Source organism: Bos taurus, chromosome 6 (assembly GCF_002263795.3).
Source record: "Bos taurus isolate L1 Dominette 01449 registration number 42190680 breed Hereford chromosome 6, ARS-UCD2.0, whole genome shotgun sequence".
In the NCBI taxonomy this organism is placed as follows: domain Eukaryota; kingdom Metazoa; phylum Chordata; class Mammalia; order Artiodactyla; family Bovidae; genus Bos; species Bos taurus.
This window is the reverse complement of record NC_037333.1, coordinates 83,748,386-84,036,743: the sequence shown is the minus strand read 5'-3', so window position 1 is coordinate 84,036,743 and position 288,358 is coordinate 83,748,386. Positions and strand designations below refer to the sequence as shown.

At 38.2% G+C, this 288,358-nt stretch overlaps 4 protein-coding genes and 2 pseudogenes across 5 annotated transcripts; 4 read left to right on the top strand and 2 right to left on the bottom strand.

Annotated features, from left to right (window-relative positions):
* Positions 1-23,957: 23,957 nt before the first annotated feature.
* Positions 23,958-81,356, top strand: TMPRSS11E (transmembrane protease, serine 11E). The gene is made up of 10 exons (XM_002688318.6): positions 23,958-24,110; positions 43,945-44,069; positions 47,952-48,073; positions 50,841-50,908; positions 64,415-64,578; positions 68,653-68,691; positions 71,405-71,582; positions 73,076-73,335; positions 74,564-74,706; positions 80,475-81,356. The coding sequence occupies exons 1-10, from the start codon at positions 24,103-24,105 to the stop codon at positions 80,634-80,636; spliced, it is 1,269 nt and encodes a 422-aa protein (XP_002688364.1). The 5' UTR covers positions 23,958-24,102; the 3' UTR covers positions 80,637-81,356.
* On the bottom strand, positions 56,875-61,591 carry LOC101903916 (acidic fibroblast growth factor intracellular-binding protein-like; annotated as a pseudogene).
* An 18,465-nt stretch (positions 81,357-99,821) lies between the features above and the next one.
* On the top strand, positions 99,822-114,941 carry LOC100140029 (transmembrane protease serine 11B). Its single transcript, XM_010806181.4, is given in 14 exon segments — positions 99,822-99,885; positions 100,917-100,962; positions 102,346-102,467; positions 104,891-105,006; positions 105,086-105,153; positions 107,636-107,796; positions 109,351-109,389; positions 110,187-110,250; positions 110,252-110,311; positions 113,286-113,446; positions 113,449-113,541; positions 113,931-113,979; positions 113,981-114,071; positions 114,671-114,941. Coding segments are annotated over 14 exon segments (1,296 nt in total). The 3' UTR covers positions 114,833-114,941.
* A 3,490-nt stretch (positions 114,942-118,431) lies between these two features.
* Positions 118,432-119,865, bottom strand: LOC613882 (nucleosome assembly protein 1-like 1 pseudogene; annotated as a pseudogene).
* Positions 119,866-124,819: 4,954 nt separating this feature from the next.
* Positions 124,820-146,720, top strand: TMPRSS11BNL (TMPRSS11B N terminal-like). Of its 2 annotated transcripts, NM_001206871.1 has the most exons (10): positions 124,930-125,022; positions 127,670-127,785; positions 137,729-137,847; positions 137,946-138,013; positions 141,082-141,242; positions 141,923-141,961; positions 142,765-142,939; positions 143,905-144,164; positions 144,908-145,050; positions 145,843-146,720. In NM_001206871.1, exons 1-10 carry the CDS (start codon positions 125,015-125,017, stop codon positions 146,002-146,004), a joined length of 1,251 nt encoding a protein of 416 aa, NP_001193800.1. In that variant the 5' UTR covers positions 124,930-125,014; the 3' UTR covers positions 146,005-146,720. The 2 variants fall into 2 exon arrangements, with proteins under 2 accessions (XP_010804467.1, NP_001193800.1); XM_010806165.4 differs by lacking the exon at positions 127,670-127,785 and having other exon boundaries at positions 124,820-125,022.
* Positions 146,721-162,829: 16,109 nt separating this feature from the next.
* TMPRSS11F (transmembrane serine protease 11F) lies at positions 162,830-286,087 on the top strand. Its single transcript, XM_059887894.1, has 11 exons — positions 162,830-162,991; positions 165,814-165,905; positions 246,954-247,105; positions 250,335-250,453; positions 263,347-263,411; positions 265,621-265,784; positions 268,139-268,177; positions 273,297-273,498; positions 278,063-278,322; positions 279,422-279,564; positions 285,924-286,087. Exons 1-11 carry the CDS (start codon positions 162,830-162,832, stop codon positions 286,080-286,082), a joined length of 1,557 nt encoding a protein of 518 aa, XP_059743877.1. The 3' UTR covers positions 286,083-286,087.
* Positions 286,088-288,358: the final 2,271 nt, after the last annotated feature.

Sequence of the window (288,358 nt, the reverse complement as noted above, 5' to 3'; positions counted from 1 at the left end):
GAGAGAAAAAATGAACAAACAAAAACAAACAAGGTCGCGAAAATTATAAAGAAAGTACAGGTACAAAATTGATAACTAGTACCAAAAAGCAAAAATTAAAAATCTAGAGTAGAGTTTGGAATTTCAAAAATACAATGTTAAAAAAAAAAGAAGAAAAATAAAGAGAGAAAACAAACAAACAAAAACAAACAGTGTCACAAAAATTATAAAGAAAATACAGGTACAAAATTGATATCAAATACCAAAAAGCATAAATTAAAAATCTAGAGTAGAGTTTGGAATTTCAGATATACAATGTTATATAAAAGAAGAAGAAAAAGAAACAGAGAAGAAGAAAAAAAAAAGTCACAGAAATTATAAAAAAAAACTATAGGTACAAAATTGATAACATATACCAAAAAGCGAAAATTAAAAATCTAGAGTAGAGTTTGGAATTTCAAAAATACAATGTTAAAGAAAAGAAGAAAAAAAAAAAAAACAAGGTCAAAAAATTATAAAATATATATATATATATATGAAGTTTGCTGAAGAAAAAAATAGGGTGTTTTTTTTTTCTTTTGCAAAGTAATAGGTTATAAAAGTGAAAATTAAAGGAACAATAGAGGACTTTTTTTTAAAAAATTTTAAGTTTAAATTTAAATTTAAAAAAGAAAGAATGATCGTAAAAATAATAAAAATATATCTAGGACTTTCTTGGTTTTGTTGTGGGTATTGTGGGTTCAGTTCATTTTTGGCTAGTTCCTTGGTCTGACTTATATTTCTCAAGATCTATAGGCCCCTTCCTATGTAATCCGTAGTAACCACAGGGTTTTGATCTATTGCCTGTAGCTTCCAAGGCGTTTCCCTCTGTTATAACTTCTTCTGTTTGCTGGTCTCTTCAGTGTCTGGCTTCCGCCCTGACACAAAGGGGACGGTGGAGGACACTTTTTTTTTTTAGGCTCACTTGTTCAGTCGCGCTGTGGGGAGGGAGGGAGGGATGCTGCAAACAAATAACACTGGTGTGCGCTCGCAGTGCCTCAGCCACACTGGGTCTGCCCCCACTCACGGCGCGTGTAGCCTCCCTGCCCACACTGCTTGGGCTCTAGGTTGTTCCGCCGGGAACAATCCGAGGCCGGCCCTGGGTTGCATGCACCTCCCAGGTCCAAGCCGCTCAGGTTCAGGCACTCGGGTAGTCCTCAGAGGTGCAGACTCAGTTGGGCCTGCGTTTTGTGCTCTTCCCAGGTCCGAGCAGCTCAGGTGATGAGGTGTTTGGTGAGCGCCAATGCTGCGACTTATCGCCTCCCCGCCACTCGGTTATCTGGGTGTAAAACCAGCGCACCTTCTCAGGCAGATGTTGACCGTCCAGACCCCCAAGAAGTTTTAGTTAGCAAAGAAGCCTGCTTACAGTTTTATAGATAATGTCTCTCTGGGGCTGTGATTGCCCCCTTCTGGCTCTGGCTGCCTGTCACTGGAGGGGGAAGGTCTGCAGCCGGCTATCTCTGTTCAGTCCTTTGTTCCGTGCACGGGCCTGGCGGTGTCTTAGGTTAGGGCTGGCTTTTTGTGTGGTAGATATCCCACAGTCTGGTTTGCTAGCCCAAATTATTTCACTCAGATAGCCCTCAGGGTATTCAGGCCAGATTCTTACTCTCAGCGATGCAGCCCACGCCGCGCCTCCCTGCCCAGCCCCCGCTTGCTAATGGCGTGTGCAGGCATCTGCGCTGCTTCTCCGCTGGGGGAGTTACCTTAGGGCTCGCAATCTGCGAGTTTTAATTGTTTATTTATTTTTCCTCCCTGTTATGTTGCTCTCTGTGCTTCCAAAGCTCGGCACATATTCGGCAGTGAGAAGGTTTCCTGGTGTTTGGAAACTTCTCTCTTTTTAAGACTCCCTTCCCGGGACGGAACTCCGTCCTTCCCTCTTTTGTCTCTTTTTTTTGTCTTTAATATTTTTTCCTACCTCCTTTCGAAGAGTTGGGTTTCTTTTCTGGGTGCCTTATGTCCTCTGCCGGCATTCAGAAGTTGTTTTGTGGAATTTACTCGACGTTTAAATGCTGTTTTGATGAATTTGTGGGGGAGAAAGTGTTCTCCCCATCCTACTCCTTCGCCACCTTGGCTCCTCCCTCTCCCGCTTCTTCTTTCAACCTGGCTTTCTTTCTTCCCACTGAAATCTTTGAAGACTTGAGATATTTTCCTTTACTCTGTTAGTACTTGGATCTGAAGTTCTGTGTCTCTATAGGAGGTTTTCTGAGAGACTGTAATTCTTGAATTTAAGGGAGTGTCTGATGAGGACTGCCAGGTTTATATGTGTGTGTTTTAACTCTGTGTTGTGATTTTTGATGGCCATTTTGCTTTGTCTGGCCACCATTTGGTTTAGACCTGCTGCCGTTTTGTTAGAACTTGATTTTCTTTCCCTGTGCCTTGAGACCAGCGCTCTCAGGAACACTTATCTAGACCATCTCTAACTCCTGAGACTGAGGGGAAAGGGGAAAAAGACTTTAAAATTTTTATTTATTTCAACTGTTTTTTTATAGACCAGTAAATTTTATCTTGTAATATCTAACTTATGACTAAACTTAGCCTCTGGTGGCTCAGAGGTTAAAGCTTCTGCCTGAAACGCGGGAGACCTGGGTTCGATCCCTGGGTCAGGAAGATCCCCTGGAGAAGGAAATGGCAACCCACTCCAGTATTCTTGCCCAGAGAATCCCATGGACGGAGGAGCCTGGTGGGCTACAGTCCATGGGTCTCAAAGAGTCAGACACGACTGAGTGACTTCACTTCACTTCAAACTTAGAAAATTAAGCTAGATCTTACACTGTGTCTGTCTAAATATGTCTTGGTATGTCTTTGTCTCTGGGTAATATTTTTGAGGTTAATTTGTAAATGAGCTCTATTTAATTGGCTTAAAAAAAGGTAAGCACTTACAAATCAAATAGTTCTAAATTAAACAATAAATTCCGGGTTCATGTGAACTGGGAAAACTTCAGTATTAAACACCTGATATTAATGTTTGTTTGTTGACCTATCTAATATAGACATCAACATCCGCTGGATCATGGAAAAAGCAAGAGAGTTCCAAAAAACATCTATTTCTGCTTTATTGACTATGCCAAAGCTTTTGACTGTGTGGATTACAATAAACTGTGGAAAATTCTGAAAGAGATGGGAATACCAGACCACCTGACCTGCCTCTTGAGAAATTTGTATTCAGGTCAGGAAGCAACAGTTAGAACTGGACATGGAACAACAGACTGGTTCCAAATAGGAAAAGGAGTACGTCAAGGCTGTATATTGTCACCGTGTTTATTTAACTTATATGCAGAGTACATCATGAGAAACGCTGGGCTGGAAGAAGCACAAGCTGGAATCAAGAATGCCAAGAGAAATATCAATAACCTCAGATATGCAGATGACACCACCTTATGGCAGAAAGTGAAGAGGAACTAAAAAGCCTCTTGATGAAAGTGAAAGTGGAGAGTGAAAAAGTTGGCTTAAAGCTCAACATGCAGAAAACTAAGATCATGGCATCTGGTCCCACCACTTCATGGGAAATAGATGGGAAAACAGTGGAAACAGTGTCAGACTTTATTTTTGGGGGGCTCCAAAATCACTGCAGATGGTGTCTGCAGCCATGAAATTAAAGGACACTTACTCCTTGGAAGGAAAGTTATGACCAACCTAGACAGCATATTCAAAAGCAGAGACATTACTTTGCCAACAAAGGTCTGTCTAGTCAAGGCTATGGTTTTTCCAATGGTCATGTATGGATGTGAGAGTTGGACTGTGAAGAAGGCTGAGCACCAGAGAATTGATGCTTTTGAACTGTGGTGTTGGAGAAGACTCTTGAGAGTCCCTTGGACTGCAAGGAGATCCAACCAGTCCATTCTGAAGGAGATGAGCCCTGGGATTTCTTTGGAAGGAATGATGCAGAGGCTGAAACTCCAGTACTTTGGCCACCTCATGCGAAGAGTTGACTCATTGGAAAAGACTCTGATGCTGGGAGGGATTGGGGGCAGGAGGAGAAGGGGACGCCAGAGGATGAGATGGCTGGATGGCATCACTGACCCTATGGATGTGACTCTGAGTGAATTCCGGGAGTTGGTGATGGACCGGGAGGCCTGGCGTTCTGCGATTCATACCGTCGCAAAGAGTCGGACACGACTGAGTGACTGAACTGAACTGAATATAGACATGTCTTAGCGTAATTAACGTTAAGTAGAATATTTTCATTGTACCTAGGTTTAATATAAGTTAAATATTATATGTTACAAGTTTGTCAATAAGGAAATTACCTCCAGTGAAGAAACTTCTAAAAAATTGTAAATGAGATATGAGCTTTTATACAAACTCTATTAAGAATAATTACTTTAGAAATATATTTCTAAAATAGTCTCTCCAGATTGGCATAACTTAAATTTCTAAAGGTTTTGCCAAGTGTGCTAAGTGTTGGAAGTCTATTAAATAGTTAGGTCATTTCCAAATAAAATAAGATTTTGAAACATTTACTACTAAACACTAATTTCCTTTTACAGAGAAACTAAAGAGATTTGTGACTATAAATGAATAATATTTGGTGCCATCCTAAAATGTTCTAAGAAAGCAAGGGTTTTAGAAATTATCACTGGTATTTACGCTCACCAATCTATAAACTGCTAATATAAAAGTTAGTTCTTGGTTGCTAAAAGAAAGTAGGAAGTGTGTTTTCAGTAAAAAAAAAAAAAAAGAAGGTATGAACAAATACTAAAAAGAGTTATGCATGATCAAGATTTTCTAAAATTGAATTACAATTAGTTAGATAAATAGATTTTGTTAGAAATGACACAGCCATAAAAAAAAACGATTAGAGTCAACTAGGTCCAAGATGGCAGAGCTGACTTTCACTAAATCTTGAGCCTTGGTATTTAAGCCTATGGTGACATAGCAACAAGCTAAATGATACACCCATCACTATTGACTAAATCTGACCAAATGTTCTAAACCCTTTTAATTGATCTTTTCTATAAAACTTTCTAAATAGAATTCTTTTGAAGTTTCTTTGACCTCTAGCTAACTTTGGGGTGCTTCAGAGGGCCCCTGAAACATCCCAAAGAGAGAGATTAAACTGTATTTATTTGGTTGGTTAAATTACATGAAAAAGATTATCAAATGAGTAATAAATCTGCTCATGTTATAATGTATGGTAAAATTACTAATACAGATATCCTAGAAATTATATGGAGTTCTTAACATTTTGATATGTCCTGGTATTCTAATGAAAAACCCGATGACTTCACAAAAGTTAACAAAGGACTGAATGAACCAGCGAATATGCTTATAACTTTTATGGTTTCTATCTGAAAAATTACAGGTTTCAATCTTGTGTTTTCTGAGAGTAGGGAAAACCTTCTTCCTCTCAAACTAATTATGAAAATAATTTGGTAAAATTATACATTATAAACAAAACAATTATATTTTCTCTCTGTCTGACTCCTCCAGAAATTTGAAACTCTTAGGTTTCCAGTAAGTTTATCAAATGAGCTAGGAAGGTTATCTCACTAACAGGTACAAAAATCTCAAGAAATTTTTGAGACCTTAAAAAGGGAAGAATTCACCTAGATTTTTTAGCAAAATCTGTGATAAGCCTTTGGTGTGAGTTTCCCAGCTCTGTTTTATTTTAAAAGTTCTGTCTGAGACTCTATAAAGGTTTCAGCAAAATAAAAAGTCTATAATCAATTATGGTTATATAAATCATCAGACCAAAATTAGTGAGAACAGACCTATTTAGCAAACAAGCTAGCCTTAATTTGGTTATATTTGATAACAAATGAGGGTAATTTTAGGGAGAAAAAGATGTTTTTATAAATGTTAAATCCCAGTTTGTTAATGGAGATCTACCAATGGAGGTTGTAAGACTCATTTCTTGGATAATTCTTTGCTGTTATGTAATATTAATGTAAAATTTAATTGAATTCTTAAAGAACATCCTAAGTTTGTTTCTGAAGCTTATCTCAGTAATCTATCTTTGGATGAAGATCAGATGCCCCATGACCTGCAACCAGGACTAGAAAAAGACATAATTGAAGGGACTGTCTCCAACCTGGATGGAAGGACTTTTTTTATCAGGTACTCTTAACTAGCTCATGCACAGTGAAATTGAAGGGAAATTAACTCTTAGATTATTCCCACTCCCAAAGGCCCCTACACTGGATTAATCTATAGAAAAGACAGCTAACCTGATCTCACCTTAAAATTATGCTCAAACAGAGGAGAAACTACATTACACCAGGATGAAAAGACGACGACATCAGAGGTAGACAGCTTGCCCAAGATGCTGGACCTGATTCGTGTGATCATTTATGTTTTCTTGACTTCTTAGACCTTTGCATATAAATCAAATGCTTTTCTATCATAGACCTGATTCTATGCTAGTTTTAGAAATCAATTCAGTTTTTGGGTTTGTGGCCAATTACCTGTGTCTAGTTCTGGGTTACCTTGGTAAATTTCTATATTACAAGACTCTAACTGGTTGGCCCTGAGAAAATTTACTTTAAAAAAATATATATAGTCATATTCAGGTCACTGTGATATTACTAGATGGGATCCCCTCACTGGGCCAATTAATAATGCCTGCTCTGACTCTGGCCATAAATTTGAGCTTTTTTCTATTACTCAAGTGCAATCAGAGCAACAAGAAAAGTTTCAGCAAAGGAGGAAAAAATCTCCCACAATTATGGGATGGATTTATATAGATAACACCAGGCTATGGTAATTTAGGTTTAGAGTCTCCTCTGTATTGGAAACAATTAAATCATGCTAAGGATAATCATTCTAACACTAGAAAACTGGGCTATGTGCCTTATAGACAGTGGTGCCAATATATAATTTCCCTGAAATATGAAGATTCTACAGAGTAGACTAAGTCAGATGACCTGAGATATACTGCGCTATGTCTAATGGAAGCTTTTAATTTGTCTTACTTGTGACTTTACTATTGCTGCTAATGTTTACTAGTGTTATTTGTATTTCACCTGTTTTACAAAATTGCTGTTTCTTACACTCTCAAATGTGTGTCTGAGGCTTCTAATAGAATAATGTATAGTCCCATATGAGATCGATGATCATAACAGTGTAACTCTAGATATGGGAAGAAGCAACAAGAGTGAATATTTTCCTGGACCAAGAGGCTAGTAAGACAGGTGGTCCAGAGAATTTTGGATATTGTTTTATGGCCTAGTCCAGTAACAGCACATTGAGTGGCCTGTCAACAAAATCTTTGCCAAACCTGAGAATGGACATTCTCAGCACCATGGAATAAAATGGTCATTAAATGCCCCCTCAAAAGCATGGTCAAGTTTATGAGCAAATAGGGGCTCTGCCATCTGAAGACTGACGCTTGCCATCTGCATCTACAAAGATTAAATCATGGCCGCTGCAACTGCCGACTTTCAACGCTCCTGAAAGGAGTTCAGGGTGAAAATCAGGAATGAGGCACTCTGTGCTCTGGGAAAAACTGGCAGAACAGGCCTTCAGATAGTTAGATCTTTTCAGGAGAAGATTTTATGAGTCCCAATTCTTGCATCTTCTCATACCTAGAGAAACACTGACATCATTAACGGTGAAATCTGCTTTGGCTATTAAGGAAAAGTTTATAATCAAGAGTCAAAATAGAGTAGCTATGGTTCAGATATCCTGGGAAATAACTAGGTGATGCTCTGGGTGTACTTTCAGATTAGACCTTGTATTGCTAAACACTTGAGTTTTCTGAGTCGTGTCAGGCGTGAATGCCACCATTCTCAAAACAATGTCTGCTGGAAGCTAGTAACAGCAACCTGACTTTTTATAAAACTAGGCAACTGGCTACCTGGCTACAAGTCTCCCTGAAGTGCTAGGTCCAGACTGGGTTTCAGACCTATTCTTCTAAAAAGAAATGAGATTTATTTTGTCTACTAAATTCCAGTTATTACTCCTCCAACTACTTCTAACTGGGTCTGTTTCACCAAAATGGCAGACGAAGGGATTGAGATTTTAATCATACAAGGCTCAGATCTAGGACTTGGAACTCAGGAATACTTCCAATTCAGTGTCTGTACTCCAAGCTGAGGCAGTCCTATGCTCCATTTTGACAGGAAGTTATCACAGTCATAGTTGCCTAATTCCCTAAATTAAAATTGAGTAGAACTCTGTGGGGCTTTGGAGTAGAGATCTGTTCTGTGTTCTCCATTATTTGTCTCTAGGATATAGGCTTCATTCAGCCTCCTTGACCTTCCCTTATTTCCAAAGGGTAGATTCAAACAATTGCTAATGGGGAGGGAGGGGATACAGAAACAAGAGAAACAATCAAATGTTGGTACAGCCTCCAGACAGAGTCCGGGTTCCTACTGAAAGAAATATGCATAACAATGTCTTTGAGGTCTTCTTTAGAACTGGAGCCCCCACCCAGGTGGAGGATGGTAACTTCAGACTGAACACAAGATTCCTGGAACACAGCTCTGTTGCCTCACCACCAACCAATCAAAGGGGTCACAAACCCTGCAATCCTCACCCCAAAAGTTGCCTTCTGTTTCTGGGGACCAGAGATGACCATCCTGTTAGGTCTCCTGTTTGGTCCCTATTTCATCTCTGAAAGGGGCCAACAGTTTCAAACTAAATTGCTGTTATTACAAGGGTGAATGCTGGTTTCAGGCAAAAAATACCTTGACTTAGATCTGATAGAGAGAGATTTCTGCTCTGTTAGGCAGGCCTATGCCCATGCACAGCAGGAAAAAGTTACAGAAGAAAGAGACCTCCGCCCCAATTCCCAAGAAGTATCTTGAGTATGAAGTCTCTCAGGGGGGAGTTGTTAGGGGAAGCACACTGATTGAAACCACCCACCCTGGCCAGGCACCATAGTAACCATTTGCATGAGTTGTTTTATGACAGGAGATCCTGATAAGGAATAAGGAACTAATAAGCCACCACCAACTGGAAGAGTTTGGGAAAGGTCAAAAGGAGACACCACGTGTCCTTCCACTTCCAAGAATCCCTCTCGCTAGCATCCATCTTGGCTGAGTGATAGGTGTGCCACCAGGAAAGACTCTGAATTAAAATAATTGGTCAAAGACCACCCGGAAACTAATCCCATCACCATAAAACCTTAGACTGCAGCTAGGCCAAAAAAAAAAAAAAAAAACCCGATGCTATAGAGTTGAATTTATTGACATGGGAAGATGCTCATGATATATCCTTGCTGCTGCTGATGCTAAGTCACTTCAGTCATGTCCGACTCTGTGCCACCCTATAGATGGCAGCCCACCAGGCTTCCCTGTCCCTGGGATTCTCCAGGCAAGAACACTGGAGTGGGTCACCATTTCCTTCTCCAATGTGTGAAAGTGAAAAGTGAAAGTGAAGTCGCTCAGTCATGTCCAACTCTTCGCGACCCCATGGACTGCAGCCTACCAGGCTCCTCCATCCATGGGATTTTCTAGGCAAGAGTACTGGAGTGGCTTGCCATATATATATATATCCTTAAGTAGACACAAAGACTAAATTGAATGTGTGAGTTAGGATAGTTTTGGCAGCAAGTAATAGAACATCCAACTCAAAATGAATTAATTTGTTTATTTTTAAAATATTGTATTTTTATTTATCTGTTTGGCTGCACCAGTTCTTCCCTGTGGCCAGCAGGATCTTTGATCTTTGTTGTAGCATGTGGGATCTTTAGTTGTGTCATGGGAACTCTTAGCTGTGGTATGTGGGACTAGTGCCCTGACGAGGAATTTAATCTGGGCCCCTTGAATTGGAAGCTTGGAGTCTTAGCCATTGGACCACCAGGAGAGTTACCAAAATGAATTTAAAATGATATATTTATTTATTGCAATTATTAGATGTGTTTATCCAATTGGTCTGGAGAAGGCAATGGCATCCCACTCCAGTACTCTTGCCTGGAAAATCCCATGGACGGAGGAGCCTGGTAGGCTGCAGTCCATGGGGTTGCTAAGAGTTGGACACGACTGAGCGACTTCCCTTTCACTTTTCACTTTCATACATTGGAGAAGGAAATGGCAACCCACTCCAGTGTTCTTGCCTGGAGAATCCCAGGGACAGGGAAGCCTGGTGGGCTGCCGTCTATGGGGTCGCACAGAGTCGGACACGACTGAAACGACTTAGCATCAGCAGCAGCATCCAATTGGTCTAGACCAGAGATAGAGAAAGCTTTCAGGTTGTTGATTCAGTGACCTAACAATGTTAATAAGGAACTAGTTTACTTCTCTTTGCTCTCTCACTCAAAATATCTGCTTTATCCTCCATCTGGCTCCCAAAATAATTGAAAGAAGTTGATTCCTCACTCACATTCAGAGGGAGAATGACAGACTATCACTTGCTATAAAGACCAAAGAGGAATCTCTCTAAAAGTCTCTAGCAACCACCTCCTAATGTATCATTGGCTAGAATTGCATCATATTCAGATTTCTAAGCTCATAGGGAAAGGGAATGTGACTTTCTTCATAGTCAGACTCACTCACTAAGCTAAGGTCAGTTTCCTAATAAGAGTATCATTCAATGGAGTATAGGATCATTTGCATTTGGAAAGTCTGATACAATTAAAAAATATATCTATCTATGTAATGTCTTTGAATAGAATAGAAAATTAACCCCACATTATGAAAGTATTGGGCCTTGGAATTACATTTGTTTTACATTTGTTCCTTTTGCTTGCCTGTATGTTGTAGTCTTCTATAATTAAGTATGTGCTGTTGTTGTCTCATTAACCTTTTAGTATGGAAAACTTTCAAATGAACCCCAAAACACAGGAAATAGTATAATGAACCCTCAAGTATCCATCACCTAGCTTCAACAATTATCAACTTGTGATGAATCTTGTTTTATATATTATTTTTATAATAAGAAAAAAGTTGGTTTTAGTTAAAAAGAAGATCTAATCACCTACTTATCATTTTCTCTAATCCATAGAATTCACCTTTATGCAAATCAGTAAGATTAGGTAAGGATAGCCCAGTATTGCTCGTGTCAGGTGCTCAAGATCCTTCTCAAATTGTGCCCAATGTATTTCTTTGAGAGTTTGGTATTGCTCAGTTTCTTACCCTATCTATGCTTCTCAGAAATTCATGCTGCAGCGTCCCCAGTATGAAGAGGAAAAGCACATGACTCTAGGAACTTGGCATACAGATTAAAATGGCTCACTTGAAAGCATAGAGTTATTTTGAAATCTCATTTTTACTTATAAAATCTGTGAAGATGTGCATTTTGCTGCTGCTGCTGCTGCTGCTAAGTTGCTTCAGTTGTGTCCAACTCTGTGCGACCCCATAGATGGCAGCCCACCAGGCTTCCCCGTCCCTGGGATTCTCCAGGCAAGAACACTGGAGTGGGTTGCCATTTCCTTCTCCAATGCATGACAGTGAAAAGTGAAAGTGAAGTGGCTCAGTCATGTCCAACCCTCAGCGACCCCATGGACTGCAGCCTTCCAGGCTCCTCCGTCCATGGGATTTTCCAGGCAAGAGTACTGGAGTGGGGTGCCATTGCCTTCTCCGAAGTGCATTTTAGGCTATGTTTAATAGAAATGGAATTTCTAAATTACTCACCATTGAATAAATTTGATACTGTAGAGAGATGGTACATGTTGGTATTATGGCTTCCAGGCTTCCAAGGCAGCTTGACAAATATGCCTGTGAACACAAGATCCCCAGTTTGAGAGGCACAGCCTAGGCTTCTCTCTGCATTTAAAATCCTGATTCTCCCCTCTTTGTTTCCTTGATTTTGAAAGTGCATTCTCTTTAAGTGCATTCTCTTTGATATCAGTGTTCTTGCTTTTCTCCACAGGAACCTCAGCTGGTGTGACCTACCCTAGGACCTAATCCTTAGTTGTCAGCCCTACTGACTCAGCTTGGCCAGGTCTGGCCCAGTACCCTGCAAGAAGATTTTAGATGTACGAAAACACAAGGGAGAAGATACGTGTTCATCTAATAGATATTTACTGAGTGCCAACTATGTGTCTGCATCTGAATGCAGAGTTCCAAAGAATAACAACGAGAGATAAGAAAGCCTTCCTAAGTGACAAATGCAAAGAAATAGGAAAAAAAAAAAAAACACAATAGAATGGGAAAGACTAGAGATCTCTTCAAGGAAATTAGAGATACTTAGGGAACATTTCATGCAAAGATGGACACAACTGAGGGCAAAAACTGTATGGACCTAACAGAAACAGAAGCTATTAAGAACAGGTGGCAAGAATACACATAGGAACCATACACAAAAGATCTTAATGACCCAGATAACCAGAATGATGTGATCACTCACCTAGAGTCAGACATCCTGGAATGTGAAGTCAAGTGGGCCTTAGGAAGCATCACTATGAACAAAGCTAATGAAGGTGATAGAATTTCAGCTGAGGTATTTCAAATCCTAAAAGATGATGCTATGAAAGTGCTGCACTCAATACGCCAGCAAATTTGGAAGACTCAGCAGTGGCCACAGGAATGGAAAAGGTCAGTTTTCATTCCAATCCCAAAGAAAGGCAATAGCAAAGAATATTCAAACTACCGCCAACTGCACCCGTCTCACACAAAAACATAACAAGATAATGCTCAAAATTCTCCAAGCCAGGCTTCAATAGTACATGAACCAAGAACTTCCAGATGTTCAAGCTGGATTTAGAAATGCAGAGGAACCAGAGATCAAGTTGCCAACACCCTCTGGATCATAGAAAAAACAAGAGAATTCCAGAAAAACATTTACTTCTGCTTTACTGACTATGCCAAAGCCTTTGACTGGGTGGATCATGACAAACTGCAGGAAATTTTTAAAGAGATAGCAGACCACCTGACCTGCCTCCTGAGAAATCTGTATGCAGGTCAAGAAGCAACAGTCAGAACTGGACATGGAACAATGAACCAGTTCCAAATTGAGAAAGGAATATGTCAAGGCTATATATTGTCACCCTGCTTATTTAATTTACATGCAGAGTACATCGTGCAAAATGCTGGGCTAGATGAAGAACAAGCTGGAATCATGATTGCCAGGAGAAATATCAATAACTTCAGATACGAAGGTGACACTACCCTTATGGCAGAAAGCAAAGAGGAACTCAAGAGTCTCTTGATGAAAATGAAAGAGGAGAGAGATAGTTTAAAACTCAATATTCAAAAAACAAAGATCATGGCATCTGATCCCATCACTTCATGGCAAATAGATGTGAAAACAATAGCCACCATGACAGACTTTATTTTGGGGGTCTCCAAAATCACTGCAGATGGTGACTGCAGCCATGAAATTAAAAGACGCTTGCTCTTTGAAAGAAAAGCTATGACCATCCTGCTGCTGCTGCTGCTGCTAAGTCGCCTCAGTGTGTCCAATTCTGTGTGACCCCAGAGACGGCAGCCCACCAGGCTCCCCCGTCCCTGGGATTCTCCAGGCAAGAACACTGGAGTGGGTTGCCATTTCCTTCTCCAATGCATGAAAGTGAAAAGTGAAAAGTGAAAGTGAAGTCGTTCAGTCGTGTCTGACCCTAAGTGACCCCATGGACTGCAGCCTACCAGGCTCCTCCATCCATGGGATTTTCCAGGCAAGAGTACTGGAGTGGGGTGCCATTCCTAGACAGCATATTAAAAAGCAGAGACCTTACCTTGCCGACAAAGGTCCATCTAGTCAAGGCTATGGTTTATGCAGTAATGTGTGGATGTGAGAGTTGGACAATAAAGGAAGCTGAGTGCTGAAGAATTGATGCTTTTGAACTGTGGTGTTGGAGAAGACTCTTGAGAGTGCTTTGGATTGCAAGGAGATCCAACCAGTCAATTCTAAAGCAGATTGGTCCTGAATATTCATTGGAAGGACCAATGCTGAAGCTGAAACTCCAGTACTTTGGACACTTAATGTGAAGATCTGACTTATTGGAAAAGACCTTGATGCTGGGTAAGAGTGAAGGCAGGAAGAGAAGTGGACGACAGAGGATGAGATGATAGGATGGCATTACCGACTTGATAGACATTATTTGAACAAGCTCTGGGAGTTGGTGATGGACAGGGAAGCCTGGCATGCTGCTGTCCTTCAGGTTGCAAAGAGTTGGACATGACTGAGTGACTGAACTAAACTGAACTGAGCTGAACTATGTGTCTGGTACTTAGCTAGGCTTTGGGAATAGTGTAGTTAAAAGAAAGGACACAATCCACTGTTATCAGAGACACCAGTAATGTATAGACAATTATAAAATGAGCTAAGAAGTGCGTGTTTTATGAAGTATTGTGTCCTATGATGCTCAGAGCAGGGCTCCTTAAGTGGCTCAGGAATATGTTCCAAAAACATGATGCAGTATGATTTGGGAGACAAGGAAGGAGTGTCTTGGTAGTAGTTTTCTATATTTTAATGAAAACTTGCTCTTGTTTAACCACAGAGAGTGGCTTCTTAGAAGTAAGGGGATAGTCAAAAGCAGGAAATTGTTTCTAGGGTTTGCTTCTTACACTTACTACACTGATTTAGCAAGAAGGAATGAGCACAAAGACTTTGATTGTTTTGGGGTTGAAATTAGAAAACTAATTGTATTCTTTTCAGCCTGAACTTTTTTGGTGAGCGTCTTTCACGTGTGTTGGGAATTTTATTCAAGTCTTGGTACTTTTTACTCATGTTGCTTCTTCTTCCAGTAATGAAATTTCTTTGTTATCTTGATCACATCTTAATCATTGGTGAGTCCTTGGCCTTCTGTGGTGGCTCAGCTGGTAAAGAATCTCCTTACAATGGAGGAGACCCAGGTTCAATCCCTGGATCAGGAACTCACCTGGAGAAGGGAATGGCTACACACTCCAGTATTCTTGCCTGGAGAATTCATGGACTGAGGAGCCTGGTGGGCTACAGCCCACGGGGTCGCATAGAGTTGGATACAACTAAATAACTAACACTTTCACTTTTTCACTGGTCTTCTGTGAAATCTTTGCCAGGTAGAATCAGTTGCTCTATTCTTTCTTTTCCCTTAACCCCATCTCTTAACAGGTGGAGCTTCGAACCATTGGTATTGGCCTCTCCTCCTGTGCCTTCCTGGTTGAGAAAGCAATTAATCATTCTAGTTACTAACCTCAGAACTCTGTATGGTGGTGGTGGTTTAGTGGTTAAGTCATGTCTGACTCTTGTGACCCGGTGGAGAGTAGCCTGCCAGGCTCCTCTGTCCATGGGATTCTCCAGGCAAGAATACTGGAGTGGTTTACCATTTTCTTCTCTGAAGAACTCTATACAGTATTTAACTATAATACATTTTTTTAAAGAAGTATATGGGCTAACTGGATTAAAATTTAATTTAATATTTATAGTGAACTGATTATTTTGATTACTTTATCATTAAAAGACTATATCAGTCAAAAATTTTAACTTTATTTTTCCTTTATTGTTTCTCGGCAAAAGAATGGTGTAGTGGTGGTAATATTGGCATTTGTTCTAAAACCATCTTGATTGAGTGAATATGATGTGACACTTATTTCCCATTGAGAAATTCGGAAACAAACACACCCAAGCAATGATGAACTCCTCTAAGGTGGAGATAGAAGGATAGGCTGTGTTGACGCACAGTTAATCAGGGCTGAGTAATAGAGCTAAGTGAGAAAACAAATGAAGAAAGCCCTGTGCCTACCCTTTGTATGCTCTTCTACAGACGTATAGTCCTGACCTCAGGTTACTTAAGCAAAAGACTGTCTTGTATCTGGACTTTTATTTTTCCACTGTTAGCCTCCTTTTCTCCTCCATTTCAGGTATTCAACAGACACAAAAATCTGTCACTACAAAGTGACAGATTGGGCTTCCCTGGTGGCTTAGTGATAAAAAAAAAAAAAAAAAAATCCACTACCAATGCAGGAGACATGATTTCAATCCCTCATTTGGGAGGATCCCACATGCTGTGGAGGAACTAAGCCCATGCATCACAACTACTGAATCTGTGCTCTAGGGCCTGAGAGCCACAACTACTGAAGTCCCCAAGTCCTAGGGCCTGTGTCCCGTAACAATGGCAGCCACCCAGTACATCCAAAAAGAACGAAAGAAAGAAAGAAAGTGGCTTTTGATAAAGACTTGCTATTGTTCAGTCACTAAGACATGTCTGACTCTTTGTGACCCTATGGACTGAAGCATACCCGGCTTTCCTTTCCTTCACTGTCTCCCAGAGATTTTTCAAATTCATGTCCATTGAGTCAGTGATGCTATCTAACCATCTCATCCTCTGTAGCTCCCTTCTCCCGACTTTAATCCTTCCCAGCATCATGGTCCTTTCCAATGAATCAGCTCTTCACATCAGGTGGCCAAAGTACTGGAGCTTCAGCTTTAGAGTGAACTTCCTATTGAAATCTCCAAAGTGATGCCAAAAACTGGGGACAGTCGTGGCCCTCTGGTAGGGGTAGACACCCTATGAAGTCAAAAGATTTGCTCTCCTAACAACTACCAGCACCCAGCTCCACATATGTATAAAGAGACAACAAGGGAGAAGAGTCCCCTGCATGGATCACTGCCTTGTTGTAGCGAAAGGGTTTGTGTAACTCAATGAAGCTATGAGCCATATCATGCTGGGCCATCCAAGATGGATGATCATAGTGAAGAGTTCTGACAAAATGTGGTCCACTAGAGGGGTAAATGTCAACCCACTCCAGTATTCTTGCCTCAAGAACCCCATTAATAGTATGAAAAGGCAAAAATATATGACACCAAAATATAAGCTCCTCAGATCTGAAGGTGTCCAACATGCTACTGGGGAGGAGTGGAGAGCAATTACTTATAGTTCCAGAGAAAAATGAAGCAGCTGGGCCAAAGTGGAAATGATGCTCAGCTGTGGCTATGTCTGAGGGTGAAAGTAAAGTCTGACACTGTAAAGAAAAATATTGCATAGGAACCTGGAATGTTAGGTACATGAATCAAGGTAAATTGGATGTGGTCAAGCAGGAGACAGGGCTTCCCTTGTGGGTCAGATAGTAAAGAATCTGCCTACAATGTAGGAGACCTGGGTTCGATCCCTGGGTTGGGAAGAACCCCTGGAAAAGGAAATGGCAACCCACTCCAGGATTTTTGTCTGGAGACTCCCATAGACAGAAGAGTCTGGTGGGCTACAGTCTATAAGGTCACAAAGAGTTGGACATGATTGAACGATTAACACTTTCACTTTTCAAGCAGGAGACGGCAAGAGTGAACACTAGCATCTTAGGAATCAGTGAACTATTAATAAAATGGATGGGTGAATTTAATTCAGATGACCATTATATTTACTACTGTGCCCAAGAATCTCTTAAAAGAAATGGAGTAGCCCTCATAGTCAACAAAGAGTTCAAAACCTAGTACTTGGGTGCAATCTCAAAAATTACAGAATGATCTCAGTTTGTTTCCAAGGCAAATCCTTCAACATCACAGTAATCCAAATCCGTGCCCCAACCACTAAGGCCAAAGAAGCTGAAGTTGAATGGTTCTATGAAGACCTCCAAAAACTTCTAGAACTGACACCAAAAAAAAAGATGTCCTTTTCATCATAGGGGATTGAATGCAAAAGTAGGAAGTCAAGAGATACCTGAAGTAACAGGCAATTTGGCCTTGGAGTACTACATGAAGCAGAGCAAAGGCTAACAGAGATTCGTCAAGATAACATGTTGGTCATAGCAAACACCCTCTTCCAACAACACAAGAGACAACTCTACACATGGACATCTCCAGATGGTTAACACAGAAATCAGATTGATTATATTCTTTGCACCTGGATATGGAGAAGCGCCATACAGTCAGCAAAACAAGACCTGGAGTTGACTGTGGCTCAGATCATGAGCTCCTTATTCAAAATCCAGGCTTAAATGGAAGAAACTAGGGAAAACCACTGGAGAAGGAAATGGCACCCCACTCTAGTACTCTTGCCTGGAAAATCCCATGGACCGAGGAGCCTGGTAGGCTGCAGCCCATGGGGTCGCTAAGAGTCGGACACGACTGAGCAACTTCACTTTCACTTTTCACTTTCATGCATTGGAGAAGGAAATGGCAACCCACTCCAGTATTCTTGGCTGGAGAATCCCAGGGACGGAGGAGCCTAGTGGGCTGCCGTCTCTGGGGTCGCACAGAGTCAGACACGACTGAAGCGACTCAGCAGCAGCAGCAGCAGGGAAAACCACTAGGCCATTCAAGTATGACCAAAATCAAATCTGTTATGATTATACAGTGGAGGTGATGAATAGATTGAAAGGATTAGATCTGGTCTGAAGAACTGTAGATGGAAGTTTGTAACATTGTACAGGAGGCAGTGACCAAAACCAAAATCATCCGAAAGAAAAGAAATACAAGAAGGCAATGTGATTGTGTGAGGAGGCTTTATGCATAACTGAGCAAAGAAGAGAAGCAAAAAGTGAGGGAGAAAGGAAAAGATATAAGCAACTGAAAAGAGAGTTCCAGAGAACGGAGAGATAAGAAGCCTTCTTAGCAAAAGAAAACCTATTCTGAACAAAGTTAGGCTGGTCCCATTCCATTTGTAATGTGCAAAATGCCTGCTCTGGCTGGACTGATGTGAAGTCCATGTCCACATAATCTACTCACTATCTCTCCACTGCCCAGAAATATTTAATGTTCTGTTTGTACTAGATTAGTTTCTTATTCCATGAATCTCTGAAAGATGGAAGAAAATTGGACCTAGTATTTAATATATTTCACTTGATTCTAAAGATAATTAAAATTTAAAAAGCATTTCTGAATAATGCCTTAAGTTTTGAACCCTAGGAAAATGGGCATACCAAGTATACAGACACATTTTAATGAGCATTTAAAATAATTTACTTTTGTTTAATTTCATAACTTTTCAGTTCTATATGTCTGTTTTGCAGAAATAAAATTATTCTTTTTAAATATTTTTTATTTTTGTGCTCAGATATATTTTCTGTTGATCTATGAAATGTTCTGTACAAAGCTGTATGGTGGTACAGTTGGGCTAGATACTTTTGTTTTTTAAAATCTTGACTTAGCCAAATATATTTGACCATGTTAAAAACAGTATCTTTTTATTAAAAATTTGATTGCATTAAAAAAGGCCTTCTTAAATGAACAGTGCAAAGTAAAGGAAAACAATAGAATGGGAAAGACTAAAGATTTCTTCAAGAAAATTGGAGATATCAAGGGAACACTTCATTCAAGGATGGGCACAATAAAGGACAGTAAAGGTAAGGACCTGATAGAAGCAGAAGGTATTAAGAACAGGTGGCAAGAATACACAGAAGAACTAGACATAAAAGGTCTTAATGACACAGATAGCCACAGTGGTGTGATCACTCACCTAGAGCCTGACATCCTGGAGTCTGAAGTCAAGTGGGCCTTAGGAAGCATTACTACAAACAAAGTTATTGAAGGTGATGGAATTCCAGCTGAACTATTTAAAATCCTAAAAGATGATGCTGTTAAAGTGCTATACTCAGTATGTCAGCAAATTTGGAAACCCCAGCAGTGGACATAGAACTGGAGAAGTAAGTTTTCATTCCAATCCCAAAGAAGGGCATTGCCAAAGAATGTACAAACTACTGTGCAGTTGTGCTCATTTCACATGCTAGTAAGGTTATGCTCAAAATCCTTCAAGCTAGGTTTCAGTGGTACATGAACTGAGAATTTACAGATGTACAAGATAGATTTAGAAAAGGCAGAGGAACTAGTTTTTGTTGGCTTAAAACTTAATATTGAGAAAACTAAGATCATGGCATCAGGTCCCATCACTTCATGGCAAATAGAAGAGGAAAAAGTGAAAGTATTGACCAATTTTATTTCCTTGGGCTCCAAAATCACTGCAGATGGTGAAATTAAATAACACTTGATCCTTGGAGGAAAAGATATGACAAACCTAGACAGCATGTTAAAAAAGCAGAGACATCACTTTGCCAATAAAGGTCCATCTAGTCTAAGCTATGGCTTTTCCAGTAGTCATGTACAAATGTGAGAGTTTGACTATAAAGAAGGCTGAACACCAAAGAACTGATGCTTTTGAACTGTGGTGTTGGAGAAAACTCTTGAGAGTCCCTTAGACTGCAAGAGATCACACCAGTGAATCCTAAAGGAAACCAGTCTTGAATAGTCACTGGAAGGACTGATGCTGAAGCTGAAGCTCCAATACTTTGGTCACCTGATGTGAAGAGCTGACTCATTAGAAAAGACTTTGATGCTGGGAAAGATTGAAGACAAAGAAGAGTGCAGCAGAGGATGAGATTGTTAGATAGCATCCCTGACTCATTGCACATGAGTCTGAGCAAACTCTGGAAGGTAGGGAAGGACAGAGAAGCCTGGCATGCTGCAGTTGATAGGGTCGAAAAGAGTTGGATACAACTTATCAACAGAACAACAATGTGACACATCTACTGTGGGTTTCCAAGACACCTAAATCCACAAATATATTCCTCCTGACTCAGCTTCTATGTTGCACAGAAGGACACAGGAAACAGTCCATCCTAACTCAGACACATGGAGGTAACTCTGAATACATTTTCTTCACATGATAGGCAAAGGAGTCAGTTCAGTTCAGTCACTCAGTCATGTCCGGCTCTTTGTGACCCCGTGGAAGTAGCATACCAGGCTTCCCTGTCCATCACCAACTCCAAGAGCTTGCTCAAACTTATGTCCATTGAGTCTGCGATGCAATCCAACCATCTCATCCACTGTCATCCCCTTCTCCTCCTGCCTTCCAATCTTTCCTAGCATCAGGGTCTTTTCCAATGAGTCAGTTCTTCACATCAGGTGACCAAAGTATTGGAGTTTCAGCTTCAGCATCAGTCCTTCCAATGAATATTCAGAACTGATTTCCTTTGGGATGGACTGGTTTGATCCCCTTACAGTCTAAGGATCTCTCAAGAGTCTTCTCCAACACCACAGTTCAAAAGCATCAATTCTTCGGCCCTCAGCTTTCTTTATAGTCCAACTCTCACATCCATACATGACTACTGGGAAAAACACAGCTTTGACTCAGTTCAGTTCAGTTCAGTTCAGTCGCTCAGTCGTGTTCGACTCTTTGTGACCCCATGAATCGCAGCACGCCAGGACTCCCTGTCCATCACCATCTCCCGGAGTTCACTCAGACTCACATCCATCACTCGAGCCATCAATGATGGCTCAAGAGTCTTCTCCAACATCACAGTTCAAAAGCATCAATTCTTCGGCGCTCAGCTTTCTTCACAGTCCAACTCTCACATCCATACATGACCACTGGAAAAAACCATAGTCTTGACTAGACGGACCTTTGTTGGCAAAGTAATGTCTCTGCTTTTCAATACGCTATCTAGGTTGGTCATAACTTTTCTTCCAAGGAGTAAGCGTCTTTTAATTTCATGGCTGCAGTCATCATCTGCAGTGACTAGATGGACCTTTATTGGCAAAGTAATGTTCCTGCTTTTTAATATGCTGTCTAAGTTGGTCATAACTTTTCTTCCAAGGAGAAAACGTTCTTTTAATTTCATGGCTGCAGTCACCATCTGCCATTTTTAGAAATACATAAACCTAAATATGGGCTTCGCAAATGGCTCAGTGGATAAGAATCCATCTGCTAATGCAAGAGATGCAAGAGACTCAGGTTTGATCCTTGGGTTGGGAAGATCCCTGGAGTAGGAAATGGCAACCCACTCTAGTAGTCTTGCCTGAAAAATTCCATGGACAGAAGAGCCTGGCAGGCTACCGTCAATGTCACAAAGAGCTGGATATGACTGAGTACAGCACAGGACAGCACAGCACAGCTATAAGAATATAGGACCATATAAAGAATTTCTTTGAGTTTGGAATGTAGATTTTCATAGAGAAAAAAGTCATGAGGTCCTGTTAAAATGAGTCTAACAGGTTCGATGCAGGATGTAGGAAGCTTGGTGATGGTGCACTGGGATGACCCAGAGGGATGGTATGGGGAAGGAGATGGGAGGGGAATTCAGGATGGGGAACATGTGTACACCCGTGGCGGATGCATGTTGATGTATGGCAAAACCAATACAATATTGTAAAGTAAAAAAAAAAAAAAAAAAAATGAGTCTAACAAGTCTTAGCCCTAAGTCACTCTGGCGAGAATGTGTTCCTTTGAATGAAAGAGTAAAATCAAAATTTTAATAAAATTTTAATGTGAAGTAGAACATAGTATGTGAAGCTAGTATTAATATTTAATTAATGAAGATTTCATTTCTTAAGGTCTATAAAACAAGAAAAGATTAATCTCATAACCTAGAAGTTTTTACTTCATCATTGTTTCTTCTTTGTTTCTGGCTGAGTTGTAATTTCAAGTGAATAGACAGAGACATGAGGAGAAGGCAGTGGCACTCCACTCCAGTACTCTTGCCTGGAAAATCCCATAGATGGAGGAGCCTGGTAGGCTGCAGTCCATGGGGTAGCTAAGAGTTGGACATGACTGAGCAACTTCCCTTTCACTTTTCACTTTCATGCATTGGAGAAGGAAATGGCAACCCACTCCAGTGTTCTTGCCTGGAGAATCCCATGGACGGAGAAGCCTGGTGGGATGCCGTCTATGGGGTCGCACAGATATGGACATGACTGAAGTGACTTAGCAGCAGCAGCAGCAGCAGACAGAGACATGATACTATATATTGAATAACTTCGAGTAGATATCCATGCTTTTCTTCAGTGTTATCTCTTAGTTAGAATAAAAAAAGCTGAGATGTTGCTCTCTCCAATCCCAAGTACAGAATGCCCCAATGAAGAGGTTTCTTGAGTTACCTTTAGAGAATTATTCCAGTTCTTGGCAGCCTAATCCCACATTTCACTGTGGATCCCAACTTTTCCAGCTGTTCAGATGAGCCATTCATTAAATGGCTGAGTAGAAGTATTCAACCATACTTCTTGCCTTCTCTCACAGTGACTTTTAGGATTGGTTCCACATACCTCCTTTCTCCATCCTTCCCTCTCTCCTTTCCATGCATATTTTTGAGAGCCCATTGTCTTAGGAATAAAGTTACTGTCTGTTAAGATTTACAGTTTAGTGGGGTTGAGATAAAATAAACAAAAATTTCTAATACATTATGGTAAGTGTTATGATACTATGAGAACATAAAGGAGAAACAGCTAGTTTACAGGAATCAGAGGAGGCAGTTTAAACATTTTACCTAACACGAATACACAGACATTTGCATATTCATGTGTCAGTACACATTTTAAAAAATTAGATTGCTATCTTCTCAGAAATAAGATAATAATGACTGTGTTGGCAGATATGCCTGTCTCCACCATAGGAAACACCACTGACCTAACTGAGGGTTAATATATGCAAACTATATGAATTTTCTAGAAGAATGATGGCACATAATTTTGAGATATTAATGCTTTTCTAATCGTTATTGTATTTTCAATAAATATCAAAGTGAAACTTTTATTATATGGATTGTAGAGTGGAAAGCATATCAGATTAGTTAAAAAAAATAGGTGTTATATAATAGTTTCCCACTAGTTATCTATTTTACCCATGATAGTGTATATATGTATGTGTGTGTGTGTGTGTATGTGTGTGTGTGTGTGTCAATGCTACTTTGTCAGTTCGTCCCACCCTCTCCATCCCTGGCTGTGTCCACAAGTTTGTTCTCTATGTCTGCATCTATGTTCCTTTCCATTTGTACAGCAGAATCCAACACAACATTGTAAAGCAATTATCCTCCAATTAAAAAAAAATAAATCCCTTATAAGCAACAAAAATCATGTCTTCCTTTATATATATTTCCCCAAAGCACCTTTATTAATAAACAAAAATATTTTTTAAAGAAATAGGTGTTAGTACTATATAGAGGTATTAACTGTGATTTCAACCAATTTAACTTAATTAAACCAAAGTTTCTTATTGGAAATGTGAGGTTGAGAAAGATTTAGTTTTTTTTCTAGATTTAAATATCTGACTTTTATTGAAAAAATCTACCTTGTATGGTTATAGTAAGACTCTTAAATTATTATAATCTGAAGACAATAGCTTTTAAGTTCCCACTCCTAGAAAGTACCAATATTATTTATGTTTTCTTGCTCCCTATAAAATTTGACCTTGTCTTACTAGTAACACTGTCTCCATCAACTAGCCAAGACCCGTCAGACTGGTTCTAATTAGATCATCAGTGACTTCCCTCTTCTTAATCCAGCCTTCAAAGTTGCTGATAGAGTCAGATACACACACTGATTGCAGACCTTGGTCTCCACAGGAATCTTCTCTGCTGTTCAGCAATGTATCGGTGAGTTCTCTTTTCCCGTGTCTAAAGTTAACTTGTTTAAAATGGCATGACCCACATCAAGGAATGTGTAGATCTCTAGTTCATTATTTGCTTAATATGGAAAAATACTTTTGATATTTAAACTGAAATTTTGTCAAGAAATAGATTTCTCTTTTTTATGTACTAGTGTTCCCTGTCCTCTTCTGTCTCATTCCAAAATGTTTTTCTATATACTTTAAAAACAGTTCAACAAAAGATTAAGATACATGGTGTTTGACAACTGTCTTTTAGTTTGTTTTGCGGAAAATAGAATGTGTTTTTACCTTGAGTTCTATTTGTCCCAAGGCATGTTGTATATTACGGAGAAGGAAACGACAACCCACTCCAGTGTTCTTGCCTGGGAGATCCCATGGACAGAGGATCCTGGTGGGCTACAGTCCATGGGGTTGAACACGACAGAACGACTAAACAGCAACAACAATGTTCTATATTATAGTGCATTATACTATATTACATACTTAATTAAAATTATACATGAGAAAAAAACTGAAGCCAACTGTAAAGATTAAACTTATGCTTCTTTCTGTATATAAATAGTATAAATTTTAAAAACTATATGTGTTTTAAAAGAACAAGAAAAATTTAAGAAGACAATGGGATGAAATTATTATAGTTGGATTTTCAAAAGTAAATCCAATGATGTACCTAGACACAACTTCTCTAATACAGAAATCATAATTATTTTGAGGCTATTTTCTTTAAAAGTTAGAAACTAAATAGTAACAAGTTTACAGTGTACTAGTTTGGACTCTGAAAATTTTATCCTCATATTAAACATTTATTTTCTCTGATTAAAATATTGGCATGTTATTTTTTTTTTAATTTCTGCTTTGAGAAGAAAATAGTTTGAAAAGTATAAAACTCCTAAAGGGATCTTAAAAATGAAGAACATACAGGCTCTGTAATTGATAGAGAGTCCTACAAAGTTATGAGAATTTCAATACCCTCTATATTTGTTCATGAGTCAACGCAGGGTTAGAGATATCACAAATTTAATCAGACTTTTCAAGGCTTCCTGCCTTTTTCAAGTACTTCTTTATAATCCATGATGGTTTTGTATCTACCCTTTTGTCTGCCTTACTTTTTACTATAGAAAATGGCTTTTATTTAAATATATAATCCTATCAAACTAAGATTCTAAATTTGATTTCAGGCTACATTGATCTGAGTCTGGACTTTGTGTAGGGGAGTTATAATGCGGGGGTATTGGAATGAATTTTTCTGAGTATAATCTAATTTGAAGAAAAAAATATTTTCAGTTCTGCTTCATCATAGATGAAAGATATGTATCAACAGAAAACAAACAAAAACTTCCTGATATGAAAATTGTATAGAAAGTGAAGCATAATTATGTTTGAGTTAGCCTAGGCAATGTTCAGAGAATGGGTAGAGTCAAAAGGGATTAAACTTGTTATGCACGTTTGCTGGAATAAATGTACCAACTAGAATGCTTTGAAGAAAGAGGCATATTGAAATATATAGGAAATTTCATTTTTTAACAGTGATTGTTATAGGTTTTTATTTTTTACTGAAATATAATGTATATAAAGTAAAGTATGCATTAAATATTTTTACAACTCAGTGAATTCTCATAAGCTGAACACATTTGTGTCAAAAGCACTCAGATCAAGAAATTAGCCCTCCTGAAGCTTTTTCTTTCTTCATTTCCATTGACTATTTCCAAGGATTTCCATTCTCTATAGGCAATTTCTTTTTCAGGCCACTGGTTCATAACTAGGAAGGCAAATCAGAAACAGGTGGAAAAATTTATCAAATGACGTGCTTCTTTCTTTTTTTCCTCTTTTTTTAACACCAAAAACATTTTGTATCAGGGTGTAACCGATTAGCAGTGTTGTGATAGTTTGAGGTGACCAGTGAAGGGACTTAGCCATAAATATACACGTATCCAGTTTCCCCAAAACCTTACTCCCATCCAGGGTGGCATATAACATTGAACTCTGCTACTTTTTCTTTAAGCATATTTCTGATATGCTTCTTCACTACTTCAGCTACATAGCTCCTTCGTTACTTTACCTGTTCTAAATGAAAACCACTATTTGTCAACAAAGGTCCGTCTAGTCAAGGCTATGGTTTTTCCAGTAGTCATGTATAGATGTGAGAGTTGGACTATAAAGAAAGCTGAGTGCCGAAAAATTGATGCTTTTGAACTGTGGTGTTGGAGGAGCCCCTTGAGAGTCCCTTGGACTGCAAAGAGATTCAACCAGTCCATCCTAGAGGAGATTAGTCCTGGGTGTTCATTGTTGAAGCTGAAACTCCAATACTTTGGCCACCTGATGCAAAGAGCTGACTCATTTGAAAACACCCCGATGTTGGGGAAGATTGAAGGCAGGAGGAGAAGGGGATGACAGAGATGAGATGGTTGGATGGCATCACTAACTCAATGGACATGAGTTTGGGTAAACTCTAGGAGTTGGTGATGGAGAGGGAGGCATGGCATGCTGTGGTTCATGGGGTCGCAAAGAGTCAGACATGACTGAGCAATTGAACTGAACTGAACTGAATTTTAGAATTTAAAAGTTAGAAGAAATTCAGATCAAATACTATTGTTTTCTCCAAATTCTGATTTTATGCTGTCCTTTGAACATGAAGAAATCAACACATTACTTTTATTAAAAAAAATACAACAGAAGGTTAAAGAAAACTTTTTCAGGTATAAGTTTACAGGGAAGAGATTTTGGAAAAGAAGAATATATTTATTAAATAATAATATAATATATAAATATATAATAATATTGATGGACATGTCTGCCTACCGTATCCACCAGCAGGCACTGACAACCAGCAACCACTGACAGCAGACAGAATTTATAGACATTAATATTTCACATGTTTAGACAGATGAAGGTAAACTGAGTACTATTCCAATGAAACAAAATGAACAACTTTAATTTTTACTCAGTAGGATAAGCATTATCTCTCAACTTATAACACATGGATCCCCTCCATTAAATTCACTGGGTACTTATTAAAAGTAGAAAACTTCAGTTCTCATTAAAGAATTCCCATGAATCTCTGGTTGAGGTATGGGAATTGTATTTTTAAAAGTTACACAGTGTAATTCTTATTTATTGATACAGTGTAAAGCCATAAAAAGAAAGGAACTTTTAAGACAGAAAGAACTTAAAGTAGAAATGAAATAGGTCAGCTATTAAAGAGGTGGCCCTCTGTTTTCTTTAAATTGGTATAATTATATATTAATGGGAGGTGTTCTCTTCCCAGTCACCTTTTCCTCCAAGGGAGAAGAGTAGTCATTTACACAATATAGTGATGATTAAGGAAGAGAAGATAATTTCAGAATGTATGGGAAACTGAAGGGTGGATACAGACATAATTTGGGTAGTTTGTGTCTGACAGAGAGGGTGGTCTTACTTGGGTTAAAAATCTATTTGCTTATAGGGAAAAATCTCAATGTAAAATTAATCTAGCAACATCTTCCTTTCTGCCCTGAAATTAGTCAACAGATAGTGATAATGAAGGGTGAGGTGTAGGTCCAGAGATGCCTTATGATGGTGCTCCAAGTGTTTAATGGTCTCTGTCACTTCTCTTTCAGCTGAGATCAGTCCAGGTCTATGTAACAGCTTTTAATGAGTTCTCATTCTGTACTAAGTTCTTTGTGGAAGAAACTGATTTGTTGGGCACCTATATTATGTATTACACCTTTTGTAAAATGCTATCTGATTTAATGTTGACAATCCTTTGAGAAGCTGTTATTATGATCTCTCCTTTAAAAGATAAAATAATTGCAGCTCGGGGTTAGTGAGTGTTGGATCGAGAAGCTGACCCTGACCTTTCTGGCTCTGTAGTCTATTATTTTGACTATAACACTGTCTATTGTGTGTAGGAAGCTAAAAGAAGAGTCTTTGGAAAATTTGCTTTCTAACAAAGAAATGGAAAACACACATATATGCATATACACACATGGAGAAAATGTGTATGCATGTATAGGAATATCTGTTTATATAATGTATAGGCAAAGAAACAAGTCAATACCAGTTAATATTAAAGAATGGACATATATACCAAAGGAGGAAGGAGGGTAGTATAATTTTATTTTCATTGATTGATCTTTAGAAATGTTTTGAAGAATTCATAGACTGTTCTTACTTAATTTTCTTAAAATTGTCTCTGTAATTAAACAAGATAATGTGAACTAACTTTTATGTACTATCTCAAAAGTGATCAGCATTCAATTATATAATTTCTTTCTAAAAAAGATTGCAACATGTGCTATAGTGTAAAAATCAAGTTCATCTTAGTGCACCATTTCATGGAAGAAATTCATTAGTCTGTAATAGCTGTAACTGTCTAGTGAACCTTTGTTATTATTCATTTTTGTCTGCTTTCCTCCAAAATAGCCTTGTTTCAATAAAATATGGGAATAAAGAGAAACATTCAAAAAATAAAACAACATCACAGCTTTCTTTTCAGCACTGAGATTTACGAGCATGCCTGATGCTTTTGTCCTTGAGGATGGGGACACCAGGCAGTTGTGGAGGAGGTCTTCTAAGACTGTCAGTGCTGAAATGGGTGTTCTGTCTGCATTTCACGGCTTTCTCAGGATTAGAGTTCAGAGGAATTCGGCTAAGTACGTTTCAAAGCGTACTCCTTTGGACATACTCTCATCGAAGATGGTGGATGAGAATTTTGAAGAATGGTCTCACTGTTTCAAGCATAATTTGAAAGTTTTGAAATGAGTGGGTTAGAGAATAGGAAAATTTTAAGAGGTTGAGAAAGAAAAGTGGGCTGCAGAGGTACCACGTCGTGCCAGAACCTGCAAGCCCAGCCTTCTCCTATGTACATACATGGCCTGCATGATTGAGCAATTTCTGAGATTTTTAGAATAATAACTCCAAGATAATAGAAATAAGCTTATGTTATTTGCCAACAACAAAATAGAGATATATGCTTCCTGTCTACCAGCCTCAGAGGTCTACTTAGAAGACTATCCATTGAATGATAACATTGTTCCTTGAAAATATAACTTTTATATCTTTTGACACATGAGACAGTTAAATCAGCATAGCAGTAGCACTACTGAGGTAGATAGAGGAGGCATTGTGGGGATGGTATAGCATTGTGGGGATGGTATAGCATTGTGATTAAGAAGCTATGTTTGCCATCAGACAGACTGGAGTTTGCAATCAGATATTTTGGATTCCAAAATATATTTGTGGATTCCAAAGTATTATATAGTCACCATTAAATTGTATCTTGCAATCTTTCATCTGAAGATGTCAGATGATATCTTTTTTGAAGCTGCAGAAGCAGATACAGAAGGATTTAGCACTCTTTAAAGTTGAGCTATACGTCAGTGCACAACAAAGTAATAATTGCCATCATTTGTTTCACATGTGCAGTGTGCTACCTACTGTTCTAAAATATCATGTGCATTTAATCTTTATTAAAAAAAGCAATGGTTATATTATTATACCTATTTTCTAGATGAGGAAACTGAGGCTTAGTCAAGTAACAATATTTGCCCAGAGGTGATAAATGGAAGAACTGGTAATTAACCCAGGTCTGTGTGTATGTGTGTGTCTGTTAGTCACTCAGTCATGTCCAACTCTGTGCAACCCCATGGACTGTAGCCTGCCATACTCATCTGTCCATGAGAATCTCCAGGTTAGAATACCAGAGTGGGTTGCCATTCCCTTGTCCAGGGGAACTTCCCAACCCAGGGATCGAACCTGAGTATCCCGTATTGCAGGCTGATTCTTTACCATCTGAGCCACAGGGAAGCCCTAACCTCGGTCTATCTGATTGCAAACATAGGTTCTTAATCACAATGCTATACCATCCCCACAATGCCTCCTCTATCTACCTCAGTACTGCTATGCTGCTATGCTGATTTAACTGTCTCATGTGTCAAAAGATATAAAGGTTATATTTTCAAGGAACAATGTTATCATTCAATGGATAGTCTTCTAAGTAGACCTCTGAGGCTAGTAGACAGGAAGCATTTCTCTCTCTGTTCTATAAATTAAGGGATACCATAGGCCACCTCATGCGAAGAATTGACTCATTGGAAAAGACTCTGATGCTGGGAGGGATTGGGGGCAGGAGGAGAAGGGGACGACAGAGGATGAAATGGCTGGATGGCATCACTGACTCAATGGACATGAGTCTGAGTGAACTCCGGGGGTTGGTGATGGACAGGGAGGCCTGGCGTGCTGCAATTCATGGGGTTGCAAAGAGTCGGACACGACTGAGCGACTGAACTGAACTGAACTGAACAGTCAAAGATTAGGTAATTCACATGTGATCACATGAATGAGTGAGTCAGTCAATACTAAAGATGGAATCTGTCCTCCCAGTTCACCTGTGTACTGAGTCCAGTGTTACCAAGTAGCAGAGTTAGACTAACACAGGTGTCTACCTGACCCAGGAGATATTATTGTTGCTGTTGTTATTACTGCCATTTGAATTTGTATAGAAATGTATGGACTTTAAAAAATTGATTATTGCACATTAAAAGCTTATCAGATCATAGTAAAATTCAGAAGATATATATATATGTATATATAGTAGGATATATATGTATATACATATATATGGATATATTATATATGCACATATGTTCTTTACACAAAACTTCAACATATAATCTTATTTGACACCTATCAACAACTGTGAGGCAGACAATTTTAATATGATCATGATTTTACAGATAGGAAAACCAAAGATTAGGAAGACTGAGACTTCCAAATCTCTAAGTGATTGGTAGAACTGGAGTTTGAACATACACCTCTAACTCTGGGCCTGAACTCTCTAATACTCCCTGCTGCCACCACCACATCATGATCCCTAGAATCTCAAGTGCTTTCTTGGTTGTACTATGTGCTCAGTCACTCATGGACTGTAGCCCGCCAGGCTCCTCTGTCCATGAGATTTTCCAGGCAAGAATACTGGATTGGGTTGCCATGCCCTCCTCCAAGGGATCTTCCCAACCCAGGGATCAAACTCAACCCAGGGATCGAACCTGCACTGCGGGTGGATTCTCTACCATCTGAGCTACCAGGGAATCCCACTCTCTTGGTTAAGCAGAGATAACTTTCCTTGCTCTTTAAATAATTAGCTTAACCTTAGTGTCTTCACTTCCCTAGTCCAGAAAATAGCAAAGATAATAAATAATACATATAAAATATTTCAAAGCAATCTTTCAAACCTTAAAATACATTCAAGTCATTATTAAGCACTTGGATATATATTACTGGATCCAACAGCAAAGCTAGATTTGGGCTTCTTAAGCAGAGTTCTAAAGCTTTGCACTAAACTGTATACTTCATGGCTGATCATTGGCTTGATTTACAGATTTTTAGAGTTAGACAGCTCCAAAGATGAGTACTTTTACACATTTTCTTTACCAGTTGAATCCTTTTTACACACAGGTCAGTTCAGTTCAGTTGCTCAGTCATGTCCACGCCAGGCTTCCTTGTCTATCACCAACTCCCAGAGCTTGCTCAAATAATGTCTATTGAGTTTGTAATGCCGTCCAATCATCTCATCTTCTGTCATCCCCTTCTCCTCCTGCCTTCAGTCTTTTCCAGCATCAGGGTCTTTTCCAATTTGCCAGCTTTTCAAAGGTGGCCAAAGTTTTGGAGTTTCAGCTTCAGCATCAGCCCTTCCAATGAATATTCAGAACTGATCTCCTTTAGAATGGACTGGTTGGATCTCCTTGCAGTCCAAGGGACTCTCAAGGGTCTTCTCCAACACCACAGTTCAAAAGCATCAATTCTTCAGCGCTTAGCTTTCTCGATGGTCCGACTCTCACATCCATACCTGACTGCTGGAAAAACCATAGCTTTGACTAGATGGACCTTTGTCAGCAAAGTAATGTCTCTGCTTTTTAATATGCTGTCTAGGTTTGTCATAGCTTTTCCTCCAAGGAGCAAGCACCTTTTAATTTCATGGCTGCAGTCGCTATCTGCGGTGATTTTGGAGCCCAGGAAAGTAAAGTCTCTCACTGTTTCCATTGTTTCCCCATCTGTTTACACACAAGATTCATGCAAACCCCTGCTGTATGGAGCAGTGTTGCTATGGGTGGAGTGGGACTGAGACTTGGAGGCCTTACCTGCTCTATCATCTCCTTATCCCCTCAGGCACATGAGGGAATTGAGGGATTTTTCAACCTGCTTTGAAAGCAACTTAATTCTTCATTATGAAGGAGGAATAATGACAAAGCCAACATTTGTTGACCATGTACTGTTTACTTGTCATGATGCCAATTGCTCTATATGTGTTATTTCATTTACGCTTGAAAGAACCAGACAGTTAGGTTCTATCATTATGTCTATAGGAGGGGAAATGCAGACCTAGAGGGGGTAACTTGCTTGCAGCAAGTGAGAAGCAGAACTGGGCCTAAACCCAAGCTGTTTGACCCCAAAGCCCAGACCTATATCCACTAAACAAGAAAATAGAAGTTATTTGCATAAAGTCATAGAACTTGTTACAATGAATCCTAAGTGGGATCTTGGTTTCCTTTTTTATTAGCATCAGACTTATTACTCGTATCTCAAAATTGTGTGGCCAGAGAATACTAAGTAAAATACTTTATGCATCTCTCATATATAAAACTTGCAAGGTAATTAAGTAAAACTATTTCTTGAATGTCCTCTTGTCACAAAGATCATTACATTAAAAAATCACAATTTACCTTGGTTGCAACTAATCTGTTTTGCATAATGGATTAGTTCCAGTTCAGCTATGACTGAGAGGAAACTTAAAGTGTCTTATATAAAATGTCATTTTATTTCAGTTTAATGTAAGGCAAGTCTGGAGTTAGGAAAGTAATGGCTGATAGGGAGATTCACCAAGTATTTAGGAATCCAGGCTTCCATTGCTGTGCTGTCCCATGAGCATGAACATACAGCCTCCCAATCATGGTTCAGTGTGATTGTCTGAACTCCAACTAGCACATTAGGATTCTACCCACTGGGATAGAGACTCCACTGGTCAGAACTTAAATCCATATGGAGATTCATGAATAAGGGACACTTCTATTTTCCAGGGGGCCATATGTCCAACCAGAAGTCAAAGATTCTACAACTAAGGAAAATATTTGGAATAGGCACCCATGAGTCTCTAGCACAGACATGCTAAATTTGAATGATGAGAGGTATGTCCTGTTGTGAACAGTAGGCAGATAGACACATGGGTATGAAGTTTAGACAAGTGATCTGCATATATAGATTTGGTAGCCATTAGCATTTAGATGTGAATTAAAGCCACAGACTTTGGTGACTGAAAATATTTAGTTCTTTTGGATAGGATAATACTTTTCTTATACTTTTATGGTGTTAATTTGGACTATTAATTCTACCCTATGTTAATATGAATCTGAGCATATTTCACTGCTACTATACAATGAAAATACATTAAATTATAACTAAGTTAAGGTGAGTATATAATCGAATGATTACTTTTACAAATTCATGTTCCATCCAAAAGTTAAAACTCAATACATCCGTTATATTATAGGTCAGCAATTGGTACAGGAAATTCACTAACCAAAAATCCCACTTTTGTAAGAATAATATAAACATTAACAGAATCCATACACTTTCCAATTCTTCCTCATTGTTAAATTAATTCATATGTGTTTTATTATGTACATAAACTAGATTTTCTAAGGGATTCTTTGTATATGGCATACAATGCTTGCCAGGGAAACAACAATGAGGAGGACACCACAGAGTCTTAACACATGTTCCAGCTGGCACATTCTAATTTTAAGGCCCATCAGTGATTTGTACAAAATGCAATTTTACAAGTTTGGGACTTTTAAAACTGGCTTAGGTGTAAGTAGTCAAGAAACTTTATGACTTTCTCATATAAAACTCAGATTATTTCAATTGACCATGTCATTTGACCATGCCAAATAATCTGGCATCATCCATTAGAAAAATAATACGTGTGAAAAATTATGCTAAAGTTGATTGCTTAGAAAATTGTAAATTTTAATTGTAATAATGTTGAACATTTCTTAGGTTATTTGAGGCATGGAACACTAGCTTTGGTGGAAACTAAAGCGTATGTAGATCAATTAAAATTCCAAATGTTTCCTACAAATGAAAAAATGGGAGCATATCCAACACCATTTAAATTGGGAATTACGAGTTGCTGGAACTTCTGGGATGTTGAATGTGCTCTCAGATTTCTCATCTGAAAAAAACTTACATGAAGGGACTTAGTTCTTAAATAAAAGCTCTAATACAGAGACACAGGTCATTGGTCTTTCAGTTCAGAGTTATTTCTGCTACATCATGTGAACTGTTATAAGAGGCATCTAGACAAAGTCACGGGAAAGATTTGGTAGGAGGACATCTAATGCTACAAAAAATTCTGAAGGTCAGTGCTATATATTAGCAGCTTCAAGAATGGCTCTGGGTCAGTTTTCTCATTTTTTTCTTCTGATACTCCTGCCAAAATTACTCATGTACTCCCTGTTGATGCTTGTTTTTCTTCCACATTTTCAAGTGCATACAATTCCCTATGGCTGGCTGCAATGATGTCTCAACATTTCTATGTGAAACTGCTGCCTTTAAAATTGCCTACTCAGGTCATTTTGACTTACTATGTTGACCTGGAAAGTTTGAAGAAAATAAAGCAAATATGTTACTGTAATTAAGGACTAAAATAACTCACTTTATAAGTATATAGACCCATATCTAGTTACTTAATACAATCTTTAAATTTTTGTATCCCATCTATCTGTGACTATAAATTTCTAGAGGTCAGGCAGAGTGCCAACCTAAATCTCAGTTTGTAGTTTCCTGTGCTATACAATATCTGGCTGGGAACTTAACAAAGAGCAGGTTGAAAACACAGTTGAGATCAGAGACATTCCTTACTGTTGAATTGTCATTAATGCTTATATAATAACAAGTGTCCAAAAAAGTCTGATGATACCATATGTGTAATCACAAATTCCTTTTAATGGAGGCAGGATGAAAAATATTATCACTTGAGTTTTATGGTCAGTTAAATACAAGAATCATTAAGCTATGGGTTTTGTCTAAGTTAACAGTTAGTGGTAGGGTTTTCTGTCTTTTCCAATATTTACTAAAAACTTACTATTGCATTAAGTAATACAATGCTTATTAAAAATTTACTACTGCACTCAGTAATACTGTATTCTTATGTCTATGACTTTAATAACTTTTAGCTTCTTTATAATGTGAAAATGCCACACAGAGCCATTTCAATAATTAGTGAAGTGTTGTTAGATAAAAAATTATCTTAGAGCTTGATATAAATAATTTCACACTGCCCCCCCCCACATAAAATTGTTTTCACTAAATAATAATTGGTGCTATTTTCCAGTATTGAGGAACATATTAAGATTATTATAAAACTAATTTTTGTTTCTATGCTAAGAATATTACGGAGAATATTATTCATGACATTACCGAGTATTCTATTAGAATCTAAAAGAATTTCACTGCAGCCAAATAATTGTTCAGGTTTTATATTATGGGTACTGTGAAGAATGTACATGAACAGGGTTTATTGTTTTCCTTGTTTTGTTTTTGAGTTGGCTGCTAGAAAGCTTCAAATTTTGTGGTCTGACTTGAGGAAGTATCCAGAAGGGGAATTATGATAAGTAGTTTTAGTACTAGTCTCATTTTGTGTTTTCACTTATGTTTTATTTTCTTCCTGCATCTCTAAATAAAACAATATATAAATGTAATTTAATACTATATATATTTTAATGATTATATAAATGTAAGTATATATCTACTGGAGTGGGTAGCCATTCCCTTCTCCAGAGGATCTTCCCAACCTAGGGATTGAGCCCAGGTCTCCTGCATTGCAGGCAGATACTTTACCATATGAGCCACCAGAGAAACCCATATATCTTTATGGGGGTACCTTAAATCAATCTAGAACAAGATAGAATATAAATTAAAACATTTATAATAAAAACAATGAGCTTCCCACCATTTATCTTGGTGCTATAAAAAGAAAATGGAAACGACTGTCTAGAAATTAGATTACTACTTTGCTATGACTGTAACTTCTCTTTGAGAACTATTCATAGTTATTATTGTAGGGAATACACACATAATTCAGTCCAAGGGGCTGGCTGATGCTATCAGATAATTTATATGTATATTCGTATAACAGTGGACACAACACAAACATGTTATTTGTAACTTTATAAGGAGTAATGCATTCATATTTCTTAAAAGAAAACAAAACATGGCAATGAAAACATATGATCCATGAACATATATTCAAAATTTTGGTTCCACCTTGGATATTTTAATAGTGTCGTTCTAGTTTATAGTAAGACTCTAATCTCATAAGATTGAAGATCTCACCAGTACCTGTGGATACAAGCCTTCCACAAAGCACAAAGTATCTGAAGTATTTGTGTGGATGAAACAAGCAGGCACACTCTATGATATAGAGAAATGAGCTAAATATAAAATCAAACCTGAATCAATATTTATCAATTGATATTTTAAAACTGAAGCACTGACTGAGGGAACTGGTAATGTCATAAGTTGTGTGTTCAGTTGTGTTCGACTCTTCGTGACCCCCATGGACTGTAGCCTGCCAGGCTCCTTTGTCCGTGGGATTTTCTAGGCAAGAGTACTGGAGTAGGTTGTTGTTTCCTCTTCCAGGGGATCTTCCTGACCAAGGGATCGAATCCACATCTCCTGCATTAGCAGGGGGATTCTTTACTTTGCCACTGAGCCAGAGAGGCAGCTATGGGGTCACAAAGAGTCGGACACCACTTGGTGACTGAACATGAGCATGAAAACATCATAAGGGACTATGCTGTTACTTCATCATGATATCTTTCCTTATGCTTTTGTTTGAATATCGTAATTATGTACAGACATTTGATGATCCCAAATAATATACGTCTCCTGAAATTAATGTCCCCTTATTTTATCACTTTTCCGTGCTGCAATAATACTTAACAGTAGTTAGATAAAATCACAGTTGGAAAATTATATATTTTAAACAGGTAAAATAAACATATTAACCAAAAGTTTAATTATTACATTAAAGTGTTTTAGGAAAATCATGTTTTACTTAAATAGTAAATAGTCTTCATAATGACTGACTTGTCTTTTCCTGTGTGCAGTATTCCAGTTTTGTGTGTAAGACTGAGGCAGACCAGAGTGCTGTGAAAGACAGGAGGTTGAAACCCATACTGTGGTACTGACAAATGATCAGTTCAATTTGGAGTAATCAACTTCTATTCAGTTCCCTCTGTGAATGTATCTTGAGCAGCAGAGTGGTCAGAGAATAGAGATAAGTAAGGCTCAGACATTATCCTCAAGGGAACTCAAAATGTATATTCTGATGTGACACTTAGGGGTGAATAAAACTTACTGAAGTGGAGGGGACTTTTCTGAACTGAATCTTATGTATACAGAGGCATCTATGATGAAAGCAAAATACAAACTCTAAGTTACTCTATATAGGAGGCAGCAGGAGCAAAGACAAACAGCCAGAAAGCTCATGGGGAAGAAGGGGAATGCCAGGCCAACTGAGGCCAACTTGGATTTCAAGTGGTTTCAGTCATTGGCTCTATCATTTCCAGAAGAACAGTTTACTGTAATAGACAATGATTTAGAGATTAGGGAAATAAGCTGTAGGATGAGTTTTAGTGAGATTTGTCAGAACAAGGTCAGTGGTAATGGGATTAGAGACATATTACGTTAGATTTGCCATGTAGTTGAGACTAAAAATTGCAATTATTATAAGTTCTCAACACAATTAACATTGACTTGTAGGACAGTGCTTACAACAGCCATCAGTAATCTGTGGCCCAAGAGCCAAACCTGTACCACCATCTATTTTTGTACAGTGCTTGAGCTAAGAATTATAGCTTTTAAATGGTTGAAATGAATAAAAAAAAATTTATAAGTGAAAATTATACAAAATTCAAATTTCGGTGTGCAGAAATAAAGTTTTATTGAACACAGCCATATTCATTTTTGTTTATATTAGCTGTAGCTGCCTTTAAACTACAATGGCATAGCTGACTAGTTGCAATAGAAATCCAGAAATCTGCTACTGCTATGGGACCTTCACAGAAATCTGTTAAAATTACTATGAAAGTGAAAGTGAAAGTTGCTTAGTCCTGTCAACTCTTTGTGACCCCATGGACTATACAGTCCATGGAATTCTGCAGGTCAGAATACTGGAGTGGGTAGCCTTTCCCTTCTCCAGGGGATCTTCCCAACCCAGGAATCGAACCCAGATCTCCCTCATTGCAGGAGGATTCTTTACCAGCTGAACCACAAGGGAAGCCTGCAGTTACTACTCGGCCTTCACCAAAAACTTTGCTGATCTGTAGCTTAAGTAGTTAATAATGTATTGAGATCACCAGCCTTATAGATGTTGTGCACATGTTCATTCAAAACAGCTCAACTGGACTGAGCAAATGAAACATTCCAGCTAAGAATATTAACACTGCTCACCCTTACAGAAGGGTCTTCCCTCATAGCTCAGTCGGTAAAGAATCTGCCTGCAATGCAGGAGATCCAGGTTCGATTCCTGGGTCAGGAAGATCCTCTGGAGAAGGAAATGGCAACCCACTTGCCTGGAAAATCCCATGGACAGAGGAGCCTGGCAGTCCATGGGGTCGCAAGAGTCGGATACAACTTAGTAACTAAACCACCACCACCCTTATGGAGACTGGAGAGCGAGTTCAATATCCATTATTAATCAGTCCATGGTGGTAGTTTTACATTGGCATTTGTTTTGGTAAACTTTCTGCTGAAGCACTGTGAGCCTTGTCATATGGTTCTCCAATGCTTGCCATGAGGTTTATCTGTGATAGTATAAATACCTTTTTCGCCGTCACATTTTTATTAATGCTCCTGCTTTTCCTTGTACACTATTCTAGAAAATAACACATTAAGAAGTGATCATGATAATGCAACTCTGGACTTGCCTTCTGGCAATTTGGGGCTTATAAAAATATGCCATGCTGTGCTAAGTCTCTTCAGTCGTGTCCAACTCTGTGTGACCCTATGGACTGTAGGCCACCAGGTTCCTCTGTCCTTGGGATTCTCCAAGAACACTGGAGTGGGTTGCCATTTCCTCTTCCAGTGTCTCTTCCTGACCAAGGGATCAAGCCAGAATCTCTTAAGTTCCTGCATTGGCAGGCTGGTTTTTTACCACTATGTATAACCATATTTTTTGCCACATATATAACCATATTTTAACTGCTATATTCACCTGTTACATTCACTGTCTATTTAAACATGTCGTAATTGAAAAGAAAAATCTTAGAAAGAAAGAAATTTGATACCATTGAAGCTGTTAGAATTTATCTAGTCTATCTGAAGGTAGTTTTACATGAGGAGGTTCAGAAAATTTTCAACAGACCCCAATCATAATTGGACAAGGGTTTATGTGCAGGAAGGGGTTAGTTACACAGGTGTCTGTTGATACATAAAATAGATTTGTTCCTCTATTTTTTTTTTTTTTTTTTTAGCACATTTCCACTACATCTAATTTGGAGCAATTCAATACTGAACCACTTGCAGAGCTCCTGCTGCTGCTAAGTCACTTCAGTCGTGTCCGACTCTGTGTGACCCCATAGACGGCAGCCCAACAGGCTCCCCCGTCCCTGGGATTCTCCAGGCAAGAATACTGGAGTGGGTCGCCATTTCCTTCTCCAATGCATGAAAGTGAAAAGTGAAAGTGAAGTCTCTTAGTCGTGTCCGACTCTGTGCGACCCCATGGACTGCAGCCTTCCAGGCTCCTCCATCCATGGGATTTTCCAGGCAAGAGTACTGGAGTGGGGTGCCATTGCCTTTTCCGAATCACTTGCAGAGAGAGCAAACCAAAAAGTAATTAAGAAACAGGGTTAATCAGTTTGAAAAACAATGCCATACAGGGAAGGGAAGAGATGTTTCCAATGACAAAATCTCAGTAATATGGACATTGCCATTATTATTAATAATTAAAATAATGATAATAGTAATTCTTACTATTTGTACAATGATTTTCTACTTGGCAGCTCAAAGTAATAAAATATTTTATCATTTTTCTCTCTAAGAGCTTATCAAATTAGGAAGGGACTATAGTTCTTATCCTTGTCTTTCATATGTAGAAAATAAGGGAGAGAATAGAATCTTCTGGTATCACACTGTACAATAAATAAGCTGGTGGTCAGAATCAAAAATTTACTCTCTTAATTATTCAGAGTGTTTTTAATGGATTCTCTTGGTTTATTCTATGCTATCCCTATTATTTCCCTCAAAGCCACCAAAGACAGAGCATCTCTAAAATAGTTTTGAGAGGTGGGAGAGAGGAACAGAAGACACAGTAGTATCTCAAACAAGTTAGAGATAGGAACTCCATGAAAAGACATGTATATTAATGCATATATATGGAATCTAGAAAAAAGGTACAGCTGAATTTATTTGCATGGCATAAATAGAGATGCAGGTGTAGAGAATGGACATGTAGACATGGGTGGGGGAAGGAAAGGGTAGGACAAATGGAGAGAGTAGCACTGATATATATACACTATCACATGTAAAATAGTTAGCTAATGGGAAGCTGCTGTATAGCACAGGAAGCTCAGTGCAGTGCTCTGTGATGACCCAGAGAGGACTGGGTGGGGAGGATGGGAGGGAAGTTCAAGAGGGAGGGGATACATGTATACATATAGCTGACTCACTTTGCTATACAGCAGAAACTAACACAACATTATAAAGCAACTACACTCTAATTAAAAATTTTTTAAAAAGACATGTATAACTGTCCTCCTTAGTTTCTCTCTCATTTAATTTGAAAGCCATGATATTTCCTTTTAAAAAGAATCCATCATAAAAAATACATAAATTAAAAGTTGCTCACTTACTTTTGTTATTTCACTTCTTACTATTAAAAAATTTTCTGTTTTTCTAATATACTTCTCTATGCACACACACATGTATTTTTATTATTAACATTTACAAAAGCCAAACATACGATGCATATTATTCTGTAACATTTCTTCATTAAAATAGTTCATTGGTCTTTTGTATGCTGATACAGGTAAATACTACCTCATAAATTTAGTGGCTGCTTTTTAAAATTTTCTATCTCAATGAAGAGTTATTGTACAATATAAGACAATATAACTTGTCTTATATTTCACAATTTTACACATTTGTTTAATGATTATATCAATTGTTTCCTACAATTACAAATTATATTCATCTGGCATGTGTTGAAATTAGTTATGAAGCCTTTCCCTCTGAACATTCCCTCTAACATTTTTCTTATGTCTGCTGTACACATCTCCTTTCCTCTGCAACAAGTGAATAGCAAGCATTCAGGGATGGAGGGACAGGTATCAGTTTATAAGCTTCTTAGGCACATCTTCACATAAGAAATTTGCACAAGTGGAGAAGTCTTTTTATACTTCAGTAATCGTCATTCTAGGAACAGGTGTTTGGAATCCCACTTAAAGGAAAACTGGAGATGGAAGAAATTGGGGAGAGGAAGATAAAGTTTCCTTGGCTACAGCCCCATGGGGAAATCACAGAACCAAGGGACGAGATCAAGTAGATCCCTGGAGCCTTCACTACATCCCAGTGACTTCAGCAGGGGCAGAGGTCTGTAGTGATGACACTATTGGCTTCTGTGACAGTGTTCCCACTGAACAAGACATTGAGACAGAGTCAAGATGGGATGAAGGTGTGCCAGTGACCAAATTATAATCGGCCAGTGACCGATTATACCACTTCTGAAGGCAATGGCACCCCACTCCAGTACTCTTGCCTGGAAAATCCCATGGACAGAGGAGCCTGGTAGGCTACAGTCCATGGGGTCGCTAAGAGTCGGACACGACTGAACGACTTGACTTTCACTTTTCACTTTCATGCATTGGAGAAGGAAATGGCAACCCACTCCAGTGTTCTTGCCTGGAGAATCCCAGGGACAGGGGAGCCTGGTGGGCTGCCGTCTATGGGGTCGCACAGAGTCGGACATGACTGAATCGACTTAGCAGCAGCAGCAGCAGTTCTGTATCAAGCTTCCCTGGTGGCCCAGTGGTAAAGAATCCACCTGCTAATGTGGGTCCAGAAGACCCCCTGGAGGAGGGCATGGCAACCCGTTCCAGTATTCTTGCCTGGGAAATCCCATGGACAGAGGAGCCTGCCGGGCTACAGTCCATGGTGTCATGAACGAGTTGGATATGACTTAGTGACTAAACAAGTCCTGAATCACCAGGAAATGGAGTCCCCTTGGTTTCTGTAAGCAACAATTATTTACTGTAAAATTCTTCACAGTTTTCAAGAAGTTTTCACATTCGTGATCTCAATCAGGGTCCTACAGTCAACCATGTGCTTTAGACAGTGGGTGGCCTGTCTCTTATTGCCAGATAGAGGAACTTAGTTCAGGGTCTAAATAACTTGTCCAAGTTGGTAAGGAAAGGGTTGGGCTTGGAATTCTCTTTATTCTGAATCCACCTTCCAGGATAACCCTCTCCTTTCCCCCAGTTCTCATGTACCAGCCTTCTGTGGAGACAAGAACACATGCCTTGTTTCTACCAGCATGATAAATACCCCAAGAAATCGAAAATAACAGCATCATGATTCAACAACTTGGCCCACTCTGACTTTTCATTTTCTCTAACTTTTGAGTTTGTTTACAAGCTATTGTAACACAAGGGAATGGTAACTTTACTAATCAAACAAAAAGCAGGTTGATCAGCATTTTTCAGTAACATATTTTTAAAGCAGAACAAATGGGAGAGGTTGAGGAAGTTGCATGCAGAGGGGATTTCCTGAAGCATTGCTGAAGTTTAGAGGTAAACATCAGTTCAAACACTCTGGCTCTGTAGAAAAGAACTCTGGTTCTTTTCTAGAGTTATGTGTATCCTCGAAGTTTGTTTCAGAAAAATACTACGAGAATAGAATTAGGAGCTTTGCCTGGAACCTGATATGGTTCAATCTATAACATATATCATGTGCATGCTAAGTGGCATCAGTCGTGTTTGACTCTATGGGATCTTCCTGACCCAGAGACTGAGTTACTTCTATATTGGCAAGGAGGTTCTTTACCACTAGTGCCACCTGTGAAGCCCCAAAGTTTAGGATTTAGGGAGTTCCCTGGTGGTCTGTGTGTTTAGTCACTCAGTTGAATTCAACTCTTTGCAGCCCTTTGGCCTGTAGCCCACCAGGCTCCTCTGTCCATGGGAGGAATTCTTTTCCAGGCAAGAATACTGGAGTGGGTTGCCATTTCCTTCTGCAGGAGCTCTTCCAGACCTAGGACTTGAACCTGCATCTCCTGTGTCTTTTGCATTGCGGGCAGATTTTTTACTCACTGAGCCATCAGGGAAGCCCTAACATGTATCATAGGCCGTTTAAAATTATATGATGGAAATAGGCTTTAAATATTTTCATAGCTTGTACAGTGCCTGAAAGTATCTTGCATGTGACCAGCTCAGTAAATCATAGCGAACTCTTATATTGCACTTGCTACATGCTAGGCGCTGTTGTAGGCACTTTACCTACAGTAATTCATTTAATCCTTAATGATAATCCTCTGAGACTGGTGCTATCGTTATCATCTTCATTTTTTGAGCAAGGAAACTGAGGCACAGAGAAATCAAATTACCTGCCTAAGGTCAGGTAACCAGAGCCAGGAATGGCTTCAGCAGCCTGGGATTGGGGTATGTTTTAAACCAAAACAGTATTCTTCCTTCTGAGTGTCCTGAATTAATTCCCCAGGAATATCTGTTTCACCTAAGGAGTGGATATGGTGTACATTATAATATAATCCATCCGTTTGCTTTCTTTCTCAGGTCATCTGTGGTGAGGGCCAGGAAGAGGGCTTGTCTGGAGCCCTGGGTTGTCGGCCTCATCACCTTTATTTCCTTAATTGTCCTGGCAGTGTGCATTGGACTCATCATTCATTATGCAAGATATAGTAAGTATGGGTTGCCCTGGCATCATGTGATTTACCTCAAATATTTCCTGATCTACATTTCTGTTTTGATTTGTCTCAGGCTTATTCATTCATTACCATAATTTGTTTGCATGGATAGTTCAAAAGGATCTTTACCTGCCTTGTTACTCATTTAATATGCACAAGCCAAGGAAGATTCTTCTATCTTTGATGTAGCAATGCTTCCTGCTGGGAATATCATGCTAGTTTTCATATTCACTGACAAGCAATAATCAAGTCTTAATTTTGGGAAAACCATAGGAAAGGTAGAGTCCAATGTTTGGAGAGGTTTGAGGTCATAGGGTTTTAAATCATCTTGATTTAAAATAACTCCAACTCATTGAAATCCTTACAGTTCAATAAATTATACAATCAGAGATTATAAACTGGTAGGCTCTATTTTGTACTAGTAAGCTGGAAAAATGCTTATAGTAGTATATGTTGAATACATGTCTATTGTCATTATTTTAAAATCATCTTGGGATATATTGCAAGTGATTAAAGAAGACAGGATATGCTGAAAAGGTTAATTATAAAGAGGTTCACTCTGTGGTAATCAGGTACCTCCCTGCTAGATGAACCATGAACACTTCTCTGTTATTAGAAAACTCCCCAGGGTACTTCAGAACTGTTTTTCCAGGGCATAACAACCCTTCTGAAGTTCCCTTCTTACTCTGTCTCAGGTTTTAATTAGTTGACTCCATTTTGATCTATTGGTTTAATATCTCCCTTAGTGACTAGATAATGCATTGATATTTAAGGCCCTGTAACCAAAAAAGCTAATCACATGATTGTAATTTAATTGGGAATTTGCAGAAGTTGCTTTCCTGTGAAGAAAGATGGTGATTTGTAAATTGGTTATCTTGTGCTAACAGACACAAATCCAATCTTCATTTCCTAAACAAGGTGGATTATTTCTGGAAAATTTAAAGAAAAAGTATTTAAAGATTTTTTTGAAAGGGGGATAGAATTTGCCTACATGCAGGTCTTTGAATTTGTAGTATCTGCATTTTGATAATTTCTCTGAAACATGTTTTTAATATAAAAAGAATAGCTTAAATAATTTTATAATTCTATAGCTCTGTTCTGAATATACTAAGTCTCATTATGCTGCAAACATCATTATTCATTTCCATGGATGTCTAAGACTATGTTTTATGCACTTTTGTATTTCTAGAACTTAGCAAGTTCCTAGCACATGTTAGATAATTAATGTTTATTGAACGCTGAATGATGAAAATGAATGAATCATACCTATGATATTTTCTGGGAGCATATTTAGGCTTGTCTGACTTAACAAGGAATTCCTAGTAATGTTAGGGATCTCATTACTTCAGTGAGAGAAAATTTTCCTTAGTACTTCCCCTTTGCCTCTTTCCAAGTCATGTATTATAAAGCTTACAAATTTTACTCATACACATACAATAAAAACCTGGTAATATTTCTCCAGTGCCCTGTTCCTATATATCCTATTGTTGGGATGATCACCTGAGTAATGTGGAACACACAACTTCCACTGCTCACACAATACACCTGAATAAATAGGGATTGTTATGATATGTGTTGCTGTCATATTTGTCCCCTATCTTCTGTTTACAGATGTAACATAAGAACAGAGTAGGTAAAGCACATGAGCATTTAGGAGCTGTCATGCCTAGAGAACCAAAGTGAGCCAAACAAATCTATTGTAGAAACAGGCAGATAAAGATGGAGATGATCAGGCTTGGAAAAACATCATTTTGGCATAAAACCCAGGCAACATAGAACTGTATGTGCAGTTTGTCTGGTGGCCTTTGGGACTATGTTTCTATCTCTTCAGTAACTTGAACAATAGCAATATGTCTCCTATGAACATCACTGTGGGTTATAGAATCACCTACAATGAATAATTTCTGTTAGAATATTATTAGCCAACTCATGTTCATTTTTCTTACTTTTCTGTTAACACTGTCTGGTATTTTTCATCAACTACACATGCCATATAATTCTGTCAACTGCAAATGTGTTTTGACACCTAGCAACCTATTTGACTCTATCAGGCAAATTAAAATATTGATTATAGCAATTTGTTAATTTAGTTGTAGCATATGAAATTGCTGATATTTGACCATTTTTAACCTATATAAATGGCACTTTCAAATAATTCAATCTAATAATTAAAAAAAAACAAGTCTAAGGATATAGAAGAGTATGTTTACCTCTTTTTTAGAACCTTACTATTCATTGTGTGATTTGGTACCAGCAACATCAGCAGAACCTAGGGGCTTGTTAGAAATGCCGAGTCTTGGACCTAGCTTTAGACTGAAGGTAAACTGTTGGTCACTATTTCAATATATTAAAAATCATACTTGAAATTGTGTATATTGTGATCTGTTTGCATTTCAGGTCACACAGGCCATTCAGGGCCAGGAAAGGAGGAAGGAAAATCCTCCCTAGACCCTCACTTAGGTGGCAAATGCTTAGGACAGCTTGATCGTTCAGCACCATCCATCTCCTTTACAAATCACTACTCTTTCCCCAGGTCTTGTCCAAGTCCGACCAGTGGCTTCCCTTTCTATCCCAATAAATCCTCAGAATGACCAGAATGATCTGGTAGAGTTGTGTTTGTTTTTTTTTTTTTTTTTCTGATAGCTCTCATGCATAACTAGAGATTTCTCCTATAGCTTCAGTGAGTGAGTTTGGTTTTCTCCATTCCAAGAAGCAGTGTATCATGAAAATGTGTGCTTTGGGAGTTAGATGTTAGGTTGAAACCCAATTTAATCTTTTCTGGCAATCTTATGTTGAGGTTGGACAAATGCATTTACATTTCTGAGACTACAGTCCTTACTGTTAGATGCAGATAACATTGCTTTCTTATGAGGGTTATTTTAAACTGAGTGAGACATGTGAATATGCTAGGGATACAGGTGTCTAATGTTAATTTCCTTTCCCTCTGGTGTTTAAGTGAGAGAAAGAATGAGAAGCAAGAGAGAAACTCAGGTTGAATGAGGCAAACTCCATTTTCCTATTATAACCATACACAACAGTCTTGGTCACCATTGTATTCCTAATGCTTGGCACAATCTCTCACACAAAACATAGTCAGCATTAATATCTCATTGAAAGAATCTTCTTAGCTCTGTGCTTGCTTCATGTAAAAGAGAGTAGAAGAAAAGCTATGCTGCATTAATTCTTCAGCAGACCAAAAACTTGGGCTGCTTGAACTGGATGCAGAAAGTGGAGACATTGGCTAAAGAAACAAAAAAGCCAATGCCTCTGGCTGGAGGGAGAAAATAAACGGAGAGCCAAGGGAACCAGGTGAGACTATGTAGTGTCCCTGGAGGGTTACCAAGGTGGCAACTCTAGCTCCTTAAAATTCTATACACTGAACTCCTGGCATTTTAATCCCTACCTTCACCTCCTTCTTTAGCCAGAATAAATTTTCTTATTCTAGAGTCCTTGCAGCCAGAATTGATGGGTAGTTTACGGAATTGGAAGAAATCTACTTTTAAAATATAAAGATGTGTTTGCTGTTGGGAAGCTTCTGAATCTATTCAGAAGTTCAGATGGCCTGACTAGCTGCTTCTTGTGGTTTATTCAGAAATATCCATGTGACTAATTAGCGTACGGGAACACCGAGCATTTCGTATGGATTTTACACTCTAAATCTTATAATGATTTTACACTCTAAATCTTATAATGATGAATGTTGTTGTCTTTTATTTTTGAGATAACCATGAAGCTCAGAGCAGGATGATGGAGATAATCTGGGTGGGAAATTTTTTCCTGTCTCATTCTGTCTAGCAACTACCAAACAAGGAAATGCCTGATGCTTTACACACATCTGAGAAAAAGTATGATACATTTTTGCCTCTTTCCTTATAGATCAAAAGAAGACCTACAATTACTACAGCACATTGTCATTTACAAGTAACAAAGTATATGATGAGTTTGGAAAAGAGGCTTCTGAAAATTTCACAAAAATGAGCCAGAAAATTGAATCAATGGTAAGCATTTCCCCCCATTTCTAGGACATTTGCTATCACTTTCTACCAAAAATTTTTGGTATCCTAGCTTCTCAAATGTCCATTCAACTGAGCTTTTATATCTTTGCAAAATGGGGAGAGACCCTACCTGAGAGATATAAAACAAAATTGACAATACATGACTTGGAGGAATATTCCTTATAGGACTAAACCTAGTGACCTTTAGTCTTTTCTATTTGTCCTTCTTACTTACCCTTCTTTAGCTAGTGATACACTATTGATCAGCAGAGTCCAGAAATTCTGGGAATGTGAGGGTGACCCAAAATATGGTTGTTGTGTCATTGATTTCCTCAAGAAGAGACCTTTAGCAGAAGACACAAGATTGAAACTATTCAGACACGTACTTGAGTAGTATTTTAGTACTAAAAAGTATCCAACCTTGGACAAGTTTTTAGTACATAAATCTATAGGAAATCCTTGGATATTCATCTTTATCCTTAGGTCATCAACATGTATCCTGAGGAATAAATGAAATATTATAAATAGTGGAAAACTAGGCATGCATGCTAAGTCGATTCAGTCATGTCTGACTCTTAGTGATCCTTGCGGACCATAGCCTACCAGGCCCCTTTGTCTGTGGGATTCTCCAGGCAAGAATACTGGAGTGGGTTGCTGTGACCTCCTCCAGGGCATCTTCTCAACCCAGAGATCGAACCCACATCTCTTACGTCTCCTGCATTGCCAGACGGGTTCTTTACCACTAGCACCACCTGGGAAAACTTAGCAGTATAGGCCAAAAGAGCAAGAGCCTGGGTGAAGACTTATCATTGTCAGACTACTTAGAGAATACTTTGGAAGTTTCCTGATAGTCTGTGAGGTTATTTGTGAAATGATGTGATGAAAAGCACCCTAAACTAGGAGCTGGGACACCTACTTCTAGGACCATCTACTAGCCAATGATGTGTCATTTGGCACATCTCTTTGCCATTCTGGAAAAATTCCCTTATGTGAAAATTAAGCCACTAGACTAGAAAATTCCCAAACTGTTTTCCAATATCCTGAGAGAGAACAGAATGGCAGTGGTCCACCTGGAAACTGTCTGGTAAATTAGAAGCCTAGGGATTTGGATACTTTGCTGAGGAGATCAAATCTTGGTTGAATTTGTATTTGTAAACACCAAATCAGGGAAATATCAAATAAGCTCTTTTTAAGGAAATATATCTGCTTAAAGATATGTATGTGTGTGTGTATATATACACACACATACATACATATTTTAAGTATATATATATAAAATATGTAATATATTGTAAACAAAAGGAAATGTAATATATAGTAAAGGAAATGAAATGTAATATATAGTAAAGTATAATGTAATATATAGTATTATATATAAAAATAATGTAATATAAATGTAATATATAGTAAAGGAAAGGAAATGGAAGTAAATATATTAAGTAAAAATGCAACTGTTTTTCTTGTTTTCTGCCAGTCCAGGTTCGATGCATGATGCTGGATGCTTGGGGCTGGTACACTGGGATGGCCCAGAGGGATGGTATGGGGAGGGAGGAGGGAGGAGGGTTCAGGATGGGGAACACATGTATACCTGTGGCGGATTCATTTTGATATTTGGCAAAACTAATACAATTATGTAAAGTTTAAAAATAAAATAAAATTAGAGAAAAAAAAAAAACTATAAATATAAAAAAACAAAAACAAAACATAAAGGAATATAAATAGGACTCTAGTACTCTTCAAAACAATTAATTTTGAAGTTATGTGATTAAAAAAAAACCTTTAAATTTATTTCCAAATGAATGCTGTCATTAGAGGGCTCAATTGAATTGTGCTGATTTATTCATAATTGAAGTAACTGTCCTTGGGAACAAAGTCAGAAGTCAAACAAAATGTAAGAAAGAATAAAAAGGCTCATTGTCAATTAGTCACCAGCCCGTAGTATCTGTGTTTGGTTCCCAGGTGGCTCAGTGGTAAAGAATCTGCCTGCCAAAACAGTATACCCAGGTTTGATCTCTGGGTTGGGAAAATCCCCTGGAGAAGGAAATGGCAACCCACTCCAGTATTCTTGTCTGGAAAATCCCATTGCCAGAGGAGCCTGGCAGGCTATAGTCCATGGCATTGCAAAGAGTCGGACACAACTGAGCAACTAACACACACACACCATCGGCTATGTATCCCAGTTCATCTGAGCCTTCCTAAGAGCATCTTGAGTGCTGAATTGGGTGTAGATTATGAAGGGATATTTGGTAATATTTTTCACTAGGTTTGAGAACCATGTGACACCGTTATGCATTCATTCTCACATTCATTATCTCTTCCAAGTACTAACCTAGCCTAACTCTGCTTCTGAGATCAGATGAGACCCAGTGTGTTCAGGATGGTGAGGCCATGGATTGAATTTATGACCTACCACCTGCCACAGTTTTTTCCATTTCCTTTGTCTACCTACAGTAAAAGTCTCTATCTCATAGAGTGAATACTTCTCTTGCTTTTCAAAACCCAGTCTATTTACTCTCTTTTATCTCTTTCCAAGTGTAGCACAGCAGACATCACTCCTAGCCCCCTCCTATGGTTCTCCAGCTCATATAATTCTTAAGTCAGAGTTCAGTTGAAATCACTGAACAGAGTACAAAAAGAGACTCCTCAAGTTCAGCAATTGTGAAATGTCGGTCAGTGTGTTTTGTTTTTAAAAATGTTTTAAGCTTTGAATCAGTTTGCAGAATTTTAGAAAATTATCCTTGCTGACATATTTTGAATATTTTTGGAACAGGTAAAAAATGCATTTCATAAATCTTCATTGAGGGGAAAATTTGTCAAGTCTCACATTATCAAGTTCAGGTATGTAGATCTAAAGTACTGACTTCTGATTATAATTTGAAGCTAAAGCTGTTAATCTGGTCAGTAAAAAATAGTTTGAATTGTTCATATGTGATATAATTTAACAGATTAATTTTGTATCTGTTCTGTGTTAAGTCGTGGGTTACAATGTGCCTTACTCATTCTTTAAATCCAAAAGAAAGAATTTGCAAGATGATTTTGAGGGAAAAATGAAAGTGAAAGGCTCTCAGTCATGTCTGACTCTTTGCAATGCCATGGATTGTATAATTTATGGAATTCTCCGGGTGAGAATACTGGAGTGGGTAACCTTTCCTGTCTCCAGGGGATCTTCCCAAACCAGGGATCAAACCCAGGTCTCCTACACTGCAGGCAGATTCTAAGTGTTATCGGTGGCTGTATTATAGAATTGGGTTTTTTGACTTGTTTGATTTTAGGAAACTAGTTAGAACAAATACGGACCTAAGCCACATCTCTTGGTTTAATAACAAATAAGTGTCCTATGTAAAATAGCGTAGTAAAGGAGATTTTTTATTTTCTCTTCTTGGTACTCCTTCCTACTATATTTCTTTCTTTTCATTTTACTCATTTTTTTTTTTTTTTGCTATAAATATTTAAGATCTCAGATCTGTTCATCAGTTCAGTTCAGTTCAGTCACTCAGTCGTGTCCGACTCCTTGTGACCCCAGGAACTGCAGCATGCCGGGCCTCCCTGTCCATCACCAACTCCCGAGTCCACCCAAACCCATGTCCATGGAGTCAGTGATACCATCCAACCATCTCATCCTCTGTCTTCCCTTTCTCCTCCTGCCCTCAATCTTTCCCAGCATCAGGGTCTTTTCAAATGAGTCATCTCTTCCCATCAGGTGGCCAAAGTATTGGAGTTTCAGCTTCAACATTAGTCCTTCCAATGAATATTCAGGACTGAATTCCTTTAGGATGGACTTGTTGGATCTCCTTGTAGTCCAAGGGACTCTCAAGAGTCTTCTCCAACACCATTTCAAAAGCATCAATTCTTTAGCATTCAGATCCCTTTATTGTCCAACTCTCACATCCATACATGCCAACTGGAAAAACCATAGCCTTGACTAGACGGACCTTTGTTGACAAAGTAATGTCTCTGCTTTTGAATATGCTGTCTAGGTTGGTCATAACTTTCCTCCCAAGGAGTAAATGTCTTTTAATTTCATGGCTGCAGTCACCATCTGCAGTGACTTTGGAGCCCAGAAAAATAAAGTCTGACACTGTTTCCACTGTTTCCCCATCCATTTGCCATGAAGTGATGGGACTGGATGCCATGATCTTAGTTTTCTCAATGTCCAGCTTTAAGCCAACTTTTTCACTCTCCACTTTCACTTTCATCAAGAGGTTCTTTAGTTCTTCTTCACTTTCTGCCCTAAAGGGTGGTGTCATCTGCATATCTGAGCTTATTGATATTTCTTCTGGCAATCTTGATTCCAGCTTGTGCTTCTTCCAGCCCAGCGTTTCTCATGATGTACTCTGCATATAAGTCAAATAAGCAGGGTGACAATATACAGCCTTGATGTACTCCTTTTCCTGTTTGGAAACAGTCTGTTGTTCCATGTCCAGTTCTAACTATTGCTTCCTGACCTGCATATAGATATCTCAAGAGGCAGGTCAGGTGGTCTGGGATTCCTATCTCTTTCAGAATTTTCCACAGTTTATTGTGATCCACACAGTCAAAGGCTTTAGCATAGTCAATAAAGCAGAAATAGATGTTTTTCTGGAACTCTCTTGTTTTTCAATGATCCAGCAGATGTTGGCAGTTTGATCTCTGGTTCCTCTGCCTTTTCTAAAACCAGCTGGAACATCTGGAAGTTCACGGTTCACGTATTGCTGAAGCCTGGCTTGGAGAATTTTAAGTATCACTTTACTAGCCATGTGAGATGAGTGCAATTGTGTGGTACTTTCAACATTCTTTGGCATTGCCTTTCTTTGGGATTGGAATGAAAACTGACCTTTTCCAGTCCTGTGGCCACTGCTGAGTTTTCCAAATTTGCTGGCATATTGAGTGCAGCACTTTCACAGCATCATCTTTCAGAATTTGAAATAGCTCCACTGGAATTCCATCACCTCCACTAGCTTTGTTCGTAGTTATGGTTCCTAAGGGCCACTTGACTCCACATTCCAGGATGTCTGGCTCTAGGTGAGTGATGACACCATCATGATTATCTGGGTCATGAAGATCTTTTTTGAACAGTTCTTCTGTGTATTCTTGCCACCTCTTCTTAATATCTTCTGCTTCTGTTAGGTCCCTACCATTTCTGTCCTTTACTGAGCCCATCTTTGCATGAAATGTTCCCTTGGTATCTCTAATTTTCTTGAAGAGATCTCTAGTTTTTCCCATTCTGTTTTTTTCCTCTATTTCTTTGCATTGATCGCTGAGGAAGTCTTCCTTATCTCTCCTTGCTATTCTTTGGAACTCTGCATTCAAATGGGCATATCTTTCCTTTTCTCCTTTCCTTTTCACTTCCCTTCTTTTCGCAGCTATTTGTAAGGCCTCCTCAGACAGCCATTGTGCTTTTTGCATTTCTTTTTCTTGGGGGTGGTCTTGATTCCTATCTCCTGTACAATATCAGGAACTTCTGTCCACAGTTCATCAAGCACTCTATCAAATCTAGTCCCTTAAATCTGTTGCTCATTTCCTCTGTATAGTCACAAGGGATTTGATTTAGGTCATACCTGAATGGTCTAGTGGTTTTCTTCACTTTCTTCAATTTCATCAACCATCAATAAATAGAATCCAAGGCATAACATTTAAAACAAAATAATATAGGAGGATCTTAAAATAAAGTATTATCTTCATACGAATTATTTGTAATTTCCAGAATAAAATAGCTGCTATTTCCAACAGTGTTTCAATGACAAAAGCTCCAAGTTGCTCATCAACCTGTTACTTAGTTGCCCACTTTCTCTTGAAAATTCCATACTCTTTGATGTTCAAAATATTCCTTTTTCTTGGATCTTTATCTGCTTCTCCAGTTATCAAATTTTCATTCTCTCAAGGGGATTTCATTCACTCACACCATGGTTTCCTAGGCTATGGAAATCCAAGTTTCTATCTCCAGTCTAAATTTTTGTCCTGGTTCTAGAAATATATGTTTGCCCATGCACACTTCCATGTGGGTGTTTCACAGAAAATTCTCAAACTCAAGAAAAACCTAATTATGCTAATAAGAAACCTGGAAGTCACCCATGCTCCTCCCTTTCCTGGGCCCCTTGAACTTCATGAATAACTAAGTTCTACCAATTCTACAGGACTGGGGAAACAGAGACTCTTGGAGAACACAAATAAAACCTTGTGTGCACCAGGACCCTGGAGAAAGGAGCAGTGACATCATAAGAGAATGAGTCAGACTTGCCTGTGTGTGCTTGGGAGTCTCCAGGGAAGGTGTGGGTCAACAGTGGCCTGTCGTGGGGTCAGGGGAACTGACTACAACAGTTCTGGGAGGCCTGGCATGCTGGCATAAATCATTTTGAAGGAGGTGACCATTATTGCCATTCAGTACAGTTCAGTTCAGTCACTCAGTTGTGTTCAACTCTTTGTGACCACATAGACTGCAGCACACCAGGCTTCCCTGTCCTTCACCCACTCCTGGAGCTTGCTCAAATTCATGTTCATCGAGTCAGTGATGCCATCCAACCATCTCATCCTCTGTTGTCCACTTCTCATCCTTCCTTCAATCTTTCCCAGCATCAGGGTCTTTTCCAATGAATCAGCTCTTTGCGTCAGGTGACCAAAGGATTGGAGCTTCAGCTTCAGAATCAGTCCTTCCAGTGAATATTCAGGACTGATTTCCTTTAGGATTGACTGGTTTGATCTTGCAGTCCAAGGGACTCTCAAAAGTCTTTTCCAACACCACAGTTCAAAAGCATCAGTTCTTTGATGCTCAGCGTTCTTTATTGTCCAATTCTCATATCCATACATGACTACTGGGAAAACCATAGATTTGACCTTACAGACTTTTGTCAGCAAGGTAATATCTTTGCTTTTTAATATGCTGTCTAAGTTTGTCATAGCTTTTCTTCCAAGGTGTAGGCTTCTTTCATTTCTGCCATTACACAGCCTCAACCATCAGCAGAAAATTGGATTAAAGACTTAGTGAGCATAGCCTTGCCCACCAGAACAAGACCCAGTTTTCTCCACAGCCAGTCTCTCCCATCAAGAAACTTGCACAAGCATCTTATCCATCAGAGGGAAGACAGAATGAAGACCTGAATCATGGATCACAACTTTGCTTAACTCAATGAAACCATGAGTCATGACATGTAGGGCCACCCAAGATGGATGGGTCATGGGGGAGAGTTCTGATAAAATGTGGCCTACTGGAGAAGGGAATGGCAAACCACTTCAGCTTCTTGCCTCAAGAACCCCATGAATGGTATGAAAAGGCAAAAAGACATGACAGTGAAAGATGAAGCTCTCAGGTCAGTAGGTGTCCAATATGCTACTGGAGAAGAACTATTGCTCCTTGCAACTAAAGCAAAGACAAACCTAGACAGTGTATTAAAAAGCAAAGTCATTACTATGCCTACAAAGGTCCATATAGTCAATATTATGGTTTTTCCAGTAGTCATGTATGGATGTGAGAACTGGACAATAAAAAAGGTTGACTGCTGAAGAATTGATGCCTTTGAACTGTTGTGGTAGAGAAGAATCTTGAGATTCCCTTTGGGCAGCAAGGAGATCAACCAGTCAATCCTAAAGGAAATAAACCCTCATTATTCATTGGAAAGACTGATGCTGAAGCTGAAGCTTCAATACTTTGGCCACCTGATGCAGAGCTGACTCACTGGAAAAGACTCTGATGCTGGGAAAGATCAAAGGCAGGAGGAGAAGGGGATGACAGAGAACAAGATGGTTAAATATCATCACCAACTCAGTGGACATAAGTTTGAGCAAACTCTGGGAGATGGTGAAGGACAGGGAAGCCAGGTGTGATGCAGTCCATGGGGTTGCAAAGAGTCAAACATGACGGAGCAACTGTAAAACAACAATCAATTCTATCTTCTGAATCACTTTCTAATTTGTTTACCCCTTCATGCCAGAAATCTTTCTATTCATTATTCTTTCTTCTGAAGATGTGCAAATTTGTTGGAGAGATAAAGTCAGTCTTTAGAGATATTGATTTGAGATACTAAGTGATCCTATGAGCCCAAAATATGAGTCTGACATAAGGGAGGAAATGGAAACTGAGTTGAAGACATAAATTTGCTCAACATCAACTCAGAGTATTAGAAAGTGTGGGTGTCAACAGAATTTCTCAGAAAAGGGGTAATGCAAGAAAAAAAAGGATCGTGAAGAAAGCTTGAGGAATGACATATTTAAGGAAATAGAAGAAAAATAGCAAACTAGGAAATAGACAGGGAAGGAGCAGGCAAAACAAAGAGTCGAAAGAGGCACCACTGAAGCTAATAACAGAAAGTTTTAGTGAGGGAGTGGTCAGTATTGACAAGATTCCTGAGCTACCAAGTAATATGACTAGAAAGAATTCATGGGAAATGTCAATGAGGAAGTCATTAGTGTTCAAGTAGAGAAATGATTCAGTTGAACAGAAGGGGAGGAAGTAGACTGCAATGAAGTAAATGTGAGGTAGAAAGTAATTTACCCACTCAGGAAGGTTTTCTGTGATACGAAGGTGTGAGGTAAATCATATAGCTAGGGTAGAGGGAGGTGCTGTTTTTGTCTCTCTCAGTGAGCCAGTAGAGGAGTAGTTTACTGGAAAGAAGAAAAGAGTAAGTAATGGATGTATAGGGGTGCTATGGCAGTGAAAAGGGGGATGAGATATATAACAATGATCCCTTTAAAGCTCTATTTTTCCAGATTACAAAAGCAATACAAAATTGTGTAAAATTCAAATAACACAAGATTACAAAAAAACAGAAAGCAAAAGTCCCCTCTTTAATAGTTTCATGCCCAGAAATAACACATCTTTTTTTTTTCCAAAGTCATGGCAACTTTATTGTCAGTGTGTGGTGGTGGCCCCAGTCATGATAGAGACACAGGAGGCAGCCAAGGAGGGTGGGAGGGCGTCCATGTAGCCCTCCCAGAGGGCCTGGTGCCGAGAGTCATCCAGGGAGTGGACCAATGCACAACACTGATTAGTCATTCAACGGCCAGTGGTCTGGGCCACAGGGTTCCATGAACTTCTCCACAAGGTCCGCAAACAGGTCTCTGACATCCTTATTGTGGGTCATCTTGGAGGCCACATTCACCAGCCCCCAGGACCTGGCTTCCATCTTCGAAAAGACACAGAGCTTTCCCCAGAGGGCAGTTTGATCTCCTTCAAGTCCTGGAGACTCTCCTCCTCTAAGTCCACATCCATGTCATCCACACAGGAGTCCACAACTCCGAGGGTCCAGTTCGAGAACATGAACTCAGCACAGAAGGCAAAATCCCAAAAGCTCAGAGACTGCAGTTTTTTCCTTCCCTGTCTCAAAGCGATTGTTGGCAAAGAAGACAATGGCTGCATAGTCCCTGGCCAGTCGCTCGAACAGGAGGAAGTGCTGCTGGGTGTTGTCGACCAGTTCAGTTCCGTTCAGATCAGTCGCTCAGTTGTGTCCGACTCTTTGAGACCCCATGAATCGCAGCACGCCAGGCCTCCCTGTCCATCACCAACTCCCGGAGTTCACTCAGACTCATGTCCATCGAGTCAGTGATGCCATCCAGCCATCTCATCCTCTGTCGTCCCCTTCTCCTCCTGTCCCCAATCCCTCCCAGCATCAGAGTCTTTTCCAATGAGTCAATTTTTATCATGGGGTGGCCAAAGTACTGGAGTTTCAGCTTTAGCATGATTCCTTCCAAAGAAATCGCAGGGCTGATCTCCTTCAGAATGGACTGGTTGGATCTCCTTGCAGTCCAAGGGACTCTCAAGAGTCTTCTCCAACACCACAGTTCAAAAGCATCAATTCTTCGGCGCTCAACCTTCTTCACAGTCCGACTCTCACATCCATACATGCTCACTGGAAAAACCATAGCCTTGACTAGACGGACCTTTGTTGGCAAAGTAATGTCTCTGCTTTTGAATATGCTGTCTAGGTTGGTCATAACTTTCCTTCCAAGGAGTAAGTGTCTTTTAATTTCATGGCTTCAGTCACCATCTGCAGTGACTTTAGAGCCCAGAAAAATAAAGTCTGACACTGTTTCCACTGTTTCCCCATCTATTTCCCATAGAGTGGTGGGACCGGATGCCATGATGTTCGTTTTCTGAATGTTGAGCTTCAAGCCAACTTTTTCACTCTCCACTTTCACTTTCATCAAGAGGTTCTTTAGTTCTTCTTCACTTTCTGCCATAAGGGTGGTGTCATCTGCATATCTGAGCTTATTGATATTTCTCCCGGCAATCTTGATTCCAGCTTGTGTTTCTTTCAGTCCAGCATTTCTCATGATGTACTCTGCATATAAGTTAAATAAGCAGGGTGACAATATACAGCCTTGATGTACTCCTTTTCCTATTTGGAAACAGTCTGTTGTTCCATGTCCAGTTCCAACTTTTGCTTCCTGACCTGCATACAGATTTCTCAAGAGGCAGGTCAGGTGGTCTGGGATTCCCATCTCTTGAAGAATTTCCCACAGTTTATTGTGATCCACACAGTCAAAGGCTTTGGCATAGTCAATAAAGCAGAAATAGATGTTTTTCTGGAACTCTCTTGCTTTTTCCATGATCCAGCGGATGTTGGCAATTTGATCTCTGGTTCCTCTGCCTTTTCTAAAACCAGCTTGAACATCAGGAAGTTCACGGTTCACGTATTGCTGAAGCCTGGCTTGGAGAATTTTGAGCATTATTTTACTAGTGTGTGAGATGAGTGCAATTCGTTTGAGCATTCTTTGGCATTGCCATTCTTTGGGATTGGAATGAAAACTGACCTTTTCCAGTCCTGTGGCCACTGCTGAGTTTTCCAAATTTGCTGGCATATTGAGTGCAGCACTTTCACAGCATCATCTTTCAGAATTTGAAATAGCTCCACTGGAATTCCATCACCTCCACTAGCTTTGTTCGTAGTGATGCTTTCTAAGGCCCACTTGACTTCACATTCCAGGATGTCTGGCTCTAGGTGAGTGATCACACCATCGTGATTATCTGGGTCGTGTAGATCTTTTTTGAACAGTTCTTCTGTGTATTCTTGATATCTTCTCCTTCTGTTAGGTCCATACCATTTCTGTCCTTTATCGAGCCCATCTTTGCATGAAATGTTCCCTTGGTATCTCTAATTTTCTTGAAGAGATCTCTAGTCTTTCCCATTCTGTTTTTTTCCTCTATTTCTTTGCATTGATCGCTGAGGAAGGCTTTCTTATCTCTTCTTGCCATTCTTTGGAACTCTGCATTCAGATGCTTGTATCTTTCCTTTTCTCCTTTGCTTTTCACTTCTCTTCTTTTCACAGCTATTTGTAAGGCCTCCCCAGACAGCCATTTTGCTTTTTTGCATTTCTTTTCCATGGGGATAGTCTTGATCACTGTCTCCTGTACAATGTCACAACCTCCATCCATAGTTCATCAGGCACTCTATCTATCAGATCTAGGCCCTTAAATCTATTTCTCACTTCCACTGTATAATCATAAGGGATTTGATTTCGGTCATACCTGAATGGTCTACTGGTTTTCTTCATTTTCTTCAATTTAAGTTCTGAATTTGGTAATCAGGAGTTCATGATCTGAGCCACAGTCAGCTCCTGGTCTTGTTTTTGTTGACTGTATAGAGCTTCTCCATCTTTGGCTGCAAAGAATATAATCAATCTGATTTTGGTGTTGACCATCTGGTGATGTCCATGTGTAGAGTCTTCTCTTGTGTTGTTGGAAGAGGGTGTTTGTTATGACCAGTGCATTTTCTTGGCAAAACTCTATTAGTCTTTGCCCTGCTTAATTCCATATTCCAAGGCCAAATTTGCCTGTTACTCCAGGTGTTTCTTAACTTTCTACTTTTGCATTCCAGTCCCCTATAATGAAAAGGACATCTTTTTGGGGTGTTAGTTCTAAAAGGTCTTGTAGTCTTCAGAGAACCGTTCAACTTCAGCTTCTTCAGTGTTACTGGTTGGGGCATAGACTTGGATTACTGTGATATTGAATGGTTTGCCTTGGAAACGAACAGAGATTATTCTGTCATTTTTGAGATTGCATCCAAGTACTGCATTTCAGACTCTTTTGTTGACCATGATGGCTACTCCATTTCTTCTGAGGGATTCCTGCCCGCAGTAGTAGATATAATGGTCATCTGAGTTAAATTCACCCATTCCAGTCCATTTCAGTTTGCTGATTCCTAGAATGTTGACATTCACTCTTGCCATCTCCTGTTTGACCACTTCCAATTTGCCTTGATTCATGGACCTGACATTCCAGGTTCCTATGCAATATTGCTCCTTACAGCATGGGACCTTGCTTCTATTACCAGTCGCATCCACAGCTGGAGATTGTTTTTGCTTTGGCTCCATCCCTTCATTCTTTCTGGAGTTATTTCTCCACTGATCTCCAGTAGAATATTGGGCACCTACTGACCTGGGGAGTTCCTCTTTCAGCATCCTATCATTTTGCCTTTTCATACTGTTCATGGGGTTCTCAAGGCAAGAATACTGAAGTGGTTTGCCATTCCCTTCTCCAGTGGACCACATTCTGTCAGATCTCTCCACCATGACCCGCCCGTCTTGGGTTGCCCCATGGGCATGATTTAGTTTCATTGAGTTAGACAAGGCTGTGGTCCTAGTGTGATTAGATTGACTAGTTTTCTGTGGGTACGATTTCAGTGTGTCTGCCCTCTGATGCCCTCTTGCAACACCTACTGTCTTACTTGGGTTTCTCTTACCTTGGGCGTTGGGTATCTCTTCACCGCTGCTCCAGCAAAGCACAGCCGTTGCTCCTTACCTTGGACAAGGGGTATCTCCTAAACGCCGCCTTTCCTGACCTTCAACGTGGGATAGCTCCTCTAGGCCCTCCTGCCCCCGTGCAGCCACAGCTCCTTGGACGTGGGGTTGCTCCTCCCAGCCGCCACCCCTGGCCTTGGGCATGGGGGTGTGGGGTAGCTCCTCCTGATTGTCGATCGGGGAGCCCTTCATTTCCTCTACCACCTTGAAGACTCGCTTAAAGTTGTCAGACTGTCTCCAGTAGCTCTTGAGGATGATGCCGGTTTTCATGCCTAAGTCATCCAGGTCTTTCTTGGTGCCCTTGGACAGATTCTTGCCCAGCGCCTCCCGCACGAAGGCCTGGTTAGAGGCAGAGTCCCTCTAGATGAACAGCGCCTGTCAAAAGGGCAGGATCTGGAAGATGATCTGGTGCCGCAGATTTGGTGGTGCATGGAGCAGGTGCTCAAGCACATGGAAATTACCGTAGTGGTCCATGGTGTCTCTCTGGAGCATCGCTGCTGTGGCACCGGGCTGCTTCAGGATTCCCCAGCAAGCACACCCTCAGGGCCACCGCGCCACTCACCAAATCACTATCCAGCCAGAGGTGATACACATCCTCGTTGATGAGGGTCATGTTCCCCATGAAGATGTCCAACTCGCTGGTCACAGTGACACCAAGAGCCCCAGTAGGAGGAAGGACTCTTTGGCCTGCATATGGCCACCCAACACATCTTGTTAGTAATTTACTTTTAATATTTTCCCAACGACTGCATATTGATTTAGCTGGCTATATAGTTTTTCACTACAAGTGTATGTCAAAATTGATTTAGCCATTGCCCTTTTGATGGGCACTTGGGTTGTTACAATATTTTTTTGATTTAAAGATAAAGTTAAGATGCTGTATGTATACATATCTCCTTGCATCAAAAGAGTGTATTTTGAAGATTAAACTTCTAAGAGTAGACATGCTGCATCAGAGAGGATAGATAATCAACTTTATAATAGATAAACCACCTTGCAAAAATGAATTCTAGTTGGTATTCCTACCTACAGTTTGGGAGCACAGAAGTTGATACAGCATATGTGTGAGGAGTAAGATTCTTTGGGGTTCTGGTTCAAGATGGTGAAGCAGGAAGAAAAAAACTCATCTCCACCAACAGTGCAAGAGAGTTCCCTTCTCTCCACACCCTCTCCAGCATTTATTGCTTGTAGACTTATGGGTCGCAGCCATTCTGACTGGTTTGAAATGGTACCTCATAGTGGTTTTGATTTGCATTTCTCTGATAATGAGTCATGTTGAGCATCTTTTCATGTGTTTGTTAGCCATCTGTATGTCTTCTTTGGAGAAATGTCTATTTAGTTCTTTGGCCCATTTTTTGATTGGGTCATTTATTTTTCTGGAGTTGAGCTGTAGGAGTTGCTTGTATATTTTTGAGATTAGTTGTTTGTCCGTTGCTTCATTTGCTATTATTTTCTCCCATTCTGAAGGCTGCCTTTTCACCTTGCTAATAGTTTCCTTTGTTGTACAGAAGCTTTTAAGGTTAATTAGGTCCCATTTGTTTATTTTTGCTTTTATTTCCAATATTCTGGGAGGTGGGTCATAGAGGATCCTGCTGTGATTGGAGAACAGTGTGGAGATTCCTTAAAAAACTGGAAATAGAACTGCCTTATGATCCAGCAATCCCACTGCTGGGCATACACACTGAGGAAACCAGAAGGGAAAGAGACACGTGTACCCCAGTGTTCATCGCAGCACTGTTTATAATAGCCAGTACATGGAAGCAACCTAGATGCCCGTCAGCAGATGAATGAATAAGAAAGCTGTGGTACATATACACAATGGAGTATTACTCAGCCATTAAAAAGAATACATTTGAATCAGTTCTAATGAGATGGATGAAACTGGAACCTATTATACAGAGTGAAGTAAGCCAGAAAGAAAAACACCAATACAGTATACTAACGCATATATATGGAATTTAGAAAGATGGAAACAATAACCCTGTGTACGAGACAGCAAAAGAGACACCGATGTATAGATCAGTCTTATGGACTCTGTGGGAGAGGGAGAGGGTGGGGAGATTTGGGAGAATAGCATTGAAACATGTATAATATTATGTATGAAATGAGTCGCCAGTCCAGTTTCGATGCATGGTACTGGATGCTTGGGGCTGGTGCACTGGGACGACCCAGAGGGAGGGGAGGGGAGGGAGGAGGGTGGAGGGTTCAGGATGGGGAACACAGGTATACCTGTGGCGGATTCATTTCGATATTTGGCAAAACTAATACAACATTGTAAAGTTTAAAAATAAAATAAAATTAAAAAAATAAATATTACAAATTAAAAAAAAGAAAAAAGAAAGTCCTAGCAAACAGCAAAAAAACAAAAACAAAAAAAACTCATCTCCTTCCATGGACTCACTGAATCTACAGACACAGAAGAAACAATTTTCTCTTAAAAAAAAAAAAAAAAAAAACAAAGGTTTACTGAGTAACTACTGCACACTGAGCAAATGAGAAGAAAGTCACACTGAAGCAGGTTGGAGAGGCTGGGACACAATCTTGCCATAAATCCTATTCTGCCACACCAGGAAAAAAATCTCAAACCCAGAGATTCTCCCTGATGAGTGAAAAGTTTCAACCCCAAATCAGGCACCTCAGCTTTTAGGACCTGTACCTGGAGACAAGCCTCCAAAACATCTAACTCTGAAAATGAACAGGAGTCAAATGTTGAGATCTACAAAATTGTATCTATCCGGGAGATGGCGTTTAAAGTGCCCATGCACTTGGACTCACCCTCCTCAGATGCCCAGCACAGTGGCAGCCTATTGCACCCAAGCTGAAAGGGAACTGGTTGTGATTGTGAAAGAAGGGGTAGAGTATAGACTGAGAATGAGAAAGAGTAGTCAAGGGTGGTTCCAAAGTAGTAATTCATTCAAATAATGCCAAGGCTCAATAACACTCTATTGTGGAAATAAAATCACATGAAGTCAAGACTTGGTCAAGCTTTCTAATGTCTTTAGGATTAAGAGTTGTTTAGAAGAGCCTGAAGATTACTTGGGAGAAATCACTGGATTTAATTAATCCTGAAAGCCAAAGCCAGAGTTAGTTTCTTATTTACCATACATTTTATTTGATAATTTTGGATGGTTGACAAGAAAATTGTCTTTTGATGATAATAACTCAAGTATTTAACTAGATCCTGTGGTGGTAAGGAAGATCATAGGCTACTAGCTGAAAGCCTGAGATGGGAGTTTTGAATGTGGCAAACAATAGGAATATTGTTGTTGTTGTTGTTCAGTCCCTAAGTCATATCTGACTCTTTGTGACTCCATGGACTGTAGCATGCCAGGCTTCCTGTCCTTCACTATCTCCTAGAGTTTGCTCAGACTCATGTCTGCTGAGTCGTGATGCCATCCAACCATCTCATCCTCTGTCACCCTTTTCTCTTCCTGCCCTCCATCTTTCCCAGCATCAGAAATATAGAAGAAAACACATTAGATCTTTTAAAATTGAATTTACAGATTTGTTCTGTGTGTTTGTGTTTCAAATGAGTTATAAAGAAAAAATAGACTATGATATTGCCATAAATCTTATTTGGAACTTAACCTTTTAAAACTGTATTTCTCTCTTTTTTTCTTTTTTTTTGGTCCACAGTCAAGAGGAACATGGAGTGTTGGCTCATATGCTGCTGATTTTTAGATTTCCTTCTACTGAGGACCCTGAAACCATCAATAAAATAATACAACATGTTCTACATGAAAAGCTGCAAGATGCTGTAGGACCCCCTAAATTAGATCCTGAATCAGTTGAAATTAAAAGTAAGTTTATCTCTTCTAATTCAATTCTCTTACATAGAATAACTTTGGTTTTGGGCACTAATCTTTAAAAGTTTTTGGATGTTTTTCATTATGGGGTCTTGCCACCAACAGAATACTTCTTTGGGACTAAATTGATCCAAATGAAGTTGTTAAAATTTTAATACTACCTTAAACTTACATCTCCTCTGCAAGTCTGTCATTAACTGGTGAGCCTGGATTTTTTTTCTATATTGGGCCTTACACTTTAGCTATAGAATCCAGTGAATGGAAAAAGTGGCTCTGTGTGTTTATTCCTCTTCCTGTTGCTTACTTTTTATGTTCTGAGTGTGATGGCTTATATGCTACTGATTTTTAGATTTTGTGAAAGATTCGTGCCATCAAATGTGATTTGAATGACATTTTCATTCAAATGTCATTAATAAACCTTATTAGCTTCTTCTCTCAGAGAAGTCAATGGCAACCCACTCCAGTACTCTTGCCTGGAAAATTCAATGAACAGAGGAGCCTGGTGGGCTCCAGTCCACGGGGACCCTAATAGTCAGACACGACTGAGCGACTTCACTTTCACTTTTCACTTTCATGCATTGGAGAAGGAAATGGCAACCCACTCCAGTGTTCTTGCCTGGAAAATCCCAGGGATGGAGGAGCCCAGTGGGCTGCTGTCTATGGGACTGCACAGAGTCAGACAATACTGAAGTGACTTAGCAGCAGCAGCTTCTTCTCTTAGGCCCTTTGCCAATGAAAAGTATATCGTTTATCTTTTGGCAAAAATTATTTTTGGTATATTTTATAACTAACTTGAAAAATCTAAATTTTTTGATTTTGTCAGGGCAAGGGAACAAGATAAACAGTGATAGATCCTCAAAACTAGAAAGTGAAATACATACAAGACCCTCAGGGGAAATATAAGATTGGTTAAAATCTCAGTCATATGCTATAGTACAGTGTTAGTCTCTAGAAATGGTGTACCAGCCACATGTATATTCTTAAAGTTTCTGGTAGCCACATTAAAAAAGTAAAAGTAAACATGTGAAATGTATTTAATTAATTTATGCATTTAACCCAATATAGCCAAAGTAGTACTATTTCAACAAGTAGTTCATATAACTGTCTACTCTTGAAATAATAATGTAACATATAATACATTGCATTCACAATGTAATTCATATTGACAAATAGTCCATGTAAACATTTTTCATGAGATTTGAAATTGATTGTATATTTTATATTTATAATGCACTTCAGTTTAGTCACATTTCAAGAGCTTACTAGGCACATGTGGCTGGTGAATAAAGTATTGGATATGGCAGGACTAAAACTACAGAATAAGGCACAAGTAGAAAGAAGGAATAAAAGTGCTAATATAAAAGCTGACAGATGTAACTAGAGACCAAACCTGGTGGTTAGTCCCTCTACTTGCTTAGAAAAGGAAGCCCACTAGTCAGGGCCAGCTATTAGTATGTAATTTGTGGGGCCCAGTGAAAAGTGAAAGTCTGAGACTCTTCTGAAAAGCAATTAGACAGTGCTGTAAAAGGTACTAAGATATATGATTTTTCTTAATTTGTCATGGTATTTTTATCTATTAATTAGTGATATTTTAAATGAAAAAGTGGAGAAGGAAATGGCAACCCACTTCAGTACTCTTGCTTGGGAAATCCCATGGACGGAGGAGTCTGGTGGGCTGCAGTCCTTGGGGTCGCTAAGAGTCGGACACGACTGAGCGACTTCCCTTTCACTTTTCACTTTCATGCATTAGAGAAGGAAATGGCAACCCACTCCAGTGTTCTTGCCTGGAGAATCCCAGGGACAGGGGAGCCTGGTGGGCTGCTGTCTATGGGGTCGCACAGAGTTGGACACGACTGAAGCGACTTAGCAGCAGCAGCAGCAGTAAGTGATAGAGTCAAAATTTTAAATTAATAGCATGAGTTTTGCTGATGATCTTTATATTGTGAAATGTCAATTTCAAATGCAACTATGAAAGCATTTAATTTTTATTTGGAATCATGAAAATTATACAACTGTATTTCATAGCTTATCCATGCATGCATCTTGGTTACCAGAACCAAAGAAATGCTAGAGAAGTCTAGCTCAACATTGTTTATTTCCTTTCTAGATACAGGTACATTTTACCATTGCTCTCTACCATCAGCTTATGTGAGGAAGGACCAAAACATCCTTCTATATCATTATTTTCAGCTAAAGCTTTTGGCTAATACAAAGAAGTAACGGGCACAAGAAAGGGTATGGTAGGTCCCTTAGTCATTTGTGTTTATTTGAATGCCATTACTTCTTTAGCGTTCTAAGCAAGTTCTGGTTCAAACAGAAAACTTGGCCTCCTGGGGCTGTCAGTAACCTCTGTTTATATAGTGGTAGACATCACACAGTATCTTGTACTCATTTTGAGTTTGCTGAACATTGTGGGTCCATTGGAATTCTTAGTTCATAGGATATCATGAATAACACATGCAAAAGGGGTAGCATGAATCCATGGACACATGGTATATATCTCCTCTGCCCGTGCCATACTCAATTATCCTGTCAAACTTCACTTCCAAACACAAATTATAGGAAACAATTACTACCAATTTCAACACAGTGAGCATTAAACCAAGTGCAAGGTCATGCTGAGTATAGGACTTGGTGCAGATACACAAGCCATGCATTCATGAAGTCAACTCTGTCAGTAGTATGTTAAAAAAAAAAAAGAAAGAAATTCAAAGAAGTAAATTTAAAGGTCTAATTGGCTTTATTTAATGATTTATGGATTGGGCAGCACTCTGCCTTCGCAGACAGACAGGAACTCCGAGGAGCTATACAAAATGGAAGACTTTTATGGCCAGAAGAAGGCAAGAAGTTTTCTGGCAAAGTAGATTGTGTCAGGAAAGGGAAACTTTATTTGGGGGATGATGGGGGTCAGCAGACAGATTACTTCACTAGTGCTGACTAGATAATTCCAGATTCACTGATTAAAAGTCGTATTCCTGAAATAGGTTGAAACTGCAATTAGGCTAGATGGTAAGTTTGGCTTACCGATGTGGGACTTAGCACAATGAGTCCATTTTGAGTCTCTTATTTATTTTTGTAATAGTATCAACATGCAAAGCCCAGATTTTCTCTAGGAAAAGCTTGAAATAAAGAATATTGAAATAGGGAGACTTGTGGTGGTGTTTTTAAATATTTACTGAGAATAAATGGCCACTTCTTTGTTATTTTTTCATTTTCTCCAAATGTAGCCAGAATAAAGTCAGAAAAGTCTTTCTAGAAAATAGATTTTTTGTGAATCAATACTATTGAATACTAAAGAAATTAACATTATTTTTTTTTTACATGTAGAAATCCTATCTTGCCATGTTCAAAGAAAATAGGTTCATTCATTAGAAATACTGAATCAGGAAATTTGAGTATTGAGAGTTTTATGTAACTATCGGTTGGTTTAGCATTTGGATAGGATTAGGATCTGATTGTTGAGCTAAGGAGCCCCTGGCTAGAGTTGAATGACAATTTGAGGATAAATTGTCTTGCTAAAACTTTGGCGAAAAGAAGACCAAGAAATGGACAGCATTGTTTTTCAATGGGAGTGAGAACTAATTTATGGACATGCACTAGGGTATGTTGTACAGACGGAACTACGCTTATGAGTTTGGTAAAACAAATAATACAAAACTGAAATAATGGTCAATTATTTAGGGAATAATACTGCGATTTAGAATAAGATTTCCCCCCTAAAAGCTATGAACTACCTACATCCTATTTCCTGCTATAAAACTCAGATTCCTGGGTTTCAGGACAAACTCAGAATTACTGGGAAAAGGAAAAGGAATTTACAGTATAAAGATGCTCTTCGGGTGACTTTTAGCCACACTAAAGTTTAAGAAACTGTTCAAATCTCCCTTCTCCCCAAGAAAATGAATATACTATGTCTATGATAAACTGTGTTGCTTTTTGAAAGTTTTACATCATAGAGATACTATCTTTTAATGGAATCGAGCAAACTTTAGTATTTTAAGTACTCAGAGGCATTAGGAAATTCTGATGTGCAGATCCCGTTCTATTGACCATTTCTGTGTGTTTCAGAAATCAACAAGACAGAAACAGACAACTTCCTGAACAATTGTAAGTTTAACACATTTATTAAAATTGTATTACCTGAATGAATAAAGTTAATTCTAGATTATTTAAGTTTACTTTGTCAGTATTATGGGGTCAGAATAAAGTTTGATTTATGCACATCTCATGGTGTTTATCTTACCTCTGAAGTACCTTTTATTGCAAAAGGATAAAAACTAGAAGGATTTTGAAATGGATATATGGGGCCTGTGGCAGATGTGTAGTAGAAGTGAATGGTACAGTTGTTAAAGAAAAGGCAAAAATATTTCTTAATGTTCTGATTGCAGATATCTACAATATATCCTCATGAAAACCTTCTAAAGATTGTATAGAAGTAATTTGTACATCGATATTTTTCAGCTAAAGGCAGAAACTTAGTGCTACTCCACACTAAATAAAATCTTGATGTTATTCATCTCATATTATAAAAATTGCTGACAATTATGGGACTGGGGTTCTCCAAGCCAGGCTTCAACAATACGTGAATTGTGAACTTCCAGATGTTCAAGCTGGTTTTAGAAAAGGCAGAGGAACCAGAGATCAAATTGCCAACATCCGCTGGATCATCGAAAAAGCAAGAGAGTTCCAGATAAACATCTATTTCTGCTTTATTGACTATACCAAAGCCTTTGACAGTGTGGATCACCACAAACTGTGGAAAATTCTGAAAGAGATGGAAATACCAGACCACTTGACCTGCCTCTTGAGAAACTTGTATGCTGGTCAGGAAGCAACAGTTAGAACCGGACATGGAACAACAGACTGGTTCCAAATAGGAAAAGGAGTAGGTCGAGACTGTATATTGTCACTCTACTTATTTAACTTATATGCAGAGTACATCATGAGAAACGCTGGGCTGGATGAAGCAGAAGCTGGAATCAAGATTGCCGGGAGAAATATCAATGACCTCAGATATGCAGATGATACCACCCTTATGGCAGAAAGTGAAGAAGAACTAAAGAGCCTCCTGATGAAAGTGAAAGTGGAGAGTGAAAAAGTTGGCTTAAAGCTCAACATTCAGAAAACTAAGATCATGGCATCTGGTCCCATCACTTCATGGGAAATAGATGGGAAATAGTGGAAACAGTGGCTGACTTTATTTTTCCGGGCTCCAAAATCACTGCAGATGGTGACTGCAGACATGAAATTAAAAGACACTCACTCCTTGGAAGGAAAGTTATAACCAAGCTAGACAGCATATTAAAAAGCAGAGATATTACTTTGCTTTGTAACAAAGGTCCATCTAGTTAAAGTTATGGCTTTTCCAGTAGTCATGTATGAATGTGAGAGTTGGACTATAAAGAAAGCTGAGGGCCGAAGAATTGATGCTTTTAAGCTGGTGTTGGCGAAGACTCTTGAGAGTGCCTTGGACTGCATGGAGATCCAACCAGTCCATCCTAAAGGAAATCAGTCCTGAATGTTCACTGGAAGGACTGATGTTGAAGCTGAAACTCCAATATTTTGGCCACCTGATGGGAAGAGATGACTCATTTGAAAAGACCTTGATGCTGGGAAAGATTGAAGGCGGGAGGGGAAGGGGATGACAGAGGATGAGATGGTTGGATGGCATCACTGACTTTTTGGACATGAGTTTGGGTAAACTCTGGGAGTTGGTGGTGGACAGGGAGGCATGTCATGCTGCAGTATATGGAGTTGCAAAGAGTCAGACACAACTAGTGACTGAATTGAAGTGACAGGACTGGGGTATAGGTGGATGAAATTACTGAAAGCACAAATAATATCTTCACCCATATTTTAAAGGTACTGACTCAAGGCACAGTGTTTCTTCCCCCTATGGCAGAATACCCTACCATGATTTGAGAATATATTTAACAGAATTACACGATACCTTTATATTAAAAGATGAAATGAAATGCACTACTCACCAGCTCAGAATATTGGTTAATTCATAGGCTTAACTAAATGTAAAACCAAACAATAATCCTATTACATGGCATATCTTTTCACTACTAGTATTTATTGGGAACTTGTTAGATACCAGTGCTGTGTTAGTCAATAGGGACATAAAATGGATGATTTAATCCTTGCTTAAAGCAGCTTATACTTCAGTGAGACTAGATATATGAGACTCATACATGAACACAGAATTACAAGACAGTAGTTCTCAAACAGGGGCAATTTTGACCCCCCCAAGTGACTAAGTCCTCTTGTGGCATTTGGGTTATCATGATGGTTGGGGAACAGGGATACTACTGGTATCTAATATGTATAGGCCAGGGATCCTTTTAGACATCCTGTGATGCACAAGATGGACCCCCACAACAAAGAATTATCCATCTGAAAATGTCAGAAATGCCAAGATTGAGAAACTCTATTATAAACAATATTCTATTACTAATATTAGATACATATACATACAATTAATATATGTACTAATATATATTAATCTGTTCTATGTAGAGATAAATATATACATATGTATATACATACACAGGCTTCACAGTTGGCTCAGGGGTAAAGAACCCACCTGCTAATGCAGGAGATTCAGGAGACTTGGATTTCATTCCTGTGTCAGGAAGATCCCCTGGAGAAGGAAATGGCAACCCACACCAGTATTCTTGCCTGGGAAATCCCATGGACGGAGGAGCCTGGTGGGCTACAGCCCATGGGGTTGCAAAGAGTAGGACATGGCTAAGCATGCACAACACAGTTTGATGTGTAAAAACAATTGCTAACAAATGCATCCTCTCTTCTGCAGGTTGTGGGACACGAAGGAACAAAACCCCAGGACAGAGTCTCAGGATTGTTGGTGGAACAGAGGTACAAGAGGGTGAATGGCCGTGGCAAACTAGTCTGCAATGGGATGGGATCCATCGCTGTGGAGCAACTTTAATTAATGACACATGGCTTGTGAGTGCTGCCCACTGCTTTAGAACGTAAGTATGGAACCTTGAAAACAACTGGATGGGGTGGTGGTTTAGTCACTAAGTCCTATCTGACTCTTGCGACCCCGTGGACTCTAGCCCTCCCAGGGTCCTCCATCCATGAGATTTCCCAGGCAAGAATACAGCAGTGGGTTTCTATTTCCTTCTCTATGAGAATGACTAAGGGTAAGCAAAGTGCATTGGGCTTAGTAGGATGGAAATACCTCATGAGAGAGGAGTTTAATACAAATTAAAGATTATATACATACATACGTATGTATATGCATGTTTTATCACAAAGGGCTTCCCTGGTGGCTTAGTTGGTAAAAAATCAGCTTGCAATGAGGGAGACCTGGGTTCAATCCCTGGGTTGGGAAGATCCCTTGGAGAAGGAAACGGTTACCCACTCCAGTATTCTGGCCTGGAGTATTCCATGGACTGTATGGTCCACAGGGTCCCAAAGAGTTGGATACAAGACAGTAGGAAACACATAAATGTTAGTAAGAGGTCTTATAGTATATAAATAGAAAAAGGTATCAAAGAACATGTAGATAAATTATCCACTGACAATTACACAGTAATTTATCAAAGGAAGCAGGACTTTGAGAATTATCTCTGGACATTGAGCTTGGTGTGAAAAACAAGAGCCATTTCTCAGGTAGATTCTACATATCTGCCTGAGATAGATGCTAAGTGAACTGTTGTTTTGATCCTGATGGAGAAATTCTAAGAAAAAATTAAATATGAAGAAATTTGGTAGTAACAAATTATATTGATACAACTGAATAGATTGACTAGTTATATTTCAAGGAATTTTCATTCAATCTTCCAACCCAATGCAAAATGCCTGAGGTATACAAGATAAGTAATGCTTTGTTAAATTATTGTGTAGCAGTTTTGGTTTTCAGAGAAATGTGTGGATAGGCAACATGGTGCACACAGAATGCATACAGTTCTCTCATTCTGTACAAGATATGCTTTCCATATGTCCATTGGAGTCACTGATGCCCAGAAATATCAAAAGGCCCTAGGATCTGGAGTGGGTGGCTCAGTATGCAGAATGAAGTGCACATGCTAAGAAAACATGCATGTGTGCTCAGTTGCTCAATCGTGCCCAAGTCTTTGCAACCCTGTGGACTTTAGCCCTCCAGGATCCTCTGTCCTTAGGATTCTCCAGGCAAGAATACTGGAATGGGTTGCTATTTCCCTCTCCAGGGAATCTTCCTGACCCAGGAACTGAACCTGCATCTCCTGTGTCTTCCTGCATTGGCAAGTGGATTCTTTACCACTGAGTCACCCGGGAAGCCCTAAGAAACATGACACAGTGGTATTTCCACCTTATCTGACCCCTGAACCTTAGATTGGAAAGCATTTGTATCTATGCATAGAAACTATAATTTTAAAAGGGAAACTTACTCTGACATGTGTGTGCTAAATTATTTAATATAAGTAATTATATTAGTAACATGGTAAAGTGGGATTTGTTCCTCATACTTTATCCTCAGGTATAAGGACCCAGCCAGGTGGACTGCTTCTTTTGGAGTCACAATATATCCTCCAAAAATGAGACGAGCCCTCCGGAGGATAATTGTGCATGAAAAATACAAATATCCATCGCATGACTATGATATTTCAGTCTTAGAGCTTTCCAGGCCTGTTCCCTACACAAATGCAGTACACAAAATTTGTCTCCCCGATGCATCCCATGAGTTCCGCCCTGGTGATGAGATGTTTGTGACAGGATTTGGAGCACTGCAAAATGATGGTGAGCATCTGAGGAGAAAGTCAAATCATAGTAACCTAATTTGGTATGCTAAGGCATTTAAAGAATGGAATGCCATTATGCCAAAATATGTTGGTGGGTTGGTCATATGGACCTGGGCCAATCAGGTCCTACTTGGGAACTAAGTAATTTAGAAGATATGTAAATTCCTTCATGCTTTAGGTTACTTTCAAGTACATCACTACAATTATAGTAATGGTGCTTGGTAAGATGGCTGAAAGAGTGAATATGTCTGAAATTTTTACTAGGGTAATAACCACATAAGATTGTGAAGTGGGAGTGTTAGTTGCTTACTTGTGTCTGATATTCTTTGTGACTCCAAGGACTGTAACCTGCCAGGCTCCTCTGTCCATGGAATTCTCTAGGCAAGAATACTGGAGTGGTTTGCCATTCCCTTCTCCAGGGGATCTTCCTGACCCAGGGATCAAACTTGGATCTCCCACATTGCAGGCAGATTCTTTACCAACTGAGCCACCAGGGTATTAACCACATAAGAGATTAGGGATCATTAATACTTACACCCAATTGTGAAGATTAGAGAATCATAAAACCACCATCTTTCCTTACTGAAATTAACTTCTAAGCTTAATAATGAAATAGAAATTACTTAAGCAACTTGAGATTCTTTTCTAGGCACCTAACTTCATCGGGTTGGGAAGATCCCCTGGAGAGGGAAATGGCAACCCACTCCAGTACTCTTGCCTGGAAAATTCCATGGACTGAGAGGCTCCTCAGAGCCTGGTAAGCTACAGTCCATGGGATTACAAAGAGTCAGACATGACTGAGAGACTTCACTTTAACTTCATTTAAAATAGTTATACTTCATTTCCCAAATACCACTGTATCTAAAAAAATACATTCCTAAGATTCTATGTGCCATCTCATCCAATCAGTCAGTTCAGTTCAGTAGCTCAGTCGTGTCTGACTCTTTGCGACCTCATGGAGTGCAGCACACCAGGCTTCCCTGTCCATCACCAACTCCTGGAGCCTACTCAAACTCATGTTCATCGAGTCAGTGATGCCATACAACCATCTCATTTAAAATAGCTATACTTCATTTCCCAAATACTATATATATACTATATCTGAAAAAATACATTCCTAAGATTCTATGTGCCAGCTCATCCAATAACTAATTATAAAAGACTTTCTTCAGGTTTATAGAATATATGTATATATATAAATATGAAGTCTAATTTTTCCCCTTTAGGTAGCAGTCAAAATCATCTTCGGCAAGTACAGGTAGATCTCATAGATGCTAAAATCTGCAATGCACCTCAAGCTTATAATAATGCCATAACTCCTACAATGTTATGTGCTGGCTCCTTGAAAGGAAATAAAGATGCGTGCCAGGTAAGTGATTGAGTGCATAATTTTTTGTTCACCTTTTATTTTGAAATAATTACAGTTCTACAAGAAGTTGCAAAGACAGTACAGAGGGGTCCCCTATAACCTTCACCAAGTATTCTCCAGTGGTTACATCTCATATAACTAGAGTAGAATATAAAAGCTAGGAACTGATCTTGGTACAGGTGTACTTCTTGCTTTTTATCACATGTGCAGATTTGTGTCGTCATCACTGCAGTTAAGAACTCTTCCATCACGACGGAGATCTTTCTTCCTTTATAAAAACATCCATTTCCTTCCCCCATCACTTTATCATCACTAACATCTGGCAATCACCAATCTGTTTGCCATCTCTATAATTTTGTAATTTCAAGAATGTTGTATGAGTAGAATCATACAGTAGCCTTTTTTCAGAATTCCATTTTGATTTTTTTTATAGACCAGCCATTTTTTTTTTTTTTAAGTGTAGATCTGCTAGTGTCAAATTCCCTTAGATTTTCTTGGTTTGCAAAATTTTTATTTCCTATTTATTTGTAAAGCATAATTTTGCCAGGCATATAATTTATGCTTGACAGTTTGTTTGTTTGTGTGTTTGTTTTTAGTGTTTAAATCATGGCCTCTGTAATTTAGGATAAGAACTTGCTGTTATTAGAATTGCTTTTCTCTTGCAGATGAAGTGTCATTTTTTTCTTGCTGTGTTCAAGGTTTTTTCTTTGTCTTTAGTTTTCAAAAGTTTGAGTTTGTATCTTGGCATGGATTTCTCTTGGTTATACTGCTTAGGGCTTGCTCAGCTTTTTAATCTGCAGGTTTATGCCATTTGACAAACTTGGGAAAGTTTCAGCCTTTATTTCTTTGAAAAATTTTCAGCTTCATTTTGGAATCCAGTAATAGGTATGTTAGCGCTTTCATTATGCTCTCAGAGATCTCTGAGCTTCTGTTCATTTTCTTTCCACTCTTTCTGTGTGTTCAGATTGAGCAATTTCTATCATTCTATCTTCAATTTCATTGATTTTGTTTTTACTTCCATCATCTCCTTCATTTTTCTGTTAAGCATGTCTAGTGAGCTTTTTATTGGATTTTTTGTTTGTTTCATGATGGAAACTGCCCATTAAGACATTTTTGTGACGACTGCTTTAAAATCTTTGTCAGATAATTCCAATATCTGTCATCTCAGTGTCAGTGTCTGATTGACTGCCTTTTCTTATTCGAGTCAAAATTTCCCTGGTTCTTGGTATTGGGTGATTTTCAGAAATATCCTGGACATTTTGAATATTATGTTATGAGTTTCGGCATCTCCTTTAAATCTTCTGTTTTTACAGGACTCCTCTGACATGACAGTGGAGTGTGTAGGGGAATGAGGTAGCACTTCTCCCACTCATTGTCCCCTGACACCAAGGTGGGGAAAGAGACCTTTGTTAATGCTGGATGGAGGTGGAATTGCAGGCTTCTCACTAGGGTTTCCTTTGTGGCTCAGCTGGTAAAGAATCCACCTTCAATGCTGGAGACCTGGGTTTGATCCCTGGGTTGGGAAGATCCCCTGGAGAAGAAAAAGCTACCCACTCCAGTGTTCTGGCCCGGAGAATTCCATGGACTGTATAGTCCATGGAGTCACAAATAAGACACGACTGAGCCACTTTCACTTTCACTAAGTGTGTTTTTTTTTTTTCTTTTAAGATGGGAGAAAATTATTAAATTTATTTTATTTTTTTGGCCGTGCAGTGCCTGGCATACAGGATCTTAGTTCCCTGACAAGTGATCCAACCCGCCCTCCCTGCACTGGACTGCCAGAAAAGTCCTGAAACTTATTAAATCTAATTTTTTAAAAAATATGTACCATTTTCCCTCCTCACCCTTCTTGGTGGAGGAAAAGAAAATCCCCTCACACCCTCCATTTAGGGGATTTCACATATAAAGTCTGGGATGGTGAGGATGAAGTAAAAAAATACGACTCTGGATGGGGGCAACTTGTTACTGCTCCCCTTGTGGTCTCCACTGACATCATGGGATAGTGGCCTTATCACTGCTTGGCTCTCCACTAGGTCTGTTCTGACATCACCCTAGAAGGAGAGAGAGCTCTGCCTCATCGGTACTGGGGGGTAGTTCATGCTCGCAGCTGGTTACCACAGGGGAGGAAGAGGAAGGCTTCATCATCACCTGGCAGGGATGACAGAGAGGCTGCCCACTCAGCCTCCTCTGACACCAGTCAGGTGGGAACTGGACTTCTTCAGATTCTGTAAGGGTGGAAGTCCAGTCTCCCCACTTGGGCCTTGCTGATGCAGTTGGGACGGGACCACACTTTTTTCTGTGATTGACTCACAGTGTGTACACATCACCCAGCTTATACATTATCAGCTCATGACCAACCTTATTTCATTCCTACATATTTTAACCCCCAACCTTCTTCTTCCCATCCTCAACTCCAGATCTATTTTGAAGTAAATCACAGTTGTTTATAATTTCATTTGAAAATATGTTACCTCTTCTGTTAATACAATGCCTTTTTGATGATAGTATTACATACAAATGTCTCATAAATTTGGGGAACTAAAGAGGAGAAACCAAGTTTGGCCTTGTGATTATAACACACTGCTTTTCTGTTTTAGGAAGAATCTGATACTTCCCCCTCTCAAAAATCATCAATAACTTTATATGCAGAAATCTTACTGCATATATATATATATATATATATATATATATATATGTATCTTACTGGCTCTCTTACTCCCTCCCATCTCAATGGCATGTGGCTACCTCCTCTTAAAATATGATCTTGTTTGGGGTTCTATAATCCTGAAATATGCTGATTTCCCCCTCCCTCCTTTTCCAACAACTCATTTCTGGTTCCTTATTTTGGTGTCTCTTTATTTCCCTCTCTGCCTGTCTCTAAGCTTGGCTGTTCCTTAAGACTCATCTTTTTTTTCTCTACATATACCTTCAAAGAAATTACCTTTTCTTTAAGTTAGCTGTCACTTTAATGTCTTCCAAATATACATCTCCAAAATTAATCTCTTGCTCAAATTCAGTCTCTCATTTCCACATACTCCCAAACCATTTCCATTTATATGTTTTAAGTTGTTAGTATACGACTAACAGAGAAGGCAATGGCACCCCACTCCAGTACTCTTGCCTGGAAAATCCCATGGATGGAGGAGCCTGGTGGGCTGCAGTCCATGGGGTCGCTGAAGGTCGGACATGACTGAGCGACTTCCCTTTCACTTTTCACTTTCATGCTTTGGAGAAGGAAATGGCAACCCACTCCAGTGTTCTTGCCTGGAGAATCCCAGGGACGGGGGAGCCTGGTGGGCTGCCGTCTATGGGGTCGCACAGAGTTGGACACGACTGAAGTGACTTAGCAGTAGCACACGACTAACTTTTATATATGTTCCATCTTAAACGCAACAGGCATTCAGTCAGTTCAGTCGCTCAGTCATGTCTGACTCTTTGCGACCCCATGGACTGCAGCATGCCAGGCTTCCCTGTCCATGAAATGTTTTTTTTTCAAGTTTCTCATTTATGTGGTTGGCTTTCATTATTCTTGAAAACTTTTAGTTTTAAATCTCTTTCATAGTAATCAATTAAATCATAGAATATTTTCCCCCTTACTATTTCTTCCATATTTATCTCTTTGTCTCCTTTCTGTTAAGAACTTAATCTATTGCTTCATTGCTTCATGTCTTAATCACTAAAACTTGTTTCTGGTTTAGCTTCTGGCTTTAAGTTTCTGTTGTGATATGTACATTCTTTTGTAAAAAAATTTAGTGGAGTAGTTGATTTACAATGTTGTGCTAGTTTCTGCTATACATCAAAGTGAATCAGCTATACATACCCATATTCTTGAAGAAACTTCCTGTTCTGTTTGTCATTAAACCACTCACTAAAAATAACTGCATTTAAGGGAAAAACAGCAGTAGATACAGACCAACGGATCCCTCAAAAGTTATGCAACTTTGTAACCAGAGAATTAACAACATCATCAACAGCAAAAATAATTGTATCTTGAAAAATAACTTAGTGTAGGTAGGCAGATTGCCCAGGGTGGCTGGCGGCTGACTGAGGGAAAGTTAAAAATGCACAAAAACAATAGAGGGTGAGACAATGCACATGGGAGTGTAGCTCTGGGCAGAGGAGGAAGTACAACCTGGCAGGACCTGAGAATTAAGCAAGGATGGGGTGTGCCTCTCTGGGTAGGGAGAAGGGTTCCTGGACATAGACACTCTTAACATTTTCACAAACTAGAACCTCCAAGGCTTCTGCCTGTGCAATAGCTGAGCTGAGACCTTTTTTTTCTGGAGATTGCAGTTCTACTCCCATTATTCTGGCTCCCTTGCCTAAGTCCAAACACCTATAAGCCATCACAACTTCCACTTTGTACTGATGTAACTCCCCTATTCACCAATCACACATGAGCTCACTAGTGTTAACAGAACCAACTGTTTCTTTCTCCATTTGATACTTGCTGGACATCACCTTAGTTTTCAGCTTGTATTGCTGTTAGACTCACTGCTGTCTTTTTTTCCTTAATTACTTTATTAACAGACTCATTCACTCCTGTCTCTTAAACAGATTTAAGCTTTGTAGTTTCTGGCATGTTCCATTTCTTTTTCCTAATCTGCTATGTCTTCACATAGGCCTGGGTGTCAATTACCAAAATGATTTGTTATCCGATAGCTCATACAGTACACTTTGTTTCTATCTGTAGATTGTACACTCCTTGAGGGGAGGGCTCATGTGTTTAGACTCTATTTACATCTCCTACCACATATGAGAGTATAAGAAAATATACTTATTGGTGAATTGATTTAAAAATTACAAACACATTATATCTAATTATTATTAGTGTTAGTTAATACTTTTATGTAGATGAAAGAAAATTCACAAAGAAATTAGTGTATGTAAGGGAAAAAAGCATGGACTTCTTAGTGAAATCACTCTGGATATTGAATAGCATGTGATATCAGGAAAATTGCTAAACTCTGTTAGTTCCAGCTTCTTCATTGCTAAAATAGAGAAAATGAAACCTAACTCCATGCTTTGTTGCCAGAATTACAAGAGTTAAGAAATAATATATTAATTATTTAAACACTTCATATAGTGTTGAACATGTAATGAGTGGTCAGTAACTAGAGACCCCAGGATTTTGGGGGAAGATCAGTCAGCACCTTGTTTTTATGACCCATATAAAAGAAATAGCGTACTGGCTTTCACAAGGCATAAACAATTGGACTTTGTGGTTATATATACATATTCACTAAGTTCTGTTTTGTGCCAAGCTCTATGCTAAGCATGTTAGGTACACTGTCTTAGGTAATCTTCAAAATTATTGCAGGTAGGTATTATTAGGAGCATTAGCAATAAGTAAGTTAAAGGTCTTAGCCAGCTTGGAGGGGCCAGAACTGAGCTTTAAACCCAGGTGTCTGACTCTGACGTCCATGCTTTTTATCAGTACTAAACTTCACCCTTCTTTTAGGAGATGTGTCATACTGATAGAGTATGGGCAGTTATTTGTCAGATGTATCAGATTGGGGCTGTTCTGCCAAGAGATGGAGTTGGAGTCTTTCATCTCAGAGTACTGAACCCTGAGTCTAACCAGCTCTCCAGGCAGGGGAGCTCTTCTTTTATGTGAATTACTGGCATAAATAAAGGATATCACTTGTCATTTGAGTACACTGAAGATTTTTTAAAACTGCCCCTTTCATTAAATTCACATTAGAAAATAGCACATTTCTCTGTAATAAGGTGCATTATTAATTACTAATCTCTCCCTTCTCCTTTAGGGCGACTCTGGAGGACCTCTGGTTAGTCCAGATGCTAGAGATATCTGGTACCTCGCTGGAATTGTGAGCTGGGGAGATGAATGTGGGCAACCCAATAAGCCTGGTGTTTATACTAAAGTGACTACCTTCCGGGACTGGATCACTTCCAAAACTGGTGTTTAAGAGAGAATAGCCTAGCAGAATGGAACACACTTTTGTGTACAGGTCATTCTTACAGGTACAGAATTGCAGAAGTCATCATGCAGGTCTCCTAGATCTGACTAATAGAACTAAACCATCTGCTATTTCCTTCCTAGCTCTTCTCTGCACACCATCTTGCTTCTACCAGATGGATTCTGTCTCAACTTGCAGTCATTTGTTTTTCTGGGAGTTTTCTGTCATCAAATTTTGACTTGTTGACATAAATCTCTCTCATGTGTGTATGCTGTTTGAAGTGATCCCTCCCTTCATTTCCCTGGCTTTTCTCAACTCAATAAATTTCTACTTTCAAGGTGCAGGACAAAGAGTAAAATGAAATATGAAAAAAAACCTACATTTTTTACATACAGAAAAATATTAGGTGTTTTTTCTTAATGTGATGAAGAAAATGATCATAATCATTATGAAAGGTCAGGTAAAGAGACAGCAAAAAACCAAATACTTCATGATGGTGAAAGAATGAGAACTAAGTTAAGGAAATAAAGAGCAACCAAGATATAATTTATTTGCATTTCCAGCAAACTGACAGAGATAAATGTGGGGAAGATTCTATTTTCCTGTGGCCTGTAATAATTATACAAACTCTATGTAATATATTTGTTTTAAGTTAAAGCAAATAGTATTTATTTAACATGGCACTACTGAGAATGTCAACATATCATAATAAAAAATAAATATCATCAATTTGCTTGACATCATGATAATCCACAAAGAAGGGGAAGATGGGGAAAATGTTACTCATCAATTTACTATGAATTCCTTTCAAATCTGAGGCTAAAGTGAAAATTTACCTAAGAACAAGCAGCATACATTATGTGGTAAGATTTTTGTATGGTTGGGTAGGAGGAAATAAAAATAGAATCTGTATGAACTGTTGAATGAAATGGTATTATCACCAAGTGCTTGTGTGTTTGTATTTAAAGTTTTTCCACATTGCATAGCTGTGAAGGGAAATAAGATCCAGGTGTGGGTGTGTATAGTTATAGAAATGCAGCTAAAGGTCAGACCTCTATTTTGAGATGACTGCTGATTCCGGCCTTACCACTCCACCTCCTTGCCCTCATTTCCAGTCTGTTCTTACACCATGTGTCTTTTAGACTTCTCTGGGCTCAGATGGGAGGATATTATGGAGAATTTATCCTGGAAGATGCCTCCCTGCTACATCTAGCATGACACTGAATTGCTCACTGCCTGGATAGAAAATTGATAGAAAAAGCCTAATATCAACCACCTTCCTGATTTCAGCTTTGATAAATTACTATTGAGTTGTTAGACATACAACATTCAAGTAATGTAGGCACTAAGAAGTTAGGATTGGTTTCACGTTAGTGGTGAGATTTCACTGAATCTTTGCATTATCCTTTCCTCATTGTGTATAACTACTCGTATGAGTTCTGTGTTGTACCATAACTACTTTGAAAGAAACATTAGTAGAAAAAAAAAAATCCACCTAAGTAATATTGGCATGTGAACTGATACAATTTAGGCACTTGGCTAAAATATGATATGAAATCTGACATGAATTTACAGTGTTAAATATTTTGTAGACATATATTTAATGAATTTTTTTGAAAAAATTGGGAAAACGATTAATTTTAAAGAAAGACAAGTACATTTCCTACCATTTCTCTCAGAGTTCCTCTTGTTTGAGTATACTTCACAATTAGGCCTCTAGGTGGCACCCGTAGGCTATAGGTAAATAAAGGGAAGCAAGCTCTTAGGGTTTTCAAGTAATGATGAAAGCTGTAGTTAGGCATTCTGTATCAGGGTCTTGTAAAATCAAAAGAATACAATTCATCTTTAAGAAGTTGTTTAAAAATTAATCCATATAAATTGACAGCATGTTAGTATTTTCCACATTTCTGGAGGTAGTTTCCAAATTAAAGTAAAATTTACAATGTGATAGGAATTTCTTTGGCAAACTTGAAGAGATTTAAATTAAGAAGAAATTTTAGAAGTCTGATTTCACAGTGGCATCATATTTCTCAGAGAAATATTTCTCAAAAGATCTTAGAAATAGAGGTTTGGCCATAGTGAATATATAAGCAATAGTTCAAACTTAATGTGCACAGAGAAATAGATAAAATAGTATCATATTTTTAAAAGACAATTTTCTTTGAAAGTTAACTTTTACAGGATTTCAGATCTTCCCTGGTAGCTCAACTGGTAAAGGAACCACCTGCAACGCAGGAGACCAGAGTTCAATCCCTGGGTTGGGAAGATCTGCTGGAGAAGGAAACGGCAACCCACTCTAGTATTCCTGCCTGGAGAATCCCTTGGACAGAGGAGCCTGGAGTACAGTCCATGGGGTGGCAAAGAGTCAGATATGACCAAGTGACTAACACAATAAAGGCTTTCAGCATTCTTGAACTTGTCTCTTTTAGCCATTTCATTGGAGAAAGTTAAGAAGTCATGACTGAAATAATAGTTATTAAGTGCGCAAGAAGGCAGGCATTTTTCAGCTATATTTTCTATCTCTCTTCGCACAGTACTTAGTAAAGTGCTCTGCATATAATAGTCTTTCAACAAATGTTGTTGAACTGACCTTTTATTTTTGTATTATGCAGAACGTGTAGCTTTGTTACTATTTACACATCAATTTTAAGAAGTAATCCAGATTTTACACTGGGTGATATAAGCCAGTTATTTAAACACACTAAGCTTCAATATACTCATTGATAAAACAGGGATAATAATATTCAGAATGGGCTGATTTCTTGTTTAATTTTAATTCTACAAAAGAACTTTTATTGAGATCATTCCAAAACATATTACCAAGTTGTTTTTTTTAAATTTTATTTTATTTTTAAACTTTACAATATTGTATTAGTTTTGCCAAACATCGAAATTCTCGTTTTTCATTTCAACTTTTAAAAATGATAAACCTTTTTAACTATAGAGCTACTGGACCGTATGAAGATCTACAGTCTAGTTCAAACGATGCCTCCTCCATGAGGCCTTCCTCGACTCTCTCAAGTGGAGATATTCTTTTTCCTGAAATTTCTGACCACTTAAAATAATTTTTTATAATTAGATAATCATAGACTCACACAGAGCTGTAAAATATAATACATGCATGCTAAGTTGCTTCAGTCGTGTCTGACTCTGTGCAATGCCATCGATGGTATCCTGCCAGGCTCTTTTGTCCATGGGATTCTCCAGGCAAGAATACTGGAGTGGGTTGCCATGCCCTTCTCCAGGGGATCTTCCTGACCCAGGGATGGAACCCACGTCTTTTATATCTCCTACACAGTTGTTGGGTCCTTTATATCTTTTATATCTCCTGGCAGTTGTTGAGTCCTTTATCACTAGCACCACCTGGGAAGACCGGAAATATGATGCAGAGAGATCCTATGTATTCTTTATCCAGTTCATGGAAATGGTAACATCTTGATTAGCTGTAGTACAATATCATAACCAGGAAGTTGACCGTGAGACAATCTATCAACCTTATGAGAGTTTATGTTTTTAAAAATGCAATTATTTGTATGTGTGTATTTAGTTCCATGTAATTTTATCTCACGTGTGGATTTGTGTACCTGCCTCTTGAGAAACCTATATGCAGGTCAAGAAGCAACAGTTAGAACTGGACATGGAACAACAGACTGGTTCCATATAGGAAAAGGAGTACATCAAGGCTGTATATTGGCACCCTGCTTATTTAACTTAAATGCAGAGTACATCATGAGAAACGCTGGGCTGGAAGAAGCACAAGCTGGAATCAAGATTGCCGGGAGAAATATCAATAACCTCAGATATGCAGATGACACCACCCTTATGGCAGAAAGTAAAGAGGAAGTAAAAAGCCTCTTGATGAGAGTGAAAGAGGAGAGTGAAAAAGTTGTCTTAAAGCTCAACATTCAGAAAACGAAGATCATGGCATCCGGTCCCATCACTTCATGGGAAATAGATGGGGAAACAGTGGAAACAGTGTCAAACTTTATCTTTTTGGGCTCCAAAATCATTGCAGATGGTGACTGCAGCCATGAAATTAAAAGACGATTATTCCTTGGAAGGAAAGTTATGACCAAGCTAAATATAGCATATTGAAAAGCAGAGACATTACTTTGCCAACAAAGGTCCGTCTAGTCAAGGCTATGGTTTTTCCTGTGGTCATGTATGGATGTGAGAGTTGGACTGTGAAGAAAGCTGAGCACCGAAGAATTAATGCTTTTGAACTGTGGTGTTGGAGAAGACTCTTGAGAGTCCCTTGGACTGCATGGAGATCCAACCAGTCCATTCTAAAGGAGATCAGCCCTGGGTGTTCTTTGGAAGGAATGATGCCAAAGCTGAAACTCCAATACTTTGGCCACCCCATATGAAGAGTTGACTCATTGGAAAAGACTCTGATGCTGGGAGGGTTTGGGGGCAGTAGGAGAAGGGGACGACAGAGGATGAGATGGCTGGATGGCATCACCAAGTCGACGGATGTGAGTTTGAGTGAACTCTGGGAGATGGTGATGGACAAGGAAGCCTGGCGTGCTGCGATTCATGGGGTTGCAAAGAGTCGGACACGACTGAAAGACTGAACTGAACTGAACTGAACTGAACCAAGTCACAATGCAGAATAGTTTGGTCAAAGGATCCCTCATGCTATGCACAGCCATCTGGTATCATCCCCATCCCCATTCCCAGTCTGTAATCCCTGACAAACATCAATCTGTTCTCCATCTATATAATTTTGTCTAATAATGGTATATATTAATAACTGGGATCATACAATATGTCTACTTTGGAGGTTGGCCTCTTGACTTAGCATAATTCCTTTACAGTTCAATTCACAGTTCAGTCGCTCAGTCATGTCCGACTCTTTGCGACTCTTTGCAACCCCATGAATTGCAGCACACCAGGCCTCCCTGTCCATCACTATCTCCCGGAGTTCTCTCAAACCCATGTCCATCGAGTTGGTGATGCCATCCAGCCATCTCATCCTCTGTCGTCCCCTTTTCCTCCTGCCCCAATCCCTCCCAGCATCAGAGTCTTTTCCAATGAGTCAACTCTTCGCATGAGGTGGCCAAAGTACTGGAGTTTCAGCTTTAGCATCATTCCTTCCAATGAACACCCAGGACTGGTCTCCTTAAGGATGGACTGCTTGGATCTCCTTGCAGTCCAAGGGACTCTCAAGAGTCTTCTCCAACACCACAGTTCAAAACCATCAATTCTTCAGCGCTCAGCTTTCTTCACAGTCCAACTCTCACATCCATACATGACCACTGGAAAAACCATAGCCTTGACTAGGCGGACCTTTGTTGGCAATGTCTCTGCTTTTCAATATGCTATCTAGGTTAAGATCAATTCAAATTGCATGTGTCGTGCCCACACATGACAGTTCATTCTTACTTTATTGTTGTGTGTGTTTCACACTATGAGTGCACTGCAATTTGTTTAACCATTCATACATTGAAGGGCATTTGAATTGTTTATAGTTTTTGGCTACTATGAATAAAGATACTTCAATATTTGTATGTGGATGTGTAGGTCTTTGCGTGAACGTAATTGTTCATTGTTTGTACCATTCCATTTTTTTCTCAATCTTAAAGTATTATGCAGACATGCATCAATTGTCAACCCTAACTTCCTTTGTGTACAAACTTTACATTTACCACTGTTCCCGCTGTACCATCCTACGCACTTACTGGCCACTTAGAAACTTTGCCTGGCCAATTGTATGTTCAAATACAATAAGGTTATATCTTAATAGGGTTATTATATTAATATCCTTTTATATAAACATAGGGAATTTAATAATTTTGTGACATTCAATAAATTCACAAAACATTTTCAAAGAAATAGATTTTAGCAGAAAGCAAGTGCAGCAATGATGTTTACTAAGTCTAGAATATTTCTCTTATTAGTTCTAGCACTTCTGGTAGTGTAAATTGACAAATATTGGTGATGTTCAGATTTCTTTCTGCAAAAAGAAGCAGTCATACCATGGATTGGGTGACTTAAAAATAACAGAAATTTGTTTCTTGTGGTTCTTGAGGCTGAAAAATTCAAGATCAAGATTGTCAGTTATAAAATAAATAAGTACTAGGTTTAATGTCGGAGAAGGCAACGGCACCCCACTCCAGTACTCTTGCCTGGAAAATCCCATGGACGGAGGAGCCTGGTAGGCTGCAGTTCATGGGGTCGCAAAGAGTCGGACACGACTGAACGATTTCACTTTCACTTTTCACTTTCATGCATTGGAGAGGGAAATGGCAACCCACTCCAGTGTTCTTGCCTGGAGAATCCCAGGGACGGGGAGCCTGGTGGGATGCCATCTACGGGGTTGCATAGAGTCGGACATGACTGAAGCGACTTAGCAGCAGCAGCAGCAGGTTTAATGTACAACATTATTAATACAATTAACACTAAAAAGTAATTCTACATTTGAAAATAAATGTGAAGATGTTATTAAATAAATTGCATACAATGTGCCATTACTAATGGACTTTTTGAACTGAAATAGACATTTCTTCAAAGAAGACATACAGAGAGCCAAGAGGCAAGTGAAAAGATGCTCAACATAGCTAATTATTAGAGAAATGCAAATTAAAACTACAATGAGGCACCTTACACCAGTCAGAATGGCTATCATCAAAATGTCAACAAACAATAAATGCTGGAGAGTGTGTGGAGAAAAGGGAAACTCCTAAGTTATTGGAAGTACTGTTGGTGGAATGCAAATTGGTACAGCCACTATGGAGAATATTATGAAGCTTTCTTAAAAAACTAAAAATAGAACCACAATACGATCCAGCAATCCCACTCCTGGGCATATAGTCAGAGAAAAACTATGGTTTGAAAGGATGTATGCATCACACTGTTCATTGCAGCACTGTTTACAGTAGCCAAGCCATGGAAGCAACCTAAATGTCCACTGACAAATGAATGGGAAAGAAGATGTACATATATACAATGGAATACTACCCAGCCATTAAAAAGAATGAAATAATGACATTTGCAGCAACATGAATGGACCTGGAAGTTATTATACTAAGTGAAGTAAGTCAGACAGAAAAAGATAAATATCATATGATATTGCTTACATGGAGAATCTAAAAAAAAAAAAAAAAAAAGATACTAATGAACTTATTTACAAAACAGAAGCAGACTCACAGACTAAGAAAATAAATTTATGATTACCAAAGGGGAAAGGTGGGGAGGAGGAATAAACTGGGATTTCGGAATTGACATATATACTCTGCTGCTGCTGCTGCTGCTGTTGCTAAGTCGCTTCAGTCGTGTCCGATTCTGTGCGACCCCATAGACAGCAGCCCACCAGGCTGCCCGGTCCCTGGGATTCTCCAGGCAAAAACACTGGAGTGGGTTGCCATTTCCTTCTCCAATGCATGAAGTGAAAAGTGAAAGTGAAGTCGCTCAGTCGTGTCCGACTCTTAGCGACCCCATGGACTACAGCCTACCAGACTCCTCCATCCATGGGATTTTCCAGGCAAGAGTACTGGAGTGGGTTGCCATTGCCTTCTCCAGACATATATACTCCACTATACTGAAAATAGATAACCAACAAGGACCTACTATATAGCCCAGGAAACTCTGTATTCTGTAATAATCTAAATGGGAAAGGAATAGATATATGTGTATGGATAACTGAATCACTTTTCTGTACACCTGAAACTAACACAACATTGTAAATCAACTATAGTACAATATAAAATAGAAATATTTTTTTAAATGGACTTTTCTTCCCACAGAAATATATGTAGGTAGAACTCCAGATGGTGTTACTAATCTGCAAATCAGAATTTCAGTCAAGAGAGAAAATCTGCTGGTCCACGTGAAGGAAGTCCATGAGGACAATTGGGATATTTGTATTTTAAAAACATGATAAAAGAAGAGAATTCCATTCTATTTGTTATTGTGCTCCCCCCAAAAAAACCTCATGTGAAGTGGTAAAAATATTAGTATCTTCAGGAAGCTGAAAATATTTTGCAAACCATAATAAAATATGAAATATCTATGAGTTTAGTAGTTCTTGCCCCAGAATTTAGGAAGTATTTGCTAATGCTAAATTTGAAATGCTTAATTGCATAAACAAAATCTCATGTATCAAATAAATATATTTGCATTTATGACTATAAAGATTTAAGAGTAGAAGTTTGACAACCAACTATGTATTTAAAATTTTACATGTTTATGCATGCATATCAGTTGTGTCCAGCTTTTTGCAACCCCATGGACTATAGCCCACCAGGCTCACTCATCTGTCTATGGGATTTTCCAAACAAGAATACTGGAGCAAGTTGCCATTTGCTACCCCAGGGGATTACACGTTTAGCTATATGAATAATGAGTACTCACTTTCTTTTTATGAAAATGGAGTGCACTGAAATGTGTATCTCTTGGACCCATCAGCTTTCTTGGAAAAAGTCATGTAGTTACTATAACAATATTCTGGTATTGGTTCACATATAGTTTAATTTATCTTATCATGTGTAATCCCTATAGATCACAGATGCATTCTTTTCTGTATCTTTTGTATCTACTTTCATAGCACCTTGCAGTAACTTTTCAGTACATGTTGTTGGCAGGCTCTTTATTTTGCTTTCATACAGAAATAATTCCCTCTCTAATAGCTTATATATTAGTTTTTCAGAAGTTTTGTGGGAAAGTATAATATAGAAAAGAACACAGAAGACAAATGTACAGATCAATAAATTGTCACGAGGTAAGCAGACATGTGATTACCATCTAGACAAAAAATAGTACACTGCTAGCATCCCAGAGAACAGTATCCTGGACTTATAACTCAACACCCTACATCTAACAGTGTTTGAATATTACAGAAGTGAAATTGTATAGTATATATTGTGACTCTCATTTGTGAAAATCATTTATGTTGATGCATGTATCTGAAGTTCTTTTACTTAAAGTGCTGTAGAATGTTTTATTACATGAGAATATCACAAAGTATGGTTTCTGTGGTAATACCTTTTTATTGTGTGAAGATGTTGCTATCTTCACAATCATAAAGATTATTTCCTAAATTATTTTCTAAAAGATTTATTATTTTGCATTGAGATCTATGATCCTCCAATAGTAGAATGCCATGTAGGGATCCAGTATCATTGGTTTCTTTCAAAGAGATATCCAATCCAGATATTGGGCATATAGTCACACTTAGCAAATTGCCTTTCAGGAGCCCACCTCAAAGTGTAGTGGGTTTAACAATCACCCTTACTCAGTGCGGACCCTGGATTCCAATTTTTGACACTGTTGCCCTGATACTATTAGATGCCCTTCTCAACTTGAGCATCCTTTTTCAGAAATAGCAGCTCCAAATGGCAAGCTAATTTACTTCTTTGAGTTTATCTTCAGCAAGATCTCAGCCTTGGAATTTTTATTTTGTTAGCTTTATGATGTCGTCAACAGAGTTCTTAACTATTTTACCCATTTTTCCTTCTATAATTTTCAGGAATGTTGGTCTCATTTCCTTAGTCCATCATCTTAGGAAATACCAGTCCCATGCATTTAAAAAAAAAATTAATCTTTTTTTTATTACTCACTATCTGGGTATATTTTGATAAGTTACAAACTCTTTGAGGTTCAATTTCCTCATTTGTAAAGTGGGAGTGACAATATTTACCTCATGTTTAATCACTAAATTGTGTCCGACTCTTGCAACACAATGGACTGCCCTCCAGGTTCCTCTGTCCTTGGGATTTCCCAAGCCAAGAATACTGGAATGAGTTGCCATTTCCTCCAGGGGATCTTCTCAACCCAGGGATCAAACCTATGTCTCCTTCATTGGCAGGTGGATTCTTTACCACTGAGTCACCAAGGTACCCCATTTATTGTTGAAAAAATTAATATGAAATAGGTATATAGAGACATTGGAAAATAAAAAAGTAAGGCTACTAGTGTACCTTCAATGAATGATAGCTATTATTTTTGCTATATTAATAATGATAATAATTCTTAAGGTGATGATGAAGACAGTAAGAATTCTAAGTAACTCTATCTACCACATTGCCCTAATCTCCTACTCAGAGGCCGAGAGGAGCTACCCCATGTCCAAGGTCAGGGGCAGTTCCAGAAAAACATCTATTTCTGCTTTATTGACTATGCCAAAGCCTTTGACTGTGTGGATCACAATAAACTCAGGAAAATTCTTCAAGAGATGGGAATACCAGACCACCTGATCTGCCTCTTGAGAAACCTATATGCAGGTCAGGAGGCAATAGTCAGAACTGGACATGGAACAACAGACTGGTTCCAAATAGGAAAAGGAGTACGTCAAGGCTATATATTGTCACCCTGCTTATTTAACTTCTATGCAGAGTACATCATGAGAAACGCTGGGCTGGAAGAAGCACAAGTTGGAATCAAGACTGACGGGAGAAATATCAATAACCTCAGATATGCAGATGACACCACCCTTATGGCAGAAAGGGAAGAGGGACTAAAAGCCTCCTGATGAAAGTGAAAGTGGAGAGTGAAAAAGTTGGCTTAAATCTCAGCATTCAGAAAACTAAGATCATGGCATCTGGTCCCATCAGTTCATGGGAAATAGATGGGGAAACAGTGGAAACAGTGTCAAACTTTATTTTTTGGGGCTCCAAAATGACTGCAGATGGTGATTGCAGCCATGAAATTAAAAGATGCTTATTCCTTGGAAGGAAAGTTATGACCAACATAGATAGTATATTCAAAAGCAGAGACATTACTTTGCCAACAAAGGTCCATCTAGTCAAGGCTATGGTTTTTCCTGTGGTCATGTACGGATGTAGGAGTTGGACTGTGAAGAAAGCTGAGCGCTGAAGAATTGATGCTTTTGAACTGTGGTGTTGGAGAAGACTCTTGAGAGTCCCTTGGACTGCAAGGAGATCCAACCAGTCCATCTTAAAGGAGATCAGTTCTGGGTGTTCTTGGAAGGAATGATGCTAAAGCTGAAACTCCAGTACTTTGGCCACCTCATGCGAAGAGTTGACTCATTGGAAAAGACTCTGACGCTGGGAGGGATTGGGGGTAGGAGGAAAAGGGGACGACAGAGGATGAGATGGCTGGATGGCATCACTGACTCGATGGACATGAGTTTGAGTGAACTCCGGGAGATGGTGATGGACAGGGAGGCCTGGCGTGCTGCAATTCATAGGGTCACAAAGAGTTGGACACGACTGAGCGACTGAACTGAACTGAACTGAATCTCCTACTCTAAAGTGGTATAAAGTTAATGACAATGTTTATTTTAAGTGAATCAACATAGGCTTCAAATAATGACTGCTTCCAATTTTATGTTTGCCCAAGCAATACGTTTAGTAATTTATCCACTTTTTTTAACCCAAAATTTTTTCTGATTTAGTGGCAAAGGATTTTCACTAATAACTTTTCTCAGTTAAAAAATAAACTATATTATCTCCACTCTTGGACTCCTCTCATTTTATGAGTCATCAAAATCTCATAAACATTAGCTATAACACTACACATAGTTTCATTTGTAAGTACTGTTAATACTTAGGAATGTAATTCATCTTACAAAAGACCAAAACTCATCAAACAGCAATTTGGTCTCTTATAATCTATCTTTTTATTGAGTATTAGACTTCGGTTCACTATGTTACAAGGGTTGGCAAAGAATGTCAATCTTCCTTCAGCCTTTCTTTAGTAGGAATAAATTACATAATGAAGTTATACTTTTAGTAACAAAAATTACCAATGCACAAAAAATGGTGTTTTAATCTAGAGAATTTATAGGAAGTGGGTAGGCAGTCTAGTATCAAAATATTTGGATTTGATACACACACATCATTTGAGTAACAGACCTATAAACTAGGTTATCCAGATTCCTTGAGAATATGAAAGTAATATCCTAGTTATGGACGCATGCATTCTAGAGATAGAGAATCTTGCAGCTCCCATTATAAGTTCACTACATGACATCTTGGTCAAAAACAATGTCATGAGTTTGATAAATATCAAATAATTCCCTAGAGCTTGATCATGATGAACTATTGGTAAAACTGAGCTTCTAGTTTTGCTATTTTGAAAACTAAGTCCTGTGAGAAGTATGCTTATTAAGAAACAGTGCCCTTTAAAAGGCTGCTAGTAGCTCTCCAGACAAGCTAAACCAAAATATTGCAAATGCAAAATAAAAATGCACGATACTGGATGCTTGGGGCTGGTGCACTGGGACGACCCAGAGGGAGGGTATGGGGAGGGAGGAGGGAGGAGGGTTCAGGATGGGGAGCACGGGTATACCTGTGGTGGATTCATTTTGATGTTTGGCAAAACTAATACAATATTGTAAAGTTTAAAAATAAAATAAAATTAAAAAAAGAGAAAAAATAGTACAAATAAGAGCCAAATACCATGTAGGAATTCCCTGGTGGCTCAGCTGGTAAAGAATCTGCCTGCAATGCAGGAGACCCGGTTTAATTTCTAGGTTGGGAAGATCCCCTGGAGGAAGGCAAAGGAACCCTCTCCAGTATTCTTGCTTGGAGAATCCCCATGAACAGAGGAGCCTGGTGGGCTGCAGTCCATTGGTTCGAAAATAGAGATGACTGAGCAACTCAGCACGACACAGCACTATGTAAGAATAAACAAGCAATAAAAAGAAAGGAGAAGAGGTGCTTGCTTCCTGTTCCTGACAATGAGACTGTAAGTGCCTATTGAGAAACTGGAGTGTATGAAAAATTAGTATAAGATGTAAACTCTTCACTTTAGAATCTTATCATCTTCTTGGGGAAATAAATATGGCACAAATAGAACAATAAATAATAATTAATTGTTATGAAGTATGTGCAATATTATGACAGAAAATAATAAAATTAATGTGGGCCAGAGTAACTTCAGAAGATTCAGTAGAATAGAAAATCTTAAGGTGGGTTTGAAAGATTTTGAAAAATTTGAAATGAAATGTATTTGGATGCAAATATCATGATACAACTTGGGGAAAATATAAACCCAGGAAGAGAAAGTACTCTCATAAGATGGATAATTCCAGCTGCTATGGAGCACTTGATTAATTTTTATCTGAGTTTGTTAAAACACTGAGACCTTATAATTGAATTGAAACTGGAACACGCAGTCTATGGGAATGTTTTGGAACACATGTATATTCTATAAGGTACTCATTTAGAGAATGGTGATTCAACAAAGCCATTAATATAATATAATATAATATAATACAAAAAACCTCGAATAGCCAAAGCGATCTTGAGAAAGAAAAATGGAACTGGAGGAATCAACCTACCTGACTTCAGGCTCTACTACAAAGCCACAGTTATCAAGACAGTATGGTACTGGCACAAAGACAGAAATATAGATCAATGGAACAAAATAGAAAGCCCAGAGATAAATCCACGCACATATGGACACCTTATCTTTGACAAAGGAGGCAAGAATATACAATGGATTAAAGACAATCTCTTTAACAAGTGGTGCTGGGAAATCTGGTCAACCACTTGTAAAAGAATGAAACTAGAACACTTTCTAACACCATATACAAAAATAAACTCAAAATGGATTAAAGGTCTCAACGTAAGACCAGAAACTATAAAACTCCTAGAGGAGACCATAGGCAAAACACTCTCCGACATACATCACAGCAGGATCCTCTATGACCCACCTCCCAGAATATTGGAAATAAAAGCAAAAATAAACAAATGGGACCTAATTAAACGTAAAAGCTTCTGCACATCAAAGGAAACTATTAGCAAGGTGAAAAGACAGCCTTCAGAATGGGAGAAAATAATAGCAAATGAAGCAACCGACAAACAACTAATCTCAAAAATATACAAACAGCTCCTACAGCTCAACTCCAGAAAAATAAATGACCCAATCAAAAAATGGGCCAAAGATCTAAATAGACATTTCTCCAAAGAAGACATACAGATGGCTAACAAACACATGAAAAGATGCTCAACATCACTCATTATCAGAGAAATGCAAATCAAAACCACTATGAGGTACCATTTCACACCAGTCAGAATGGCTGCGATCCAAAAGTCTACAAATAATAAATGCTGGAGAGGGTGTGGAGAAAAGGGAACCCTCTTACACTGTTGGTGGGAATGCAAACTAGTACAGCCACTATGGAGAACAGTGTGGAGATTCCTTAAAAAACTGGAAATAGAACTGCCTTATGATCCAGCAATCCCACTGCTGGGCATACACACTGAGGAAACCAGAAGGGAAAGAGACACGTGTACCCCAATGTTCATCGCAGCACTGTTTATAATAGCCAGGACATGGAAGCAACCTAGATGTCCATCAGCAGATGAATGGATAAGAAAGCAGTGGTACATATACACAATGGAGTATTACTCAGCCATTAAAAAGAATACATTTGAATCAGTTCTAATGAGGTGGATGAAACTGGAGCCTATTATACAGAGTGAAGTAAACCAGAAGGAAAAACACCAATACAGTATACTAATGCATATATATGGAATTTAGAAAGATGGTAACAATAACCCTGTATACGAGACAGCAAAAGAGACACTGATGTATAGAACAGTCATATGGACTCTGTGGGAGAGGGAGAGGGTGGGAAGATTTGGTAGAATGGCATTGAAACATGTGAAATGTCATGTATGAAACGAGATGCCAGTCCAGGTTCAATGCACGACGCTGGATGCTTGGGGCTGGTGCACTGGGACGACCCAGAGGGATGGTATGGGGAGGGAGGAGGGAGGAGGGTTAAAAAAAAAATATATATATATAATATGACATATTTTTCCTTTACATTGGAGAGGTCTTTTGTAGTTATGGGACCAAAGGGAGAAAAATAGCATAAGTACTGAAATTTTAGTCTTTGTTTAGGATGGAAGAAAGGTTCATACTGTTTCATAAGCAACATTGTTTATCCAAGGAAAGCTGAAGGAACACATCTTCTGAAGTTGCTATTTTTGATATTAGAAGAAAATCAAAAGAAAAAAGAGATGCATATGAGATGATTGGGGCTTCCCAGGTGGCTCAGTGGGTAAAGAATACTCCTGTAATGCAGGAGACCCAGGAGACATGGGTTTGATCCCTGGCTTGAGAAGATTCGCTGGAGGAGAAAATGGCAAACCACTCAAGCATTCTTGCCTGGAGAATCCCATGAACAGAGGAGCCTGTCGGGTTATGGTCCATAGAGTTGCAGAAAGTCGAATATGACTGAAGTGACTGACATGCATGCCTGCACATGAGATGATTGATATCTAACATAAATACGTAATATACATTAGCTTCAAATCTTTGTCTTATTTTAAGAAGGTAACTGACAGTAAATGTCATATAACATACATATGAGTTGTGGATTATATTTCTAATAGCTGCTTCAACAAATAATTTTCTGAATCTCAGTGATTATGTAAAGAGAAAGTTTAAGTTTGTGCAAAGTCCAAAAAGTTGTTTTCCTGAAGGATAGGTAGCAATTCTTACAGTGGTGATTATATCAGTTTTGGAGACTTGAATATTTTTTCTAGGAATTTTTCCACCTGGTATAAATTTAGAATTTTATTTTCAATAAAATAATTGCTTTCCAACTTGTTTCATAAGAACAACATTACCTTGATTACAAAGCTTAACAATGACATTAAAAGACAATAAAATTATGTCATTCTCTTTCAGGAGCATGAATACAACACTCCTAAAGAAAATAAGATATCAAACCTAGTAAAATATAAAATGTATCACATTTTATTTGCAATACAGTTGGGGGTTATTGTAATAGAAATATAAGTTTGATTTGACATTTAAATATCAATTTAATTCATAATATTGATCAGACAAAAATAGAAAATGATTATCTCAATAAATGGAAAAAAGCATTTGGTCAAATTCAAAATTAATTTATTATAAAAATTAGCAAACTAAAATCAAAAAGAAACTTCTTTAATCTGATAAAATGATAGTAACTATCTTATTCAATGGTGAAATACCAAAAAACATTCCCTAAACGTAGGAACAAGAGAAGGATGCCAGCTATCATCCATTCTATTCAACAGTAACTAGAATTCTATGATGTATGGCAAAAGTAATCAAACAACCAATCAGCTAAAAGAAAATAAAAATATAAGCAATGAAAAGGAAGTAATAATATTGTACTTATTTGCTGATGTAGGTATATGCTAAAAATCCAAAATACTATACAAACAGAAAAATAAAATTAATAAATGAAGTTTCTCAATATGAAGTCAATATACTAGTCAATTGTACTTATATATGCCAACAATAAATATAACATAAAATTTAAAGAATAGTACCATTTACAAACAATATCACTTTCCTGAGGTCATGTACAGATATGAGAGTTGGACCATAAAGAGGGCTGAGTGCCAAAGAATTGATGCTTTTGAACTATTGTGCTGAAGAAGACTTTCAATTCATTTTGATATTTGGCAAAACTAATACAATTATGTAAAGTTTAAAAATAAAATAAAATTAAAAAATAATAAAATAAAATAAAATTGAAAAAAAAAAAAAAGAGTCCCTTGAACAGCAAGGAAATCAAGCCAGTCAATCCTGAAGGAAATCAGTCCGAATACTCATTGGAAGGATTGATGCTGGACTGAAGCTCCAATCCTTTGGCCACCTGATGTGAAGAACTGACTCATTGGAAAAGAACCTGATGCTGGGAAAGATTGAGGGCAGAAGGAGAAGGGGATGACAGAGGATGAGATGGTTGGATGGCATCACCAACTCAATGGATATGAGTTTGAGCAAACTCTGGGAGATAGTGAAAGACAGGGAAGTCCAGTGTGCAGCAGTCCACGGAGTCTCAAAGAGTAGGACACGACTTAGTGACTGAACAATACCACCATCAACAACGATTTACACTGGAATAGAAAAAAACAAATACATGAGACTGAACCTAGGAAAACATGTATAAACCTTCTATTAAGATACTTATAAAACACTATTGAGAGAAATTTTTTAAAAATAGAAATAAATAGAAGAAATCACCAAGTTCATGGATTGGAAGCTTCAGTTAATTCTTCCCCATTTGATCTATAGATTCAATACTATACCAACAAAAGTCTAGAGATTTCTTTTTGGAACTTGATCAATCAATGTAAAATTTATAAGGAAATATAATGGACTAAAAATATCCAAGACCATTTTGAGAAAAGAAAAATAATATGGGCTTACATACCATATATCAAGTGTGAACAGAGAAAAAGTTCTGTTCTAGAAGTATTAAATTGCAATCCATCACAGATGATAAAGAATGAGGCCCATTGTGCTTTGGACAAACAGGCTTCTTAGACACTTGGGTAAACATCTCCAGCGGAATTTGAATAACCCTGGACTCTTGAATCTTCCCATACATTGAAAAGCATTAATATCATTGACTTGAGATATTTGTTTTTTGTGACTAGCAGTAGTGTTTTACTAAGATGTATACTTGACTGTATGTATTTCCTAGCCAAAAATCATACAAACTGGTTTTCTCCACTATTTCTTTGGAGCAGTTTCCTCAGAGCTAACTCAGTGGCTGTCTCCAAGCTATAGTCCTCAGTAAGACCTTGAACACAACTTAAACTGACGACTCTTATGTTGTGTGTTTTTAAGTCGACACATGACATGATGTAACTTCAATAATTAAGGCAGTGTGATAGAGTACACTAAAAAATTAACTATAAAAAATTCAGAAAGAGACCCCCATTTGATTTATATCAATACTTGATTTATAACAGAGGTGACAATGCAGGATAGTGGATAGAGAATTGCATGCACATGATTTCAGTAAGATGTGCGGGGTCAATTAATAGTCATATGGAAAAAAATGCATCTTTACTCCTTCTTCATAATACACACACAAAGGAATGCAATGTGAATTATTGATCTAAGTGCAGATGGTAACACTAAGGTTTTCAGAAGAAAACATGCAAGTATATCTTTATGAAAGGCAAAGAATTCTTCAACAAACTATGTATATATACTCATAAAATACTAACCTTAAAAGGAAATATTGGCAAATTTTAAACTAAAATTAAGAGATTCTGTTTTTTGAACACCACCAATGACTTGTTCCACTTCCAGCAATGGAGAAATATCTTCTATCAAGCTTTTCTAGAATTAATAATTATAAACCTTTGAAAAAATATAACAACCATATGAAGGTAATACAGAGTGACCAAAAACTGGCAAAAACTCTCAAAGAAAAATAATGAAGAGAAGGGACTATACTGGGTGAAATTTAAAAGCTGTCTCAAAGAAAACTAATGAAGAGAAGGGGCTATACTGGGTGAGATTTATATACATATAGTTTCTTGCCAGAAACCACTGGCCAGTCCAGGTGAGGTAGAGGAGCTAAAAATTAAGCAGAAAACCACGGTATAACAGGCTGTAGGAGTCAGAACACAAAGACTGGGGCTGTAGCATAGCTGAAAAGTGAAATATGTGAAATAATGATCATAATGGCACCCCACTCCAGTACTCCTGCCTGGAAAATCCCATGGACGGAGGATCCTGGAACGCTGCAGTCCATGGGGTCGCTGAGGGTCGGACTTGACTGAACGACTTCACTTTCCCTTTTCACTTTCATGCATTGGAGAAGAAAATGGCAACCCACTCCAGTGTTCTTGCCTGGAGAATCCCAGGGACGGTGGAGCCTGGTGGGCTGCCGTCTATGAGGTCATACAGAGTCGGACACTACTGAAGTGACTTAGCAGCAGCAGCAGCAATGATCATTTTCACTGGTAATTAGGGAAATGAAGATGTAAACAACAATGAAATAGAATTCATTATATCAAAATGGTGGTGATATTAGTTATGTTAATATCAATACCTTGTGAAAAGTCTTTTGTCAGCAACTTCTACCTAATTACAGCTGGTTTCAGTTGAGGAGGAAGAATCCAGAATGATGAAACTGGTCAAACACAGAGTTAGAATTATCTCGATACACCAAAAAGCTATTTCTTAGGTGTACCTTTTAAGTGACCAGACAAAGATTAGGCTATTAGTTTTTTCTAAATAGCCAAGTCAAGGAAGCTTGTCATTCCCTGGATGACTCTTATCTTGAAACCATAGAAATATGACAGTTGTTGACACTAGTGAGACAAGTTTCACTTTATTTGTTCTCTTTATTTCACCCAGCCCATAAAAATGAACCAACCAACACTGAATGTAACACATAAACCTGGGAAACTCTGATCATCTTAAAAGCTCCACCAGAAAGCCCTTATTTTTATTACCACTATTATCATTGTCATCATGGTCAACATCATCACTATCTTTGTTGCTGACTCCACCATAATAACCAGAATACTATGTACAGGTAAATGGAATTTTATTTGGGAGATTAAGTCTATAAAAGCTAACAGGTTGCTACAGAGTAGCTTCTAGTTTTTTGTTCATTAGTTGCTTTTTATAATTTAGATTTTTATTTCTGGATCCATATTACTGTTTCTGATATCTAAAGGCCCTGTAAAGTCTCTGGGAAATTTTCAGAAATTTGGAAAATATTAATCAAATTTTAGCAAAATTTTATTTGCTATTTTAAAAATAATCATTCATAAGAATACCACTGGGACTTCCCTGGTGGTTCAGTGGTTAAGATTCCACATTTCTAGTGCAGGGGCATAGGTTTGATTGCTGGTCAAGGAACTAGGATATCACATGTTGCAAGGTGCAGCCAAAAAAAAAAAAAAAGGAATACTACCATTTTTATTCTCTAATGGTGTAACGAAAACCATGTTTTCTAATATGAATTTTTAAAGAAATATTTTAAAAACCTGAATGCCATTATAGATTTTTGAAATAATATACTTTACAACACAGACTCTAAATTAAACTGCAGGGGGCCCTCAAAACGTAATACATTTCCAAATAAGTTCCTTTCCAGACTCGGCTTTCCTAGAGTTCTGGAAGAAAGTTGGTGATGAAGGCTTTTTGACTTATTTGATCATTAATTATTAATACTTTCTTCCTTATTAATAAGCCTCTCCCTATGTGGCTCAGATGGTAAAGAATCCTCTTGCAATCCGGGAGACCTGGGTTCGATCGCTGAGTTGGGAAGATCCCCTTGAGATGAGAAAGGCTACCCACTCCAGTATTCTGGCCTAGAGAATTCCATGGACTGTATATAGTCCATGGGGTCACAAAGAGTTGGAAAAGACTGAACAACTTTAACGATGGGAAAAAAAAAAGTATCTTTATAAGATTTGGGGAATTTTGCATTGGAATTATGTTTTACACTCTTCACTATTTAACAGAACTCAGGTCCATCCAATTCAAGTGGTTGGAAATGAAGTTTTAGTAAATGAGAACTACAGTTTTTAAGGCTTTGTAATTTAACTGCTAATTCAGTGTCAGAATTTGTTATAACGAAGTCTGATTTAGGATATGATACTGGGTATGGGCTGTGGGAAATAAATTATTGTGAGATAAATGTTTTAAAATTGTGGATAGTGTAGTTACCGTCATTTTTAACATTATTATAATTTGATTAAGGTAAATAGTTGAATTATACCAGAATAGCAATGAGTTCTTCCTTGCAGTAGGTTCTGTCCAAAAGTGAGTCAGGTATAATTTAGTTTAGCATATGGAGTTGGTTAAATTTATTGAAGATTAATTTTTACCCTATTATCTTTGTTAAATGAGAGATTCATTCAAGAACTCAGATTTCTACCTTTAAAAAATTATGGCTAAAATATATACTTGATAGATGAGAGTAAATTATTTCATGAATGGACTTTTTTGGATATTTAGAACATGATTTTAATGATTTCAGCTGTTATTAAAAATAATAATCAATTTCAGAATGCAAACATCATACTAGAGGAGAGGTTGAATAAATCATAAACTGTGACATTTTATATATAAAAAATCTCAATTATTTATGATAGGAAGAAATTCACAGTTAAAGGGAAAAAGCAATACCAGTTCTATAGTCAACACTGTGTATTCTTTAGAATTTTCAAGAACATCTAAAAGGGATCTTCAAAGAAAAGCATTTTATACACTGTAGTATAGTGACTATTTTATATCGAAACCATGCCAGCTACTTTCTGTACTATGTACATAATTCAGGCTATATAGTGCTTGAGTCTCTCAAACTAGTATTCATGTCTCAGAGAGACTAAGCTACCAGCTTAAGTTACAATGGCTATTCCAAAACAAATTTGAGACTATCATAGTAAATTTTTCTACTTATTAGCAGACATATATTTTCAGATATTAATAAGGTTATAAATATATTGTTCACATTAATTATATGCTCCTTTTAAACTGTGATTTATCTAATATAAGAAATATTTTTCTATGAAAATTAGATTATACAAATGAACTTCAGTATAAAAGCACGTATGGAATGTAGGGAGTTTCTTTGAAGTGCTTTCACAATGTTGGCATAGGGTAGTGTTAATAAACAAGTCATCAAAAGAGATATAAGGAAGAGGTAGGATTAAGAATTGAGAACAGTACAGAGAGGAATTAAGACTGGGTGGAGTTGCACAGGAATTTTCCAGGCAAGAGTACTGGAGTGAGCATTAGGGTCTATCCTCCTTACACATTTGAGGCTTCTTGTTTTAAGCTAACACAAAGATATGATGCATAAACTATAAATTGTGTTGTATGAGTTGGAGGAGAGACAGGTAATTTTTTTTTTAGTTTAATTTTATTTTATTTTTAAACTTTACAATATTGTATTGACAGGTAAATTTAGAATATTTATCATCTGATTCAGCACAACACACAGCACATCATCTGATTCAAGTCACCTTTCTTCTTTTGGTAGACACACCAGCGTATCTTCTCAGAGAAGATCTTGGCCGTTATGGAGAACCATCCTTATTTTTCTTGGAGTTGTGGCAATTTGGGGATTAACTATTGGTCTCCTTGTCCATTTTCTGGCAGTTGGTCAGTATTGACTCTCATTTTCTTAAAAATTGACAAGAAACACAAGAATATTAAATTTCTTTATGGAAACTTTCTCATCAAATTACTATTTTATTTCAACTTAATTTTATGCTATTTGACACCAAAGTTTGCAATTTTTTTGAATCAGATGCCTCTTTGATCCAGTCTATAAGTTATATCAACAGCTATGGGAGTGTGGGCAAGATTGAAATGCTCAATACTGTGATGCCAGTATTCATTGTCAATAAAGGTGCTTGTAGAATAGGTTTGTAGCTAACTTGTATCTTTTGGTAAAAAATATACCTCAAACTTCAGAGATTCCCTACTCTTTTTGGTTCCTTCTGATATTGGTTATTAAGATCTACACACACAATTGTGTCTGACTATTTGCGAACCCATGGACTGTAGCCCTCCAGGCTCCTCTGCCTATGGGATGTTCCAGGCAAGAATATTGGAGTGGGTTCCCATTCCCTTCTCCATTGGATCTTCCCGACCAAGGGATCAAACCTGGGTTTCCTGTATTATAGGCAGATGCTTTACTGTCTGAGCCAATCCTTGTGCTCTGATATTGGTTGTTAAGATCCATTTGAAGAACTTCCCTGGTGGTCTAGTGATGAAGAATCTGCCTTGTAATGCAGGGGATGCATTTTGATCCCTGGTTAAGATCCCACATGCTGTGGAACAGCTAAGTCCGGGGCCAAAACTAATGAGCCCACATGCTCTGGAGCCCTTGTGCCACAACTAGAGCGTCTGCACCACGATGAAAGATCCCACATGAGGTAATGAAGATCTTATGTGCTGCAACTAAGACTTGATGCAGCAAATATATAAACAAACTTTTTTGAATGACGTAAGTGATAAGCAGCTGTGGATAATCCACTAATGGCTTTTCTAATAGTGGACAGTCAAGAGTGGTTAAATGGCTGAATGCTCATACTAACTTGATCTTATTTTTAATAACATTCATTAAGTTTACATCCAGAGAGCTTGTTTTATTTTTATCTTTCAGGAAAAGTAAACCCTGAAATTTGTATATCCATTTAATGTTTTTATTTTTTATTTTATTTTTTAACTTTAAAATATTGCAATGGTTTTGCCATATCTCAACATGAATCCACCACAGGTATAGGCATCTTTTCATGTGTTTGTTAGCCATCTGTATGTCTTCTTTGGAGAAATGTCTATTTAGTTCTTTGGCCCATTTTTTGACTGGGTCATTTATTTTTCTGGAATTGAGCTGTAGGAGTTGCTTGTATATTTTTGAGATTAGTTGTTTTTTAAAGAAACTTGTATATTTTTGAGATTAGTTGTTTTTGAAAGAAACTTGGCATGTGTTACTCCACTTGATCCTCACACTAATTATCTGAGCCTGGGAGGGCAGGTTTTACTACTGTCCCTACTTTCACATGCAGGAAACTGAGGCTCAGGAAAGTCAAGTGACTTCCTAGATATCACAAGCTGTTTAGTATAGTTGAGCACAAACCCACATCTTAATACTTTAAGTGTATGATTCTAACAATACTTTTTCATGATTTTCCTATTTTATTCCTCTGAAATATATCACCCTATGCAGTAATGCAATGTGGATATATTTTGCTTGATTCAGTGAAAATTTCAGTTCTTTTTCAACCTAGCCTCTTCTCCTTTGTTTTTACCCAACCATCTTAATATCAAATTTCAAAACTTATCCTTTGGAAGTATAGTGGATGCTCACAGTCTCTTGCCTACCTTGTCTATCCACCATGTCTCCATAGTCTGAATCTTTCTATCTACTTCTACCTCTACTCATTAAAAAATAACTTTATTCACATAGTTTCCTTATGGATAGCTCTCTGAGTTTTCCGAAGCAGGCTCCCGTGAAGAAGCCTTGTCAGTATGTTAGTGGGGACCAGTAGCTTAATTAGCTGGTCTTCCAAAATATGGTTTGCATTTTAACAAGTCCCTTTTTAAAAAGAAACAATGACTTAGTGGAAAGAAGTGATACAAAATGGAGCACTACAGTCATCCTGGCTTGAGCAGGAAGTGTGTAGGATGAGAATTTACTCTTGAGTTTCTTTACATGGTCAGCTATCTACCATTTCAGATTCAATGCTAGATAAGCTTATATTACCTAAATCTAAATTAGTTGAACTGGACTTCTTGAAATAAAATTAGACACTCAAACTTGGTTGTAAAATTTTTTGAAGCAATTTTGGAAGATGGGCTTACTCTAGGATTCTGGTTTACGAATTAATATTTATGAATTAATACAGTTTTTGTTAATACTGAGAGTAATCAGAGTTGGCTGAGGGCTAGGGGGATCTCTCATTCAAGTGGTGATAAGTTAATTTCCCAGTATTGATTATTAATTTTGAGATAAAGATATGGAGGGACTTGAGGTCAAGTTTATTTTAAAGTTTTTAAAGTATTTCTTTATTTCACAGAAAAGACTTACTATTACCAAGGTGATTTTTATATATCTGGAATCACATACAATGATAATTGTGAAAAAACGGTTTCACAGGCCAGCACAGATCTGAGCAAAGATACTGAGATTAAGGTAAGTCAGAAGTTTATTTATTTTATTATAAATTTGGTTAAAACATACATGGTAGCTTTTTTGTTTTTTCTCTTGACAGATATCTGATGCACTTCAAAATTCTAGTGTATACAAAGAATATATAAACTCAAAAGTCATCAAACTTCTGTAAGTAAAAATTCATTCAAGATCTTATGGAATGAGAAGTAGGTAATACATCACATACACCTCAGCTTTAAATAACATCAACAGCAAGAAACAGGGATAGAGGAAGAGAGAGAGAGAAGGAAGGAAGGGAGGAAAGAAGGGAAGAAAGAAGGTAAAAAGAGAGGGACTAAAGAGTTCCTCAGCCTTTGACTGTGTGGATCACAATAAACTGTGGAAAATTCTGAAAGAGATGGGAATCCCAGACCACCTGACCTGCCTCTTGAGAAATTTGTATGCAGGTCAGGAAGCAACAGTTAGAACTGGACATGGAACAACAGACTGGTTCCAAATAGGAAAAGGAGTTCGTCAAGGCTATATATTGTCACCCTGTTTATTTAACTTACATGCAAAGTACATCATGAGAAACACTGGACTGGAAGAAACACAAGCTGGAATCAAGATTGCCAGGAGAAATATCAATATAACCTCAGATACGCAGATGACACCACCCTTATGGCAGAAAGTGAAGAGGAACTAAAAAGCCTCTTGATGAAAGTGAAAGTGGAGAGTGAAAAAGTTGGCTTAAAGCTCAACATTCAGAAAACGAAGATCATGGCATCCGGTCCCATCACTTCATGGGAAATAGATGGGGAAACAGTGGAAACAGTGTCAGACTTTATTTTTCTGGGCTCCAAAATCACTACAGATGGTGACTGCAGCCAAATTAAAAGATGCTTACTCCTTAGAAGGAAAGTTATGACCCAACCTAGATAGCATATTCAAAAGCAGAGACATTACTTTGCCAACAAAGGTTCGTCTAGTCAAGGCTATGGTTTTTCCAGTGGTCATGTATGGATGTGGGAGTTGGATTGTGAAGAAGGCTGAGCACCGAAGAATTGATGCTTTTGAACTGTGGTGTTGGAGAAGACTCTTGAGAGTCCCTTGGACTGCAAGGAGATCCAACCAGTACATTCTGAAGGAGATCAGGCCTGGGATTTCTTTGGAAGGAATGATGCTAAAGCTGAAGCTCCAGTACTTTGGCCACCTCATGCGAAGAGTTGACTCATTGGAAAAGACTCTGATGCTGGGAGGGATTGGGGGCAGGAGGAGAAGGGGACGACAGAGGATGAGATGGCTGGATGGCATCACTGACTCTATGGACGTGAGTCTGAGTGAACTCTGGGAGTTGGTGATGGACAGGGAGGCCTGGCGTGCTGCGATTCATGGGGTCGCAAAGAGTCAGACACGACTGAGTGATTGATCTGATCTGAAAGAGTTCCCCATAAATTATAGCATCACTGTATTGAACAAATTTCTATTCAGGTAGGAAGTGTTCTGCTCAAATCTTTAATCTCTGTACTTGAAGGGGAATTATAAAGTTGTTGGTGGCAGTCAGTCCTAACTGACTTCTATGATAAAAGATAATTGTAACTCTATGCAAAACCAGAAGTTCTAGCTGATTGTTTTGCTACTGATACACTAAAATCATCTCTTTTTCCATTCATACTCATCTGGCCATATTTTTTCTAAAATAATCCTCTTTTGTTCTCTCTCATAATTGCCATCACTTTAATGATTGGAGAAAGTGAATCTTTTTAAGGTAACTTTTGTCTAAATATGTATTGTAAGTGCGCTTGGTGGTGGTGGGGGGATGAGGGATGTAGGAAGGCAGTGTCACAAAGCATAGGGAATGAGTGACACAGGGAGCACTTGTGAGTCTGAACTCCCTAAATAAAACAAAATGAAACAAAAAATCCAGCTAGCCAACCAATCAACCAACTAACCAACCAACCAATCTACTTTCTTACAGACAAGCAAAAATCTTCAAAGGGTCTTCAATTAATCATAATTATTTGAAAATAGAGTTGAAGTTTTTTTTTTAACAGTGCTTAATATGGATTTTTGTTTGAAAATCTTCCAAAATGAATTTATCTTATTTCCTGATTAATAAAAATTATGTACTGAATATGTAGATAATGGAGATTGTCTTCATGTTTTAGAGTTATCTTTCTGAACTTTATCATTGCATAGATCTATTGGGGTGGGCATATATAAGAATCTATAGGAAGAAGTTTAGTACTGGCTCCCAAATACATGCTAGAAGTTATCTTTTGAATACTTCCAGACCCTACATTTAAGTTCCCATTTATCTTTTTCTCTAAAATTAAGCTATTAGAAAATATCTATATAAGAACACTATTTTTTTTTCTACATTACAATAAAATCTCAAGCCAATTATTTGTTGGCCAGTAGTCAGTTTCTTACATGTGTTTGAAATATTCTGATTTCTAGTTTGTGGTTCACATCCTTTTTCATGAGTAATACCTTTTAACCAGTTAGGTTCTTAGGGACCATTACACTTTATATATACTGAGAAAATATCTGTATTATTTTTTAATATATGTAAAGGCAATATAATAATTAACATGTGGGAAATCTAATGTGTTCATGAAACATCTAAAAAAATCAGAAAACAGCACACTAGAATATTTGTTATTTCTAGTCCTGATTCCAGTGGTTCAAGTGTACAGTTACAGTTGACATTCAAGTTTCCTCCAGCAGAAAAGAATAGCATGAGGACTAAAATCAAGATTATCTTACATCAGAAGTTGAAGGACACCATGGCATCCTGGAATGCAGTTCCCACTTCCATTAAAGTTACAGGTATTTTACTTTTTTACATTATTTTCTACTACTTAAATACCAAGACTATTAAAAAAAAAAGGACTGAAAAAAAAATGAACCAAAATTTTTAGGAATTTTCTTAGGAAAAATTAGTTTTCCCAACTGTGGCACTCCTATAATTGAGGTGGTATTGGAAAGCGAAGTGTTATAGAATCTTTGTCTGAACAGTGATAGAAATAAGTGTTAAGCTACAGGCATGCTTGTGAGTTTGGAAGGGTTGGCTGTAATGGATGAAAAGGGGGTGAAAAATAATAACTGAAGTCATAGTCCTCCTTGTGCTGTGCTTAGTCACTCAGTCGAGTCTGACTCTTTGTGATGTCATGGACTGTTGCCTGCTGGGCTTCTCTGTCCATGGGGATTCTCCAAGCAAAAATACTCCAAGCTGCCAAGCCCTCCTCCATATGTTCCTCCTTACCTTCTACTTATGTCAGGCTCTCATTATAAGAAACAGACTTGGGGTTTTCTTGATCATTCAGTGTAAAGATTGCAGGAGTAAGGGTAAAGTTGAAGATTAGGGAATTCTCATTGCTTCTTGTGGGAGAATGGAAGTAATATTATTAAAGATAAAGTTTGCCTGGAATAATTCCTTAGAAAACAAGGGAAGAAAATGATAGGATTTTGTCCTAGTACAGAAAGTAATTATTCATAAATTTTTGATGATTTTTCAAAGATCTTGAAACTCTAAACTCCAATTATTAAAAAGTCTGTTAGGTGATAAGCTTATGTTTCCAGAGCCCAGTTTTGTGATTCTTCCAGACTGACAATTGATCCTAGTATCCTTGAAGGCTATAATGGTCACCAACTGCCTGTTACAGCTCCTTTGCTTCAATACAGTCCCTGTTACCAATGGGCCACTCATAAGAAGTGAGTTTGAGTTAGAGCTTTTGCAAAGAGCAAGATAATTCCTTTGTGCTTAGTCATTAGGAAAGAAGGTTGTACCAGTTATGGCCCCTCTGTCTCCTAGGAATGCAGGGTCAACACTTTCTGATGTGCCTTTTTTTTATGTTCTCTCTTTTCTTTCTCTCTAAGGTATCTTTCCAGTAGAAAATAGACTTAAATTTAAGTCAAATTCTCAAAATTTCACAATTCAGTCTAAGTAATGAGATGACTTCTAAAGAGCAGGGTATGCACAATAAAATGTAATTTTAATTGCTATTTTTCTTTAAAATATAGACAACTCTATTTCAAAGTAGTGAGAATTATCATAGGGAAAAAAATCCAAAGATTATGCTCAGTGCCTCTTTTAGTAAGAGTGTCAGCTTCTTATTTCTCTAAATGTTTTACTTCAACTGTTATAAAACTGAGAGCTTTGCTTTTTTATCTCCTTTTCCTTTTGCCTATACCACCTGGTAGAAATGTGGAGAGATGGCCAAAATTGAGCAAGTAGGAGTCAGAGGGGTTGATAAATAACACATGAACTAATTTTAATAGTCAAATGTTGGGTGTAACTGGGTTGAGAAATTTCGTCCTTTGGTTGAAAAGAATTGCTTGGTGATATTTTATTAACCTTATGTTTTTGTTTCTTAATTTCAGAAATCATCAAGAATAATGTTGAAATGCTTACCAACAAATGCTTCTAAACTGTAAGTTTAGAAATTTTATTATAAATTTAACACTTTCATAAATAGTTCCCCATCATCTTGCTACAAAGTTTCTAGAAGTACTTCATTTTGGAAACCTGTAGTAGTCTTTCAAAATTATTGGCGATGCCACATATCTATCTAGCGTTTCTTTTTGAAAAACACTGACTATTTGTAATGGGTTGTTCAAAAGTGTGAAGTGAGAATTATTTTCAAAAAATGGAATCACGAAGAATATCATGGCTGAATTAGTTTTTTTTTTTAGTGAAGGAAAAATGGAGGGTAATAAGAAAATGCAAAACTAGGCTATATAAAATGTGTTTATTATAAGTTAAAAAAAGTCTGTACTTTTTAAGCCAATTCTCTTTAGAGAATCATGTGGCCCACAGTTTGATACATCCGTGCATTCATTCATTCAGTGGATATTTATGGAGTATATGTTATCCACATGGGGCTTTACAGACAGCATTGTACATGCTATGTAAGACATTAATGAAGCAAAGTCTCCACCTTTAAAATTATGCAATCTACTTGGGGAGACTAGAATTATAATACAACAAAGGTCAACAGCTGAAAGATTCTTGAAATTGGAAAAGAGGAAGAGGAAAAGTAAAATCATCGAAACAAGGATGGAGTGCTACCATAAAAAAAGTACATTCTGGAAAAAAACAGCATTGGTTAGGAGATACAGGACAATCATTGAAGGATTTCAAGAACTGTTTTAAAATGTATTTCTTATACAGCATAATCAAAGTTACCTGCTCTTGTATAAATAAATCCTTTATTCAGGTTGTGGGAGAAGACTGACCAACAGTGTCACAGTAGGCAACCGAATTGTGAATGGGGAAAATGCCACTGTGGCCTCCACTGATCAGCAGCAGGTGGCTCCTCTCTGCAGCGCACTGCTTTGCTAGGTAAGTTTGAAACTCTGACTAAATGTAAGATTCTGGTTGCAGATCTATTTAGGAGGTCTGTGAAGGTTAACCTAAATGTGTGACATTCACCAAGACTACATGAAATTTACAAGTACCCTCATAATTCAAGGGCAGTGAAGACATTTAAGGGCTTCCTAGGTGACACTAAAGAACTTGCCTGTCAACACAGGAGACTCCAGTTCGATCCTTGCATCAGGAAGATCCCCTGGAGGATGGCATGGCAACCCACTCCAGTACTGTTGCCTGGAGAATCCCCATGGACAGAGGATCCTGGCAGGCTACAGTCCATAAGGTCGCAAAGAGTTGTACACAACTGAAGCAACTGAGCTCACACACATGCAAACAAAGGCATTTAAATGGGAGCAACTAAGGGAAAAGCAAATGGAAGCAATTAACATTTTCCAAATAAGGGCTTTTGCCTGATACTAAGTGCTTTATTTACATCATTTCATGTAATCATAACAATAATTCCATATGAAATGTGTCAGATCAGATCAGTCGCTCAGTAGTGTCTGACTCTTTGTGACCCCATGAATTGCAGCACGCCAGGCCTCCCTGTCCATCACCAACTCCCGGAGTCCACCCAGACTCACGTCCATCGAGTCAGTGATGCCATCCAGCCATCTCATCCTCTGTCATCCCCTTCTCCTCCTGCCCCCAATCCCTCCCAGCATCAGAGTCTTTTCCAATGAGTCAACTCTTCGCAGGAGGTGGCCAAAGGACTGGAGTTTCAGCTTTAGCATCATTCCTTCCAAAGAAATCCCAGGCCTGATCTCCTTCAGAATGTACTGGTTGGATCTCCTTGCAGTCCAAGGGACTCTCAAGAGTCTTCTCCAACACCACAGTTCGAAAGCATCAATTCTTCGGCGCTCAGCCTTCTTCACAGTCCAACTCTCACATCCATACATGACCACAGGAAAAACCATAGCCTTGACTAGACGAACCTTTGTTGACAAAGTAATGAAATGTATACTTGAAGCTATTTAAAGATGAGGAAATTGGGTTTAGAAATGGTGATACAACTTGACCAAGATCCTACCACTCTTAAACAGCAGGAACTGAGTGTGAAGTCAGGTATGTCTAAATCCAGTTACAAGGTGCTTATTCGTCTTCTGCTGTAGGGATTTACAATCTAGTTGAAGAAATTTAAATGTGATATATTAAAGGTATTATGCAGGTGGAGTGGTAAGTGTCACACGTACAACACAGATGTTAGTATGCTCTGTGGACACTTGATGAAGATAGAGAACATATTCTAACTGAGATATGCAGTTGCAAGTTTTGTTCCAGACTCTAAAGAGATAAAGTTTGTTGATTGGAGTAGATATATCAGAAAGAATAATGCATATTTTGAGTTGAAAAAATAGTCATCTTCAAATGTGTTGAGATGTAGAGACACAAGTCTTATTCTATGGACAGCAAACAAAAATAACTATTTGAAATAAAGAAGATTTTTAAATGGAAACGTTAGAAAATATGCTTAGAAAATATAGTTTTATTCATCAGGGACACCTCTAAATAACAAGATGCTTACTTACTAAAGAAACACAACTATTGAATGTGTGGAGTCACTGAAGTCTTCAGAATGGGAGAAGGATTCAAGAAGGTCACAGTTACACAAAGATCTTGAAATCTTAAAAAAAATGCACCTGACATTTTGAGGAAAGTGACAGTAATTAAATAGAATGTTAGGGCCTAAATTGAGAAAGAATCTCAGAGGAACTGGAGAATCTGGTCAAAAAATCTAAATTATAAGCCAAGATTCATTGACTTGGTACATATAGTGGAGTGACTGGTGAGAACAAGTTGCAATTTTTTTATGTGTGCAGACAGATGTCAAGAGCCCTGCCACAGGCTCATGGAGTCCAGCGTACATGGCAGTACATGTGATTCTGGACCCCATGCACTGAGGCTGCTCATGTGGTTGCTCCCCAACTCAAATGCATAGAAACCAGATGGGGCTGAAGTAGCAGGAGACATCAGCAACTGTTTAGGAGGATTTGTAGTGGGCTGGGAGTCGGACACTACTGAGCGACTTCACTTTCACTTTTCACTTTCATGCATTGGAGAAGGAAATGGCAACCCACTCCAGTGTTCTTGTCTGGAGAATCCCAGGGACGGGGGAGCTCCCGTCTATGGGGTCGCACAGAGTCGGACACGACTGAAGCGACTTCAGTCTCAGCAGCAGCAGCAACAGCTCCAATATGGGCTTCCCTGGTGGCTCAGAAGGTAAAGAATCTGCCTGCAATGCAGGAGACCGGGGTTTGATCCCTGGGTTGGAAAGATCCCCTGGAGAAGGAAATGACAATCCACACCAGTACTCTTGCCTGGAGAATTCCATGGATACAAGAGCCTGCTGGGTTACAGTCCACGGGGTTGCAAAGAGTCAGATATGACTGAGCAACTAACACACACACAACATCACCAATACAGGCTTCCCTGGTGGTTCAGATGGTGAAGAACCTGCCTGCAATGAAGGAGACATGGGTTCAATCCCTGGGTCAGAGAGGAGTCTGGTTGGACATGACTTGACAACTAAACAACAAACAAATCTACTAGTCCTTAGTTAGTAGTAGTTAAGTTGCTCAGTCGTGTCTGACTCTTTGCGACCCCATGGACTGTAGCCCACCAGGCTCCTCCGTCCATGGGATTCTCCAGGCAAGAATACTGGAGTGGATTGCCATTTCCTTCTCCAGGGGATCTTCCCTACCCAGGGACTGAACCCAGGTCTCCCGCATTCGAGGCAGACGCTTTAACCTCTGAGCCACGAGGGAAGCTGTTTTTATATGTCTGCAGCATTTATGACATCCCCACATCAAAGACATTTTTAAGATAATAATTTAAGTGCTTTATAGTACTGTTTGGGAAACATAGCTTAAAGTTATAAGATAACCACTGAGAATACCATTTTGACCCACAAATTGAGTGTATTTTAATTAAATTGTGCCTCCAGGAAAAATCATTCAGAAGATTGGACGGTTGACTTTGGAACTATAGTAAATAAACCGTATATGACACGGAAAGTTCAAAACATTATCATTCATGAAAATTTTAGTGGCCCTGGGATTCATGATGATATTGCTGTTGTACAGCTCGCTGAAGAAGTCTCTTTTACCATGTTCGTAAGATTTGTCTTCCTGAAGCCAAAATGAAACTCTCAGCAAATGACAGTGTTGTAGTTACAGGATGGGGAACACTTTATATGAATGGTAAGTTTATGTGAATGATAAGTCTTTCTGTAAATATGTAATAGCTTCATAGGAATAATTATTTAATCAATCACTCACTCTTTCATGCAATTAACCAATTCATTAAAAAAAAAAAAAAAAAAAAAAACCTGAAAAGAAAATGAAGTGATGGGACCAAAAAAGCATGGCATTGTCTTCAGTTTCTGAAATATCTCCAGGAATACAAACTGGAAAATTTGGAATTTCTGTGTGAGGCAGCCAGCTATAATAAACATTAGAAAGAAATCAGTCTAGCCTGGGACTTGTCTGCCTCTTGGTGACCAAAAGGATCTGCTTTATTCTACAAATTGTTCTTTGTTTTAACAAACAAGGTTAAGATCTCCATAATATGCAGAATTTGTTGCCCTTAGGTCTTCTTCCAGTGATACTTCAGCAGGCCTTTTTGAAGATTATTGATAACAGTTTGCAATGCTCCATATGCATTATCTGGCTTGGTGACTGATACAATGCTATGTGCTGGATTTATGTCAGGAGAAGTAGATGCCTGTCAGGTACTTTTAGATACATTATCAAATCATTTTTCCCAAGTACTAATTCATTGGAAGTTTTTACCACTTTTTTTTTTTTTTTTTTGTCTTAATGATTTTCACAGAGTAGCTTCTTATTTCAATCCACCTAACAAATATTTATTCATCTCATTAATGTACCAGACCCCAGCTAAGAAGCTGGAAATGCAGTGGTGAACACAACTCTGCTCTCAGGAAGTTTTCAGTCTAGGAATCCATAGTTACAAGGTAATAAAATAAATTTGGCCCTATTTTCTGGGCAACCTGCAGACCTAGGAGGCTGCCTCTTCCTTATCCAGAGATGCCACTTGCACATGTCATCCATTCCACAGAGGCTTCATCATGGAGTCACTTTTGCCATTGTTAAGGTCAACTTCTAGTCTTCCCAGCCCAATCCAATCCCATTGTAGGCACTGTGTTCTGGTTTGTAATTGCCCTGGGTTTTGAAGAAACTCAGTAGTTCCACAGTTCTAAGCCCAAAGAGCATGAATTGTCTGCACTGCCTAGAGCCTATTGAAAACTCCAGAGGAGAGACAGAAATGTTTCAGGACAAGAAACATTTTTTTTTTCTTGTTTTCTTCTAGAATGATTCTGGTGGACCACTAGCTTACTCCAACTCTAGGAACATCTGGCACCTTGTTCGAATAGTAAGCGCGGGAGAAGGGTGTGGTAAAAAGAATAAACCAGGTGTCTACACTCGAGTGACTGCTTATCATGACTGGATTACCTCCAAGACAGGACTCTGAAAGAGAAGTAACTTTGGAACATAACAGAAAGACAACTATAGGATATTCTTATCCATTTTCTCAAAGTATTTTTCTTTTTATTGTTGATACAACAATTATTTTCTTACATACAAATGAATGAAGGTCTTGATTAATGTTTTATCTAAAACACTATCCATTCATTCATTTATTTATTTAACTAATATAGGAAGCAGAAAGAAAAGAAGGAAGATCAAAATATTTTTATTAATACCCTAGTTCTGATTTACCTTGCTATTAAATTAGAAATATACTTTATTTTTCAGAGTTTAAAAAAATTCACATTTTGTTAGAATGAGAACAAGTATGCTAGATATACCAAATAAATTATTTTGCATTCTATTTATTACAAATTCATTTTGTTAAGCTGGACTATATAAGACAAATAATGGACATTCACATTTTATTTATATTTGAGATAGTTTTTATAATCTTGTAAAATCTTATAATCTTGGAATGGAGAAGGGATATCAGAAGTTCAGCTAGACCAAGTCTCTTCATTCATAGAGTGAGGAACGCTAAGAGGAACAATTACTTGCTTAAAGTCATTCTGCAGCCTTTGATAGGCTCTCAGTTCAGTTCAGTTCAGTTCAGTCGCTCAGTCATGTCCGACTCTTTGCGACCCCATGAATCGCAGCACACCAGGACTCCCTGTCCATCACCAACTCCTGGAGTTCAGTCAAACTCACGTCCATCGAGTCGGTGATGCCATCCAGCCATCTCATCCTCTGTCGTCCCCTTCTCCTCCTGCCCCCAATCCCTCCCAGCATCAGTTTTTTGCAATGAATCAACTCTTCTCTGGATCATCGAAAAAGCAAGAGAGTTCCAGAAAAACATCTATTTCTGCTTTATTGACTATGCCAAAGCCTTTGACTTTGTGGATCACAATAAACTGTGGAAAATTCTTCAAGAGATGGGAATATCAGACCACCTGACCTGCCTCTTGAGAAACCTATATGCAGGTCAGGAGGCAACAGTTAGAACTGGACATGGAACAACAGACTGGTTCCAAATAGGAAAAGGAGTACATCAAGGCTGTATACTGCTGGGCTGGAAGAAGCACAAGCTGGAATCAAGATTGCCGGGAGAAATATCAATAACCTCAGATATGCAGATGACACCACCCTTATGGCAGAAAGTAAAGAGGAACTAAAAAGCCCTTTGATGAAAGTGAAAGAGGAGAGTGAAAAAGTTGGCTTAAAGCTCAACATTCAGAAAACGAAGATCATGGCATCCGGTCCCATCACTTCATGGGAAATAGATGGGGAAACATTGTCAGACTTTATTTTTTGGGGCTCCAAAATCACTGCAGATGGTGACTGCAGCCATGAAATTAAAAGACGCTTACTCCTTGTTAAAGTTATGACCAACATAGATAGCATATTCAAAAGCAGAGACATTACTTTGCCAACAAAGGTCCGTCTAGTCAAGGCTGTGGTTTTTCCTGTGGTCATGTATGGATGTGAGGGTTTGACTGTGAAGAAAGCCGAGCACTGAAGAATTGATGCTTTTGAACTGTGGTGTTGGAGAAGACTCTTGAGAGTCCCTTGGACTGCAAGGAGATCCAACCAGTCCATTCTGAAGGAGATCAGCCCTGGGATTTCTTTGGAAGGAATGATGCTAAAGATGAAACTCCAGTACTTTGCCCACCTCATGCAAAGAGTTAATAGGCTCTAACCCTCACATAAATTTTCCCTCGATATAATTTAAATTCAAAATAAGTCGAGAATTTTAAAATGACTTAAAGTTGTAATTATTTATATATTTTCTTCATGTCCTTCTTTTGTCATTTGTTTTCATTCTCTTACAGCAAAAATAATGTGAGGTGCTCGAGGGAAGAGGATAGTATGGCATATTACAGTAGCTCTCTTGACAGTACATGTGCAGTACACAGAGGGCTGACTTTGTAATCTCTGTGAATAATTTACCCTTTATAATTTCCTAAAAATAAAAATGTAGCTTAAAATTTCAAAAAAACAGCTAAAATAAACTAAAAACTTCTCTTCCTTCAACTGTTTTTGACATTACTTTTGCTTTTTTTTTTTTATTGTAAATTGTGACTCAAATGACAAGCACAGTGATGTGAAGTCAATCCATAACCAAGTATGACAAGATGGTGCTTTTTTCTTCCTCACTCTTTACTCGGGACGATCACACATATTTATTGAATACCCAGTGTGTTTCAGGAAATATCCGGTATGGACACAGTATCATCTTTCAAGGATGCTGCATTTAGAGGATAAAGATAGGCAGTAAAGACATAAGATAATCTCAATAAGTGTTACAAAGGAAAAAAAGTGATATGATAGAAAATAATAGGGCTGATGAGATGTACTTGAGATTGGGCCGTCTAAGCAACTTTTTCAGAATAGTATCCTCAAGATTGCCTGGAGAAATATCAAAAACCTCAGATATGCAGATGATACCACTTTAACAGCAGAAAGTGAAGAGGAAATAAAGAGCCTCTTGATGAAGGTGAAAGAGGAGAGTAAAAAGCTGGCTTAAAACTCAGTATTAAATAACCAAGATCATGGCATCCGGTCCCACCACTTCATGCCAAATAGGGAAAATGTGGAGGCAGTAACAGATTTCCTCTTCTTGGACTCTGAGATCACTGTGGATGGTGACAGCAGCCATAAAATTAGAATATGATGGCTTCTTGGCAGGAAAGCTAGGACAAGCCTAGACAGTGTATTAAGAAGCAAAGATATCACTTTGCTGACAAAGGTCCATGTAGTTGAGGCTATGTCTTTCCAGGAGTCATGTACTGATGTGACAGCTGGACTGTAAAGAAAGCAGAGCACCAAAGAATTGATGCTTTCAAACTGTGGTGATGGATAAAACTATTGAGAGTCACTTGGACAGCAAGATCAAACCAATCTTAAAGGAAATCAACCCTGAATACACATCGGGAGGGCTGATGCTGAAGACCCAATACTTTGGCCACCTGATGCAAAGAGATGACTCATTGGGAAAGACCCTCATGGTGAGAAGGATTGAGGACAAGAGGAGAAGGGGGTGACATAGGATGAGATGGTTAGATGGCATCACCAATTCAATGGACATGACCTTGGGAGAACCCCAGGAGATGGTGAGGGACAGGAAAGCCTGGCATGCTGCAGTCCATGGGATTGCAAACAGTCAGACATAACTTTGCGACTGAACAATAACAACACATAGAAAGCTACTGCTTGGTCCTTCCTGAATCTACATTCAGTGATGTCATGTGAGTAGCTTGAAACTGATCATGGTGTATTTAGACCTTGAAAATTGATCAGTGCTACAAGTTGGCTCCTAGTCCCTATCCCTGAGTCGTTAAGTATTTACCAGCACACCACTGAATGTAACTATGTTTTACTCATTTGCACTTTTAAAAGAAATCTTCACCAAATGATGGGCTTCTCTGGTGGCTCAGATGGTAAAGAATCTGCCTGTAATGTGGGAGACCCGGGTTCAGTTTCTGGGTCAGGAAGATCCCCTGGAGAAGGTAATGATGCAACTTGAGCATGATTTCTATTCCAGGACATTACAAACTAGCTTTCTGACCATTGTGTCAGATATTTTGTTTTTTTGTTTTTTTTTTTATATGACATTTTTATTTTAGGATGCAAAAACAAAAATGAGCAAACAAACAAACAACAAAAACTTGAAATAGGCTTGTCAAATGATGTAAATTCATCCTTTCCATGGAAGCAGAAGGTAGATCAGTGCAGGTTATCCTCAGGCCTCATACATCCTGCTTCACTGCTGCTTGCACTCTGCTGGGTTTTGATCCTTCTTTGGGTCATAGTCTGGATCATTTTCCTCATCTCCTTCTTCTTCCCCTTCCTCATCCGCTTCTTCACCTTCTTCATCATAATCATCGTCATCGTCTTCAATAGCTTCTCCAGTAAAGTATAACACTGATCTTGGGATTATACGCTCACGTAAAAAGTGACCAATTTCAAAGTCTGCAGCGAGGATAGCTTCAGAATCATCATCCAGATCTCCACTCTCAGGAACTTCAGGAGGGGCAAAAAAATTAAAGAAAGAGTCATTAGAAACTGTTTTGGTCACAGTACGAACTGTCCCACGTCCCTTGTGTTTCTGCTTCTTCTTAATCGTTTTCAAAGTGACATTCTTCCCTTTTTTCCAATCTATCTGGCATCCTGTACAACCCATAATTTCTGGTCCATCAAAAGAAAAGGGATCAGAATCATCTGGTTCTGACCTCATCCTATATGTCTTTGTCAACACTTCATTTGTGAAATATTCATTGGGTTCAAAGTGAAATTCTAAGACAAAACTCATAGGCTGACCAGCATCTGAGAAGTTCACTTTAATATCTTTCAAGTGCTTCAGAATAGGCTCATCATGTTCCTGAACCATATCACTGAGCAAGTCAACATTCTTAAAAATGGTCAACCAAAACTCAGGAATTCCCTTGGGATCTTCTTTTTCTTCATCCTTTTTCTCATCTTCAACCTTGGCCTTTTCTTTTAGCTCCTCCGAAATTTCATCTTCCTCATCTGGTTTCCATTCACACTCTTCTTCTGTAGGTTCATAAATGGCATTAATGATCTCAAATCGCTTATCAAACAGAGGCTGATAAAGAACAGCATACTTTCTTTCAAGATCATGAACTTCCTCATAGAATTTGGCTTCTATCTGTGCACATTTAACTTGAAGGTTTTTGAGAGCATTCACTCGTCTTTTAACTACCCTAGGCAAGCTTTCAATGTATCCTGTTGGTGTTTCTACCAGACCATCAAGTCTTTCTTGAAGGGCTGCAAGAATCTGAGGATTTTGCATCATCTGAACAGTCAGCTGACGCGCTTTGATTTTTGTTTCTTCACCAGTTTCTTCTTCTTCTACTTCTTCAACATCATCCAAATCTTGATCAAGTTCAGACTGTTCTTTGTTGTCGATGTCTGCCATGTTGTACAAATGCCAAATATCGGTGGGGAGCGCGGGGAGCCGAGCGGCCCGAGCTGCGCAGGCAGTGACTCAGGGCGGCGGCGGGAGGAGCAGGAGCCAGATATTTTGTTAAATGCCTGAAGGAATGCCTGCTTAGCACTTGAGGTACATAAGTTGTTACTAATTTTCATTTTTCATGATTTCAATGTAAGGAAGTTTTAGAAACTATTTTTGAGACATTTCATAAAGGTATGTCAAGCACATTTCAGATTTGCAGTTTACAGTGGTTAATTAAAGGATTACAAAAAAATCATATGTTTTTATGTTTTACAAAAAGATCATATGATAACAAAAAATCAATATTTCATAAAAGATTGTTTTCTTTATAATTATTATAATTCTTTGTGAAAATAAAATAATTCTATTGTACTTTCTTACATTGTTTCCTCAATAAATTTAGTCTCAATTCACACACGTGGTTGAATAAACAAAACTTCATTTTAATTAAACATAGGAGTATACAAGAATTCCATTAAATAACTATCTTTGGTTTCATATGTTTATACCATACATCATATTTATATCATCTATCAAAAAAAAGATTCAACAAAGCAGAAATCACTGGCCAGAGTAATGAGAGTCTGTCTCCAAATTTTCCTTCCCAGTCATTTGATGAAAGAGAAGGGATTAAAGGGCATCAAACTAAGCCATGATCAGAGCAGGGATAAAGTCTGTTATGAGGAAGTCTAGGAGAATTTCTTTGTTCTGCTTAAAATCTACTCCACCCCTGGACTCATCACCCTTGCAGAATAAAACCTAAACTCTTTATTATGACTTGCAAATCCATAAAAATCTTGACACTCTTCCTACTCATTAGTCAGGACACATTTTGGGAGTTCCCCTCTTACCAGGAAGCCTTTTCTGGCATCCCTAGTCTGGTGTTCCAGATTGCCCCAGCCATACACCTGTTACTATGCTTTCTACAAAATGGAAACATCTAGTTTTGCATCTGAGTATCCTACTAGACAGTTTCTCAAGAGCTCTTTTCTGTCTCTGTGTTCTTGAACCGGTGTCTGGTTCAATGGAAGTAATAATCCCATCCAATTGAATAACACTGAAATGTACTATTAGGATCTAGCTGCTGTACGCAGCTCTGTGCTTTCTCACATTGTGCCCTTGTATTTAACCTGTGCTCTAATTTTGCTACTACTTCAGATTTCTGAAACATGCTATTCTGGGCCTTTCAAATGCTGTGCTCCTTCTTTAGAATATCCTCCTCTGACATTTTTCTCCTGGTAACTGTACTTTAAAAATTAGTTCACACCTTTGTGAGACTTATCAACTTTTTTTTTAGTCCATGCTGCACAGCTTGGCATACGAGCTCTTAGTTCCCCGATCAAGGATTGAACCTAGCCTCTCATTAGTCAAAGTGTGGATTCCTAACCATTAGACCACCAGGGATTCCCAATCCACTGTGTTCTTATGGATTTTGTGCTTATTGTCATCTCATCCTGGAAAGTTCTACAAAGCCAACAAATATTAATACAATTTATTTTTAGCCAATATTAATTTGGCCCTAACTCCCTACATTTTATTTACTAATTCCTCTTTTTATCCTCTACTCAGATTCATATCAAAGACAAACTTGTATTTCATTTCAACAAGTATATTTAAAAATTGTTTAATTATACAAGCAAGCAACATATTAACACATTATTCTTGTGAAAATAATAAATTCATTACAGATCAAGATAAAGTTTCTTTAGTTATCATTTTCAATTCTTGTCTTTTTCCTTCTCCTTGGAAGTAATCATTTTGGAATCCTTCTCAATATTTTTAATATATTTACCTTTTTATAAATAAATATGTGAATTTCATTAACTTCCATTAAAGATGTAAATATTCTTTTCTTTTAATTATTTCTGTTATTGTATCAAATTGTGATTCTACATCTCATGTTTTTACTCAATAATTTTTCTTAAATTTTTTTCTATACAGATTTACAACTCTATCAGTCAGAGTTCAGAGTAGAAAAATCATTTTATTTATTTATTTTAGAAAAGACATTTTAAACAGAAAGCAATTTGAAATACGAAATCATGTATTTCAAAAGTTATTAGAAGGGCTGGTGTGAAGGCCCCAGGCTGAATTTCAAGGATGACCAATAGAACCATAGAGAACTGATGCCCTGAAGAGATAGCCACTGGCAGTATTGAATTCAATAGCTAAGATTTAGGGATCAGAAAGACACTAGCAGCAATGATACTACTACTACAGCCTCCTGACACCCATAAGCTGGTCTGGTCTTTGCCTACTCTCAAATTGTTTCTTAGATCCTAGGAAGCTGGAGAATAGAAAGTAGAATGCTGCTGCAAGAAACAGAATATCCCCATGACCTTTTATTAACATAAATCCCAAGACAGCCTCATTTTTTGCCTTAAAAGGCATCTGACTTGCTTCTCCCTTTCAAGTTTCATACAAGTGCATCTAGCTGGCAGAATCTATTTTGCATCCAGAATTTTAAATGCAAGGCATTCTTGGAAATGCTTTTTAAGCTTTCCAGTCTCTGCATAATAGAAAGGGACCTTAGAAAGGACGATGAGTAAGGCACCGCACCAATTATAACCTCATTCCTTTTAACTGTCAAACAATATTGCATTATATAGGTACACTGTAGTTTAACCACTGCTCTATCAATGAATATTTTGTTTCTATCTTTTCTGTTGAGAACACTGTAATAAATCACCTTATGTACTCCTGTTTCAGTATATGTGCCAGGATACATATCTAGATGTACACCTAGAAGGGAAACTGCTTAGTTATAGGGAATGTGTGTGTGTGTGTGTGTGTTAATTGCTTAGTCATGTCCGACTCTAGCCATAGGGAATACAGTGTTAAAATTAAATAGGTGATGTCAAGCTACTCTCTAAAGTTGGTGACTCAATTCTAATTCCTATCATCAATATATGAGAGTTCATTTTGAAATAGAATTCTTAATTTTTAATTTTAGTAGCATTATTGAATTGTTCTAATATGCTTCTATAAGTATTCATGGATGGTATTAAGCATATTTTATGTTAATGTACATCTCTATTTCTTTCGTGAATGCTCTGTTAAAATCTTATCTACATTCCATATTACATTTAAAAAATATTTTATTTATTTTTAGGAGGTCTGCCTATTTTTGGATATTAATCATTTTATCTAAGCATATATGTTATTTGATGAACATCTACTGGATACTAAGAACTTTGATAAACATTATGAAAAACAAATATAGTTCTTGTCTTCAGGTTTAAGTAACTCATATTTTCATTGGTATGATAGAACCCTCCACAGAACAGATTCAAATAGAAATCAATATGATAATTTCTATTAAATTGAAAATGAATATTGATGATAGTATATATTATGGGCCATAAAAAAAAGATTAAAGAGAAGGGTTTAGGTTAAAGATTAACAATTCCAGGGAAGGGTTTATGAAGGTCATAGTAGTTAAGTTGGACCATGAAGCATGGATAAACATTAGATAGTAGAAATGGCAGTCCTGGGTGTGTTAATCTTAGAGGTAGGAAAGCACTTGCCATTCAAGGAATGTGTGTGTGTTGGTCGCTCAGTCATGTCCAACTCTCTGCAATTCTGTGGATTGTAACCCAACAGGCTCCTCTGTCCATGTCCATGGAATTCTCTAGGCAAGAACACTAGAGTGGGTTGTCATGCCCTTCTCCAGGAGATCTTCCTGACCCAGGGATCAAAACCAGGTTTCCCTGCATTGCAGGCAGATTCTTTACCATTTGAGCTACCCAGGAAGCCATTCAAGGAATAGAACTGTGAGAAATAGCTCAAGGGAAGTCAAGTTTTAGGTAAAGTCATTGTGAAGATAATAAATGTCCTGTACACTGTGTCAAGCACTTGGCCTACATGGCCAATTGATAACAATTGGTTGATAACAATTACCTTACATGTACAATCTTGTTAGATTCCATTCTTACTTAAGAGAAAAGGGATGCTCAGAAAGATTTATGCCAAACAACTAGTTACTAGTGGTCCTGGCCTTGGGACAGAGGTCATGCCCTTCCTGTTAGAGCATGCTGTAATGGAACAGTATTGTAAAAAGAAATGGCATTCTGAGGACCTTGAATATTAACCAGTGAGGTTTCTATTTTATCCTGAAAGCAAGTGAGAGTTTTGATGATTTTTAAATGAAGAAATGTTATGAATATGTTTTAGGAAGATGAGTCATACCTATTAATATTATCATTCAGGTCCGTGTTCAAAAGTTTCCTCCTCAGAGAGGCCTTTCCTGACCACCATAAAGATAGCCTCCCACCATTTTCTACCCAATTATTCTGCTTTATTTTCTTTACAGCTTTCATAAATATCTCATATTAAGTATTTACTATTTTCTTGATTCACTTAGTAAAATAATGCTTGACTAGATTAGTTAACTCCACTTCCCATGAAGAATTATCAAAATAGAACTGATAAATCTTATACCAAAACCCATTTCCATCAGTAAATCCATTCCTTCAAAAATGTGCAGAGAGTCCAGGGAGAATTTTTAGATTTAGTGTGTTTCAAATGAGTAATGCTGTGGCAAAATTATTTTTTTTAATTGAAGTATAATGGCTTTACAGTTTTGTGTTAGTTTCTGCTATAACATGAAGTAAATCAGCTATATATATACATATATCTCCTCTCTCTTGAGCCTCCCTCCCATCCCATCCCACTCTTCTAGGTCATCACAGAGCTCCCTGTGTTATATAGAAACTTCCTACTTAGCTATCTGTTTTACGCATGGTAGTGTATATACTGTAACAGAATTATTGTATTAAAAAAAAAAAACCCACAATGTACATTTAAGTCCTTTGTCAGAGACTGCTCTGGTAGGTACAGTTGGTTTCACTGAGGAGGAGCCACAGTATCAGGAAAGGGGTGGATGGAATCTGAGTCAGAACACTGATTCACCAATTTGTGGTGATATTTCTTGGGTGGACCTGTCAGATGACCAATCCACATTATGTCTATGTCTTGGTATCCAACTCAAAGAGAATTTTCATTTCTTTCTTTAAATCACAGATCCAATTTGTCATCAACACTTGTTAAACAAGTTTACTTTTAATTGCTTTCTGCTATTGCACCCAGCCCTTAAGATCCCAAGTATCACTGTGGTTAGTACATTTACCTGAGAACCACTGATCAGGACAAAAGAAGTACAGAAGTTTCCTTTATCATTACTAACATCAACAGCCATTGTATCAGTACATTATGTACAGGTAAGTGGAGACTTGCTTGACTAAAATTCTGACATAAAAAGAATTAACACTTTCCCCACTATGACTCCCACCCAAGGAGTGCAGTAAAACAATTGAGTTTGAGGGGGATTCATAATTTTTCCACAGCAGTTTGGATTTCCTGCCTGGGAGCAACCCTCTTATTTACATGTTGTACCTGGGATCTATAGTTTTTTTTTTTAGCAATCTGGGGAATGCTTCAAAAAGCTAACATGCCGCTTAACATTCTGTGAATGAAAAACAATATTAATGTGTAACTGCTTTTTAATTAAAACTTTTTAAAATTTTATATTGGAGTATTTAGTTGATTAATAATGTGTTAGTTTCAGGTGTACAGCAAGGTGACTCAGTTATACAAATATATGTATCTCTTCTTTTTCAAATTCTTTTCCCATTTAGGTTATTACAAAGTATTGAGCAGAGTTCGTTGTGCTACACAGCAGGTCTCTTGTTGGTTATCTATTTTATATTTTTATTTATTAAAAAATGCTTGGAGTATGATTGCTTTACAATGTTGTGCTATTTACTACAGTACAGCAGAGAGAATCAGCTATACATGTACATATAGCCCCTCTTTTTTGGATTTCCTTGCCATTTAGGTCAATGTGTGACTATTTTAAAGTGGAGAGAAGGAAGCAGAGATAAGTTTCTTCCCTCATAAAGCTAATGTTAAATTGTTATTGGTGGTAATGATTATGAATCCTTCATTTTTGTTTAATATCTGTGCTTTCTGAAGTGCTTTCATGGATATAACCTTGAATCTCACAGTACCATTGCTTCATAAGAGTTCTCTATAGAATAATATATAAAATTATGTATTTTTATCTGTAAAATGTTCATAAACTAGAATAGTGTAACTATGTATAGATATGTGTTACCTCAAGTATCTAATTAGATTATTACTTCATCATGTGAACAATCATTATTCATGCCAACCTTTTAAAAACATGCATGGAGTTTTCATTACAATGTATACAATATACCAAAATTAACTGATCCTAATTTATAATATTTATAACATTATAAATTAGGATAACTGAAGTACAAACTCATACTTTACACAAATATTTGTATAAAAAATGTGCATCCTAACATAATACTCTTAATTAACTGTGCTCCAATATAAAATAAAAATAAATTCATGTAAAAATATAATTAGAAAGAGCATGCTCAGTCAGGGGAGTGCTGGAGAGGATTTAGCATATGCAAGCTATTATACATAGAATGGATAAACAACAAGGTCCTACTGTGAGGCACAGGACACTATATTCAATATCTTCTGATAAACATATTGGAAGAATATGAAAAGAATGTATATATATGTGTAACTGAATCACTTTCCTGTATAGTAGAAATTGACACAACATTATAAATCAACTATACTTCAATGAAATAAATTTTTCATTTTTAAAAAAGAAAGAGCATGCTCACTGCGATAGAGCAAACTAAGAATATTTTTATTGAACTAAAGTAAATACTGTTATGTGATTTCTTTTTTATTAAAAATATTATGATATTTGTAACCCTGATATTTTCTTATTAGTCTCATCTTTGGTCTATCAGTAAGGAAAGAGCGTTCACACACACTTAAAAGCGGAGAAGAAACAAAAAGATTGTTTTGTTCTGTTTCATTTTGCCTGTAAGCTAGTCATCACTTTTATGCTGGGCGGGTAATATTATTTTTATTTATAGAGCACCTCCTCCTTCTCCGTCATTCTGACACTTGTGTGAAGTCCTAAACTGAAAGAGTCCAAAGGATTAAGCCATTGTTTCTAAGCACAGCTAGTTAGCCAGGAAAGGTTCAGGCCCTAGTTCAGTGAGTAACTTCTCAGGGTGAGGCAATAATCTGATTGCCTGGGGCATCTTGGGGGAATCTTAAAGCATGGTTGCCTCTGAAGGTGCATTTGATGAGACCTTAGGTAGTCTGTGGCTGCACAAGAGTTCTGAGTGATGAAAGACCAAGAGGAAGAGAGGAAACACTACAAATGAAAGTCAAGACTTCAAAACCGTATTTTTCAGTTTCAAATTCTTTTGTAGGGCTAGTCCAATGAAATAGGAAAACTCTTAAAGCTATGTTTTAGACCCTTGCCACAGAAGCTTTGCGAATTCATTGCAGGGAGATGGGCACTGCTCTGATCCAATATGGCACTTCATATTTGTGGGTGTTCTTTTTATATAATAAGGACATAGTAAATAACATAGGATCATAATCATAGGATAAAAATTATAAATTCTCTTCTCCTCCTGCCCCCCCCTACCTGGCAAGGTCTTCACTTACTTTTTCCACTACCCATTGATCAGGGGAGGGAACTAGAGTCTAAGTAAAGGTAACTTGGCACCAAGCATCATAACTCCTGAAAAATAATTTCATAGCACAGATCCAGAGAGGTTCACTCATAAGCTTTAAGATAAGCTCATAGGCTTCACCTCCTTTTTCCCCTTTCTTCCTTCTTTCCTTCCTCTCTCCTTCCATCCTTTCTTCTTTCCTTCCTTCCTGTCTTCAAATGTCTTTTGCTACTAATGTGTTTAGAGTGTGGATATTCTAGGTGTGAGCAAGAGAAAATAAATAAAGATTTGGAATGGCTGACTTTTCTAATATGTCTTTCTTATTCATATTCTTTACTTGCAGACCAGTGACATTTTCTCGGACATCTTTGCCACTGTGGGTGATTTTCCTCATTGTGTTTGGAGTGGTGGCAATCCTAGGAACCACTATTGGTCTCCTAGTTCATTTTCTGGCAGTAGGTTGGTAAAGAAAACATTTCTATTTCTTTAAGTTTGTTGCAATCTTCATTTCAATTTCTACAAGACAAAGAAACAATTGCAAACAACAAATAATCTCCTTTTAGAAAGGCCATTAATGAATGACCCAAGATCCCAGAAATAAGCATTGTCAACATTTGTCAGTGTATTACAGACATCTTTTTGAATATACACAGGTAACATAATGTATGCTTTATAAAGACATGAGTGCATAGATAATTGGTAAAAAGTGAAAGTTGCTCAGTTGTGTGCGACTCTTTGCCACCCCATGGACAACACAGTCCATGTAATTCTCCAGGCCAGAATATTAGTGGGTAGCCCTTCCCTTCTCCAGGGGATCTTCCCAACCCAGGTCTCTGACATTGCAGGTGGATTTTTTACCAGCTGAGCCACCAGGATTCTTTACCAGCATAATGTATGCTATATAAAGACGTGAGTGCATGGAAAATTGGTAGACAGTCAGAAAAAGTAATCTACCAAGATGGTATCAAGGGTGTTATTTTATATTGATAATTAAAATATTATACTCATTGTATGTGACGAAGAGAGAAGGAAATGGCAACCCACTCCAGTACCCTTGCCTGGAAAATCCCATGGACAGAGGAGCGTGGTAGGCTACAGTCCATGTGATGAAGAGAAATCAAAGAATATTGAATTTTGACTATTTGTTTCTTGATAACAAAGATATTAACAATAAAAAGTCTTCTCTACATACATTTTAAAAAAGACTTTGGAAAACAAGAGAGAAGTTGGAGTCACTTTTAAAAATCATGTGTTTTAACTTTAGACATTATGTTATTCATATCCTGCTATGAAAGTTTAAAAATAAGTACACAGACTTTTCATTTGTCTGTCACACTTCCCAGTAGTTTGTTACCAATATTATTATTTTTCACTGTCAACATTTATAGCACTTTATTTTGGTTTACAATTATAATTACTACAGTTTTGGAGTTTTGAATGAATATATTTTCATATTCAAATATTCATATGCTCACCATTACTCCTTTATCCATGACTTTGCTATGCTTGGATTTTTTTTCTCCTCCTAAGCTTCATATCAGAGAAGGTGATGGCACCCCACTCCAGTACTCTTGCCTGGCAAATCCCACGGACGGAGGAGCCTGATAGGCTGCAGTCCATGGGGTTGCTAAGAGTTGGACACGACTGAGCGACTTCACCTTGTCTTTTCACTTTCATGCATTGGAGAAGGAAATGGCAACCCACTCCAGTACTCTTGCCTGGAGAATCCCAGGGACGGGGGAGCCTGGTGGGCTGCCGTCTATGGGGTCGCACAGAGTCGAACACGACTGAAGCGACTTAGCAGCAGCAGCAAGCTTTATATACTTTAGTTTTAAGAGTCAAACTGTTACAGCTTTTTATAAAAAAGCAAGCCTTCCTCCGCTACCCTTATTTCCCATTTCTCAGAGCAACCGTTTTCAACTGTTTGGTTCTTAACATTGCTGCTGCTGCTAAATCACTGCAGTCATGTCCGACACTGTGCGACCCCAGAGACAGTAGCCCACCAGGCTCCCCGTCCCTGGGATTCTCCAGGCAAGAACACTGGAGTGGGTTGCCATTTCCTTCTCCAATGCATGAAAGTGAAAAGTGAAAATAAAGTCGCTCAGTCGTGTCCAACCCTCAGGGACCCCATGGACTGCAGCATTCCAGGCTCCTCTGTCCATGGGATTTTCCAGGCAAGAGTACTGGAGTGGGGTGCCACTGCCTTCTCCGCTTAACATTGCTATACCTGGACTTTTCAACTATCGATATGTATTTACTTTCTACTATTCATGTCATACTTCTTCACTCCCTGGCTACATGGTTGTTGATTTGGAATTTCCCTTTAGCGACTTTCTAAGAGTTATTTTCAACTGTCGACTGTGTCTAACCCCCTAATACCTGAATTTCCTTTTTATTATTTTATTCACTTAACTGTGGGCTTCTCTGATAGCTCAGATGGTAAAGAATCCGCCTGCAGTGCAGGAGACCTCGGTTCAATTCCTGGGTCAGGAAGATCCTCTGGAGAAGGGATAGGCTATCTGCTGACGTATTCTTGGGCTTCCTTTCTGGCTCAGCTGGTAAAGAATCCACTTGCAATGCAGGAGACCTCGCTTCGATCTCTGGGTTGGGAAGATCCCCTGGTGAAGGAAAAGGCTACCCATTCTAGAATTCTGGCCTAGAGAATTCCATGGACTATATAGTCCTCAGGGTCTCAAAGAGTCGGAAAGCAAATTTCACTTTCACTTAGTTGTGGAATGTATGTTCCAGAAACTTTCAGGGAAGTTTACATTTTGACATGTCTGAAAATATCACAATCTACTTTTGACCTTAATTAACAGTATAGAATTCTAGGTTGAAAAATGTTTTCCTTTTGAATTTTGAAGTTAGAGCTCTATAATCTTCATGTTTTATAGTTTCTGCCAAGAATTCTGATGACATTTTGATTTCAAACTTTTGAATGAAAACTCTTCTCCTACTCTCCCATCTTCTGAAACCTTATTGGATTTTTTTTCTTTGTCCCCAGTATTTTGAAATTTTATGGTAATTTGATATAATCTAGATCTTATTTTTATTCATTGTGCTGGCATTTAATGGATCCTTTCAATCTAGAAAGTGAAGTGAAGTGGGATTCTTGGGATTCCCTGGTGGCTCAGATGGTAAAAGCGTCTGCCTGCAATGCGGGAGACCCGGGTTCGTTCCCCAGGTTGGGGAGATCCCCTGGAGAAGGAAATGGCAACCCACTCCAGTACTCTTGTCTAGAAAATTCCATGGATGAGGAGCCTGGTGGGCTACAGTCCATGGGGTCACAAAGAGTTGGACACGACTGAGTGACTTCACTTTCTTTTCTTTCTTTCAATCTAGAAACTCATGTGCTTCAGTTCCTGAAATTTTTCTTAGATTTTTTTCTTCGATAATTTTCTACCCTTTTACCCTCTTTCTGGGGCTCCTGTAATTTGGATATTAGGCTTCCTAAATGTAGTCTCTAATTTTCTTATCTGTTTCTTTCTATTTTTCCATCCCTTCATATTTTTAAAAATGACTTTCTTGGTCATTTTCTCAAGTTTATCTTCCAAACTTCTACTGAATTCTTTGTTTCTGCAGTTATATGTATAACTGCTTTTTAATTATCTGGTTATTCCTTTATATAACATCTTGGTTTTATTTCTTACAAAATTTTCTCTGAATATAATAATCTGTCTTAGTTTTTAGTCTCTTTCTTCAAATGTTTTCTCTGTTTATTTTGGCAATATTTCATATTAGATACTTGTCTCAAATATATGTTAATCTTTCAGCTCAGTGTCTGCTAATATTTAGGATTGGAGGTTAAAGAGCTGACTGAAACTCACTATGAAAGAGATATCTGTTGACAATGGTTTTAACTATAGACTGTGCTATTTAGGTGGTTTTGTTGAGAGAATTCAAGTTACCAATACGTTTAGATATTTTTTCTTGAACTGGTCAGAATTCCTCGGTGTAGAGAAACTTCATTTGTTTTACATGTTTTAATGTTTTACATTATTGTTTACATTTGTTTTACATGTTTTACATATTCTGGGCTAGGGGAAAAATGAAGTGGGGCAGGGGAAGAATTCAGCATATACATTTTTAGAATGTGCACATGCTTTAAACAGTGTCTCAGTTTTCACTGCTGCTGCTGCTGCTGCTAAGTCACTTCAGTCATGTCTGACTCTGTGCGACCCCAGAGACGGCAGCCCACCAGGCTCCCCTGTCCCTGGGATTCTCCAGGCAAGAACACTGGAGTGGGTTGCCATTTCCTTCTCCAATGCATGAAAGTGAAAGTGAAAGTGAAGTGGCTCAGTCATGTCCAACCCTCAGCGACCCCATGGACTGCAGCCTTCCAGGCTCCTCCGTCCGTGGGATTTTCCAGGCAAGAGTACTGGAGTGGGGTGCCATTGCCTTCTCCTAATCCAGAAAATTTAGCAGTTGGGGGAGACACTGGGATCTAGTTGCGTCAATCATTTAGAGCTCTTTAAATTAAGCCTTCCCTTTTCTTTTGGTCTTTTTCTGAGCTTAGAGAAAGGAGAATGTTGTAGTCCCACAGCCTTAAGTAGAAATGTTCTCTTAAACTCTATTGCACCTAGAGCACTCAGTACAAAAAATACAAACAAAAAACCAAAACCCAATCCTTCAAAACCATGTGTGTGTAAATTGCAGGGTTTCTATACAGAAATAAGTTGTAAGTAATCAAGTCATGGAAAGGTTGTAAAATAAATCTTTCTGCACCTTATCTTTCTCAATTCATATTTGCATTTGGACTACTTTAGAGATGAGAATGTTAATCATAAGGTGCAAATATGTGCTTTAGATTTTTCATCTCTAAGGGGTTATTTTCATCTCATCAGGTACCAACAGAGTACAAAGGCTATATTCACAGTGATCTTAGCATACTGAACAACCTCAGTGGTATATTAGGCTTCTTGCATAGAATTAAAGTAAGAATAGAATACTCAGGAAATTATTTCCTTGGACTTCCCAGGTGGTCCAGTGGTTAAGAATCTGCCTACTAATACAGGGGGCACAAGTTTGAACCCTAGTCTGGGAGATTCCACATGCCGTGGGGCAGCTAAACCCATGGGCCACAACTACTGAGCCTGTGCTCTAGAGTCCACACACTACAAGGCAAGCCACTGCAATAAGAAGCCCTTGGACAGAGGAACCTGGTGGACTATGGTCCATAGTGTCTCAAAGAGTCTGACACGACTGAAGCAACTTAGCTCGCATACAAGCACAACAACTAGCGAGCAGCCCCCACTCGCCACAGCTAGAGAAAGTCCACCGGAAGCAATGAAGACCCAGAGCAGCCAAATATAGATAAACAAAATTTGAAAAAGAATTGATTTCCTTGTTCTAGGGGATAGTTTCTCAGCCTTAAATATCTTAGATATTAAATGTTCCAGTTTATCCACCGGCTCTGGGAAGGTGCTCCTTGCAATTGTAATAAAATCAGTTTGGATCTGGCCAACTTATTGATTTACACTGAAGAATAGTCATGACTGACTATTATAATAAGTAGAGATATTTCAGTTCAGTCAGTTCAGTTGCTCAGTTGTGTCCGACTCTTTGCGACCCCATGAATCACAGCACACCAGGCCTCCCTGTCCATCACCAACTCCCGGAGTTCACTGAGACTCATGTCCATCGAGTCAGTGATGCCATCCAGCCATCTCATCCTCTGTTGTCCCCTTCTCCTCCTGCCCCCAATCCCTCCCAGCACCAGGGTCTTTTCCAATGAGTCAACTCTTCGCATGAGGTGGCCAAAGTACTGGAGTTTCAGCTTTAGCATCATTCCTTCCAAAGAAATCCCAGGGCTGATCCCCTTCAGAATGGACTGGTTGGATCTCCTTGCAGTCCAAGGGACTCTCAAGATTCTTCTCCAACACCACAGTTAGAAACCATCAATTCTTTGGTGCTCAGCCTTCTTCACATTCCAACTCTCACATCCATACATGACCACTGGAAAAACCACAGTCTTGACTAGATGGACCTTTGTTGGCAAAGTAATGTCTCTGCTTTTGAATATGCTATCTAGGTTGGACATAACTTTCCTTCCAAGGAGTAAGCGTCTTTTAATTTCATGGCTGCAATCACCATCTGCAGTGATTTTGGAGCCCAAAAAGATAAAGTCTGACACTGTTTCCACTGTTTCCCCATCTATTTCCCATGAAGTGATGGGACCAGATGCCATGATCTTCGTTTTCTGAGCTTTAAGTCAAATTTTTCACTCTCCACTTGCATTTTCATCAAGAGGCTTTTTATTTCCTCTTCACTTTCTGCCATTAGGGTGGTGTCATCTGCATATCTGAGGTTATTGATATTTCTCCCGGCAATCTTGATTCCAGCTTGTGCTTCTTCCAGTCCAGTGTTTCTCATGATGTACTCTGCATATAAGTTAAATAAGCTGGATGACAATATACAGCCTTGATGTACTCCTTTTCCTATTTGGAACCAGTCTGTTGTTCCATGTCCAGTTCTAACTGTTGCTTCCTGACCTGCATACAGGTTTCTCAAGAGGCAGGTCAGGTGGTCTGGGATTCCCATCTCTTGAAGAATTTTACACAGTTTATCGTGATCCACACAGTCAAAGGCTTTGGCATAGTCAATAAAGCAGAAATAGATGCTTTTCTGGAACTCTCTTGCTTTTTCCATGATCCAGCAGATGTTGGCAATTTGATCTCTGGTTCCTCTGCCTTTTCTAAAACCAGCTTGAACATCAGGAAGTTCACGGTTCACTTATTGCAGAGATATTTAGAAATCTAAATAAAGAACTAAAGGATGCATTGTGAACAATGAATTATGAAAAATAAAATTGAACATCTTCAAGGTCTATTTTTTGCTACCTATAGTAAAACCTAGTACATTACCACTGCAAAGCCCTATCTCTATGATAAATGATCCATGACCACAAACCAGCTAACAACAATTAACAATGTTCACTCGCAAATGATTATTTATAACTACACATTTTCAGCATTTTAAGAAGTTTTCAACTTCTTTTTCCCTCACTTTTCTCACTGTAAAATATTTCCACCATATTTATAATGACAATGTATCAGTTCAGTTCAGTTCATTTCAGTCACTCAGTCGTGTCCGACTCTTTGCAATACCATGGCCTGCAGCATGGCAGGCCTCCCTGTCTATCATCAACTCCCAGAGTTTACTCAAGCTCATGTCCATTGAGTCGGTGATGCCATCCAACCATCTCATCCTCTGTCATCCCCTTCTCATCTTGCCTTCAATCTTTCCCAGCATCAGGGTCTTCTCTAATGACTCTGTTCTTTCCATCAGGTGGCCAAAGTATTGGAGTTTCAGCTTCAACATCAGTCCTTCAAATGAAAATTTAGGACTGATTTCCTTTAGGATGGACTGGTTGGATCTCCTTGCAGTCCAAGGGACTCTCAAGAGTCTTCTCCAACACCACAGTTGAAAAGCATCAATTCTTTGGTGCTCAGCTTTCTTTATAGTCCAACTCTCATATCCATCCATGACTACTGGAGAAACCATACCTTTGACTAGATGGACCTTTGTTGGCAAAATAAGGTTTTTAATATGGTGTCTAGGTTGGTCATAACTTTCCTTCCAAGGAGTAAGTGTCTTTTAATTTCATGGCTGCAGTCACCATCTGCAGTGATTTTGGAGCCCCCCAAAATAAAGTCTGACACTGTTTCCATTGTTTCCCCATCTATTTGCAATGAAGTGATGGGACCAGATGCCATGATCTTGGTTTTCTGAATGTTGAGCTTTAAGCCAACTTTCTCACTGTCCTCTTTCACTTTCACCAAGAGGCTCTTTAGTTCTTCTTCACTTTCTGCCATAAGGGTGGTGTCATCTGCATATCTGAGGTTACTGATATTTCTTCAGCAATCTTGATTCCAGCTTGTACTTCATCTAGCCCAGTATTTCTCATGCTGTACTCTACATATAATTTAAATAAGCAGGGTGACAGTATATAGCCTTGATGTACTCCTTTTCCTATTGGAACCAGTCTGTTGCTCCATGTCCAGTTCTAACTGTTGCTTCCTGACCTGAATACAGATTTTTCAAAAGGCAGGTCAAGTCGTCTGGTAGTCCCATCTCTTTCAGAATTTTCCACAGTTTATTGTGATCCACACAGTCAAAGGCTTTGGCATAGTTAATAAAGCAGAAATAGATGTTTTTCTGGAACTCTCTTGCTTTTTTGATGATCCTGCAGATGTTGGCAGTTTGAAGTTGGCAGATCCTGTGCCTTTTATAAATCCAGCTTGAACATCTGAAAGTTCACGATTCACATACTGTTGAAGCCTGGCTTGGAGAATTTTGAGCATTACTTTACTAGTATGTGAGATGAGTGCAATTGTGTAGTAGTTTGAACATTCTTTGGCATTGCCTTTCTTTGGGATTGAAATGAAAAGTGACTTTTTCCAGTCCTGTGCCCACTGCTGAGTTTTCCAAATTTGCTGGTATATCGAGGGCAGCATTTTCACAGCATCATCTTTCAGGATTTGAAATAGCTCAACAGGAATTCCATCACCTCCACTAGCTTTGTTCGTAGTGATGCTTCCTATGGCCCACTTGACTTCACATTCCAAGGTGTCTGGCTGTAGGTGAGTGATCACACCATCGTGATTATCTGGGTCATGAAGATCTTTTTTGTCTTGTTATTCTGTGTGTTCTTTCCACCTCTTCTTAATACCTTCTGCTTCTGTTAGGTCCCTACCATTTCTGTCCTTTATTGAGCCCATCTTTGCATGAAATATTCCCTTGGTATCTCTAATTTTCTTGAAGAGATCTCTAGTCTTTCCCATTCTATTGTTTTCCTGTTTCATATTTTATTTTAATTATGGTGTCTGCCTTTCTATATTCATACAGAACTTGTAGTTTAACAGTTAAATTTATCATTTAATTATGTCCTTATTCGTATCTCATGTATACTTTTTTCCATTTTGAGCCTGTCTCTCCCACAAGATAATCTTCAAAGGCAATGATCATATTACAAAATAATGCTAACGTTTTTTTAGTGTTTACTATATGCTAAGCACTACTATCCATTATCTAGCATATTCCTAGATGCTTCTATCTATCACATATTAGGAGTAAGATGCATTATATATCAAACAGCATAATATCTATAAAAATTTAGGAAGGAAATGTAATGGATTAGATGTGGGCTTCAGGGTCAGACAGGTCAAGAGGTCAGGTATTGATACTTGGCTCTTTTTAGTAGCTAAATGATGCTAGGTAAATTACTGAATATCTCTGAGACCACATTTCTCTTGAAAAATGGGTATTATTCACATGGTTTTTATAAAGTATCTTCACATACTACTACTACTACTAAATCACTTCAGTCGTGTCTGACTCTGCGACCCCATAGACGGCATCCCACGAGGCTCCCCCATCCCTGGGATTCTCCAGACAAGAACACTGGAGTGGGTGGCCATTTCCTTCTCCAATGCATGAAAGTGAAAAGTGAAAGTGAAGTCACTCAGTCGTGTCCGACTCTTCTCGACCCCATGGACTGCAGCCTACCAGGCTCCTCCGTCCATGGGATTTTCCAGGCAAGAGTACTGGAGTGGGGTGCTAATGCTAATAATTTTTAAAATATTTACTTTTTATTTATTTGGCTGTAGAAGGTCTTAGTTGTAGCACATGGGGATCTTTGATCTTTGTTGCAGCATGCAACATCTTTAGTTGCAGCATGTGGGATCTAGTTCCCTTATCAGGGATCAAACCCAGAGCCTCTGAATTGGGAACACAGAGTCTTAGCCTCTGGACTACCAGGGAAGTCCCAAAAATTTTTATTTATACTCCAAAAATTGATTATTCTAGACAGATATCATTTATAGCATGTCCTAGCTTCCCTCATAGCTCAGATGGTAACGAATCCACCTGCAATGTAGGAGATTCCGGTTCAATTCCTGGGTCAGGAAGATCCGCTGGAGAAGGGATAGGCTACCCACTCCAGTATTCTTGGGCTTCCCTTGTGGCTCAGCTGGTAAAGAATCTGCCTGCAATGTGGGAGATCTGGGTTTGATCCCTGGGTTGGGAAAATTCCCCTGGAGAAGGTTACGGGCTACCCACTCTGGAGAATTCTGGAGAATTCCATGGACTATACATACAGTCCATGGGGTAGCAAAGGGTCAGACTCGGCTGAGTGACTTTCACTTTCATCTGTCTCAATCAAGATGTAACTCTTCTTTCTGACCTTTGTCTGAAATGGATCTGCTCCATTATTGGTCTTATAAATACTTTCCACAAAGCGCAGTTTATCTAATCAGCTGCCCCAGAAAGGTTCACAAGGCTTGTAAATATCTAATATGAACATATTATTTACTATTAATAGCTGGTATTACCATGTAATTTATATTTGGATTTGAAATCCATTTCACTTAAATAATCTTTGGATCATTTCCTTATCTCACAGAAAACAAGACCTACTATTACCAAGGTAGCTTTAAAGTGCTGAATATCCCATATAATAGAAATTATGAAAAGGAGACATCACCAGAAAATAACTATCTTAGCAAAATTCTTGAGACGAAGGTAAAGTAATATTTTCTTATATTTAGTTCATTGTTAATTCTCTGAAACATAAACTTATTACTGGAATTTAATGTTTGACTCTATGTTCTCTTTAACAGATGTCTGATGCATTTCAGAGTTCTAGCATTTACAGACAATACATCAATTCTCAAGTCATCACACTGGTGTAAGTAACTAATAACTGTAAGAAAAGCTATCAACCTATCACATATATCATTATATTTCAAATGCCACTATAAAAAGAGTCTGTTGACATATTACAATCATTAGCCAGTAAGTTACTAATGAATGACATCATCCTAAGCCAAATATCAGGCTAATTGTTTAGTGTACAACTAAAGCACAGTTTGAGCTATTTAGTTAAGTTCATTTTTAGCGACACTGAGAATACATTATTTCTTAAATCACATATGAATCATTTCTCTAGTATTTAAAGTTTTTATGTTCAGCAAATACTAACTGGTCTCTTAGACCAATGTTTGATGGCATAACATTTTTATTTAGCTGTAACATAAATACATATGTTTTTTCATGTTTTTCTATTCTTGCAAGTTAGCTAAACACCTTGGAGAACTGCCCTAGAGTTCTTTTACAGTAGAAAAAAGCATTTCTACACCAGACTTTGATTCCAAGGAAATCCTTTTAGTGGCCAGAACAAGAAGCAAAATAGCTGTGCTGTGTTTTCTGCAAGAGTTTGCAGAAATATGGACTACTTAATGGAGCTCTGTGTGCTATACTTCGTCACTGTTGTGTCTGATTCTTTGCAACCCCATGGACTGTAGCCTACCAGGTTCCTCTGTCCATGGGGATTCTCCAGGCAAGAACACTGGAGTGGGTTGCCATGGCCTCCTCCAGGGAATCTTCCCAACCCAGGGATCAAACCCAGGTCTCCTGCATTGCATGTGGATTCTTTACTGTCTGAGCCATGGGAAGCCCAAGAATACTGGAGTGGATAACCTATACCTTTTCCAGGGGATCTTCCCGATCCAGGAATTGAACTGGGATTCCTATATTGCCGGCAGATTCTTTACCAGCTGAGCTACCAGGGAAGTCCAATGGAGCTCTAGAATACGAGTTAAACAACCTGATCCAGCTTTGCTACTTAGTAACCCTAGAGTCTTGAGTGAATCGCTACATCACTCTGACTCTGCTTTCCTGTCTGTAAATAGTGATAATAACACATACACTGCATTCCTCATAAAACTATACTTAAGATCAAAGAAGATAATGTGTATGGAAATATTTGCAAGTAAACACTTTTCCAATGAAGGCTATTATTGCTTTTACCTTAGTCAAGGCCATCAGACTATGTCTGCCCTTCTTCTGCTGCTCCTGAAACTCAAGGGGACTCCTAGAATTGCAAAATGGTTCAAAAGCTCAATTAGAATTAATTTTGGGAGTTGATTTTAGTATTGGAAACAGTGGGAGGCTAACACTAAAGGATATCTTTCAAACAGGACTGCAACCACCCCAAGGCTTCTGCTTGGTTTTCCCACACACATAACTTCAGGTATCTATTGGAAGTGTGAGCCCATGGAAAGTGATGGAGAGGCTATAGGTCTGAGGTTTTCATTTGGGCACAGCTTGCTGATGGCTCAAACAGTAAAGAATTTGCCTGCAATGTGGGAGACCTGGGTTCAATCCCTGGGTCTGAAAGAGCCCCTGGAAAAGGGAATAGCAACCCACTCCAGTATTCTTGCCTGGGAAATTCCATGGACAGAGGAGCCTGGTGCGATACAGTCAATGAGGTCACAAAGAGACACGATTGAGCATCTAATACTTTTGACTTTCAGCTGCTACTATAATCAAACTTGTATTAGCTGAGTGCTACCTAGGAATGACTTTATTTACGTAACAAAAGATAATCATTCATTAGAAAGATCTAAAGCATAATAATACCACTTCAGACACTAACCTCGGAGATGCTCAACAATTCTTACAAGTCCATTAGCCCGCCTCTTGCACTGCCCCCACCCACATTCCAATACCAACCAAATCTGTCCTGAACATGACAGTCAGGTTAATCTTCCACAAGCACAGTTTTATTCAACAACTTCTCTTTACCACTACCCCTTGGCTAGTATTCAAATCCTCTTCCATCTGAACTCAGTCTCCTAGACACTGTTGTCACTGGCCAACTGGGCATGGAGACAGAGTGCATAGTGTAATGAGCCTAGGTTAGACAGTCAATTGTACTGTATCTGGATCTTAGTTTAATTACTGTGTGATCTTTAGCACATTGAATGTTTTCATGCTCATTCATGTCTGACTCTTTGAGACCCCATGGACTATAGCCCATCAGGCTCCCCTCTTCATGAAATTCTCCAGGCAAGAATACTGGAATGGGTTGCCATTCCCTTCTCCAAGGGATATTCCCAACCCAGAGATTGAACCCAGGAAACCTGCATTAGCAGGAAGATTCTTTGCCACTGCACCACCAGGGAAGCCTCTGAGCACATTGGGTAGACTTTCAAAGTCTCAAGTTTTCCTTGTCTGCAAAAGGAAGGTAATGACACCTAAGGTGCAGGGTTGTTGTAGAGACTAAGTGTGATAATAAATGTCATAATGTAGTACCTGGAACACAGCAGATACCCAGTAAATGCTAATTAATATTATTGCTACTCAGTTATTCTGCAGTACTATTCCTCCTTTGCTCTGCCTGATAGCAATTTTTGCTTGATGATGAAATAGTGATAAAAATATTTTAAGGTCTAGTGTGTATGTTACCTCTTCGATAAAAATTTCTCTGATACTTTAAGTAAACCATGACTTGTCTTATTTGCAGATAAGATAAACATCTTATTGCTTTGCCTCACTAATTTATTATAGTCATTTGTATAGATGTCATCTCTCTTAGAAATCTGGAAACTTCTTGAGAATAGGAACTCTGTTATAGTCACCCTTGTATCACCCCATAACACCTAGTCACTTTTCATAGCAGCTCAATAAATGACTGATGAATGTAGGAATAAATGATCCCGGTTCTTATATGATACTTTTACTCTGTGCCTCAAGCCTTTCCTACATTTTTAGATGTGTAGAACCACTTGTCTTCTAAACTGAATAGCTGTATGCATACGAGCAAAGGTAGGCAGCTGGATGATCCTGTGATTAACTTAAAGAGAAGGTACTACAAACACCTACAAAAGAACCGAAGTGAAGATACAAGAGGTCAAGGAATAAAGACAAAATGTTCATTTTTAGCAACATGTGAAACTTTTACTGTGTTTTTAGTCCTGCTGACAACAGTGTGACAGCACATATATGGCTGGTATTCAAGGCGCCCAAATCAATGAAAGAAAACACAAGAAGAGGGATTGAAAGCATCTTACGTCAAATGCTGAGGAACCACTCAGGATCCTTGACCACAGATCCTGATTCGCTTACACTTGAGGGTAAGCTTATGTACTAGATGGAAGTAGTGTTACTCTCACCTTTTTATCCTGGACATGTATCACAAGCACCAAGCACAAAGCTGATTCCCATTTTTTTAATGAATAAGTCACAGTTTTATATCAGAGCAACAATTTATATTCTTCATTATTAAAACACACTTAGATCATAATAATGCCACACCGTAAAATTAGTTCTCTGAGGGAAAAGCTGCTCTTTATTCTAAAGTAAATAGTAAAACTTTGAACAATCCTTACAGTAGTGATGTATTCTTGTATTCTTTTCATGATCTCCTATAACTTTCAGAAATAGGATTCGATCAGCCATTATAAGACAAGTCAATTTTTAAAAGTTATTTTTGTTTACTGACAGGAATCAGGTTCACCTGGAGGTCTTCCTGTTCTTCAAAGGAAGTATACTAGCAATTTTCCACTTTGGATGATATAGAATACAATTCCAATTAAATGAAGTCTCTCATGTGGAACTATGAAGATAGTATTTCCATATTGCGCATTCATATATAGTAAAAGAACAATTCAAATAAGCCAATATTTTCTCCCTTCTGTTGACACTTTATCCTGAGATTCAAAATTATTTCTCTCTGGACCTACCATCACCAGCCCCAGGGTCAGTGATTAATGCTAGTAATTAAATTTACAATGAGCCTTTTCTTCTATTTCAGAAATCAGTAAGGCCAAAGCTGAAAAGATAATCAACAACCGTAAGTTCAGATACTTTTTAATTAAATGTATGTGATGATGTAAAACATACCGATCAAGATTTGTTATTCTCAATCAGACACAGTTCTAGTTGCTTTACATGTAACTCATTCAATCCTTACAACAATCCTAGATAAGTATTATTATTATTTCTTTTGGAAGGACTGATGCTGAAAAGTTGAAGCTCTAGTATTTTGTCATCTGATGTGAAGAGTAAACTCATAGGAAAAGATCCTGATATCAGGAAAAATTAAAGGCAAAAGGAGAAGGGAATGGTCAAGGATAAGATGGTTAGATAGCATCACTGACTCAATGGACATGAATCTAAGCAAACTCTGGGAGACAGTGGAGGACAGGGGAGCCTGGCCAACTGTAGTCCATGGGGTCACAAATAGTCAGATACAATTTAGCAACTGAACTACAAAAATTATTATTCCACTTTAGAGATGGGGAACTGAAGCATACAGAAGTGAAGCAATTTCCTCAAATTCATACAGCTTGTAAATGATGGGGCCAGAATTCAGACCAGGGAGTCTGGTTGCAGAGTCCATGTACTTAATGGTGTCTTTATCCACCTTGCACAGTTTCCATATCCTCCAAGTGTTGAAGAGTCTTGGAGATAGTATGATGGGTAGGAAGGTGATCCAGGGGTTGCTAGTAATTCCTGTGTAGATTACATTCTGTTCCTTTCAGTGAGAGACACTGTCAGATAGAACAACACAAGAATAACTGAGCTGAATCTCAGTTTTGTAATCAAACAGGATCTTTCTATTCTCAACAGTATAACACTGACTCTTTCTGACAGGCTGTGGGAGACGACCAAGGATGTCAGCTACATATGATAGAATCAGGGGTGGATCCACTGCTCAGGAAGGAGAGTGGCCCTGGCAAGCAAGTCTCAAAAAGAATGGCCAGCACTACTGTGGAGCATCTTTGATCAGTGACAGATACCTGTTGACTGCAGCTCACTGCTTTAAAAAGTAAGTTCATCATATTGCCTGGGGCTAGGGCTTCCCTGGTGGCTCAGTTAGACTGCCTGCAATGCAGGAGACCTGGGTTCGATCCCTGGGTCAGGAAGATCCCCTGGAGAAGGGAACAGCTACCCACTCCAGTACTTTTGCCTGGAGAATTCCATGGACAGAGGAAACTGGTGGGCTACAGTCCATGGGGTTGCAAAGAATCGGACACAACTGAGCGACTAACACTTTCTTTCAGGGAGGCTAAAGTTCCAGTTTACACCTGTTATCCCAGTGTAATCATCAATAGGATTCCTTCTCGTTCTCAAGTGTTCTTGTTTGAAACACAAATCATATGATAAGCCAATCTAAGGCTTTCCTACCTTATTAGTAAGATTGGAAAAAGTCATTCATTCTTGACATTTTATTTCTCACATGTTTCTTATCTCTCATCACTTCATACTCAAGATATCCCAAATGACTTGCAATTGTTATCACACAAAATCCTGTTTCATACCTCCTTCCCACTCTGCACCTGCCTATCTCCTTCTCACTCTGCACCTGCCTATTTCCTTCTCTCCTTGTCTTTTAGGCAAGTATGACTCAGCTCTATAGTCTCATCAAAATGCTACTTTTCCTAAGAAATCTTCCAGTCCCAAGAGCATGCAGATTTAAGTCCTCCTATTTTGTGGTCACACAACCATTTAGGGAATTAAAACTTTTTGTGTTCATGCCCATCTTTCATTAGATTTAAATTTCTTGAAGGCATGAACTATTTAATTTCTACATCTTAATCATCTTACATAGTATAGGTATAAGGACTCAAAGAAGATTTTTCAAGTGAATTTTAAAAAATCAGATTGTACCACTGCTAATGGATTGCAAAGCAAGAAATTGTCATTAATGTCATGAAAAGACTATAACTGATGCAGCCTGTACCTCTATTTCTCTGAAATAAAAGCAAACTACATGATTTTTATTTCTTTCAGTTCACAAGATCCAAGGAACTATACTGTCACCTTTGGTACCAGAGTAAATCTCCCCTATATGCAACACTATGTTCAGCAAATTTTTATTCATGAAAACTACATCAGGGGTGAACTTCATGATGACATTGCAGTTATATTGCTTACTGAAAAAGTTTTATTTAAGAACGATGTCCATTCAGTTTGTCTTCCTGAAGCCACACAGATTTTTCCACCAGGTGAAGGAGTTGTTGTCACAGGATGGGGAGCACTTTCATATGATGGTAAGTTAAGTTTTGAGTAGGAACTTAATTTCAAGGTACAAAAGAAACAAGAAAAAAAAATGATCCAGGGATAGAACGAAAGGATCATTTAGCCCTGGAGGCCCAGTACTTCGAGGAAATTGTTCGAGGAAGGTGCATATGAAGTTATGACTTTGCAAATCCTTGATTTGGAACATTCCAAGGAGACCAATTTGGTAGAGGAAACCCCTTGACCTGGAGAACCTAACTAAAAAGGTGCTGCTGCAAAGATGTAAGAAGGGAAATAAGGTCAAAGGAAGACAGCATTAGAAAGATGTTTCAAATTATTCTTTAAAAATATATTCTTTGGTTAGAGTGAGGGAAAGGAGCTTTTTCATTCTTAGAATGTGAAAGTGAAGTCTCTCAGTTGTGCCTGACTCTTCAAAACCCCTTGGACTGTAGCCTATCAGGCTCCTCCGTCCATGGGATTTTCCAGGCAAGACTACTAGAGTGGGTTGCCATTCCCTTCTCCAGGGGATCTCCCCAACCTAGGGATTGAACCCGGGTCTCCTGCCTCACTGGCAGACACTTTACCATCTGAGCCACCGTGGAAGCCCAATTCTTTACAAATTTCTTTTTCTTTGGTTTGAGTGATGGAAAGGGGCTTTTTCAGTCTTAGAATAAGCAGAGTCAAATATAAGTCTTATACAGAGAGGACAAAGCTAGTTTTCCATCCTGCTCTGCTACAGAGCAGCTCTTTTGCTGATAGTGTTCGTGTCCATTAGGTGAATATCCAGTATTACTTCAGAAAGCACCTGTGAAGATTATTGATACAAACACTTGTAATGCTTGGGAAGCATATAATGGGATGATACAAGACACAATGCTATGTGCTGGCTACTTAGAAGGAAATATTGATGCATGCCAGGTAAGTCTGGATATTATTCACACTGACCATATAGTATATAAGCAACTACTATTTTATGTAAATTATCACTATGAAAGTAATTCTGTGCTTCAGTTAATTTACTCTTTACAGTCCAGTCAAACTCCCTCTCGGCTCTGGGACTAAAGTAATTCTCCCCTATATGCCACATGTGTTTATAAGTGTTTAATAAATACATGTTGGACTAACTCTGAGTTAAGCACTGACTGAAGTCCTTTACAAATATGAATCCATTTAATCCTCATCACAACTTTGTGATGTAGATGCTATCATTACTATCATTTTATAGATGAGGAAATTGAGGCAGAGGAAGGTAATTTGCAAAAGGGCACAAAGCTAGCATGCAGGAGATCAGGTACATAAATCAAAATAGCCTAGCATCACAGTCCATACTCTAAGCAATATTTCACTAAATTCTCAGTCTCAGAAATGTTTAAATTACTTCTAGACTATTTCTTTTACTTTGTAGCCTCATGGGCTACAGTTTTGTTACATTTTTCAGATATGAAGCCTGCTACTCCAAGTATATCCATAATATATGTCTCCCAAAGTGTTCTGATGGAATGCTTATCAGTTCATGCTTCAAGACTCAAGTTTACCCCAAAGAGCCCCAGTGAATATATAGGCTAGTCCATCACAGTTGAGGTTAGACTTACATCATACACCTTCCGACAGTCTCTATGAAGGGTAAACCACAAATTCATCTGGGCTTACTACTTTATGTAAGTAAAGTATCGAGGTAAATTCTCATAATGACAAATATTTTTTATTTAGGGTGACTCTGGAGGACCACTAGTTCATCCCAACTCTCGAAATATTTGGTACCTTGTTGGAATAGTGAGCTGGGGAACAGAATGTGGTACAGTCAATAAACCAGGAGTCTATACACGAGTGACTGCCTACCGCAACTGGATTGCCTCAAAGACTGGTATCTAAGAGGAAAGCATCTTATAGACCCTGTTTTAGGTCATTTTGGCCTCTTACTCCTAAGCCTTATTTAACATGTATTTTAAATTGGTGTGTATAATAATTATGTTGAAAAAACTGTGGTTTTGAGGGAATATTTATGATCTTTGAGAAGACTCGACTAGACAAAAAATCTCATGTTTAGTTGAGAAAAGCCTAACTAAAGAAAATGTTCCTATCAAAATGTACCATTTCTATTTGTTTTCTATTTCTCGCGCCCACAACATGGTTATCTCTCTACACCGTAACACTCTTGGTTTTAGTCATTCAGACTTTCTGGAATTGAGAAAATATGTCCTTGTCCACTGCAGGTTAGCAAGCAGCACTCTAGGAGACTAGAACCAATACCTTCTGAGAGTTGGTTGGAACACACTGGATATGCCTTCCTTTCTATCTTTTGTGGAAGGAATGTAGCTATGAATTAAATCTGGTCTGAATTTAGGCATGGCTTAGAGAGTCTCCTATTTGTCATGGGATCTTGATCAACTCCTGAAATCATTGTTTAAGAATTTCACCATAAGCAACATTAGGCAAAAAAAACACCTTTTTGACTCACAGAAACCAGGTACACTAATTTTGCTTTGTTCATACAGGCTTCTGTGGAGATTCTTCATTTGTAACATGTATAAAAAGAGTAGCTATGAACCATGAAAGTATATTTTAATTAAAACAAATTAAAAAACAAACTCTCTTTGTTCAATATGACAATTTTTTTTTCTTCTTTTTTGGTTTGTTTTCTAGAGTCTTACTGTTGACCATCTCTCTCTTTTTTTTTTTCCCTGTTATTCTTGCCACTTGGTTCATAACTTGGGAGAGGGCTCCAGGGTGGTAAAAAAGCTACCTTGTTCATTCTATTAATTTCTGAGAGCTTAATATTGAAACTCCAACTAAAAAATTCTTAATTTATCTACTTAAACATTTGTAATATATAGAGAAACTACATGTAATTTTGTTCTGTGTTTTCCAAGTCTCTAGTAAATTTGTTATCATATTTTACTAATTTAAAAAATAAAAAAGAAAGATAAAAAGCAGAAAAGAAATCTACCTCAAGGCTGGAGAGAGAAGCTTGGGCAAGTGGGTGGGGGAGTAAGGGGTAGGGAGGTGGGGGTGGGGGTGGGGAAACAGTGGGTGGGATCCTCAAAGGGCCCTGTAAGCTGGAGGCTCCTGGACACACTTGAGGATGATGCTGGCCCAGCCGCATCAGAATTGAGGCCCCAGACAGCCTGTGGAGTTTGGTCAGGTTATCATGCACAATCTGAATGAATTTCAGCTTGGAGTCTAGGAAGTGGCTCTCTAGGAAGCCACAGAGGTGACAGGCAGAACCCAGGCATGCCTCCTCTCCCAGGCCAAGGCGATTTGCATAGTGGGCAGGCTGCCTCCCCACACATCAGGATTTCCTGGGGATCAGTAGCCATGCAGGTCTTGCATCTTCAAGAGGTGCTGGGTGCCCGTGCACTGCTGGATCAACTCATGGAAAAAGCCATCTGGGGGTCATTGTCTAGTGGGAATGCAGGCCCAGAAGGAGGGAGGTGAGCCAGACCCACAGGAGCAGGTTGACCAGGCACTGATGGTGGCCTCTGTTTGGGAGGAATATGTCTACCTGATCTGGGGGCTCATGGTTCATGGGCAGCTAGGAGCCAACCTCACACCCCAAGTGGTGATGGAATAACCAAGAAGACAGCTCCAGAGTCAGAGATGTAGAAAATAAGTTTATGGTTACCAGAGAAAAGAGAGGAGGGGGGAGGGATAAGTTGGGAGATGAGGATTGACATATGCCTACTACTACATATAAAATAGATAAGGACCCACTGTATAGCACAGGGAACTCAACTCAATACTCTGTAATGAATACGGCAAAAGAATCTAAAAAAGAGTGGAGCTGATTCACTTTGATTCACTTTGCTGAATAGCCAAAATCAACACAGCATTGTAAACCAACTAGACTCCATTAAAATTTTTTTAAAAAGAAGCTGAGGCTGAGAGCTGAGGAGGAAGTTGAGGATGTTCAGAGGCTGGAGGGACAGATACCTTCCAACCAGAGACAGATCTTTACCCTGTGCATGTAGCTCCTGTTTTGAATATACTCATGGCATCTGGTTCCATCACTTCATGGGAAATACATGGGGAAACAGTGGAAACAGTGTCAGACTTTATTTTTTGGGGCTCCAAAATCACTGCAGATGGTGACTGCAACCATGAAATTAAAAGACGCTTACTCCTTGGAAGGAAAGTTATGACCAACCTAGATAGCATATTCAAAAGCAGAGACATTACTTTGCCAATGGTCCGTCTAGTCATTACTTTGCCAAAGGTCAAGGCTATGGTTTTTCCAGTGGTCATGTATGGATGTGAGAATTGGACTGTGAAGAAGGCTGAGCACCAAAGAATTCATGCTTTTGAACTGTGGTGTTGGAGAAGACTCTTGAGAGTCTCTTGGACTGCAAGGAGATCCAACCAGTCCATTCTGAAGGAGATCAGCCCTGGGATTTCTTTGGAAGGAATGATGCTAAAGCTGAAACTCCAGTACTTTGGCCACCTGATGTGAAGAGTTGACTCATTGGAAAAGACTCTGATGCTGGGAGGGATTGGGGGCAGGAGGAGAAGGGGATGACAGAGGATGAGATGGCTGGATGGCATCACTGACTCGATGGACGTGAGTCTGAGTGAACTCCGGGAGTTGGTGATGGACAGGGAGGCCTGGCGTGCTGCGATTCATGGGGTCGAAAAGAGTTGGGACACGACTGAGGGACTGAACTGAACTGAACTGAAAGTGTATTCTGCTTAATTATGTAAACTATTAGTTTAAGAAAAAAAGAACTACTACTAATTCAGTTCCTTTATCCATGAAATGATAATTTAAAAATTATTTCCTGATAGCCTTGATATTATCATTATGTTAATTAAGAACACTGCAAACTTTGGCACAGGTGCTTTTGATTAGAAACATATTTATCTTAAATACTTCATTATACATTAGTTAAATGTGCATAACACACATGCAGTTAATACATAAAAAAGGTTTCAAATTGTTTTGAATATTTATGGCAATGTATATTATATAGTATACATATTAAAATTTTATACTTTAAAAATCTGAGATTAAGAAAGGAAAACAATGATGACTTGAAAGAGTTATTCCAGGTATTCATTCAGCTTGTATCAGAAGAAACATCAAAATCTCAGTGTCCACAAAGTCTGGAAACTTGATGTCCAGTCAACAACCCTAACACACTTTTTCTAAATTCTGGGAAAGAAGCTTCTTCTACAGCACTGTGAAGTGTTGTTGGATTATTGTTGGTGATTTGTTCTTTTGTAGCCATCTTAACCATTTATCTCCTTGGCCTTATATTTATTCATTAGGCTTTTGACATCGTCCTTGGTGGTGGCAGATTCTGTAACTGACTTTTCTATAAAGCTAGTATCTAGATCCAGTTACTTTTATACTGGACCTTTTTCAGAGTCTTGTCTTTTCAGTTTTAAGCTGCGTATTTTTTCTTGAATCATTCATTCTCAGCCACAAGACTATCCACATACCTCTTCAGATCTGCTAATATGTGTGCTGGATTTATTAGTTCATTCTTTTATGATGTCCTTTGAGGCTTTGCTTCCAATAGTACATGGACTTTTTGGTTCACTCATTTTCTCGGAGTGTTGGAGCCTTTCAAAAACAAAAAGCAACAACAACAACAACAACAAACACTTGAATTTGTGTCATATGCTTCTCTTAGGGAAGGCCACTCTTCTGGGAAAGAAGGGGTCTTCACCCCTCAGGAGACTCTGAAGACTGGGTTTGTGAAGGCTGAAGATAAGTCCCTCCATTCTTGTCCATGTTCTGTTGGGCTTCGATTTTTTTTCCTCTTTGCTTTTCTTTTTCAAAGTCTCCTATACAAGTAGTAGCTATTGCATGAGGCTATGCAGTATCTGTCATAAACGAACTTGCTTGGCCTGTTTAGCTCACAGCTTTGAAAAGTTAGTTGACATTTTATAGCTTCTTAGTATTTTCTGTCAACTGAAAAATCTATATGCATTTCTATTATTGATGAACGGTTGAGAGGTCCTTCCATTACTCTCTATTGTCTCTCAGGTGAATATCAACATAGCAGCAATGGCCAAAATGACCTGGCACAGGGACCATTCTATCAGGGGAGATCCATCAGGCTATTGTAAGGAATTCCCTACTGCACCTGGGAACCTGAAATAGTGAGAGGTTTGCTAATTTCTTTGGAGACAGTATCTATTCTTAACTTATAAATGAGTTGCATGAGCCCTGTGAGCTTGAGGGTACTTATCTCTGTTATAATCTCTTTTCTCTGCACTCTTGTAGTCAGCCTACTATGCTAGCTTTGCCAGATGCATATCCTTGATCTTAAATTATCTGCAGCGTGGTTTTCAAACTTTGAGCTCTCAGGATACTTCTGTTCTTCAAAATTATTGAGGATCCCAAAGAGATTTTGCTTATACAGGTTATATCTACTGATATTTATCATATTCAAAGTTAAAATAGAAAAATATTTAATCCATTTAAAATAATAATAAACTCATTACATGATAACATAACAGAACTTTTATTTGAAAATAGCTATATTTTCTAAGGGGTTTTCCTGGTGGCTCAGGCAGTAAAGAATCTGCCTGCAATGCAGGAGACCCAGGTTTGATCCCTAGGTATTTTCTAAGACAAAAATATGAGAAAAATGGCATTGCTTTATAGTTTTGCAAATGCCTTTCATATATAGCTTAACAGAAGACAGCTGCATTTTCATCTCTGCTTTGTATTAAATTTGCTGTTTTGGTTAAAATATATGAAGAAAATCTGCCATTGACACAGGTATGCAGTTGAAAAAGGGAAGACTAAGGCAATATTATTTCTAGATAGTCTCCTTTGAAAATACTATTTAACAAGTGTAGTTTCTTCCAATGTAGAATTCAATGAAATTTTTGTGCTGTTATATTAAAATCCATTAGAAGACCTTGCATTTTGAGTGAATGTTTTATCCATATGTGATTCTGTTGCAGTATTTATTGGTCATTTTGAGTTATTCCTATGTTTCAAGTATTGACATCTTCTATTATATAATACCAAAATAATCATATTCATCAATATCAGAACTAATATCATCATAAAAATCTTTCATTATCTGGGGGCTGTCAAGTTCACGTGCCTACATACTAAGTAACTTCAGTCATATCTGACTCTTTGTGATCTCATGGACTGTAGCCTTCCAGGCTTTTTTGTCCATGGAATTTTCCAACAAGAATACTGGAGTGGGTTGCCATTTTCTCCTCCAGGGGATCTTCCCAGCCCAGGGATTGAACCTACGCCTCTTACATCTGCTGTGCTGGCAGACAGGTTCTTTACCACTAGCGATACTGCAGTCCATGGGGTCGCTAGAGTCGGACACGACTGAGCGACTTCACTTTCACTTTTCACTTTCATGCATTGGAGAAGGAAATGGCAACCCACTCCAGTGCTCTTGCCTGGAGAATCCCAGGGACCAGGAAGCCTGCTGGGCTGCCGTCTATGGGGTCGCACAGAGTCGGACATGACTGAAGCGACTTAGCAGCAGCAGCAGCAGCAGCGCTACCTAGGACACCCAAGTTCACAAGGACATGTATACATTTACCAAAATTCTAATTTTTCACAATAAATCTCAAATTTTATCATTAGCAACATATATCTTCAGTTTTTTTTCCTTATGATGGACTTACTTCCTTCATTTTCAAGATAATGTCTACCAAATACTGATTCTAAAAAGCCACAGTTTTCAGTCACTCTTTTCACATAACATGTTGTTCCATGATAAAACTGGTGAGTTCAGCTTGCAAGTTGTACAATCACTCAACATAGAGCAGAAGTGCTCATGTGTACTTCCCATTTTGTCATTCAGAACATTATAAAGACAGGTACTCAGTGTCAAAATTTCATACAATTTTTAATTTTTAATGTTTCATTCAAGGCATTCTTGATGAAATGATATCTTCCTCTGTAAATATTTGACTTTGAAAAATACAAGGATATGATGATTCCTAGTATAGTTTGATTCCACTACCTCCATTAGCTAAGGTACTGGCCTTTATAGCCACCAATGCTTTGGTACAACTGGTGTGATTTTACAGAACTCTTGAAAGGTGTTAAAGTTCACCAGTGGTTCATGTTCAGTGCAGTTCAGTTGCTCAGTCATGTCCTATTCTTTGCAACCCCATTGATTGCAGCATGCTAGGATTTCCTGTCCATTACCAACTCCCGGAACTTACTTAAACTCATGTGCAACGAGTAGGTGATGCCATCCAACCATCTCATCCTCTGACTCCCATTCTCCAGCCTTCAATCTTTCCCAGCATCAGGGTCTTCTCAAATGAGTCAGTTCTTCGCATGAGGTGGCCAAAGTACTGGAGTTTCACCTTCAACATCGGTCCTTCCAATGAACATTCAGGATTGATTTCCTTTAGGATGGACTGGTTGGATCTCCTTGCAGTCTAAGGGACTCTCAAGAGTCTTCTCCAATACCATAATTCAAAAGCATCAATTCTTCGGTGCTCAGCTTTCTTTATATTCCAACTCTCACATCCATACATGACTACTGGAAAAACCATAGCTTTGACTAGACAGACATTACTTTGTTGGCAAAGTAATGTCTCTGCTTTTTAATATGCTGTTTGCTGCTGCTGCTGCTGCTGCTGCTAAGTTGCTTCAGCCGTGTCTGATTCTATGCGACCCCATAGACTGCAGCCTACCAGGCTCCCCTGTCCGTGGGATTCTCCAGGCAAGAACAATGGACTGGGTCGCCATTTCCTTCTCCAATGCATGAAAGTGAAAAGTGAAAGTGAAGTCACTCAGTCATGTCTGACTCTTTGCAATCCCATAGACTACAGACTACCAGGCTCCTCTGCCCATGGGATTTTCCAGGCAAGAGTACTGGAGTGGGTTGCCATTGTCTTCTCCAAATATGCTGTCTAGGTTGTTCATATGCTGTCTAGGTTGGTCATAACTTTCCATCCAAGGAGTAAGCATCTTTTAATTTCATGGCTGCAGTCACCATCTGCAGTGATTTTGGAGCCCCCCAAAAATAAAGTCGGTCATTGTTTCCACTGTTTCCCCATCTATTTGCCATGAAGTGATGGGACCAGATGCCATGATCTTAGTTTTCTGCATGTTGAGCTTTAAGCCAACTTTTTCACTCTCCTTTTTCACTTTCATCAAGAGGTTCTTTAGTTCCTCTTTACTTTCTGCCATAAGGGTGGTGTCATCTGCATATCTGAGGTTATTGATATTTCTCCCGGCAATCTTGATTCCAGCTTGTGCTACATCCAGCCCAGCATTTCTCATGATGTGCTCAGCATAGAAGTTAAATAAGCAGGGTGACAATATACAGCCTTGACGTACTCCTTTCCCAATTTGGAACCAGTCTATTGTTCCATGTGCAGTTCTAACTATTGCTTCCTGACCTGTATACAGAGTTCTCAAGCAGCAGGTCAGGTGGTATGGTATTCCCATCTCTTGAAGAATTTTCCACAGTTTGTTGTGATTCACACAATCAAAGGCTTTGGCATAGTCAGTAAAGCAGAAGTAGATGTTTTTCTAGTACTCTCTTGCTTTTTTGATGATCCAGCAGATGCTGGCAATTTGATCTCTGGTTCCTCTGCCTTTTCTAAATCCAGCTAAATTCCTGGTTCATGTACTATTGAAGCCTGGCTTGGAGAATTTTGAGCATTACTTTACTAGCATGTGAAATGAGTGCAATTGTGCAGTAGTTTGAACATTCTTTGGCATTGCCTTTCTTTGGGATTGGAATGAAAACTGACCTTTTCCAGTCCTGTGCCCGCTGCTGAGTTTTCCAAATTTGCTGGCATATCAAGGGCAGCACTTTCACAGCATCATCTTCTAGGATTTGAAACAGCTCAACTGGAATTCCATCACTTCCACTAGCTTTGTTTGTAATGATGCTTCCTAAGGCCCACTTGACTTAACATTTCAGGATGTCTGGCTCTAGGCAAGTGATCACACCATCGTGGTTAATCTGGGTCCTGAAGATCTTTTTTGTATAGTTCTTCTGTGTATTCTTGCCACCTCTTCTTCATATCTTCTTCGTTAGGTCCATACCATTTCTGTCCTTTATTGTGCCCATCTTTGCATGAAATGCTCCCTTGGTATCTCTAATTTTCTTGAAGAGATCTCTAGTCTTTCCCATTCTGTTGTTTTCCTCTATTTGTTTGCATTGGTCACTGAGGAAGGCTTTCTTATCTCTTCTTGCTATTCTTTGGAACTGCATTCAAATGGATATATCTTTTCTTTTCTCCTTTGCCTTTAGGGTCTTTTCTTTTCTCAGCTATTTGTAAGGCCTCCTAGGACAACCATTTTGCCTTTTTGCATTTCTTTTTCTTGGGGATGGTCTTGATCACTGTCTCCTGTACAATGTCACTAACCTCTGGCCATAGTTCTTCAGGCACTCTATCAGATCTAATCCCTTGAATCTGTCACTTCCAGTGTATGATCATAAAGTATTTGATTTAGGTCATACCTGAATGGTCTAGTGCTTTCCCTACTTTCTTCCATTTAAGTCTGAATAAGGAGTTCACGATCTGGGCCACAGTCAGCTCCCGGTCTTATTTTTACTGACTGTATAAAGCTTCTCCATATTTGGCTGCAAAGAATATAATCAATCTGATTTCAGTATTGACCATCTGGTGACGTCCATATGTAGAGTCTTCTTTTGTGTTGTTGGGAGAGGGTGTTTTCTATGACCAATTGTGTTCTCTTGGCAAAAACACTGTTAACCTTTGACCTGCTTCATTTTGTACTCCAAGGTCAAACTTACCTGTTATTCCAGGTATCTCTTGATTTCCTACTTTTGAATTCCAGTCCCCTATAATGAAAAGGACATCTTTTGGGGGTGTTAGTTCTAGAAGGTCTTGTAGGTCTTCATAGAACCATTCAACTTCAGCGTCTTTGGCATTACTGATTGGGGCATAAACTTGGATTACTGTGATACTGAATGGTTTGCCTTGGAAACGAACAGAGATCATTCTGTCATTTTTTGAGATTGCATCCAAGTACTTCATTTTTGGACTCTCTTGTTGACTATGATAGCTACTCGATTTCTTCTAAGTTATTCTTGCCCACAGTAGTAGATATAATAGTTATCTGAGTTAAATTCACCTATTCTAGTCCATTTTAGTTCACTGATTCCTAAAATGTCAATGTTCACTCTTGCCATCTCCTATTTGACCACTCCCAATTTGCCTTGATTCATGGACCTAACATTTCAGGTTCCTATACCATATTGCTCTTTACAGTATTGGACTTTATTTCCATCACCAGTCATATCCACAACTGGGTGTTGTTTTTGCTTTGGCTCTGTCTCCATCTTCTCCTGTGAGAACTCCAAAATTATAACTCACTGCTGAACAACCGTTGACAGGAGAATGTTGGATCCAACCAAAAAAAGATCCCTCATGTCCAAGGGCAAAGGAGAAGCCCCAGCAACATGGTAGGAGGGGCAAAATCACATTTATAATCAAACCCATACCTGCCAGAGATGCTCAGAGGGTTCAAACAAATGTTGTGCACACCAGGACTCAGAGATCCCACAGAAACTGAGCCAGAACTGTGTTTGAGTGTCTCCAGCAGATGGACGGGTCAGCAGTGGGCTTCTGCAGGGGCAGGGCCTCTGGGTGCAGTAGACCTGGGTATGGCATAAGCCCTCTTGGATGAGGTCGCCATTAACCCCACCATAGACCTACCAGAACTTACACAGGACTCTTGAGGACACAAACAAAGATTTATATACACCAGGACCCAGGAGAAAGGAGCAGTGACCTCCACCAAAGACTGACCCAGACTTGCCAGTTAGTATCCAGGAGTCTCCAGTGGAGGTGTGGGTCAGCGGTGGCCTGCTGCAGGGCTGGTGGCACTGAGTGCAGCAATGTGTGCATGGGAGCTTTTGAAGGAGGTCGCCATTATCTTCATTACCTCCACCATAGTTTGGCCCCAGGCCAAACAACAGGGAGGGAACACAGCCCTGCCCATTAACAGAAAATTGGATTAAAGATTTACTGAGCATGGCCCCACCCATCAGAACAAGACCCAGTTTCCCCCTGAGTCAGTCTTTCCCATCAGGAAGCTTCCATAAGTCTTTTATCCTCCTCCATCACAGGGCAGACAGAATGAAAACCACAATCACAGAAAACTAACCAATCTGATCACATGGACTATAGCCTTGTCTAACTCAGTGAAACTATGAGCCATGCCACGTAGGGCCACCCAAGATAAATGAGTCATGGTGGAGAGTTCTGACAAAACGTGGTCCACTGGAGAAGGGAATAGGAAACCACTTCAGTATTCTTGCCTTGAGAACCCCATGAACAGTATGAAAATGCAAAAAGATAGGACATTGAAAGATGAACTCCCCAGGTCAATAGGTGCCCAGTATGCTACTGGAGATCAGTGGAGAAACAACTCCAGAAAGAATGAAGAGATGGAGCTGAAGCAAAAACAACACCTAGTTGTGGATGTGACTGGTGATGGAAAAAAAGTCCAATGCTGTAAAGAAGGAACTCATAGTGTATAGTTAAAATATGGCTCATTGTGGTGACCTGACAAACAAGGAATGAAATCACAGTGGCCACATTGCCTTGGTAGGCATCCTGTATCTTCCTTAAGGTGATATCCTGTTTTTCCCTGCTGGTGCCAGTTTCTTAAGACTACATGACCACCTGACCATGAGACCCCTTCAACTACATGACCATAAGACCCCAGCTACTGGCTAAAGATAAACTGAGGCTCCCACCCTACAGAGCACAATTTCCCACCGATAGGGTATAAGAAGGATTGGATGTAAAAAGAAAGTACTGGTTTCTCTCTAAAGCCAGTCACTTTCTTTCTTTCTTCCTTTCCTATAATAAATCTTTATCTGCCTGAATGCCTGGCTCACTCTCTTTTTCTCCATGCTCACCTTACAAAAGGATCTTAGAGATCCTCAGGGTCAACAGCCACACTTTCAAAACTACTAATTGTTCTCAAGGGTAGGTTATATAACCAATATCCAAAATAATCTTAGCAATCCAGGTGGCTCAATGGTAAAGAATCCACCTGCCAATGTAGGAGACACAAGAGACTTGGGTTCAGTCTCTGGCTCAGTAAGATCTCCTGGAGTAGGAAATGGCAACCTACTTCAGTATTCTTACCTGGAGAATTTCACACACAGAAAGCCTAGTGGTTTAAAGTCCATGAGGTTGCAGAGTCCTGATATGACTGAGCAATTGAGTGCATACATGATGACTCCTAGTATGGTTTGATTCCACTACCTTGATTTGCTAAGGTGCTAACAGTTTTAGCCACCACTGCTTTTGCACATTGTTGTGATTTTGCAGACCTCTTGAAAGGATCTTAAGGATTGTCCAGGACCAGTGGCCATGGTTTTAAAACCACTGTTTGTTCTCAAGGGCAATGTTCATAACCAATATCCAAAATAATCCTATCAACTATATATAACCAAAAATCATTAATCTATATACTCATAAATGACAGAAGCATGTGGAAGAGGCAAAAAAACCAGAAAGATGAATGAGGTCAATCAAAGATTTATCAGAGGAAATGCCTATGAAATAAAGCACTTATAACATGCACAAGAAGAATTCAGGAAAAGACTTCCTGGTAAAGGGGTGGAGTTACTTGGCAATGGCATCCAAAATAGAGAAAACACATTGTCAAACACTGTGACTGAACATAGCATCATAGTCAGGGTAGGCTAGAGTATACTGTGCTAACACACACCTAAATCTTCATAGTTTACCACATCCAAATTTATTTCTCCCTCAAAGACTATTATTGATACTGGCCAGGGTTCGTGGCCTTCCCCAATCAATAGACATTAACTAGAGGCCAGACAAGAGATTTAGGCAATTCAGAAGTTGCTTTATTGGGGTCCCTGCTGCAGCAGAGGGGAGGGAGAACAAGTAACAGTTGCTCCTTGAGGAGGGGTGAGGGGTGGGTGAGGTTAGGGGTGTGTCCTGCAGGTCAGGCCTGAGGGGTGGCTTTTGTGCTCTGCCCATCTCTCTGGTCCTGTTGAGTTCAGAGCGTGTTTGCAGTACTCTGTTTTTGCTCCAGGCTTTTCAAATGGACAGAGGAGCCATTAAAGGACACGAAAGGTGTCAACTAAAAAGTACAGTCACAACCTGAAAGTAGAGTTATTTTATTTGGTGGGAATGTTTAGGACTCTGAGCCTGGGAGAGAGCATCTCAGTAGCTCTGAGAAAACAGCTCTAAGGAGACAGGAGGGAAAATCAGGCTATATACAAGCTTGCGACAAAAGGGAGCAGACAGTCTGAACATCAAAAATCACGTATCAAGTTAAGGAATTTAGCCTTCTTTGTACGGGAAGATGCAAGCCTCTGAGCTCACTGAATTCATTCCTTTCATATGCACCTCAGCTGTCTGGGCCGGGCTGCTTCCTTGTTTATCTTGCTTCTTGCATTCCCCCAGCTCCTCAGCCATCACCATGGGGAGAGAATCTCAGTTTGGGGAGCGAATCTCAGTTTGGGGAGCCTTCATTCACATTTGGAGGCCAGAAATTGCTGATGGTTGAGTCATTTCTTGTTTGTTTATATGTCAGAAGATATTTTCATCTCCCAAAGCCTACAGTCCGTGGGGGTCACAAAAGAGTCAGACACAACTAAGCACAGCACAGCGCTTCAGAAGTGGCTGCTGGCTTTTTGGGGGTTTTTTGTTGTTGTTGTTGTTGTCTTTTTGTATCCTTTGGTCCAGAATTTGTCCCAGCTGCATATGCATGCAGTTATTTTTAGTCCCATATAGTTTCTTTGTACTTTGTTGCTCAAGGAGAGGCTTGTCCAAATGCAAGCAGGGCAGCACCACTGCAAAGGGTCCCAGGTCCTAGTCTGTCTCACTGCCAGTAGTGTTAGGGGAAGCACACTGATTGAAACCGCCCAACCTGGCCAGGCACCATGGTAACCATTTGCATGAGTTGTTTTATGACAGGAGATCTTGATAAGGAATACAGAACTAATAACCCACTACCAACTGGAAGAGTTCAGGAAAGGTCTAAAGGAGACACCGCATCTCCGTCCATTTCCCAGAATCCTTCTCGCTAGCATCCATCTTGGCTGAGCAATGGGTGTGCCACCAGGAAAGACTGAATTAGAATGATTGGCCAAAGACCACCCGGAAACTAATCCCATCACCATAAAACCCGAGACTCCGAGTCACGGGTGGCAGAGCAGTTCTCCTGGGTTCCCTTACCCTACTGCTCTCCACTCGGGTGGCCTTTCCCAATAAAATCTCTTGCTTTGTCAGCACATGTGTCTCTTTGGACAATTCATTTCTGAGTGTTAGATAAGAGCCCAGGTTCGGGCCATGGAAGGGGTCCTCCTTCCTGCAACAATAGGACAGCTCTCCAAGGCACCTGGAGCAGCAACTAAGGCTTCTTTTGTCTTGTGGCATTGTCACGTGGACATGTGGGTTCCCCAATCCATGACAGAGGAGGAGAAAGCTGCTGATAGCTCCACTAAGAGAACCAAATATGCATCCACTAATGCTCCTAGACCATCAGCTGTAACTCCTCAAATGGCCCCTTCTAACTTTAAGGGGGCTGAGAAATATGAGGGAGTGCTTGGATATTTGGAGAGCCTTACACTTCTCTGGCTGAAACTAGTTCTTTAAAACAGACCCCTGGCACAGAGATAACTTCTAAGAGTAAAGAATTAAGGGAGATTCACACGGCACTTTCAGACCAAAAAGGAATAGAAGTCAAGGAGGAAAGATCAGATAATAAGCAAGAGATTCTTTATGGTATAAAGAGCAAAATCCCAGTCTAGTATTGGAGAGCTAACTTTTTTTAAGTGGGTAAAAGAGGGAAAGAGAAACTGTTGGGGCCAGAGTGAGGAAAGCAGGAGAAACTCCATCTTGAGGCCTGTCATCCATCTTAAAGACAGGGTGTGAAGTGGGCCTGAACCCTGCCCAAGAGTGAGGAAACCATTGCTAGTGAAAACCAGGTCTCCTGGAGACTTCCCTCCCTACAGATGGCAAACGGAGACTATAGTTGAGGTCAGGCTGCCCCTGTTAGATTAACAATGGAGACACCCTTCCTTGATACATAATCATTGTTGTTCCCCTCCTTTAACCTCAATTGTTTGTTCTCCTAGCACCTACTTGTTGTAAAACTCAATCATATACAACAAAAAGGTTGCTAACATGTAACCAGCCATGTAGTGGGGGTATAAAACCGGGCCTCTCAGAAACATCAGGGTCCTTGGGAACTGATTCCCCTTGGACTGTCTGGTGTAATAAACCATACTCCACTGTTTTGAGTGCCCTCCAAGGTGTTTTTTTGTGACTCCAGATTCCACAACAAAACAGGTACTATGTAGGGAGAAGTCTAGAATTACACAAATTTCTATCATAATGGGGGCTTTCCTGGGGACTCAGATGGTAAAGAATCTGTCTCCAATGCAGGAGACCCAGGTCCAATGCCTGGGTTTGGAAGATCCCCTGAAGGAGGAAATTGCAACCCATGACAGTATTCTCACCTGGAGAATTCCATGGACAGAGGAGACTGTCAGGCTACAGTCCATGGAGTCACTAAGAGCTGGACACAACTGAGCAATTTTTTTTCCTTTTTTAATATATTAATAATGCTTAGGGAAAAAAAAAGTTATACTAAACTACTATGTGGTTTGCCTCTACTGTGTAAAACTGGCATAAAAAGTCTAAAAGGAAATATAGGATGATTTTAACAACTAATTCTGGTGATATTTATATTTTCCATAATGAGCATGGTTACTTTGTAACCAAAGGAAAAACTTAAGCTTCATTTTAAAATGCCAATCTAAATGATACTTTATCTACAAATAATAAGTCTGATATTGAAATGTGATATTCATTAATGTGGTGAACATGCTTTCCCCCAGCTTAAACTGGGATGTGTGGCTTGATATAAAATTTGACAAGACTGAAAATTTTGCATCAAGTAGTCCTGGAAAATCATATGGCTGCATAGCCACAAGGAACTGAAAAGTTGTAATCACGTTTCTTTAAGCTCAAATGTGACATGTTTATATACGATATACATATTTATTACAACATACAGGCTTGCTTTCCACAAACATGTTACTGAAATTCACATTAATACAATTTCTATACACTGAAATACATTTTTAATTACTAAATAGCTTGTATTTAAATAATGTATTACTCTGAATTATTTTTCTGTATAAGATGTATATATATATATATGCTGCTGCTGCTGCTGCTGCTAAGTCGCGTCTGACTCTGTGTGACCCCATAGACGGCAGCCACCAGGCTTCCCCGTCCCTGGGAGCAAGAACACTGGAGTGGGTTGCCATTTCCTTCAATCCATGAAAGTGAAAAGTGAAAGTGAAATCGTTCAGTCGTGTCCGACTCTTCGCGACCCCATGGACTGCAGCCTACCAGGCTCCTCCACCCATGGGATATTCCAGGCAAGAGTACTGGAGTGGGTTGCCATTTCCTTCTCCATATATATATATGTGTGTGTGTATGTGTGTGTACGTGTGTATGTGTGTGTGTGACATATATATTTGCTTATAAGATACTAAACATTTAATTTTTACCTGGGCTTTTTGTTTTTTGCAAGCAGGAGAGAACACCTATGTTCTATCATTTCTCCCAGCAGAGGGCAATGCAATCCAAGCATCATGCTTCACAATTTTTCATGAAAGTCAAACTTGCATAGTTATCACTTGGCAATTCTTATGCATGGGCAAAGTATAGTCCCACTAGGAGATAGAATAGACAAAGGAAAAAATTCCCTTTCAATCCTTATTTCAGGAATATAAATAAGGAATACAAGGAATATAAACTGAGATGATTTGTGCATATTCTTATCAACCTATGCCAAGCATCAAGTGTATGGAGATCGCTAACAGCTCAGAGGGCAAACAGCTTTTAATGTGGGTGGCTTCACATCTAGGGAAGGTTAAAAATGGTTCTGGGAAGAAGCATAGACTAAGTTCTATTTTTAAAATTTACTCCTGCAGAGGACAGTATACAGTTTCAGGATAAATAAAAATATATCTATTAAATAATGGATTCTGCTTTAAAAGAAACCACATTATCTAGTGAGGAGAAAGTATAAATACACAGCAAACTCAGATGCAAGATGGCATTTAATATAATTGCCTGTTTTATAACCTCTAAACTCCATTTCTTATTTCTGGGCACCCCAGAGGCCCGAGGGAGAAGTCAGAGTACAGCGGTATGGGTTTACTCTTGAGCTTCATGCCCAGTGGACAGCAACCTTTGAGGAGGTCGCTCCAGACCTCTGCCTTGAGGGACTTGTAGATATGACTATAGTGACAGTAATGATTACTGCAAATTTCCAGAGGCAGGGGCTTTGCTCTCCCCTGTTGCATCTGCCCAAGAGAATGTAGAAAGAGCAACACTCCTTCAGCCATTTCTACCTGGCACCAGACAATGCCCAGTTGTGCTGGTTGGCCTGGCCGGCCAGGGAGCAGCTGCTGGTAGGGTCCAACCCCATGCCTGTGCACAGGAGGGATCTACTGGTCCCACTGCAGGTGGACTGCCAAGTATTTTCTGAATTTACGTATGTTCAGAACCATAAACATAGTTATTGAATCTGATCAAGAAATACAAAAAATGTTTGTTGCCTACAAACCTGGAGAGTATAAACTAAATATATGAAATACTAGTGGACAAAGCGAGGCAGCACCAAGTTAGGAAAAGTACATATTTTTTTTCTAGCGATATGACCTATTGCTAGAGAAGCTTTAGGGTAGTTTAGGCCTTGATGGAAAGGGAGGATTTAGACGGGAAGAAACTGTGGAGAAAGGCTGGCATTTTGAGTGAGGAGAATAATGAACTTGCACAAAATAATGAAGATAGCACATTTGAGCACACTAGAAAAGAAATGCACATTATGGAGTATGAGGATGGGACCCGGCATGTGGGGGTAATCTAGAGAAGCGCTTCTCAGCTTTGGAGCCCTAACGGAAGGACTGGGGTGTGTAGTTATCATCAGATCAGATCAGTTGCTCAGTTGTGTCCAACTCTGCGACCCCATGAATTACAGCACGCCAGGCCTCCTTGTCCATCACCAACTTCCAAAGTTCACCCAAACTAATGTCCATCAAGTTGGTGATGCCATCCAGCCATCTCATCCTCTGTCATCCCCTTCTCCTCCTGCCCCCAATCCCTCCCAGCATCAGGGTCTTTTCCAATGAGTCAACTCTTCTCATGAGGTGGCCAAAATACTGGAGTTTCAGCTTTAGCATCATTCCTTCCAAAGAAATCCCAGGGCTGATCCCCTTCAGAATGGACTGGTTGGATCTCCTTGCAGTCCAAGGGACTCTCAAGAGTCTTCTCCAACATCACAGTTCAAAAGCATCAATTCTTCGGTGATCAGCCTTCTTCACAGTCCAACTCTCACATCCATACGTGACCACAGGAAAAACCATAGCCTTGACTAGACGAACCTTTTTTGGCAAAGTAATGTCTCTGCTTTTGAATATGCTACTAGGTTGGTCATAACTTTCCTTCCAAGGAGTAAGAGTCTTTTAATTTCATGGCTGCAGTCACCATCTGCAGTGATTTTGGAGCCCAGTAGTTATCATAAAGAATCCTAAATCTATTAGTGCTCCAAACAATACCTTGTGAATATATATTACTTCCCACTTCCAAATATATATAGATGCTATTTAAATTTATAAAATGTAAATTTATTTGAAGGAGCTGTTGAATTAAAGCTGTTTTAATATTTCTCAAAGAATGCCATTCTTCAGGTCTCAACTTAAATCTAATATCCTCAAAGATTTTTTTCCTCATTCCACCATGAAATAGTGCCCAGGACCTCTCCATTCTCTAGCTCTCATTCTGGTTTAATTTGTTTCTTTAGCACCAAAAACCAATCTGGAAGTATATTATGTGTGTCTATTTGCTTACTCCCTGTCTCCTCTCTTTGACTACCAAAACACCAACACCTATAATAGTGCCTCTACATGATAGGCCGCCAGTAAATGTTTGCTGAATGAAGTCTGTAAAATACTAGGTTCAAATGCATGCTATAAGGTAAGTGAATTGATGAGGTTATAGGCTGTCATCTTTGTCCTCTCAGTGAGTAATTTAAATTAAAATAGCAGCAGAAAACTCTTCACTTCCTCTTTACAGTCATCATCATCTCTTTGCATAAAATGAAAATTTCTTATTAATGTAAGAGATGCCACAGAAGAACTAGCCCAATCACGACACACGTAAGAGGGAAATGAGTCTTTGTTTTTTTTTTCCTTTGTTTTAAAAGGCTGCAGCTTAATCATGTGAAAGAACATTGCTTTTGAGATATAAGTAAATGACATAACCATTCATTTCAGTGCTCAAATGATAAAGACATTAATCAGAGCTTCCCCTAAACTCAGACAGATTAAATCTCTACCATATTATTTAAAATTAGGTAATATATGTTGTCACTTGGATGCCTAGTCATTCATTCCCAAAACATTTTGAACTCCTGCAACCCCAGTTACCACAGGAAAATGATCACGTCATGATATTGCTTAAAGGCGTGTTAGAAACAAGATCTGTGATTATACATTAAGCAAACAAGTCATCAAAGGAAGAACTAAACATTTAACAAGAAATTTGGTGTGATGCAAAGTACTCAGTAAATATTATGTCAAGAGACATCTGCATTTTTAATATCAATGCCACATTATTGTTACCTAGACATGTTTACTCGTTTCCCTGACCTTTATTCTGACATATCAATTAGATTACCACTAATTATAGGGCAAAAGTTGGTAACTCTATTATTTTATGTTATTGAGCTTCCTCTCCCAAGAATTTGACTGGGTTGCTGTCTTCACTTCATTATCTTCCTGTGAGAGGAGTGTGAAAATAGTGGTTATCCTGTGTTCTTCTCTACAGTCTGGTTGTTACTATTTAAACACATCACAGTAGCAAATTTACTCTGGTTATTTGGCCATGAATGAATAGAATGCATTAATGTAAATCACAACGTGTTGTGCTGTACTCAGTCACTCAGCCATGTCCAACTCTTTGCAACCCCATGCCCTGTAGCCCATCAGACTCCTGTCCATGGGATTCTCCAGGCAAGAATACTGGAGTTGGTTGCCATTTCCTCCTCCAAGGGCTCTTTCCAACCCAGGGATCAAATCTGCATCTCCTGCATCTCCTGTATTGCAGGTGAATTCTTAACTGATGATCCATTGGAGAAGCCCTATAAATCAAAGCAGTAAGCAAATAAACAATTGCACATGGAATAACCTGTTTATCTATATACTCACCTCTTACTCCCTCAGAGTTATTTATGGTATGCCCATCCCCTAAAAAGCCTAAACTCTACCTCTTGCAAATCAAGAATAAGAATTTTTACAGTGCTAATGACTGGAATAGTTGTATGAATAACTCTTTCCCCCACCAAATCAGCTATTAACCTATGAATTTATCATGGTTTTCCTAGTAGGACAGCCTCCTCTACATACTTGGAGCCCAATAGATATGATCCTTCCATTTATCTTTTATCTCTCAATCAATTAGTTTTAGGCAAGAACACAAAGATTCTGTATCTACAATGTAAAGTTATTGCTGATTTTTTTTTTTAATAAGGGGAATAGGACTTGACCTCTAAGCAGAAAACCTAACACAGGGGATCTTAGAATCACCAATAGTCTTAGTCTTGATTTCCTTGAAAACAGAGCCTGAAGCAAAAAAAAAAAAAAAAAAAACCCCTTACTTTTACTTTTGGACATGCAATTCTAGGAAAGAAACAGGAAAGGAAGGAAAAGTGCCAATGAACAGGAAGGCATGGAAATCAAATGTAGATTACCAGACTGGCTAGAACTTTATATCAAGTAAATATAGTATCTTCAGAAAGTCTACATGAGCTACTGTGTTGCTGCATAGTCTGACCAGGGAGCAAGAGGAAGAAGAGTTGATCTACCTTCTATCTGCCTTTGAACAAAGTTCACCATATAGTGAATCAATAGTGGCACACTTTCAGGTTGTACCACTTGGTCCTTCCAGGAGCCATGGGGAATCTAAATAGCAGGACCAGAGTGATGGCATGCATAGCACCCACCACAATACATGAGGGGAGCTAGTGAGTGGAAGCAAGTCAGTGATGCTGCCTATCTGTCCATATGCAGTCTCAAAGACCACGCTGGGCAAGCCACTGCACCTCCTGTGTGTCTCATAGGTTAAAGAAGGGCCCAAGTGGAAAGCACAATGTATAAAGAATGAGACAACATGTCAGTCTTGCTTGAGAATCCCATGAGGGGCTGGGAGCAGTTATTTCCATGGGACTGCCTGACCAAACATTGGATAAAAATTGAGTCTAGTCATAACCCAACAGAGATGGAAAGGAGTGAATTCATTACAGAGTATTATAACCACTATAAGGAAAAAGCTATTTATGGAAATTATGAGTCAAAACTATTTATGGAAATTAAGCTTGTAAAAGAAGTAGGGAAATAAGCCACTCTTAATTCTTACCTGTTCAAACTAAGTCCATTAAAGATATCCAGCCATTTTCATTCACTAGTACTCCAAAGACACACAGATGGCCAACAGGCATGTGAAAAGATGCTCAGCATCACTAATCAACAGAGAAATGCAAATCAAAGCCACAATGAGATATCACCTCACACCTGTCAGAACAGCTATCATCAGAAAGAGAATACAAATAATGAATGTTGGTAAGGATGTGAACAAAGGGGAACCCTTGTACACTGTTGAGAATGCAAATTGATGCAGCTATTGTGGTAAACGGTATGGAACTTCCTCAGAAAACTAAAAATAGAACTACCATATGACCCAGCAATTCCACTCCTAGGTATATATCCAGGGGGAAAAAAAAAAAAACATTAATTCAGACGGATGTGGCACCCCACTCCAGTACTCTTGCCTGGAAAATCCCATGGATAGAGGAGCCTGGTAGGCTGTAGTCTATGGGGTCGCTAAGAGTTGGACACGACTGAGCGACTTCCCTTTCACTTTCATGCATTCGAGAAGGAAATGACAACCCACTCCAGTGTTCTTGCCTGGAGAATCCCAGGGACGGGGGAGCCTGGTGGGCTTCCGTCTATGGGGTCGCACAGAGTCGGACACGACTGAAGCGACTTAGCAGCAACAGCAGAAGGATGTATGCATCTCAGTGCTTATAGCAACGTTATTTATGATAGCCAAGATATGGAAGCAACCTAAGTGACTGTCAACAGCTGAATGGACAAAGTAGATGTGGTATATGTGTGTGTGTGTTCCACTCACACACAAAGGAATACTACTCAGCCATAAAAATGGATGAAATTTTGCCACTTGTAACAACATGGATGGACCTGAAGGGTATTATGCTTAATGAAATAAGTCAGAGAAAGACAAATACTATAGTATATCACTTATATGTGAAATCTAAAAAATAAAACAAACTAGGGAATATATCAAGAAAGAAACAGACTCACAGACGTAGAGAACAAACTAGTTGGTTACCAGTGAAGAGAAGGGAGGGGGAGGGGCAGGATAGGAGTTTGAGAGGTACATATCACTATGTAAAAATAAATGAACTACAAAGACATATTGTAAAGCGCAGGGAATCTAGTTAACATTTTATAATAACTATAAATCAAGCATAAACTTTAAAAGTTGTGAACCACTATGTTGGACACCTGAAACTTAAAGAACATTGTAAATCAACTATATCTCAGGGGAAAAAAAGGGAGAAAATAGAAAACTGCACCATGAGAAATGTGAGGCATTGTGAGGTAATGAAAAGAAAACTACATGGAAATAAGAAAAACCTGATTCCAGTCCCAATTCTATTACTCATATTGTGAGCTGAGCATCTTACTCAGCTTCCCAGACCTCAGTTTGGTTTCCTGCTTTGTGCTTACACTTCACAGCAGTGTTGACAATTAAAGAAAACAAAGTATTTAAACTCTCATTACAGCAACAGGAAATCAGCAAGTCTTGTTTAAATCAGAAACTGTTCCTGAACTTTCTTTCATCACATTTTTTCTTCTCCAGTATTTAATTTTACATGCAACTATATTTACCAGTATCTCTCACCATCTGTGTAACACCAGTTTGTTGAATCTAAAAGTGATTTTGCTTTGACTTAGTTAAAAATCTAACTGAGGTGTTACAAACATTCTCTGAAGAATGACTGTTCTTGTGTATTAATATCTGGGCACTGACAATAACTCCTCAATAATAATACTTAACTCTTTATAGAGCAGTTCTTATGTAGCACATGGTACCTAAGTGCTTAACATAGATAATCTCATTTAACTTCCTAGCAGTCCTATGGTATAGAAATTATGTAAATCAGCCATATAATTTGTAGGGGCTAGTGAAATGTGAAAATTTGAGGCCTTTTAAGCTTTTCCCTCTAAAAAAGATTTTATTATTTATTGATGGTGCATGAGTAACATTAAAAACTAATAAATTATAAAAATATAATTATTGCTGTCACAATAAACAGCAACACTATGTATCATGTATTAGTTTATCATAAAACTTTAGGGCTTTTATGGAAATTTATTTGTTAACTTATGAAAATTTATACTTTTATCAACCTTGCTTTCAATTGGTATTTTAAAAATTTATATCAATAACTCTTGGAAAGACCACACTTTTTTTTTCTTTTTGAAATGTAAACATTTGAGTCAAAAGTTTATTTAAAATAAGCATAATTTTAGACAGTTTTTGGTTTACAGAAAAGTGCAATGTTCATATGTCCCTACAAAGTTCTCTTTATTGTTAATATCTAACATTAATATGGTACATTTGTTATTATTGAACCAATATTAATACATTATTATTAAAATAAAACCCATTCTTTACTTATATTTCTCCAGTTTTTTTTCCTAATGTCCTTTTCTGTCAATATTTAGTTGTTATGTCTCCTTAGGATCATTTTGTCTGTGACAGTTTCTCAAACTTATTTTGATGACCTTGATGATTTTGAAGACTACTGGTCAGGTATTTTGTAGACTATCCCTTAAATAGGGATATTTCTCATGATTTTTCTCAAGAGAAATATGATAAAAACATGGTATTTCTCATGTTTCTCATGATTAGATTACAGTCACAGGTTTGAGGGAGGAAGACCACAGAGGTAAAGTGTCATTGTCATTACATCATTATGTTCTATTAACATGATTTATTACTGTTTATGACTCATTCACCTTACTGAGGTAATGTTTCTGTGGTTTCTCCACCGCAAAGTTACTCTTCCTGCTCCCCTTCCTGCATGGTACTCTCTGGAAGGAAGTCACTATTTGCAGCACATCCTTAAGTAGTGGAGAGTTATATTCCACTTCCTTGAGAATGTAGTAACTACATAAATTGTTTGAAATTCTTTAGCGTAAGAGATTTGTCTCTTCTCCCTCACTTATTTTTTTCAAGCATTTACTTATATCAGTATATACTCCAGGATATCTATTTTGCACTTGAGTTACAATCAAATACTTTGTTGCTCAAATTGGTCCAAAGTTAACCTTCAGAGCTTTTTCACTTGCCTCCTGTGTTCAACTAGTTGACATATCACTGTCATTTTGTTTGTTTGTTTTTTACCACTTTCTTTCTGGAAGTAAAAGGTACTATGGGCTCATCTTATGTATTTCCTGTCCCAGACCTAAAATCAGCCACTTCTTCATGGAGTCCTGATGTCTTTTATTGAAGAATAATATTAGAATTCAAGATTTGGGAGCGAAGTTTGTTTCTAGCCACTGGGTTTCCTTGCTTCTAAATCCTCTCAGCTGAAAGAGGGAGGAAATATGCCTACATATATACACACATAGTTAATATATGTATGTATTTATAGATTTGTTATACACTACATGTACATATGTACAAGCATAGCATAGACACAGTAAATATATACATATATATATATATATATCCAGTGTATATGTTCAGTTCAGATGCTCAGTCGTGTCCAACTCTTTGCGACCCCATGAACTGCAGCACGCCAGGCCTCCCTGTCCATCATCAACTCCCGGAGTTCACTCAGACTCACGTCCATCGAGTCAGTGATGCCATCCAGCTATCTCATTCTCTGTCGTCCCCTTCTCCTCCTGCCCCCAATCCCTCCCAGCATCAGAGTCTTTTCCAATGAGTCAACTCTTCGCACGAGGTGGCCAAAGTACTGGAGTTTCAGCTTCAACATCAGTCCTTCCAAAGAACACCCAGGACTGATCTCCTTTAGAATGGACTGGTTGGATCTCCTTGCAGTCCAAGGGACTCTCAAGAGTCTTCTCTAACACCACACTTCAAAAGCATCAATTCTTCAGCGCTCAGCCTTCTTCACAGTCCAACTCTCACATCCATACATAACTACTGGGAAAACCTTTGCCTTGTCTAGACAGAAGTTTGTTGGGGAAGTAATGTCTCTGCTTTTCAATATGCTATCTAGGTTGGTCATAACTTTCCTTCCAAGGAGTAAGCGTCTTTTGATTTCATGGCTGCAATCACCATCTGCAGTGATTTTGGAGCCCCAAAAAATAAAGTCTGACAATGTTTCCCCATCTATTTCCCATGAAGTGATGGGACCAGATGCCATGATCTTAGTTTTCTGAATGTTGAGCTTCAAGCCAACTTTTTCACTCTCCTCTTTCACTTTCATCAAGAGGCTTTTGAGTTCCTCTTCACTTTCTGCCATAAGGCTGGTGTCATCTGCATATCTGAGGTTATTGATATTTCTCCCGGCAATCTTGATTCCAGCTTGTGTTTCTTCCAGCCCAGCATTTCTCATGATGTACTCTGCATATAAGTTAAATAAGCAGGGTGACAATATGTACATATCTATAAGTATTTACTTGTGTAACAATTTGTACGTATTTTCAACTAAATATCTCTAAATCTAATTCATTACCTCATGGATCATTTGAATCTTAAAATTTTTGAGAATTTTTAATTTTGAGAAAGTTCTTTTCACTGATGCAACTGCAACTGGACCTCTTAAAAGTATTTTATTTTGTTTTATTTATTGTTTTTGGCCACACCATGTGGCCTGTGGGATCCTACTTTCCTGACCAGGGATTGAAACCAGCCTCTCAGCAGTAGAAGCACAGAGTCCTAATCACTGAACTACCAGGGAATTTCCTTAAGAGTGTTCTATAGGAACTGACATTTGGATAAATTTCTAATAAATTATTTAAAAATATAAGTTTCAGTACTTCTAGAGCTCATGATTCTTACATAACTCTTTTTCTCAAAATATTTAACTATTCATAGAAATTAGTTCTGAATAAGTCTGAAATTAATTTTAAATTCAAATATACCTAATGGAATTTTAATGTTTCATCAGGCATTTCCTGTAATTTGCAGAGGTCATACAAAAAATTGAAAGTGGCATCATATTTGTACATAATTCAAAGTGCCTATACAAAGAAAACTTAATTTTTAAATTATCTTTTGCATTAATAATCACTTCATTCAAAGTATCATTTGAAAATCGTCTTCTTTTCCATTGACTGCCATGATCTTTACATGAAATTTCAATTTCTAAGCCCATAGGTATTTGTTGTGCAATGGTGGAGCAGTTTTCAAAACTGGAGATTTTAAATATTTTTAAGAATTCTAATAACTCAAAGTGAAGTTGCTCAGTTATGTCCGACTCTTTGCAACCCCATGGACTGTAGCCTACCAGGCTTCTCTGTCCATGGGATTTTCCAGGCAAGAGTACCAGAGTGGGTTGCCATTTCCTTCTCCAGGGGATCTTCCTGACCCAGGGATCGAACCCAGGTCTCCTGCATTGCAGACAGATGCTTTACCCTCTGAGCCACCGGGGAAGACACCGATATAACTCCTAACCAAGGGATTGAACAAACATCTCCTATGTTTCTTGCATTGGCAGTTGTGTTCTTTACCACTGGTGCTACCTGGCAAGCCGAGGAATTCTTATTTTGTGATAATTTATTGGGAAAGTTTACCGATTGAATGCTTGCACTCCTTCTAACAAAGCTCAGGATAGAGAGATAATATTTGTGCAGACTTGGCAGGGAAAGCTTTAGAATAGAAGGATGAGCTAGAAGAGTCTTCTACCATCTGTCCCATCCCTGTGTCCATGTGGGGAACTTTCCTGGACCATGGTCACTGCCACTGCTGACAGCTATCTCTGCTGCCACAATTTCCACTACCAATCTGAACCAAGGTTCTATTCTGGCAGCCTGCTCAGGTATGCACGTGTGTTCCAGACAACATGACCCACTTCTTGTCACCTATACTGCCCTTCATGCCCTGGGACTTGAATCTACAGTTCTGGGCACTATGTTTGCTCATAATCATATGTGCTCATTGTTACCCAGTGTGTTGCCTCTCTCACGGATATGTTCACAGATAAAATTACTAAGAATTCTAAGATGGCTCAATAGAACATTAAACCAAGTGGGAGCCCTTCTGGTGGGAGATGTCCTTTAAGACTATAAAAATTGTGCTTTCGTGAAGCAATTAATAGGGTAAGGATTCTTAGTAGCTTTACTAAAAAATTAGAAAATCAAGGTTTGAAAAGTCACCTGCCCAAGTTTATATAGCTAGAAAACTACAGAACTAGAGATTAAACCAAAATATATCTCATCCAAAAGTTAAATTCTTAGTTATAATGTTGTGTCATATAGAAAAACTCACTCCTTCTTAAACTTCTAGTTGATCATAGAAACTGCTGTTGGCTTATTCTATTAAAGCAGTAGCGCTCTTTTTCTATATGGTAATGTCTTATTACACGACAATACACCCCCAAAGAAGTATATTCACAGATCATTCACCCTCTGTTCAATTTGAATTTCAATAAACAAAAAATGTTTAGTATAAATATATTTATATATAAATATATTCAAATATTGCTTATCCTTGCAAATAAATGGCTCGGCTGAGTTTCAGACCTGGGCAGTTGTGAAATGTGGGAAGATGTTAAATATTGCATAAAATATACTTACACTAAAAAGTTATTTATTGTTTATGTGAATTTCAAATTTTACCAGGCACCCTGTATTTTATCTGGCAACTTAACTTCTTAGACCCCATTGATAGATTAATGCTGAGTCCCCTCCACCTTTTTCTAACCAGATCTAAATATGGAGTGATTTTTTTTTTCAAATCTTTTGATCAGAGTTGGTAGCTTTTTGTTACTCTCAAAAATAAAACAAAATGCTTCAGGATTCAAACATATAATTTTTCCTCCTCTTCCAGCCCTGAGTTTTTGTTCTATCATACACACAAACACACACAAAACCACACACTCAGGAACATTTTCCTCCTTGTCTACCACCTCACCATCTCCTCCTCTCTTCATCATAATGACCTGCCATCTCCATTCTTGTAGTCTATATTATTTTTTTAAGGGAGTGAAGGAAACAGCATGAAAACATCACATTAAGAAAGTAAAGTAGTTTGAATCAGAGTAACAGAGCCTGTTTTTCTTGTCCCCTTGTATCTGTGAGGTGTTTTTTCATTATGTTGTGAATCATGGTCTTTCCCATGCTTTGTTGAATCACAGAAGAGTCCTTGGGCATATATGCTCTGGTATCACTTGTTTTACACTGACCAAAAAAAAAAAAAAGAAAACTTTTCTTTCAGAGCTTAATGAGCTCTGAGCTGAATTCTCCATTCCTTTGCTGCTTTCTTCTTCACTTATCATTTTCATCTTTTTTTTTTTTTTTCAGCCTTCAGCTGAAGGCTCAGCCAATTGGTTAATTAAGATTGTGATTTGTGACTTACCCCAGCTCTCTGAACTGTTTATCTTGATTGTATTTCCTTTTAAACTGGTCAATGGATCTTTGCCATTTGGATTTCTACACTTTCTTCTTCTCAATCCCATCTTTCTGTGGTATTCCCTCTTCTTAGACAAAAGAGTCATTTGGATTTTCAAGAATTGTCCTTCAGAAAATATCTGGCATGAGTCAACCGTTGCCATTAGGAAGTCACCAGATAGAACTTGTAACTCACCCTAATTACTACCTGGGATTTGACAGTTCTTGTTTTTGAAAACCACCTCTTTGCAGCCCTTGCTTAAATTTTGGAAAGGGAGCCCTTAGAAAACTTGAGTACAGATGAGACCAACATCTATCAAGATGTCTCTTCAAATTAATAGCTGACATAGCACAATGGAAAAAGCAAACATGTATATGTTAAAATCTTGATTCTGCCACTTACTGTGTGACTTTGAGTTTATTAGCTTCTCTGAGCATTGATTTCTTCACCTTTTACTAATAAGATAGTAATACAACTCAAAGTGCTCTTGTATAGATTAAAAATGATATAACAAAGCCCATGACACATGATAGAAATTTAATAAATAGATTTTCTCTTTATTGTTATAGTTTCCTAATCAGAAATTTAAGGTTAAATGCTATTAAGATAATATCTTTTTATGTAAGTGGAGCTACCATTGCATCTATGAATTTTAACTGTTCTCGTGATTTGAATTTGTTCAGTATAATTGGTCTATGAGAAAATGAGAGAAATAATGATGTGTCCTTTAACTATTCCAAAGGGCTATAGGCCATATATAGTTTCATTGCAAAAGAAGAATATTCCAGTGTTATGTACAATATAATTAGGAAAAAAAAAAAAAAAACCCAAGGGTATTATAAGTGTCAGTCTTGTTTTCTCATCAGGTATTTGTTGTAGCCTAAGGTATAAATTAAATAGATACATATTGTGACAGCTGTCTCATACCATAATTGTTTAATGACATTCTATGTGTATAATTTTTGAGTGCAGACTTATAATTTTATGAATCTAATAATGTACATTAGTGCCTTTAAGACATAAAAGCAAATGAAAATTTATGATTCAAGAAAAAATCCTGAGTGTTTCAGAAGCAAGCTCTTTACACAAGAACACTCTATTTCCAGTAAATTTCTTGATTGTAATTCCCTATGACTACAATGATGTGTCAAAGGGTAAATAATTATACTTAAACACGGAAGCCTAGACTCAAGGAGGTAAAAAAAAATGTCCAGTTGAGGGTCTAGATGGGGTGTGGGCAGCAAAAACAATGAAAACAAAACAAGTAGCTAGAAAATCTAGTGGTTTCCATACTTTATGAAGAGTAAAAGATAGTATTATTCTCCAGAAGATTCAATTCAGCTACTATAAGAAACACAGTATTGTGGGATGTGAAGGATAATAAAACACATATAATAAGTCAATATTTAATAAATTATATTACAGTACTTTTTTCTTTGGCACATTTTTGTGCATGACCAGCTATCTTTGGAGTTGGAATTTTTACAATGAAAATTTTGTAAGAGAAAGATGCACTTTTTAAAATCCAAAGTAGGGATTTGCTTTTAGTTGAGAGAAAACAATAATTTTGAAAGCCAAGCCTTATCAAGGAATAAAAATATTTTTCAAATTTTTTAGCTCCAATTATTTTTAGATCCAGTCCTGGATAAAATCATTAAATTCCTTTCATAGCATATGCAAAATATTTTTTTCTTCTTTAAACCAAATTTTGAGGATTACTTCCTCAGGAAAGGAAGTTATGAAACAAGGTGAGTCTACATTGGTGGAAAGGAGGAAGTGACACTCCATTCTTTCTACCTGGGTAAACTGTGTGTGGGGGTGGCGGGTGGGGGAGAATGTGTGGAGAAACAGAGCTGGGAAGACTGGTTAGATACACATGTTCTCCTGTTTCCTCTTGAGGTAGAACTCTAAGATGAGTGGAGTAGCAAATACAAATAGAAATGGGTAAGTTCAGAAATACTGGAATTGTTACAGCTAGAGAAAGCTATGAAGTTCTAGGAGAAGCCCTGTATGTTGTCTTATTGAGCTTGATAAAGGAGAGATGTTGCACATTTGAGAAAGAAATGTAAGTATATAGATAAACCTGAGGCTTATTCTTCAAGGCCTACTCTGCATACAAGGAAAAAGGCTGTTTCCATGTACTTCAGTGATGAAGTGTGGAGGTGCTGAGACCTGGACCCAAACTGGTCACAGAAAGAAGGGAGTTGGAGACTAGGAGCAAACGACCAGGATCAGACTACATTGCTCGGTGCCATCATGCTATCCCGAAGATGAGCTGGGCAAGAAAACCTCAGTGTTAACTATGGACCGGATCAGAAAAGAGCAAGGATCAAGAGAATACCCCATGAATCCGAGGTCTCCACTGCACAGCTGCCTTAGTCACAAGCACTATTTATTCATACATCAATATACTTGGAGAGGACCAAGGGAGGAGTAAGAAACCAAGAGAAAAATACGGTAAAAATGGACATTTACCTGAAGAACAATCTTTAAACCAACCTAATAGAAAGTGTAATTTTGAATTCAAGAAACTAATCTATTCCAGTTAGGGAGTAAAAAGTTGAAAGAATTTAAATGCAAAACATAGGTATCTCAGTCCTGTTGCACACTGCCCAGGGTAAAGAAGTGCCAGAGGAGAAGATGGCATCTGTGACAGAAAAAGAAAATTAACCATATTTCTTTGCATATCTGACTGTAGTGAGTAAATGTTGATCTCAATACATCTCCTAAAATAGATAAATGAAGAATGGAGAAATTACCTAGAGCTGATTCTCTCCTCATACCTGCCATCTCTGTTCAATCATATTTAAAACATATCTCCCAGCTATGGAGACCACGCACCATATTAAAAGAAATCAAGGGCAATGATGAACAGATCCACATAAACTTAACATTTCACAAGCATCATCTCTCAAAGAGAGGACTTCCTTGGTATCTCAGCTAGTAAAGAATCCATCTGCAATTCAGGAGATCCCGGTCCGATTCCTGGGTCAGGAAGATCTGCTAGAGAAGGGATAGGCTACCCACTTCAGTATTCTTGGGTTTCCCTGGAGGCTTAGCTGGTGAAAAATCTGCCTGCAATGCAGGAGACCTGAGTTTGACCCCTTGACTGGGAATATACCCTGGAGAAGGGAAAAGCTACCCACTCCAGTATTCTGGCCTGGAGAATTCCATGGACTTTATAGTCCATGGGGTTGTAAAGAGTCAGACAAGACTGAGAGACTTTCACTTTTTCTCAATGAGAAATTCATCCAAATCATTTAATCATGAATGCAGAAAAAACAAACAGCAGAAAAGATCAGATCTAACAAAGCAAGCACTGAAAATATGGATTAATAAAGAGGAAACAGTAAACATTTAACCAATTCCTGACTTCTAATTTATTTTGATTTTACATGAATATAAAATAATGATAATAATGATATCACTTGATTTTCAATTGTTTTCCTCATAAACTCAAAAGTCTTGAGACAGCCATTTTTACAAAAAAGCTATTTCTTAAACAGGATATTTATATATTTAGAAAAGCCAAAATTAATCTGATTTAGACAAATTATCAAACATTTAGAATCTATTATATAGGCTATAGAATCTAAATTACTAAAATATGGAAAATTCAAGATTTAAGAATGTAAGCAAAAATGAAACCAGATTTTCAAACTTTCAGGTACACGTTCTAGGAATTTAATATAGTTATATAACTCAAATATGGAGTAGATATTTATCTATTGGTATGGGAATAACCAGAATTACCCAAGAATATTTATTGCATTTAATAGACACAAAATTGTACCAACGGCTGTTTAAAGTTAACTTAAAAAGATACAATTTTAACAAACTCAGCCAGGTGGATTTCTTTCCCTGAACTTTAAATGATTATCTTTCCTTCTTTTCTGTTACAAAAAATAATGTGAAGGCTGTAGTTTTATTTCAGATGTAATCTTCATGAGGATTTTCTTTTTCTTTTCTATTTTTAAAAAATAATTTCAAAATTAGAGAAAGTGCCAAAAATATTACAAGAAATTTTCTCTGTGCCATTTGTAACATGCAATCATCATGTCTAATCACTCCAACATAGATGCTACAGTGTGTATTTCCTATAAACAAGGGCATTGTTCTAGTACAGTAAAATATTCCCAGGTGGCGTTACTGGTAAAGAACTCACCTACCAAGGCAAGAGACGTAGGAGACATGGGTTCAATTCCTGGGTGAGGAAGATCATTTGGAGTAACCCAAAGGAGTAATCAACTGGAGTAACCCACTCTAGTACTCATGCCTGGAGAAGCTCATGGACAGAGCCAGGCAGGCTATGGATCATACTGTCTCAAAGAGTTGGACATGACCCAAAGTGACTTAGCAAAATCATAAAAATCAGGAAGCTAACATAAATACATTACTACATCCCAATCCAAATACTCTATTCAAGTGTCATTAATTATCCCAACCATATTCATTATAGCCAAGGGACCCAGAATCACACACTACATTTTGTTGTTTAGATCTATTCAATCTAGAAGAGTTCTTCAGTCTTTCTTTGATTTTCATTATTCTGATATTTTTGAAGACTATCAGCTCAGTTCAGTTGCTGAGTTGTGTCTGCCTCTTTGTGACCCCATGAACTGCAGCACTCCAGGCCTCCGTGTCCATCACCAACTCCCAGAGCTTACCCAAACTCATGCCCATCGAGTCAGTGATGCCATCCAATCATTTCATCCTCTGTCATCACCTTCTCCTCCTGCCTTCAATCTTTCCCAGCATCAGGGTCTTTTCCAATGAGTCAGTTCTTTGCATCAGGTGGCCAAAGTTTTGAAGCTTCAGCATCAGTCCTTCCAGTGAATATTCAGGAATGATTTCTTTAGGATTAACTGGTTTGATCTCCTTGCAGTTCAAGGGACCCTCAAGAGTATTTTCCAACACCACAGTTCAAAAGCATCAATTCTTCGGCACTCAGCTTTCAAACTCTCACATCCACACATCAGTTCAGTTCAGTTGCTCAGTCGTGTCCAACTCTTTGCAACCCCATGGACTGCAGCATGCCAGGCCTCCCTGTCTATCACCAACTCCTGGAATTTACTCAAACTCATGTCCATTGAGTCAGTGAGCCATTCAACCATCTCATTCTCTGTCGTCCGCTTCTCTTCCCATCTTCAATCATTCCCAGCATCAAAGTCTTTTCCAGTGAGTCAGTTCTTTGCATCAGGTGACCAAAGTATTGAATTTTTAGCTTCAGTATCAGTCCTTCCAATGAATATTCAGGACTGATCTCCTTTAGGGTGGACTGGTTGGATCTCCTTATAGTCCAAGGGACTCTCAAGAGTCTTCTATAACACCACAGTTCAAAAGCATCAATTCTTCAGTGCTCAGTTTTCTTTATAGTCCAACTCTCACATCCCTACATGACTACTGGAAAAACCATATCTTTGACTATATGGACCTTTGTTGGCAAAGTAATGTCTCTGCTTTTCAATTTTCTGTCTATGTTGGTCATAGCTTTCTTTCAAGAAACAAGTGTCTCTTAATTTCATGGCTGCAATCACCATCTGCAGTGATTTTGGAGCCCAAGAAAATAAAATCTGTCACTGTTTCCATTGTTTCCCCGTCTATCTGCCATGAAGTGATGGGACCAGATGCCATGATCTTAGTTTTTTGAAAGTTGAGTTTTAAGCCAGCTTTTTCACTCTCCTCTTTCACCATCATCAGGATGCTCTTTAGTTCCTCTTTGCTTTCTGCCAAAAGGGTTGTGTCATCAGCATATCTGAGGTTATTCATATTTCTCCCAGCAATCTTAATTCCAGCTTGTGCTTCATCCAGCCCAGAATTTTGCATGATGTACTCTGCATACAAGTTAAATAAGCAGGGTGACAATCTACAGACTTGCTGCACTCCTTTCCCAATTTGGAACCAATTCGTTGTTCTATGTCCTGTTCTAACTATTGCTTCTTGACCTACCAGATTTCTCAGCAGGCAGGACAGGTGGTCTGGTATTCCCATCTCTTGAAGAATTTTCCACAGTTTGCTGTGATCCACTTAGTCAAAGGCTTTAGCATAGTCAGTGAAGCAGATGTTTTTTTCTGGAACTCTCTTGCTTTTTTTATGATCCAAAGGATGTTGGCAATTTGATTTCTGGTTCCTCTTTCTTTTCCAAATCCACCTTGAACATCTGGAAGTTCTTGGTTCGTGTACTGTTGGAAGCCTCACTTGGAGCATTTTGAGCATTACTTTGTTAGCGTTGAGATGAGTGCAGTTGTGCAATAGTTTGAGCATTCTATGGCATTGTGTTTCTTTGGGATTGGAATGAAAACTGACCTTTTCCAGTCCTGTGGCCACTGCTGAGTTTTTCCATATTTGCTGACATATTGAGTGCAGCACTTTCACGGTGTCATCTTTCAGGATTTGAAATAGCTCAACTGGAATTCCATCACTTCCACTAGCTGTGTTCATAGTGATGCTTCCTAAGGCCCACTTGACTTCACATTCCAGGATGTCCGGCTCTAAGTGACTGATCACACCTTTGTGATTAACTTGGTGGTGAAGATCTTTTTTGTACAGTTCTTCTGTGTATTCTTGTTATCTCTTCTTAATATCTTCTGCTTCTGTTAGGTCCCTACCTTTTCTGTCCTTTATTGAGCCCATCTTTACATGAAATGTTCCCTTGGTATCTCTAATTTTCTTGAAGAGATCTCTAGGCTTTCCCATTCTATTGTTTTCCTTTATTTCTTTGCATTGATTGCTAAGGAAGGCTTTCTTATCTCTCCTTGCTATTTTTTGGAACTCTGCACTTAAATGGGAATATCTTTCCTTTTCTCCTTTACTTTTCACTTCCTGTCTTTTCACAGCTATTTTTAAGGCCTCCTCAGACAGCCATTTTGCTTTTTTGCTTTTCTTTTTCTTGGGGTCTTGATTCCTGTCTCCTGTACAGTGTCAGGAACCTCGATCCATAGTTCATCAGGCACTCTGTCTATCAGATCTAGTCCCTTAAATCTGTTTCTCACTTCCACTACATAGTCATAAGGGATTTGAAGAGCAGCCATGAAGAGAGACCCTGAGTCCAAGGTAAGAGAAACCCAGGTAAGACAGTAGGCACTGAGGGAGGGGATCAGGGGGCAGACAGACCAAAACTACAGTCACGGACAACTAGCCAATCTGATCACATGGACCACAGCCTTGTCTAACTCAATGAAACTAAGCCATGACGTATGGGGCCACCCAAGACGGATTGGTCATGGTGGAGAGATCTGACAGAATGTGGTCCACTGGAGAAGGGAATGGCAAACTACTTCAGTATTCTTTCCTTGAGAACCCCATGAACAGTATGAAAAGGGAAAAAGATAGGACACTGAAAGATGAACTCCCCAGGTCGGTAGGTGCCCAATATGCTACTGGAGATCAGTGGAGAAATAACTCCAGAAAGAATGAAGGGATGGAGCCAAAGCAAAAACAACACCCAGTTGTGAATGGGACTGGTGACAGAAGCAAGATTCAATGCTGTAAAGAGCAATATTGCATCAGTTCAGTTCAGTTCAGTCTCTCAGACATGTCTGACTCTTTGTAACCCCATGAATCACAGCATGCCAGGCCTCCCTGTCCATCACCAACTCCCGGAGTTCACTCAGACTCATGTCCATCGAGTCAGTGATGCCATCCAGCCATCTCATCCTCTCTCATCCCCTTCTCCTCCTGCCCTCAATCCCTCCCAGCATCAGAGTCTTTTCCAATGAGTCAACTCTTTGCATGAGGTGGCCAAAGTACTGGAGTTTCAGCTTTAGCATCATTCCTTCCAAAGAAATCCCTGGGCTCATCTCCTTCAGAATGGACTGGTTGGATCTCCTTGCAGTCCAAGGGACTCTCAAGAGTCTTCTCCAACACCACAATTCAAAAACATCAATTCTTCAGCGCTCGGCCTTCTTCACAGTCCAACTCTCACATCCATACATGACCACAAGAAAAACCATAGCCTTGACTAGACAAACCTTTGTTGGCAAAGTAATGTCTGTGCTTTTGAATATGCTGTCTAGGTTGATCATAACTTTCCTTCCAAGGAGTAAGTGTCTTTTAATTTCATGGCTGCAGTCACCATCTGCAGTGATTTTGGAGCCCAGAAAAATAAAGTCTGACACTGTTTCTACTGTTTCCCCATCTATTTCCCATGAAGTGATGAGACCGGATGCCAAGATCTTGGTTTTCTGAATGTTGAGCTTTAAGCCAATTTTTTCACTCTCCTCTTTCACTTTCATCAAGAGGCTTTTTAGTTCCTCTTTACTTTCTGCCATAAGGGTGGTGTCATCTGCATATCTGAGGTTATTGATATTTCTCCCGGCAATCTTGATTCCAGCTTGTGCTTCTTCCAGTCCAACGTTTCTCATGATGTACTCTGCATATAAGTTAAATAAGCAGGGTGACAATACACAGCCTTGATGTACTCCTTTTCCTATTTGGAACCAGTCTGTTGTTCCATGTCCAGTTCTAACTGTTGCTTCCTGACCTGCATACAGATTTCTTGAGAGGCAGGTTAGGTGGTCTGGTATTCCCATATCTTTCAGAATTTTCCACAGTTTATTGTGATCCACACAGTCAAAGGCTTTGGCATAGTCAATAAAGCAGAAATAGATGTTTTTCTGGAACTCTCTTGCTTTTTCCATGATCCAGCAGATGTTGGCAATTTGATCTCGGGTTCTTCTGCCTTTTCTAAAACCAGCTTGAACATCAGGAAGTTCACGGTTCACATATTGCTGAAGCCTGGCTTGGAGAATTTTGAGCATTACTTTACTAGCGTGTGAGATGAGTGCAATTGTGCGGTAGTTTGAGCATTCTTTGGCATTGCCTTTCTTTGGGATTGGAATGAAAACTGACCCTTTCCAGTCCTGTGCCCACTGCTGAGTTTTCCAAATTTGCTGGCATATTGAGTGCAGCACTTTCACAGCATCATCTTTCAGGATTTGAAATAGCTCAACTGCAATTCCATCACCTCCACTAGCTTTGTTTGTAGTGATGCTTTCTAAGGCCCACTTGACTTCACATTCCAGGATGTCTGGCTCTAGGTCAGTGATCACACCATCGTGATTATCTGGGTCGTGAAGCTCTTTTTTGTACAGTTCTTCTGTGTATTCTTGCCACCTCTTCTTAATGTCTTCTGCTTCTGTTAGGTCCATACCATTTCTGTCCTTTATCAAGCCCATCTTTGGATGAAATATTCCCTTGGTATCTCTAATTTTCTTGAAGAGATCTCTAGTCTTTCCCATTCTGTTGTTTTCCTCTATTTGTTTGCATTGATCACTGAGGAAGGCTTTCTTATCTCTTCTTGCTATTCTTTGGAACTCTGCATTCAGATGCTTGTATCTTTCCTTTTCTCCTTTGCTTTTTGCTTCTCTTCTTTCACAGCTATTTGTAAGGCCTCCCAAGACAGCCATTTTGCTTTTGTGCATTTCTTTTCCATAGGGATGGTCTTGATCCCTGTCTCCTCTACAATGTCACGAACCTCATTCCATAGTTCATCAGGCACTCTATCTATCAGATCTAGGCCCTTAAATCTATTTCTCTCTTGCTCTGTATAACCATAAGGGATTTGATTTAGGTCATACCTAAGTAGGTTTTCCCTACTTTCTTCAATTTCAGTCTGAATTTGGCAATAAGGAGTTCATGATCTGAGCCACAGTCAGCTCCTGGTCTTGTTTTTGTTGACTGTATAGAGCTTCTCTACTTTGGCTGCAAAGAATATAATCAATCTGATTTCGGTGTTGACCATCTGGTGATGTCCATGTATAGAGTCTTCTCTTGTGTTGTTTGAAGAGGGTGTTTGTTATGACCAGTGCATTTTCTTGGCAAAACTCTAATAGTCTTTGCCTAGGAAACTGGAAAGTAGGTCCATGAATCAAGGCAAATTGAAAGTGGTCAAACAGGAGATGACAAGAGTGAACTTCAACATTCTAGGAATCAGTGAACTAATGTGGACTGGAATGGGTGAATTTAACTCAGATGACCATTATATCTACTACTGTGTGCTTCTATCTACTTTTATCCCCTAGAAGAAATGGAGTAGCCAATATAGTCAACAAAAAGAGTCTGAAATGCAGTACTTGGATGCAATCTCAAAAACGACAGAATGATCTCAGTTCATTTCCAAGGCAAACCATTTAATATCACAGTAATTCAAGTCTATGCCTGACAACTAGCGCCAAAGAAGCTGAAGTTGAACGGTTCTATCAAGACCTACAATACCTTTTAGAACTAACACCTTAAAAAGGTGTCCTTTTCATTATAGGGGACTGGAATGCAAAAGTGGGAAGTCAAGAAACACCTGGAGTAACAGGCAAATTTGGCCTTGGAGTACAGAATGAAGCAGGGCAAAGGCTAGTAGAGTTTTGCCAAGAAAACGCACTGGTCATAGCAAACACCCTCTTCCAACAACACAAGAGGAGACTAAACACATGGACATCACCAGATGGTTGACACTGAAATCAGATTGATTATATTCTTTGCAGCCAAAGATGGAGAAGCTCTATACAGTCAGCAAAAGCAAGACCGGGATCTGATTGTGGCTCAGATCATGAACTCCTTATAGCCAAATTCAGACTGTATTTGTTATATCCTGTCAAATGGACCACAATTTTGATTTCCCCCATTGCTGGTCCCATTAATTTTCATCATTTAACTAAGAAGGTGTCTTTAAGGCCTTTTCATGGTGATAGTTTTTTTAAATCATATGTAATTTGTGGGAAATATGCCAAGTCTATGCAAATATTCTATTCTTCATCAACTTTCACTTAATGGATTTCTCATCCAATTTTTTCTGCCTGAATCAGTCATTATTAACTTGATTGCCAAAAGATGATTTTTATATAATTCCATCATTCATTTCACATTCATTGTGGATATCCCACTGTAAGTCAAAACTATTTCTAATAAAGAAACATGAATGTAACATTTAGTTATTTGTAAGTGTTGCTTTGTAGCTTCCTATTTTACTTAATGAATTATAATCTGTTACTATATCATTTATCTGGATTCAACAATTATCATAGATTTGAACAGTGATGTCCCCTTTACTATGGCTTTAGTGTTTTTTTGACAAGTTCCCACAGTTGAGTACTTCCATAATTTCTGTCAGGACAAAATGTTCCAAGCTCATCCTGTGCTTTTTGTGATCCAGTTGTTTCTCTAAAATCTTTGGTTACCATAGTGGAGAATGGTATTTAGAAACTAAGATCTGAATGCTAGATGTGACCATTGTTATTGGGTTATTCTTTCTACCAAGCTCTCTTAGTGGACAGAGCTAATGAAGATATGTGTATCAGTAACTACCTATGTATATGTATATACATATTTACATCTATATATCTTTATCATTGTAGTGAAAACTAAATTCATCACAATATCTCCAATTTCAATGCAAAGTTACAAGATTCACTCAAGCTTTCTTTCTTTTAATATTGTAACTTCTTTCTCATACTATGAGAAACCTAGCTCCCCCTTTTCTTCTTGGTATATTTACTTGTTTCAGTTCAGGTCAGTCACTCAGTCGTATCCGACTCTTTGCGACCCCATGAACCGCACAACGCCAGGCCTCCCTGTCTATCACCAACTCCTGGAGTTCACCCAAACCTATGTCCATTGAGTCGGTGATGCCATCCAACCATCTCATCCTCTCTTGCCCCCTTCTCCTTCTGTCTTCAATCTTTCCTTTCAATCAGGGTCTTTTCAAATGATTCAGCTCTTCACATGAGGTGGCCAAAGTATTGGAGTTTCAACTTCAGCATCATTCCTTCCAATGAATATTCAGGACTGATTTCCTTTAGGATAGACTGGTTGGATCTCCTTGCAGTCCAAGGGACTCTCAAGAGTCTTCTCCAACACCACAGTTCAAAAGCATCAATTTTGAAACTATTTTTGTGCTCAGCTTTCTTTATAGTCCAACTCTCACATCCATACATGACCACAGGAAAAACCATAGCCTTGACTAGATGGACCTTTGTTGACAAAGTAATGTCTCTTCTTTTCAATATACTGTTTAGGTTGGTCATAACTTTCCTTCCAAGGAGTAAGTGTCTTTTAATTTCATGGCTGCAATCACCATCTGCAGTGATTTTGGACCCCAGATAAATAAAGTCAGTCAAGCTATTACTGAGTAATCAATTACCTGACTCCTGCTCATTCTACTACTTCTATCTACTACTTCCCACTCCTGAGCTCCTGTGTGAACATACTCTCACGACTCCAGACTTAAGCCAGCCTGCTGCCACTGGCATTTCCCTGCATGGATGCCCTCATCCCAGTTGAGCTTTTTTAACCTCCACATGTAGACACCTACAGGCTTCCCTGGTGACTCAGCAGTAAAGAATCCACCTGCAATATGGGAGACTGCCTGCAATGCGGGAGAGGCAGATTTCATCCCTGGGTTGGAAAGATCCCCTGGAGAAGGGAATGACTACCCACTTCATTATTCTTGCCTGGGAAAGCCTATGGATAGAGGAGCCTGGTGGGCTACTGTCCAAGGGGTCTCGAGAGTCCGATACCACTTAGCAACTAAACCACCACCACCACAGACACCTACGTCCCCCAGACCCATTTAATTGATTTGGGAGTGAATTATTAAAAGAAGAATGGAGAAAACACCCAAGGAAAGAAAAAGGAAAACAAAGAAGTAAGGAAGGAAGGGAGAAGCACTTGCTTGATAGATTTTTAAATAAACATAATGTTAACATTTAGAAAGACTTGAGGAAAGAATTTGTACTTCCCCCAGCAGCGTATGAGAGGACCTTTTCTCCATATCTGTGTTGAGATCTGATATTAAAGAGATTTTTAAATGCTCATTTAATGGATGCCCATGATATGTCTCTAAATCTAGAGTTCCCTGATTTCTACTGAGATTACAAATTTTCCCATGTTTATCAGTCACTTTTGTTCCTTTTTGGGGGGTATTTTTAATTTACTAGAAAGTAACAATTCTTTATAGAAATTTTGCTCAAAAGCAAAGTAAAAAAAATGAGGCAGTGTCTTAATTGGGCTAGGGGGGCTTTCAAGGATTTTCTTTCTTTCTTAAAAGTAGGTTTATCCAACATGGTTGTATGCTAAAAACAACAATTCAGTACAAAGTAGAAAAATTGCTTGCAGGAGAGCAAGACCATTAATTTCTATAGTGACATCTTTTGATATATTAGTGGAGATCAGTGTTAGGACCCAAGAACAAGAGCCTCAGATAGGAACAATTGATGCAAGATCAACAGAAAGGAGAAGAGGGCAGATTGGGTGGATTCAGATGGAGAGTCTGTTACTTGTAGATGTTTATCAACAGCAATACCTGGAGGTACCTCCAGGTATTCCCTTTTTGAGTACAAAAAAAATACTAAATGAGATAATGTTAAAATATTATTATTATAAAATATTTTAGAGTGTATAATAAATTATATTTAGCTTACTAAAAGTCACCTAGTTAGAGGTTCAAAATACAAACAGGCAATGTCCAGATCATATAAAAAGATGCACCCTTATCATTTGCTTTGGCAACCAGCCCACAAAGCCAAACCACTATCTGCAACAACCAGTCCAGAAGGCCAAACAACATGCAATCAGCCGCAAATGATTTGGTCTTAGTTAATAACTGATAACTTTCCTAATATTTTCCCCCACTTCCAACTTAGGGCCAACCAGAGAAAGCGAAATAGGCATGCTTTATCCAATCGAATACAATGCTTCATGTCTAACTAACCTTCTTAGAGTTTTCCTATGCTAGTGGCCCCCAATCAGGGCATATTTGAAATCTTCTTTTTTAATACTATAAAGCTTCCCCCACTGTGCCTACCTTTGAGTCTCTGCCAAACACAAATGATGGTGGCTGACTCCCTGGCTGTATATAGCATGCTCTGAATAAATAGTCATTACTTGTTTTCACTTAGTTGGTTTTTATTTTTATACTAGAGCTATGGTCATGTATGGATGTGAGAGTTGGACTGTGAAGAAAACTGAGCGCCAAAGAATTGATGCTTTTGAACTGTGGTGTTGGAGAAGACTCTTGAGAGTCTCTTGGACTGCAAGGAGATCCAACCAGTCCATTCTGAAGGAGATCAGCCCTGGGATTTCTTTGGAAGGAATGATGCTAAAGCTGAAACTCCAGTACTTTGGCCACCTCATGCAAAGAGTTGATTCATTGGAAAAGACTCTGATGCTGGGAGGGATTGGGGGCAGGAGGAGAAGGGGACGACAGAGGATGAGATGGCTGGATGGCATCACTGACTCGATGGACGTGAGTCTGAGTGAACTCCGGGAGTTGGTGACGGACAGGGAGGCCTGGCGTGCTGCGATTCATGGGGTCGCAAAGAGTCAGACACGACTGAGCGACCGATCTGATCTGATCTGATATATGTATGTGTAGTTTTTTCAACTTACAAAATATTATATAGTACATATAGTTCCAGCAGTAAGTTCCAGTGCTTTATTATCAAAGAATTGTTTAAGCATTGGCTACTAGATAAAGCTGAGCAAATGACTCAAAAATTATTTATTATAAATAGTGTTTATGTACAAGTCCATATGAATGAATAATTGATTAATCTATTTATTACTCAAGAGATAACCCATATTTTCATTCTATTAATAAATTGATAAATTAATATATATACATGAATATAATATACATATGTATAGTGTACACAAAAAGAGAGTAGAGATAACAAGCTATAAATGCTAAGAAAAAGAAGTAAGCAGAGGCTGTGAATAGAAAGCGATGAGGTAACTATTTTAGACAACATGGTCAGAGAAGTTCCTTTGATAAGGTAACATCAGAGCGGAGATGTAAAAGAAGTGAAAGAGCAAGACTTGGAAGTATTTGCAGCAAGAGCTTCAAAGAGAGAGAATAGAAATTACAAAGACTAAATGCAACATGTCTGGAACTGAGTGAAGATGATGTTGGAAATGCCGGAGAACAAGAAGAACAAGACTATACATGATCTTGCCTGCTAAGATAAGACTTAATTTTGTTCTGACTATGCCAAAAAGGCATTTGAGGGTTTTATTCAAGACAGCAACATAACTTTACTGACATTTCAATAATGTTACTCTGATCATTGTATACAGAATAGACTGAGTAGGGCTAATTATGGAAGCAGTGATGCCAGTTAGAAGACAATGCAGTAATTCAGATGACTAGTCATTAGATCATGGATTATGGTGGTATTAGTGAAGATGATGACTAGTGGTCAGATTCGAATATACATTTTGAAGGTAGAGATGCTAGGATTTTCTTTTTTTTTTTTTATCTGCATAATTTTTTTTAATTTTTTTTCTAATTTTACTTTATTTTTAAACTTTACATAATTGTATTAGTTTTGCCAAATATCAAAATGAATCCACCACAGGTATACATGTGTTCCCCATCCTGAACCCTCCTCCCTCCTCCCTCCCCATACCATCCCTCTGGGTCGTCCCAGTGCACTTGCCCCAAGCATCCAGTATCGTGCATCGAACCTGGACTGGCAACTCGTTTCTTACATGATATTTTACATGTTTCAATGCCATTCTCCCAAATCTTCCCACCCTCTCCCTCTCCCACAGAGTCCATAAGACTGTTCTATACATCAGTGTCTCTTTTGCTGTCTCGTACACCGGGTTATTGTTACCATCTTTCTAAATTCCATATATATGCGTTAGTATACTGTATTTATGTTTTTCCTTCTGGCTTACTTCACTCTGTATAATAGGCTCCAGTTTCATCCACCTCATTAGAACTGATTCAAATGTTTTCTTTTTAATGGCTGAGTAATACTCCATTGTGTATATGTACCACTGCTTTCTTATCCATTCATCTGCTGATGGACATCTAGGTTGCTTCCATGTCCTGGCTATTATAAACAGTGCTGCGATGAACATTGGGGTACACGTGTCTCTTTCCCTTCTGGTTTCCTCAGTGTGTATGCCCAGCAGTGGGGTTGCTGGATCATAAGGCAGTTGTATTTCCAGTTTTTTAAGGAATCTCCACACTGTTCTCCATAGTGGCTGTACTAGTTTGCATTCCCACCAGCAGTGTAAGAGGGTTCCCTTTTCTCCACACCCTCTCCAGCATTTATTATTTGTAGACTTTTGGATCACAGCCATTCTGACTGGTGTGAAATGGTACCTCATAGTGGTTTTGATTTGCATTTCTCTGATAATGAGTGATGTTGAGCATCTTTTCATGTGTTTGTTAGCCATCTGTATGTCTTCTTTGGAGAAATGTCTATTTAGTTCTTTGGCCCATTTTTTGATTGGGTCGTTTATTTTTCTGGAGGTGAGCTGTAGGAGTTGCTTGTATATTTTTGAGATTAGTTGTTTGTCAGTTGCTTCATTTGCTATTATTTTCTCCCATTCTGAAGGCTGTCTTTTCACTTTTCTAATAGTTTCCTTTGATGTGCAGAAGCTTTTAAGGTTAATTAGGTCCCATTTGTTTATTTTTTCTTTTATTTCCAATATTCTGGGAGGTGGGTCATAGAGGATCCTGCTGTGATGTATGTCGGAGAGTGTTTTGCCTATGTTCTCCTCTAGGAGTTTTATAGTTTCTGGTCTTACGTTTAGATCTTTAATCCATTTTGAGTTTATTTTTGTGTATGGTGTTAGAAAGTGGTCCAGTTTCATTCTTTTACAAGTGGTTGACCAGATTTCCCAGCACCACTTGTTAAAGAGATTGTCTTTAATCCATTGTATATTCTTGCCTCCTTTGTCAAAGATAAGGTGTCCATATGTGCGTGGATTTGTCTCTGGGTTTTCTATTTTATTCCATTGATCAATATTTCTGTCTTTGTGCCAGTACCATACTGTCTTGATAACTGTGGCTTTGTAGTAGAGCCTGAAGTCAGGTAGGTTGATTCCTCCAGTTCCATTCTTCTTTCTCAAGATCGCTTTGGCTATTAGAGGTTTTTTGTATTTCCATACAAATTGTGAAATTATTTGTTCTAGCTCTGTGAAGAATACTGTTGGTAGCTTGATAGGGATTGCATTGAATCTATAAATTGCTTTGGGTAGTATACTCATTTTCACTATATTGATTCTTTCAATCCATGAACATGGTATATTTCTCCATCTATTAGTGTCCTCTTTGATTTCTTTCACCAGTGTTTTATAGTTTTCTATATATAGGTCTTTAGTTTCTTTAAGTAGATATATTCCTAAGTATTTTATTCTTTCCGTTGCAATGGTGAATGGAATTTCTAATGAATTGGATGTGGAGAAGAGTCTAGCATGACTTTAAGGTTTTTGTCATAACCAAATGGGTTAAGAATGCAGTTTGTTGCTATTTGAAAGTGCTGAAAGAAGCAGTTATAGGGCTAGGGAGAATTAATTGTTAAATTTGGTACATATTAAGCATAAGATGCTTATGTAAAATACAAGTGAGTATGCTGAGTGGAGATTTTGATATGCAAGTATGGAGTTCAGAGAGGAGATAATGACTGGAAATGTAAGTTTAGGACTCTTGGACATAGAGAGTGCATTTGAAACAAAGGAATTAGATGAGCCAGGCAACTGTGACAGAGAAAAAATAGGAATTATCTGAAGAAATTATCTGAATAGAAAACATGTGAAGGCTGAGCCCAGAGAATTTGCAAAATTTAGTAGCTGAGAAGAGGTAGAGGATTCAGCAAAAATTTTGAAGAATGAGCATTTGTTAAGGAGTCGTTTTAGGCTTCCCTGGTGGCTCAGTGATGAAGAATCCACTTGCAGTGTAGGAGCCTGCCTGCAATGTAGGAGACGCAGGTTCAATCCCTGGGTTGGGAGGATCCCCTGGAAAAGGAAGCGGCAACCCACCCCAGTATTCTTGCCTGGGAAATCCCATGGACAGAGGAGCTTGGAGGGCTAGTGTCCATGGGGTTGCAAAAGTTGGACTCCATCACCACCCTCATATAACTCTTTGTTGACTCGTGTTTCAAGTATTAGATACAATCTACTGCCAAGGGTGCACCAATAACATAGTATGGAGTAGTTTGAACATATCTCCTTTGTTAATTAGCAATAATTTAAAGCCAAAATGTAGCTGCAAAACTATTTTCTCGGGATATTTACTCAATAACCTTTTGAATTAGATGTTTTTATCAGACACTAAAAGCACTGTGAATAATTTATGTCACGATAATATCTGCTGAATCCTTCAATTGTTTAGTGATTAAAAGTGTGTCTTGCAAGTATGGACTGAATAAATATTAGTTTCATGCTGCAATGTTTCATCATCAGAAATTTAATGTACTAGCAAATGATACTCTAAAGTTATTACTGTAGGTTATATTTTCCATTCATTTTCTTCAAAAGCATAAAGTAATATGAGTAAAAAAGGTATTTCTTGAAATAAGGATTCTATACCCAAGTTCTTTCATCAACATTTTCACTCCTAAATTTACTATGAGACTTTGGGCAAGCTGCATCATCCTTGTAGAGAAGAAATTAAGCATGATGTTTTCTTGCTACATGTTGGGAGCTGTAGGACCAAATAGGATCTGTGCTATCGTCAGAGATCTCTGGAAGAGAGCCAGGAATAATGATAGTGGTGATTATAGGTGTGTTAGAAAATGCCTCAGTTGACCTGTTGTTGTTTTTAGCATCACCCTATGATTGGCTAGAGAAAGATGGCATGTGACTGACTTCAGATTGTCAAGAATCATTTTGAAATCATGGTGCATGCCTGACTCAGGTTTAAAGACCCAAGTCCTGGTCAAGAAGGAGATGGTATTGTCTTTCATATACTTTGGATTTCAGAGGAAGGTTTCAAGAGTTTCATTCTAGGGCCATTTACAACAGCTGCCAGGCAAAGGAGAAGATGCAATCTAATGTCAGAACCATTTCAAGATCATAAATTACAAGGTATGGAAAACAGTATTTATGAGATTAATGTGTATTTTAAAATCTGTTTTTCTCCTTATACCATGTTATACTTTTCTATGGCATGATCTTTCCTAAATGTACTTCCATGTTTACATTTTCTATCTGCCTTGTTCAAATTTTATTTTATTTTCTCTATGAATGATAAGGCAATTTCAACGTGTTGCTTAGAAGTAGATTTTTAGTCAATTATAAGATATTTTGGGAGGTTTAAAATGGTATTTGTTTGGTTTGAAAAGTCTAATTCAGTGTTTCTTAAAGTGGGTACCATCTACCCTCAGATATCCCTGAGTCTCTCATGGTCTGGCGACATCAAAACTAAAGTATCATTTGTGGTTGCTCTGTGCTGACACTGGTACTGATAAAATCAAAGCAGTGATGTTTAAAATTGTTAGCACCTTAGTGCTCATCTTTTTCCTTTTAAGGGCTCTAAAAAAAAAGTTCTTGTTTCATTTAAGAATGTTCTTGATGAAGCAATAAATATTAATTTTATTAAATCTTGCCCACTGAGTACAGATTTTCTTTAATATGCTAGGTTACAAATGAAAACATGCATAAACACCTCTGTTGCATACTGAAGGATGGTGGTTGTCTTGAGGAAAGTTCTTGGACGTTTGAGTCAAAAGCTGAAGTAGCTGCTGTTTATCACATAGCGCCACTTTTACTTGAAAGAGCAACTAACAGACACTACCATGGTAATTTAGACTTAGTTCTTTTACAGACAGTTTACTGAAAACTAATAAAGTGAGTCAATCACTTCAGGAAAAATAAATAGTAATGTGTTGCTTGTGATAAAATTTAAACTCTGAAGTGAAAATGAGAATTTTATAAAATGTAACTAATCCTTATAAATGGAGAGTTTTATAATGAAGTTGGTGGTGATATTGCATGATGAAATATGTCAGCATTGGGGAGATCTGTATGACTGTGTGAACTAAGTAAACCTATACTTCACAAACAGCCAATGCATAATATTTTACAAAATCAGGCACATCAAAAGATTCCCTCACAAAGTGACGTGGATTGAGGGATTTTAGCATAATTTAATACAACAGTTTCATTCATATGGTTTCCTATTGCAACAACTAGCCTCTAAGAAACTACTGCTTTTCAAGATTTTGTGTAGAATCAAAGAATATCCATAATAATTTGAAAAGGCTATCAAGATATTCTTTCTTTTCAACTACATCTCTGTGGAGACAGAATTTGCCTAAAATGCTTCAATCAAAACAACCCATTGCAATGAAATGAGTTCAAAAACAGATAGATATAAAATGATATTAAATATATAAAAATATTAAATATATAAATAGATATATAGATATTAAATATATCTATAAATATACAGATATAAATGATATTAAATAGTTTTTAAAATAATGATGTTATTTTTAAATGGCTGATTATCTTCAATTTTAAATTAATAAATGTTTGGAATTTATTTGTGTTAATTCTAATACAGTAAATATTGATAGCCTATATAAACCATAGTTTTTAGTGTTCTCAATAATTTTTAAGGATATGTTGGTTTCATGAGAATAAAATATCTAAGTACCTTTCTTTTAATTCTTTGCAAGGGAGAAGTCAATCAGAATATAACTTTGTTATGATAGGGTGTTAATTTAATAGCCTTGAAGCTAGATTTTAAAAATATATAATCTCATAAAATGTCATCTGTTATTTTCTTATTTAGTGACTTAGTCCATCACATATTTAACACAGTGATTATACATTTAATGATTGCATATCAGAAGCTTTAAAATGTTTAGCACTACTGTGGTATTTTTGTTAATTTTAATGTTTATCTCCTGGTCCCAGCAATTTAACACAGTCACATCCATAACCACACTGCTGCTGCTGCTAAGCTGCTTCAGTTGTGTCCGACTCTGTGCGACCCCATAGATGGCAGCCCACCAGGCTGCACTGTCCCTGGGATTCTCCAGGCAAGAACACTGGAATAGGTTGCCATTTCCTTCTCCAATGCATGAAAGCGAAAAGTGAAAGTGAAGTCACTCAGTCATATCTGACTCTTCACAACTCCATGGACTGCAGCCTACCAGGCTCCTCTGTCCATGGGATTTTCCAGGCAAGAGTACTGGAGTGGGTTGCCATAACCACACTGAGGATCTCTAAATATACATATATTTTGATGATCCGAACTTTGTGAGACCCTACTACAAGTCAATTCGGTTTGTCATATATTACATGATTAAAATCATGGAAGTATAATTATTCTGGAATAGAAAAAGACATCAGAGATTATGTAGTACAAGCTTTCCTTTGGCAGAGATGGAAGTAGAGGCATCGAGAGGGATAGATAACAAACAAGGTGGTATGTGTGCTCAGTCGCTCAGTCCTGTCCAACTCTTTGAGACCCCATATACTGTAGCCCACCAGGCTCCTCTGTCCATGGGATTCTTCAGGCAAGAATACTGGAGTGGGTTTACATGCCCTCCTCCAGGGGAACTTCCCAAACCAGGGATCAAACCTAGGTATCCCTCATTGCAAGTGGATTTTTACCATCTGAGCCACCAGGGAAGCACAAGTTATTAAGTGACTAATTCTAAAACCGGAATCTGGCTTCCTAGTCAAATATTCTTTTAACTGTATTGCTAATTATTTTCTCCAGTTCTCCACCTTCTGATGTGTGAGATCTTTGATCTTGAGTGAAAAATATTCAATTACAATGATACAGCAGTTCCACAGACCTAAATTGGTGCTCTTTGAAGCTTTCACGCACTACTTCAGTCCACTAGGAGGGCCTATAGTTAATTATTTATTTTTTAATTGAAGGATAATTGCTTTATAGAATTTTATTGTTTTCTGTCAAACCTCAACATGAATCAGCCTTCAGTTCAGTTCAGTCGCTCAGTCATGTCCGACACTTTGCAACCCCATGAATCGCAGGATGCCAGGCCTCCCTGTCCACCACCAACTCCCAGAGTTCACCCAAACTCATGTGCATCGAGTTGGTGATGCCTCTCCTCCTGCCCCCAATCCCTTCCAGCATCAGAGTCTTTTCCAATGAGTCAAATCTTCACATGAGGTGGCCAAAGTATTGGAGTTTCAGCTTTAACATCAGTCCTTCCGATGAACACCCAGGACTGGTTCCCTTTAGGATGGACTGGTTGGATCTCCTTGCAGTCCAAGGGACTCTCAAGAGTCTTCTCCAACACCACAGTTCAAAAGCATCAATTCTTCGGTGCTCAGCTTTCTTCACAGTCCAACTCTCACATCCATACATGATTACTGGGAAAACCATAGGCTTGACTAGAAAGACCTTTGTTGGCAAAGTAATGTCTCTATTTTTTAATATGCTGTCTACGTTGGTCATAACTTTCCTTTCAAGGAGTAAGCATCTTTTAATTTCATGGCTGCAGTCACCATCTGCAGTGATTTTGGAGCCCCCAAAAATAGTCTGACACTATTTCCACTGTTTCCCCATCTATTTCCCATGAAGTGATGGGATCAGATGCCATGATCTTAGTTTTCTGAATGTTGAGCTTTAAGTCAACTTTTTCACTCTCCTCTTTCACTTTCATCAAGAGGCTTTTTAGTTCCTCTTTACTTTCTGCCATAAGGGTGGTGTCATCTGCATATCTGAGGTTACTGATATTTGTCCCGGCAAACTTGATTCCAGCTTGTGCTTCTTCCAGCCCAGCGTTTCCCATGATGTACTCTGCATACAAGTTAAATAAGCAGGGTGACAATATACAGCCTTGACGTACTCCTTTTCCTATTTGGACCCAGACTGTTGTTCCATGTCCAGTTCTAACTGTTGCTTCCTGACCTGCATATAGGTTTCTTACTTAGATATACATATATCCCCTCCCTTTTGATCCTCCCTCCATCTCCATTCACCCCTCTAGGTTTTTACAGAACCCCTGTTTGAGTTTACTGAGCCATACAGTAAATATCCTTTGGCTATCTATTTTACATATGGTAATGTAAATTTCCATGTTACTCTTTCCATGCATCTCACCCTCTCCTCTCCTCTCCCCATGTCTATAAGTCTGTTCTCTATGTCTGTTTCTCCATTCAGTTCAGTTCAGTCCCTCAGTTGTGTCCGACTCTTTGTGACCCCAAGAATCGCAGCACGCCAGGCCTCCCTGTCCTTCACCAACTCCTGGAGTTCACTCAGACTCACGTCCATCGAGTCAGTGATGCCATCCAGCCATCTCATCCTCTGTCATCCCCTTGTCCTCCTGCCCTCAATCCCTCCCAGCATCAGAGTCTTTGCCAATGAGTCAACACTTTGCATGAGGTGGCCAAAGTACTGGAGTTTCAGCTTTAGCATCATTCCTTCCAAAGAAATCCTGGGGCTGATCTCCTTCAGAATGGACTGGCTGGATCTCCTTGCAGTCCAAAGGACTCTCAAGAGTCTTCTCCAACACCACAGTTCAAAATCATCAATTCTTCAGCACTCAGCTTTCTTCACAGTCCAATTCTCACATCCATACATGACCACAGGAAAAACCATAGCCTTGCCTAATGTTGCTGCCCTGCAAATAAATTCTGCAGTAACATTTTTCTAGATTCTGTGTATATGCATTGGAATATAATATTCATCTTTCTCTTTCTTACTTCTCTCTGTATAATAGGTTCTAGGTTCATTCACCTCATTAGAACTGACTCAAATGCATTCCTTTTTATGGTTAAATAATGCTCTATTGTGTATATGAGCACAACTTCTTTATCCATTCATCTATGGATAGACCTCTAGGTTGCTCTCATGTTCTAGCTATTGCAAATAATGCTGCAATAAACAATGGGATACATGTGTCTTTTTCAATTTTGGTTTCCTCAGGGTATACACCTAGGAGTGGGCTTGCTGAGTCATATGGTGGTTTTATTTCTAGTTTTTAAAGGAATTTCCATATTGTCTTCCATAGTGGTTCTATCAATTTTCTATGTTCTTTCTCTCATTTTCTTTCATCTTTTAATTGTTTTCTGCCCATTTTTTCTCTTCTCTACAGCTTCCCTTTCCCATCGTCAAACCTAAAATGAATTAACATTTTTAAATGTTACATTTATTCAATAATTGTATGTTTCCAGTTTTCACATATAAAAATCATCTTATCGTTATATAAATCTCTATCTTTTGTAACATTTTTGCAAATATCTTTGCAGTATTTTTTATTCTTTTTAAAATGTGTATATAGCTTTCTCTACATGAGTCTTGTAATTTCTTAAGGATATTACTAGTTATATTGTATAATTTTTTTGTTTTATGAAAGAAATGACTATTATAATTTATAATTGGCTAATATTGTAAGTTACTAAGTTTGGTATATTTATGTCTTGAATCAGACAACTTTGAAATCTTTTATTAGTTTAGTAGTTTTTCTTTTACTTAACTTGCATTTTTTATATAGAAATATTATTTTTACCTAACAAATTTTCAATAGTTACATGTCCTTTTACAGTTTCATGCCATATCATATCATGAACATACAGAAAACTGTTAATATTTATAGCCTTCATTTTAACAGTGAGAAAAATCACAACTCAGAGGAAATAATAACCTATGTGAATACTACTTTGTAAAAAAAAAAATGTATGCATGTTAATCTGTAATCAATCCCTACAGTCTCTATTGAAATAGACTTATTGTCATCTTCTCACTTGAAATAAAACAGCTGAAGATTTACTCATGTAGAACTAAGAATAAATCATCCTTTTTTAAACTTTTATCAATATATTTGACAAAATTTTAGTTATTTTTAATGAACTTCTGAAAATTGTAGAATAATAATTACAACCAGTCTCTATCTTAAAAAGAATGGACAAGAGAGAATAATTTGTAATATTTAAGATGTGTCATTAAGCATAAATTTCTAATCTTGCAGTTAATGGGCCATCTAACTATAGGTTTCATGAGGACATCCTGACCAGTCAACATTACATAATGATGCATTCATGTATTGCAGGCATGTATTCCAGTAAGAAGTACTTGAATTATGCATAGATAGAGAGATGACTAAGATGACTAAGAGATTGGTACACTCATTAGAGAGGAATGAACAAATGCTTTAGAAAGAGATGGATGTTAATGAACTTCAGTATTATGTGAATTTGGAATGGAATAAGAAACTGGCCAGAGTTGAATGAGAATAATTAACACATTATTAGATGAGGAGTAAGTGGTGGCACAAATGGTAAAGAATTCTTCTGTAATACAGGAGACCAGGGTTTGATCCCTGGGTAAGAAAGATCCTCTGCAGAAGGGAATGGCTGTTCACTCCAATATTCTTGCCAGGAGAATTTCATGTACAGAGGAGCCTGGTAGGCTATAGTCCATGGGGTCACAAAGAGCCTGACATGAATAAGTGACTAGCTCACACATTTTTTTTTTTCAAAGTTGGGGGAGAAATCGAGAGATGGTACTCAGATCAGGGCAGGATTTGAGACTTCAAAGAGGAAGGGCAAGGAGCCTTTGGGTGATAACCATCCCTCAGCCTGGATACTAGCTTTGACATACTATTATTTCTGTTGAGTTCAGTTCAGTCACTCAGTCGTGTCTGATTCTTTGCAACCCCATGGACTGCAGCATGCCAAGCCTCTTTGTCCATCACCAGCTCCCAGAGCTTACTCAAATTCATGTCCATTGAGTCAGTGATGCCATCCAACCATCTCATCCTCTCTCGTCCCCTTCTCTTGCCTTCAATCTTTCCCAGCACCAGGGTCTTTTCCAATGAGTCAGTTCTTTGCATCAGGTGACCAAAGTATTGGAGTTTCAGCTTTAGCATCAGTCCTTCCAATAAATATTCAGGACTGATTTCCTTAAGGATGGATTGATTGGATCTCCTTGCAGTCCAAGGGACTCTCAAGAGTCTTCTGCAACACCATAGTTCAAAAGCATCAGTTCTTTGGCGCTCAGCTTCCTTTATAGTCCAACTCTCACATCCATACATAATTACTGGAAAAACCATATCTTTGACTAGATGGACCTTTTTTAGCAAAGTAATGTCCCTGCTTTTAAATATGCTGTCCATGTTGGTCATAGCTTTCCTTCCAAGGAGCAAGTGTCTTTTAATTTCATGGCTGCAGTCACCATCTGCAGTGATTTTAGAGCCCCCCAAAATAAAGTCTGACACTGTTTCCATTGTTTACCCATCTATTTGCCATGAAGTGATGGGACCAGATGTCATGATCTTAGTCTTTGAAAGTTGAGTTTTAAGCCAGCTTTTTCACTCTCCTCTTTCACTTTCATCAGGAAACTCTTTAGTTTCTCTTTGCTTTCTGCCATAAGGGTGGTGTCATCTGCATATCTGAGGTTATTCTTATTTCTCCTGACAACTTTGATTCCAGCTGGTGCTTCATCAAACCTGGCATTTTACATGATGTACTCTGCATATAAGTTAAATAGGCAAGGTGACAATATACAGCCTTGACATACTCTCTTCCCAATTGAGAACAATTTGTTATTCTGTGTCCAGTTCTAACTGTTGCTTCTTGACTTGCATGCAGATTTCACAGCAGGCAGGTAAGGTGGTCTGGTATTTTCATCTCTTTAAGAATTCTCCACGGTTTATTGTGATTCCCACAGTCAAAGGCTTTGGCATAGTCAATAAAGCAGAAGTAGATCTTTTTCTGGAGTTCTCTTGTTTTTTCTATGATCCAAAGGATGTTGGCAATTTGATCTCTGGTTCCTCTTCCTTCTCCAAATCCAGCTTGAACATCTGGAAGTTCTTGGTTCATGTACTGTTGAAGGCTCACTTGGAGCATTTTGAGCATTAGTTTGCTAGTGTGAGATGAGTGCAACTGTGCAGTAGTTTGAACATTCTTTAGCATTGCCTTTCTTTGGGATTGGAATGAAAACTGACCTTTTTCAGTCCTGTGGTCACTGCTGAGTTTTCCAAATTTGCTGACGTATCAAGGGCAGCACTTTAACAGCCTCATATTTCAGGATTTGAAATAGGTCAATTGGAATTCCATCACCTCCACTAGCTTTGTTCTTAGTGATGTTTCCTAAGGTACACTTGACTTTGCATTCCAGGATGTCTGGCTCTAGGTGAGTGATCACACCATGATAGTTATCTGGGTCATTAAGATCTTTTTTGTATAATTCTTCTGTGTATTCTTGCCACCTCTTCTTAATACCTTCTGCTTCTGTTAGGTCCACACCATTTCTGTCCTTTATTGTGCCCATCTTTTCATGAAATGTTCCCTTGATATCTCTAATTTTCTTGAAGAGATCTCTAGTCTTTCCCATTCTATTCTTTTCCTCTACTTCTTTGCATTGACCACTGAGGAAGGCTTTCTTATCTCTCCTTGCTCTTCTTTGGAACTCTGCATTCAGATAGGTATATCTCTGCTTTTCTCTTTTGCCTTTAGCTTCTTTTCTTTTCTCAGCTATTTGTAAGACTTCCTCAGACAACCATTTTGCCTCTTTATTTCTTTGATACTTGTTTTGATATACTATTTTTTCTGTAGTGTAACCCTACTAGTGTAGACACTAAAGAAAGTAAATCAGTTTCTTAAATTATATTTTTACCCCTAAATATCAGCAGTCAAGTTTATTTCCAATTTTGTGCTATATCTAGTTCACAGAATCTCTGGAGACTACTTAATTCATTCTAGAACAGTTTCTTGGAAGTTCTAATTTGGATGGCTATGGATTAAATTAAAGAGATAGTTTTCAAAATCAGTGCCATTCTCTGTTACTAGTAAAGATGTCCATTAATGAAACATATATGTGTATCTGTGTGGGAACTTTACTGTGATATGAAATGCATTGTTACTGTGACACATAGTAAAAATATGGGGGAGAAGGCTGCACTAAGACATATGAGGATCCTCATTACTGACCAGGAGAAATTTAATGTCCACAGGATAACCTTGGAACATGATGCAAAAGATAAGTTAGACTAGGGGCATTAGTTGGAGTTTTCAACCCTTCATCAGGTAGGAACATTTTATTAATTATGTTTAGAAATTCTGGTGCATGGTGACAATAGTAACAACACTGACTTTAATCAGTTTTCTTTTATTTTATTAATAGAATTATTTACAGAAAACACATCCCCTTTATTTTCTATATGCAGAATAGACAGCTTCCACAAGCCCTGACTCCAACCTTGGTGTACCACTGTTTTAGAGCAGCAAAGAATTTTTCCAAGTTATTCCATACCAGAGTCATATTTTTATCAAGTTATCAGTAAAGATTATAAGCTACTTATGAATGAAATATTAGCCACTGCAAAACCTAAATTCCAACTTTCCAGAAGCAACATTGTTGTTTAGTCAACTTGCCATGTCTGGCTCTTCTGTGACCCCATGGACAATAGCCAACCAGGCTCCTTTGTCCATGAGATTTCTCAGGCAAGAATACTGCAGTGGGTTGCCATTTCCTCTCCCAGGGAATCTTCCTGGTCCAGGGTTGCAACCCACATGTACTGATTCTCCTGCTTGGCAGGCAGATTGTTTACCACTGACCCACCAGAGAAGCCCAGAAACAATGTAGAAGGTAAAAATGAATTGTGATTTGGAAAGTAATGTGACAAATTCCCCAATAAATGTTAATTGGTCACCTACTATTGGTCTACCTAAGACACTAGAAGACGTCACAGAAGCAAATGATCCAGTTGCTGGTCTTTAGAGGTTAATATCCAAAACATATGAACAGCTCATAAAACTCCATACAAAAAACAAACAACCCAATTCAAAAATGGGCAGATCTCTCTCAAAGAAGACATATGGATGGCCAAAAGGTGCATGAAAAAACGTTCAACATCACTGTCATCAGAGAAATGTAAATCAAAAGCACAATGAGCTATCATCTCATACCTGTCACAATGGCTATCATCAAAAAGAACACAAATAACAAATGTTGGTGAGGGAAAGAGGGAGGGACAAAATAGAGGTAGGGGATTGAGAGGTACAAGCTACTTTGTATAAAATAAATAAGCTACAAAAAGATACTATATAGTACAAGGAAAATAGTCACTATTTTATAACTTTAGAAAGAATATAACCTATAAAAATATTGAATCACTCTGTTGTATACCTGAAACTAATATAAATTTTGTAACAACTATACTAGAATAAAAATAAAATAATATAAAAGTTATATGTTATTTTCATTTTATATGACAAAGAAATTGAGGCACAGAGAGATAACCAGGGTCACAAAACAAGAGTTTGAATCAAAGTATGGATGCCCAGAAGCTGCATGTTAAACTGTCTCAAACAGTTAGAGATTTGATTGAGGTAGTAATTGCGTTGGGCTTTTACTAAATGTTATCTTAAGTGAGTGAAAGAATAAGGAGAACACCCCAATGGGAAGGAGGTTGTGAAAATAGAAGAGAAATCACAAAGTCATGATGTGATGTATTATGGGGGAAAATGTTGGATAAATTTGATTCTTAGAGGATTTTGAACTTAATGAACAAATTCTTGATGAGGTGAAAGATAGAGAGCTATGGCTTCCCTTGTGGCTCAGCAGTAAAGAATCTGCCTGCAGTCAGGAGATGAATGTTCAATCCCTGGGTTGGGAAGATCCCCTGGAAAAGGAAATGGCAACTCACTTCAGTATTCTTGACTGGGAAATCCCATGGACAGAGGAACCTGATGGGCTACAGTCCATGGGGTCGCAAAAGAGTCATACATGACTTAGCGACTAAACCATCACTACAACCACCAAATGGTTTTTAGGCAAGGTGTGATCCTCCACTAAACCTCCTTTACATTCTTTCAACGGCAAAGTAGTACACTGATTGCCTTAATAAGTGCAAGATGACTTAAGGTCAGCACTCAAACCTTAGGCTACTAGAAAGTATGAGGTTAAATTATTTCTTTGTGATGACAGTACTTACTATGTTCGTAAATTTAATTAATTTACCATAAAAATCTGAAATTACAGAGAAATGTACCTTTAGAATCTACTCTAAAAGGTGTATTTTTCTGTTCCTTTCTTTAATTTTGGACACTGATGAAACATGATCAATTCGGGAGTATCTCAACTTTGCCTTGATGTCCTGTCATCAGAATGTAAGATGTGACGTCATCTTATTGTAAACTGTTTCCCATTGAGGCTTTGCATCATACACTCATTGTCTTTGATAATAAATCAATCAGCAGCACAGCAATAGAACCAGTATGGTGCCTGCCCATATGTGGTTGCATGTGATGATATCAATGAAGTCAAATTCAAAAATTCACTACTATAGTTACTATTACCTGCTAACTTTTAGAATTAACTGATTGAATTGTCAGTTCTAAGGAACATTCATTTAAAAACCTTCATATGATACATTAATTAGATCCTAATACGTCAATGCCTTTATTTACTACAATTAAAGCAAAGAACCAGGGCATACAGCAGAGAAAGCGCTGAGTTTTAATCACAGGACTACCAGGGAATTCCCTATATAACGTATTCTGTATGAGCAATGAAGATGCATGTTTAAAGCTTTTTTTCCTTTAATATCTCCTACTTCTGAGCCTTTAAAAGCAGCACTTAAAATTATAATATTCATCCTGCAACTTCACTGATCTTAAGAAGTTCATGTAGTCAGACTAAAATTTCTGTGGATGAATGCAATCATCTAAAGTGACTGTAAATACTGAGAAATTCACACACACTAAAATGGACTAAAGTATTCTTAATAAGAAAGGAGAAAAATAGTTCAGTTTTTGAAATTTTCTTTTCTTTCTTTGACTTTTGGGGATTAATAAATTATTTAAATAAATTTGTTATCTTTAGAGTTACAATGGACAGTATTATCAAAAGCTATTATACTCCTAATATTTATTTATGAAAAAAATAAATCCCAACAAGATAGATACTATCATACCAGCAAGATAGATAGCAAAGACAAGCATCCTGGTCCATAACCCAGGTCTTCTCCACGTCACAACACTTCATGGTTCCCTGAAAATGGAGAAGAAATAATGATTCTAATGAAAAAGTATGAAGCACCATCAATGTTTTTTGTGTTAATTTTTTTGAAAACAAATTAAGGCCACACTTCATGCTGATCATATTTCTCCAACCAGAAAAGTGTGGCTCTCTGAATCATCAGCAGCTGATGTTGTGCTTCCTCTACTGCATGGTGCTTCTCATATGTGGAACCAGCTGGTACAAATTGATCATGTTCTTATCAGACTGTTTTCAGGCTGCAGAACTCGGTCACTAAACTAGTCAGACTTGTTTCCTTTCTTGTTGTCAATTACTCTCATTATTTTCCAGCTTCCCAACCCTGACCTGGCTGATAAAGATCAGATAGTGACTGAATAGAAGCTGTTGCAGCCCCGATTCCATGATGTACCAGTAAGTACTCAGCTTTTCTCAGTTTGGGTTATCAATGGGTATGACTTACTCCTGAGATGGTCAGGACAGATGTTGACTGGTGGAGAGTGCTTTAAAAATAAGAGTTTTTCATGTGTGTTATTGTATTTTGTGTTAAAGTTTTCTTTTCTTTTTTTTAATTTTTATTGGAGTATAGCTACTTTACAATGTCGTGTTAGTTTCTGCTGTATACAAATCAGCTGTGTGTATACATTTATCCCCTCCTTATCTATCTTTCCTTCCCATTTAGGTCACTACAAGCATTGAGTAGAGAGAGTTCCCTGTGCTCAAAATGAGACAATGTGGTCCTTTCTAAATGGTAGAAGTAGAAATGATCCACAGTGGTAAATTATATTATACCTAAACATTTAGAGGAGAAGGCAATGGCACCCCACTCCAGTACTCTTGCCTGGAAAATCCCATTGATGGAGGACCCTGGTAGGCTGCAGTCCATGGGGTCACTAAGAGTCAGACACGACTGAGTGATTTCACTTTAACTTTTCACTTTCATGCATTGGAGAAGGAAATGGCAACCCACTCCAGTGTTCTTGCCTGGAGAATCCCAGTGACGGGGGAGCCTGGTGGGCTGCTGTCTATGGGGTCGCACAGAGTTGGACACGACTGAAGCAACTTAGCAATAGCAGCAGTAAACATTTAGAAAAATCTATGCTTTAAAGAATAAAGTATTTAATATAGTTCATTTAATTTCTTCAGTATGATTAATAGCTTGGTATAAATTTTTGTCTATGTTGCTAATTGAAGTATATACTGGGAAAATTTGAAATATAAAAGTAAGAGCATAGTCTCTCTAAATAATAGAAAGTATGTAGCAATAAGATTGTTTCTACCATATGAATGAAATGAATTAAAATATTCTTATCTAAAGACTTATTGCATTAACAAAGTCTAGACTCTACGTGACATTTATTGTAATTGAACTCCAAAGTGATTGATTAGTTGATGAATTTAAGGTAAATAAATTTATATTTACATTTAGGTAATTTCAGGCTATTGTTTTACAGACTCAGAAATGAATAACTGATATTCGATGAGTAATTTTGTTCAAACACCTTCTTAGTTTAACCTTGCTTCTCAAAGATTCTTAATCTCTGTAGAGACACCAATTTCCCACATGTTCAGCACTGACTCTTTCAAACTTGCAATCATGATTTTGTGATCATTGTAATTGTACAATCATTTGATTTTGTCTTCTAAATATAATGCTTTAAGCCATTAGGCTAAGACTCTTAAATAATGAGTGTTCCTGCCCGCTCTAATTTACTCTCAAACAACAGCTCATACTGAGGAAGAATGTCCATTTCATGAATGAAGCTTCCCCCATAGACCTTTTCATGATAGCATTGTATAGCAGTATTATCTGTACTTTTTATTAAAATGTATTTTAAGAAAATGTATTTTTTGTTTACCAAGATAAGGTTAGAGGAAGACAAAATGTGCACTAGAAAAAAACTTACTCTTATATTTAACAAACTTCAGATAAACATATGTCAACAATCTCAATTTTTAAAAAGTAGCAAAGGATTTATTGGAGAAGGCAATGGCACCGTACTCCAGTACTCTTGCCTGGAAAATCCCATGGACAGAGGAGCCTGGTAGGCTGCAGTCCATGGGGTCGCTAAGAGTCGGACAGGACTGAGCGACTTCACTTTCACTTTTCTCTTTCATTCATTGGAGAAAGAAATGGCAACCCACTCCAGTATTCTTGCCTGGAGAATCCCAGGGACAGTGGAGCCTGGTGGGCTGCTGTCTATGGGGTCGCACAGAGTCGGACATGACTGAATCGGCTTAGCATAGCATAGCATAGCATAGCAAAGGATTTGAAGTACTCTCATTCTCCTTTTTTTTTTTTTTTTCTCCAGAATTTTGTGGTATGACTTCTCTATCAGCCTGGTTCTCCTCTACCCAGTTTATGGCATTATCTATTCATTCACTTTTCCACTTTGAAGGAATTGTTAGAGATATATAAAATTTCTGAATATAAGCTTCATCAGCATTGACTCACAGCTTATAGTTCTGAGGATTTTAAAGTATCTTTCTCATTGGATTCCAGATCAGTACTATTTTTAATACAGATATTTTGTCTAAAAATACAGATTATGCCATAGAAATAAGACGATTAGACAGTGGTTCACTTAATTCATTTGTGAAGATACCTGGGGCAAAGGATCCAGTCCCTCAAAGTGAATGAGTTAGATATGTGATGGCTTCTTAGCAGAAGTTCTCACTGATGTAGTGGAAAGAATACTAGCCTGAGCTTTAGATGTGTTCTAGATCCAGTCTTCAACAAGACACTTACCTCTCAAGACTTCACTTTTATTGGTAATATAGGGAGAGTTTGCAGTAAAATAAATGGGGGGTTGGGGGTGTTGTAAGCATTAAGGGGAATTGAAATATTTTTTGTGGATAAGCTATTTTAGTTTATTGGATTATAATTTGCATATTTTACATTATTCATTTTGTTTTTTCTTTGCTGTATTAATAATATCTGATATTAATATTGTTGTAGTTTTACTGTATTGTAAGTAGTAAGTGTATTATGTTGTGGAACTGTTGTTTTAAATATATGATTGTGTGTGTACACCACACTCTGATATAGAACATCTCTTATGGTGGGTCATGGTCAAAAATATTTTTAAAATCTTTCCATTAGATAGCCTTAAAGTCCTTTTAAATACTTAAATTATATGATTTCTAAAGTGCTAATAGGTAGTTAATATGGAGAACATTATCTTGTTTAAGGCCTTAGAGAACCTCTTAAATTACTCTATATTATAGATTGATTTTTCTTAGTCCCTATATCTGATGCTCTCTACCAGTGAGACATATATAACAGATATAGTTATCAGCAAATAGTGATCTTAGAAGCAAGAGGCAAGTCAAAAATCCACATGCTGATTGTATGAACTGATCAATGTTTATAGAAAGTGTAAACAAAGTGCTCTAGAGGTGCCTACTCAATCTCATAAAAACTTCTCTGAAAATGTAATGATTGAATTTAGTTTTAAAAGGCAGGTAGAGATTAGCTGGAAGAGAAAGATGGTGTTCTTGAGCTGAAAGAACATAGCCCTTGCAAAAGTCAAGATTTGAGATACACTCACCAATAGATGTTGGAAATTATCAAATGAAACTGAAATGATCAGTAAGACTAAAAAGGACCTTTTGTACCCAGTTTAAATCTTTGAGAGTTGAGTGAAAAATTAAACAAGAGGAAGAAGTGATGAAATTTGCAATTTTAGAAATGCTATGGTAGACTACCAGAGCAGTATCATGGTTCTACTTTTTTGTGTACAGTTGCAGAACTAAATGAAGGGAGTAGCAAGGAGACCATCCTTAAACATGTTGTTTCTTCTGCCTATAATGAATTTCCTTCTCACATTACGTGAGAATGGAGGAGCCTGGTAGGCTGCAGTCCATGGGGTCACTAAGAGTCAGACATGACTGAGCGACTTCACTTTCACCTTTCACGTTCATGCATTGGAGAAGGAAATGGCAACACACTCCAGTGTTCTTGCCTGGAGAATCCCAGGGACAGGGGAGCCTGGTGGGCTGCCGTCTATGAGGTCGCACAGAGTCAGACATGACTGAAGTGACTTAGCAGTAGCAGTATTGTCTTCCTACCCTCATATCTTTAATCTAATTATTCCTGAGGCTTAGTCATCCTGATCAAACTTGCATAACAGATGGTATATGCTTCTGTTGGCACTTCTCTGTATGATTAATTATTTGCTTACAATTGTGTCTCTTTAGTTAAACAGAGAGCTGTCTGTATTTCCAGCGATAAACACATTGCTTGGCCCATTGTAAGTATTCAAGATTTGTATGCTGACTTAGGGTAACATATGCCAAAAGCCAAAGAACAGATAAAAAGAAAAGACAACAAATCAGGAATAAATGTAAATTTCAAGTTTGTTTTTCATTACATAATTGTTTAAGAAGAGCTATGGAATGTTTGAGATATAGTGATTCAGAAGGTGAAGAACTGAACAGTGGAAATAATTCATTCCAAGTAAACTTGTGGTCTTCTCTTGTTGGAGTTGGTGATGACAGGGAGGCCTGGCATGGTGCAATTCATGGGGTTACAGAGTCGGACATGACTAAGCGACCGAACTGAACTGAAACTTGTACTGATAAGGATTTATTGTGGATGATGTGAAAATATCAGATGCTTATACACTAGATTTTATAGTTTTCTTTATTTGTTAATTCAACAAGTGTTTATTATTTTTGCTTGTAGTGTAGTAGCACACTACACACATACTGTATGTGCATATCTTTGTGCATTATATATATATACACATCATATAAGTTGTGCATATATGTGTGTAGGAAGACAGCATAGAAACCAGTATTTTGACCAAGAAGATAAGTCTATGTTGGTTCGAGCAGTTATTTGCAGTAGTCTTTGAAAAAGATATTGTGTTTTTGGAATACTGTGGGGCTGGATGTGTTAGGATAATGAATATGTAGAGACAAGAAAGTTTTCATACTCTTGAATCATACAACCATTATATAGTTTCATATAATGATTATGAAGCACTTGAAACCTTAGCATTTCAGGAAGCCTAATACTCAAAATCCAGGTTCAAAAGCCCATTGAAAGACACTCAGAGATGTTTGCATTTGTTGTTTTCAATTCTGTACAATATATTTTCTTTCAATAGTGTATATGACTAAACCGTGAATTTTAACTGATTTCCTATAGTTGCCAGTATTTAAAATGTATAGACTTGCTTTTAAATTATTTTGCACAGTTCTTAAGATTTTATAATTAATTGCTTATTATGGCTCAGAATTTGAAATCAGGCTACTTTGAGGCATCAACAATTTATATAACATTATCATTGGGTGAAGAGAGCAGACCCTATTTTAAGTCTTTTATATAAAATAAAAATGAATTACTCTAAAATATAACTATAGAAAATATACAGTAGTATAATCTACAAGTGGGAACCATATGAAATTGACCTTTGTGTAGGGTAAAAAAGTATGAATACCAGAAATTTCACATGGTTCAAACTTATCAAGTTTCTTCCACATCTTGTTTTATTTATTTTGGAATATTATATATGGGATGAGCAATACAACTTAAAACTTACATGATTTTAAAACCTATCAAAGCATCCTTTGAAAAACCCTTTATACTACCTAAAAAATACAGGCTTAGATACTAGAATGTCAAAAAATCTTGAACACACATCTCAATCTAGTGAGATAAAATAGAGCAAATTGGCAAGAATTAAGTCCTAAAAACAGAAAAAATAAAATCCAGTGCAAAACAAAGTGTAAAATGTGTCCATTGCAAGTCAAAAGGAAAATAGTCTAGATAATCATTTGATTTACAAGTGCCAGACAGCTGCTTCAAGTTTTGTATTTCCCCCTCTCACCTAGTGACAGATTCTTGTATACGCTCTGCACTGCTTCTTTTTCATAATCAGCCAAATAAACTTGAATAGGTAGAAAGACCTAATATGAATAAAGCCTGTGGACAATATTTCGGTGTCAAATCATTAGTGAAGCTATACACAGGAAGAATTTATAGTTTCATCTTTATAAAAGTTGTAAAAAATAGACTAAAAATCAGGTCACTTATGTCATTTCCATACTGAAATCACTGATATTTTCATACATATTGGGTTGGCCAAAAAGTTCATTCAGGGTTTTATATCATTGTCCAGAAAAACCAGAATGAACTTTTTGGCCATCTCAGCTACATATGTGCTGAAATCATGATTTCAGTCATGATTTTAGTTATATGCATAGACCTGGATAACTTGTAGAGACCTGGCTAGAACTGAGTTTGGCATAGTAAGTAGCATAGACATCACCTCAAAACTATGTCAATGGTATTATTTTAGCTCCCCTCTCTATTAAGTCAATGAGGCATTTCCTGCCCCATTATGACCCTACTACCTACCTTCCTCTTCTTACCATCCATCCTTGCACAATCATTTTTCTTCTTGGTGTTTACTGCTCTCTGATTATATCTCTAATTCCGATCTCAAACCTCAGCTGCTTTGCTTTAGGTGGTGTGTGTGCGCGTGCTTTATGTTTCAGTTGTGTTCTACCCTTTGCAAGCCTATGGACTACAGGCCATCATTTCTGTTACAGTTAAGGTAGAGGAAAGATCAATCCATTGTTTTCATTACTTATATATCATATCACTTTTAAGAACATATTAACTCATGGGGTATTGTAAATCAATACGTGAGCTATTATCAGATAAAATGCTTGAAACAAGTACCTTAATCTTTTCTCCTTTCCACCAAAATGAACTCAAGAAAGATGTCCTCTTCTGAGGAAAACAAAAACTTAGGTCCTTTTTCTTTCCTGATTCATCTTTCGGGGGGCAAATACTCCTTGCTTTTTTTCTTTGTAGCTCAGTTGGTAAAGAATCAGCCTGCAATGCAGGAGACCCGTGTTTGATTCCTGGGTCAGGAAGATCCCCTGGAGAAGGAAATGGCAACCCACTCCAGTATTCTCACCTGGAGAATCCCATGAACAGAGGAGCCTGGCAGGCTACAGTCTGTAGAGTCGCAAGAGTCAGACATGACTTAGCAACTAAACTACCACCACCATTCCTTGTTTAGGATTGTTCCTGTGTTCTTTACCCCTTGGTCTAATAAGAACAGCAAGAATTAAGTAGTATCTAAAATTTCTTTAAAGTTGGTAAAACTACTCATTTCTACTTGTTTTAATTTATTTAGCTAGCCAACTGCCATCTACCTCTTTCTGACTATATTTTTTCCTTTATTTGATTTTTAGTTTTTACAGTAGGTTCTCACTGGATCTATTTTAAATATAGCAGTGTGTACATGTCAATCTCAAACTCCCAATCTATCCCTGCCCTCCACACTTCCCCTTGGTAGCCATAAATTTATTTAAGTCTGTGAGTATGTGAGTCAGTGAGTCAAAAAAACCTACAAATAAGTGCTAGAGAGACTGTGGAATAAAGGGAACCTTCCTACACTGTTGGTGGGAATATAAATTGGTACAGCCACTATGGAGAATAGTTTGGAGATTCCTTTAAAAACAAAAAATAGAGCTACTGTATGGTTCAGCAATCATAAGTCTGTGAGTCAGTTTCTATTTTGTAAATTAGTTCATTTGTATCCTTTTTTTCCCTTAGATTCCACATATAAGTGATAACATATGATATTTGTCTTTCTTTGTCTGACTTACTTCTCTAAGTATGATAATCTCCATCCATCTTTGTCGCTGCATATGGCATTATTTCATTCTTTTTAATGGCTAAGTATTACATTGTAAACCTGTATCACATCTTTTTTTATCCATTCATCTGTTGATGGATACTTAGGTTGTTTCTATGTCTTGCCTATCGTAAACAGCGTGTAATGAACACTGGGGTCCCTGTATCCTTTTGAATCAAGGTTTTCTCTGGATATATGCCCAGAAGTGAGATTGCTGAATCATACAGTAGCTCTATTTTTTGTTTTTAAAGGAATCTCCATACTATTCTCCATAGTGGCTGTACCAATTTATATTCCCCCCAACAGTGTAGGAAGGTTCCCTTTACTCCACACTCTCTCCAGCACCCATTGCTTGTAGATTTTTTGATGATAGTCATTCTGACCAATGTGAGGTGATATCTCATTGTAGCTTTGATTTGCATTTCTCTAATAATTAGTGGTGTTGAGCCTCTTTTTATGTGTACCTTGGCCATCTGTATATCTTCTTTGGAGAAATTTCTCTTTTGTCTTCTGCCCAATTTTTTTATTGTTTTGATAATATTAAGCCTCATGAAATGTTTGTAAATTTTGGAAATTAACACCTTGTTGGTTGCTTAAATATTACTTATAAATGATCTGTAACAATGTGGAAGATATGGCTAATTAGCCAAGAATTTATTCATTTACAAATTTATAGTTTTTGAATAGATTTTTTGATAGTGTTATATATACCTTATTTATATTATGGGGATCTATTTGTGTTGATTATCTCAGAAACCTCCACTGGTTGGACATGTACATGGCTGAAGCAAAGTTGCAGTTTATTAACAAAGAATATAGTAAAGCCAATTATTGCTATATATTTGCCTTACTAACCAACTCAAATAAGCTGAACTAGATACTATTGCTGATATTTGAAAGCCAGAGTTCATATTTAAGCATCAATCTACATTTCTTCAAACTAAAAAAATCTTTCTAATTCCTCCCAATTTTTTTAAGTGGATCAGGAATTCAAGGACCCTAATGTGCATATCTTTAAACTAACAAGGATAAGAGATACTATTAATAATTGCCTTTCTGAAAGTAGTTTTATAAATTTTAAATAAGGTGCCATTCATTCAGCAGGCTGTGTGGTAAGATTTGTTCTAAATGCCTGGAACTGGATTATCTACTTTAATTATGTGTTGTCCATTCATTAAAATAAATGAAATAAACATTATTTAGAATCAAATTGATTAGAATTACATTTTTTATGATTTGTGTTGCATTTGCTAATGCTAATGTTACATTTATAATGCCTAATTTCATCAGGAAAACTATATAAAAACCAGATTCCAAATGCTGCAGTATATTTAATGAAATATGATTTATTATACATACAGCCATGAAATAAGCTTTTTTCTGGATGTAATTCCTTTTCAAAATTTTATCTATAGGGAAATGTAATATTGTAATAAATTGATTAATAGATTTTCATGGAAATATAGAAGGAAATTTCTGTTGACCTATTTATAGAAATAAAAGTAGGATCTCTCAGAAAATGAAATTCAATAATAGAACCCTAGTCATTATTATAAAGGGAGAATGGATAGTGGCTCAGATGGTAAAGAATCTGCCTGCACTGCAGGATCCCAGGGTCAGGAAGATCTCCTGGAGAAGGGAATGACTACCCACTCCAGTATTTTTGCCAGGGGAATTCCATGAACAGAGAAGCCTGGAGGGCTACAGTCCATGGGATCTCAAAGAGTAGGACACAACTGAGCAAATAACACTTTCACACTTTCACACTTTCATTCTTACAAAGACAAAATTTAGTAGTTACATTTTTTAAGCTATATACACAGTTTGTCAGTTTTCTTTAAAAGCTCAGGATATACAACTTAATTATTCAATGTAATTTTATAGCTATTGCTGCTGCTGCTGCTAAGTGTCTTTTTAAATTTCTAGGAATTAGATGATTTTACTATAGCAAAGAGCTATCAAGTAACCACTTAATGTATACTTAGACCTTCAAAAAATAAAAAATGACTTTTTAGAAAAACTACAAATCTAATGAAATAGCATTTGGGCTGTATGATATTGGGTTAGCCAAAAAGCTTGTTCAAGTTTTTCCATAAGAGCTTATGGAAAAACTCAAATGAACCTTTTGGCCATCATATAGTTTAGTTCACTGGTCAATGATATGGCAGCTCAACTTTTGAGGGGAAAATTCCAAGAATGAGAAACTCTTACATTTCTTCTTCATATGCAAGCACTCTAACCTACTCATTACCTCTTTCACATCTGGCCCTTTAGAAATGTGACAAATTCTGGAGCATGTTAATTTTGTTTATTTAATATGCAGATTATAATAATTGTTGCTCTCTCTTATCTAGGACATTTACATCTTAATCATAGCTCCTCTTCTGAACTGGATTGCAAAATACCACTGAAATGCAAACCTTTATGCCTGTCAACCTAACAGGAAACTAAGGAAAGAAAACTGGTTGCTTATTGAAAGCAACTATGTTTTTAAAATACATATTTATGCATTTAATTATTTATTTTACCAGAGACAAAATAGCAATGCCACATTCTTTTTGGCAATATGTGTGTATGGGAAAGCAAAAGTCACTCAGTCATGTCTAACTCTTTGCAACCCCATGGATTCTACAGTCCATGGAATTCTCCAGGCCAGAACACTGGAGTGGGTAACCTTTCCCTCCTACAGGAGATGTTCCAGACCCAGGGATAGAACCCAGGTCTCCCACATTGCAAGCAGATTCTTTACCCGCTGTGCCACGAGGGAAGCCTAAGAATACTGAAGTGGGTAGTCTATCCCTTCTGCAGGGGATCTTCCTGACCCAGGAATCAAACCGGGGTCTCCTGCATTGCAGGCAGATTATTTATCAACTGAGCTATCGGGGAAGCCGACAATATGTGTGTATACAAGTGTGTATATAAAGTACGTATTTATTGCAAGTTCAATTTATTGTAAGATTGCACTTTATATAAACTATTTGGTTTCTGATTAGGAGACAAAATTCTGAAGATTTTTTTAAGGATGGATGCTGAAAACATTGAGCATCAATAAACATTCTAAATATTTGTCAGAGGAGTGCGTGCTTAACAGGTTACAAATTCTTTTTTAGTGATTAAAACTGTTTTAACTCTGCTTTTGTCCCCTAAGATGCTCTAATAAACTCAGTTTCAAGTAACAGAATTTGATTTCTCAAGAAGCATTTTATGCTGTGTTGGGTAAGAATGGTTAAAATTACTTTAGTTCAAAGAAATGGGACTAGAGTTTGTTTGTTTGTTTTTAAGAATTTATTGAGAGTCTATTGAGCTATCTTATAATTTTTTTAAAAAAGCTAACATGGGAGGTATGGATCCAGTCAGCTGAGAGTGTTACATATAAAGGAAGGTAAAATTTGTATGTAATTTCTTGAAATTTAGCATTTTTCTTTTCAATTTCTCTTTTGCCAATATTTGAAAAGAGAACTCCTGGGCCATTTTTGAGGACAAACATACCTTGCCTGTCACCTAATCTGAAGTTCAAAAACCTAGTGGAAAAAATCTTGTCTCTCCCTTGTTAGGTGACGTATTTGTCCACAGTTTCAGGGGACTGAAAGTAGAACCTCAGAGCAGGGATTCTTTTGTTTTAACTGGAGGATAATTGCTTTACAACATTGCGTTGGTTTCTGCTGTATATCAGCATGGATCAGCCATAGGTACACATATGTCCCCTCCCTCTTGAACCTCCCTCCCTTCCACCTCCCACCCCACCCCACCAGTGTCACAGAGCCCTGAATTTGAGCTCCTTGCTTCATACAGCAAATTCTCACTGGCTCTCTATTTTACATACAGTAATGTATATGTTTTAATGCTACTTTCTCAAATTGTTCTACCCACTCATTCCTCCACTGTGTCCACCAGTCTGTTTTTTATGTCTGCGTCTCCTTTGCTGCCCTCAGACAAGGAATTCTTAATTTGACTCTGGGAAGTTACACTATGGTTACTATTAATTGATCTTAATTATGTGTCAGATGTTGATTTATACCCTCCTTGTCTTCCTGAAATGCTGGCAAGTTGTGAATCTGAGGTTTATTGTGATTCGTATTCATAGTTGAAATTTCCAAGTGAATAAGTTTCTGATTAATGCTAAGCAAGGGCCTTTTGGAAATACAAAAGAAGCAGAAAACCTCTACCTTTTAGGATTTTACAATCTTGGGAAGTAAATTTTAATCACACAAGGAATATTAAATTAGCATTCAATTAAGCAGTGAACACTGTAATAGTCTATTAAATACTGGTGGAAAAGACAGAAGAATATTAATAATATGCTAGGATGCTTATATATAATCATTGCTGGAAGCATTTCTAGAATTTGTATACCTTTTATCTATATAGTATTCCTATTGTTGCTGTTTTTTCAACATTGTCACAATTACTACATTGAGAAAATATTCAGCATAATGTGATATAAATCTACATATACATTATTACACCATAATGAACTTCAGTGGAGTAGGAAATGACAATCCACTTTAGTATTCTTGCCTGGAGAATCCCATAGACAGAGGAGCATGGTGGGCTATAGTCCATAGAGTCACAAGGAGTTGAACACGAAACTTTGTACACACACATGCATGCATTAACTCAAAATACTATAAAATTGGCCAGATTTAAGAAGCTAATTTTGAACACTCATATACTAAAATTTTTGTGGAATGATTTTGCATTTCTTTTTGCAATAACTATAGGCTGTTTTCTTTCATGCTCACTATGTTTCATACACACTTGTCATATCAGTAACATGAACTAACCAAGCTCCTACTCATCTAACACACACTGCTTTCTCTTCCTTGTAAGCTTCACCTAATCAGAGAATCCTTTAGGTTTTGGTTCGAATGGCCTCAGGGGAAATCTTCCCTGATCCCTTGCTCTATTTTTTTAAATTAATTTTTTTTTCATTGAAGTAAAGTTGATTAACAATATTGTATTAGTTTCTGGAGTACAGCATCAGTTCAGTTCAGTCACTCAGTCGTGTCCAACTCTTTGTGACCCCATCAATTGCAGCATGCCAGGCCTCCCTGTCTATCACCAACTCCCAGAGTTCATTCAGACTCACGTCCATCGAGTCAGTGATGCCATCCAGCCATCTCATCCTCTGGCGTCCCCTTCTCCTCCTGCCCCCAATCCCTCCCAGCATCTGAGTCTTTTCCAATGAGTCATCTCTTCACGTGAGGTGGCCAAAGTACTGGAGTTTCAGCTTTAGCATCATTCCTTCCAAAGAACACCCAGGGCTGATCTCCTTTAGAATGGACGGGTTGGATCTCTTTGCAGTCCAAGCGACTCTCAAGAGTCTTCTCCAACACCACAGGTCAAAAGCATTAATTCTTCAGTGCTCAGCTTTCTTCACAGTCCAACTCTCACATCCATACATGACCACAGGAAAAACCATAGCCTTGACCAGACAAACCTTTGTTGGCAAAGTAATGTCTCTGCTTTTCAATATGCTATCTAGGTTGGTCATAACTTTTCTTCCAAGGAGTAAGCGTCTTTTAATTTCATGGCTGCAGTCACCATCTGCAGTGATTTTGGAGCCCCAAAAGATAAAGTCTGACACTGTTTCCACTGTTTCCCCATCTATTTCCCATGAAGTGATGGGACCAGATGCCATGATCTTCGTTTTCTGAATGTTGAGCTTTAAGCCAACTTTTTCACTCTCCACTTTCACTTTCATCAAGAGGCTTTTTAGTTCCTCTTCACTTTCTGCCATAAGGGTGGTGTCATCTGCATATCTGAGGTTATTGATATTTCCCCCGGCAATCTTGATTCCAGCTTGTGCTTCAGTATTTTTACAAATGATATTCCATTAAAAGTTATTTTAAGATAATATCTATAACTCCCTTGGCTTTTAATGCTATTGGAGGCAATACAGGCATACCTCATCTCATTTTACTTAATTTTATTGCACTTCACAGATACTGTATTTTTTAACAAATTAAAGGTTAGTGGCAACCTAATATCTAGCAAGTATACTGATACCATTCTTCAATAGCATTTGCTCACTTTGTGTCTCTGTGTCACATTATGTTAATTTTCACAATATTTCAAACTTTTTTATTATTATATTTGCTATGGTGGTCTGTGGTCAGTATCTCTGATGTTACTATTGTAAATATTTTGGACACCACAAATTGTGCCTATGTAAGATAGTGAACTTAATTGATAAATGTGTGTGTTCTGATTGTTCCATCCACTAGCTGTTTGCCCTTTTCTCTTTCTCTCCTCAGGCCTCCCTATTCCCTAAAACAAAACAATATTGAAATTAGGCCACTTTCTAACCCTACAATAGTCTCAAAGTGTTCAAATGAAAGGACCAGTCATATATCTCTTGCTTTAAGTCAAATCTAGAAATGATTAAGCTTAGTGAGGAAGGCATGTTGAAAGCCTGTATACAGGCCAGAAGCTAGGTCTCTTGCATCAGTTAGCCAAGCTGTGAATGCAAAGGAAAAGATCTTGAAGGAACTTTAAATTGCTACTCCTGTGAATATACGGATGAAAAGAAACAGCTTTATTGCTCATATGGAGAAAGTTTTAGTGTCTGAATAGAAGATCAAACCAGTTGCAACATTCCTTTAGGCCAAAGCCAAGGTCCTAATTCTTTTTAATTCTATGACGTCTAAGAGAAGTAAAGAAACTATAGAAGAAAAGTTTGAAGCCAGCAGAGGTGGGTTCACGAGGTTTAAGGAAAGAAGCCATCTTCAGAACATGAAGGTGCGAAGTTGAGCAACAAGTGCTGATGCATTATACAAGCTTCAGTAAATTATCTTGAAGATCTAGCTAAGATAATTTATGAAGGTGGCAACACTGAACAACAGATTTTCAATGTAAATGAAACAGTGCTATATTGGAAGAAGATGGCATCTAGGGCTTTCAGAGCTAGAGATAAGTCAATGCCTGGCTTCAAAGTTTCAAAAGACAGGTGGATTCTCTTGTTAGGGGCTAATGCAGCTGGTAACTCTAAATTAAGGCCAATGCTAACTTATCATTCCAAAAAACCCTAGCGTCCTTAAGATTATGCTATATATCTCTGCCTGTAATTTATAAATGGAACAACAAAGCCTGGATGATAGCACATCTGTTTATAATATTGTTTACTGAATATTTTAAGCCCACTGTTGAGATCTACTGTTCAGAACAAAAAATTCCTTTCAATATATTACTGCTAATGGACAAGGAACCTGGTCACTAAAGAGCACTGATAAATAAAATTTTTTATTATTATCAGATTTTATTTTACTATCATTATTATTATTATTTATTAACATAGCCATTCTTCAACCCATGAATCAAGGAGTAATTTTAAATTTCAATCTTATTATTTAAGAAATGCATTTATAAAACTATAGTCATCACTCATTATCAGAGAATTGCAAATCAAAACCACTATGAGGTACCATTTCACACCAGTCAGAATGGCTGTGATCTAAAAGTCTACAAATAATAAATGCTGGAGAGGGTGTGGAGAAAAGGGAACCCTCTTACACTGTTGGTGGGAATGCAAACTAGTACAGCCACTATGGAGAACAGTGTGGAGATTCCTTAAAAAACTGGAAATAGAACTGCCTTATGATCCAGCAATCCCACTGCTGGGCATACACACTGAGGAAACCAGAAGGGAAACAGACACGTGTACCCCAATGTTCATCGCAGCACTGTTTATAATAGCCAGGACATGGAAGCAACCTAGATGTCCATCAGCAGATGAATGGATAAGAAAGCTGTGGTACATATACACAATGGAGTATTACTCAGCCATTAAAAAGAATACATTTGAATCAGTTCTAATGAGGTGGATGAAATTGGAGCCTATTATACAGAGTGAAGTAAGCCAGAAGGAAAAACATAAATACAGTATACTAACGCATATATATGGAATTTAGAAAGATGGTAACAATAACCCTGTGTACGAGACAGCAAAAGAGACACTGATGTATAGAACAGTCTTATGGACTCTGTGGGAGAGGGAGAGGGTGGGAAGATTTGGGAGAATGGCATTGAAACATGTAAAATATCATGTAAGAAACGAGTTGCCAGTCCAGGTTTGATGCACGATACTGGATGCTTGGGGCTAGTGCACTGGGACGACCCAGAGGGATGGTATGGGGAGGGAGGAGGGAGGAGGGTTCAGGATGGGGAACACATGTATACCTGTGGTGGATTCATTTTGATATTTGGCAAAACTAATACAATTATGTAAAGTTTAAAAATAAAATAAAATTAGAAAAAAAAAATAAAATTGGATTAAAAAAAAAAAAACTATAGTTGTCATGGGCTTCCGCAGTGGCTCAGTGGTAAAGAATCAACCTGAAGTACAGGAGAGGTGGATTGGATTCCTGGGTCAGAAAGATCCCCTGGAGGATTAAATGGTAGCCCACTCCAGTATTCTTGCCTGGGAAATCCCATGGACAGAGGATCCCAGTGGGCTAAAGTCCATAAAGCTGCAAAGAGTCAGACATGACTGAGCACACATACATACATAGTTGCCACAGATAATGATTCCTCTAATGGATCTAGGCAAACTAAATTAAAAACCTTCTGGAAAGGATTCACCAGTCTAGATATCATTAAGAATATTTGTGATTCATAAGAAGATGTCAAGTTGTCAACATTAACAGGAGCTCTGAAGAAGTAGATTTCAACCCACTTGGATAACTTTGAGGGATTCAAGACATCAGTGGAGGAAGGAACTGCAGATATGACAGAAATAGCAAGAGAACTAGAATTTGAAGTGGAACCTGGAAATGTGACTAATTTGCTACAATCTCATGATAAAACAGATGATGAGTTGCTCCTTATGGATGAGCAAAGAAATTGGTTTCTGGAGATGGAATATACTCCTCGTAAAGATGCTATGAAGATTGTTGAAATAACAAGGATTTAGAATATTACATAAATTTAGTTGATAAAGTAGTGGTAAGGTTCTAGCTTAAAGCTCAACATTCAGAAAACGAAGATCATGGCATCTGGTCCCATCACTTCATGGCAAATAGATGGGGAAACAGTGGAAACAGTGGAAACAGTGTCAGACTTTATTTTTTGGGGCTCCAAAATCACTGCAGATGGTGACTGCAGCCATGAAATTAAAAATGCTTACTCCTTGGAAGAAAAGTTATGACCAACTTAGATAGCATATTGAAAGCAGAGACATTACTTTGCCAACAAAGGTTTGTCTGGTTAAGGCTATTGTTTTTCCAGTGGTCATGTATGGATGTGAGAGTTGGACTGTGAAGAAAGCTGAGTGCCGAAGAATTGATGCTTTTGAACTGTGGTGTTGGAGAAGACTCTTGAGAGTCCCTTGGACTGCAAGGGGATCCAACCAGTCCAAGGCTGAAGGAGATCAGCCTTAGGATTTCTTCAGAGGGAATGATGCTGAAGCTGAAACTCCAGTACTTTGGCCACCTCACGTGAAGAGATGACTCATTGGAAAAGACTCTGATGGTGGGAGGGATTGGGGGCAGGAGGAGAAGGGGACGACAGAGGATGAGATGGCTGGATGGCATCACTGACTCGATGGACGTGAGTCTGAGTGAACTCCGGGAGTTGGTGATGGACAGGGAGGCCTGGCATGCTGCGATTCATGTGGTCTCAAAGAGTCGGACATGACTGAGAGACTGAACTGAGCTGAACTGAAGGTTCTAGAGAACTGACTCCAATTTTGAAACAAGTTCTACTATGGATATATGCTATCAAATCACATTGCATGCCACAGAGAAATCATTTGTCTTAGTAAGAGTCAATTAATGTGGCAAATTACATTGTCATTTTAAGAAATGTTCACATCCATCCCAACCATCAGCAACCACTACTGTCAGCAAGGCCTCAACATCAAGGCAAGAGCCTCCATCAGATAAAAGATTACAACTCACTGAAGACTAATATAATGATTAGCATTTTTTAGCAATAAAGTATTTTTAAATTAAGCTATGGACATTGCTTTTTTAGACATAATGTCATAGCATACTTAATGGGTTACAGTATAGTATCAACATAACTTTTATACACACTGAGAAACAAAGAACTTGTGTGACTTGCTTTATTGTGATATCTGATTTTATTGCAGTTATCTGGAACTGAACCTGTATCTCTGAGGTATAACTGTACTGCTTTTATAATTTCAGTATTCTTTCATCCAGTGATAATATATGAACATATTGTTCAATGTTTATATGTAATTTGCTATCCTGTAGCCTTTGTAAGCTTACATACTAGTCCCTTTCTGATCAATACTTAGATATTTTCTATATAATATACTAATAAAGGCAGTTTATTCTTTTCATTCTGTAGGTTCTAAATTTCTTTTTCTTGCTTCCCTGAACTGATTAGGACCTCCACTATGAATAGGAGTGATCCCTGCTGTGATCCCAGTCTTAGGGGAAAGCATTCAGGCCAATATTCAAGTGCATGTGCATTTTGTTTAATATTTTAAGTACACCAACTTCTTTTAAATGTCAAACATCACTATCACATTACTATGACTCTGTTTTTAATAATGAAGTGGAAGTGTTCCTTAAAAAGACTAAAATGACATCATTTACTTGCTCAGTCGTGTCTGATTCTTTGCAATCCCATAGACTATAACCCGCCAAGGTCCTCTGACCATGAAATTTCCCAGGCAAGAATACTGAAGTGGATTGCCATTTCCTTCTCCAGGAGATCTTCCCCACCCAGGGGTTGAACCTGTGTCTCATTCATGTCCTGTACTGGCAGATGGATTCTTTATCACTGTGCCACCTGGAAAGCCCTTTACACTAGATTTTTAAAATTTAAATGCAAATTAATGATGACAAAAGCTAGAATGGAAAGGTCTCCCTGTGAAGAGGAGCTTTTCATGTGACATGACCATTACTCTTGAGATTGTTCTAGGACCAACTAAAGGTTGCAACGTGGGTACTTCACAAACTACTTCCAGTAAATTTTTAGAGTTAAAAATATGTGGGTAACTTAGAAGGATAGTTATTTCCCTTTAATGCTGACTTACTGTGTTGAATAGGAAAAAAAAAGTGGAAAATCAACATGAGAAAAAACTTCTTCCCTTGAGAAGCTTATATTATGCAGCTATGTGTCTCTTGTTTAGCTGTATAAACATTTGAAAAACGATTACAAAAAACTGAGTATATTTTTGACACAAATTTGGAGTTCAGCCTGATTAAGAGGTTTATGCTGCTGCTGCTGCTGCTGCTAAATCACTTCAGTCGTGTCCGACGGTGTGTGACCCACGGGGCAGCCCACCAGGCTCCCCCATCCCTGGGATTCTCCAGGCAAGAACACTGGAGTGGGTGATTCTTTGCAATCCCATAGACTATAACCTGTCAAGGTCCTCTGACCATGGAATTTCCCAAGCAAGAACACTGGAGTGGGTTGCCATTTCCTTCTCCACTGCATGAAAGTAAAAAGTGAAAGTGAAGTCACTCAGTCGTGTCCGACTCTTCGCGACCCCATGGTCTGGGGTCAGGCTCCTCTGTCCATGGGTTTTTCCAGGCAAGAGTACTGGAGTGGGGTGCCATTGCCTTCTCCAAAGAGGTTTATGCTATAAAGTACTAAAAGCAATGAATACTTCTGACAAGCTCTGAAGGTGACTGAGTTAAACGTTAAGTTCATTTACTCATCAAGTAGCTACTTGATATCTATCATGTGTGTGTAATTAAGGTAATGTATTTTAATTGAGGCCTAAAATAAGTAAATACATATATCATAATTTGGGTAATGATAAGTACAACAAAGAAAAATGAAAAAGAATAAAGAGATAGGAAGTGAGTTGGGCTATCAGCATAAGACAGGTTATTAGGGTAACCAGAGTGTCTTTATAAAGTAAGACATGTAGATATCTGGGGAAGGAGTACTTCAAGCAAAAGGAGAACCCTAATGCAAAGATGCAGGCAACATTTTTTAATGATTCAGAGTAAAATATTACCAGAATAACTGGGAGATAAGACATCTTGAATTATGAAATATTTGAAAATATAATGATACACATATGTTATATGTAGAACTGGGCCACCAAAATAGCACATTTATAATTTAATTTAATGGTAATATGGGACTAAATGTTATTTCTTAACTGTTTATGAAAACAAACTTCTTAAATTAAAAAACAACACACCATTCGTTTATTCAAAGCAAAACTTTGGCAAGATTAGAAGACTCTGAGTGAGGCTTTCTATTGATTTGGTTTTTATATAAATCAACATGCTTCTTCAGTCAACTTCAAACCTTTATTCCACTATGGTCAAATTCTTGGGATTATATATTATTCCTACTGGCACTGGTGAGTTAGTTCCAAATAGTATTTGATAAAATATTGATTAGTGAAACCCCAGTTAATTATCTAGAAGCAACCATTTAGGATATTTTTATTTGAAGTATAAGAATATAGCTGTATAATATTTAATATAGTGCACAAAATTAGAAATGTAAATATTCTTAAATCTTATTTCTTATAGAACAGTTTTGTATAGGAAATATTTATTAATATATTTAAGCCACATTTGTGAACTCCGTGAGTAATATAAAGAAGACAGTCACAGATTCCATCCTTTAGTAAATTATAACCCAGGAGAAGATATAGGAGATTATTAGTATAACAGATTATTAAATGAAGTAGAAGGTAGTATCTATGTACTCACTCAAAAGTGTTTATTGAGCAACTACTGTGCTACTACAGGCACTGTGCTAGACACAGAAGATACAACAATGAGCAAGACTGGTACTGTCTACGCTGTTGGCCACCTAGAAGTGGGGAGGTGGGGGGGAGACATAAATAAAAATAATATTTGATTATTTATTATAAATTTAAATTTGGAAAGGTAGAGGGCACTATGGGAGCATACATACAGTAGTATGAGAACACAACATATAAGAATATTAACCCCAAATACATTTGTAATTATGAAGAAAAAGATCATTTTTAGCCAGGGATTCAGAAAGCCTTCACAGAAACATAGTAATTGAGTTGGATCTCAAAGGATGGGTGGGATTTGGCCTGGGGTAGAGGTGGGAAAGAGCAATGCAGATGGAGGCAACAGCTTGGACAGAATCATTCAAGTGTGAGCAGGTCTAGAGGATCAAAGATCATGCAGTAGGCAAGCTACTGGGAGCTTTACTGAAAATAGCAACCAACTGGCTGGAAAGATGGATTTAGAGCTATGAGTGAATGTCTAGGCTTGATTCGGGAAACAGAAAGTAGCTAAAGAGACATTTAAGCAGAAGAAACACCACAGAAAATGAGATGTCCAAAATATCTCTGTTTACAAGGTGCTGAATAGTCTGATGGGGAGGAAAAGTGAAAGCAGAGTGGCTAAAATTCCACTATTATAGTTCAGTAAGAACGTAATGAGGCAGGAATTGCCCAGATCTTTGGGTTTACTTATCAAAGGAAAATATGTAGAACATAGAAGTGCCTTGAGATTTAGAGTCATAGTCTTGATTTTAAATTCTTGTCCCAATTCTTGCCAATCTCACCTTGCCCAAATTAATCTAAATCTTAGTTAATTTATCATTAACTGAGGCTACTAATGATTGCATACCAGAATTTTTGGATGAATTTGAGATAAAATGTATCAGTGCTCAGCACCAAAACAGGGGATATGTTCCAAAGGGGAAGTCACACAAATCAGCTTTCCCCAAGGTGGCATTTGGATTTGTTGTTGTTCAATCACTAAGACATGTCCAATTCCTTGTAACTCCATGGACTACAGCCCATCAGGCTTCCTTGTCCTTCACTATCTCCCAAAATTTGCTCAAATTCATGTCCATTGAGTCAGTTATTCTATCTAACCATCTCATCCTCTATTGACCCCTTCTTCTCCTTCCCTCAATATTTCCCGGATCAGGGTCTTTTCCAATGAGTTGGCTCTTCGCATCAGGTGGCCAAAATACTGGAGCTTCAGCGTCAGTCATTCCAATGAATACTCAGGGTTGATTTCCTTTAGGACTGACTGGTTTGATCACTTTGCTGTCCAAAAGACTCTCAAGAGTCTTCTCCAGCACCACAATTCAAAGGCATCAATTCTTCAGCACTCAGCCTTATTTATAGTCCAAGTTTCACATCTATACATGATTACTGGAAAAACCACAGCTTTTACTATACAGACCTTTGTCAGCAAATGATGTCTCTGCTTCTTAATATGCTTTCTAGGTTTGTCATAGCTTTTCTTCCAAGGAGTGACTTTTAATTTCAGGACTGCAGTCACCATCCACAGTGATTTTGGAGCCCAAAAAAATAAAATCTGTCACTGCTTCCACTTTTCCTCTTCTATTTGTCATGAAATGATGGGACCAGATGCCATGATCTTAGTTTCTTGAATGTTGAATTTTAAGCCAGCTTTTTAGCTCTCCTCTTTCACCCTCATCAAGAGGCTCTTTAGTTCCTCTTCACTTTCTGCTATTAGAGTGGCATCATCTGCATATGTGAGGTTGTTGATATTTCTGCCAACATTTGAGGAATACCAGCATAAGAATTATAGTTTCAAGCTGATGAACTATAATTATAACATTTTCATTTCATTGGCTGCCTATTATTTGTCAGGCACTGTGCTCAGAATTCCATTTCCATTATTTCTTAATAGTACAGAAAATGTGAGCCATCGTCCCATTTTTTAAAATAGAGAACTGAAATCTATCAAGAAGTTATAAAGTTATTAATAAGTAGTAGAATCTACTGTCATCTGCAAGTATTGGACAATCTATTTCATGGTATTTTAATACAACAGGTAAGAATGAGTTGTCACAACAATAGTCATACAATTTTTGTAAAGAGATTGTGTTTATTAAGAGATTCAGTGTAAGAGAAGGAATAATTTCAGAAATACTAAACTGATATGAGTGAAAATTGTATTAGTAGACATATAAGCTTCAAATATAGACTAAGCCAACAAGGTAAAGGCAGGGAAAACAACCTCATTTGGGGGTTTTAGTGCTGAGGTCAATATGTTACAGCATCATACTTAACGCAATGCAGAATTTATAAACTACCCATTATGGGTGAGCTTCACCTAAAAAAGGCAATACAAATGGGATTAAAATGCATGATGGCCTTGATTATTTTGAGGTTACTTAGTACCATGTCTGACAAATGATTGAAGAGGTGTTACTCTCCATTTCCACACTTGGACTCCTAGTAGAGCCATTTTTCAAGACAAGAAAGTCAGATAAGAATGTAGAAATATATTCCATTTGAGTGAGAATCAAAATAAAATGGCATATTGAAAAAGAAGAAAGTTATTTGGATTCAGTTACCATTGTTTTGCCGGGGAAAATAATGGATTTTTTTTTTTTCATAAAGCTCAGCAAGTTAGTGGCATTTTAATAACAGCAAAACTATTCATGCACTTATGGCACTTTACATACAAAGTTTCATTTTATTTTCATAAGAAATTTGTGAAGTAGATAGTATTATGGACTTCCTTAGTGACTCAGTGGTAAAGAATCTGCCTGCAAAGTAGGAGACCTGAGTTCAATCCCTGGGTCAGGCAGATCCCCTGGAGAAAGAAATGGAAACCCACTCCAGTATTCTTGCTTGGAAAGTCCCATGGACAGAGGAGCCTGGAAGACTGCTGTCTATGGGGTCACAAAGAGTAGTGACTAGACAAGAAAAAGACAAAGTATTATACACATTTTCTGATAAAAAATAAACAAACAAACATACTGAAGAATAGAGGGATTAAACATCTTATCTGAAGTCATATAATTAGTTAGGCATTAAGTGAAAGCTGCTCAGTCGTGTCCAACTCTTTGTAACTCCATGGACTATACAGTCCATGGAATTCTCCAGGCCAGAATACTGGAGTGATTAGCCTTTCCCTTCTCCAGTGGATCTTCCCAACCCAGGGATGAAACCCAGATCTCCCGCATTGCAGGCAAATTAAAACGGGGATTTAAAGGAAACAACTGGACTCCTGATGGTGCTTTTAGTTACTATAATATACTGTATCTCAACTCAAAACAAACTTTATGCCTTTTAACTGACCATACAGTAGATCATAATAAAAGTCCACTGTTAGTGATTTACTTCTACTGTGTCATATCCAGGGCTAAACACTGGGGGGAAAAGACTCTGAGTCTGCAGATATTGCTGAGGTGTGAAGCTTCCTTTGTGCATTCAAAATTGCATTTAAAATGCATATTGTGGTTCAGGCACTCGGGTAGTCTTCAGAGGCGCAGACTCAGTTGGGCCTGCGTTTTGTGCTCTTCCCAGGTCTGAGCAGCTCAGGTGATGAGGTGTTTGGCGAGCGCCAATGCTGCGACTTATCGCCTCCCCGCCACTCGGTTATCTGGGTGTAAAACTGGCGCACCTTCTCAGGCAAATGTTGACCGTCCAGACCCCCAAGAAGTTTTAGTTAGCAAAGAAGCCTGCTTACAGTTTTATAGATAATGTCTCTCTGGGGCTGCGATTGCCCCCTTCTGGCTCTGGCTGCCTGTCACCAGAGGGGGAAGGTCTGCAGCCGGCTATTTCATATTGTGTTAGTTTTCTGCTTCTCTGTGTGTGTGTCACTATGGGTGTGTATCACTATGTGTGTGTCACTCTATGTGTGTGTGTGTGTTTTAAGGAAGGTTGTTAACCTCAGTTAACCCATGTCATTATAGAGGTATTACTAACTACGGGAATTCCCAGTAATATATGCTGTTTGGCAAGAAGCGGAGAGGACTGTGCCCTAACAGAATATCTAATACGTATCTATGCTTCAGGTTGAATACAAATATGTTAAGACATGTGTAAGATATAATAAGAATTCCCCTTCAGGCTGCTGTCAGGAGAACACCTTATTAACACATAGATATTTATGCTGCCCATAGAGGAGTGTATCTTATTTACCTTAAGCTTGGATATTTACATGTCTTTAGTACCAAGAATAATCAGATATTTAAATTCTCATGTGAATATCAATAGTTATCTGATGGATTCACTTCACCTATTTCAAAGTAATTAAACAGGGTTTCCTGGTAATATTTTAATAATATTGCCCAAATATTTAATAATATTGCCCAAAGAGAAAGTCATCTAAGAGTGATCTTCAAGGTTTGAAAAATATTAGTCACACTTTATATAAATAAAGTTGGTCATAGAGTCTTCACAAAGTTACTTGTCTTTTGTATTTCAAAAGACCCTTAGCCAACTCATCCTCCTTTCCGTTGTGTTACTGAGTCAAATTAATATATTACTTTATTCAAACGGAAATTCTTGGTTCTCTGTTTCTAATTTTGAGAAGCATCACTTATTTGATTTTTAAAACAAAGACAAACAGATACTGAATGAAAAAAGCGTGCTTACAAAATTCTCAGGGAGCTCTGCTTTCACCATTTCTATTCACCTGCTATATAATTCCTATTAACATTTCTCAGGTACTGAGAGATGATGAGAAATACTTTCTTAACATGTTTCATTGTTTTCCCAAAGCAGTAAAAAGATTTGGCCCACTGGTAGAAAGCACTGGAAAGGTTCACGTGATTTTATGTCACAACAAGGACCTAGATGTATTCATCAGCAAATACCCCAGTGTCTGTAACTGTGCTGGGCACAGTAGGTGCTCAATAAGAACTTGTTGAATGAATTGCATGTGGCAGAAGGATTAGATCCATTTTGTCTAATCCTGAGGAAATATAACCAGCATAATGGATATAAAGTTTAGGGATGCGTTTCTAAAAATCACCATCAGTTTATTCAAAGGTGAAAGAAATTTCCTCAGAAAATTAGGGAGGAAGTGTTTCAAGAATATGCTGATCGACTTTACAGTATAGTAGTGACATAATACAGGACATTGTAGCATTGTTGACTGAGCTGATTCATTATAAGTTATGCTTAATTATGAATTCCAAGCTTTCATATGGATTCCTGGGGAAAATCAAGAAACGCATATTCATATCCCTACTCCCAGACTTAAAAATACATTTGTATCTGCAACCAGTCTCAGGAAGCAGGTCCCTCTACTAAAGATGACTTCTCTAGATCCCAGCCTTTCCTTCCTCTTCTGAGGCCCTGGGACATGGAGGGAATACACAGCTCATGTTTATATCTACTGCTCACCTTGCTGGTTCCTTTCTTACAGATCAAAGCCTGCCCAGGATTTTCATACATTGGAAAGATGGTAGAGAGGGACACTTTAAAAGTGATAAGGTGTCCTCTAGATTTATGGCAGGTAAAGGCTGGAGACTTAGATGTTAGAGATGAGAAGGGGCTGTGTGACAGATCAGGATGCCAAGGACTCCATCATGTGAGACGTTTAGGGTTATATTAAAAAAATTTGTGTGTCATCATGAAAGTCAGAAGTTAATTCCTACGCCTGTGCCTAGTGGGGAAATTATGTACTGGTAGAGTTCTATACCATTATATCTACTACTGTGGGCAGGAATCCCTTAGAAGAAGTGGAGTAGCCATCATGGTCAAAAAAGAGTCTGAAATGCAGTACTTGGATGCAATCTCAAAAACGACAGAATGATCTCTGTTCGTTTTCAAGGCAAACCATTCAGTATCGCAGTAATCCAAGCCTATGCCCCAACCAGTAACACTGAAGAAGCTGAAGTTGAATGGTTCTATGAAGACCTTTGCAGCCAAAGATGGAGAAGCTCTATACAGTCAGCAAAAACAAGACCGGGAGCTGACTGTGGCTCAGATCATGAACTCCTTATTGCCAAATTCAGACTTAAATTGAAGAAAGTAGGGAAAACCACTAGACCACTCAGGTATGACCTAAATCAAATCCCTTATGATTATAGAGTGGAAGTGAGAAATAGATTTAAGGGACTATATCTGATAGACAAAGTGCCTGATGAACTATGGACAGAGGTTCGTGACATTGTACAGGAGACAGGGATCAAGACCATCTCCACGGAAAAGAAATGCAAAAAATCAAAATGGCTGTCTGGGGAGGCCTTACAAATAGCTGTGAAAAGAAGAGAAGCGAAAAGCAAGGAGAGATAAGAAAGCCTTCCTCAGCGATCAAAGCAAAGAAATAGAGGAAAACAACAGAATGGGAAAGAATAGAGATCTCTGCAAGAAAATTAGAGATACCAAGGGAACATTTTATGAAAAGATGGGCTCAATAAAGGAGAGAAATGGTATGGACCTAACAGAAGCAGAAGATATTAAGAAGAGGTGGCAAGAATACACAGAAGAACTGTACAAAAAAGATCTTCATGACCAAGATAATCACAATGGTGTGATCACTGACCTAGAGCCAGACATCCTGGAATGTGAAGTCAAGTGGGCCTTAGAAAGCATCACTACGAACAAAGCTAGTGGAGGTGATAGAATTCCAGTTGAGCTATTTCAAATCCTAAAAGGTGACGCTGTGAAAGTGCTGTACTCAATACGTCAGCAATTTTGGAAAACTCAGCAGTGGGCACAGGACTGGAAAAGGTCAGTTTTCATTCCAATCCCAAAGAAAGGCAATGCCAAAGAATGCTCAAACTACTGCACAATTGCACTCATCTCACATGCTAGTAAAGTAATGCTCAAAATTCTCCAAGCCAGGCTTCAGCAATACATGAACTGTGGACTTCCAGATGTTCAAGCTGGTTTTAGAAAAGGCAAAGGAACCAGAGAACAAATTGCCAACATCCACTGGATCATCAAAAAGCAAGAGAGTTCTATTTCTGCTTTACTGACTATGCCAAAGATTTTGACTGTTTGGATCACAATAAAGTGTTTAAAATTGTGAAAGAGATGGGAATACCAGACCACCTGACCTGCTTCTTGAGAAACCTATATTCAGGTCAGGAAGCAACAGTTAGAACTGGACATGGAACAACAGACTGGTTCCAAATAGGAAAAGGAGTACGTCAAGGCTGTATATTGTCACCCTGCTTATTTAACTTATATGCAGAGTACATCATGAGAAATGCTGGACTGGAAGAAGCACAAGCTGGAATCAAGATTGCCGGGAGAAATATCAATAACCTCAGATATGCAGATGACACCATCCTTACGTCAGAAAGTGAAGAGGAACTAAAAAGCCTCTTGATGAGAGTGAAAGAGGAGAGTGAAAAAGTTGGCTTAAAGCTCAACATTCAGAAAATGAAGTTCATGGCATCTGGTCCCATCACTTCATGGCAAATAGATGGGGAAACAGTGTCAGACTTTATTTTGGGGGGCTCCAATATCACTGCAGATGGTGATTGAAATCATGAAATTAAAAGACGCTTACTCCTTGGAAGAAAAGTTATGATAAATTTAGATAGCATATTCAAAAGCAGAGACATTACTTTGCCAACAAAGGTCCGTCTAGTCAAGCCTATGGTTTTTTCAGTAGTCATGTATGGATGTGAGAGTTGGACTGTGAAGAAAGCTGAGCCCCATAAAATTGATGGCTTTGAACTGTGGTGTTATAGAAGACTCTTGAGAGCCCCCTGGACTTCAAGGAGATCCAACCCGTCCATCCTTAAGGAGATCAGTCCTGGGTGTTCATTGGAAGGAATGATGCTGAAGCTGAAACTCCAATACTTTGGCCACCTCATTCGAAGAGTTGACTTATTGGAAAAGACCTTGATTCTGGGAAAGACTGAGGGTGGGAGAAGGGACGATAGAGGACAAGATGACTGGATGGCATCACCGACTTGATGGACATGAATCTGAGTGAACTCCGGGAGGTGGTGATCGACAGGGAGGCCTGGCGTTCTGCGATTCATGGGGTCACAAAGAGTCAGACACAACTGAAGGACTGAACTGAATGAGAGTTCTGTATGCCCTCTGCATCCTAGAAACAGCTCTGTTTTAAATCAGTGCTACACATCAGAGTTCAAATAAGCATTACTTTGAGAAAGAGGTCTCATGGCCTGCAAAATGTTTTGTTCCCCAGGCAAAAAATGTGTTGCAATCTTCCTAACCTCTTTCTTTCACATTCTATGACCAGTTCATCAGCATTCTGTCAGCTCTTCTTTCAAAATACATTCTGAATCTAATTATAAATTCTGATCTCCTCACTGCTAATGTGTCAGTCCAAGCCACTATCATCTCTCACGTGAACCACTGTGGTAGTCCCCTAACCAGTTTCCCTGCTTCTACCCTTCATGTTACCCCCATCCCCCATCAGAGTATTCTTCACACAGTGATTCTTTGAAACAATCATGGCATTCCACACATCAATATTCTATAATGTCTTTCTTTCTTATTCAGAATAACATAAAGAGTTCCTTATGGCCTGAGAGATTATAAACTGGCACTAAGACCCTCTTCAACCTCATCTTTCCCCCTGCTTCTCCTTGTTCACTGCCCTGTGGCCTTAATGACACTGTGGCTCTTCTGCAAATACCCCAAGTCTCCCTCACTTCATGACACTTGTACTTACCATTTCCTTTGCTTGCCATACTTTCTCCCCTGATATCTGAATGATTCCATCCTGCACTTTATTCATATCTCCACTTAGATGTCACTTCTGCTGAGACGTCTCCGCTAACCTGTTTAATCCCGCTGCATCCCTGTTCATTCACTCTCTTACCTGGCACTTTCCATTTATGAGTAGATTTATTTATTGCTCAGTGTCTTGCCTTCCCACCTGGGGACATGAAGGCAGAGAAGATATACTCAGTCCTACTATATTCCTACTATCTAAAATAGTGTCTGAAATAAGTCAATACTCAATGAAAATGTGGTGAGTTAATGAATAAAATCAAAGGTGTCTTATTAGCAGTGTGCTTGATAGTCATAGTAGCCATAAGTCTTCCTGAGGGGAAAAATGTGATCATTCTAAGGCAATTTTTGTAGTAACCATTTCCGACTCCTGACACAGGGCTTGAGAGCACAGATGCGCTCCTGCAGTTACATTCTCAGACTTCTAACAACCGTCTCTGAGTTATCTCTGCCCCTTCAGACTGCTCAGCGCCTGGCCTCCCATTGCTGCCCATTTTCAGGCAGGAAAAAGGCACTCTGGGCTCCCACCTTCATCCCTGGCAGGAGCAGGACTGAATTCCCACCTCAGTCTATGTATTCTCTGGCATATCTTTGAAGGACACAGGGAAACCATAGAAATGCTGCTCATATTTGTAGCATAAGCAATTAAATTAAATTAGTAAATATTGTTGTTTATGTAGCTGCTTTCAGAGGTATGTCTGAACTTGCTGATATTATAGCATGGGAGGAGGTTGCTTCTGGGTGCTTATAAGATGGCAATCATGATTTTGAAGGTCAGGTATAAAGGGGAATAGATCTTAGGCTGGCTCTAGAACTTATAGGTCTTAAACATTTATTTTAAGGAATCTTTGTAAAACATATGACATTTTTGTGATATCCTGACATATCTCACATGCTTTTATATTGTATTATACTATATAAATAGGATTTAATAAGACTAGCATCCTGCCTCCTCCTCCCTTCCCCCCATATACAGAGCACACATTGCAGCAAAGGGTTACGATGCTATGCAATTTCTGCCCACACTCTGCAACTTTGCCCTCCTCCATTGCCTGCCAAGCCAGTCGTATCTGGCTAGTGGGGAAGTTAATCTTGATGACTAACTCATACTTGAAATTCCCCCAGTTTCTCCCCACTTTGCCAGCTCCTTGTGCTTCTGCAGTCACTTATTACCGTGGCATTTACAGAATATGGCATGTGTCTTTCGGACAAAACCAAGCACATTTCTTTCCATCACCCTTTGATTTGTGACTTTTGTCTTTGGAATTTTTATCAAGTTTGAGACAGATTTTGCCCTGTCATGAAAATGCCAGTGTCATCACTACCTAGATAGCCGGATCGTTTAAGTGATGCAGCAATCCAATCAGCTTCTGTTTTTAACTACACATCATTTTGCCAATGTTTCTGACATGTTTTCCAGTGTTATTAACAGTCCTCCCATAGAAAGAAATCTCTCGAAGAGAACTGCACTGCCATAGCTGAAGTAAATTAGACTGTTTAAACTATCAAAATGGTTCCCCAGATTTTCTTAAACTCTTTCCACTTCTCATCTTCTGTGAATTGTTCTCTTTTGTCAATTTCAACAAATTTTCTTTTCAGTAGTAGTGGAAAATGCTATTAATCACGTAGTTTTCTTTGACTTCCAAATAAATTCTATGGTCATATTTCTGTTTTAAAAGAATAATGAGAATATGATCATGAGAATTTGTTCTGCTTGTAAGCAAGGAGTAAAAAGGGAAGGATATGTTTAACCTGTATCACATGCTGAGGAACTTCCTGTATCCCTCAAGGGTTGACCCAACTGTCATATTATCTGAGAAGTCTTACCTATATCTATTTCTATTCTTTTCCCAAACAACTTTTATTAGTCAATTCTCTGTTTCCTAATTACAATACTTGGTAAAATCTATTATTTTCCTATGACACTCTGTTGATTTTATTATGTCTTTCTACTCTACCATAAGCCCCTTGAATACCAAGTCTGTGTCCTTGTTTTGTTTTTAAATTTTTGTATCCCCACCCAGTGGCTGGAATATATTAGGCATGTAATAAAAGGTTCTTAAATAGAATTGAAACAAGTATAACGAAAGGGCATGTGACAACCCTACTGACCTGATCATGTGTCATGTGGCTCTGGGTATGTTCCAAGTTCAGTACTACCAGAGTTTTGCCTGGCAACACCTGACATATTTAACATGAATAAGTGATTATCTTATTATTAACAAATAGTTTTAGGACCTTTACCATGAACTTAATACTCATAGCAAGACTGTGGGAGAGAAAAGTACTAGGAAACCTTCTAATCTATTTGGAGTTTAGAGACAGTGCTGCTGCTGCTGCTGCTAAGTCGCTTCATTCGTGTCCGACTCTGTGCGACCCCATAGACGGTGGCCCACCAGGCCCCCCGTCCCTGGGATTCTCCAGGCAAGAACACTGGAGTGGGTTGCCATTTCCTTCTCCAATGCATGAAAGTGAAAAATGAAAGTGAAGTCACTCAGTCGTCCCCGACTCTTCATGACCCCATGGTCTGCAGCCTACCAGGCTCCTCCGTCCATGGGATTTTCCAGGCAAGAGTACTGGAGTGGGGTGCCATTGCCTTCTCCATTAGAGACAGTAGATATTGATAATACCCAAGTTTACAAAGCTTTCGAGAACCTTTGCATCTGAATCCATAAAGTACTGTAGCACATAGATCTGAAGTATGTGTATTATAAAAAAGTTAAACATGATTTATGTGTGAGATATATATATATTATGTATGTATAATATGTCTCATATATATATCATTTTTAATATAAATGTATATATATCTCACATATATATTGCCCTGGAAAGCAATATATACAATGAGTTCAGAGAAGCTGAGAAGTAGTCAATCAACGCGAAAGCAACACACAATTATTCAACAATATATTAATGCCTCTGGTGAAATCCCAGGGACAGCGGAGCCTGGTGGGCTGCTGTCTATGGGGTCGCACAGAGTCAGACACAACTGAAGCGACTTAGCAGCCGCAGCAGCTGGTGAAATAATCTTAGAAAATCAAGCACATACGTGTGCACATGAGCACACACATACCAACTATATTGTGAAGTCTAGAAATGGGAAAAGTAGTGCCAATAATGATATTTCAGTAACAAGCTGGTTCATCTCTTATCAGGAGTGTTCTCTTGTGACTTATACAATCCATTAATTGGTTATTTTACAAATCTTTTTTGTCATGACTTATTTGTAACTCATTTCTCTTTAGTCTGGTCAAAATACTATGACTCATAAATGTAGTTCCATATTTCACTGACTTTTGAATAACTTATTCTATGGTAGCTCAGTGGTAAAGAATCCACCTGCCAATTTAGGAGACATGGGTTGGTTGGATCCCTGGGTCCAGAAGAACCCCTGGAGAAGGAGATGACAACTCACTCCAATATTCTTGCCTGGAAAATCCCGTGGACAGAGGAGCCTGGCAGGCTATAGTCAATGGGATCACAAAGAGTCAGACACAACTTAGTGACTGAGCACAGCATAGCACATTGAGGCTTGAGAAACTGGGGATACATCTTACTCATACAACAATTGCTCCTGTCTGCCTAACATAAAAAACCCTATCTGCTTAGTTGTTTTGACATACAAGAAAAAAACTTATATTACCAAAGGGGAGAAGAAAGGAGTGAGAGGTTAGGAGTATATTATTATTAAAAGATATAAACTACTATACGTAAAATAGATAAGCAATGAGGATCAACTGGGAGGCATGAGATCCATGTTATTTAATGTAATATATAATGAAAGTGGCCTACTTCTGCACAGTGCTATTTAAACTAGTTAGAACCCCAATCAAATTTTTCTTAAGAGTCTCCATTTTAAGAAAAGTTCTGTAAAGGAAACTGTGGAAAAGCATCTGTTTCAATTGCTTAAATAAACTGAAAATTTCAAGACTGAACTAGCTGTAGGCTTCTCAATAATTATTTGTCATATGTCCAATTATCAGCTATTTTTGATATACTAATTACAGAGCTCATTGCAGATAGTGATTGGGAAGGGGCAAATTCTCTCACCTGTTTAAGTATGATTATAGCACTTATCATTAAAGAACCTGTCTCTAAAAAAGGATATAACTCTCAGGCTTAATTTCTAATCTACACAGCTGCATTTTGGAGGGGGCAGTCATAGATTTTATATTTGCTCTCTTGATCAAAACATTTGTGAGACTGTTTAGAGAGAAAGGTGTAAGACTGACTTTTTTTAATACACCTCTCTTGGTCTATGAATAAGTCATAGGAATGAAATAGCAGCATATGCTTAGACAAAGGAGAAATACAAATAGGAGCTATCTCTGTAGTAATATAGAAGAAATTTCTTATGCTAAAGAAACCAAAATGTTTCTATTAATATTAACAACATTTTAAGCCAAGCAATGTTCATTGGTTTATAACTTCTTATTCATAATATTTTTTAATTACCAATTCCAAACACCCAAATTATTTTCTAATGCAAGCTCTTCACACACGTTTTATCTGCCTGAAGGACTTGCAACAATTCTACATGTTCTCCTCACACTTCATCGCAGCATTAATATAACTTTCACACAAAAGACTCCATTACTTTTTTCAAGTACTCCCTCTCTCCCAACTTAATCTATAAAATCTTATTTTCTACCACAGATATCTTATTCAACTTCTTCTAAGCTCTTGTCCCTACTTTTAAGGATCTCTATGCTTACTAATTTTATCTTTCCTCTCTTGTAGACTACAAACACTATGACAGCAAGGATAATGTGTTTTCATTTTATTTACTGTGCATTCAATAATGATTAGTGCCTAAAACATAGTGTTTGTAATATGATTGTTTGGTAAGTATTGATAATAACATATTTTAGAATTGTTTAGCTTTTATACGCAAGTGATTTTTCTGGATGTAGGACCTAGACTGAAATTCTTTCATTCATCATTCATTCATTCATCCAAGAGCAGCGACATTTATGTCAGGAATTATGCTAGGTATTATTAGCATTAGTTGCAGAGTATTAGAGTAGTCTATTATTGTGGCTCAGAGGGTAAAGCATCTGCCTGCAATGTGGGAGACCTGGGTTCAATCCCAGGGTTGGTAAGCTCCCCTGAAGATGGAAATGGAAACACACTACAGTATTCTTGCCTGGAGAAGCCCATGAACGGAGGAGCGTGGTAGGCTCCAGTCCAGGGGATCTCAAAGAGTCGGACACAACTGAGTGATTTCACTTTCACTTTTCTCAAAAAAGCTTCTGGTTTCTGACAATTTCTATTCATATAGTTCTTCAGAATTAGGAAATGTCTCATATATACTTTCTTAAAATACAACCACATTAAAATGGGGGGGGGGATGGATATCATCACTTTAATTTGATAGACAAGGGATTCTTAGAATCAGAGCATCAAGATAAAAGGATCAATATATGACCAAAGACTTGAACCTTAGATTTCTTATGCTGAATGTCATACTTTTTCTAGTGCTGTTTCCATACATACTTCATTTGTGTAACCACTCAAGTTTTATTTCTGTTTAAGTTACCAAAAGGCTTTAGTTCCTGTATTTTGTTCATTTTAATTTATTCTTTTTAAAGGACAAACTTAGGCTTAATTCTCTTTTAAACAGATCAAATACTAGGCACTATTAAAGAAGTAAAAAGCTCCCTTTATTGTCTGAATCACATTCGATGAATAAATCACTGTAATCTACAAATCAGAATAAACATATGGGAATAATGTAAATGGAATTTAAATGTAACTAAAATAAAGCAATATTTTTTCAAAGTTTGAACCAGTTATACATTTTGAAAAAATCCACTTTATCATAGCCAAGTTCTCAAAGTTCATTGAACACTTAAAATTGCCTTGAATGCATTTTGTATATTATGCTCATACAAACATTTCACAGCAGTCTAGCTGATAAACTTTAAATTTCCTGAATGCTTTGTTTGGTTTTTACCACCTTATTTTTCTCTATTAGGGTAAACCACTTCCTTTATAATTATCTGGTGTCTGCATAATGCTCCCTTCCAGCTCTACTTCAAAACATGGAAATGAGCATTTGGTAAAAATTTAGGCTTCCACGTGAGACAAAAAGTCTATATTCCAGCTGTAACAGACTGAGAATAGCTGATTACCAAACAAAACTCATTTTAAAATTAAATATTGCCATGATAAAAAAAAAATCTCCTTTATAAGATAGAGTTATCATGATGTAATATCATGATTAATAACATCATCCCCATAAATTTGATTTTTGTCATTTCTTGCTTTCTGAAGGGCTCAGAGTACTAAAACCAAACTGACAAAACTTACAGGAAAAGGAAGTGAGAATTTTTTTAAACTGCAGCAAACAAAATATCTATAACTAAACAATTGAGAATACTTAATGTCATAGATTTTGGAGCTGGAGATTTCAGTTATGAATGAGAAGGAATATATTACTTAGGTGGAGACAGAAGTAACTTTTTTTTAAATTGTTTCTGGGCTGTGTGATATCAACTTTAATACTTTTATTAGAGTCATACAAACAGGTGTTAGTGACAAAATTAAAATAAAATGAGTCAAAGAGAAGATGCAAACTGGATACTTCCCATTTGAGACCAAATATGAGGAACATACACTGCTCATTATTAACAACATTTATGTCCATGGGGTCGCTAGGAGTCGGACACGACTGAGCAACTTCCCTTTCACTTTTCACTTTCATGCATTGGAGAAGGAAATGGCAACCCACTCCGGTGTTCTTGCCTGAAAAATCCCAGGGATGGGGAAGCCTGGTGGGCTGCCCTCTATGGGGGTCGCACAGAGTAGGACACGACTAACGTGACTTAGCAGCAGCAGCAGCAGCGTGTCTACATTGGAAACATTTTCTCTTCATTTAATTTTCCTCATCTTGCCGGAGGCACAATCATAGAAACAAGGGAGCCATTAATCTTCTCTTTGGCTCACAGCTAAGAAATCAACAAAGCTCAAGGACTAGAGCAAAATCCATTTTCTCCTCTCCACCCTACTTACTGCTTCGGCCTTAGTACAAGCCATCACCCTTTCTCCTGGACCTTCAAAATGACATCTACACTGGTCTTTCCATCTGCACTCTTGCTGTAAATTTCATTCATACCTCTGTGATTATTCTCAATTCTCAGCCTAACTAAAACTTTTATTGTTTCCTCACCTCACCTTCGACAGAATCAATTTCAAGCTCTTTACTTTGGGTTATAAGACTCCTCATGAGCTGGTCCAACCCTCCAGCCTTACCATGTCCTCTTTTGAGTACAATAATGCTGTGAAAGACTTGCCATAATGGATATACTTTGGAAGACATAATTGTTTAAGGGCAAAATTCATATTTTATGTATGTATTTTCCCAGTATAATTATTATTGCAAAATGCTGTTTCACCTCCCTAGTGTTTTTTGTTTTTATTTTTTACACATAATATTTTTTTCCTCTGTTCCCTTCTTCTCTTTTATTCCTGGACAACTTTTATCAAAGTTTTAAACATGTTTCTTTCTTGATAAAACTCCCTGACACAGCACTCTAAGAGGTTGCTTTCTCTTCTTGTACTAAATTTTATTTTGGCATAGTTCATACTGTCTATTGATTACTTGTTTCCATGTCTGTGTCCTCATTTATAATATGAGCATCCTAAATACATTTTTTTTATTTTATTTTATTTTTAAACTTTACATAATTGTATTAGTTTTGCCAAACATCAAAATGAATCCGCCACAGGTATACATGTGTTCCCCATCCTGAACCCTCCTCCCTCCTCCCTCCCCATACCATCCCTCTGGGTCGTCCCAGTGCACTAGCCCCAAGCATCCAGTATCGTGCACCAAACCTGGACTGGCATCTCGTTTCATACATGATATTTTACATGTTTCAATGCCATTCTCCCAAATCTTCCCACCCTCTCCCTCTCCCACAGAGTCCATAAGACTGTTCTATACATCAGTGTCTCTTTTGCTGTCTCGTACACCGGGTTATTGTTACCATCTTTCTAAATTCCATATATATGCGTTAGTATACTGTATTGGTGTTTTTCTTTCTGGCTTACTTCACTCTGTATAATAGGCTCCAGTTTCATCCACCTCATTAGAACTGATTCAAATGTTTTCTTTTTAATGGCTGAGTAATACTCCATTGTGTATATGTACCATAGCTTTCTTATCCATTCATCCATACATATTTTAAAATTTTTATACCTCTTGGGCTCTAGAATAATTTCAAGAATGTTCTCAAGATCATCTCATTTAAAGGATTTAAGTTCAAATACATTAAGATTAAATTTTTAAGATAAAATTAAAAACATAAAAACTGCTCCAAAATATCTCACTTGTAAAATATTAAATATTGAATCCTATTTGGGGATTCAGAATATAAAGCAAATAAATACCAGCTCTCAAGTTGGAGAAAGATAATTTAAATTACTTAAGGTATTTTGGGTGGACAGGTAATACATGAGTTGGGATAGGTAAGAGACAAAATGAGACAGGGCAAAAGCTAACAGAGTTTTGTCAAAAGAATACATTGGGCATAGCAAACAGCCTTTTCCAACAACCCAAGAAACGACTCTACACATGGACATCTCCAGATGGTCAATACTGAAATCAGACTGATTATGTTCTTTGCAACCAAAGAGATAGAAGCTCTATACACTCAGCAAAAAAACAAGACTTGGCTAACTGTGGCTCAGATCATGAACTTATTGCAAAATTCAGACTTAAATTGAAGAAAGTAGGGGAAATCACTAGGCCCTTCAGGTATGACCTAAATCAAATCCCTTATGATTATACACTGGAGGTGAGGAATAGATTCAAGGGATTAGGTCTGGAGACAGAGTGCCTGAAGAACTATAGATGGAGGTTTGTACCACTGTACAGGAAGTGGTGTCCAAAAACATCTCAAAAGAAAAGAAATGTAAAAAGGCAAAGAGATTTTCTGAGAAGGCTTTACAAATACCCAGAAAAGAGGAAACATGAAAGGCAAGGGAGAAAGGAAAAGATATACCCAACTGAATGTAGAGTACCAGAGAATAGCAAAGAGAGATCAGAAAGCCTTCTTAAGTGAACAATGCAAAGAATTAGATGGAAAAAAACAGAATGGGAAAGACTAGAGATATATTCAAGAAAATTTGAGGTAAAAAAGAGAACATTTCATGCAAGGATGGGCATGAAGAAGGATAGAAACGGTAAGGACCTAAGAGAAGCAGGAGATATTAAGAAGATGTGGCAAGAATACACAGAAGAACTATACAAAAAAGATCTTAATGTCTCATATAGCCATGATGGTGTGGTCACTCACCTAGAGTCAGACATCCTGGAGTGTGAAGCCAAGTGGGTCTTAAAAAACATTACTATGAACAAAGCTAGTGGAGGTGATGGAATTCTAGCTGAGGTATTTCAAATCCTAAAAGAGGATGCAGTTAAACTGCTGCACTCAATGTGTCAGCAAATTTGAAAAACAGCAGTGGCCATAGGACTGGAAAATGTCAGTGTTCATTCCAATCCCAAAGAAGGGAAATGCCAAAGAGTATTCAAGCTACCACACAGTTGTGCTCCCTTCAGATGTCAAACGGAGAAGGCAATGGCACCCCACTCCAGTACTCTTGCCTGGAAAATCCCATGGACAGAGGAGCCTGGTAGGCTGCAGTCCTTGGTGGCGCTAAGAGTCAGGGACGACTGAGCGACTTCATTTTCACTTTTCACTTTCATGCATTGGAGAAGGAAATGGCAACCCACTCCAGTGTTCTTGCCTGGAGAATCCCAGGGACGGGGGAGCCTAGTGGGCTGCCATCTATGGGGTCGCACAGAGTCGGACACGACTGAAGTGACTTAGCAGTAGCAGCAGATGTCAAAAAGATGATGTTCAAAATCCTTCAATCTAATCAACGGAAAACTTCCAAATGTGCAAGCTGGATTTAGAAAAGGCAAAAGAACCAGAGATCAAATTGTCAACATTCATTGGATCATAGAGAAAGCAAGAGAATTCCAGAAAAACATCTACTTCTGTTTCATTGACTATGGGAAAGCTCTTGACTGTGTGGATCACAACAAACTGTGGAAAATTCTTAAAGAGATGGGAATACCAGACCCCCTTGTCTGTCTCCTGAGAAACCTGTATGCAGGTCAAGTAGCAATAATTAAAACCGGACATGGAACTGACTAGTTCAAAATTGAGAATGGAGTACATCAAGATTGTATATTTTCACCCTGAGTATTTAACATCTATGCAGAGAACATCATATGAAATTTTGGGCTGGATGAATCACAAGTTGCCATCAAGGTTGAAAGTGAAAAAATCAAAGTTAGTCACACAGTCGTGTCTGACTCTTTACGATCCCATGGACTGTAGCCTGTCTGTCTCCTCTGTCCGTGGAATTCTCCAGGCAAGAGTATTAGTTTAGGTTACCATTTCCTTCTTAAGGGGATCTTCCCAACCCAGGGATCAAACCTGGGTCTCCTGCACTGCAGGCAGATTCTTTACCAACTGTATCATTAGGGAAACCCAGAATCAAAAATGCTGAGAGAAATATCAACAACCTCACATTTGCAGATGATACCACTCTAAGGGCAGAAATCAGAGAAGGAAATGACAACCCACTCCAGTAGTTTTGCCTGGAAAATTCCATGGACAAAGAACCAGGTAGGCTACAGTCCATGGGTTTTCAAAGATTTGGACACAACTGTGTGACTAACTTTCACTTTCAATGGCAGAAAGTGAAGAGGAAATAAAGAGACTCGATGAGGGTGAAAGAGTAGAGTGAAATCTGGCTTAAAACTCCACATTCAAAATACTAAGCTCATGGCATCTGGTCCTATCATAGCAAATAGAAGGGGAAAATGTGGAAGCAGTGACAGATTTTATTTTCTTGGGCTCCAAAAAAACTGCAGAGGTTGACAGCAGCCACAAAATTAAAAGAAGCTTGCTCCTTGGAAGGAAATCTATGACGAACTTAGACACCGTATTAAAAAGCAGAGACGTCACTTTTCTGACAAAAGTCCATATAGTCAAAGCTATGGTTTTTCCAATAGTGATGTGCAGATGTGAGAGTTGGACCATAAAGAAGGCTGAGGGCCAAAGAATTGATGCTTTTGAATTCTGGTGCTGAAGACTCATAAGTGTTCCTTGGACAGTAAGGAGATCAAACCTGTCAATTCTAAAGAAAATCAACCCTGAATTTTCATTGGAGGACTGATATTGAAGCTGAAACTCCAATACTTTGGCCACCTGATGTAAAGAGCTGACTCACTGGAAAAGACCCAGATGCTGGGAAAGATTGAGGGCAGAAGAAGGGAGCAACAGAGGATGAGATTGGTGGATGGCATCACCATCTCAAGGTTCATGAGTTTGAGCAAATTCTGGGAGATACTGAAGGAAAGCAAGGCTGGCATGCTGTGGTCCATGGGGTTACAAAGAGTCAGACACAACTTAGCGACTGAGCAACAACAACAAGTGTAAAATGGAAATGAAGAGTTTTTGTAGGGACTGAACTCTTATCAAGTATAACTTGCAATTTGTGGTTTCACTAATAAAAATGGGAAGAACTGTAGTCAGGACTTCAAGAGCAATGTTGTTACTCTTTAAAAAAACTTTATTTTAATTGGAGGATAATTGCTTTGCAAGGTTTTGTTGGTTTCTGGCATATATCAACATGAATCAACCATAGGGATACATCTGTCTACCCCGCTTCAACCTCCCTCCCACCTCCCACCCCATCACATCCCTCTAAGTTGTCACAGAGCATGGGATTGAACTCTCTGAACCAAAGAGCAAATTCCCACTGGCTATTTTACATATGGTAATATATATGTTTCAATGCTACTGTCTCAATTCATCCCAGCCATTCCTTCCCCCACTGTGTCCACAAGTCTGTTTATGTCAGCGTCTCTGTTGCTGCTCTACAAATAAGTTCATCAGTATCATTTTTCTAGATTCCACATATGTGCATTAATATATGATATTTGTTTTTCTCTTTCTGACTTGCTTCACTCTGTATAACAGGCTCTAGATTCATCCACTTTACTAAAACTGACTCAATTTCTTTCCTTTTAATATTCCATTGTATATATGTATCACATTTTCTCATCCATTCATCTGTTGATGAACATCTGGGGCTTCTTCCATGTCCTGACTATTGTAAATAGTGCTGCAATGAACATTGGGGTACATGTACCTTTTTAAATTTTGGTTTCCTCAGGGTGTATGCCTAGTAGTGGGATTCCTGGATCATATGGCAGTTTTATTCCTGGTTTTCTTTTAAGGGATCTCCATACTATTCTCAATAGTGGCTATATAAATTTATATTCCCACCAACAGTGCAAGAGAATTTCCTTTTATCCATACTCTCTCCAGCATTTTTTGTTTGTAGATACTTGATGATGGCCATTCCTACCAGTGTGAGGTGGTACCTCATTGTAGTTTTGATTTGCATTTCTCTTATAATTACTGATGTTATACATCTTTTCATCTGTTTATTAGCTATCTGGATGAGTTCTTTGGAGAAATGTCTGTTTAGGTCTTCTTCTCATTTTTTGATTGGGCTGCCTTTTTTTTTTTTTTTCTGATATTGAGTTGTATCTACTGCTTGTATGTTTTGTCAATTGCTTCATTTGCAATTATTTTCTCCCATTCTAAGGGCTGTATTTTCATCTTATTTATGATTTTCTTTACTGTGCAAAAGGTTTTAAGTTTAATTTGTCCTGTTTGTTTATTTTTGTTTTTATTTCCATTACTCTAGGAGGTGGGTCATAGAAGATCTTGCCCTGATTTATGTCAAAGGGTGTTCTGCCTATATTTTCCTCTAAGAGTTTTATAGTTTCTGGTCTTCTATTTAGGTCTTTAATCCATTTCAAGTTTATCTTTGTGTATGGTGTTAGGAAGTGTTCTAATTTCATTCTTTTATACATGGTTGTCCAGTTTTCCCAGCACCACTTATTGAAAAAACTATCTTTTCTCCATTGTGTTGTTATTTTTAAAATAAGCAATTAATAAAGAGTTTAAGGTCTTTGAAAAGTATACATATTAAAACCTTTTATTTTTAATCAAGAGATACCAGTGAGATTATTATACAACTTTGTTGCTAAAAGTTTCTTTTTAAAATATTAAAATGTTATCGATAAATTACCTTCTTATTACATGAGCCTTTGTACTTCACCACCCAAACATTATTGCCAATATGTTTGACAAAATATAGAGGGGAGATGCCCTCCCTTCACCACAACATCAGTAGAGCTTTAATTAAAACATACAGGGATTGAGGTGCTGGGGGAGGGTAAACAAAACCTGGTGTTCCTATCAAAATCTAAGTATCTTATTGTGAATTAGCAGTAGAAACTCTTTTCACAGAATTATATCACACGTGGACTTGGAATAGAACTGTACTACAATTTTTTTTTTTTACCTTACTGTTTTTCTTTCCATTATCACAGACCACTTGAATGTTCACAAGCTAATTACCCACAAGTTGAATATCAAAGAAGACAGCAATGCTGGGGCCCTATAAGTCTATCTCTTTTCACATTGGCAATCATAGCGATCATAGGAATTGCCATTGGTATTGTTACTCATTTTGTTGTTGAGGGTAAGTATACAGGTCACATTTCTATTGCCTCAGTGCTCCATGACTTAATATCTTGAAATTCTCAGTCATATAAAAATTCCATTTGCATGCTATTAGCATTTTAATTATTAATCTTTTACTGATGTTAAATTACAGTTTGCCCCAATATTGAGTCCTATGTTTCATATTTCCATCCAGTGATGCTTGCAATATATTTACATTATTACAAAGACAATTGAAAACAAATACATATTTTTTTAAAAAAGAATGAAAACATTATCTTTAGAATAAAAACAAATCATATCATGTGTTGAGTGTAATATATATATTTTTCAAAATCAATATGTCAATGAGGTGCTCTAAGAAAAACTAATAATATGAGAAAATTACATGAAAAATATCTTTAAAGGGCTAAAGATTAAACATTATTTTTGAAAGAAAAAAGACATTGTTTTATGACTAAAGGAAGAAGAAAAAACTCAGAATTATTCTACCTTAGGTGAAAAAATAGAGAGTCAGTACCACATTTAAACCAAATGAAAATCAACCAAAGTCATTTACCTTTGTCTTTGGTATGTGTATTTATAATCACATATGACTGAGACTTTGTCAAAAATTTTACAGAATTGTATGACCCATAACAATAAAACCACATTTGAAAGAATTCCCAAGTGGGGATGAATTATTGTCCAATGTGCTCAGTTTACTAGCTTACCTACTTTATTGGGAGATTGATCATATTCATTTCTTAAACTCATATAATAAAAAATAACCTACATTAACCTCTATGTCTTTCTTGTTAATATCTTTTGTGTTTAGAATGCAGTTCATCTTCAATATTTCATGTGTTCAAGAAATAAAAAAGTAAAGGAATAATATAAATAATGGGAAAAAGGTATTTTAAAAATATCATAGAAGTTGTGTTAGGCTGAATAATGTCCCCACACCCCAATACATCTGTGTCTTAACCTTTGTAACTAATGAGTGTTACCTCATATGGCAAAAGGGACTTTCCAGATGTGATTGCTTCAAGGATTTTGAAGAGCCGTTATTCTGGATTTTCTGGATGGGCCCTAAATGTAATCCCAGTATCCTTATAAAGGACAGGCAAAAAGCCCAAAGAAGGAAGAAGGCTATATGACAATAGAAGCAGGGAAGAGGAAAACAATGTGATGTATAACCACAGGCTAAGGAACGAGGATCCCTCTAGGAGCCAAAAAAGGCAAGGAAAAAGATTCACCCCTTAGATCCTCCAGAAAAACAAACAGACACACAAACAGGTCTTAATTTGAGCCCTGTAAAACTCATTTCAGACTTTTGACCTAAATTGGTGGTCACTGGTCACAACAGCAATAGGAAATTAATACAGTGGTAAGTTCTTGGACTGCAAGGACATCCAACCAGTCAATCCTAAAGGAAATCAACCCTGACTATTCACTGGAAGAACTGATGCTGAAGCTGAAGCTCCTACACTTCAGTGGAGTGGTCTATAAAAAGGTGAAAGGGATAATGTAAGAAAAATTTTAAGAAGACTGTGTGGTGAATGCAGACAAATATAAGCAGTCTGCTATAGTTTCAACAGAAATTATTAAGGGAATGTGGCAAAAAATATGCTCAAGAGGTAAGCAGGACCTAGGTCAAGGAAAACCTTTGTAGATCATAGTAAAGTGCTGTGACTCCTTCCCCATTGGCAATGGAGAAAAATGAAGGTGTTTTAATTGGAGAAGTGATATTGTCAAATTTGCAATTTAAAAAGATTTTTCTGCTGCTATGTGGGGAATAGAACTGAGGAAAACAGAACATGAGGCAGGGTACTAGTTAGAAAGTTGTTACATTTTCCAGACAATAAATGATGAGGAAATGAACTACAGCACTAATGACAATAGAGTTTGTGAAAAGATGATGAAGTTTTAAAACTTAGGAGATAAAATTTTCAGAATCTGTTGATTAATAGGAAGAAATCAAAGTTTACTTTAAAAATTCCAGTCTGGGTCATGAAGTAGATTGTAATGACAGAATTTAAGATAGAGAATCTAGACAGAGTACTTTTTTAATAGAAAGGTCATTTTGTTTTGGATAGACATTAGCTGGGTGGTTGATGAGGATCTGAATTAAAGATATAACTCTTCTGGATAGGATAAGGGATTCAGAAGATATTAATAAGTTGCATTCATAGATCTTAAGGCTGAAAAATGGGATATTACAAATGAGAATTAAGCCATATTTTGGGTGAATGTATAGACGAGTAAGTTGTTAAGAAGATAGAAAACAGAGGATATGAAGCAAGGTTTGAATCTAAAAAGAGGTAAATGACCCTGGTTAAGGATAGAAGTGGGCTTCCCTGGTGGCTCAGTGGTAAAAAATCTGCCTGCCAATGCAGGAGACATGGGTTCAATCCCTGGGTCAGGAAGATCCCTTGAAGAAGGAAATGGTAACCCATTCCAGTATTCTTGCCTGGATAACCCCATGGACAGAGGAGACTGGAGGGCTGCAGTCTGCTGAGCTGCAAAAGAGTCGGACACGACTTGGCAACTACACAGCAACAACAAAGGACAGAACTAGAGAGTTCTCCAAAGTAAGAGCAAGGGGGAAAACCAGAAGATGGCTTCATAAAGCCAAAGACAAACTTTCAAGGAATATGATTAAGTCTGCTAAGAAATCAAGATGATTTTTGAAAAAGACCAAAAGAAACATGATGTTAGATATAACAACTGTTTTGCCCTTGACAACAGAAGCTACAGTGGTTTGTTAGGAGTCCATTACAGAGAATTGATGCCTGCATGAGCAAAAAGAAAATGCAAATTTAAAATACTGGTTTGTATTTAAGTAAGCTTGTCAGTAGCATAGAAAAAAGTGATCGCCCCATTCGATATAGCTTCATAATGCAGTTAGTTATAATATACCTATATTACAATTCTTTAAGGAAAACGGTAATTTTTATTATATGAATGTCAGCAATTGTTTTCAGTGTTTGAATTTTCATTGTTGTGGATGTTGTGTGTACGTTGTGTATCTAATTGTGTGAAAAATTTTATATGCATAGACACTATAAATGGGTGTTCCGAAAGTACACTCTATTTTAGTTGGATGCGATGATAAAAATTACACAATATTTTTAAAAATGACTATGACTAACTGTATAATGCTAAGAAGAAATAAGTTGTGTTATTGTAAATCTATTTCATAGGGGAAGGGGACAAGCAATTGATCACGTCTAAGCATGGATCTTTTGTTTATTTTTACCTTTCAGATGATAAGTCATTCTACTATCTTGCCTCTTTTAAAGCTACAAATATAAAATATAGAGAATGTTATGGAATAAGAACCTCAAAACAATTTATAGAAAGGAGTCATCAGATTGAGAGAATGGTAAGCCCAATAGAAATTTTGAAAGTTTATGAATGTTTCTCTGCCTGACATTGAATGTGATTGTTATAGGAACATAATTGCTCCATGGCTCAGTTTCTTCTTCTATAAAATGAGGATAATATACTAGGTCATATGGTTGTGAAGATTAAATAACTTAATGTATGTAAAATATTTAGAGTAATGTCATATGCCATTAAACGTATGTAGATTAGAGTAGGCAACTAATTAACATCTGAGGAAATTGTTGGTTGAAACAGGTATTCTCAGTTTAAGTTATGTTTGAATTTAAATTTCTATGTTTAAAAAAAAGATCAGTTTTTAAACTGTTAATTTTCTTTCTTGGTTCATTTTCCTTAAACTTTTCCTTCAACATAAGAATATAGGATTGTGATGCTTTGCCTCATCATTTTGTGATTTTGCTTTTGAAACACATAAAGGGTCACATACAAGACTGTGTGCCTATGATTCTTATGAACCTCAAATTTAGTTGTGTCCCTCAATTATTTTGGCTTTCCTTGAAAACCTAGGCAATTATCAAGGCATTTCTAATTTTTTAAAGTATATCAGGCAAGCAAAATCCTTGCCTGTTATAGCAGAAAGTCAAATAAAAGAGTCTATTTTTGTTTAATAAAAAACATGTCTTTGGAGACTATAGATTTCTTTAGCAAAACCCACAGCGTTAGACTAGAGTATAATTTAAAGTCATGAGAGTTATTCTAAGGAAGTAAGGGGTCTATAGAAAGGGGACTTAATTAGTATGGTTTTTATGATTAGCTATAGACACTACCTTTCTTTTTTATTTCCTTATTTATTTAAATTAGAAGATAATTACATTACAATATTGTGATGGCTTCTGCCATACATCAACATGAATCTGCCATTGGCATACATGTGACCCTCCATCCTGAATCCCCCTCAAAACTCCCCATCTACCCAATCCTTCTGGCAGATGAATGGATAAGGAACTTGTAGTACATATACACCATGGAATATTACCCAGCTATAAAAAGGAGCACATTTGAGTCAGTTCTAATGTAGTGGATGAACCTAAAGCCTATTATACTTAGTGAAGTAAGTCAGAAATAGAAAGATAAATATCATATATTAACTCATATGTATGGAAGAATCTAGAAAGATAGTACCAGTGATCCTATGTTCAGGGCAGCAAAGGAGACACAGACATAAAGAACAGACTTTTGGACACACTGGGAGAAGGACAGGGTGGGATGATTTGAGAGAATAGCATTGAAACATATACATTACCATATGTCAAACAGACTCTCTCTTAATTAAAGGAAGAGGACTTTAGCACTCCCACTCTTAATTGTACTCTCCTTTCTCTTAATTGTTAACAACATAGGAAAGTATTTGCATTTTATTTGGCTATTTATTCTTATATAGCTCAATTATATGTAGTTCCATTCTAAATGTTGAAAACAAACACTGGTTTATTTTTCGTACCTATTTAAATAGAGTTTTGCATTTAAATAGGACAGTGTTTTTACAGTTTTGTTGCCACAGTTCTTTTTTAATTTTATTGGTAGGTGGCTTTATTTAGATTTTTATTTTTAATTGAAATATAATTGATATATAACATTATGTTAGTTTCAGCTGTACAACATCATTGTTGATATTTGTATAAATTGAGAAGGACCGCCACCATAAGTATAGTTAACTTGCAACACTACAGGTAGTAGTAATTTTTCTTCTTATGATGAGAACTTTTAAGATTTACTCTCTTAGCAACTTTCAAATATACAATGAAGTCTTAGTAGATATAGTCACCATGTTATACATTATATCCCAAATAACTTATTTATTTTATAACTGGAAGTTTGAACCTTTTGACCACCTCAGCCCATTTTACCTAACTCTCATCTCTCACTCCTGGCAACCACCAATCTGTTCTCTAGATATGAATTTGTGTTTTTTGCTTGTTTGTTTAGATTCTATATCAGTGAGATCATATGGTATTTATCTTCCTCTGTCTGACCTACTTCATTTAGCATAAAGCCTTCAAGGTCCGTCAGTAAATTGTCAAAAATGGCAAGATTTCATTCTTGTTTATGTCTGAATAATATACCATTGCATATATGCCACTTCTTCTTTATTCATTTATTCATCAATGAACACCTAGTTTGCTTCCCTGTCTCAGCTATTGCATGACTAATAGCAGTGGTAGTATGGTTGATTTAGGGATTTAATTTTGTTCTTTCCCCCTGTGTGAACAAACAATTGTTTTAGCACCACTAATTGAATAGTCTGTCCTTTCCTGGTTGATCTGCCATGTCATTTCCACCACAATTCAAGTTTCCATATATGATACGGAATGTTGCTGGGATCTCTAATCTGTTCCATCCATCAGCTTGTTTTTCACTGGGTCAGTACCATGATACTTTAACCTCTACAGTTTGACAATGTGTTGATGCATGTTGTATTAATTTCCTAGGACTACTGTAGCAAATTACAAAAAACGAATGACTTGAAACAACAGAAATTTATTCCCTCACAGTTATGGAGACCAGAAATCTTAAAATCCAGATGTCAGCAGCCTTGGAAGTCTCTAGAGAAGAGTTCCTCTTTGCCTCTTCCAACTTCTGGTAGCCTCAGGCATTCCTTGTCATGTGACTACATGAACTTGATCTCTGTCTCCATTTTCACCTGGGCTTCTCTGGGTTTCTTTGTTTCTCTACTCTGAAAAGAATACTTATCATTGGATTCAAAGTGTTCCTGGATGATGTCTACACAATGGTCTCATCTTGATATCCTTAATTACATCTGCAAAGACTCTTTGCCAAGTCAGGGCACATTTACATGTTCCCAGAGTCAAATATATCTTTAGGGGGCCAACATTCAACCCATATACCTGGATTTATCATCATCTCCTTCAGGTATACTGTAGTTTTTCTTGTCCTTTTTATTTCATATACCTGTAAACACACACACACACACACACACACACACTCACATCCCCTCATACTGGGGTTTTGATTAGTGTGCTCCAAATCTAGAAATCTAGAGAAATAATTGACACCATTTATTTATACTTATTTGCTGTATTTCAATAGAGCTTTAAAATAATTTTCTTAAGTGTCTGGTATATCTCAGTTAAATTTAATCCTAAATGACTGTTTTGTTGTTGTTTGGTTTTATGTGTATATGGGGTTTATTTGTTTTTGGTCACTGTTAATGGATATCTTTTCAAAGTGCATTCTTTAAAACTGGTTTTTACCAGTGTATACAAATGTGACAAGCTTTTATAACCTCTTTTAACTCTGTCTTCTTTTTCGCATGTATTATTTCCAAGTGCTGAGTCTCTCCTGGGGCTTTTAGAGCAGAGAGACTCCCTTTGTGGTTGAGTTGCCTTGATCCACAGTCTGGTCCAGTGATTTCCAATTATGGGCACTTATGTTTCCCTAAAGATATTTTGCAATCTTGGAGACATTTTTTTGTTGTCACACTGGGAGGAGGAAAGCTGCTGGCATCTAGTACCCAGAGGTTCTGACTATTTCTCCAACTCTTACATTCTCCTCCTTGCTCACTATTCTCTGACCATAATGGTCTTCTTTGAGATTCAGTTCAGTTCAATCACTCAGTCATGTCCGACTCTTTGTGACCCCATGGACTGCAGTATGCCAGGATTCCCTGTTTATCACCAACTCCCAGAGCTTACTCAAACTCATGTCCATTGAGTCAGTGATGTCATCCAACTATCTCATCCTCTGTCATGCCCTTCCTCCTGCCTTCAGTCATTCCCAGCATCAAGGTCTTTTCGAATGAGTCAGTTCTTCATATCAGAGTATTGGAGTTTCAGCTTCAACATCAGTCCTTCCAATGAATATTCAGGACTGATTTCCTCTAGGATAGACTAGTTGGATCTCCTTGTTGGATTCTCAAAAGTCTTCTCCAACACCACAGTTCAAAAGCATCAATTCTTTGAGATTACCCACACATTTTTTTCCTTCTATCTGGAACTGCCCCCGATTCTACTTTTTCTGTTGCTTACTTCTTCTGATCCTTCTGATCCTTCATGTATCCTTCATGTATCATGTTACCTTTCTGGAAGTAATTATAGACCCTCAGCCATTATCCTGTATTACCTTACTGTTTTAGTTACCTTTTGGTGGGGGCCACTCCACAGCTTGTGGCATTTTAATTCTCTGATGAAGATTGAACATAAGCCCTTAGCAGTGAGAGTATGGAGTTCTAACCTCTGGACCACCAGCAAATTCCTGCCTTTGTATTTAACTATTTATTTATTACTGGCTATCTCTCTATTCTATGAGCCCAGGGACCACAGCTTTTTATTTCTACTCTTTATCCAGTATTGTCACAGTACCTGAAATATAGGATACTCTAGCCAATTGTTCTGAATGAACAAATTAATGAGAAAAAAAAAGGGGGGGGGAACAATGGGATATAAGGAAAGAGTCTTGAAGCACTGCAAAAGTCAGCATTTTTTTTTCTTCGTGACACTGATTAAGATTAACCATAGCTGGAGAATCAATGAATTTATGAAAATGTTATTGTGTACCTCCTTTGTGTGAGCTAATGAAAAATGCCAAGGTCTACATAGTACAGTTACTTCCTTATTTGGAGTGTATAATATTGTTTGTATGTGGAAGTTTAGACATGGATAATAATAGAAAAAGAAAATTTATGTAGCAAATGATATGACATATAAGAGTTTACAAGATTGAAATGATAATACTAGAGCTGCCACATTGCAAAATATAATAGTCAAATATGTGACTCAAACAATCAGTATTTTAGGGGTTCAGAGGAAGTAAACATCTCTTTGAGCTAGCAGAAAGCTTCCTTGGAGAGGAAAGCAGTCTAGTGTGGTTTGGGAGGGGAGTGTTTTTTTGTTTGGTTGGGGTGTGTGTGTGTGTGTGTGTGTGTGTGTGTGTGTTTGTCCTCTGCTGGTAGCTTTTCCCCTGAAAGAAGCAGGGTATCTGCAGAACTTGTCTGATTACTTTCATGGGTGGACCCAGAAAGGGATTTCCTAGTTCTCACCAGTAACTACTAATCTTCCATAAAGACCTAATCTGCATGTAGTTCCCAGCCAGAGGGAAGACACAAGCTCTGGGTGTACTTTTAGTCAGAGCCACACATATTTTTTCAATTATGCTATTTTAATTTTGATCCTGGAGTCACATCAAGGACAACAGTTTGTGTCTGATTTTAAGGAAAATGTTTTATTTTCATTTTACCAGATTAAGGGCAGGAGGAGAAGGGCGCAACAGAGGATGAGATTGTGAGATAACATCATCAACTCAATGGACATGAATTTGAGCAATCTGCTGAAGACAGTAAAGGAGAGGGAAGCCTGGGCTACTGTACTCCATGGGGTAGCAAAGAGTTGGATATGACTTAGTGACTGAACCACAACAAATGGGCTTAGTCATTATCTTGTTTAAAATGAAGTACCCTCTAGTAATCTGTTCCTAGGTTTCAGTTCAGTCCAGTTCAGTCCCTCAGTAGTGTCCACTCTGCGACCAAATGGACTGCAGCTCAACAAGCCTCCCTGTCCATCGCCAACGCCCAGAGTTTACCCAAACTCATGCCCATTGAGTCAGTGATGCCATCCAACCATCTCATCCTCTGTCACACCCTTCTCCGTCCTGCCTTCAATCTTTTCAAGGATCAGGGTCTTTTCCAATGAGTCAGCTCTTCGTATCAGGTGGCCAAAGTATTTGAGTTTCAGTTTCAACATCAGTCCTTCCAATGAACACTCAGAACTGACCTCTTTTAGGATGGACTGGTTGGATCTCCTTGCAGTCCAAGGGACTCTCAAGAGTCTTCTCCAACACCACATTTCAAAAGCATCAATTCTTTGGTGCTCAGCTTTCTTTATAGTCCAACTCTCACATCCATACATGACTACAGGAAAAACTGTAGCCTTGATTAGATGGACCTTTGTTGGCAAAGTAATGTCTCTGCTTTTTAATATGCAGTCTAGGTTGGTCATAACTTTACTTCCAAGGAGTAAAGTAAAGTAAAGTGAAGTCACTAAGTGATGTCCGACTCTGCGACCCCGTGGACTGTAGCCCATCAGGCTCCTCTGTCCATGGGATTCTCCAGGCAAAAATACTGGAGTGGGTTGCCATTTCCTTCTCCAGGGGATCTTCCCAACCCAGGGATCAAACCCAGGTCTCCTGCATTGCAGGCAGATGCTTTAACCTCCAAGGAATAAGCATCTTTTAATTCCATGGTTTCAATCATTATCTGCAGTGATTTTGGAGCCCCCCCAAAACAAAGTCAGACACTGTTTCCACTGTTTCCCCATCTATTTCCCATGAAGTGATGGGACCGGATGCCATGATCTTAGTTTTCTAAATGTTGAGCTTTAAGCCAACTTTTGCACTCTCCTCTTTCACTTTCATCAAGAGGCTCTTTAGTTCTTCACTTTCTGCCATAAGGGTGGTGTCTTCTGCATATCTGAGATTATTGATATTTTTCCCAGCAATCTTGCTTCCAGCTTGTGCTTCCTCCAGCTCAGCGTTTCTCATGATGTATTCTGCATATAAGTTAAATAAGCAGGGTGACAATATACAGCCTTGATGTACTCCTTTTCCTATTTGGAACCAGTCTGTTGTTCCATGTCCAGTTCTAACTGTTGCTTCCTGACCTGCATACAGATTTCTCAAGAGGCAGGCCATGTGGTAGGGTATGCCCATCTCTTTCAGAACTTTCCACAGTTTATTGTGATCCACACAGTCAAAGGCTTTGGTATAGTCAATAAAGCAGAAATAGATGTTTTTCTGGAACTCCTTTGCTTTTTTGATGATCCAGCGGATGTTGGCAATTTGATCTCTGGTTCCTTTGCCTTTTCTGAAACTAGCCTGAACATCTGGAAGTTCACGGTTTACATATTGTTGAAGCTTGGCTTGGAGAATTTTGAGCATTACTTAATTAGTGTGTGAGATGAGTGCAATTGTGTAGTAGTTTGAACGTTCTTTGGCATTGCCTTTCTTTGGGATTGGAATGCACACTGACCTTTCCAGTCTTGTGACCACTGCTGAGTTTTCCAAATTTGCTGGCATATTGAGTACAGCACTTTCAGTGCATCATCTTTTAGGATTTGAACTAGCTCAACAAGAATTCCATTGCCTCCACTAGCTTTTTTCATAGTGATGTCTCCTAAGGCCCATTTAATTTCACATCCCAGGATGTCTGGCTCTAGGTGAGTGATCAGACCATTGTGATTATCTGGGTCATTAATGTCTTTTTTGCACAGTTCTTCTGTGTATTCTTGCCACCTCTTCTTAATATCTTCTGCTTCTGTTAGGTCCATACCATTTCTGTCCTTTATTGAGGCCATCTTTGCATGAAATGTTCCCTTGGTATCTCTAATTTTCTTGAAGAGATCTCTAGTCTTTCCCATTCTATTGCTTTCCTCTATTTCTTTGCACTGATCACTGAGGAAGGCTTTCTTATCTCTCCTTGCTATTCTTTGGAACTCTGAATTCAAATGGGTATATCTTTCCTTTTCTCCTTTGTTTTTTGCTTCTCTTCTTTTCACAGCTTTTTGTAAGGCCTCTTCAGAGAGCCATTTTGCTTTTTCCATTTCTTTTTCTTGGGGATGGTCTTGATCCCTGTCTCCTGTACAATGTCACGAACCTCTGTCCATAGTTCACTAGGTACTCTGTCAATCAGATCTAGTCCCTTAAATCTATTTCCCATTTCCATTGTATAACTGTAAAGGATTTGATTTAGGTCATACATGAATGGTCTAGTGGTTTTCCCTACTTTCTTCAATTAAAGTCTAAATTTGGAAATAAGGAGTTCATGATCTGAGCCAAAGTCATCTCCTGGTCTTGTTTTTGCTGACTGTATAGAGCTTTTACATCTTTGACTGCAAAGAACATAATCAGTTTGATTTCAGTATTGACCATCTGGTGATGTCCATGTGTAGGGTCTTCTCTTGTGTTATTGGAAGAGGGTGTTTGCTATGACCAGTGTGTTCTCTTGGCAAAACTCTGTTAGTCTTTGATCTGCTTCATTTTGTACTCCAAGGCCAAATTTGTCTGTTACTCCAGGTGTTTCTTGACTTCCCACTTTTGCATTCCAGTCCCCTATAATGAAAATGATATCTTTTTTGGGTGTTAGTTCTAAAAGGTCTTGTAGGTCTTCATAGAACTGTTCAACTTCAGCTTCTGCAGCATTATTGGTCTGGGCATAGACTTAGATTACCCTGATATTGTATGGTTTGCCTTGGAAATGAACAGAAATCATTCAGTTGTGGATGTGACTTGTGATGCATGTGAGGTGCGATGTTATAAAGAGCTATCTTGCATAGGAACCTGAAATGTTGGGTCCATGAATCAAAGCACATTGGAAGTGGTCAAACAGGAGATGGCCAGAGTGAACGTCGACATTTTAGGAATCAGGGAACTAAAATGGACTAGAATGGGTGAATTTAACTCAGATGACCATCATATATACTACTGTGGGCAAGAATCCCTTAGAAGAAATGGAGTAGCCATCATAGTCAACAAAAGAGTCTGAAGTGCAGCACTTGGATGCAATCTCAAAGATGACAGAATGATCTCTGTTAGTTTCCAAGCCAAACCATTCTTAAGTTTAGACCATTTAAAAAAAGGATACAATTAATTTTTTGTAATTTGGACTAAATATAACATTTACTTATATATACTGAGCTTCCAGTAGATAAATATAAACATAGATTTAACTTCTCCAGAAATTGGTTACAACAATGATTAGGTGTTCAGAAAAAAGTGGTTCCCGTAGCCCTGTTAAACTAGAAGCAGAAAAAAAGCAAATTTCTAGGAGATTATCTTTTACTAGGTTTAGATTCAGGAAATAAAAGTTGCTTTGAGGACTTATTTAAGGGCTTCCTGCCCCCAAACCTCTACCCCCACCAACCTGAAAATCTGTCATCACGCATATAAGTAACTCAGGGTTGTCAATGTTACTTAAAGCTTAAGAATACAAGATCTTGAGCCAGATATCCTGGGTTCACATGGCAGAACAACCACTTCTAATGCCAAGTTAGACAATTAAGTGTCTTGAGCTTCAGTTTTTTCACCTATAAAATGGGACTGATGAGAATAAAGAAAATACTCCCCTCAAGGCTGTATGAAGTTGACTAAGGAGTTGGTCCAATGCCTACCACGTAGTATGGACTTAATACATGTAAGCTATTATTAGTGGTTACACCAATAGTGTACTATACCAGAAGCTACTCATTTTTTAAATAGAGGTCGACTCCTCAAGGGACCATGGTCTTATTAATATAACAATTTAGTTCAAATAGATTCTTAGTAATTTCTTACACTCTGATATGACAGAATCCTCATCCTTTCCTACAGTGCCATTATGTACACAGTTCAGCATTTCAGAAGCCATTTATATTAAAGTGCTAAAGATCTTAAGGGTTTCCCAGATGACTCAGTGGTAAAGAATCTGCCTGCCAAAGCAGGATACAGGAGATGTGGGTTTGATCCCTGGGTTGAGAAGATCCTCTGAAGAAGGGAATGGCTACTTACTCCAGTATTCTTGCCTGGGGAAGTCCATGGACAGACGAGCAAAGGCTATGATCCATAAGATCACAAAAGAGTCAAACATGTGAGCATGCCTACACACATGCGGAGACCTTAACATCACATTTTCTCCTTGTTTCTTGAGAACTGAAAATGAAATGTGTTCTGAAAAGATTAGTGAATCATAAGTGACATAAATCAGAACTGTCCCAAACCCCTGGAATGACCACTTATGAAGGGGGTGGGAGTCACTACTGGGGTCTCCTGGCTTCTGCCTTGCTTTTAGATTCCCATAGAGTTCTACTTACCCTTGGCAACATGATTTTCAGAAAAAGCAAAAACAACCATGTTATTATCTTATCTCCTTTATGGTATTCTGGATCTTTCATTCATTTTCTCATTTATTCATTCATTTATTGAATCCATCAAACATACATTGAGCATTTACTGTGGACCAGGCATTGTGTCAAACACTAAACATACAGTCCAGAGTGGGAAAGACAATTGTAAACCAGTGTGATAATTGCTACAATAGAATCATGTGCAAGATGCTGGGGTGGCTTCAGTTCAGTTCAGTTCAGTCACTCAGTCATGTCCAACTCTTTGCAACCCCATGGACTGCAGCAATGCCAGGCCTCCCTGTCCATCACCAACTCCCAGAGTTTACCCAAACTCATGCCCATTGAGTCGATGATGCCATCCAACCATCTCATCCTCTGTCATCCCCTTCTCCTCCTGCCCTCAATCTTTCCCAGCATCAGGGTCTTTTCCAATGAGTCAACTCTTTGCAAGAGGTGGCCAAAGTATTGGAGTTTCAGCTTCAACATCAGTCTTTCCAATGAACATTCAGGACTGATCTCTTTTAGGATGGACTGATTGGATCTCCTTGCAGTCCAAGGGACTCTCAAGAGCCTTCTCCAACACCACAGTTCAAAAGCATCAATTCTTCAGCACTCAGCTTTCCTTATAGTCCAACTTTCACATCCATACATGACTACTGGAAAAACTGTAGCCTTGACTAGATGGACCTTTGTTGGCAAAGTAATATCTCTGCTTTTTAATATGCAGTCGAGATTGCTCATAACTTTCCTTCCAAGGAGTAAGTGTCTTTTAATTTCATGGCTGCAGTCACCATCTGCAGTGATTTGGGAGCCAAAAAAATAAATAAATAAAGTCTGCCACTGTTTCCACTGTTTCTCCATCTATTTGCCATGAAAAGGAGAATTTAATTTTGTTTGAGGAAGGCAAGTCAAAGACAAGTTAGTTGTCACTGGAGAACACCATAATTGTCATTGAAGAAACTTACCTGAAAAAAAAAAAGTATACTGAAGGAAGAGGGAAATGAATGTGCAAAAGTGTAAAGGTGTGAACCAGGCCATTGAGATTAGGAAAGAACAGGTAATAGAGAAGATAATAGGGGTAGGATTAAAAAAGGCCTGTGATATGCAGATAATACCACTCTAACGGCAGCATGCAAAGAAGAACTAAAGAATTTCTTGATGAGGATAAAAGAGGGTAATTAGAAAGCTGGTTTAAAATTCAACATTCAAAAAAGTAAGATCATGGCATGCAGTCCCATAACTTTCTGGCAATCAGATGGAGAAAAAAATGGAAACAGTGACAGTCTTTATTTTCTTGGGCCCCCAAAAGCACTGTGGATGGTGACTGCATCCGTAAAACTAGAATTTGCTTGCTCCTTGGAAGAAAAGCTATAACAAACCTAGACACTGTATTGAAAAGCAGAGACATCACTTTGCTCACAAAAGTCCATATAATCAAAACTATGGTTTTTCCAGTAGTTATATACAGATGTGAGAGTTGGACCATAAAGATGGCTGAGGGCCAAAGAATTGATACTTTTGAACTGTAGTGCTGGAGAAGACTCTTGAGAGTCCCTTGGACTGCAAGGAGATCAAACCAGTCCATCCTAAAGAAAATTAACCTTGAATATTAATTGGAAGGACTGATGCTGAAGCTGAAGCTCCAATACTTTGGCCACCCGATGTGAAGAACTGACTCATTAGAGAAGACCCTGATACTAGGAAAGATTGAAGGCAGAAGGTGAAGGGGACGACGGAGGATGAGATGGTTGGGTGGTATCACCGACTCAATGGACATGAGTCTGAGTAAACTCTGGGAGATAATGAAGAACAGAGAAGCCTGGCATGCTGCAGTCCATGGGTTCTCAAAGAGTCAGATACAATTGAGTGACTAAACAGCAATAACAACAAGACCCATGAAGGGTTAAGATTGTGGAGCTCATACTAAGAGACACTGGGTTTCAAGCAGGAGTGTAATATACTCAGACTTGTGCTTTAGGGATATCATCCTGGCTGCTGGCATGCTGGGTAACAAGTAGGGGAGGAAAGACAGAGTTGAACCACATAAATGTGCCAGTGAGAGGACCACTGCAAAAACCTGAACACAAGTTTCGAATGAGCTGATTTTAGACCACAGCAGTGGGATGGAAGGAAGAGAGGGAGACTGAATATTTAACAAGGTAAAATCTACTGAGCACTGTTATTAATTTAGAGGAATCAAGGAAAAGGAAGAATCTATTGGGCAAGGGAACCAATATTCCCTCTTCCCAAGGGGGGCATGATTTACCATGGAACTGGGCCCTACGTAAACTTCCATGGACCTGCAATTTCTGAATTTTGACTTTCACTCTGGTGTTTTTTTTTTTTAATCTTTTCAGGCAGTGCCTCAATACTGGAAGGCAGGGTACCTTGGGAATCAGGTACCTTTAGGAGATAATTTCATGGAATATCCAAAATCCTTCAGTGGTTCAGACTAGAAAAGCCAAGTAATAAAATGCTGACAGTATGAAATGTGATGAAATATAGACCTGCCAAAGAGATGATTGTGTGTGAGGGTATCAGAGTCACAAGACAGGTGTTGATACATATTATGTCAAATGCTCTCATAAGGGATATTCATGTGAGAAATGAGCAAATTGATATCAATAGTAGACTAGAATGCCATATTGGAGAATGAGACAAATATATGGTAGGTTTTCTTAAAAGTGAGGATTGCTGCCTTGAAAAATAGCACCAATAGTTTATTTGACAATCAAAATGAACATTATGAATAGTGTTTAGTATATCAGGCAATGTGTGACATGTGGTATACATTGTTTCTTTTAATCCTCAACACAACTCTACAATGTACACAACTCTGTTACATCATTTTAGAGCAGAATCAAACTATTATGATAAGATTGTTCAGTTTTACAAGGATTAGAACTTGGTTGAAGTCTTACCACTGCAGATAGCCAGTTCACAAGTCTGGGAATAAACTGGCATCCTTACCTTTTCCATAAGTCTCTAGATAAGATGAGGAGTAACACTTTCTTAGGATTAACACTTTAAATTTTTTTCTATTCAGATGTCTAGGATATTTCAACATTCTGGAGAGGGTCGGTTTATCAAATCTCATGTTATCAAATTAAGGTATGTAAACTTGGCTTGGGGCGTCCCAGGTGGCGGCAGTGGTAAAAAATCTGCCTGCCAATGAAAGAGATGCAGGAGACATGGTTTTGATTCCTGGGTTGGAGGGCATGGCAACTCACTCTGGTATTCTTGCCTGGAGAATCCCATGGACAGAGAAGCCTGGTGGGCTGTAGTCCTAGAGTCTCAAAGAGTTGGACACCACTGAAGTGACTTAGCCCATAAAGGCCAGCCCCTTTTGATTATCTTCACTTTCAGTTCAGTTCAGTCGCTCAGTCGTGTCCAACTCTTCGCGACCCCATGAATCACAGCATGCCAGGCCTCCCTGTCCATCACCAACTCCCAGAGTTCACTCAGACTCACATCCATCGAGTCAGTGATGCCATCCAGCCATCTCATCCTCTATCGTCCCCTTCTCCTCCTACCCCCAATCCCTCCCAGCATCAGAGTCTTTTCCAATGAGTCAACTCTTCGCATGAGATGGCCAAAGTACTGGAGTTTCAGCTTCAGCATCATTCCCTCCAAAGAAATCCCAGGGCTGATCTCCTTCAGAATGGACTGGTTGGATATCCTTGCAGTCCAAGGGACTCTCAAGAGTCTTCTCCAACACCACAGTTCCGCCTACCCAAAAATCAGACTATGATTTTCTCTTCAATAAGGTTTTTCCTCGAATGCTCCTGCATTATTTTATTTCGGATGCCTTTTCACTCTGTTCTGATAAAAGGCAACATATATAAATTAAGATATGCATTATCAGAGACTAAAATAAGTTACTGGAATTTATCCTGAATATATTTTAATAGAAAGTCCAAAAGGCTTGGCATTTACTGGAATAATATATCTTGTTTTTTATCAATTTTGATAAAAATTGATGAAATTTTAAAATTTTTATTGTGGATATCAATCAGTTTACACACATACATATTTATACACATGAGCTTCAGAGGTGATGCAGTGATAAAGAATCCACCTGCGAGGCAGGACACTCAGATTTGATCCCTGAGTCAGAAGATCCCTTGAAGAAGGAAATGGCAAACTACTCCAGTATTCTTGCCTGGAAAATCCCATGAACAAAGGGACCTGGCAGGCTACAGACCATGGGATTGCAAAGGGTCAGACACAACTTAGTAGCTAAACAACATATGTATCTATATATATAGATATATATACACGTGATAACATGCATATACATATATATGTAAATACACATATATATTTGTAGTACTTATTTACTTCATTTCTTGATGGCAAATATACATATGGTCAAGAGCCCATGTCTTTTCTATCCCTTTTCCCCTTTCTACTCTCCTTTCTTCCTTCATTTTTTGTATATGTCCAACTAAATTTGTTCTCAAAATATAACTAGAGGGTTTCTAGACCTCTACACATTATTGTAAATTTTTATATTTGAACTTATCAAATGATCTCCTTTTATAATTGCTTTCTTTAATCATCCATGTTTCAAACTCATATTAACTGACTACCAAGCCCCAAAATACCAATGGCTCAACACAATAAAGATCTATTTAATTTCCATGGTACAGTCCAAACAGACGTGGCATAAGTGGATGTAGGAATGATTGGGATTGTAGAATGGACTTGCCCACTGAATCTCTGGGTGGCAAATAAGGGAAGAGTGAAAGCATGGAGGATGGTACAGGAAGTCTTCCAGGGCCAGGTCTGGGAGCAGGTACATCATTTCTTCCCACATTTCACTGTCCAGGATTCACTAGAGAGTTTCAATAAACTGCAAGGAAGGCGAGGAAATGAAATTTAGCTCTTGCTTAGAAGGCAAAGCTTAGAAGAAGGGTTTGGTGAATACAAAGCATTGTCTTTGCCACACCACAACTGAGGAATAATGACCTTGGTTACAACTTGGTTCAGAATCCCTTAAAAAGCAAATCACCTAAGTGCACGTGTAAAGCATGATTTCGCGAACCTCTCCTCCTCCCACAACCTCCTCTTTTTGAAGTTCAAAAAGGTTATGAAACTAAAATTATCTCACAGCTAGATGGTGAGCTAAGTTAGAGGCAAGAATAATGTTTTTTCCAGCTATTTATCTTAGCCGGTATTCCTAGAGATCATTTAAAAATCTGATACGCACACATGCCACTCACTATTAAATCTAGTGTGAATCATAACGTGTAAAAATAGTTCCTGGTTAGAGAACTGACTTTATTATGATTACCTCTATCTGCTTTTCCCTCTTTAGTCCAGATCAAAATGGTATGAACATTCATATGGTGCTTGTGTTTCGATTCCCATCTACTGATAGTGCTGAGCAAGTCAGGAAAAAAATTGAAAGGATTCTATATCAAAGTCTGAAGAGAGAACCGATGCCTTTGACTATATACAAACCATCATTTACACTCACACGTAAGTCCTTTTACCATCTTTGTGGTTCCCTCCCTTCACAATCCTCTTTGTAATTTTCATAAGAATTCAGGTCAATGTATTCTCTCATTTCAAGAATTCACCCTTGGTGAATGTATGTCAGTGTGGATTAAAACTAAAATAAAAATTCGCTATGAGGTAAAGTCTAGTTTTATGATTTTTTTTTTTTTCATATTTAACTTGGGCATCACTATGGGTTTTTAATTCACCCCGTATGTGAATTTTCATGTTGGATCTTTTCAAAAGCATGAAAGGGTAGGCATTAATTGCACCAGATGGAGGAGCCTGGTAGGCTACCGTCTATGGGGTCGCAAAGAGTCGGACACGACTGAGTGACTTCACTTCACTTCACAGACTCAGGGAAGGTGTCAAACATGGGACCTGCAAGCGTTGGCGGCGGGGAGGCGGGGCAGGGGCGGTATTAAAGCACAGGTATCCTGACTCCCAGAGGCCAGTTCTGGGGGTTAGCTTCCATAGTATCAAAGAAACAGAATCTTTATGAAGGTTGAAGCCTGTTGGAAGAAGCATTAACATGAACCATAAAGAGATTCTCTCTAGCTTATTTCCAATTTAAAACAATTTTAGTCATCTCCTCACAGATTCTTCACAATACAAACTCAGAAAAGCTGTCATTTCATTTTCCCCCAAAAGCAGAAAAAAAATGGAGCTCAAAAGGTTATGAAAGTAAAACTAAAACTGCCTCACAGCCAGTGGGAATCCAAACTGAGAGACATTTCTGTTTTTCTGTACCAACACAAAATTAGAGAAAGTAAAATAATGTATTTCAAATAAGACTATAAGTGCCAAGATCAGGGACTGTGTCTTTTTATTTTCTTATTCCTCCCCCTGAACTCTAGCATATGTCTCACAGGCATTAGGCATTCCAACTCTGTTCATTGTTTCTAATTAAGTATTTCCAAATGTGGTTGCTTCTGATTTAATACCAAAAAATAAGACTTGTCCTTTAAATCTTGAATCTTTTCCCCTCCCAACAACTATGAATTTAAAAAACAGATTGTCTAATTTCTCTGTTGTTAGAAAACCAGGAAAATCCTTTAAATATATTTTGATAGAATCCCCATACACAACAGTGATAACTTCTTCATAGAGTAATAAGAAATGATTAAGAATATGGTATCCACCTTTATTTTTAAATCAATTATATTCCTCAGAAAAACATGGCATTTTCCAGCACTCTGTAAATGGCAATGTCAAACTAAATCTCAATTCCTGGTATTATAATTGTGCCTAACACATGATTATGTAAGCTAAAGTAAAATATCCACCATAAATTAAAATTGTAGAGTTTCTTATTTTACAATTTTAAAAATCATTTTTCAGCCTTCCTGGTCATGTATACTGACTTTTTATTATTATATTTATAAATAAATATACATTTATTACATGTATATTATATATATATATATACATGTATACTGACTTTTAATATTAAATGATATTCTATGACCATCCTTGATAACCAAAATTCTACCACATACATTTTCTTCTGCAATACAAAGCTCACACTAAATAAAGAGAAGTAAAATGTCCAGGAGACTTCTAATAGGATTTGGGGCTCACATTCCCCTTATGGAAATGTCAGTATTATTGTGGAAAATATGATATACTTTCCTACTTTCTAACAAATAAAACAAATACCAAACCACCCCAATCAAACGAAACTGACTATAAAGGAACACTAAGATAAGTTTGAAGGGGAAAAGGTGTCACAGAAGGGAGACGTAAAGTGGAGGGAGAGATAGGGGGCTGGCTGTATACAAGAGACCTTCATGCCTCCAGTACCTGCTGACTTCCACCGTGTTCGCTGTGAGAGTCATCCTCAATGAGAGAAGCCATCAACCTGCAATGATCAAGTTCCCACTCTTTGTAGTCAAAGGCCTGGGAATTGGTCTGTGAGGGACCTGGGATGCCTATCAACCTGGCTTCCAGGCATATGCCTAACACACATAGGCTAGTCCAACTGCTACAGCGAACACCAGTTGTGATGGGAATAGAGGTTGTTTCCCTTAGTTTTACTGGAGGTCCCACAGAAATCAGCCATGGACATTTATCCTAATCATTCTCTCCTCACTTCCTAACTTCTGTTTTTTGGTTTCTTAGTGAAAATCAGAAGACAAAATGCTACCTTTTTAGAGTAAAATTATACATTTTGAACCAAATCAGAGTAGAGGGTTATTTATATATTTCTTGGTTACAAAAAATATCTTATATGGATTCTTTGGGCAATAGGCATTTTATAGTAACCATTTGAACAAAATCACAGGAAAATAGGAACATACACTTCCACCAACTAATTCATGTTTTGTTTATTTCAGCTATCGACAACAAAAAGATGAGGAATTTTCTCAACAGTCGTAAGTTCCAAAGCCCATGATTAACTGTCTATTTCATAGCAAAGATAAATAATAAAAGCCCAGAAAGTTGCAAGTAGAATGTACCACATTCTTTTATGAGGTATAATTGATATAACATTGTTTTAGTTTTGAACGTACAATGTATAATTATTTGATATCTGTATTTCAAAATGATCATAACAGTAATACCGAGTTGTTTTTTCTGTTGTAAACCACTTAATCTTTTTATTATGTTTTATTACTGTTGACATTTTAAGACATTTAAATTTATACATTTACACCAAATACAATTTTTAGTGTTTTGACTTACAGAATGTGGTAAAAAATTATATAGCATTCTTGATATTACATACATAACATATGTAGCTATATTTCTAACATCTTGCATGCATATGTGCTAAGTTCCATTAGTCGTGTTCAACTCTTTGTGACCCCATGGCCCATAGCCCTCCAGGTTCCTCTGTCCATGGGATTCTGCAGACAAGAATACTGGCATGGGTTAACATGCCCTTCCCCAGGAAATCTTCCCTACCCAGGGATGAAACCTGCATCTCTATGTCTGTTGCATTGGCAGATGGATTCTTTACCACTAGAGCCACCTGGGAACACCAATTTCACATTTTACTTATCACTAATCTTTACATGGACTTTCTAGGTGACTCGGAGGTAAAGAATCCATGTGCCAATGCAGAAAACACAGGAGATACAGGCTCGATCCCTGGGTCAGGAAGATCCCCTTGAGGAGGAAATGGCAAACCATTCCAGTATTCTTGCCTGGACAATCCAATGGACAGAGGAGCTGGAGGGCTACAGTCCATGAGGTTGCAAAGAGTCAGACATGACTGAGCACCAGCACAAACTTTACATACTCTATTACTAATCTTTTTCAAAACAATATGTTCCATTTTATCCCAACAGTCACAGTCATTTATCCATCACTAAAGTCTCTTGCTTGATTGTTGTTCAGTCACTAAACCATGTCTGATTCTTTGTGACCCAAAGGACAGAAATATGCTAGGCTTCTTTGTCCTTCACTATCTCCCAGACTTTGCTCAGATTCGTGTCTATTGGGTCAGTGATGCTATCTAACCATCTCATCCTCTGACGCTCTCTTCTCCTTTTGCCTTCAATCTTTCCCAGCATCAGGGTCTTTTCCAGTGTCAGCTCTTCATGTTAGGTGGCCAAAGTGTCGGAACTTCAGCTTCAGGATCAAAGTCTTTTGTTATACTTTTACTATTTCCCTTTCTTGAGTCTTGATTTAAATTCACCCTTTTGCTTGCTAAACTGTATCTTTAAGTTATTTTTCAATAAGACAACTACATAGATGGTGTATTTTTGAGAAATTGCATATATCAGAATCTCTTTTCCATTGCCTTTATCTTTATGTATTATAGGATTCTTGGGTCATAAATTTTCTCAAATAACTATATACATATCATTCCACCTTCTTCTAGTGTTTTCTTATAGAGCAGAAGTCTAAGGCTGGTGTGATTTTTATTCTTTTAGGTTATCTTTTTGGTTCCTGGAAGAAGGTAGGAAATCTTTATCCTATAACATTTTTTTTTTTTTTTTTGTCAAGAGATCTAGATGTGTATTTGACACTGAACCTTGTCTGGGACACTATGAGATTTTCAACTTGTACACTGTTTTTTCTCATCCTGGAAAAATATTCTTCCTTTATAAATTTGATGATTGACTCTGTTTTAATTGGTTTGGTTTTTTTTTTCTTCCTCAGGAACACAAATGATTTATTATCTGAATGTCCATTTACTGAACTCTATGACAATCATTATTTCTAGTTCCAGTTCAGTTTCAGTGCATTATGAAAGATCTCATCTGATCTATACTCCTGACAACCACTTACCTCAATTGCCTGGTGTCACATTTTCTCTTCTTCTGTGTGGATTTATTATCTGTTATGACATTTCTGTGATTTCTTGAATTTTCTTGATTGACATACAGATCTTTTGTTGTGTGTACTCTTATCAGAGTATATTTTCCCCTTATGTTTGGCTACCTTTGTTTTATTAAGGTCATGTTTTCTTGACTATCTTTGCTGATACCAAGCACAAGTTCTGAAAATTTCTGAGGAAAATTTTCAGTGATATGTCTGTCTTCTAAGTTTATATATCATCTGATTTAGAGGATCTTAGCCATGCCATACAGTTAGATGCAGGATTAAATTCAGATTTTAAAAACAGAGTATATGAAAACTACATCAACCACCCACTTTAGGGCACCATCAGCTCCAGCATTCACTGGTGCCAGTTCTCTGTCATTCTCTGTTTAAATTCCTTTTCATAAGTCCAATCACAGCACTATAAAAAAACACCTACCACAGACTGGGTAGTATATAAACAGCAGAAATATATTGCTAATAGTTCCGGAGGCTAGAAGTCCAAGATTGTTGTGAGGTGAGGGCCCACTTCCTACTCATAGATTCTTGCTGTTCAGTCAAGTGGTGGAAGGGGCTAGAGATTCCTCTGCAGACTATTTTATAAGGTACTGACCCATTCATGAGAGCTCCACTCTCATGACTTAAGCACCTCTGGAAGGCTGTACCTACTAATACCACCACCTTTAAGGGTTAGAGATTTCAACTATGGGGAGTACACATTCAGACCATTGCACGAAATAACCACATTTTCATAGAACGTTTCATCTTTCCTGTGTTCCTAGATAAGACGGTGTGCAGGCATTGTGGCTTCTGAATGCATACATAGAGAAAAGAGTTAATGGGTCAAACTAGAGCTTCTGTTTGGCGAGGGACTGGTGAATTACAGCTTTACTTCTGGTGTGGAAAATCACAATATCAGTGGCTTTGTCAGAATTGTTAGCGCTCTCCACAGAGTTCTGGTTCAAAGAAATAGGTTGGGCAGTCCAAGAAGTTGTTTTTTAAACCAACCCACTGAATACTGCAGTTACTGAAAATTACCTCCAAAATGTATATACTTTTTTCTTACCTTTCCTTAATTTTTGGTGATTTTGTTCCTTTTGCCTTTGAGTAATACCATAGACTCAAATTTTTCATTTTCAGTCTGAGGATAATAACATCTAATAACATAGAGAGATAATAACAGAGTTATTAAAATTAGGGCAAGTGTATGTAACACTATGTACAGGGTCTGGATCATAACTAGTAGATATTATTTTTATTATTATTACCTTCACATTTATTTTTAGGGGAAATTGGGAGAGTAAGCATTAGACTCTACTGATGTGGCACCATATTAATGGAGAAACTCTACATGATGGAATTATGATAAATTTATAAATATGATTTCAAGCAACTATTTTTTAATCTGTTCCTGAATAAAACCTCTTTTTAAAAAAGTGTATTGTTAACTAATCTCAAAAATATACAAGCAACTCCTACAGCTCAACTCCAGAAAAATAAATGACCCAATCAAAAAATGGGCCAAAGAACTAAATAGACATTTCTCCAAAGAAGACATACAGATGGCTAACAAACACATGAAAAGATGCTCAACATCACTCATTATCAGAGAAATGCAAATCAAAACCACTATGAGGTACCATTTCACACCAGTCAGAATGGCTGCAATCCAAAAGTCTACAAGCAATAAATGCTGGAGAGGGTGTGGAGAAAAGGGAACTCTCTTACACTGTTGGTGGGAATGCAAACTAGTACAGCCACTATGGAGAACAGTGTGGAGATTCCTTAAAAAACTGGAAATAGAACTGCCTTATGATCCAGCAATCCCACTGCTGGGCATACACACTGAGGAAACCAGAAGGGAAAGAGACATGTGTACCCCAATGTTCATCGCAGCACTGTTTATAATAGCCAGGACATGGAAGCAACCTAGATGCCCATCAGCAGATGAATGGATAAGAAAGCTGTGGTACATATACACAATGGAGTATTACTCAGCCATTAAAAAGAATACATTTGAATCAGTTCTAATGAGATGGATAAAACTGGAACCTATTATATAGAGTGAAGTAAGCCAGAAAGAAAAACACCAATACAGTATACTAACACATATATATGGAATTTAGAAAGATGGTAACAATAACCCGGTGTACGAGACAGCAAAAGAGACACCAATGTATAGATCAGTCTTATGGACTCTGTGGGAGAGGGAGAGGGTGGGGAGATTTGGGAGAATAGCATTGAAACATGTATGATATCATGTATGAAACGAGTCACCAGTCCAGGTTCGATGCACGGTACTGGATGCTTGGGGCTGGTGCACTGGGACGACCCAGAGGGAGGGTATGGGGAGGGAGGAGGGAGGAGGGTTCAGGATGGGGAATGCGGGTATACCTGTGGCGGATTCATTTCGATATTTGGCAAAACTAATACAATATTGTAAAGTTTAAAAATAAAATAAAACTAAAAAAAAAGTGTATTGTTAATAAAAATATAAACATTAATAATTAGAAGACACATTAATAAAGTATACTAATACACTTCCAGGTATTATTTAGGGTTGAAGTCTAATCAACTGAGAATTTGTTATCAGGGAATCAGAATATGTTAAAAAAAAAAAAACTAGTCTTTTTAAATTTTAGAAAAGCAAGATACTCATTAATATTTAAGATGGTTAAAATTCAGGGCTTTTCAAAGACAATGTACAGATTTATGTCAAGGCAGAATCATGGCTGACATTCAGTGTTGCACTCTCTCAGTAGTAAGAATATAAATTTCGACTTAGATCCTTCTAATCCTTCCAATATACAACTCTGTCTCTTGCCAGCTGTGTTACCTTCAGTAATTTATGTTCTTTTTCCCGGGCTGAGTTTTCTCATTTAAAAAGTGTTTTGCTACACATGTATCTAAAACTCTCAGCAGAGGATCTACACATTTTTATGCTCTTAAATTATCTATTTATCTATTCATCTGTATATGCTCCATATAGAGGCAGAAGTTCATTCTGGTTTGGATACCTTGAAATGTTGGTAAATATTTCTTTTGTACCTCTCTGGGAATAATAGCACCCCTAGAAAATAACCCCAGAGACTGAGTGCTAGAAATGGGTTCAAGAGCAACAGGTTCAATGGACCCTCTAAGCATCTGTGCCCAATGCAAATCAGGGTGTGCTTTTTTCCCCTTGTTTTCATGAAATCAAGGTAACACTTGTTTCTGTGACAGGCTGTGGAATAAGGATGACACCTTCATACATGCCATTACCAGCATTTGCGTCTACTGAAAGAATTGTCCAAGGAAGTGAAGCAGCTCTGGAAGGGGAGTGGCCGTGGCAGGCCAGCCTCCAGCTCATAGGGGCTGGCCATCAGTGTGGAGCCAGCCTCATCAGTAACACGTGGCTGCTCACTGCAGCTCACTGCTTCCGCCGGTAAGTTTATTAGAGCTCTCGTGAGTCTTGCTTACTCAGTTATTAATTACCATCAATTTAGTGCCTGGGAAAAGTCCAATCTCACCAAATTATCCTCTACTCCACTCTAGATGGACGCTATCCCCTAAATGCATTATGGCTGCTCCATGCCCCAATCGAACTCATCCCCTCACCCTTCTCTCAATATATATCATGTTTGGTTTGGTGAAAACCAAACCAAAGAGCCATTCTTGTGACTCATACCATCTGTTCCTTGTATGTAGCATCATGAAACTATGCGATCTTTTTCTACTACATCATAAATTATTTTAAAGACTATTATACATGTACAAATTTAAACTTATGTATATTTAAGGAAAATTCTGCCACTTTCACTTTTAAAAAATTATTTCATCTATCCTCCAACTATCAACATCCACCACCACTTATAGGAAAAAAAAAAAAAAAGCAAAGGTATCATTTTTGAAGCTCTCCCTTAATAAGGGAGAGAAGGAAATGGCAGCCCACTCCAGTATTCTTGCCTGGAGAATCCTGTGGATGGAGGAGCCTGATGGGCTGCTGTCCATAGGGTCACACAGAGTAGGACACGACTGAGGCAACTTAGCACATATGTATGCATTGGAGAAGGAAATGGCAACCCACTCCAGTATTCTTGCCTGGAGAATCCCAGGGACGGAGGAGCCTGGTGGGCTATCTATGGGGTCGCACAGAGTCGGACACGACTGAAGCGACTTAGCAGCAACAGCTTCCAATTATCCAAGAACCATGTGGGCTGGTAAAGAATCCACCTGCAATGCAGGAGACCTGCGTTCAATTCCTGAGTTGGGAAGATCCCCTGGAGAATGGAAAGGCTACCCACTCCTGTATTCTGGCCTGGAAAATTCTATGGGGTCACAAAGAGTCAGACATGACTTAGCGACTTTCACTTCATTTCATGTGGGCTTTTCTGGACTAGAGAGGTGTGTGGATGGTGGGACAAATCTACCAACCTATATCATTGCCCTCACAGTGTGGAAGATGGGTCATACAAAACCTGAAAAGAGCTCCCTGTTGGGCTTTCACAGTTGTAACTCTTAACACTCAGCTATATCACTTCACATACACAGACATGCACAGGCACGCTATTGCCCAAGATCAGGGACACACTATCTTTTTTCCCTGAGGTTTCAACATCAGGGTACAGAGAGTTTTCCTTTTAAACCCTCAAAAGACAAAAGTTCTGAAAAAGGTCCTGGCCAATGACACTGTTCACACACCCTTTCAGAAGAAACTATCCTTGGTGAGTCTAAGTGGTGCTTGATCATCCTTCTAAGGGTAACACCCAAATTGTTCTAAGATGCCTACACCTTTATTTATGGAGCAGATGTGTAATGAGAATGACCTAATGGATTTAAGGTGATTGTCACTGTCTCATGAAAAAAGAGAAAAGGGATTCACATGTACGTATTTACAACCTCAGTAATATCATCGTGCTCAGGTAAACTTGAGTCTCACTAACTTTTCAAGGCTTTATGATTTTTTCATGCTCATATAGTCCTCCATTTTTCATACATTTTTAAAATTTATAACTGATGCTTGCTTACATAAATTAAAAAGAAATAAGCTCAGAATGTAAAGTCTTTAACTATTGAGTGAAGAATAAAAGCTATATAGACTGAGATCCGTGTTCTAGCAGGTCCAGTGCCATTTCTGTGTGGGCAGACATATAGAGGGACTGGCCATTGAGTGTGATAAAGCAGAGATAACTGGTGATCTTGATCAAAGAAATTGTGATGATGTGATAGGGGTGAGAATGAATTCAAGAGAGAAAAGAAAGAGAAGGATTGGATGTAGTGAGTTTAGACCCCACTTTCAAGGAGTTTTTAAATGAATGGGAGCAGAGAAATTTGATAGTCCAGGGTGGCTGTGGATTCTAAGGAGGAATTTATTTTTTTAATGTGAGAACTGTAATAGCATATTTTATGCCAATAATAATAAAGAGTTTAAAATTATAATGATTCTGGAGAGGAAGGGATCAATTTTGCATGTGATATAATTTCATATAATTGCATGATGAAGTGCACTATTGTGAAGGAAAAAGAAGGGTACTTTGAAGACAGTATCACAATTATCCAAATACTTTTTAAAATTTTATGTTTTTTCCTACAGAAATACTATATTTTAAAAATCATATTTAAGACAAATGTTAGTACCTTTATGCCCATGAAAAAATGATCCCTGTCTTTGTGAAATAACTGTATATAGGGAAAAGTTCTTGACAGGATATCATGAGACCTCGGCCATCTGTCTCTGACACTAACCAGCTGAATACATCATGTACCTGGCCAAGTCATTTAATTTCTGAATTTCAGTGTTCTTATCTGCAAAGCATGCTGAACTGTGCCTATTACTTGAGTCTCCCTTTCTGGTTTTTCATGCATGAAGAGATAGGTATTTCTGTTTTGTCTACTCAGTTGGTTTACAAGATCCTTAAGGACTGAAGTAATATGTCTTTGTAGATTCCAGAATTCTAGTTTTCAAATGAATGGTTCATCCTTAAGATTTCTGCTTTGAATTAAATCTTCCTTTATTATTTTTAAATATAAATTTATTTATTTTAATTGGAGGTTAATTACTTTACAATATTGTATTGGTTTTGCCATACATCAACATGAATCTGCCACAGGTATACACGTGTTCCCCATCCTGAACCCCCCTCCCTCCTCCCTCCCTGTACCATCCCTCTGGGTCATCCCAGTGCACCAGCCCCAGGCAACCAATATCATGCATCGAACCTGGACTGGTGATTCGTTTCATATATGATATTATATATGTTTCAATGCCATTCTCCCAAATCATCCCACCCTCTCCCTCTCCCACAGAGTCCAAAAGACTGTTCTATACATCTGTGTCTCTTTTGCTGTATCGCATACAAAGTTATTGTTACCATCTTTCTAAATTCCATATATATGCATTAAAAGAAATCAAAATATGCATAGAAACAAATGAAAATGAAAACACAACAACCCAAAACCTGTGGGACACTGTAAAAGCAGACCTAAGGGGAAAGTTCATAGCAATACAGGCGTACCTCAAGAAACAAGAAAAAAGTCAAATAAATAATCTAACTCTACACCTAAAGCAACTAGAAAAGGAAGAAATGAAGAACCCCAGGGTTAGTAGAAGGAAAGAAATCTTAAAAATTAGGGCAGAAATAAATGCAAAAGAAACAAAAGAGACCATAGCAAAAATCAACAAAGCTACAAGCTGGTTCTTTGAAAGGATAAATAAAATTGACAAACCATTAGCCAGACTCATCAAGAAACAAAGGGAGAAAAATCAAATCAATAAAATTAGAAATGAAAATGGAGAGATCACAACAGACAACACAGAAATACAAAGGATCATAAGAGACTACTATCAGCAATTAAACCTTCCTTTAAAGTGTAAATAAGTAGAGCAGCTGAGAGAGGACCCCCCCCCCTCCCCCGCATACCCCAATTCCTTGGCCCCTAGGCTCTGCCTGCTTATCCCTGGGGCAGTACAGAGTACTTTGAAAGCCACTGATCTTTCAGGTTTTTCATTACACTTAAAGCTTGATGATTCACCAGCACAGTAATCCTGCATGAACAGGGAAATTCCCTTTTTAAATTCTCTTATGTGTAATTTCCTTTTACATAATTTTCCTTTACAGAGAGAATTCAAGTTTCTATAAATTTTTGTCATTCTTGAAAGGGCTGATTAGACAAACAGGGAACTGAGGTTTAGGGTAGAACAGGGAGTAAAGAGATGATAGAAGGATGCAGAATTTGCTTGTAGTGTAATCTCATGGTAGAGAAAAGCATCTGTGTTAAGGGAAAGCCTCAAAAATAGTAAGAGGGACTGACCAGGGCAGATGAAAGGGTAGTGGGAGCTCTAACAGCACAGCGATGAGTTAAGGCTGCTTTTAGCCCTTGAGTATTGGGGCAGGGTATGGGCACTGGGTGGAGAAATAATCCTGTATACACATGAGGGTTTGTGAAGAAGACAAATTACACTTTGTCTCAAAGATCAAGATAAGATCCAGTAAACAAGAGTCAACAGGTTAAATCATAAAATAAGAATGGAGAGAATGTCTCATACAGAAGGAAATGCCCATTAGGGTGATAATGTCCAAAACAGATAAAAATTAATTTCTATACACTTCACTGAAATTAGAGAAAAAAATCAAATTTGAAGAGTTTCTAATGAACAAAATTAAATGTTAATTTAACATTAAAATGTTAAATTAAAATGTTAGAATTAAAATGTGAGAAACTAATTGTATAGTACCCATTATTATTATTCCAGCTGCAGCATGAAATTCCACTTAGCTATTGTATTCTTTTAAATTTTAGAGCTTGTGAAATATTTTAAGAGCTTTCCTACTCTCACTTGTATCATCAGTATTTTAACCTCTTTTTTTACATAAGGCCATCAATTGCAAATTCTCTCGCTATAGGAATTTTTCAGGGACATAATTCCAATAGTTGCAGAGAATACTGTCTCAACTGTTTTTAGAGGATACAGTTAAGTATAACTAATCGTATTCTTTATTTTTTTGCAGAAATAAAGACCCAAATAGATGGATCGTTACTTTTGGTATAACTATAACACCACCTGCAGTGAAACGAAGTTTGAGGAAAATTATCATTCATGAAAATTACCGTAAAGAAACAAATGAAAATGACATTGCTTTGGCTCAGCTTGATACCCGAGTTGAGTTTTCAAATGTAGTTCAGAGAGTTTGCCTCCCAGATTCATCCATAAAGTTGCCACCTAAAACAGGTGTATTTGTCACAGGATTTGGATCCATTGTAGATGATGGTGAGTTGTTCAATGTAATTTACTTAGTGCAAATTTATCTTGGCATCTAATGTGCCATCTAGGAGATACCTCTTTAGACTTTTCATTAAAATGTTCATGCTTCTAATGTATACGGGCTTCTCTGGTGACTCCGATGGTAAAGAATCTGCCTGCAGTGCAGTAGACCCAGATTCGATCCCTTGGTCAGAAAAATCCCCTGGAGAAGGAAAGTATGACTCTGAGAAGAACAAGGTGCTGTGTGTTAAAGTAAAAAAAAGTAAAAGGAATCATATATCCATCCTTGAGGAGTTCACAATTATTTGGAGCAGTCGTGGGGCAGAGGAGAGTTCAATAACATGGATAAGATGAACAGATGGTTCTGGGTACTCTAAGAAGGAACAAAATGCTATGGGAGTACAGGGAAGTAAATTACTACAAATTGTATAGTCGCCAGATATAAACACTCCTGGCTTGCGTATACTTCATATGCTTTTTTTTTTTCTGGTTTAAATTCTTCCTAATTTTAATGAGGATATACCATGGTCATAAACATGGACGTGGTTTGTGAATGTTTTGAGACTAACGTACGCAGTATTTTTTCCTCCTAACCACTGGCCTTCTTCTCTGCTGGTGTCATATTGTTGGTATATCTTCAGCATTTGCTTTGTTTCTCATGCTTTGAGACATTCTGAGATAACACTGTGTAGCATAGAGCTGGGCAAACAGACCTGTGCAGTTTGTATCCTGGTTTGTACTTGAGTAGATTTTGGAAAATCAATGAACTTCTCTGAGCCTCAACTTCCTTATGTGGAAAATCATGAAAAAAAGTCATATACACACAATATTGTGTGTAGTTTTGAGGGTTCAAAGAACTTTTGAAGGTCCACAAATACGCAAGAGTCAGACACAACAGCAACTAAACCACCACCACCACATATATGTGTACTGTTTCCTTGCATGTAGACATTTATGCCACAGAAAATAAAATTAGGCAATCATTAATAATGAAAAATCTAATGCTTTTACTCCTAAGAATATACAACTCATGTGTCTTCTGAGTCTTAGATATAGCTGTGTTCAAAGAACATGTGTTTTGTTTTTTCTTTTGTTTGGGTAATAGGACCAACACAAAATAAACTACGGCAAGCCAGGGTAGAAACCATAAGCACTGAGGTGTGTAACAGAAAGGATGTATATGATGGCATGATAACTTCAGGAATGTTGTGTGCCGGATTCATGGAAGGAAAAGTAGATGCATGTAAGGTAAGTCCAAAACACTTCAAAAGAAAAGTTTCCATTAATGATTTCTAATTTGAGCCTATATGTTTACCTGAAAGAAAAAAATGACATGAATTTTATCAAAGAATCAGTTTACCTAAATAACAAATGATAATCAAAATTATTATATTGAGTGTTTATTATGCAAAAACAATGCTAAACACTTTCTATACATTATTTCGTTTAATATAATGAGATGGACATAGTTCAGTTCAGTTCAGTCACTTAGTCATGTCCAACTCTTTACAACCTCATGGACTGCAGCAAGCCAGGCCTCCCTGTCCATCACCAACTCCCAGAGCTTGCTCAAACTCATGTCCATTGAGTCGGTGATGCCATCCAACCATCTCATCTTCTCTCGTCCCCTTCTCCTCCTGCCTTCAATCTTTCCCAGTATCTCTTTTCCAGTGAGTCAGTTCTTCGCATCAGGTGGCCAAAGTATTGGAGCTTCAGCTTCAATCAGTCCTTGCAATGAATATTCAGGACTGATTTCCTTTAGGATGGATGGGTTGGACTTCCTTGCAGTCCAAGGGACTCTCAAGAGTCTTCTCCAACACCACAGTTCAAAAGAATCAATTCTTCAGTGCTCAGCTTTCTTTATAGTCCAACTCTCATAACCATACATGACTACTGGAAAAACCATAGCCTTGACTAGACTGATATTTGCTGGCAAAGCAATGTCTCTGCTTTTTAATATGCAGTCTAGGTTAGTCATAACTTTTCTTCCAAGGAGCAAGTCTTTTAATTTCATGGCTGCAGTCACCATCTTCAGTGATTTTGGAGCCCTCCAAAATAAAGTCTGTCAATGTTTCCACTGTTTCCCCATCTATTTGCCATGAAGTGATGGGACCAGATGCCATGATCTTAGTTTTCTGAATGTTGAGTTTTAAGCCAACTTTTTCACTCTCCTCTTTCACTTTCATCAAGAGGCTCTTTAGTTCTTCAATTTCTGCCATAAGGGTGGTGTCATCTGCATATCTGAGATTATTGATACATACCTTGACAATCTTGATTCCAGCTTGTGCTTCATTCAGCCCAGCGTTTCTCATGATGTACTCTGCATATAAGTTAAATAAGCAGGGTGACAATATACAGCCTTGACGTACTCCTTTTCCTATTTGGAACCAGTCTGTTGTTCCATGTCCAGTTCTAACTGTTACTTCCTGACCTGCATACAGATTTCTCAAGAGGCAGATCAAGTGGTCTGGTATTCCCATCTCTTCAAGAATTTTCCACAGTTTCTTGTCATCCCCACAGTCAAAGGTTTTGGCATAGTCAATAAAGCAGAAGTAGATGTTTTTCTGGAACTCTCGCTTTTTCTATGATCCAGTGGATGTTGACAATTTGATCTCTGGTTCCTCTGCCTTTTCTAAAACCAGCTTGAACATCTGGAAGTTCACAGTTCACATATTGTTGAAGCCTGGCTTGGAGAATTTTGAGCATTATGTTACTAGCATGTGACATGAGTGCAATTGTGTGGTAGTTTGAATGTTCTTTGGCATTGCTTTTCTTTGGGATTGGAATGCACACTGACCTTTTCCAGTATTGTGGCCACTGCTGAGTTTTCCAAATTTGCTGGCATATCAAGGGCAGCACTTTCACAGCATCATATTTTAGGATTTGAAATATCTCAACTGGCATTCCCATCACCTCCACTAGCTCTGTTCATAGTGATGTTTCCCAAACCCCACTTGACTCTGTATTCCAAGATGTCTGACTCTAGGTGAGTGATCACACCATCGTGGTTATCTGGGTCCTGAAGATCATTTTTGTGCAGTTGTTTTGTGTATTCTTGCCACCTCTTCTTAATATCTTCTGCTTCTGTTAGGTCCATACCATTTCTGTCCTTTATTGTGTCCATCTTTGCATGGCACTATTGACGTAGTACCATGACATAGTACTATTTACAAAATAGAAAATTAGTCTATTGCTCCCGTTTCTGGTTCAGACCACCTCTTATGCTCTATTGTTATTTTCTTAAGCAAATTTGTAATCAAAAGGCAGAGAAACCTCTCCTCTGAAAAGCACTTTATTCAGCTGTATCATCATCTCTCATCTATCTTGTTTTTATCCCCTTACCTCCTAATATCTCTACTTTGTTCCACTCATTCTTTCATGCCATTGACACCTAGAATAGATTCCACCTTTGTCCTAACTTCTGCAATATTGTCATCAACTCATTTAAATGCTGGATCCTTAGTTCATAGATCTCAACCTCCAGGGACCTTCACTCCTCCTCAGTCACCTATTCCTAGGGCCACACCTTGAACCTTGTCATCAAAAACTGTTCCATCTCCAATGACACTAAATTTCCAAATCTTCCTGTTTAACAACTATCCTCAGTCCTTTCTGCCTGATTTTCAGCTACTTCTGTTTCTTTGGTCACACTGTTATAATCCAACCTACCAATCCTCACTGCCCAACATACACAATTTACACACATATTCTTTGTGTCCCTTCTCTGTTTTATTTTCATTTCTAGCTCTTACACCATTCAATGCACAATATATTTTATTTAACTGTCTCACTAGCCTAAAAAGTGAACTCTGTGAAGGCACTCATTTTAGAGCATTTATTTTATTTACCTCTGTTTTATGAATACCTCAACCAGTCTTGGCACAAATATTTGTTGGCTGAATACCACCCTTCTTCAATTTCACAGAGTCTTGTAGAGCACAGCTTCTCTGCTGTTTCAAGTCCATTAATTCTTTCCTTTCTTCCACTGTTCACTTGTCCAATTTAGATTTCACTGTGATCATTTTTTAAACATTTTTGCTTATACCCCAAACCCACTTGATGTTCTCTCTTCCTAGTGTTTATGTCTGACAAGTTCCAAACCTGGAAGAACTCAGTTATTCAGACTCTCTGCCTGCATCTGGGAAGTCATAGGCTCCTGAAAAAAATACAACAGAACACATGGCTCCAGTATGTGTTCCACATAACAAAGCTGACAACCTTACTATTTTTGTTGCTTTCTCCTAAATCTACCTTTCTCTGAATTCTCCCACCATTCTACACTTTCCTTAACTTCCAGTTTTTCCTGCCCATTTATTCTCAACTGATGATTCTGTTCTGAATTTTCAAAAAAAAAATAAAGTCATGGTAAGGAATTTCCCCATCTTCCTAGCATCAAACATTGCAGATCTGTCTTTATCTGGACCCTTTTCATCCACCTTCAGCTTAGGTCACTACAGAGAAGTTGCCCCTTCACTAAGGATAGCCCCTTCCCCACTGTTCAGATTCCTCTTCTTGTTGACCTTTTGGGGAAGTTTACACTAGCAATTGGGCTTCCCAGGTGGCACCAGTGGTAAAGAACCCACCTGCCAATGCAGGAGACGTAAGAGACGAGGGTTTGATCCTCAGGAAGACTCCCTGGAGAAGGAAATGACAACCCAGTCCAGTATTCTTACCTGGAGAATTCCATGGACAGAGGAGCCTAGCGGGCTACAGTCCGTAGGGTCACAAACAGCTGGACACAATTGAAGTGACTTAGCATGCATATATTAGCAATTACAGTCTCTCTCCTTCCAGAGTCAACATTTCTCTTGTGACTAAATTCTCTATTCAGATCTCTCAAGTCGTGGAAAAAAAAAAAAAAAAAGCCTTCAGCTGGCATCTCATTTTATCTCTTTACCATCAAATATTTGAGAAAATGTTTATTGTCACAATTTTCTCATCTCTCACTAACTCTTCAAACTGTTTCAATATGGTTCCTGCCCTATTGCTTCATCAAAATCTCTCTTCCTAATGTTTTCAGTGAATCAATAACGACCATCAACAATTTGAGGGGGTCTTTTTTTCCTCTTACCAGTATTTAATAGTGCTTACCACTCCCTCTTTATTGAAATACTGTCTTCTCTTGGCTTGTAATAATTTTCACTTTGCATCTCTGTCTGCTCATTCTCTATCTCCTTTTCAGTGTCCTTCTCTTAATCCAACCCATTACATGTTAATTTATGCCTGTTTATCTTTTCACTTGATACTTTCTCCCCAGAGAATCTAATTCTCTTTCATAGCTTCAATTATCTTTTTTTTTTTTTTTTTTTTTGCAGATACTACATAAAATTTTACTTTTAGCCCCATCCTCTCCTTTGATCTCCAGATTTATCTATTCTATTCCTACTTGGCAGCTCCAGTTGGATATTTCAAAGGCACTTCAAATTCAAATGTTGTACCCAATTCTGCTCTGATTCTTCTCCCCAACTAATCTTCTTTCTGTGTTTTGTATTTCTGTAAATGGCATTCCCTTTCATTCCATTAGGTATGCCAAAGGCTAGAAACCATTGTAACTTCTCTTTATCCCATATTCAAATAACCACCTAATCCCATGGATTTTACTTCCTTAAATCTCTCTCCACCATCTTTTGTCTTTCTATCCTCTCTCAACCTCTCCTCCCCTTCCTGTCCCTTGACCACCTCCCATACACATTAACTATCTAGTTTATCTCTTTGTTTTCATTCTTATGATCCTGTAGTGCATTAGTCAAATAAATTTCAGGATGGTTTCTAACAGGATGCAATCTGATCATGTTAACACCCTCCTTAAAACACTATGGCAAAACCAATACAATATTGTAAAGTAATTAACCTCCAATTAAAATAAATAAATTTAAATTAAAAAATAAAATAAAAAAATATAGATCTAAAAAAAAGAAAAAACACACTTAAATCTTCAGTGCTTTACCTTTATTTTTATCTTCTGGTAAAATCTTCTTAAAAAGACCCACAGGACTTTATATAGAATAGTCTCTCCTTACCGCTATGGCCTCATTATGTACCACTTGCCCACTTGCTGTCCTCTCTCCAGTCTCCTATTTCTACAAGCCTTTGCATATGCCATGTTGCTTCATGCCACAGAGCATTTGTCATGCTTCCCTCTGTCTAAAACGCATTTCATTCATGTCTTGCTTTTCATGATTCACTCTCTTCCTTCAGCTATTTGATTGATTACATTTGACCAAGGGAAATATCCCTAACCTCCCTGACTAGTCAAATCCCCCTATTGTATGTCTCTATAGCACTCATAACAGTTGTCATTTGCATATTTGTAGGCTTATTTCATATTATTTTTTTCTTATCCTAAATGTCAAGCTCTATGAGCATAGGGGCAGTTCATTTTTGGTCATTGTTAATCCTCAATGCCCATCAAAATGCCTGAGATGCATAGCAAAGTGTTAGGTCACTCAATTGTGTCCAACTCTTTGCAACCCCATGGACAGCAGCCCCCCAGGCTCCTCTGTCCATGGAGTTCTCCAGGCAAGAATACTGGAGTGGATAGCCACTTCCTTCTCCAGGGGATACTCCCGACCCAGGCGTCCTCAATACCCAGGGGTCTCCTGCATTGCAGGCAGATTCTTTACCATCTGAGTCACCAGGGCAGCCCTGTGACACCTAGTAGGAACTCAATAAATAGTTGATAAAAGAAAAAACAAATGAAACAAGTGGGAGAGGCATAGAAAATTTATCCTGTGTATCTTACCTGAGATCACACAACAAGTAATTAATAGAGCTGGACCTGAAACTTGGGCAGTTCAACTACTGAGACCACAATCTTAACCTTGATACTTGCATCTATTTATTTGCATAATCTTCTTTGATCCAAAAGAGATTTAAGAAGACTTATATAAAATTCAGAAAGCAAACATAGATAGAAATAGGTAAATGAAAGAAAAGAAAGCCAGAGTAGGTTCATAAAATACAGTCAAGAGCTAACATACTCAGAAGAGATCACAGAAAATTTCTGCTGCTGCTGCTGCTAAGCTGCTTCAGTTGTGTCTGACTCTGTGGGACCCCATAGATGGCAGCCCACCAGGCTCCTCTGTCCCTGGGATTCTCCAGGCAAGAATACTGGAGTGGGTTGCCATTTCCTTCTCCAGTGCATGCATGCATGCTAAGCCGCTTCAGTCATGTCGGACTCTGTGCGACGCTATGGACAGCAGTCCACCAGACTCCACTGTCCACAGGATTCTCTAGGCAGTAATACTGGAGTGGGTTGCCATTTCCTTCAATGTACAAATACCAACCTCATATTAAATATTTTAGATAAATGCTTACTAAATCAAGCTTAAAGTGTCTAATAAAACTAGCAAAAAATATATGTATGCTGAAGCATAAATAATGTAGCCATTCCATATAAATTAGTATTGGTCTTTCTAGAAAATAATTTACTTAATAATTTAGCACAAAATTTTAACTCAGTCAAGAGAACCATCATATAATCTGTCTCTAATCTGGTTGTATGTTCTATGTAACTTTTTCCATTTTTCCTCTGGAAGAGATGATTGCAGTGATTGTCCTACTGAATTAAATTAGAGTTAACAATCTCAAAAATTTTTTTTCTCTAGGGAGATTCTGGTGGACCTCTGGTTTATGATAATCATGAAATCTGGTACCTAGTTGGTATAGTAAGTTGGGGACAATCTTGTGCTCTTCCCAAAAAACCTGGCGTCTACACAAGAGTGTCTCAGTATCGAAACTGGATTGCCTCCAAGACTGGTATCTAGTGTGAACTGACCCTGAATTTTATCCATTGCACATAGAGCTAGAACTCCTGCATATTATGTATTATTTATATTCTTGTGATTTGAATCAGTTCCTTTGCTGAATGTCAAGAAGTCCTTCAGAGACAGAGCAATCTAATATCATGAGGTGGACTTTGTGTACATGGGACAGAAATCTTTCTCTACCCTAAGGAAAAAGATACAGCAAATGACAGGCAGCACCAACTCCTCACTCACATGGGAAATTGTGATCCTATTAATCAGATGAATATTTATATAAACTTTCCTTCATTGAAGATGGGAACATCATTTTCCACAGGATATGAAGTGTTGCCAGGGCTCTCAAAAATCTTACCTCATATAGTACCTGGAGCACTTGGGATTCATCTAACAAAATATGAAACAGCAACCATCCTTGAGGATTCAGGGCTCCAGTATTCTAGGACTGATTACTGGACCTTCAATGGCTTGAATGGAGTGTGTGAGATTTGCAATATAACTTGAATTCTAACCTGGGTTTACAAATAATAATACAGAATAAATAATAAATACAGAATAAGTAATAAATACAGAATAAGTAAATAATAAACCATGAGAATTGCCATGTAAAAGGTGTTTAAATATATCTGAACTTGCTATTAACATTGGGTTATACACATCAGTACTAACTTCAGGATGCATGTTGTATTGTTAATAAGCATTTCTGCTTTATTCTTTAACAGCATCTTTCCATTCACACATCATTTGAAGCTAGACTGAAAAGGAGACAACTCCTGGGAGCAATTTTTCATGGATATAAGGAGGATAAAAAGAACTAATGGAACCTAGGCCATCAGAGATGTTTCAAATGATTACTAACAAAACAAGCACTCTTTAGATTTTTGGTGGAATGAAACATCCAATTATCATTTAGATATACCTATGTCATATACAGTGCTTTTATAAGTCTTCAGTTCTCTGACAAGTCAGATGTCTACTAGAATGTCAGGTTAGGAAATCTGATTTGTGAAAAGTACTTGGCACAGTGTCTGGCATATATTATACACTATATAAAAGTTTGTTATAATGGGAAGGAATGCCTTTATGAATTTTAAAGTTAATGAACGTGTTTAATGAGTGAATGACCTGGGGCTTAAAACAGCCCCAGGTCTAGTAGGAGAGAGCACAGGCTTAGAACCAGACCGCTTGAGCTTGAATGTTGACTCTGACATGGGTAAACTATGGGTCCTTAACATCTCTGCATTAGCACTTTCATCTCTACAGTGAGAATAAAAATGATACCTACCTCATATCATTATGAGGATTAAATGCATTCATACAGGTAAATTACTTGGAACAGGGTCTTTATACAACAGGCTCTCAATATGGAATATGTGTCATGCCATGCGTGCATGCTCAGTTGTATCTATCTCTGTGACCACATGGACTGAAGCCCACCAGGCTCCTCTGTCCATGGAATTTTCCAGGCAAGAACACTGGAATGGGTTGTTGTTTCTTATTCCAGGGGGATCTTCCTGACCCAGGGATCGAACCCATGTCTCCTGCACTGACAGGTTGGTTCTTTACCACTGAGCCACCTGGGAAGCACATATATGGATTAGCTGCTATGAATTATTATTAATGTGCTTTGGACTCAATAAAACAATATACTTTTTAAAAATTGTACTTTGCTTCTTTAAAATCATGTAATTGATTTCAGAATAGTTTAAATTACATTGTAAAAAATTAGGTGAATTACTAGGTTTTCAAAATCAGTTTTGTATGCCTCAGTAATGTATGTCTAACCAAGTTTGCTTATACACAAGTAGTCATAAGATGCTTGGTCATCTGTCATCAAGGCTGTGGCCACAGAGATGCAGCTGGATTCACACTCAGGTCCCAAACATGAGGTCTCAAATTCTAGACTTGTTGCTCTGATTTATCTAAGAAAAATCTAACCTCTTAGTTTCTTTAATGACCAAAACTTTAAATTTGCATGTATGTTTGTTATGTGTAATATATATGTAAACAAGATAAATGTAACTAAACAACTTCTAGTCATTTAATGTAAATGTTAAGATATAATAGTCACAAAATGGTTATTCATATATACTTCCTTTTTGAAAACAAAAGATCACCAAATTTCTGATCTGATGACTCCTAGCAACTAAATATCAACAGAAAAAGCAGAATAAAAATTTAAATCCTTATGCTTCCTTTTATATGTAGAGATACAGCCAAAGCTTTTTGGAAAATATTTAACATATTCAAAATGTGTTTGATTGATGATGATGATGTAA

Bases quoted from the DNA above. Each gene is read 5' to 3' on its own strand.
- TMPRSS11E (XM_002688318.6), top strand. The intron at 44,070-47,951 runs GTAAGTATGGGT...CTTTCCTTATAG, and splicing joins CATTCATTATGCAAGATATA to ATCAAAAGAAGACCTACAAT. The intron at 48,074-50,840 runs GTAAGCATTTCC...TTTTTGGAACAG, and splicing joins GCCAGAAAATTGAATCAATG to GTAAAAAATGCATTTCATAA.
- TMPRSS11BNL (NM_001206871.1), top strand. The intron at 138,014-141,081 runs GTAAGTAACTAA...CTGTGTTTTTAG, and splicing joins TCTCAAGTCATCACACTGGT to TCCTGCTGACAACAGTGTGA. The intron at 141,243-141,922 runs GTAAGCTTATGT...CTTCTATTTCAG, and splicing joins TGATTCGCTTACACTTGAGG to AAATCAGTAAGGCCAAAGCT.
- TMPRSS11F (XM_059887894.1), top strand. From the start codon at position 162,830: ATGGAAAGGGAGGATTTAGACGGGAAGAAACTGTGGAGAAAGGCTGGC. The intron at 162,992-165,813 runs GTAATCTAGAGA...ATGCAATTCTAG, and splicing joins ATGGGACCCGGCATGTGGGG to GAAAGAAACAGGAAAGGAAG. The intron at 165,906-246,953 runs GTAAATATAGTA...CCATTATCACAG, and splicing joins TGGCTAGAACTTTATATCAA to ACCACTTGAATGTTCACAAG.